Here is a 288358-nt window from a genome sequence, read left to right on the forward strand (position 1 = left end):
CAGATTTTCATGCCATGGCACCTTTAATTTTTGTTTATATGCCTATGCTTTAAGACATCACAAAAGTGTCACCAATCACATCAAAACAGCTGAACGAGTGGATCAGTAGTTCAAACCAAAGATATAAAGTATGCATTGTAAACCGAACTTAGCATCTATGCGTCTAAAACCGCCGGATGTAGCACTGGTGCGATTTAGTGGATGCAGGGACTAATTCGCATTTTCATATCTTTTGTCTGCGATTGGGTAGAGGCAGGGACTAATTTGCATTTTCATGGTTCTGCATATGCTAAATGAGTAAAGTGCCTACAGTTAAATTCCATTTAAGTGATTAAATTATTGACAGGGGTACTTTAAAGCAAAATTGACTTTTAAAATTGGAGCACCATGTCATGCAGTAAAAGTCATGTTTTTTCCAAACTTCAGTGTTTTTCACAGATCAGAGCCATTCACATACACAAACACATACCAGCACTCGAACCTGATATGTAAGAGAAGAACAGCCAAACATAAACACAGATCGCTGTGCTTGGCTGCTCCTGCCACTATATCTGTTTGGTGAAATCACCAGCTGGCTCACTGCTGGGCCACATGTTTGATTTCACAGGGAAAGACTTCAGGATGGTTCAGCGTTCCTACATACAAGATTAAGGTTACAGATAATGTATAAGATGAGTTCTGTCTAAGATAAGAGTAAAGCATGAAGGTATGTTTTTACATATAGAGTTCAGACGCAGCTTTGATTTTCGAAGTAAAAATTCTGCATACGAGTCACCAAAATATATTAATAACCTAAATATTAAGTAAAGATACAGTATCAATGAGTGTTCCTCACTCCATTGTGTTATCAGAACAAAAGTCATGAGTTTGAATCCCAGGGTGAGGGATCACAAATAAGCCATTTTCACACAGAGATTACAAAAATACACCAAAAATCCGTCCGGATTGTTTGATTTTTGGTTCATTCACACTGCCTATGATTTTCCTGAATCTGTGCGTACGGCATTGTTTCTGCCTCTTATTCGCACAGAATGCTTTCCGTGAATGTTACGGCAATGTTCCTCTTTAAGGGAACGATCCCAGAACATTTACGAGACGTGTTTGTGTTCAGACACAGGGTTCCCACAACTTAGTTAACTTCAAATTCAAGGACCTTTCGAGGACTTTCCAGGTCCAAAACCCTTAAATTCAAAGTCCTAAATCTGGGGAAACATTTCAAGTGAGAACAAGGTTATATCGTGTTACCTTTTAAGATATATTGTTACAGTTCCCTTTGGGGACACCTCCAGTGGTAAGTGCGTCTGAATGTGTATATCAAATTCAACCAATGGTGAGGCTTAATGACAAAGACAGGGTGACGCGGGAGCCAGGAAGCATATCGCTATCTGAAATATTACAAAAGATGGCGTTACAGGGATGCAGGAAGTATGACAAGGGAGACGCAGCACCTCGTTCCCTTCTCAGGGAACAACAGTTACATACCTAGCTAGAGACGTTTTCATGTGTCAAACACAACTTTGCAAAAAAGCATTTTGGTATGAATCAACATTCGCATACAGAAGATATAAGCATTTAAAGCAAACAGTTTAGCACGTGTGCTTAAAAGTCTAGAATGTTTATGATATTATCCTACACTACTCAGGGAATAATATGTTTTTTCCAGAAAACTGCTTGCATAAAATAGATTCAATGACCTGTATCTATGTATGTATATTTTCTAAACTTCTCAGGGCCTTGAATTTCTTTCCCCAGATTCACAAACTTTCAAGGATTTCAAGGACCGGTAGCAAGTCTGCAGACAGAATCCTCCCTAACAATTTAATGGAAATTTTCTGGGATGAAAGTGCTGTGTGAAGCCCAATACAAATAAAACGTATAGCTTGAACTGACTGCAAGTGGCTTCGAATAAAAGCATCTGCCTCTTATAATTGTATATAATTTGGAATATAAAATGGTGTTAAAATATGAAAAGGAAAGCGTATACATTGGAAAACGCATCTGAGTGAACTATTTCTAGTAACCTTGCTTTAAAGGCGCTCTAAGCGAATTGACGCGTTTTAGACCATAAAACATTTTTTGTTACATACAGCAAACATCTCCATCTGCTTGCTGCCTGTCCGCTGATCAAACTGTAAAAAACGCGATCTCTGTAGATAGCTCAGGCTCGACAAACGGCAATATCAACATAGTGGCCAGACCTAGCACAACCAAACATAAAGTGTTCCAGCCAATAAACGACAAGAAGGATTTGGGGGTGGGGGTTGGGCGCGTTCATGAAAGCACAGACGGGAGAGGAAGGGGGAGGCGTTAGCTACACTCCGTTTGTTTGAAAACAGTTCAAACATCAACAGGAAATGACGTTGCACATTATTCGCTTAGAGAGCCTTTAATTATGCAAACTTTAATTATTAAAATGAGAAAGTTTCAAATTTATCAATACCAGTTTTGCACAGAATGGTAACGCAAACAAAACATACAGTACATTAATTTGCGTTAACATTAGAGATTTGCAAGTGAAACATTTAAAGCAATGACATCCATCAGCTGCTCCAAAAGAATTCCTTTGTGAAACTGCACGTATCAACTGCCATGACACATCTTCATATTTTCACTGCATTTCAACAGAATATAAGACAGGTGGGCCTTAGGTAAGCGAAAAGGAATCTAAACTCTTTCCAACTAGCGATACATTGTGTAACATAGGGTGTATTCAATGATCTCATGCAGGAGCGCAGGTCTTAACGTGTCAATAAACAAACTACAGTACATCACATGCCCATCATTGATATGTCAGGTACGTGCAGATTGCAGAACAAGATCATTTCAACCTGGAATTATAAGAAGCTCTTATCTAAACAAACTAGCTGTAGTTTGTACCTGAATTACAAGTGACCTCCTGCAAAATGACTTGCTGCATTCTCAATTCTTTTGTGCTTGATGAAAATGATCTGTTTTGCTGATGTTTCCATTTTATGTTATTTTTGTTTAGCTTCATACATCAGTTTCACTAGTGACCTTATCCTAAACCTTGTTTTTCCTCATTAAAGGTGGATTTGTCTTACATGAGCCTCTAGGACATCCTGTTCCAACAACACACACTCTTTCTGCTGGCTTGCAATAATCTGGATAGACGTACAATGTACAGGGACTAAAAATAAAGGTTATGTATAAGCTGTTAAACTGGAAATGCTATTCTCGTAGCATGACAGATGCAATGGCCCCCCAAATATCTGGGCATTTAGGTCACACTTAAATTAGGACACAAATGTGTACATATCTGTACTTAAATAGGACGTTTTTTAGGGTACTGCCTCGTTGACAACTTGGGACCATTTCTGATCACTAAGCAAAAACTACATGCTTTGTTTCTTTTTTTTTCAATTTTTTTAAAAACTCATTCAAATAAATGCCACTCTGGTTTCATATTTTGTCCTCTATGCAATGATAATAAAACGTAAGTTCTTTAAACACGTTTCAGTATGTCTCAAGCGTCCAAATCTATATTTCCAGGCCACTGTATGTTTTTTTATTTCTAATTTAAAGGAAACTAAGTTGCGCAAAGTGGTGCTCAGGGAATAGAGTCTTATCTGTGAGTCACAGGAAGATTCGAAAATCAGACACAGCCTCCATTGTGTTGGCAATCACTAAAGCTGAAATCCCAGACTTCTTTTCTCATATCCTGTTTTTACAGAAACAGTAAAGCGCTGCATTCTGTCCAGATCAGAGGGCAGGCAAAGTGACAAAAAGAGAGCGCCTGAATCTTTAATGCACTGAAAATGTGCTGAGAGACAACTATTCAATTCGCTTTTCAGATGACCACATTTAGGTCACAAATGCCACATATTTATATATTTAGAAGATCATAATCTGATAGACAGCATTAGTCACAATCGGTACAGTAGCTCCTTTTTCTGATTTTTTAGACTAAATGAAATTAAAACACTATCTATTTCCTTCCACTTTTTAACACCGTACACATTACACCATAATTGAGGGATAAGTTAATTTCAGTATTTACACTGCAAGCAATTCATACAATAAAACTTTTTAAAAGCAATAAAAAACAATATTCATTTTACTGTAATTTACCGTAGAATTTAGAAAAACGTAGTGCTGGGAAAAGATTACTACCGATTAATCGCAAACATAATCAAAGTGATTTTTTGCATATTTGTGTTTAACACACACACACACACACACACACACACACACACACACACACACACGAAATGTTTTATTTATATATATTTTTTACATTTATATATCATATAGAATATATAAAAACAGAAATAAATATATAAACATGTAAATGTTTCTTATATACATACATGAATGTATTTATATATATATTAGTGATGTGCGGGTCGTCTCGTAACCCGCGGCCGGGTTGGGGTGGGTAAAGTAATTGTAACTTTAATGTGGGGCGGGATGGGGCGGGTCATTAAAAACAAAATTAAAAAACAGATATGTTGCGTCTAATTCCCTGTAGCATATACAGTTGTGTTCAAAATTATTCAACCCCCAATGCTGTTAAGGGTTTTAGGGAATTTAGTGTACATTTGTAATTGTATTCAGAATGAAATCCTACAATGACTTCTTAAAGAACCATATGCAACTAAAATGACATCAATTGGTTTTGTAATATAGTAGTAAATGTTTCTTTTGTGAATTCTTCATTGACACAATTATTCAACCCCTTAAAGAACTACCACTCTGAAGAACAGAGGTTCATTGAAGTGTTTTCAATCAGGTATTGAAAACACCTATGGATGTCAGGGAACAGCAATAAAGCCTAATAAGCACCAATTAGGCAGCTTTAAAATGACTGTGATACTCAACTCCTTCTAAACATTTACTGGTGTGGTTACAAACATGGTGAAGTCAAAAGAATGCTCCAGGAAGACAAGAGAAGAGGTGATTAATCTTCACAGGAAGGGCAATGGCTATAAGAAGATTGCAAAGATGTTAAACATACCAAGAGACACCATAGGAAGCATCATTCGCAAATTCAAGGCAAAGGGCACTTTTGAAACGCTTCCTGGTCGTGGCAGAAAAAAGATGCTAACTGCGACTGCTGTGCGCTATCTGAAGCGTAGAGTGGAAAAAAGTCCCCGTGTGACTGCTGAGGAACTGAGAAAAGATTTGTCAGATGTGGGTACTGAAGTTTTTGCTCAGACAATACGGCGCACCATGCGTACTGAAGGCCTCCATGCCAGAACTCCCAGGCGCACCCCCTTGCTGTCTCCAAAGAATAAGAAGAGTCGACTGCAGTATGCCAAAAGTCATGTGGACAAACCACAGAAGTTTTGGGATAGTGTTCTGTGGAAAATTAGAACTGTTTGGGCCCATGGATCAACGCTATGTTTGGAGGAGGAAAAACAAGGCCTATGAAGAAAAGAACACCTTGCCTACTGTGAAGCATGGTGGGGGGTCAATCATGCTTTGGGGCTGTTTTGCTTCTGCAGGTACTGGGAAACTTCAGCGTGTGCAAGGTACCATGAATTCTATTCAGTACCAGGAGATATTGGATGACAATGTGTTGCAGTCCTTCACAAACCTGAGGCTTGGGAGACGTTGGACCTTTCAACAGGACAATGATCCCATGCATAACTCCAAATCCACTAGAGCATGGTTGCAGAAAAAAGGCTGGAACATTTTGAAGTGGCCATCGCAGTCACCAGACTTAAATCCGATTGAGAACCTCTGGTGGGACTTAAAGAAAGCAGTTGCAGTGCGCAAGCCTAAGAATGTGAGTGAACTGGAGGCTTTTGCCCATGATGAATGGGCGAAGATACCCGTAGATCGCTGCAAGACACTTGTGTCAAGCTATGCTTCACGTTTAAAAGCTGTTTTAACTGTAAAAGGATGTTGTACTAAGTACTAAGATTGAATGTCACTTGGGGGTTGAATAAAACTGAAAATGATGTGAGCACAGAAAAGACATTTGTGGTTATTTCATTATAAATGTTATGTTATATTTGTCTGACCTACACATGCCTCTTTGATGTAATTGTAAGCAGGATGACTGAATGATCAAAATCAATGTCAAACCGGCCAAAACAATCAATTTCAGTTGGGGTTGAATAATTTTGAACACAACTGTATATTCAATATTTGGGAATATATATTTTTATATTTTATTACGTTCTTTGATAAAGTTAAATTACGTAGGCCTACGTGGCAACGTAACTTCCGCAACGTAACTTGCGCAACGTAACTTGATATCCCCAAACCTTTGGCGTCACGTCACAGAAGCGCCAAGCAGCTCCCGCTGCAAGACACAACAATAAAACAAACAGAGAAATAAAAGATGAAAGACAATCTGCGGGAGAAATTAAGGTAGGAATTTTGTAAATTATAGATAATACAAATGCTGCTTTGTAAATTTTGAAAATGTTTATTATTATCCTATCTCTATATTAATATGACCATGTTGGTTTCAATGGGTTATTCGCGTATGTTGATGCCACTTTACCGGGCGATGTAATCTAATGGCTGTTTCCAAGCACTTTTAGGCTGAAATAAAGGCTCTTTTTATTTACATTACAAATGCCTAGTATGTCTATTTTAATGGTCGCAGGCGCGGGACGATGCGGGTTGTAAAAATAGATACAGTGTTGCGGGGCGGGTTGGGCGGGCCAAATATCATATTTTTCATTAAAAATAATATTTATAATATATATATATATATAAATATATCTGTATATATATATATGTGTGTGTTTGAATAAATATATGTGTGTGTATATATATATATATATATATATATATATATATATATATATATATATATATATATATATATATATATATATATATATATATATATATATATATATATATATATATATATATATATATATATATATATATATAATTACACACAGCACATATTACGCAAAAAAAAATCACTTTTATTTTGTATGTGATCATTCGTGGTTATCTTTGCCCAGCAACACTATAAAAAAGAAAAGAAACCTCCTTTCAACTTATGTTAAGATTGCAACCAACACAACAGCTATTCCCAAGCAATGTGACCTTCGAGGATGTCATGTGACCTATGAGGATGAGAAATCTCTCTATGCAGACATCCTCTTCCTTTACAAGCCCCCTGACTTCCCTGGTCTGTTTTTTGGTAGTTATTTGACCCTTCTGGACCTTACATGCTTAGATAGCAACAGTGATATAAAGATGAATATATATTTAAAAGCTACATCAGCAAGTCGGACAACTTGTCTCTACCCATATTGATGACCTAGATTGTGAGTCTAAAAAGACTGGGACAATAGTCTGTTCCCAAAGGATGCACGTCCTAGTTTAGAAAAAAAAACTGTGGGACGCACTATTGGACAAAAGCAATGTAAATGCTTCATTGCCACACATGGTTTCGATAACAAATTTAAATGTGATATCCTGATGCACAACAATGTTTTGAATTATGACATGTTTGCTGTAAATCATATTGTGAACAAGCTGGTGATACAGAGCCCAACTTGAATTCCAAAGCACCAGATAACTGACAGACAGATATTTATTAAAAATAACACACCAGTGCCTGATAGATAGTGGAACGGCACCAAGATGTTTTCTTCACATTAAACCCATTTGACCTCACTTAGGAACTGGCGTATATTTGTCAATGAGCATGTACAAATGTAATAAAACCCACTTTGATGATAGATCTGCTGTGACGCTCGGGCTCAGATAACCTTGATTATATGTGTTACAGCTGAAGCGTCTCTCAAATGCATCTTAACTGCAGGGTGCGATGAGAACTCCTCCTATCATACAACTGGCAACCTCTTTATCATCTCCTTTTGACAGATTGATGCTTGTGAAGAGACATAAACGTCCATTCACTGTTTCCATTCCTCACACAGACACTTGAACCGAGAAAAATATATACAGTATACAGTCTGAAATTACCTCTGATTTAGCCGTCGCTCATCGTCACTTCCAAAGTCCTAAAAAAACAAAAATCAAAGACAAAGAGGTTAGTTGTCTACACCACAAAGAGCACTGAGACATATCTAAAATAAAATATGGTTGCACCATTGTAAACGTCCATCTACACAACATTTTAAGTTTTCCTACACGTTTAGCAAACAGACGTTTAGAATCTGGAATAAACAGCTCAGACACCAGAAAATCCTCGGGTCCCAAAACTTCCACAACCTCACTCGATTTAAGTGCGATACACAAGAGCCTGGCTTCCTGTATACTTTCTTCTTGATCTTAGTAAGATCTCTTGGCTTATACAATATGCTCCAAATTTGCACCCTTTACGCATTGTACAAGATTGGGGCGTCCTAGATAAAAAAAAAAGTTGCGAATCGATATCACCATTCACAGAAGTGTCAGATAACAAAAAATAAATGTTCTCTCCTAACAGTACGATGTAAAGACGCAGGACCTCTTTTGAAGATAAAGTTTCATCGTAACAAAAAGTGTTTATAAATAGTTCCTTGTTGTATGGGAATATGACAGTCTTGGTTACTAGGTTCCAGATAGTAATGTGTAACACTGAATAGAGGAAGGCGAATGCGCTGCGGTCAGATGTGAAGGATGCCTGAAGGGGAAGAAACCGTGTCTGAATTAAGAATTGGTCGTGCCAGGGTTTCTATCACGTAACTATATCTGTCTCTATGTGCAAAAGTGGGACTTATTAGACATTATATGCAGGGTTGCCCTTTCAGGAAAAAAGGTGTGGACACAATAAGGTTTTTAATAAGGAACAGAAGTTCTGAGGGTGTGAATCTTTTTGGGATGTATTACATTCTTAGTGCATGAACAAAATGTGACACAAAACATGGAGAAAATTAGTCGAAATCAATAATGGTGAAGTCAACATACAACTTTGCACCACCAGCTTTGTTTGGTAAGCAAAGTTTTAATGACCACCTATATTTTTAGTATTTATTAACTCACTATTTATTCCCCACCATTGACGAGTTAACTCATCAATTAAGAGAAAACGCTTCCCTACCAATGACGAGTATTTTCTGGCTTTCCCCAATACCGCTATTATCCACAGGGTGGATATAAAAGCCGGAAGTATCGCTATAGGGCAAACAGCTGTATGTCCGTGTAAGTTTTGAGGATCCCTCTAAATCTGATCTCTATGAAAAGTCCTTCACAAAAATGGAATTATCTCAGCTTTTTGCTCAAAATTTTATGTTTCTGAAGAAACCTAGAAAGAAGAAAATTTTCTGGAAGGCATTCAACTTTTGTGAAAATCGTGAAAAATGTTGGCGCTGGCTGGCAACCTTAAAAAAAATTTGCTGCCGAGAAAAGAGTTAAGATACAAACAGAAAATAGAGGAAATGTGTGCACAGAAGTGTAAATTTTTTTTATTTTAGAACAAAATGACTTCTTTAGGCAAAAGTCAGTATTAAGTGTGATCTCTATTGGCACTAAGCACATCTTGTACTTTTTAGGAGACTAAAGTCGTCATTAGATTAGAATTACTGTAGAAATGAGGATTTCATTTCATTAATAGAGCCTGCAGGTTCCTGCTATTATTCAAGTGTTAGAAGAGCTCACACTAAATACTTGAAACTTTAGTTTTAGTACTAAATAGAAATTTCCTGCATTTTCTGATTGTATTCTAATATGCTTTAAAATAATTAGATATGGTGGGCACTATACCATATACTATATAAATCTAATTGTGACATGGTGGCCTAGACTTTGCACAGTACTGTAGTTACTATTATAATTCAGTCTCTATCCCATTATGTCTATGTGCCGTCCTATTCAAACGTGCACAACTGGTGCCCCCTATTGGCTGTAATCTGTCAAATGTATTTCTATGACAACTATGATGTCAGAGGAACTATTATGAAGGTGGAGTGCTTTCATGGATGAAAGGCAATTTTAAACCCCAAAGGAAATGTTTGAAAATGGAGCCTTCTCTAACATATTTTCAGAAAGACCACCTGAGAATCACTAACAATGAACAGTAATGCTCTCCGAGTAAGTCTGGTTTAAAGGGCTCGCTCTTATTAAAATGGTTAAAACAGGAGGCCTTTCATTGCATGAGAGAAGCTTAGCTGTGCCAAGACACAATGGCTTAGATTTCAGTTTCTGTGGAGCATAAATGCAAGCCTGAGGGGCGCAGACCTTCAACTCTCACCTAAAGACCTCTGCCGTTCATTACGGGCTACTGGAGTAGAGGTCCAAAATTGACAGCTTACAGATGCAACAGTTACAGAAGTAATGTGGAAACAACTACTGTGTAATGGCGAATAGGAATTACATAGGGAAGGCAATGCTAAATATTTCTCTTGTTGGAGTTGCTCATTGTGTATAGGAGAGCTCATGCTTTTGATGGTTACTCTCTTAAAATGTCATGACATGGCCAAAGTAGCAAATTAATTAAAGCATGCAGTTTTACGCAATATGACAAGAAACTCAAATGCACAGTCCCTTGTATATGTAATCATTTTTTAGAAATGTAGGGGTGGGTTGATACCACTTTTTCCATTACGATTCAATTTGGTGAATTCTGAGTATTAGCCGATACCGATCCGATCCTAGTTTATCTGCTTTTAATTCACCGCTACTCCAGGTCATTAACTCCGCGAGCACCACCCCATTCATTTTTTGTCACCTTAAATACCTTCATATATGTGTTTTTCGCATTAAGCTGTCGAATACATTACAGCCAGGGTTTCCTGCAGAAAATTGCTGCGTCCGAAACCGCCTACTAGTACATACTATATAGTACGCGAAAAGCAGTAGGCGAGGCGAGTAGTATGTCCGAATACATAGTATTCGAAAAACAGTATGCGAAAAGTACCCGGATGACCTACTACTTCCGGTTAGATTTTGCAGTGTGCATACAATGGACGCTTCACTATCCCATGATGCCCCGGACGAGGAGTTATCCAACGAAGAAGAAGAGGCACGCGGCTGTTTTCGCGCTGAAATGACACGACGTGATGACGACGTATGTCACGTGATGTAACAACATGGCGGATGTAGTACGTCCGAATCTCATTCATACTACCAGGATTCATACTATACAGTACCTACTGTTTTAACGCCAAGTAAGTAGGTACTTCATCTAATTCAGTACCTACTATACAGTATGCGGTTTCGGATGCAGCCAATGTGTTAGTTAAGGTGGTTCGCGGCCGGGGGCGTGGCAATCAAAGGGGCGGGGCGTACCCGTCATGATGAAAATTAAAATATTTTTAATTAAAACACTCAAATAAAACTTAATTTTGAAGACACTATGACAGAAAATATATACATACTAGATTGTTAATGAATTAAATGTTTTTAACAGATACTTCTAACGAAAATAGCTGCGTGATGAAGTGAAACTAAAGAGTTATCCTCCAGACGGTGATGGACCATGTCTTTCTCTCATTTGGCCATGTGGCGCGCGTGCCTGCTCGCGTTGTGAAGCGCGTCCACGCTATTCTCTGAAATGCCCTTGACGGCCTTTTGTGCAGCGATTTTTTATTTTTTTTTGGACGACTTAGTTAAGGCGTTAGGGTCTCCCAGCTTAGGCGGGCCGCCCGAACTGCAAAGTGCTGCGGGAAACCGTGCATTCGGAAGACTTTGAAGATACATCACCATCTACCTAAGATCCTGAAGAGCTAAGGTTGACAATAACACACTTTTCATTTTGAAATTTTAGAAAGTTTTAAATCGGACTATTTGATCATTATGGCGGCATACAGTGCAAAAACGCAAGATTCAACTACTTAACACTCGCCACACTTAATATAAGCCATGAGCCAGCTTAAACATCAGACAGATACACAGTAGCATTGTTATAATCCTATTACATTCATTTTTATGCATTTGGCAGATAATTTATTCAAAAAGTTAATACTACCATGGTTTTATAAAAATATAATGGTTAAAATACAGTGAATCAATGGTACATTTGTGGTTACTATGGTTAAACTACAAATACAATGTGGTTACTGTAGTAAACCATGGTAAATTTCAAGGAATATTATAAAATTTCACTGCAAACAAGCTCACTGTAGTTGATCAACCCTTAGAAAAATTTACCATTATTTTATTATAGTAGAAGTACCCATGTAACCATGTTTTTGGCAGATTGATTACTATTTGTATATAGTTTTACTACAAATATCATGGTTAAACTGTAGTAAGACAATGGTAAATTTGTGGTTGCTATGGTTACGCTACAAATACACTACGGCTACTGTAGTAAAACCATGGTTGATTTTAAAGGATATTGTGACATTCCTCTTGTTTACACTGCAAAAAAACTATGTAGTTAATTAAACCTTACCCTTTATCATGATTTATTATAGTAAAAGTGTAGTACGAATGCATTGGCGGATTGATTATTATTTGTATTAGCATAAATACAAAAATCATGATTACGTAAGCTATGCTTTCTGTAATGGGGCAATGGTAAATTCTTGGTTACTATGGTTTCACTACAAATACTATAGTTACACTATGCTTACCGACTGTAGTACACCCATTGTTAATTCTGGTGATATTAATAACACCCCGCTCGTTTACACTGCAGTCGATTGTAGTTGATAGCGTCGCTGTGTTTACACCGTTTGCGTTTCTCCATAAATCCTAAAGGCATCCCGCTAGTTAGCCCTACATTAGCATCGGGCCTACACGAGTCACGTGTTTATATTTGTAACGTAATATTTGCCATTCATTTATTTGTCGTTGATTTCACCTTACCTCGCCCGCGTTGGTGGTGGCGGTACTGGAAGTGGACGCGGCGCTGGGAGTGGGCGAGCGCTGCAGGGTCACCAGAGCCATGAGTGAAAATCTCACACAGTACAACAGCCGGTCTATTCTGTCACGGGCTACAGTAAACCCGCTAGCGGATTTTCCTCCAGCAACACCAAACACACGGTAATTGTTGTTTCCAAGCGGCGACTCAGAGTGCTGACCGCTGTTAACAGGACATTGTGGTAGTGATTCCGCTTTGACATGAGCTGGATGATGAGATGATGGTGGTGTTTTGGTGTACTCACTCACTACCTCATGTATGAATCCAAACTGCTGCTGCCTTTGGATGACGACACAGTCAAACCTCCTGGTGGCGTGGTGGAGAAAAACAAATTTTTCTGGAAGCATATATTTTACATGTTAGCTTGGAGAGCAATATTTAGCATGTCGTGTCACCCATACTAGTGTATAGATTTTACAATAGTAAACTGTAGTTAAGTTCCTAGATAATTTTGAACTTTATCATATTAGTAAGTATTAAAGTATACTACAGTGTTAGTTTATCATTTCACTATATCCTACTGAAAAATCCAGCATGGGCTGGTGAGCTGGTTTTGGCTGGTCTCCCAGCTTGGTTTTAGCTGGTTTTGCTGGTGTAGCAAGCTGGTCTAGCTGTGTTTTGGTCACTTTTTAAACGGGTCTAGCTGGACTTAGCTGGTCAGGCTGGAAGACCAGCTGGCCCACCAGCATGACCAGCTTTGTCAGGCTGGGAGGACCAGCGTAAACCAGCTGGTGCCACCTTAAACCAGCTGGGTCCAGCTACCAGCTTATGCTGGTCTTAGCTGGATTTTTCACTAGGGATACTGAAGATCGTATAGATGAACAAAGTGTACTATTTGCCATTCAGTTTTAGTTAATAATATTATATTTTTTTTAGGTAGGCTCATAATTGTCATTTTTTTTTATGGTCAAATATAAACACTTTACATTTAGAAATAACTAATAAAATATTATTTTAAAATGTTTTTTTATGATTACACTTAAATGCCATCAAGGTGGATAAAATATTTAATCTTTCTCATTCTTTGGCGCAATTGATGGTTACACAATTGACATTTTCAGGTCCATTTAGTCAAAACTTTAATGAAATTGGTGCAAATGTAATATTGTTTATAGCATAACATTAACATAAATACACACATAACATAAATATGTGCATTGAAATAAACCTGGTGTGTGCTTTTAAAACAAGTTTTTTTTAAAGATTTTTTAATTTCTCATCTTTCCAAACCGTTTTTGTTACTGACCCATATTACCTTGTTGTTTATATAAAAACAAGTAGGCCTTATACGCCTCTAAATAATGTGATCTATCTTTGAAACCATTTACAATCAAATTATTATTTTAATCTCAATTGTGGTGCAGGTTTATATTGCTAATAATATTTATCTTGTGAAAAACTTGATACACTTGCTTAAAGGTGCAGTGTGTAATTTTTAGAAGGATCTCATTTGACAGAAATGCAAAAAATATACAAAACTATATTATCAGAGATGTATAAAGACCTTTCATAATGAACTGTTATGTGTTTATTACCTTAGAATGAGATGTTTTTTATCTATATACACCGAGGGTCCCCTTACATGGAAGTCGCCATTTTGGGCCGCCATGTTTCTACAGAAGCCCTTAACAGACAAACTTTTATTACTAAGTTGTCTCCGACGATGACCTGTTTGTCCGGTGGTGGCTACCGTAGCTTCTCTATGTGTTTCAAAAGCGAGCAGTGGACTGAGCTGTTGGTTGCAATTCACAACCTCACCACTAGATGCCACTAAAATTTACACACTGCACCTTTAATACTACTATAAATATATCAACTACACATGCAGTTACTTTTATATCATCACTAATGTACAGCTTATGAAAAGCAAATTTGCAGTACTATCGTGTATTCTATACATTTCTTTGTTGATTATGCCTCTACTGTCTTTACTAATATGCAATATGTTTACAATATGTTGTAAAATTGTAAAAAAAACACTTGAATTAAATAATCTCTAGAATGAATTAATACACTTTGTGTCATCCACAAGTTAACTTTGCTATTGATATTCACCAGTTCTAAATTTTCCTTATGCATAAATGAAATAATGCAAGGGTAAGTAAAAATAGGTAGCTATTCATTCACGTTAACATTGTCATGACCTGAAATGGACTTTACTCAACACACAAACTTTGTCTGATGGCAACGTGAGAATAGCGCCATCTCTTGAATAAATTACGTCATAGATGTTGCACAATGTGGAGAAAGTTAATTTGTAAGTGCTGAGGCTTAAATTGAACTTTCGTTGCATTGCTTCAGGCAGTGCACAAGAGAGTGAGCCAAGAAGACCTTAAAATACTTTTCTTTGGAACAAACAAAAGGATTAAACTTTGGTGAGTGAAGTTGTGTTTTTATAATCTATGGATTATTTCCAGCTTTTTATTGTATACAAGTTCTTACCTATAAGCTATATGAAAAGCTGGCACTTAAGAAGACCATTGTTAACCTTAAAAACCTTGTCAATTTTAAATATCAACTTTGCTTATCCATATACACAGGGCCGCATTAACACTTTAAGGGGCCCCTGGGCTTTACCTCTTGTGGGGCCCTTTATCCACCAGAATTGCAGCCTACATTAATACAATCTTTATACTCACTAAGTGCAAGTTGTCAGCCTTTTATTTTGCTGGAATAAATGCAATAACAAAATATTAAAACAATATCAGAATGTCCACCATATAGACAAATATCATTGCATAACATATGCACATAGTTCTAGCTAAGGGTGATATACATGACGATCATGACACAACATTTTCACACTGCACTTTCTGCAGACATGAAGGTGTGCATCATTGGAGCAGGGGTCATCGGTCTGTCCACTGCTCAGAGTATCTACCAACACTTCCATGACAGGGTCACCCCCCTCACCATTGAGGTGTATGCAGATGTCTTCACTCCACTCACCACCAGCGACGGGGCAGCTGGACTCTGGCAGCCGTATCTTTATGACAAGGGGAACGTGCAAGAAACTAAATGTCCAAATGTTCTTGAGTTTCTTCAGATATCCTGAAGTTAACATATAAAAGATGTCCAGATATAGATATCTCAAAATTATATTTTACATCTTATATTTTATTAGCTCTGCATTCTCTTTTCTCAGTAAATGGAACAAAGAGACATTTGATTATATTCTAAGTTGTCTCAGATCTCCCGAATCGGTTAAAATGGGAATCTTTCTCCAGTCTGGTTATGACCTCTGCACTGAAACTGTACCGGTAAGAACATCCTAAATTTACTGTCAACATTTGAAGTGGATCAAAAAAGTTAATCAATGTTGTAAAGAACAGGTTTTGCTCAAACTTTTATGAAAGACTTTGATCCACTTCAAATGTTGACTAGTATACGTAAAGTAGTGTCATCCAATGTATGTTTGACATGGCATGGAAAAATGCTACATCATCATGCTTAATATTTTGTAAATGATTTAAATGAATTAAATCATTTCTGTTTTTCCAAACAGCACCCATCATTTAAGGACATTGTGTTGGGCCATCGGGAGCTGACCCAACGTGAACTTGCGATGTTCCCCGGATACAGGTCCTTATCATCTGTTTTTTTTATATATGGATTAATTAAATTTAAAATAATAATACAAGTTTTTATTTATAATAAAATTCTCAATAATTTAATTTGATTGTACATTCGTATTATTTTCTTACCCCCTTTAACCCCTGTCACCCTTTTATTCCAATGTTGTATAGCGCAGCATTTATTTTTAGGTGATGTTTAAGGATTTTAGTTTCAAAGTGAAAATGAACACATTCAAATTTAAATGACCTCATTGACTTATGAACCGTTCATTTTCTGCCCATCCCTGTCAGCTATGGGTGGTTTAACACTACTCTCATGATTGAAGGAAAGACATACCTGCCCTGGCTTATGGACTGGTGAGAGATCACTGTTATCTAATCAGTAACTAAAAAGTGTAAAGAAATTGCATATAGGTAACTTTTTTTATGTCTAACAATGATTAACACGTGAAATGGCATAGACATTTAAATATATCTTTATATTCACTTTTGGTGCTTTCTGTAGGTTGAAACAAAGAAACGTCACGTTTCATCAGAGAAAAATTGATTCATTTAAAGAGGTTTGCACCATTTCATTTTCAAAAGCAATAAAAACAGTATTTAGTCTTAGTATCAGGCCACATAAAACTTTTTAAAGATTTTTTTAAAGTTTAAAGATTTTGTTTATTAAAGTATCATAATGTGTGGCAAATGTTTTCCAAGACATGGCACTTATTGTAATGTCTTGACATGCATAGCAATCCTAATTTTACTGAACTCCTCATCTATAGTTGGCAGACAGTGGTGCTGATGTCATCATCAATTGCTCCGGTGTCCGATCAGGAGAACTGCAGCCTGATCCTGATCTCCAGCCAGCCAGAGGTCAAATCATTAAGGTGAGGTTTAATGGATAAAAACTAATTAAGATTAAATTTATAGACAATCCTGTTTCATCTCAGGTGCTCTACATAACAGGTAGAAGCTCCCTGGTTAAAACACTGGATAAACACAAATCGTTTTTCATCTAGTGGTATTTCTCCGTACATCATACCTGGGTAAGCTTCCATGTGCTTAAAGTCAATGAATGTTTGTAAATATGGACATAATACATCGCTTGATAATATCTATGAAAAACTGAAAAATTATTGCAAACTTCACTTCGTATATGTGTGTCTGCAGGAGTCGTTTTGTCACTGTTGGTGGAGTTTTCCAAGTAGGAAACTGGAATAGGTTGAACTGTTCTGTCGATCATAAAGAAATTTGGGAAACAGCATGCAAGCTTGAACCTAGTTTACAAGTAGGAGCTAAATCGGTGTCATGATGATTTTCAGTAAAACTTTTAATGATTCCATGTTTAAGTGCTATAATTGGGTCCCCAGTGCCTCTATCAACCTAGAAAGTGTGAAAAAGATCAACCCAGTAGCTTAGTTTTGGTAAACCATTCTTTGCAAGCATGTGAAAAAATAAGTCATTGAAATCTGGCTCCCCATGTGATGTCAGAAGGGGATAATACCTGCACTATCCAACCACAGCACTGCCAATTAGTGCAGAGATCAGCTCATTTGCATTTTAAAGGACACACCCAAAATGGCACATTTTTGCTCACACCTACAAAGTGGCAATTTTAACATCCTATATAAATAATCTATATGGTATTTTGAGCTAAAACTTCACATATGTACTCTGGGGACACCAAAGATTTATTTTACATCTTTAAAAAGTCTTGTGAAATGTCCCCTTTAAGCTATCACAAGAAATTATCCAAAACGTCTTGTTTTGCAGATTTTCAGAGAATTGTTAAATAAGTGCACATTTGAGTTTATCAAATCGACTTTTCTTTCTCTCTAGCATGCACGGATAGTAGAAGACTGGACTGGTCTTAGGCCCGCACGTAGCAAAGTTAGACTGGAGAGAGAAACCATACAATCCAGACCAAACTCATTCGAGGTGAGCTCATAATGATCATTTCACTGAATATCCTTGATTGAATAGAGGTCTCTATAAATAGCAGAAAACCTATTATGCACTAAGTGGGTTTCATTTATCACAGGTCATCCATAACTACGGACACGGTGGCTTTGGCATGACCATTCATCGTGGATGTGCTGAAGAAGCTGCTCGGCTGTTCGGAGAGATCTTGGAACAAAAAGGCTTGCTTACACACCCTAGATCACGCCTTTGACAGATCTGGACGTCTGCAAAATCTCTTCAGACGTTAACAGTATTCTTCCTGACTGTCTGATAATCATTGCCATATAATTCCAAGTGATAACAGATTACACGAATGTATCCCTAAACTAGCGTTATGTTTACATTATTGCACTTAATTTGTATTATTCTGTGGACAGAAGATTTGTAAATGAAAGATGACAAATCATTACTGAATTGCCAACACTTTATTTTCCAATGTAAAATAAAGAGTCATAGGCTAGCATGGTTTATTTAATAGTTTGTGGCAATAAGATAATACTTGAATATCTCTACTAAAAAAAAAAACAATGCAAATTTTAATGGTTTCCTTGACAAATACTGTTATGAATATGAATCAATAGCTGTTTACCATTAAAAACATTAAAATATCTCTTTATGTAGTCTGTCTTGGGCTTTATTCCAGTTGGTTTTAATGGTGTGCTATTGGTTGCCATCCATCAGATAACATCCCAATAAAACCCAACAGGTTACCAGTAGAGAGACCCACAGAGAACATTATAGTTTTCATTAAAACCAATATAATTCCCATTTTAACCATTAAACCCATTATAATGTTTTGATAGTTTCTGTTGTTCTATTCAAGTTATTAAACCATTGGTTTGGCCAATAGATGCAGTTATTAATATTTTGTAAGTTACATTAAACCACACGGTATGGATTAGTTTAAACACATCAGAGAGATCCTAACAGGGGCTCTTACACGCATAATAGCGCCCCCTATTGAATATATCACACAGTTGGAGTTACGTAATGTGGGCAAAGTTCATTTGTAACTTTTTGCGACCGCTGCGGTAAACCAAACCTCCTGTCATCGATTTACTGAAGCGGTCCATTAGTGAAGACAATTCAAGAGTTTATTAGGCTTATGTTTAAAGGACAACATCGGTCTACAGCTTATTTTTGAGGCAGCAAAAAGTAAACATCGGTGAGTGAAGCTGTGCTTTATGAAGTTGAATAAATTAAAATGTATGCATTAAATATTGAGTCATACAAACGCGAATACGACGACAAGATTTACTAATGCCAGATACAGTTGTTATTTTATGCATTTAGAGGATTTCATTGACATGTGACTTAAGTATATATTGGTGAAAAAGTAAGTTAGTGTAGACATATGGAAGCTCTGTCACTGCTGAAAAACAATACAATTTCCTATAGTTTACAATACAAATACCATGTACTATAAGCTGTTTAACATTAAAACCATTACAAAATCCCTTTATGTCATGTGTTTAGACCTAATTTCAGAAGGATTTAATAGTGCTTTATTGTAAATAATATCCCACCAACTGAACCCAACACTACTGGACATCTGTAGTTTCAACTCTACTGACATTAATACATTTCCATTAATCCATTAGAATTAAAAAAAAAAATTTAGCAAGAGAATCATTGTTGAAAACTGTTCTTATTTTAATAATTTGCAACAATTTCATTTTTTTATAAGTTTTTTTAACAAGCTGCACATTGCTGATAGTGAATATGCTCCATTTACAAAATATGTATTGATAGATGCACTTTCTGCAGACATGAAGGTGTGCATCATTGGAGCGGGGGTCATCGGTCTGTCCACTGCTCAGAGCATCTACCAACACTTCCATGACAGGGTCACCCCCCTCACCATTGAGGTGTATGCAGATGTCTTCACTCCACTCACCACCAGCGACGGGGCAGCTGGACTCTGGCAGCCGTATCTTTATGACAAGGGGAACGTGCAAGAAACGTGAGGGTTTAATTTATGCAAATTGTTTATCTACAAAGAAATCTTTCTGCTTTGATGTGCATGTAGGTATTAAGTCCTTAAAATGTTATCAGTGTTTGAGCATCATAATAGCATATGTAAAAGTTTTACCTGTCACAATAATTTCTTTAGTGCTTGACTCGAACTCTACACCCTTCCCTTTTTTAGTACACGGATCTATGAATGTGCAAATTAGTCCAGCCTCAACTCTTTCGCGCCAACTCGGACCATAGATATATATATCTAAATAGATGCTACCCCAGCTAACACAAATGCATAACTGTTACATAACGTCGACGTAATATGATGACTAAACTTACGTTGTGGCGACCGGAAAAGTGAAATTCCTGGATTTGTCGCCTCAACGTAACTTTGCAACGTAATCTGCCTGTCGTGGGCACGTCGTGACAATGTAAAGGATTGAAAGTTTTGTGTTGCCATGTTTTGTGTTTGGGTCTCACTTCAGAGAAACGTCCGGTCCTGTCAGACGGCGTGCTGTTTTTTTTTCTCATGTAAAAAAACTGCTTGTATGGTGGTTAAATATCTATTATATTTTGACTTATTTATGGGAAACTTCGAGACTGAAAAGTTTTAACAAGCTAACCTAAATAGAAAAGGAAATTAATGTTTATATAATTGTAATGGTAATGCAACTACCTCCCTGGGACGTAACAGTTACATTGCCAGCTGGTAAGTCATGAAATTACCAAAAATGACCAACAAATTACGTAAATAGGACGTCGTGTATTAGCTAGGACATTCGGCAGTTTCAGCCACATAACTGCTAAGTTCTGTACGTTTGCAGCACAAATATTTAAGCGTGGATGTTAACAGGTTACAGCACTCGCCCTCATGTCATCCAAGTTGTTTATGTCTTTATCTGTTTAGTCGAGAAGAAATTATGTTTTTTGAAAAAAAACATTCCAGTAGTTTACAGTCTCGTCTTGCACTAGACATGTAATGCGCCAGGGTGACCTTACGTATTACGTAAGCACGTTGAAAGGTCACGTGTCGCATATGTGAAGCGCACATTTGTGGACCATTTTAAACAATAAGCTGACACAGAGACTTCTTATTATCAATCCACATACAACAACATCGGAACGATCCTCTTTCTCCACACTTGTAAACACCGGAGCGGTAGTTTCGCTTTCATAATGCCTGACCTTTCGAGGGATGCTCTGTGACGGGACATAGGTGAGGGACGGCTATATATTGACACCTCTGCCGCTGATTGGCTGGATTACATGAGAATGCTCCTCCCGAACTTAGTTAAATAAACTTCATTAAAAATCAAAGTGGCTGTGACATAATCCTATAGGCTATACGAAAAGATAAAAGGCTAATAAAAAGAGAGAATGAACCATGACGCTGCCTGTGAGTGTGTGATAAAAACAGATCAAATTGATATTGTCTTTATTTTTTTAGTAAATGGAACAAAGAGACGTTCGACTATCTGCTAAGCTTTCTCAGCTCTCCAGAATCAGTTAAAATGGGAATCTTTCTTGAATCTGGATACAACCTGTGTACTGAACGTGCACCGGTGAGAACGTTGTTATTTGTGACCCTGTCTGTGAAATACAGGCTACGGTCTGTATGCAAAAACTGCTCACTTGAAAAAAATGTTCAATCACTGTGCTCCTTTAAAACAGGACCCTTCATTTAAAGACACGGTGCTGGGTTTTCGTCAGCTGACTGAACGTGAGCTACAGATGTTTCCTGGATATAGGTACATTACGCCACAAAAAAGTTAATACTTAATAAATTGTAAAATAGATCATGTTGGTTTTAAAGTGTTTGTATGTAAATTGTGTCATCACTGCCTTTTTCCAACCACTTTCAGCCATGGCTGGTTCAATACGGCTCTTATTATTGAAGGAAAGACATACGTACCCTGGCTTATGGACTGGTGAAAGATTATCTTTTCACTTAAAGCAAAAATAAGAATGGGATTAAGATATACAGTATTCATGCATGTATTACAGTTTTGTGTAGGTACTATGTATCTCATATCTGCACAAGTGGCACGTGTCTGTGTTTTCCACAGGTTAAGACAAAGAAATGTCAAGTTTTATCATAGGAAGATTGGTTCATTTAAAGAGGTTTGGTGAATTATGAATTATATTAGAGCTTTTACAAATGATTTCGATGTATACTTTATAATTGCTTTTAAATCGTGACTAGTTGGCAGACAGTGGTGCTGATGTCATCATCAATTGCTCCGGTGTCCGATCAGGAGAGCTGCAGCCTGATCCTGAGCTCAAGCCAGGCAGAGGTCAAATCATTAAGGTGAGGTTTAATGGATAAAAGCTAAATGAGGATTAGGGATGCACAGAATGTTTGGCAACCGAAATTATTCGGCCGAACAAGTGAAAAGGCCGAATACATTTTACAGAACAATGAGGACTTTGATGACGCGATCAAATAGTAACCAGGGCAGAGCGAGAGACGTCCAAATGCAACAAACATATTGATGAAAACATTTTAAAGTGTCGAAGAAAGACGCGAAAACATACAGCACTACAAGTTTCATTTATCATTCAAAATCAAGACGTCCTGAACACCATGCAGCATATGAGAAAGACACGGCGGAGGCGATCGTGGGTATTTGCCTGCTGAAGGCACAAGCACGGAGAACATAGACTTTAGCTCTTCACGATACGACGAAGAGCGTCAGCAGTATGTAATAAAAACTTCTTAAAACCAGTAAAGTCCGACAATGACACACACGCTCATATTGAATTAAATGAGAAATAAAACTTTTATTAAATAAGATTTTTGTTAGACCGCTTTGTTGAGTGCTTTTTCCTCTGTCATCTGCTGTCAATCTTGCCGCCGTCTCTCTTTGATCGTGCATGCAGGTGCGCTTCCGCTGCTCAACCTACAGTGCTATAAGCATTGTTGCACGTTTTCTTAAGGCATAATAATGAATAGATTATTTGCATTTTGTATGGGAATAGAAGATCGGATTAATATCCGTTTGGCCGAGACTCATTTATGTGGTCGAATGTAAATGTAAAAACAGTTTTAACAAGTCTATCTAAAACTATCTGATCAGTGAAGTGACCAGGTGTAAAAGGCCCTATAATGACTGCTGGAATGTTAAATTTTTTATTGTTTTATATTTGAAATAAATATAGTAAAAAGGATTCTGAAAATGTAACTTGTGCAATGTTGAGAAAATTGGCAAAATTATTAGGAAAATGAAAAAAAATTGGTATTCGGCCAAGAATTTTCGTTTTGGTGCATCCCTAAACGAGGATTTAGTTAGTCCGAATATTTTGATCTCATGTTCCGTATATCTATGCTAACAGGTAGATGCTCCCTGGTTGAAGCACTGGATCATCACGCATGATTTCTCAGCAGGTGTTTATAATTCACCATACATTATACCTGGGTATGTCCATTATATTCACTTAATTTACATGTTTTTCAGAAGTAAACAAAGTTTCTGTGATTGTTCCCCCCCCCCTTTTTTTTTGACTGGTCTTGTGCTGGTTACAAAAAAACATTAACATTACACTACATTTATTGATTCGGCACATGCTTTTATACAAAGCAACTTTGTGTTTTTAAACAGTACGGTATGTGTGTTCCCTAAGGATCAAAGCGACGATATTGTTTGCAAACACAATTCTGTACTCAATTAGCTGCAGGAAGCGTATCAAAAGTACAAAAAATTTAGCATTTCTCTGCAAGAAAAAAATGCCATCTGATCTTCTGTATCTGCAGGAGTCGTTTAGTCACTGTTGGTGGAGTTTTCCAAATAGGAAATTGGAATCAGCAGAACAGTTCTGTCGATCATAAAGCGATTTGGGAAGCAGCCTGCAAATTTGAGCCCAGCCTACAGGTAGGAGCTAAATCTGTTGTTTTACTAACCCCAAGTCTCACAGACAAGGCTTTAAGGAATATTCCATTTTCTTAAAAGAAAAATCCAGATAATTTACTCACCACCATGTCATCCAAAATGTTGATGTCCCTCCTTGTTCAGTCCAGAAGAAATTATGTCTTTTGAGGAAAACATTGCAGGATTTTTCTCATTTTAATGGACCCTAATAGAGCCCAACATTTAATACCCAACACTTAACAGTTTTTTTAGCGAAGTTTTAAAGGACTATAAACGATCCCAAACGAGGCATAAGGGTCTTATCTAGCGAAACGATTGTCATTTTTGACAAGAAAAACAAAAAATATGCTCTTTTAAAACACAACTTCTTGTCTAGGTCCTTTCCTGCGTGACCTAACGTAAATGCGTAGTGATGTAGAGAGGTCACGTGTTACATATATGAAACGCACATTTGCGGACCATTGTAAACAATAAACTGACACAAAGACATGAATTAGTATCAGTTGACATACAACAACGTAGGAACGGTCCTCTTTCTCAACACTTGTAAACACTGGGGCGGAGTTTCGCGTTCATCCTCTGTGACCTCTTGACGTCATAACGTATTGAGTGAGGTCACGCTGGCGCATCACGACCGGATCTAGACGAGAAGTTGTAGTTTAAAAGTGCATATTTTAAATTTTTCTTGTCAAAAATAACAATCGTTTTGCTAGATAAGACCCTTATGCCTCGTTTGGGATTGTTTATAGTCCTTTGAAACTCCGTTGAAAAAAACTGTTGAGTGTTGAGTTGGGTATTGAATGTTGGGCTCTGTTAAGGTCCATTAAAATGAGAAAAATCCTGCAATGTTTTCCTCAAAGAACATAATTTCTTCTCTACTGAACAAAGACAGACATCAACATTTGGTGGCGAGTAAATTATCTGGATTTTTTTTAAGAAAATGGAATATTCCTTTAAGGCTAGTCCTAGATGTCTACTTACAGGCTGTAAGTCAGGCTTGCAGAATTATGATATTCACCATCGTGTCTACGTCAACTGGCCAAGGAAGTAAACTGTTGCCTACAATCTGTGTGTTTGTTGTAGTCCAAGAAAAGAGATTTAAGTTGGAGACGTTTACTCGCGTCATCATTTACTTTGGGATCTCTACATTTGCATACCATTAACATGTACTAATACACACTTACACACCAAATGATATGTAAAATCTTGAATCGTAGGTGCTCTTTAACTAAGGCATCATTTTGGCTTTAGCTGAGCCTTGTCTGTGAACCCATGCCAATATGTTTTAAACAAATCTTTATTATTTTAGTTAAGCAGTTTCCACATTTTGCTTTATCTACATCTTTATCTGCATTTTCTTTTCTTTCTCTTTAGCATGCACGTATAGTAGAAGACTGGACTGGTCTTAGGCCCTCACGTAGCAAAGTTAGACTGGAAAGAGAAACCATACAATCCAGACCAAACTCATTTGAGGTGAGCTCATTTTAGTCTGTTAATGAAATATTATTATTTACTAAAGATATTTGAATTTGGGCCCATCTCAAACAGATCGGTTCACTCACCACATGGTTTTAATTTCTCTCAGGTCATCCATAACTACGGTCATGGAGGTTTCGGAGTGACCATCCATCGCGGATGTGCTGAAGAAGCTGCTCGGCTCTTCGGAGAGATCTTGAAACAGAAAGGCTTGCTAGCACACTCGAAATCACGTCTTTGATAGATCATCTGAAGTTTTCTCCCTAACCGTATAGTCATTGCTATTCTGATCCAAACAGTCCATCAATTGAACGAATTGTGAAATTTGATGTTAATGTTCAATTTGTATTACATGAACAAGGACGCAGATATTTCTACGGACCAAGACAAGCGCTACATCATAATAGAGTTGAAATGTCTAATAAATACATTTTCACATTCTTGTTTTGACGCATAATTTATTGTTACTGTATCATACACGTGTACATCCAGTGCAGTGGCAGGAAATCTGTGCACATAGACAGAAAATGCAGCACTAAATCGCAAAGGCAGGCGAAAGACGCTCTGGCCACACAAAAACAACTGCATACTTCACAACCTGACCTGCCAATCCTTATCACACACAAATCCACTTGACTGTTGAATAGGCAAAAATACAAATAGTCGAATATAGCAGTGAGTGGTAAAGTAAAAAAAGATTCTTGATACATGTCTGGTGTTGCCATTGTGTAAGACACAAAAGTGTTCTTGAATTTTCAAAGCCCTGTTTTGATGGAAGCAACTTTATATAAATATAATAAACAAGTTTATTTATCATCTTACTTTTATTTGAAATAGTTAACTTAAAGTCAGTGTAAAGTCATTACAAATGTTCGAAATGTATTGATTGATGTAAACTACCGTTAAACAGTTTTTCCACATGTCTGTGTTCAGGATTATTTGGGCGGGGCTAAAACGGTGGCTCGATGACACACTGGAGCCACCTAGCATGGCCCCGCCCCTTACACGGTCACGAGCATCCATTCAGGTTGTAATTAGGCGTGTTCGACTTCATGCGGCGCCGCTAGAACCGACAGGCGGATGACGCCAAAGCACCGCAAGAGCGAGACGAAAATACACTTCGTATGATTTCTCGAATCGCTCTCGCAGTACCTCGACGACATCCGCCCGTCGGCTCTGCGCCGCCGCATGAAGTCAAACAAGCCTATTAAAGGATTAGTCCATGTTCCCAAAAAAAATCCAGAACATTTACTCACCACCATGTCATCCAAAAAGTCGATGTCCCTCCCCGCTCAGCCGAGAAGAAACTATGTTTTTTGAGGAAAACATTCCAGGATTTTTCTCATTTTAATGGACACCAACACATAACAGTTTTAATGCAGCTCAAAATTGCAGTTTCAAAGGACTCCAAACGATCCCAAACGAGGCACAAGGGTCCCATCCAGCGAAACGATTGTCATTTTTGACAAGAAAAATAAAAAATATGCACTTTTAAACCACAACTTCTCGTCTATCTCCGGTCCTGTGACGCGCCAGCGCGACCTCACGCAATTGCGTAATGACGTCGAAAGGTCAAGTGTAACATGTATGAAACGCACATTTGCGGACCATTTTAAACAATAAACTGACACAAAGACATTAATTAGTATCATTTGACATACAACAACGTCGGAACGGTCCTCTTTCTCCACGCTTATAAACACTGAGGCGTAGTTTCGCATACGTCATCTGTGACCTCTTGACGTTATGACGCATTACGTGAGGTCGTGCTGTCACATTTTTTTTTCTTGCCAAAAATGACAATCGTTTCGCTAGACAAGACCCCCATGCCTCGCCAGGGATCGTTTAAAGTCCTTGGAAACTACAATTTTAAACTGCATTAAAACTGTTAAGTGTTGGGGTCTATTAAAGTCCATTAAAATGAGAAAAATTATGTTTTTCTCAAAAAACACAACTTCTTCTCAACTGAACAAAGAAAGACACCAACATCCTGGATGAAGTTGTGGCGAGTAAACTATCTGAATCTTTTTTTTAAGAAAATGGACCAATCCTTTAAATTAAAAGACATAGAGACAGAGCGCAGCGCGTCACAACCTGAAAACCACGCCCACCGGAGGGGAAAGCAATCCAACAGTCTCCACCGACCCTGCACTGCAAAAGGCCGCCTCCTTGTCATTTCCGGCCTACAACAAAAAACTGAACAATGCCCAAAAGCTGCCCCGGGACAACACGTACAGCCAACAAGCCAAAGAACACAGAAATAAGTCCTTACAAGCTGTCGAGCCGTAAAACCCAGTCCTCAAGGAGAACAAAGCGGATCGCCGATTACGTTTCCCCCTATTGGACGCAGTTTTACTAATAGGACTACTATGAAAAGTTGCCTGTTTCCATTTCTGTGTCTAAACGCTCGTTTTTTGAAGTCGACAGCCCATAAAAAATTATTTATTTATTTTTTTGGCGTGTTAGATGTACACCTTGTCACACAGCAGCTTTTAGGTATTATTCTGTTTTTAAGTTTAATCTGTAAATAAGTTTTTATAAGCTGTCGACCCCAAAAAACGAGCGTTTAAAGACACAAAAATGGATACAGGCAACTTTTCATAGTACTTCTATTAGTAGAACTGCGTCCACTAGGGGGAAACGGTAGTCGGCGATCCACTTTATTCTCCTTAAAGACTGGGTTTTACGGCTCGACAGCTTATAAAAACTTATTTCTGGGTTCTTTGGCTTGTCAGCTGCACACACCGTCACACAGCAGCTTTTAGGCACCATTCAGCCTCCTGCTACAAGCCAGAAATGACAAGGAGGCGGCCTCTCGCAACACAAAGTCAATGGAGACGGCCGGACCGAATTCCCCCCCGGTGGGCGTGGCCCCCAAATCTGCATAACTGCGCTCTGTCTCTATGGCAGCTTTGGGCGTGGTTTCAGCGCAGACAGCAGACACGCCCCCAGCGTTTGAGAGCAGAGAATCCTGTCCGTTTTCCTTCTTTTATTTTATTTGACGCTTTTTAATTATTTACATTTGGCTGGGTGGTGTCACATTTTTCTGTGGTGTCACAAACTGAGAACGCATTAAATATCAGACTTTACAATGCAAATTCTATTATTATTTACTCCCTCTTTTTTTTAAACCTGTATGACCTTTCCTGTTTTATGATTTCTTTGATGGTTTTCGATATAATCTATACATTCAAGATTATAAATATTTTAGTAACCATTGATGAGCCTGATTATAAGGGAATGATGTAAGTAAATGCCAAAGAAACTATGGCCTGGTTTCACAGACAAGGCTTAGCTAATACAAGGGCTTAGTTAAATTAAAATGTTTAAGCATATTTTATAAACATGCCTTAGTAAAAGATGTTAATGGTGTGTATCTTGAGAAACAAATGGCACTGGTATATTTTAGGATCTGTCAGTTCAAGTCATTTTTTCAGTAACGACAGCTCAAATACTGTATGTGTTTTGGTCTAGCCTTAAGCCTTTTCTGTGAAACAGGGATATGAATGGCTAACTAGCCTATATGCCGTTATACTAATGTTTCTTCAACAAAAGCACTACAAAATTAACCATAAACTTGTGCATTGTGCGCTGGTTTTGGTAGCAGCATCCAGTCTTTGCTTTAATAAATTAATGAAAATTGCCATGCCATCCTCATGACAAAAATATAAATAACAATAAATTCTACACTTTCTACTCACTGCTATTGTAACCCACAAACAAACTTTCTTTCTTGTGCTATTGTTTGTTGAAGATTTCAGGTAGATTAAAATCTTTAAGTCTTTTCTCCTTTAAAATGCCCATTAGAAACCTTTTATCATATGTGACCCTGTCTGTGAAATCCATGTTAAACTATCATAATGTATTGATGGTCTTACTCAGTCAATATTAAATATATCAAGGTTATATTTCACAGCATGTCCTTTACATTATTTAGTTAGATATGATTTTATGTAGAAAACCGTAGATCACAAAAAGTAACTTTAGCTGGGTTTTCACAGACCGCGTCACGTATGAGAGTAAATTATTTTATGTTTAATATGGCATATTGCAGACCCATAGCCATCATTGTTTTAGATTCAAAGCCCATTTCTTGTTGTAGCTCCTAGGAGAGTTGCATGATGCAGTATTATGTGATGAAAATCCCCCTGCATTTCTCAGAGGATGAGGAGTCTTTGAAAGAAACCTCTCACCTGTAATAGAGCAAGCTGTCTATAATATTAAATGCAGACCAACTCCTAATTTATTAAAACATGTGTGTCTTTTAGGACACACAATGTTTTTACAAATAAGATTCTCTATATCCATTCAAGACCAAGTGCAAAACCCAACTGTGTCCCTTAGTCTTGTGATCCAGAGCTGGAATGGGGAATCCCACCGGGGCTGTGGTCTGATGCCCGTCCCATCATCTCCTGACCCCACTCCCTGTGGCTGGACTCCTGAAGGCCCCGGCCGGTGGTTTCTATAGGAAGGGCACAGGACGCAACAGCGGCCAACAAACAGCAGCAACAGTAGACCGACAAAGTCAAGTACACGGATGATTCAAGCATCACCTGGAAAAAAAAAGAGAGAAAATGATCAAAAAAATGATCCCAAGCTGTCACTGGTGCAGTACCCCTTAAAGAAAAACACTACCGTTTTTCAATATTTTACTATGTTTTTACCTCAACTTAGACAAATGAATACATACCTATCTTTTTTAAATGCGTGCACTTAATCTTTGTACAGCGCGTCGTGAATATGTTAGCATTTAGCCTAGCCCCATTCATTTCCTAGGATCCAAACAGGGATGAATTTAGAAGCCACCAAACACTTCCATGTTTTCCATATTTAAAGACATGATTACACGGGTAAGTATGGTGGCACAAAACAAAACCTGGCGATTAAAAATGCGATAAAAAGTGGATAAAAAAGTGAATAAAAATGAGAACTATATTGTATGGTGAAAAGAGCACTTAGCTTGCAGCACTTCGACCTCGGCGTGCAGTAACATCATCACTCCTGACTCCTCCCCTTCTCGCTTAAACTTCCATCAATTTTACTGCACCCGAGGTCAAAGTGCTGCAAACTAAGTGATCTTTCGCCATACAATATAGTTCTCATTTTTATTCGCTCAAAAAAAAAAAAAATTGTCACGTTTTATTTTGTGCCACCATACTTACTCGTGTAACTACTTATGTAACATGTCTTTAAAGGTGCAATTTGTAAGATATTTGCAGTAAAATGTCCAAAAACCACTAGGCCAGTGTTAAATATTTTGTCCAGCTGATCACTATCAATATCTGTAATGTTTTCAACTACTTGTAAATCGTGAGAAAATTTCCATTCAAAACATTGTTACGGGGCAGTGCAGTCTCCTGTCAATGACATTAATATCCATCTTCCCACGGACGATATGCACATCAAAAGGTATTGTACAGCAATATAAATGGTCATTTTAAGACACTTCACAATAAGATTTGTGCTGTCAATACATTATGTGAAAAATCATTGTAGTTTGTAAGTTGAAAACTTAATTCTGTGCTGTGTTTACCATCGAATTTGGACTAATACTGTAATATATATGACTAACAATTTCGTTTTGAACATCACATATAAACTTACATAATGAAATAAACAATGTCATCAAACGCAACATTTATAAGACTTGATTACCATCAACGTGATTTCTCGTTCTCGTCTGATTGATGGCCATCAGCGGTTGAGTACAAGACTACAAATCCCATAATTCCACGCTGCTTCAGAGCGTCAGTAAACAACATCATTGTTATTGTTTGATCTGGCGCCATCTAGCGGCGCATAAATACAAATTGTATCTTTAAATAGGAAAAACATGGAAGTGTTTCATGACGCCCTGTACAAAGATGTACAAAGTGCATATAAAGATAGTTATGTATTGATTTGTCTAAGTTGAGGTAAGAACATAGTAAAATATTGAAAAATGGTGGGGTTTTCCTTTAAAAAGTACCATTTAGGTACAGATATGTATACATTTGGTACCAATATGTACCTTTAGGGTACTAATATGCACTCTTTTTTACAATAAGTACCTCTAAGGTACTATAATGTCCTCTTTAGGTGCAAAGGTGTACTTTTTGAAAGGGTACCACCCCAGTGACCGCTAGGGACCATTTGTTTATGGAGAATTTCTCTGGGTTACATCATCACTTTAAAGCACTTTTAAACACTTTGAATTAAAGGGTCATAATTTTGCTACTTTTGTACCCAGAATAATGCACCGCAGCTTTACATATCAGAATATGGATGCCATGACATTTTATAGTTTGTTTTGCTGAATTTTGTCTGTATTCCTTATATATTTATTCATTATAGTGCAGCAGGGATGACTTATTTTTGTAAGCCAGCGGGACACTGGGTCCCTTGCTAAAAAGCCCATTCATTTTTTCCATAGACTTTGAGATTATCGCAGAAATGAGCTCCGTGTTTAACAAAAGTTTATGACACACTTTGTTAGAAGCTTGGTGGTGATGATGTTGAATTCGAGTGGCCGTGGTGTAGCTTCTTTTTTCTAGTAAATGCATTTACAGTAGACTTCAAAATTCATAAAAGTTGTGTCATAAACTTTTTATGGGATAAATGAATGGGCTTTTTAGCAAGGAAACCAGTGTCCCGCTAACTTCCGGGGTTGGTCTACAAAAATACGTCATCCCTGTGGCACCCCTTTGTACTCCTTGTCTGTATTTATTATTTATGTGCCTAAGAGATTCAACAAAAAAATACTGCATACTGGTCTTGCATATTGTGTATCTGGATGTGTGATTTGTTCGTTTGTATTTTCATTTGTCAGGGTTTTCCAATGTGTCCACACCTGTGCAACAAATGGAGTGATGAGAGCTCCAACCCGAGCCATTCCACTGCTGGTTCCTAAACCCAGTGCCCTCGTCGCTGTAGGATACACCTGAAGAAAACACAATCGTCTCATTTACCAATGTCTATCCTTATCACACTGTGGAAATGTACTATGAACCATTATTGAACCTCTGAGTGGAAAATAATTTTTTTTCTTGTATAAAAAATGTTTAATAAAATATAGCAGTCAAGCGACTCTTAAGTCACTACACTACTTACTAATCACTGTGCTTCACAGCGATGCCATTTATGGTTCCTCAGAGAACCGTTCAGTCAAAGGTTCTTAGAAGAACCATTTCTATAACACTACTTTATATTATAAAGAATCTTTTTTTGAAACAGAAAGGTTCTTTGGATGTTAAAGGTTTCTTAAGGAACCATTTAGCCAAAATGTATTATTTTTTTTTATTTTTATGGCATAGTGAAACACCTTTATTTTTGAGAGTGCAGGCAAAAAACAACCTCAATAACACTGACATGTACAGTAGACACTGTGTAATATTTAACTTTATTACCCTTCGGATGAACTCCAGTCAGAGTTTATAAAGAAACAAGCAGGATGACGGTGGCCTGTGTTATTGCAGGTGAGTTGCTGAAATGGATGCTACGTGATGGAAGTGAGCCAAGAGCTGGATTGTTCCCAAGGTCAAATTCCCTTTCCACCACAGATTTTACAAGACGACTGTCCTTACAGTTTATTTGCTTGAAAGGTCTATTTTGGTTTTGGCTTATATCTCTTTACCTTGCTCTAACAGTCTAACTTTCCTTGATTTCTCTTAAAAATTTTCCTTTTTCATTTTTGTTCATGTGGCCACTGTATCCCTTTGCTATCTCACAGGGCCTGCAGGTCTACTAACATACAAAGCTGTTTTATAATAATACAACTGTTCATTTCTTCTAGTTTCAATGTAGAAAAGTTCATTCTCACCTCAGGTGTGTACACGTATGCAGCCTGGAAACCTCCGGCAATAAAAGCCCTTGCAATGAATATGAGTACTGTCAAAGCAGTTCTGCAATATAAGCAAAATAAGGCTATAAAACATCATGCATCTTTAAGATATTAGAAAACAGTTTGTTTGGAAAACGCATTATAGTTTGACCTTTCAGGTTTTATATTTACGGTATTCACACATCACAGTGTCCTATCAAAACACATCCAAATTGAATATGCTTTCTGACCTTCCCACACATCCGTAGAGTGGCACAATGCAGAGGGAGAAGATGAAAAAACACAGTGCCATAGTCTTCCTCCTCCCTAAACGATCAATAGCCCAAAGGGTGACAAGCAGACCTGCAAAGCATCAATCGATACTTTAAATCCATCATAATTCACAAACGCTTGTTCATGACATACCTCTTATTTTCCCTGCCTTTAATGTACTTGCAAATAAATTGGTAGTCACAGTTCAAGTGTGTACCTGGAAACTCAGCGAGTGTTGTCCAGAGAAGATCTTTGTAATCGTCTGAATTCAGATATTTGCATTCCAAACTACAACCTGGATCCATTCTACTGCCGTTCGACTCTAGGGGGCGACACAAAACAAATATATTCATTTACTGTAGATAGAAAACCATAGCCATGCTAGAAACAGCATACAAGAGGGGAGACAGCTAGGGCCTAAATTTTGCAAGATGTTGGGTTTAGGGTTAGGTTTGGAATAGAATTAGGATAAAAACAGAGGTTCTTGCTAGATGGGATATGGCTACGGCCTGAATCCCATAAAATGTTGGGTTTACAGTTGGGTTTGGGGGTAAGATTAGGATAAAAAGCGCTCACCGGCAAGATTTGAGGAGATTTTGGCCATTGCTGTATCCCTTCTAGCCACAACCATACTATTTCTGCAACATTAGGCATCTATAGACGGTTTCATCAGACCCACGTGATACACGTCTGGATTCGAACTTTACTTCCGGTTTCATTTTTTTAATGGTCTGACTAGTTGCTAAACTGATCTCTTGAATAAATGCCTCGTCGAAAATAACAAATGTTTTAGTTTCCTAGGTAATCTATGTGTTGTTTTTTGTGCTTGTTATATAAATAAACTACGTTTAAAGAACTTTGTTGTTATTTATTCTTAGCAGAGTTTACCGGAAGTTACGTGCGGATTGCGACAGCCGCTTGTTACTGCTGAAACCGTCTATACAATATGAAGTTTACAAATACTTGATATGCATAGAATGCTGTGATGTTTGACTGCATTTGCTTAAAGGAAAACACCACAGTTTTCAATATTTTACTATGTTCCCACCTCAACCTAGACAAATGAATATCTAGCTATCTTTTTTCAATGCGTGCACCCAATCATTGTGCAGCGCATTGTGAATGTGTTAGCATTTAGCCTAGCCCCATTCATTCCTTAGGATCCAAACAGGGATGAATTTATAAGCCACCAAACACTTCCATGTTTCAAGATTGTTACATGAGTAGTTACACGAGTAATTATGGTGGCACAAAATAAAACGTGGTGATTTTCTAAGCAGATAAAAAATGAGAACTATATTATATGGCGTAAGAGCACTCAGTTTGCAGAACTTCGACCAGGGCGCAGTAATATTGACGGAAGTTTGAGCGAGAGGGGGAGTAGTCAGGAATGATGATGTTACTGCGTGCCAAGGTCAAAGTGCTGCAAACTAAGTGCTGTTCCTCCGTACAATATAGTTCTCATTTTCATCCGCACATTTACGACAGGCTGCACAAAGACCAAGTGCACGCATTGAAAAAAGACAAGCATGTATTAACCTGTATAAAGTTGAGGCAAGAACACAGCAAAACATTTAAAAACTGTGGCGCTTTCCTTCAAAGTTTAGTATATGATACTCTGCATTAGTGCAAACCAAAAGTTCATGATTTTATTATTTAACATTTATTCATTAATTTTATTTTTAAATGAAATAGTAGGTGACAATTTTTATTTTAAACATATAGAAGCTGTCACTCACGACCACATGCTCCTCCCTCCTGGAAAAGCTCGGTGGTTAGCAAAACCACACCATAATAAGAGAATGCATTAGAGAACCTACAATAAAAACATATGAGAGTGGCAACCAGATAATTGTGTCATATAACACTGGAAAACAAAGCATTAAGGAGCAAATATCAATTTTAAGAATGTAGACATTCGATCTGGCACATTCAAATGTGCACTGACACGGCAATATATTGGACCTTCTTACCATATGAACCAGAGCAGAACAGTGGTCCAGCGGAATTGTGGCGAAAAAAGATCCTGAATCTTCCCCCTGTCCTCCTATATACAGAAAACAAAATGATGACTGAGAAGAAATATTCAACTATATACTAATAGTTAAACATTTGATTTTGGAATCCATTCAGCTGATCTCTTCTGGCGCTACCACTTTTAGCATAGCTTAGCATAATTCATTGAATCTGATTAGACCATTAGCATAGCGCTAAAAAATAACCAAAGAGTTTCAAATATTTTTCCTATTTAAAACTTGACTCTTCTGTAGTTACATTGTGTACTAAGACCGACAGAAAATGAAAAATTTCGATTTTCTAGGCCGATATGGCTAGGAACTATACTCTCATTCCAGCGTAATAATCAAGGACTTTGCTGCCATAACATGGCTGCAGGAGGCGCAATGATATTACGCAGTGCCCGAAAATAGTCCCCTGCTATTAAAAGTAACCAAAGGGACTATTTTTGGCTGCTGTGTAATATTATTGTGCCTCCTGCAGCCATGTTACGGCAGCAAAGTCCTTGATTATTACACCAGAATGAGAGTATAGTTCCTAGGTATATCTGCCTAGAAAATTGCAACTTTAAATTTTCAGTCTTAGTACACAGTGTAACTATAGAAGAGTCAAGTTTAAAATAGGAAAAAAATTGAAACTCTTTGGTCACTTTTTGTGCAATGCTAATGATCTAATCAGATTCAATTAATTATGCTAAGCTATGATAAAAGTGCTAGCGCCAGACCCGGAGATCAGCTGAATGGATTCCAAAATGGTAAAAATCAAATGTTTAACTCTGAGGGAGCTGGAAAATGAGCATATTTTTTTTTTAAAAAGTGGAGTGTCTCTTTAAGCAATATACACAATGATATATTTGCAGTACTTTACCTGTCTGGCCACAATGAGTTTTCCCAGTGGCATTGGGACCTTGTTCTCTGCAGCGATACGTTTAAGTGTGTTCAAAGCCTTCTCCTGATTTCCTGTCAAGACGTCGTATCGAGCGCTCTCTGGCAGCCACTGTTGTACCAACATATTGTTAAACAGACTAAACATGCTGATTTGCTCTGTTGATAGCTAACCCTAGCAAAGCAGTGTTTGCAAATTCATACTTACAAAGCAAAGAATACCAAAAATGAAAAGTGGAATTGTGGAGAGAGCCAGCAGCCAGCGCCAGCCCAATGTTGGCATCACCAAAATGGCAAGCAGTACTTCAAATACTGTTCCCAGAGCCCAGAATACCTACAAGAGAGCATAAACATGCTACATTCATTATTATCTAAAAGAAAAACTGAAATGAATTAAACTATAATTAATTATTAAAATCTAGAATGATTGTTTGTTACCTCTATCAACAAAATGCAAGTGGCCCTGGACCGCATTGGGAGAAACTCAGCATACAATGTAACTCTAAGTAGAGACCAAAGGTTTCTGTAAGCTTCTTAATATTCAGTAATACAGTTACAAATCATCCCCAAAAGACTATTTATATATATTTTTTAAAGGTTTTTGGTTGTTTATAGTATCGTGATCATTGTCACACTTACTGATTGCGGAGCCCCTCCGATACCGAAGCCCACCAAAGCTCTGAGGAACAAAATCCATCCGTATATGGGGGCGAAAGCACTGAGGAGACCATAAAACAGGGTCCAGAATACGCTCATCTTCAAACCCTACCATACACACACAAATTGATTATTTTCTTGTAGTTCACACTGGTATTGTAAATAATTCATCTGTGGCTTTACGGTTGGCGAATTTATATGCAGCTTTGATCATACTTACTGTTTTTCTGCCGTATTTATCAGATATGTTACCCCATAATGAAGAACTGATCATCATTCCAATAAATACTGCCTGTATGAGAAAGATATAAAGAATAAAAGAATTATTATCATTATTGAACAGCTGAAACCACACAACTTTCATCCTATTATGTCACAAATAGTAAGAGGAGGAGTTATTATTGACTATCATGGTAGTATGAAGTACCGAGGTCAGCAGTGCCACCTCCAAGCTGGGCAGTGCCCACTCACAGTGTAGTTGAGGGGCAAGTATACTGAGAATCATCATCTCCATGGCATCTGCCATCTGCACACAGACATCACAGCATTGTGGAAACACACATAGCACAGAATTACTCAAAAACAACAGTGTATTGGACTGAACAGACTATACTATAAAAACATGTTTGGTTATTTTTGACCTAACGCTGGGTTGAAAATAAGGGCGTTCATACTTGTAGTTCGGTTCTTTTGGTCCAGACCAAAAAAATAAAACTATTAAGTCTTGGTTTGCTTAGCATTTATACTGGCATTTTATCAGCGAACAAGATAAAAAAAACTTAAACATTTAAAAAACTTAAACATTTTGTATGTTTTTCCAGTATATGCTCAATGGACCAAATGTTAAAGGGGGCATATGAAAATCTGACTTTTTCCATGTTTTAGTGCTATAATTGGGTCCCCAGTGCTTGTATCAACCTAGAAAATGTGAAAAAGATCAAACCAGTAACTTAGTTTTGTTAAACCATTCTCTGCAAGTATGGGAAAAATAGGTCATTTTAAATTTGGCTCCCCTTGTGATGTCAGAAGGGGATATACAGCACCTTAATCTGCACTATCCAACCACAGCACTGCCATTTAGTGCAGAGATCAGCTCATTTGCATTTTAACGGAAACACCCAAATCAGCACATTTTTGCTCACACCTACAAAGTGGCAATTTTAACATGATATAATAAATTATCTATATGGTATTTAGAGCTAAAACTTCACATACACACTCTGGGGACACCAAAGATTTATTTGACATCTTAAAAAAGTCTTGTGAAATGTCCTCTTTAATGAGGCTCTTTACCTCTCCGTTGCTCCACGTTTGCCCTCTGCTCATTTTGTTTTTGCATGCACTGCTCATTACACTGTAAAATCAAGGTCACGTGATATTACATCGTGTTTTTGGTTCGTTAAGCTGTCTCTGGTCTAAGTACTTTAACATATCAGTTGAACCGCACCAGAGTTCATTTGGAAGAGGACCGAGACGCACCTTTTAAGCGGTCTCGGTTCGCTTGCTTTGTGCGCATCAGAGCAATCACATTTCCTCAAATAAACCGCACCAACCCAGCAATCACACCAGAGATTGTTTTAATCGAACCGAACATGTCAAGTATGACGCCCTAACCCAGCATTTTTTTTGAATACACCAAAAACACATATGGAGCTTTACAGCTACAGCGTTATTTGTTTTTACCCATGAAAGTCCAGTCAGGATGGACAACTTCAACTGGAATTTCCCAAAGCCAATGGCTTCCACTGCATCCTCAATCATAAAAGTATCTGTGGATAAACAGCCAGATACAGTACAAATGGTACAATTTTAAAGAGAAAATTATTTTATTAATCATGCTAATAATAAAGATGTACTGTACTGTATTAATACATAGGGAAAAAGATCTGTCGCAGCTGGTGATAAAAAAACTTTCTGATTGAATGCAAAAGTTTTATGCACATAACAATTTTGATTCATATGAATGTGACCCTGGTCCAAAAAAATTATTTATTTTGAAATTGAGATTTATACATCATCTGAAAGCTGAATAAATAAGTCTTCTGTGGATGTATGGCTTTTTATGAAAGGTGATAAGTTTGGCTAAGATTAGGGGTGCACCAATATATCGTCCGATAATGCTTGCTATGCTTCTAAATGAATTACGGTGAAATGTCGCTACATCCAAAAGCCAGAGGGCGCTCTCGTGCAGAAACTCAATATGCGCTGCAAAAAAAGAACCATTTCACAGGCAGCTCCATGAAATGGCTTAAACATATTTTTATCACTGTTCTTCAAACATATACAGGTTTATATGATAATAAAGAATATTTATAATGATTATGTTTGACGAGTGATGCTTTTTCAAAAGCATATTAAAAAAGGACTCTGACTGGTTTTGTGGTCCAGGGTTGAAAATGTGCAATAAGAATTTAATCCATGTTATCCCATGATGGCTTCAGAATGTTCTCGAATTTTTTTATTTGTAAATAATAAAGGAAACCTGATATTTTCTTTAAATAAGACATAAATATTGTATTTAATCATACCATCGGTAGGATTAGCGAATTCTCGAGGAACTGGCGCAACATCAGCCAGGGAAACGGACTCCATATCCGACCTCCCTCCCTCCACGTGCAGAAACTCATCCCTACCACCGAACTCATCATCTGAACGAGTGCTTTCACCTGTACGCCGAAATTTCACCACTCTGCCAAAGAAACAAATTTACGTTTAGGAAATGAAGCAGGTACGTTAGTTCAAAACGACAAATTTCAATAGAACATCCTACAAAAAGTAACTTAGTAAACTGGACATCGGACATGAACTTCTGAAACACGTCAAAGCAGATTCTTTTAAATTCTCTGCAACTGAAGATGTCTAATACAAACTATGTTATTTTAACAAAAATGTCTGTGAAATGCAGGTTAAGGTCTTGTAGATGCACAATTGTCCATTTTACTGTCTTAGTTCTGGCGCGTATTGGATAGATTAGCAAAAAAACACAATGTCCGTAAATTAAAATATATAGTTGGATATTCCAATCCATTTACTGTGTCATTTTTACCTAGTTCTCAATACTCAAAAGTGTATACGACCGTCAAAAAGTTTGTTTGACCTCCTTCATGCACTACCACGTTGACAACATAATTGAAATACCATAAGCGCCCTCTAGTGGCGTGAAAGAAAACTACACAATCAAAAAATGGCTCAAAGGGGCGGAGTCCCGGACAGGGTTTATCCCTTTTACGGTCTATGGCCCCCTTCTTCAAATCTTACCCTGGAGGGCCAGAGCACTACAGAGTTTGGCTCCAGCCCTGATCAAACACACCTGAGCAAGCTAATCAAGGTCTTCATGATCACTAGGAAATCACAGGTGGGTGGGTTTGGTTGGGGTTGGGGCTGGGCTCTGTGGTGCTCTGGACCTCCAGGGTGGGATTTGAGGAACCCTGGTCTATGGTTTATCCTAGTACGAGCCAAAAATGCATGTTTGAGCTACTTTAATTTCAAAACACCCTGTACTGACATATTTTAACATATATCAGTGCCATTATTTTGTCTCAAGATGCACACCAGTATAGTTTTTGTAAGGTTCGTTTGTAAAACCTTCTTGTGTCCTAAAATAACTAAGGCTAAGGATTAATCTAAACTCTGTCCGAGAAACCGCCCCATAGTCTCACAATCTAATGAGATTTGATTTCAATCATTGGTTTCACTTAAATTTCAACTTTGATATGACCTTCCTTAGTCAATAATATTAAATATATCAATGTTATATTTTCACAAAATGTTCCTTATGTTGAATGGTTTTATGTATAAAACAAATCACAACAAAATAATTTGCTCTGTTTTTTAGGTTTAACAAAGCAAGTAAGTCTTTCCAAGTACTATCAGAGTATGTATACCCCTGATTGAAAATTACTGTACAATTCTTATAGTGCTTTTGATATCAGTACAACATACAGCCCTCATATCAACGACTACATCTGCAATTTTAAAAGAGGGCAACAAGAAAACATCACAAAAACAATGCAAGGACTAAAGCTGCAATGTGCATGACTGATTGATGCACATAAGAGACTGTTGCCAAGGTGATGAGAGCGTTTCCAATCCGTGCACCCCCTGTTCTGGCATTCTGGAAAGACAGTACCCATGTGAGGGAAAACATTGTCCTGCAAATTAAATACTATCTGCAAAGAGACAGGAGAGTTAGGTTTGAAACCGTGACTCACCACCAACAACCTCAAGAGAATTTTTGGGACAACTAAATGACGTGCATTTTTTAATGAATGAAAACCACCACTTAAAGACGACATAGCATTTCACGATGGGAGGAGTAAATAAGAGGAGCACATAGATATCCCATGGGATGAATTACTGTAATTACCGTGCTCATGGCATGACTATGGGCGATAAAGCCTTCATGTGCAGACATGCAGTGTAATTAAACATTGGGCTTTAGTAGACCTCCTTTAGTTCACAAAACACTTTCTCTAAGAGCAACCGTACAAGACAAACACAGATCTTCTGAAAGCACAAAAAGTAGTTAAACACAACAGGAATGAAGGGTGTTTGTGACACTGTATACTCTGTTTTCTCTCTATTGAGTATAAAAAGACCTACGCCAGATGCACACGCCACAGTATATCAACAGGACATGAGCACTGCCATTACGATTTCTGCACGCCATCAGATGGTAATTGGGCCGAATGCCAAGTTTCAGCTGTACATAAAATAAGCAGGGATTTTTATTATTTAAAACTCTGAGCTTTAGCACAGCAAAGGTGATCACAAACAAGCAGTGTGATGAGAAAACTGTGATGCCAAGGTTACAGGTTTGAATCCAATAATTGACCTCTGTATAAGCATCCTGAGTATTATATTTGCGCATTTGCCAGATGCTTTCTTCTAAAGTGACATTCAAGCTTACATATTAATATTTGTGTTTGCTGGGAATCGAACCCACAACCATTTGTATTGCTAATGCAATCCATTACTAAATGTAAAATATAATAAAATACGAAAACAGTCAAACTGTGATTTTTATATTTATTGAGACTTGCTCATGCATGCTACAAATGAACTGAATGTCCAATTCTCAACACCAAAATGTTTTGCTGTTCATGGAAAATTAAACATTCATATGTTAACCCTATGTTAACCATACAAAGCTTTAAAGCTATAGGGTTAATAGCAATGCCAAAGCTAAGGACAAAGTATAAACACTGTGAAATGTGGTAAAATAACCCTGGTTAAACAATCCCAACTAAGCCACGCATCTGAATTTAACATACTGTATGATGACCAGATGAGTTATGTGGTGTTATGTAACACTATATCAATGGAAAATATTGTAATCTATGAGCAGAACCATAAAACACACAGACAAATAAACACAGCTGTGTTATTCAATAGATGGCGTCATCTGCCATGCTTTACAATTAGCGAATGTTATTTGATTTCTATTTAGCATTACTCTACATTAGTGTAGTATTCACGGAAGCTGTTACTGTTTACCAAACACAACATCTAAAGCCTGCACGCGCATCTCTTTATTTTACCTCAAATAAAGCCCTCGGGCATTTTGAAAATAAATTGGCTAAATATCAATGTCATAATGTCTGAGGAACAGTTGAATCCATATACGGGTCTTTGGATCGATAGACAAAAGCAATAAATGAAAAGGCGTACGAGTGTTTGCGCGATGTAAAAAGGATGAATGCAGACTCACGGGAGCTGTCTTAACTGAAACAAATCATCGTCCATTATCGCTCTGTTGGTCGGGCTCCCCGTGTCTTTGTTTCATTGCCGTTACATTGCTGTCGCGTCTTGCAGATTTCAGCACTACAGTCGTGAGGACAGCGGAGAGTTTAGCTCAAATAGGGGCGGTGTTGTGCTGCCATGATTTCTGATGCTGTCTGGACGGTGGTGGCGTCGGTCGGTTGTGATGGATCACTGCAAGACTGAAACGCATATGAAATACTTAAACGCTGAGAGGAAATTGTGATAGGACGAGGTGATTTTTAAGATATAGAACCATGACATTTCTTTTTTTTCCTTTTCTGTATTTGACTTATTTTATTCCTACGTAGGCTAATGAAAATAACAAATAACTCAGATAGCTAACTTATACGATATGTGCTACGTAGGCTTATTGAAATAATTATTATTAGTACAGAGTTATTGTTGTTTTTTAAATACATTTTTAAGATGAATTTGTACAAAGTCATTAATTTAACCAAAGCGGCAAGCTGTTGAACTGTGAAAAAATTAAAGGGAACATTTCACAAAACTTTTTTAAGGTGTAAATTAAATCGTTGGTGTCCTCAGAGTACATGTGTGAAGTTTTAGCTACAAATATCATATACATTTATTATAGCATGTTAACTTTGCCACTTTGTTGGTGTGAGCCACTGATCTATATAAATGACTGGATTGCGCATGACGTCACACTTGTGAAGCCACCGCGCCGCCATGTTGGTATACCCAACCGTTCTATTAAACCAATGGACGTTATCAGATTTTAATGATAAAACATCACTTTACTCGTCTTCGTTTTTATATGTGAAGTTACCCTGTACATTATTACAACAAAAACGTCCAAAGCATGTAAATAGTTATTTACTGAAAGTTGTACATTTTGCGTTTTAATCAGTTATTTCTTTATTACAGTATCAGATCAGCAGACAGACCGCAGCATATTTAGTATTAAGGCGATAAACGTGCTCATTCTGAAATCTAAATACATAATCATGCTTTGTACCGTATGTGCATGCAATAATTTGCTAGTTTTGTAATTATGTTATCTAAACTTACAAGTTACCTGAACTTATTTAGAGAAATAACGCTGACCGTCACAGAATGTCAAACAAAACTTTATTTATACCCGTGTCATTAACAAATGCAACAGACACACTCACCTTAACGGTTATTTATAAATCCATTATCCTGCCCGATTAAAACATAAACATTGCAAATAACACCAGAATTAACAAATAATTAACGTACACATATCCTAAAAATTAACCTTGTGTAACTGATACGCTGTAAAGGGGGTAAATTTTGATCATGATTTTGAATGGAAGTCAATGACGCTCTCTGCCGGTTGGGTATACCAAGATGGCGGCTCAAACTCTGTGCTGGCTTCACCTCACGCAGTTACGTCAAGCGTTCTATGCGCAATCCAGTCATTTATATAGATCAGTGGTGTGAGCAGAAATGTGCTGTTTTTGGGTGTGTCCTTTTAAATGTAGACAGAGCCCATCGCGTCATAACCTGAAAACCACGCCCACCGGGGGGAAAACAATCCATCCGTCTCCATTGACTTTGTATTGCGAGAGGCTGCCTCCTTGTCATTTCTGGCTTATGACAAAAAAACAGAATAATGCCTAAAAGCTGCTGTGTGACAGGATGTACAGCTAACAAGCCAAAAAACCCAGAAATAAGTTTTAATAAGCTGTCGACCCCAAAAAACGAGCGTTTAAAGACACAAAAGTGGAAACAGGCAATTTTTTTTAGTAGAACTGTGCCCACTAGGGAGAAACGTAGTCGGCGATCCACTTTTTTCTCCTTAAAGAGTAACTTAACCCTAAACCAACTTTTTTTAGTTAAAGGAATAGTCTACTCATTTTCAATATTAAAATCTGTTATTACCTTAACTAAGAATTGTTGATACATCCCTCTATCATCTGTGTGCGTGCACGTAAGCGCTGGAGCGCGCTGCGACGCTTCGATAGCATTTAGCTTAGCCCCATTCATTCAATGGTACCATTTAGAGATAAAGTTAGAAGTGACCAAACACATCAACGTTTTTCCTATTTAAGACGAGTAGTTATACGAGCAAGTTTGGTGGTACAAAAAAAAACCTTGCGCTTTTCTGAGCGGATTTAGGGGAGGAGCTACGTTTTGTGGCGTGATGGCACTTATGGGAGTACTTCGACTCGGCGCAGTAACACCCTCCCTCTCCCATTATGAGAAGGGGAGCTGACTTTTCAGGCGAGTCGGGGTGCTCCCAGAAGTGCTATTGCGCCATAGAATGTGGTTCCTCTTTTGAGTCCGCTTGGAAGGGCTCTACGTTTTGTTTTGTGCCACCAGGCTTGCTCGTATAACTACTCGTCTTAAATAGGAAAAACGTTGATGTGTTTGGTCACTTCTAACTTTATCTCTAAATGGTACCATTGAATGAATGGGGCTAATGCCGAGTTCAGACTGCACGATTTTAGCCCTGATTTTGACTCGCCGACAGGTTTTGCGAAATCGCCGACAAATGGCCGAAATCACAGGCAAATCGATGCTCGTGCACGCGAGTGACAATCACACAGTGTGAATTATAAAAGACGCGTTCTGAGAGGATCGCCGGACGAGTCGCCGACACCCGTGAGATATTTGGCATGCTAAATATCTGGACCGGTCGGCGATTCAAAATCATTCCGTGTGAAATGTGTTTTGACTGACAATAACATCGGCGATGACCTACATCCAATGAGAGAGCAACATACAGGACAGCTGGAAGTTCGGGGAGGAGCCTCTCCAAACATTTCCTCATTCATAATTTTTATTTCTTCTTCTTTCTGCTGCAAATGAGCGCACATGCAATTTGTATGGTAAACTTCTTGCGGGTGACTATTTTTAATAATAATCCCAGTCTCACGTGAGAACTCCGGTCTTGCACGCGTGACCTCGCGCTGTTTCCTTCGCGTCACTTCTCGCGTGCATTTGGTTGTGAGACGTAGTTTGCGGACCGGGAAAAAGTTATCGGCGATTCTTCTTACGGTAAAGTCATGCAGTATGAAGACCCCTGTCGCCAATCGATCATGCAGTGTGAAACAGCAGCGACTGAACGCTTCCCCTGATAATCACGCAGTGTGAAACCACAGGTGACCCGACTAATTTGAAAATCATACAGTCTGAACTCGGCATAAGCTAAATGCTTTTGAAGCGTCGCAGCGCGCTCCAGCGCTTACGTGCACGCACACAGATGATAGAGGGATGTATCAACAATTCTTAGTTAAGGTAATAACATATTTTAATATTGAAAATGAGTAGACTATTCCTTTAATGATCTGTAAGAATGATGCTTTATTGGTGCTGTTCATTCATTTTAGTAAGTTTTTAGCCTTTAGCTTTTAGGCATTATTCTGTTTTAAAAAAAATTCTGTAGATACGTTTTTATAAGCTGTCGACCCCAAAAAACGAGCGTTTAAAGACACAAAAGTGGAAACAGGCAACTTTTCATAGTACTTCTATTAGTAGAACAGCGCCCACTAGAGGGAAATGTAGTCGGCGAGTTTTACGGCTCGACAGCTTATAAAAACTTATTTCTGGGTTTTTTGGCTTGTTAGCTGTACACCAGAAATGACAAGGAGGCGGCCTCTCGCAATAAAAAGTCAATGGAGACGGTTAGATCCCCCCCACCCGGTGGGCATGGTTTTCAAATTTGCATAACTGCGCTCTGTCTCTATGCAAACACTGATCGTCATGATGGTGGTTTGTTGAAATGAAACTCAATTGTGCTGTCAGTTATACCCCCCCCCCTGCACTTAATGTCAGTACCGTAGTTGGATAGTGCAGGGGCGGTATTATTAAAATAAAATCCCCTTTTGACATCACAAGGGGAGCCAAACTTCAATGACCTAATTTGTTGCAGAGAAGGGTTTACCAAAACGTAGTTACTATGTTGTTGCCCCCCCCCCACACATTTTCTAGGTTAAAGGCGGAGTCCATGATGTTTGAAAGCCAATGTTGATATTGGAAATCACCCAAACAAACACGCCCCTACCCCAATAGAATCTGGACCTTCTGTTGATAGACCCGCCTCACGCCATACGCAACCCAGCACTTGATTTGATTTGATTGGCTATAAGTCTGTTTTGGTAGTCGGCCCATCTCCTTTTCCAAAGCGTTTTTCAAACATCGTGGACTCCGCCTTTAATAGCACTTAAACATGGAAAAGTCAGATTTTCATGATATGTCCCCAATCTACAACAGATAAGACTCCATACAACCCTCTAATATCTAAAAGCGGTACATTTACAGCCTGGACATAGCTAGGCTATTTGTTTATCTGAAAACTTCAATATTTCTTTCATGGTATGTACACCAGTATATTAACAAATATATTAAGCTAAACAAATAAAAAAACAAGATAACATGTATTTTTTTTATTATTTTTTTTATATTTTAGAAGATTTTATTTAGTGAACTTTTGAGTGGGCTGGGGGGCTTGCTCCAAATATTGTTGTGAACAATAAAGGGACCTTGAAAAAAAGGTACAATGACTCATCATGTAACCAGAGCACTCTCCAGATATTGAAATCTAATTATGCTAATTAATTAGCTGTTTATTTATTAACTGTTGACTTAAGCCTCTAAATCCACTGTCAAGCCGAGTACACAAACACACATTGTAATACACAGACATCCACTCTATTGAATTATAAATGTTGTGGTTTCTTCAGTTAACAACTCACATAATGTCCTACAGCTTTTAAAAAAAAAAAGATTGCATGTGACCTAATGAAGGATTTCCAACAATTGGTTCTTTATAAGTTAAATTTCTAACTTAAAACTGTAAAAAGCAATTAGAGCTTATAACATTGCAAGGATGAAATTGTTCCCCTTTGATTTTGATGTGTCCCTTTCTTTTGAACACAGGGCTCTATTATATGTATATTTTTTATTTATTATATTTGTATTATATTTATTTGGTTGATATTGTTTGAATGCATTTTTCCTCTTTGTTTGTAGCATTGAAACAGCTTTATAAATAAAGTTTTCCCGACATTTGATGACTTCCTCATACGTCACAGACGGCTCGTCCTACTCCGAGCAAAGTCCGTTGGTCAACAATGCGCGAAGTTTTGTTCCGCACACACAGGCGCTTTAAAATATGCCTTGGTGTAAACAGGGAGCTACAGACAAGCTTGTCCGAGAGTTTTTACGCACTGGATCCACTGCAAGGTTCGTGTTTGTCTCGTATACTTTAACATGACATCTGAATATCGCATCTGTGTAACTCAGCTAGCGAGGTGTAGGAAAGGACATACGATGATGCGAGCTGTTGCACCGAGGGCCAGCAGACATTCAGTTTTATTTACAGATTAGTAGTGGGTCAGTCTGTTTGTAGTTATTTGATTGTCGTAAATCTGTGTTTTATCAAGATCTTATGTTGGCTAAAGACGTCTACTGTAGTGAACGTGTTCAGGTTGTGTTTATAACTTGATCGCCAACAACTGCACATTAAAACCAGTCTGATTTATAGTCAAAACGTGTTATGAAAAACAAGTGCTGAGTGTGATGATGGATTGTGGGTTGGGAGCCAGGCTTAACACAAACACAGCTGTCAAAGTCAGGGCAGTGATCTGCTGTCTTCCACAGGTGCCCATCTGCCATAAAACAGTGTTTTAGTGTTTGCTTGTAATAATTCTTCATATAGTGTGATAAACATGCTGTTTTGTCTGCATAAAAATGACAGCAAGGGTTGGATGCAGCAGGTCACATTGTATAACTCGTATCACCCTAACATATCTCTCTGTTTCAGGAACAAGATGATGAAAAACTGGGGTATGATTGGTGGAATAGCTGCTGCCATGGCAGCTGGAGTTTATGTCTTATGGGGACCAATTTCAGATAGGAAAAAGAAAAAGAAAGGTTGGTAATTGAATTTAGTTCACTTGCATCAGTGGTCCTGTAGCTCATCATTTGATAAAGCAATATTACTGCACAGCACCCATTATAATACATTTTTTTACATGTTAACTATATCTTGCTGACATGTATGACTATCAATGAATTAGCTTAACATGAATAGTGAGTTTGATTGCTTAAAAGTATACTTTCTTTGCAGGTATGGTTCCTGGTCTGCTTAATCTGGGGAACACATGTTTTATGAACTCACTTCTTCAGGGTCTGGCGGCATGTCCTTCCTTCATCAGATGGCTTGAAGACTTTACAAATGAAAGCAGCATTGATCCAGAGAAAACAGAAAGAGACACTCAGCTGTCCAGATCTCTGATGCAGTTACTTAATGGTTAATGGTTACCCCAAATATCAACCTTTAACACTCATTCACACCGTCACAGCATGTATGAACACTAACAGAATGATTTGTGCATTCTTTCTCTATTTCACAGCGCTGTCGAGTCATGATCCAGGAGAAGATGATGTTTTAGATGCAGGGTGCCTTTTAGAAGCACTCAGACTTTACAGATGGCACATCAGCTCCTTTGAAGAACAGGTAGAATATGTTCAGAGCCAAATGTCAATTTCCAGATTTTTCTGAATATTAGTATATTTTAACCTCTGGTTATGGATTGGGATTTGGAAAGCGTCTTTTGGATTTTCTCTTCAGGATGCTCATGAGCTCTTCCATGTACTAACATCGTCATTGGAAGAGGAGCGGGTACGCCAACCCAGAGTCACTCATCTGTTTGACATGCAAACACTGGAGGTAAACAAGAGTATTCACCACATCACATAACATCAATATGTGAGTCCATTCTTAGGGGTCGTTTACACTACAGTGTTTTTAACCATAAATGGTAAAGTATTTACGTGTTTTGGTTGTTCATGTGACAACACGCGAAGACTAGGCATGTGCGAGTGTAACCAAAACAACAGTGGTGGCTTACAGAACTGTGTTTGTCAACAAAGTGTACAAAATTTTGACTCTTTATAGTCCAGGTAACATCCCCATCTATTGTCATCTTCGCAGATCCATGTGAATGTGGATCTTTTTGACAGCGTTGTTGTGTGTACGTGAACTTTTTCAAAAACAAAACTACATGGTTGTCTGGTAAACATGCCTTAGATGCCTTGGAATTGTTTGATGGGATAAAAAACACAAAACAGAATGCGAATCGTGCAACTACCTCATAATGTGGTACATTAAATTAAAGGAACAGTTCACCCAGAAATGAATTTTTTTGTCATCATTTACTTATCCTCAGTTTGTTCCAGACTTGTTTGGAACCAAGTAGAACTGGGGCACCATTGACTTTCATAGTTTTACCTTTTCCTACTGTTGAAGTCAATGGTGCCCCAGATCTTTTCGGTCACAAATATTTTTGAAAATATCTAAAAGGTTTGTAACAACTTGAGGATGTGTAAATAATCAGAATTTTTGTTTTTGAGTGAACTATCCCTTTAACCCTTACTTACAGACCTTAATGCTTTCAGAAATCTGTGGAGTCTAAAGAAAAAAACATAAGCTGCAGAAGTGGAGGTAAATAAATCAGTTTTTCATATTCAGACATTGCATTCAGGTTTAATGCTGCGTTCAGACCAGCCGTGGTAGAGGCGTCAAGCGCGAGTGATTTCAATGTTAAAGCTCCCGTTCTGTCTGTGATTTTGAAGCTTTGATTGTGTTTATAGTGGGCAATATAACATGTGTTCATGTTTCACGTGTAAAAAAACGCGGTATTTTTCACACAATTTACTTATCTGTATAGCGCTGTTTTCACTGTCCTCAAAACAGGCTGATGTCTTCCTTGTTCTATGAAGTCCCGCCTTCAGTAATACGTATCGAGTTCTGATTGTGTAGTTTGTTTAGTGTGCTGTGACTCGATAGCAGCTTAGCTTGCCGTTAGCTTAGCTGGCGACTGACGTATTCCTGTGGGCGGAGGTTAGTCAAAAAACTGTTCTAGTGACGTCATTAAAGCAGGAAGTAGAGGGCTGTAGTCCAAACCGGCCGTTCGTTGTAGGCTTTTAAAGAGGAATTCTATTGAAGAAAATATATCGCCTGGCAGTGAACTTTGAGCTTTAGCATTTTACAGGTATTATTTATGCTATTATAGCAACATTACACACTAACTAGGGTTTAAAAAATTGTATCAGGAAGAACGTGACCTTTAAGTCAATGCTGGAGGTCTTTAGTGCACCGCTGCAAACGCACGAGTTAAAAAAATGTAACTTTGCCGGAAAAACGTGCCGCTTTAACCAATCAGGAGCTTGCTCTGGTAGTGACGTGATTACAAAAAGCGAAGTTGCAGAAGCCCCTCCCATGACGCGAATTTCCCCGTGAATGTCTCTCTGACTAGAATTTCATGCGCGAATGAAGCGAGTAAACTCAAAATGTTCAAGCGGCAAACTAGACGCGGAAGACACGATTTTGGCGCCTCAAACGTGGCTGGTGTGAACCCACGGTAAGGGTTATAGGCATTTTCCGCAACTGTTTTATTTGGTATGAACAGGTCTTTACAGTGAAATTTATCTCATTATTTTATTGATCTCCAGGCCCACTGCATCCAATTCCAAGTTTATGGAGGACTCGGCACCCTTTTCATGGGCGATTAACAAGTTATATGGCTTGTAAGCGCTGTGAGCAGCAGGTGATCTTTTTTTAGGCCTTTTATAAAGAAAAAACATTTATAGATGCAAATAAAAGTTTTGTTAAATTAAATCGTATGCTAAATGCTTGATAAATTTAAAGAATCCTTTATCCATCTCATCATTAATGTGTCATTTCTTCATTTCAGAGTCCTGTGCATTATGATTCTTTCGACAGCTTGTCTCTGTCCATCCCTTCAGTTCAGTGGGTAAACAAAATGACACTTTAATGCAAAATCCATCTGTAGGTCCGCTTCTTTAAATAGTTTAAATGTCATAGCTACAGTCTTAAGTGCAGAAATGTTGCTGCTTTTAGGGTCGACCTGTTACTTTGGACCAGTGTTTGCAGCATTTCATTTCCTCTGAAACTATTAAAGAGGTGGAGTGTGAAAATTGTACCAAGGTATGATGAATGATTGCCAGTACAGTGTTTAGTGTTAGTAAAATCTTTTTAACTGTTATACCTTATTATTATGCATTTGTTTAGCATTACAGATGGATCACTGTCTCTATCTCTTTGTAGAAACATGCTGGAGATGTTATGAATGGAGAGGTTTTTGAGAGTCAGAGGACAGCGTTTGTTAAGCAGTTGAAACTCGGAAAGGTAGACGTGAATGTACTTCTTTAATTCTGAACAACAGCTTTACCGAACTCGGATAGTTATTTAACAGCTATAAGTACAATATGTGGACACCCCATTGTATTGTGTAAATAAACCTGTTAAATTGAAGTCAATGTCCACAAACATTTGGCCTAATACCTTAGCACTTTATAATAAACTCCTGATTGTTTGTTTGTTTGTGTTTTTTTTTTCTTTTTAGTTGCCTCAGTGCCTCTGCATCCACCTGCAGAGACTAACCTGGTCTAAAGAGGGCACTCCCATAAAAAGACAAGAACATGTTCAGTTCACAGAGTATTTGTCTATGGATCGATACAAGCACTGTACTGCTGTTCAGAAGCTTCAGAGGTCTAACAGAACAAATAAGCCTGTATCTGCTAAATCTATTGGAGAGTCAAAAGACAAACCCACTGCCAATGGTGTTGGTAAGACATGTAAAACTAACTTTCTTCAATTGTGTAAATTTGTTTATTTAAGATGCAATGTTGGACTTTTAGAAGGATCTATTGACAGAAATGCAATATAATATACATAAACATACAGCTACCGTAGCTTCTCTTTGTGTTTCGAAATTGAGGTTGGTTGAAATTCGCAATCTCGCCACTAGATGCTGTTAAAATCCCACATTGGACCTTTAAAGGTCCCGTTCTTCCTGTGTTTTTGAAGCTTTGTGTTTACAGTGCACAATATAACATGTGTTCATGTTTCACTTGTAAAAAAGCGCAGTATTTTTCACACAATTTACTTATCTGTATGCCGCTGTTTTCACTGTCCTAAAAACTGTAGGCTTTAAAAGGGGACTTCTGTTAAAGAAAATATATCGCATTTAAGCATATCTGTACAACGGGTATTGAGTCACAAAAAAAACTTAAATACTCTACAGGTGGTGTGATAGAAACAGTGAAACATCCCGGTGCTGTTATACTAAATATTGCATATTAAATACTCTTGAAACGGCACTTTTCAGAATCCGAGCTGTTGTATAATGATGTGACGTTAATTATTTTGTGTCCGTGTGGTTCAATCTAGTGATGCACCGATGTATCGGCCGCCGATATTTATCGGCCGATTTTTGATGAATTTGAAACCATCGGCATATCGGCAATAGCACGAGAAAGGCCGATACCGATTGTTTATTAATTAACTGCATAAAGAAATCCATTATATGTAAAAAATGAGTTAATGTTATTAATAAAATAAATGCTGAATAGCAAAAACCACCTTTGAAGGTTGTTATGCTGTCTTATTATATTTTTATTTTTATAGCTTAATTTGTGCCTCTCTTATTATGTTGGTCAGTTGAATGTTAATTAGATCCAATCCATGTTTAGTAAAAATAATTTGATGCAGAAATAAGCTAGCTAAGTTGTCTGTTTAAATCGGTATCGGCCCAAAAAAATCCTATCGGTGCATCCCTAGTTCAATCAAATGTAAAAGGTTTAAAATTTCAAAATAAATTTGCAGATTACTTGCATACATTCTCTTTTTTGAGGACCAAGTCTAAAATTTGTGGTTTTATTTCATTTTGAAAGAATATTTGGGGGATAATTGCAAAAATGTCAATGTGGTGTAACCGGTTCGTGTCAGTTTGTGTAACTAGTATTTTTTTTAAATGAAAAATAAATATATTCATAAAAAATGTGGAATAAAATATAATCATCTAGTTTAGTGTAATATGTAAGTTTTTTTTTACATACATGTTTACATCATTTGTCAAAGATTATTTAGAAAAAGTCAGGACAAATATTACAAAAATGCATTAAAATTTGCATTAAGAAATAACTAATAAAATTATATTTTTAAATTATTATTATTATTTTTGATGGTTACACTTACATGCCATCAAGGTGGATAAAATATTTAATATTTCTTATTCTTTGGCGCAATTGGCGGTTATACCATTTGACATTTTCAGGTCCATTCAGTCTTAACTTTGATAAAAATGGTGCAAATGATATTTTTTTATTGCATAAAATAAACCTAAATACCATATGTGCATTCAAATAAACCTGATGCGTGCTTTCAGAAAAAGTAAAAAAAAAAATTTTAATTTCTGGTTTTGCCAAACCGTTTTTTTCACTGACCCATAATACTATTTTAAGTATCTGCATTAATTCGGATTTCATTGGCAGATCCAGAACACTGTAACAACAACAAGTCACTGTCCAATGGGACATTTCCTTCTGTCTTTCTTCACCCTTCGGGACTAAAATCACACCTCAACCTCACTTATGACTACAGGTATATACACACAGTACTCGTCGTCTATGATATTGTGATTTTTATTCAATATATTGTGCTAATATATTTTCTTTATTCTAACATAACACCGATCTCTTCCCACTAAAGCGCTTCTGAGTATCTCTTCCGGTTGACAGCTGTCCTGGTTCACCACGGTGACATGCACTCTGGACATTTTATCACTTACCGCCGCTGCCCCGCCGGTCCCCGTGGAGCTTCTCCATTCAGCTCCCAGTGGCTGTGGGTGTCGGATGATTCAGTGAGGAAAGCGAGCCTGCAGGAGGCGCTCTCCTCCAGCGCATATTTGCTTTTTTACGAACGAGTGAAAAGGCCTGGCCTGAAGGTGGAGGAGTAGCATGTCTTCTGGGCTTGAGTTGGCTCTTCCTGATTATTATACAGTAGTGTGCTCGCTCCACTCCATTCCAGGCCATGAGTGCAATTCATGCCGTGCATGCAGTTTGGTGTGCATTTCTGAGCATGTTGTTTCTGAAGTCACTCTGTGGAAAAAATAGGAGAGGAGAAGGGTATGGATTTCGTCGTTGCAACATCTTAATCTTGCTCAGTGTCTGTGGAGTTCGTTTTCTTAGAACACTGCTCTTGCTTTGTGTAGCAGGTGCATTACAACATCATTGTCTGAGCGTAGAAATATTGCCGGTCAGGTTTTTAAGCTAACACTGGTGTGTAATTAAATCACACATGGGTTTAATCCTGTATGTCAGCAAAAACTGTTAAGTAGCAAATTGTCGCAGGTTTGTCGCCTTGCACATTTATGCTTATTTTACATTTATTTTCTAATTAATATTTCTTTATCTGTCAATTGCCCATTGTTAAACATTGGTTTAAATGTTTCTCAGCAACCGACATGCCTTTGTAACGTGTGAAATCCACTAAACTACTTTGTTTACACATTTGTAACATAACACAAGTCATGGGATACTTCCTTCTCAGATGTTGTAGATCTGTATTCTTCATAAATCATTTTCAAGTAATATGCCAATTTAACTGTAAAAGCTTATAAACCTCACAGAAATATGGTACAACTGTTACTTTAAGCCTTTGGTCCAGATGTTGTTTACTTGATCTGATGATCCTCAGAAATTACCTATTCGTTTTTTTGCTGGCATACATTTTACTGTCACTCCGAGATACTATTGGTTGATTGTACATGATGCTTTTTGCACAACAGTATATTTTTATGATATTCGTGTGTATGATTGTATGAATGAACGTTTTTCATGTGTAAATTAAATTAAAGAAAATAAAATCTTCAATAACAATATTTCATCTCTCTGTCGTTGGTTTTCGAAACCACAGGATTGTAATCAACCTCTATTTACTTTTCCGTTTTTTCCATGCCATATTGAAAGGGATAGCTTACCGAAAAGAGAAAATTCTGACATCATTTCCTCACCTACAAGTTGTTTCAAACTTGCAAAAAATATGTTTTGAAGAAACATGCAGATCTGGGGCACCATTGACTTCCATAGAATATCACTAAGGACAATACTCATCCTGGACACTACCTGTTTCAATTGTTGCCTTTTGGTATGCGCTATAGGTCCATACAAACAAGCACCACCAGATTTAAAAAATAGTTTTTTTTCCCCCAAATGCAATAGTTTCTCTAAACAAAGGCAGTTAGATAAACCAGTCACTCACTATCATATTTTTTTGAACTGCGATCATTGTTTTAATATAATTTTATTACTGTGTTTTATTCTATTCTATTTATTATTAGTTTTTTTATGTACTGTAATGATTATTGATTATTTATTGTATTTATTGTATACACCATGTGTAGAGCGCTCCGAATTTCGTTGTACTGTAAAGCAGTGGTTTTCAATCTGCAGGGGGCTGGGGCCCCCAGGGGGGCCGCGAGATGGTGCCAGGGGGGCCCCAGTTTTATGACATTTTATGAAATACATTAATTTATCGTGAATTCTGTGTAATTAAATCTAAAAAATAAGGCTACTAACCAAAAGCACAACTTTTTGTATAATTTAATGTTTTTTTATTAAAATTTTGAGTTTTAGAATATTTTTTTTGTCACAAATTTTCTTTGGGGGGCCGCGAAGGAATGTACCTTACACAAGGGGGGCCGCACGCTGAAAAAGTTTGGGAACCACTGCTGTAAAGTACAACGACAATAAAGAAAATACCATGGAGTGAATGGTGCCCCAGATCTGTTTGTTAATTAACATTTTTCAAAATGTCTTTATTTATAGAAATTTATACAAGTTTGAAACAACTTAAAGGTGTGTAAATGACAAAAAAATTTCAGTAACTTTCCCTTGAACAAAACAGACAAATGTGATTTTAACTTTTCAGTCCATAATTTAAATTTTCAGGCTGTTCCCACAGAGCTGTCATGTGGCTTCAGAATACGTAGAATGTAGGCTTATGGACTAGGGCACCACACTTTATTTTAGGGTCCAATTCGCGTTATTATCAAGTTGCCTGCATATTACTAAAATATGGACTTTTTAGTATTTATAAAACACATATTGCTTCATTTCTACGTAACCTTATTATATTTAGTCTTTTAATCGTAACCAAAACGACACAATCTTATTTTGGCTGAACGATTTTTTTAGGAGGTTATAAGAGGTCACGTTTTATAAGAGGGAATGGGAAGTCTGCACCCTTTAAAAGAGACAGCACGCGGACATTAGGGCGTGGTTATAAAGAAGTAAACCAATTGAAATGCATGTTCCCGATCCGGTCTATGACGTAACGATTCACACAACGCACGCGGCGTGCGCCCCGCCCCGTTCACTGATTCGCAATTCGCCCTCTTTGGGTAAAACAATTCAAGCTCATGTTGTGTACAGACGTTGTACAAATAATTTGACAATGCCAGCACAAAGCGTGCCTATCCGAGATCCCGCATTTCCGGTGAGGGTACTACAGCAATACTTGATTTTGTTAAAGCAATATCCAATCATCACCAAATCGGTTACGAGGTCAGTTTATATTTTTGTTAAAGCTAGCCTAGCTTTGTTTCTCTCATTGCTTCACATTTTACTACAATGACGAATTTGCAACTGTTACAGTTTATTCAAACCACTAACAAAGTATTACAAATACTACAGACTTATATTAATTCTTTATAGTGTACATCGTTAAATTATGCGTGCAGTGAGAATAAAGTTAAATCAGTAAACGTATCCAGTGCTGTTTTTTGAAAGGACTTTGCACTGTACCTGTCTCTCACTGCTGGACAAAAACATGAAGACAAGTGTCCACATCACTGTGCAAGGCCACGAGGGTTCACTGATACAATGACTCTTATTGTTTCTGTTTTCTCAGTGGTATTCTCTCTGCTTCGGGAAATCTTTTGTCTCAAGCTTTGGAGTACAGTAGAAAGAGTAAAGAAAATAGCCCAAAGAAGAAAATCAATGTCCTGGGACCTGTACACTTTGGAATTTATGGGTAAAACTATGATTACACCAGAATAAGACAATGCATTTATATGTATTTACACATAATAATTATATGCACTATTAAAATAATTGCGGAAAGTTATTTCACTGCATTGCATTTGAACATTTACACAAAAATGAATAACCTTGTACAAATTGCATGAATTACTCATTACAGACTGCAGTTTAGTGTGTAGGGTTGATAAATTAGTGCTGTCAAAAGATTAATCACATACAAAATAAAAGTTTGTGTTTGAATAACATGTTTGTGTATACGTTTCTTAAATGCATACATGCAAGTGTGTGTATTTATATATACAAAATAATTACAAACAGTGCAAACACATATATTATGCAAAATAAAACTTTTATTTTGTATGTGATTAATCCCTAAAATAAATAACATCACTTTTATCATCTATTAGAAATAAACATCAAATTCACAGTCAGTAATGTATGCCTGAATCTGCTGTTTAAAATAAATGTTTGTTTTTTCCAGACTTATAATAACAGGTCCAGTCAGTCATTATTTTTACAATCTCCTGGAGGTGTTGTTGCCCACCACTGTCTCATACTGCCTGGCCAAGCGTCTTCTTCTAGAGCGTCTAATATTCGCCCCAGCTTTCCTCTTGCTCTTTTATGCGGTTATGAATGCCTTGGAGGTACCGTAACATTTCACTGTTCATCTTATTTGAGACAAAATGTTAAAATTTTCCAGAGCATTTTTTATTGGAATATTTTCAGCGCTTATGTAAAAACTGTGTACATGAGCTGTGCTTCACGCTTAACTTTGACCAGAATCCTGGTCAAACTGCTGGTATAGAGCACAGCTACTGGTCAATGAACTTCATCTGTTTACTAAAGCTTATTTTGTGCAAGATAAGGCATGCAAAACATGGGTTATAACTTGCTACTGTTTACACATGCACTGCTTTTTACAAAAATTTACATTCATTTAAAATATTTGAAAATTATGTACAATGTGAGAAAAATTGTCTTTAGCTGTCACTGGGGTGGTACCCTTTTGAAAAATAGACCTTTGCACCAAATATTACATATTAGCACCTAAGACGTGCAAAATAGTACCTCAAAGATACATATTGGTACCGAAATATATACACACACATACATATACACATATATACAGCTGTACCTTAATCTTAATGGTGCATATGGGACCTTTTTTAAATGGTACTGCCCCAGTGAAAGGACCATTTTTTTTCTGACTGTGTGGAAAGACCTAATACAGTTTTAATTGGAGGGCAAGACACTTGCAGACCTTCAAAACAAACTTAAAGCTAGTTACTGGTCTTCGATGAAAATGAACTGGAAGGTTTGGACCCCATTTCAGTTTATCAACATCAACTATGTACCTGTACAGGTAAGCCTAGTACACCAAATCCCATGAAAACGAATAAAGTTATTTCATATCAAGCATCTCACTTTCTTTTCTGACTCCACATAGTTTCGAGTGCTGTTTGCCAACCTGGTTGCCTTATTCTGGTACGCCTACCTAGCCTCTGTCAGGAAATGAAACCAAACCTTATCAACAGTGCCAAAACAAGCTAGTACTGGCTGATGTAAAACTAATCTACTGTAGTTTGTGCCAATAAAAAACTGCTGTGCATAAATAGATAAAACTTTTAAAAGTTTTATAAGTATTAAGTTTTACATGGCAGGAAATATTTGTAATGCGATGCAATATAACAATGACATAATTACTGATGATCTTACCCAAACAGTTGTTATTGTATTTTTTTTATTACTTTCATCATGAATCATGATGCCTACATGGAGTGTACCACTTCCTGTTACTTGTGAAAGAACTAAAAATGATTTGTTTTAATTCAGTTATTTTAAAGCACATTGACTGAAGTGCAATGCTACTGGGGCATGTTGTAAAAAAAGGTCAGCTTTTGATAAATAAAGTGAATGTTATTTTCTGAAAATAAATAATGCATACATGTCATGTTCATAGCTTCCTTTATTTACACCCAAGACATTTTAGTATGTCACTAGAGTAAAAAAATACATATTAAATAGCATTTCTTTGAGGTTTAACCACTGTCGCCGAGATTTGAAAAATATTCAACTTTGGGCAAAAAGTCAATGTCAATTTTATACGGCCGTCCAATCACAGCGTAGAAGGGGCGGGACATTACCACAGAAACCAACCTGCTCACAGCTGAAGTTTTTTTTACTCACAGCTGAAGTATCAGCTACCAGTCAGCTAAAAAAAAAATAGCTAGTATTCGGCGTCCTCCGGGCGTTTTAAAAAGTTTTGGTGTACACGCTCCCTCAGTATAGGAATCAATAAAGCCATCCTTCATGCTCCGCCTCAAATCCAAGTTTCAGTTTCCATTCTGCATAATCGAAAAATGGCAACAGTGCAAATATCTGATAAACAAACGGTGACCCGGTCAGTGAGCACCCATATTACGTCATTTTTTGTGTGTTTTTTCATAAAATCCACAACATATTAAAATATATGTTCAGACATGTCAAAGACTGAAAGTAAACTTTAATGCTCCAAATCTCATAATTTTATTGAGACGTCATAGATTTTATAGACAAACATATTATGCTTAATAATTGATAGCATTTAGTTACATAAAGCGCACATCTGTATATGTGCCTATATTTTGATTAATACGATAAATACATACTTCACAGTGTACGATATTTATTTGCGTATAAAGATGGATATGTGTCTGAAGATAATATGGGTAGCCTATGAAGACAATAAAACTAGCGTTGTAATCGTTTGAGCTTTCATAATTTTATTTACAATTAAACAAAAAACTCTAAATATCAGTAAAAAAATAAAATAAAGATACAATACATGTAGGCTACAATACGTGCAGGAATCATGAATACAGCACTTACATTAAGACAAAAAACATTAATATTAGAAATAATAACTATTATAATAAAATAATATATTCTTTTCAAAGCGATGAAATCATTGCCTTGTCAGAATGAACAGTTTTATTTACAATTAAACAAAAAACTCTAAATATCAGTAAAAAAATTTAATAAAGATACAATACGTGTACAATACGTGCAGGAATCAGGAATACGTAGCACTTACATTAAGACAAAAAAAATAATATTAGAAATAATAACTATTATAATAAAATAATATATTCTTTTCAAACCGATGAAATCATTGCCTCGTTTAGTTATTATTTCAGAATGAACAGTTCAGTTTCAGCAGGACTATAAGGTTTTATCCAGGTCAGACTTTGTCCATTATCCTCCTCGGAGACGAAGTGTCATGTGAATGGTGCTTCCAGCTGTGATTTTGTAATCCCGAAGCATCTTTCCCGACTCCAGTTGGATTCCGCCGTAAATGAGCCTCTGCTGGTCCACCGGGGTTCTCTCCTTATTGTAGATTTTATTCTGGAGCTGAGATACCGTCTCATCGACACCAACGTCGTAGGTACTTGTTTCGCCCTTCACGTTCTTGACAAACACCTGCATGGGTCCAGGGGTCCTGATCAGGAGCGCTATTGTGGACCCAGAGTGCAAACCATAACTACTGAGGCTTCTGGAATCATCGTCAAGGTTGATCCGTTGACCGTTATTTGCAGACAGCTTCTGTTGAGAAGGGTCCACACTGAAGTCACGCAAAATTAGCTGCTTCAGGTGACCAACTGTGGCATTCCAGTCAACAGTCAGATGTTTTGTGATTCCATCGAATCCCTTTATTATTATATCCATTGCTTTTCTGTCAAAAAAGTTACAAAGAGCAAGTTAGTTCAAATTTTTAATCACTGGAGCATCGTCTCTTTCATTTTTGTAGTGTGCATGTGTCATTCTATGAAATTCTCCTTACCTGAGCAGAAGTTGTTCGAATATTTCGCTGTATGGTTGTCTTGTTAGAGTCTGGTTAGTCGCACCAAATCCACATCAAATTCACACTAAATGGCTCAGAGAGCAGAGGAATTAATATAAGGCATCCTTTAGGCTCCGCCTCAAAACAAGGTTTCGTTTCCGACGAGTTGTTCAGCAAGTTTCTGTTTCCTTTCTGCATAATCGCTGATGTAACGCGTGAGAAATAAACAAGGACACAGCGCAAATATCTGATAAAAAAGCGGATACATATTATTTTGCTTGATTTCAACATTAACATTAAAATAAAATTGTAAAAATGAACCATCTACAACATAACCACATGAGAAAAGTGTAGCCTTTAGTATTTACTTGTACCTTTAGTGTTTACTGCTCTATACAAAATGCTATATTCTGTATTATCAATAGTGATTGCATGAATTGTAGTGTATAGGCTATATACTTTACTATTTACAATTTTCAAAAACACTATATGAGACGTTTTACAATACAGTTTAAAATATGCTTAAGTATAGTATAGTATTTTTCATAAGCCTACGTGTATTTTTTCTGTAATGATAAAAACACCTCATGATCTATCTAAGGAGTTGTTTTTATAGGCCTAAGTTTAATAAATTGTTGTAAGCATCAACTGGACAGAAGAAAATTGCAAGAAAGGGAATTTCCCAGGATCACGTGACGGGGGATGTCCATGCAGGTAAACTTGCACGTCACAGAACCACACGTGACTACATACCTGTCGAAGGATTCGTTTTCCATTTAGGTTTTTGTTTATTGTCAAGTGAAAATCACCTGGCATTGCCCCTATAGGCATGTCTGAACTTGTTGAAATGCTTAGTAATATGTGAACAGTAATTTATTCGAGTATGTTGTGATTCAAAACGTTAAATCATCACATGAACAAATGATTGAGAATTTCAATTAATAAATAAAAAATAATAAATTTAAACCAGGGGACACAAAAATGATGTAGTCTAGTGCGTAAAGTAATGGTACACAATAGGTTAATGCATATTCATAACATTAATATCTTATCCTAAAGTTAAAGAAATTTTGACAGCCTATCCTATACTATAGAATACACTCACCTAAAGGATTATTAGGAACACCATACTAATACTGTGTTTGACCCCCTTTCACCTTCAGAACTTCCTTAATTCTATGTGCCACTGATTCAACAAGGTGCTGAAAGCATTCTTTAGAAATGTTGGCTCATATTGATAGGATAGCATCTTGCAGTTGATGAGAATTGTGGGATGCACATCCAGCGCACAAAGCTCCCGTTCCACCACATCCCAAAGATGCTCTATTGGGTTGAGATCTGGTGACTGTGGGGGCCATTTTAGTACAGTGAACTCATTGTCATGTTCAAGAAACCAATTTGAAATGATTCAAGGTTTGTGACATGGTGCATTATCCTGCCGGAAGTAGCCATCAGCGGATGGGTACATGGTGGTCATAAAGGGATGGACATGGTCAGAAACAATGCTCAGGTAGTCTGTGGCATTTAAACGATGCCCAATTGGCACTAAGGGGCCTAAAGTGTGCCAAAAAAACATCCCCCACACCATTACACCACAAGCCACAGTGGTAACAAGGCATGATGGACTCATGTTCTCATTCTGTTTACACCAAATTCTGACTCTACCATCTGAATGTTTCAACAGAAATCGAGACTCATCAGACCAGGCAACGTTTTTCCAGTCTTCAACTGTCCAATTTTGGTGAACTTTTGCAAATTGTAGCCTCTTTTTCCTATTTGTAGTGGAGATGAGGGGTAACTGGTGGGGTCTTCTGCTATTGTTGCTCATCCGCCTCAAGGTTGTTCGTGTTGTGGCTTCACAAATGCTTTGCTGCATACCTCGGTTGTAACAAGTGGTTATTTCAGTCAAAGTTGCTCTTCTATCGGCTTGATTCTCCTCTGACCTCTAGCATTAACAAGGCATTTTCGCCCACAGAACTGCCGCATACTGGATGTTTTTCCCTTTTCACACCATTTTTTTGTAAACCCTAGAAATGGTTGTGCGTGAAAATCCCAGTAACTGAGCAGATTTTGAAATATTTAGAAAGCCTGTCTGGCACCAACAACCATGCCACGCTCAAAATTGTTTAAATCACCTTTCTTTCCCATTCTGACATTCAGTTTGGAGTTCAGGAGATTGTCTTGACCAGGACAACACCCGTAAAAGCATTGAAACAACTGCCATGTAATTGGTTGATTAGATAATTGCATTAATGAGAAATTGAACAGGTGTTCCTAATAATCCTTTAGGTGAGTGTACACAGAGCTTTCCAGTGATATAGGCATTGAAAAGCTCTAATGTAGGCCCAGAGCCCTTTAGAAAGAGAGTTCTGACAACATAAGTCCAAAAGGAAGCTCATATGAGCCATTGAAACACATTGCGATCTTAATAGTCAAGAAATGCATTAATTTAAAGCATTTATATAACACACAAATATGTGTAGGTAGTTTTTTATGTAGTTACATCAACAATGTTTTTTGACAAATAAAATCCACTAATATAGGAAGATTATATGCCCAGCTGCTGTATGTGCCTTGTTAACATGTTTCACGCTGCCTCCAACAATGTTAAAGCTTCAAAATGCATCACACTGTGTGTTTCTGCATGTTAACCAAGTCTTTGGTGTCCCCAAAGTACGTATTTGATGTTCTAGCTTTAAAATACCATATAGATAATTTATTATAGCATGTAAAAATTGCCACTTTGTAGGTGTGAGCAAAAATGTGCCTTTTTGGGGTGTGTCGTTTTAAATGCAAATGAGCTGATCTCTACACTAAATGGCAGCGCCATGATTGAATAGTGCAGATTAAGGGGCAGTATTATCCCCTTCTGACATCACTGGGGAGCCAAATTTCAATGACCTGTTGTTCACATGCTTTCAGAGAATGGTTTACCAAAACTAAGTTACTGTTTTCGTGACATGTCCCCTTTAAACTGCTTTAAATATTTTTTATACATTTTTTCATCACTTGGACAAAAACTTTCAATTTTTTAAAGGAAACCAAGATTAGTCTTATAACCCAAAGATACTCAGAGTTAAATTAATTTAAAATGTATAAATCACCTTTACAGGTCACACTCAAAACCTTTGACAGGTAAAGAATTTTATTTTTAAGAGTAGGCCTACAGAAAAAACACAGAAATGCACTAAGACACAATAAATATATTCATCTATAAATTTATTAAATAAAAAATGTATGCACATGAAATACAATACATAGGCCTAAATAATCATACATAAACAAATTTTAAACATTGTCTACTGTTAGCGATTAACTGCATTTAAAGTACAGCAGAACGAATAAAGTGCTTTAGTTTTAGTTAACAAATATAGCCTACTTCGACATCTTTCGTCCCAGTAACCACATATATAAACTGTCCGCTATTTTTCTCCATTAACCTGATCGGAGACGGAAAACAATGTGCATTGTGCTTTTATCTTTAATGCCGTAGTCTTTCAACTTCATGCCAGACTTCAGTTCTTTACCATCGCAAACTAGACTCCACTGGGTCAGAGGGATTCTCTCTTTGTTGGAGATCTTTTTCCGGAGCTGATCTACAGTCTCATCCACGTCCACATCATAAGTGCTTATCTTGCCACTATCGTTCTTGACAAACACCTGCTTGATGGGTACAGGGTTCGTGATGAGGAGCGCTATTGTGGATCCAGAGCTCAAACCATAACTACTGAGGCTTCTGGAATCATCATCAAGGTTGTGTCGTTGACCATTATTTGCAGACAGCTTCTGTTGAGAAGTTTGCACATTAAAGTGCTGTGAGATCTTCTGCTTCAGGTCACCAACTGTGGCACTGAGGTCCACAGTCAGACGTGTCGTGTTTCCGTTGATTTCTTTTACTGTTATTTCCATGGCTTTCCTGGCAAATGGAGATACAAAAAGGAAGCTATAGTTAACAATAACAACTATAGCAGCATCTACCTTTATGTAAAAGTCTAAACTGTTAGCTTAGACCTATCGTGTGAAATAATAATAAGCTATGGAACTTACCGAGTTATTTAAATCTTTCTCTGCTGGTTTTCTTTCTTGAGTCTGGTTAAGTCACACCAAAATCGAATACTGTGGCACGGAGTGCTTGACGGATTATTATAAGGCATCTTCATGCTCCGCCTCAGAATGATGTTTCGTTTCCAAGACTTGATCAGCAACTTTCATTTTCCATTCTGCATAATAGCTGATGTAATGCTGAGAAAATCTAGAGGATGCACAAAGCTTATACCTGATAAACAAACAATATATTTTTGTTTAACAATAGTAGCATTAGAATTTAAGTTTATATTTTTGTTTTTTTCTGTGCTTAACATTAATATCAAGTTATTAGATGTTTCGTTTTTTTTAAATTATGCTGTAAACCAGTGCTTCTCAAATAGTGGGGCGGGACCCCCAGGGGGGGCTCGAAGCGACACCAGGGGGGCGCGCGAGACCCCGGGAAAATACTTTTTCAGGAAGTGATTTTATTTGCACCGTCACTTAAAGACATTACAACCCAAACACGCTGATAAGCCGCTTGAGTTTTTTATTATTATTTATTGATTATATTTAATTTAATTTTTCAGTATCAAATGGTCAAAAAATATACTGTAAATAAGGATTGATTTATTTTATTTCAGGCAAATTGATGCATTTTTAGTCTTTTCTGGTACAGACTAAAAAAACAATGTTAATAAAGTTATTCTTTGTTGTAAGTTGATTGATATTTTTTTGTGTGTTTTCTTTAATGTTAATAAGGATACAATGTTTTGCAGATGTGTAATTTTACAGACAAATTATACTATTTACAGTCGCGGCGGAGAGTTGGGGGGGCGCGAAATGTTTACTTCTTCCTAGGGCAGAAAATAATTGAGAAGCACTGCTGTAAACAAATGTTTTTGAGTCTCTCAAGAAAGGGAATTTCCCGGCGTTCACGTGATGGGGATGCCCACACGTCACAGAAGAACCACACCTGTTTCGTTTTTCTTTCAGGTGATTTGTTTACAGTCAGTTGCACATCTGCTGTCTATTACATAACATATGCAGTGCACACTGGAATACCTGACTTTGTTGAAATTATGCTTTATTTAATTTGTAAACCGTGTTCGTTTTTCCTGCCGTGGCATGCACATTAAATCAAGATTAGCCATTTGATGTAAGGTAAGGGAATAAAAAGTGAAGCACAACAGAATTAGTTCACACACACATTTTATTTATGAGGCATTAGAACATACAATAAATAAAGTTGAAGAATAGAAAATACACAAAAAGGCACGCATACGTAAAAAAAAATTAAAGCACATTTTAAACCCAATATCGTTGTCACCAGATATAAGCTGGCTACATTAAAGTTGCAGTTTGCAGTGACGTAAAATGCTTTAGTTTTTATTGTTCCCTTCACCTTAGCAACCCTTTCACATAAACAGTTCATATATCTGAAAGATACACACTTTTACCAAATCTGTACCAAATCATGCCCAAAAGTTTTGGCAACCCTGAAAATTTTCAAAAAAATTAAGTATTTCTCACAGAAAAGTATTGCAATTACTTGCCCTCGTGAGTTTAAAGGAGCATCACATGCTTGAAACAAACTGAATTATCCACCATTTTGAAAGGGTGTCAATAATTTTGTCCAGAGCCCATTTATATGAATTATGAAAATGTGCTTGTTTCCCGTTTTTTTGTGTTGGTCCAATACACACAAAGGAAATTTGTATGGGTCAAAATGATTGATTTTTCTTTTATGACAAAAACATTATATACAACGTAAAGATCATGTTGCGTGAAGATATTTTGTAAATTTCCTACCATAAAAAATATATCAAAACTTTATTCATTTGGACAACTTCAAGGGCGATTTTCTCAAAATGTCAAAAAAATTTACCCTCATGGGTTTTGTGGTCCAGGGTGACATTTATTTTTTTCTAGTATTTTTATGAAGCATTTTTAATCTACTGTAATAGCCCTAATGCAGGTAAAGTTTTTAACAACTATTTTGAGTTTCCTGAAATAGGGAATTTCCCACGATCCCGTGATGACGATGCCCAGGTAAATCAAAGCATGTCACAGAACCACACCTCATCTGACTACACACCTGTCATAGGTTTCATTTTCCACTCAGGTGATTTGTTTACTGTCTATTATATGACACACATGTGTACACTAGCTACACCTCATCTTATTGAAATGATATGCTGATAGTAATACGTAAACAGTGTTTGTGATTATTTCCTTTCCTTATTGCAAATCACTGGTTCATTCAGATGTGTGGCTTTCCAGCATAACTGGAATACATTTCCAATGTATTGTTAAATTAGCAAACCAGATCTAAAGTTTATGGGTGATAAAGACAATAAATAGCCAATTGAATTAAATGATTTATTATATGCAGTTGTTTCTGTAATGTTCCTGTAGCTGAGCCCTGATTGATAGGGAACATACATACTGATAATAATACAATACAAAAAAAAGTTTCACAAAGTATCCATAAACAAATCTAAAACTAAATTTTTTAAATCCATATGAAAGTAGAATTAAATTTGAAACTATGGGGTCCACAGACGTGTTAACCCCCTAACCCTGTACTTTCACTGATTTCTTTTACTGTCATATTCAAAATGAGTTACAAAAAGTACAATGTCAATACATATTGCCGCATTGTTCATTTATTTAATTGTCTGATCATACTTCTAATGTCTAATATGGAGCTTACCGAGCTCTACTGTAAAAAAGCAGCATGAAGTTAAAAAAAGTAATTTTGCAAGTCAATTCATTCGAAATTTTGACCTGTGAATATTTGACAACACTTACTTTTTTTTTTATTAAAGTAGCATAAAATATATATGTTGATTTGACAAACATGCTGCATTTTTTAGTTTGGTAGTAAGTCGCACCAAGACTAAATGATCAGGGTGGAGGCACTCGTATGAGGCATCCATTATACCCCACCTCAAAACAAAGTTTTGTTTGCAAAGATTTGCTTAAAAGTAACGGATTACATAATATTACATAATATTTAATGTAATCTTTAACAAAAAATATCTGTCTACTTAGCCATGTTTTTGTGATCAGCATTAATAGTTAGACAGTTTATCCATAGAGGTTGTTTCATATAAATTATGTTTTTTTATGTTGCAATTAAAATATTAGATGTCCAGATCAAACCAAACGTCACAGATCCACACATCATGTAAGTACACACCTGTTAAAGGTTTCGTTTTCCGCTCAGGTGATTTGTTTACTCTCAGTCTGTTTTGTTTAAAACTTCTGTATATTACATAACATTAACTTTCCAGGCAAAACTTATTTATAGTAATATGTGAACAGTGTTTGTACTCTGTCAGATATATGGCATGTTAAACCATCACATAAATAGATGATTGAGATTAATTTGAAATGTATTGTTAGTCAGCATAAATAAAACACAGGATGTAATTTATGGGTGTTAAGTAAAATAAAAAAGGCTGGAAAATTTAATGCAGCTTAAAGTAGGGGTCTCCAGATTTGCTCTTGTCCAGCAGAGTTCAGCTTCAACCTGAGTCAAACAAACCTGAACCAAACAATTGCATTAAGTTTTAAGACAAGCTGAACTAAAATATATATATCTGTCTGTTAAATCCAGGCTAAACGTTCATTATCTATTGATGAGAGGAGCATCAAAGTAAGATTTAAATCTTTGACATTACCTTATTCAGTGATTATTAAGATACGTTTATATTTTCACACAATGTTCTTTACATTATAGGAATATTTTATGTAGATAACAGTAAAAGACTTTAAACATGCAAGAAGTACTGATGTCAGAGGATATAAAGTGACACTAAATTAGTTCACATGCATGTTTTATTTATGATGGATAATAACATACAAATACGCAACAAAAAAAGCAGCACAGAAAATGCAAGGAAAATAGATCAGTTTACTTCATGTATAAATATTTGATAAATAAAATCATTTTTAAATATTCTGCTGCCACCAGGTTTGAGAGATGTTGTGCTTCCAGATGTGATGTTGTATTCTTGCAGCATCTTGCCAGGCTCCAGTTGTCTACCATTGTACACAAGCTTCTGTTGATCTGGTGGGGTTCTATCTTTGTTAAAGATCTTCTTCTGGAGATCATCTACCTTCTCATCAGCATCAACATCATAAGTATGCGTTATGCCCTTCTCGTTGCGGACCAAAACCTGTATAGGTATAGGTTTCTTGATGAGGACCATTACGGTGGACCCTGAGCGCAGGTTGTAACTGCTGAGGGTTTTGGTATCATCATCAAGGTTATTTCGTTGATCACCATTATTAGCAGACAGCTTTAGTTTAGGAGGATTAACATTTAAGTTTTGTGAAATGAGCTGCTTCAGTCGACCAACTGTGGAATTGTTGTCCACTGTCAGATGTATTGTATCCCCATTCATCTGTACTATTTCCAGTTCCATCATGATCCTGACAATATAACAGATAACATTTAGGTTTAAGAAAGTATTTTCAATTTATTTTTATTGTATTTTCCTTGCTTACCGATTAGTTGATCTTCTGCTTAACAGTAGCCAAGTCTTCCAAATAAAAATCCCAAGCAAATAACCTCAAAAGAGGGAGGCATGCATACAGTATTGTTCAAAATAATAGCAGTACAATGTGACTAGCCAGGGTGATCAGGGTTTTTGGTGTATTTTTTTGTTGCTACGTGGCAGGCAAGTTGCCAGTGGGTTCAGTTGATTCTCGGAGAACGGATGAGACCCAGCGTTCGTGATGTGCACGCTCTTGGGGCTGTGCAGTTGGGCAATTGGTTGAAATAGTTGAAAGGGGTGTGTTCAAAAAAATAGCAGTGTGGCATTCAATCACTGAGGTCATCAATTTTGTGAAGAAACAGGTGTGAATCAGGTGGCCCCTATTTAAGGATGAAGCCAACACTTGTTGAACATGCATTTGAAAGCTGAGGAAAATGGGTCGTTCAAGACATTGTTCAGAAGAACAGCGTACTTTGATTAAAAAGTTGATTGGAGAGGGGAAAACCTATAAAGAGGTGCAAAAATGATAGGCTGTTCAGCTAAAATGATCTCCAATGCCTTAAAATGGAGAGCAAAACCAGAGAGACGTGGAAGAAAACGGAAGACAACCATCAAAATGGATAGAAGAATAACCAGAATGGCAAAGGCTCAGCCAATGATCACCTCCAGGATGATCAAAGACAGTCTGGAGTTACCTGTAAGTACTGTGACAGTTAGAAGACGTCTGTGTGAAGCTAATCTATTTTCAAGAATCCCCCGCAAAGTCCCTCTGTTAAAAAAAAGGCATGTGCAGAAGAGGTTACAATTTGTCAAAGAACACATCAACTGGCCTAAAGAGAAATGGAGGAACATTTTGTGGACTGATGAGAGTAAAATTGTTCTTTTTGGGTCCAAGGGCCACAGGCAGTTTGTGAGACGACCCCCAAACTCTGAATTCAAGCCACAGTACACAGTGAAGACAGTGAAGCATGGAGGTGCAAGCATCATGATATGGGCATGTTTCTCCTACTATGGTGTTGGGCCTATTTATCGCATACCAGGGATCATGGATCAGTTTGCATATGTTAAAATACTTGAAGAGGTCATGTTGCCCTATGCTGAAGAGGACATGCCCTTGAAATGGTTGTTTCAACAAGACAATGACCCAAAACACACTAGTAAACGGGCAAAGTCTTGGTTCCAAACCAACAAAATTAATGTTATGGAGTGGCCAGCCCAATCTCCAGACCTTAATCCAATTGAGAACTTGTGGGGTAATATCAAAAATGCTGTTTCTGAAGCAAAACCAAGAAATGTGAATGAATTGTGGAATGTTGTTAAAGAATCATGGAGTGGAATAACAGCTGAGAGGTGCCACAAGTTGGTTGACTCCATGCCACACAGATGTCAAGCAGTTTTTAAAAACTGTGGTCATACAACTAAATATTAGTTTAGTGATTTACAGGATTGCTAAATCCCAGAAAAAAAAATGTTTGTACAAAATAGTTTTGAGTTTGTACAGTCGAAGGTAGACACTGCTATTTTTTTGAACACACCCCTTTCAACTAATTGCCCAATTGCACAGCCTTAAGAGCGTGCATATCATGAATGCTGGGTCTTGTTTGTTTTCTGAGAATCTACTGAACCTACTGGTAACTTGTTTGCCACGTAGCAATAAAAAATATACTAAAAACCTTGATTATTCTGGTTAGTCACATTGTACTGCTATTATTTTGAACAAGACTGTATATACTAGTGCTTCAAAAGAAGTCTCGCTTCCTGGAATTACAGCACTGTAACTTTCAGTTTCCATTGCACTGATGTCAATCATTACAAACAATAAATATCTGGTAAACCAATTATTAGTATTAGAAAACATTCAGGCATATAGGTCAATAATAACAATAATAATAATATAGATTCATGTCATCTTTGTTCCAACCCACGTGACATAATCTGTAGTATCCTTTAGTATGTACCCAGGTAAATTATATAGCAACATTTCTAGATACTCTGGTTTTAACCTTTATTTTTAAGAGTGTAAAGTTGTTTTTATCATTTATGAGTTTGTCATTTGTAAACAATTGAAGAGTTTCGTTGCAAAACGAGATAACCACCATTTTTTAAATTGTTCAGAAACCTAGTTTTTTGGTTGTGCATTCCAATTAATTTCAATTCAACTACAGTTGGTTTGTTTTGATTTAAACCTTCATAACTTAAAAAATACAGCTAAGTAGCACCATAAAACAAAATAATAACATGATAACATAATAATAAACATGTTTTGACAAAAATTTAAAAAAATGGATTATCTCGTTTTGCTACGAAACTCTTCAATTATACTTGAGCTTTAAACAGGCACTGTAATAATCTTGAAGAAAAAATACTGACAATGGAGTGTATTTAGTGTGATTTTGTGATAAGGATGCTCAGGTAAAGCGAGGCACATCACAGATCCACTTCATCTGACTATACACACATGTTAAAGGTTTCGTTTTCCGCTCAGGTGATTTGTTTACTGTCAGTTTTGTTTACAACTTCCACTGTCTATTACATAACATTCACACTTCACCTTAAAGGTGCAGTGTGTAATTTTTAGAAGGATTTCTTGACAGGAAAGCATAATATTATAGAAAACTATATTATCAGTGGTGTATAAAGACCTTTTTATAATGAGCCGTTATGTTTTTATTATCTTAGAATGAGTCGTTTTTATATAGATACACTGAGGGTCCCCTTACGTGGAAGTCGCCATTTTGTGCCGCCATGTTTCTACAGAAGCCCTTTAAGTGCCCATATTATGAAAAAAACTCTCTTTTTCTGGGTTTTGGGGTGTTATTTTGTGTCTCTGATGCTTCCACACACATACAAACTTGGGAAAAAATCCATCCATGCTGTTTTGAGTGAGATACAGGTTTCTGAATGTCCTCTGCCATGAGTCTCAGATTGCACGAGTTCAAACTCAGCTCCGAAGTGACGTAACTAGCCGTTTCGTCACATTCAGTTTGAATTTTCCCGCCCACCACCCCACTTGCAGGTCTCCACCCACCAGATAGCTAGAGAACACAGAGCAGTCACTTTGCTGATACCCTCTGTGCTGTCATCATGTCTCACGGAAATAACAGCGCTATTTGGATATTATGGATTATACTCCCGCCTACTTTTAAAAACAAAGTTTTAACGCGTGTTTATTTAAACCTAAAATGTGATCTCATATACAGTGTGTTACGATGCAAATAGTCCTCAGATTGTAGGCGATAAGATGTCATGCGAAATCTGATGTAAACAACAGACTATATATCTATATTTCACGGATTATACGCATTTGTGGACAAAAATGGTCATTGGATGTATTTTATTGGACTTTCATGGATTATTCACGCATCTGAAACAGACTGGATTCGATTCGCGATCGTTATATCAACACAAAAGGTAAAAAGTTACGTTATATTTTGCATGTTGTCATCTTCTGTCACAAAATACTACATTTACAATGCTAGAGCATCTGTATCTCAAAACAGAGATCATACATTGATGCTAATCCCGTAAATTATACCTTTTAAATGTATATGTTAATATTATTGTTTGTAGACAGTAGGCTATATAGATATTTTTTACAGGCTAGATAGTTTGCAGCATGGTTTTGAAAGTTAAAAAAAATGGTTAACGGCTTTATTTTAAAATTCTACATGAACTAAGTAATAGTGTTTTGCCAAAGTAAAAGTATTTTGCCAAACTAACCGAGACCGGGCCTTACCGACCCGGCTTTTCTGACGAGGCTAACGTACCCCCTCTTATAAATTTATGGTCCGGACCTCCCGTTAGCTTCTAGCAATTAGCACGCTGTCTTAATTTCTGTAATTTGCAAAAATAATGCGTTTGAAAATGTTTTATAACGGGAATATGTTAGCATTGTCCAGGGAAAACGAGTTTATTGTTGAGACTGCTACATCACAATTGACTCTGGAATCATTGTGTGTCATGAGTTTCTTCTCCTGGAGTGTACTTATTAGTGATACTTTTCTGCTTGATTTGTCTGTTGGCAACATAAACCGTTAATAATAATAATATATAAAATAATAACACAGTATTGTCTGTACTGCTCACGATATCACTGAGCACGCGCACATAACGTTAGTAGTGGGGTGTGATCAAAGGAGCAGCAGCTCATAAATATGTAACGACTAGCTCAAAACGGCACAATCTGAAATGCACTGAAACAGAGGCTTCTAGAGATGGGTAACAATCTTTTCCTACAAGCTATTTCGAGCAAACAACTTTTGAAACATGCTTTATGGAACTCATAAACCTATTTAACTTGTGGAAAAGCAGTCATAATATGGGCACTTTAAGGGACAAACTTTTTTTACTTAGTTGTCTCCGACAATGACATGTTTTTCCGGTGGCAGCTACCGTAGCTTCTCTATGCTTTTCAAAAGCGAGGGGTGAGCAGTGGACTGAACCGTTGGTTGCAATTTGCAACCTCACCACTAGATGCCACTAACATTTACACACTGCACCTTTAATAGTAATATAAACAGTGCTTGTGTTAATGTGTTACTGGTTTATTCTGTTTTGTGGCATTCCAGCATGTTAAAACATCATATTAGATGGTGGAGATGAATTTCTATGACATGATCTTTCTCAATCAATATTAAAGATATCAAGGTTATATTTTTACAGAATGTCTTTACATTATATATTACGATTTTAACTTTAGACCTGTTAAAATCTCTAAAAAAGACTTTAAACATGCAAGAAGATAGCTTTTACGGAGCAAGGTTGGAGACCCCTGTTTAATGTGTTAACCAACACTTGGATGTTTATGCAATAATTATGAAAATTACACAGATAAACCAGTGATCGATGTGTGATATCAGTGAATATAAAATGACAACTGAATTAGTTCACATGTAAGTTTTATTTATGATGGATAATAGCATATAAATACACAGTTAAAGTAGAAGCACAGAAAATGCAAGCGGAAAATAGATCAGTTTACTTCATATATTAAATATCTGATAAATAACTTAACACATAACTTACACATAAAATCATTTTTAAATATTCTGCTGCACCAGGTTTGAGAGATGTGTATATATATATATTGTGTATATATATATATATTATAGCTGCATTAAAGTTACATCAGTGATTGATCACCTCCTCGGAGACGAAGAGTTTTGTAAATGGTGCTTCCAGATGTGATGTTGTATTCTTGCAGCATCTTGCCGGGCTCCAGTTGTTTACCATCGCAAATGAGCCTCTGTTGATTTGTCGGGGTCCCATCTTTGTTGGAGATCTTCTCCTGGAGATCATCTACTTTCTCATCAGCATCAACATCATAGGTATGTGTTTTGCCCTTCTCATTCTTGACAAACACCTGTATAGGTTTCTTGAGAAGGACCATCACTGTGGACCCTGAGCGCAGGTTGTAACTGCTGAGGGTTCTGGAATCATCATCAAGGTTGTGTCGTTGATCACCATTATTAGCAGACAGCTTTAGTTGAGGAGGGTTAACATTTAAGTTTTGCGAAATCAGCTGCTTCAGTTGACCAACTGTGGAATTGTTGTCCGCATTCAGACGCGTCATATTTCCATTCATCTGTACTATTCCCAGTTCCATGATAAACCTGACAAAATGAGATATAACAGAAAAAAATGCTATGAGAAAGTAATTTTTTAATTTGTTTTTTATGTATTTTCCAGACTTACCGATCTTCTGCTGAACAGTAGCCAAGTCTTGCAAATGAAAATCCAAAGCAAATAACCTCAGAGGAGGAAGGTATGAATATATATACTGGTGCTTCAAAAGAAGTATTGCTTTCTGGAATTACAGCACTGTAACTTTCAGTTTCCATTCCACTGATGTCAAACAATAAATATCTGGTAAACCAATTATTAGTATTAGAAAACATGCAGGCATAGGTCAATAATAATAATAATAATAATAATAATATAGATTTCATGTCATCTTTGTTCCAACCCACATGACATAATCTGTTGTATCATTTTAGTAAAGTATATACAATTTCTAGACTGTGGTGTTTTTAAACTTTTGTCCAATAAATATGAAACAACAATATTTACACTATATTTATTTATTAATTAACAATAATGCATTTGAATGTGGTTTTGAAAGTTTGTCATTTGGAAACAATTATACTTGAGTTTCACAGGGGCAATGTAATAAGCTTAGGAAAAAAATACTGATAAGGTGATAAGGATGCTCAGTTAAAGCAAGGCGTGTCACAGAACCACACGTCATCTAAGTACATCTAAGGTTTCATTTTCCATTCAGGTATTTTCTTTTTGGTCTATTAACATGACATGCACACACTAGGCGTTCCTGATTTTCTTGAAGCATGTGCTTTATTTATTGTCTGTATTTCTAGTAATAAGCAAACTGTTAATATATATATATTTTTTTGTGACTAACTTTGACAACTGTGATTGTGCCTAAGTCACTCACTCTTATTTATACAACTGCAATGAGCAAATAATGGGGAAAAAATATACTGTTAATTTCACATAAATAGTAGTTTTTGTAGTTTAAATGTTTAAAATTGTATAAAGTTTTTGATGCATAGTGGTTAAAGACTTGGAGTAATTAGTGACTAAGTAGGCTACTCATCTTAATATATATAAAATATTAACCGTAACAGCTATTTCAAAAACATGCTAAAGGTGACTCTTCATTGTCCGTGTTATCATTATAGAGAAAGCAGCAAGTTTAGCACTCCATTAGTTTCGTATTGATAGTGCCTTTATTCAACATTAGTTTATGTTAAGGTTTGTATTGGCACCAACTTTGGCCCCCTACCTTCCTGCCTAAAATTAATCAAAATGCATAGTGGGGGTGCATGTAGATCAAGCTGAGGTGAAGCTGTAACGTCGGTTTGACATCAACTAATGCTGGCCGATACATGCAATATATAAATGTTTACGTTTACAATATAAACAAATCTTTATGTAAACACCACACCTCATCTGACTACACACACCAGTCAAATGTTTAATTTTTCTTTCAGGTGATTTATTCACTGTCAATTGTACATCTGTTGTCTATTACATGGCATTCACATAGGCATGCCTGACCCCTTAAAAATGATTTGCTAATTTTTATAGTGATATATGAACAGTATATTTATTTCCTCTATTATTATCAACAGATAAGACATCACATGGGTAGATGATGGGGATGAATTAAAAAAAAAAAAGTGTAAGATAAAAAAACCCATGTAGAAGTTTATGGACGTCAAGTATGCAAATAAATAAAAAAAAATTCAATGTAATCATATTATCAACAACAAACCATGGCACATCATGGCCACTTACCCAACCCCACCGACATTACAATTTACACAAACAAAGATCCTCCATTGTTGTCCTCATGACCTCAACTGTATGCTTTTGCACTTGGCCATCTTTATACATCCTGGACTAGTGAAGGTCCTTTATCTCTGTTGATATTTGTAATTATTTTGGAATATTTTCTTTATTGTATTTGTTACTGTCCTTGTTAAGCACCAGCACACCAAGACAAATTCCTTGTAAACCTGCAGTACTTGGCAATATAAGGGTGATTCTTATCTTTATCACATTCGATTGAAAAACTAGGGGACACTCCAGACACAGTTTACAGTTTAAATATTTATTATAAAGTCAGAGCTGTTATGATGTTTCAGTCAAAAGTCTGAGTGTTTAAGCATAGCAGATCTCTCTTCTCTCTTTGGCAATGGAATATTTCCTGGAAGGAGAAATTTAAATCCAATTAATACAGAAATGTTTTCAATTAATTTGGAAAAAAGATAACGTGATATGGATTTCATGTCACATTTGTTCCACCCACATGAAACAATACTGTAGTTTACTTTGGTGTTTACTATAGTGAACTGTAGTAAATTCCTAGATACTATAGTATTTTTTAACCTACTGTTAAGTTTTATGCACTACAGTATTTCTTACAGGTTATCAATTTACAGTTAGGCCTAATACTAATGAATGTTAGTTTACATTTTAACAAAATGTAGTTACTACTATAAATGGGTGATTCTCACGAAACCATTGAAACACCACGGCACTAATGATTTTAGCTTTAAAATGTGTAATATAGTAACATTAAAAAGCATCAGAATTAACACAATACTGTGTTCTACCTTGCACAATGTGTGATTTCAACATAAGAATTTATAATTGTAAATTTTATCTCATTTTCTGCTGAAATTCTCATTACCGCAATGTGTCCGGCTGTGTTTGAACATGCGTTATGTATTTAATCAAATTAACACAAAAATATTAAGAAAAAAAATAAATGGATGTTTTGCTAGACTACTTTAGATGACAGAAAAAATATTTACTGAATATTCATGTATAATAATAATGAAGAAAAATTAGGAAAATGATGTGTCCATACCTGATGTTCTCATCCTCCGCAACACTTTTTGAGAACAGTTTAAGCACACATACAGAATTTTAATAAAGTTTGATTTTGAGTGACCAAGCACATGGACCAGTTACTTCAAGATGGCTACCAGGTAAGATCATTTTTTTACAGTTAATTTGAAATATTGTCTTGTCTTGTCGACATTTTGATTATCATTACCGCAACAGATGCTTATTAAATGTTAATTTAATTAATAGAAGCATAATACTTTGATTTTAAATGCATGTGCAGAATCTCCAAATTATGTTCTTTCAGGTTTGTCATGTCCTTTTGAAAATATGTCAGTGTTGATGTTTTCTGACTGTTGCGGTAATGAGATTTTTTAGGACTAATTTTTTAAAATATGTTACAAAAAGTGTTAAATAAGTAAAAGTTTTTAAATTAATGTTCTCATTTACTCCAGACTTTGTTTTTCAATGTCTGGTGGGAAAAAAGTAAATTTAAGCAATTTTTACATTTTCATGCTTGACATTTTTAAAACCAAGTTTTCGTGAGAATCACCCAAATATACTGCAGCACACTGTTTTTTTTACTACAGTGCACTATAGTAAACACTAAAGCATAGTAAAGTTTTTCATGTGGCATGTATTTGGTAACACTTTAGTATTCTCATATATTCTCACTTTTAACAGGTTACCTATTACAATAGCTTGCATATTAATAGCACATTGTCTGTTTATTAGTATTTTTAAAACTTATACTTTAATGCGTGACCATATTTTTCTTCTCTTCATAATCATACCCCATGCCTACAATTATTCATTACAACAACTAGCTTATTAAGTATTAATACCCAGTAAATTTGAAGTTTATTGAGGCAAAATCTGTAGTAAATAGTGAATGTGTTTTTTTCACAGTCCTTATGATAAATTTAGTTTCAAAACAGTTAATTAAAATGTAAATAATACAAACTAAGAAAATGACACATGAGGAGCTCAGAATGAAAAGCCGCTATGTAAAAAATGAAATAGGAATCCTCTCGGGACATGTAATCGTTCATCAAATATTTCCACTTGAAATCCCCTTAATTCCGGGGTCATTCAGAAATACTGTTTTGTTGGCAGAATCCATTTAGAGTTTGATAAAAACGCACTTAGCTTTGCATCTGAGCTCTTCATATAGCTTATACATACATTACATCATTTAAAAATATTGCTGGTATGCAGATAGGCCTGTTAGAGTTTAATGTAAATCTACTGTGATTTCCTGGAGGTGCTACAAAGTAATCCTCTACTGTATGTTTGGCCAACCTGAGCAGGTCCTCTGCACAATCACCCTCAGTTACAGTATCAGCTCGAAGGTACAGGACTCTGTACATAACAGGACCACAATAAGTTCAAGTAAAGTCTGACATGTTGATATAATGCAAATAATATAATGGCAAATATATAGCCTCTGTAAAAAGTCCTGTATTGGCTTATTTGACAATATGTTACATGAATCATCGCTCATCTGTCAAGGCTAACCTGACAAAGTTAAAGTTATTTTACTGTGGTCTTTAATAACACAAATGACATTAAAGACAATAGGTACACATGCGTTGATACTAAACTTTAAGGGAAGGTTTCCCAGACAGGGCTTAATCTAGTCCCAGACTAAAATGGGTGTTTGAGCTGCCTTACTTTAAAAACACATAGCACTGACATATCTTAACATGTATCAGTGCAATTGTTTTGTCTCAAGATGCACACCAATATTGCTTTTTTGTAAGGTGTGTTTGTAAAATCTACCTAAATGTCTTAATATAACTAAGGCCTAGTCCTGGATTAACCAAATGTAATAAAATAACACATTTATAAACACACACAACAGATTACGTCAGTGAAAATCTCTCACCTGTCCTCTAGAACAGAGTCCATCGGTTCGACACCATCTGTATTAACAACATGAAGCTGATCAGCAAATCTAATGGATTTCTCCAGACAGTCCACTCCTTCTTTACTGCCAAAGTCAACAAGAGCTAATCTCTCCAACTTGTCCACTAAATCCGGAGAGACTTTCGTTTGCTGCAAAATAATAGTCAAACAAGTCTAGTTACTTATACTTTATCTCAGATTTGAAAATGCGCTCACAATAAAACAGGGATAATATTAAAATGCAAATTTACCAAAAGTAGTAAATTAAGAGTTTGGTTCCAAAATGAGACGATGTTACTTCGCCCAAGATCGAAGTGCTGCAAACTAAGTGCTCTTCTGCCATACAATATAGTTCTCATTTTTATCCTCTTAAAAAATTCACATTTTGTTTTGTGCCACCATACTTACTCTTGTAACTACTCATGTAACTGTCTTTAAATAGGGAAAACATAAAAGTGTTTAGTGGCTTCTAAATTTGTTACTGTTTGGATCCTAAGGAATGAATGGGGCTAAGCTAAATGCTAACACATTTACAATGTGCTGTACAAAGATTAAGTGCATGCATTGAGAAAAGATAGGCATGTATTAATTATTAAGTTGAGGTAAGAACATAGCAAAATATTGAAAAACTGTGGTGTTTTCGTTTAAGCAATGTTTGTAACTAAACAGTTTTTGAGCACCATTGACTTCCATTGTATTTTTTCCTGCTACGGAAGTCAATGCTGTTCCTGCTTCCTGCTTGATTATACATATCTTTCTTTGTGTTCATCAGAACAAAGTATATGTCTGCAGGTTTGTAACAACTTGAGGGTGAGTAAATGCTGACAGAATTTTCAGGGGTGAAGAATTTTTTGGGTGAACTAGTCCTTTAATATCTGAGCAATGTTACTTTGCTGCCCCCTAGTGTACAGTGTTAAAACCTTGTACTGAGTTAAAAAAAACAACATATGCATAATTCATCTCTCTGTATTTACAGATAATAGTAATGGTGGTGTAAATGTGAGAAACATTACCGGTGGGAGTTGGCTTTCAGCTACGGGCTCCCATGTGGGCACCTGAGGAACCTAACAAAGCAGCAGTTTTATTTTAAAGATGGTAACATTACTAAACAATTATACAAATATTACCCTGATAATTAAACGTTATCATGAATTTAATAAATATCCCACCGTGACATTGTACTGTACCTTGGAAACCCGTGCAGAATTACTTGAATGCCGTTCGTGTGTCACGCGGCACCAGGACGTCCTGCTGGCCGATTTAGAAGCTCGAATTGCGGGCAGCTCGAGTACTTTACACCGCGGATGCAGCGGCCGGATCGCACGTGATGTACACGCTGCACGTTTACAGAACGTGCGAAACATTTTAAATCGCTTTGTTGAGATGCAATGAACGCACAAATACATAAATTACTTGATTATAATGTCATGTTTCTTCCTGAGATGACTTTTAACTACTGACATCCGACCTAACCGGAAGTTGAAAGATTGTAGGGCGCATGACATAACTTCAGAAAGGAAGTGGGTTAAAACGCGTGTAGAAGCCCGGATAGCTCAGTCGGTAGAGCATCAGACTTTTAATCTGAGGGTCCAGGGTTCAAGTCCCTGTTCGGGCGAGCGATCTTTTTCCCCATATACCGATTTTTATGGGCAAATTAATTGTGGTTTCAACAGTACAAATACAACTCTTTTCCAATATTTCATTCAAGTCCCAACAGAATGTTTTTAATAACTGCCAACAAAAGCAAGAATATTACATTTGTTGGAAAAATAACAATTCCATTTTATTATATTTTTCAACAAGTACATTAACCATTGAATATACTTTATATATATTTAGAATATAACACTTCTTGTAGTAATTTGACACAGTGTAACAAGAACGTTCACATTAAAAAGCAAAGACAAATGCATACATTCAGATTCAAATACATGTGTAACACATACAAACCATAATGTGTTTGAATAATTTTAGCACAAAATCTGCTAAATAATAAATAAATAAAAAACAACACAATGTATGACAATAATTAAGCACTGCTCACAAACACATTAATTAGTACTAAGATGAAATGTTAATGACAGAATTGTTATTTCTGTAGTTTTCAAATAAAATAACACATAATGTTTATTTTGTTTCACTTCAACTGTTCTTGCCTAAAAAAATTTTAAGCTTGGGAAAGCTGCTAAATAAATAAAACTTTACTTTTAATGGTTTAATCACAGGATCAATATTTAATTGTAACAAGACGTTGTAAGAGGATTAAAATGAATTATATGCATTTTGATGGTGATTGATTAAATGGGAGAGAACTACAGCAAAGTATAATGTGGCTGGAGAATGAAGAAACACAATTTAAATTTATTACAAAATCAATTTCATAATTGGAAAATAAATAAGAGCACTGGTGATTTTGATTTCTGTGTAAATATCGAAAGGTTTACTCTCAAATAAATGTAACGAATGACTGAAGTTAATAATATAGATTCTTTCTATATAATAAATATAGCATGTATTTTTCTGTACAGTTCACAAATAGCAGTAATACATCAAGCAGACAAGGCCTTGCGGTTGTGATTGTGAATTATCTAGGTCCGTACACACGCACACACGCTCTCATACAGACACTGAATCTGAAAATCAATATTAATGGCAGATTTTCATAAAGGTGTTTGAAAGCGTGACACTATTGCACTGCAATACAGAACTAACCTCAAACAATACAAACAATATGAAAAACCCATATAATAATAATAATAATAATAAATTCTTCACAATTACAAAGAGAAAACTACATACGGACACATTTGTGATCCAGTCTGTGAAAACCCAGCTAAAGTCATTTTTTGTGATGAATTGTTTTCACATAAAATTATCCTATGATACAGGGGTGATTCCCTAGACAGGGTTTAGATTAATCCAGGATTAGGCCTTCGTTATATTAAAAGAAAAGAAACAATACAAGTGTGCATTTTAAGACAACACAATGGCACTGATATATGTTAGCTCAAACATACACTTTCAAAGTCTGGGACTAGGACGAAAACCGCCCCATTAATAACATTCTGTGAAAATATACTATAACAGATATCTTTAATATTGACTAAGGTCATGTCAAAGATTAAAATCAATGACTGAAATCAAACTCATAATTCGATTATGAGACTTCAGCCTGGATTTTACAAACAGGTTCACATTCGCTGTTCTAAATAATACCCACAGGCATTTCTTTGTATTCTCCAATAGAATACTGTGCCATACAATAACCTGATTTGATTTAGTAACAACTCACAGTTAAAGACATTGGTTTTAAAATAAATAGATTACAGAAATTTATGCAAAAGGTCAAAACACTGAAAGCACAGTGACCCCTACTGCTAGAAGAAAGTAACTGGAAAAAAATGGCACATCAGATTACATCAATGAAGTGTGCAGGTTTACATGGGTGTTAAGGGACGGTCTCACTACATTAAGCATGCAAAATCTCTACCACATTTTAGACATCACGATAAATATGGGCTACAGGATATGATGTCACGCTTCAGATTTACATAAACTGTAAATAAATAGGCACAGAAAGACATGTTGGGGCAGTTTCTCGAACAGGGTTTAGATTAAGCCAGGACTATGCCTTAGTTACATTAGAAAATGCAAGTAGTTTTTACATACAGTGGGGCAAAAAAGCACCCAGTCAGCCACCAATTGCGCAAGTGCTCCCACTCAAAAAGATGAGAGAGGCCTGCAACCTTCCCCATAGGTCAGCCATGAGAGACAAAATGAGAAAAAAATCCAGAAAAACACATTGATTTTTTTAAGAATTTATTTGCAAATTATGGTGGAAAATAAGTAGTGTGATTTTCTGGATTTTTTCTCACTTTGTCCCTCACAGCTGAAGTGTAGATATGATGAAAATCTCTCATTTCTTTAATTTTGAGAACCCGCACAATTGGTGGCTGACCAAACACTTTTTTGCCCCACTGTACCTTACAAAAACATTACTGCTTGACACAAAGCAATGGCACTGATATATTTTAAGATGTTTGTTTTTTTTAAGTTAAGACAGCTCTCAAACATGCATTTAAGTCTTTAAAGGAATAGTCTACTCATTTTCAACATCAAAATATGTCACCACCTCAACCAAGAACCGTTGACACATCCCTCCATCATCTGCGCGCGCGCACGCAAGCGCCGGAGCGCGCTGCGACGCTTCGATAGCATTTAGCCTAGCCCCATTCATTCAACGGCACCACCCAGAGACAAAGCCAGAAGTGACCAAACACATCAACGTTCCCCCCACCCAAGACGAGTAGCTACACGAGCAAGCTTGGTGGCACAAAACAAAACGCAGCGCCCCTCCAAGCGGATTCAAAAGAGGAACTACATTCCACGGCGCAACAGCACTTTTGGGAGAACTTCGACTGGCCTGAAAAGTCCGCTCCCCTTCTCCTTCTCATAATGGGAGAGGGAGGGTGTTACTGCGCCGAGTCAAAGTACTCCCAAAAGTGCTACCACGCCACAAAATGTAGCTCCTCTTTTAAATCCGCTTAGAAAAGCGCTACGTTTTATTTTGTACCACCAAACTTGCTCGTATAACTACTCGTCTTAAATAGGAAAAACGTTGATGTGTTTGGTCACTTCTAACTTTATCTCTGACTGGTACCACTGAATGAATGGGGCCAAGCCAAATGCCATCGAAGCGCCACAGCGCGCCCCAGCGCCCACGTGCACGCACACAGACGACAGAGGGATGCATCAACAACTCCCAGTCAAGGCAACAACACACTTCAACATTGAAAATGAGTAGACTATTCCTTCAACTAGACTTAATTCCCGACCGGGAAACCGCCCCTTTAAATACAGTTAGTGTTAAAATATACAGTCTTCAAATTTCTCTTTCCTATTGTTGTAAACTTTGATACAGTTGTAAACTATTTTGTGTTGACATTTTCTAATAATCAGGCATCTTTATACAGTTTCGCAGGTCACCAAACCTAAACTTTGGTACATAGCGAAAGACAACGGTACGCATTATGCTTGCTGTCTAGCTCTTTCACATGTATGAATGGAAGTGAACAGACCACATAATTTACTGCGACCGCCCCCCTTAAAAGTAAAATAGCCCAGACCTGAACTTCTGAGGAAACTGTAAATCACAAGCCACTGGTAATTTTCAGTGTATTTTGAAAGATGTACTGTAAAATTCTTTGTTACAGAGTGAATCATCATCTCAAATTATTCATAAAAATTTACGTACCATGACTGATGTTCAGTAAAACCTGATAAGACCGAGAGGACTCATTTGATTGATTTCAGGTAGAGCAAAATGTTTAGCATTGGAAGTGCCATGATACCTACCATATAAACGTATGCTCATTAAGTGTTGGCCAAATCCTCCCCACTGTTTTTTTTTTGCATGGGCTTATGGGATATTAGTGAGAGTAGAGGTGAAAGGTTTGTAATTACTTGTTTTCTATAAGTGTCTGTACTTTGCACACCAGGTCTCGTGCTAGAGTCAGAATCTGCTTGATGTTGTGATGCTCTGCCATTTCTGAAAAAGACACAAAACACTTAAGCACTAATCCAATAAAGTGAATTCAAAATTGTATTAAATATTTCTGAAGCTTTTATAATGATGTGCATACAAAAGTATTAACATTAATAACCTTGAAAAATCTAAATAGTGATGCAAGCTGTGATACATGTGTATCTGGAAACATTTTACCATAAGGTTGTATTTGTTAACAATTAATGCATTAGCTAACATGAACTAACAATGAACAATACAGCATTTATTAATTTTAAGGTTGGCATTTACTAATAAACTAAGAAACTAACATGAATAACTCTATTGACATTACAGGGGACATATCATGAAAATCTGACTTTTCCATGTTTAAGTGCTATAATGGGGCCCCCAGTGCTTCTATCAACCTAAAAAATAAAAAATAAAAAACAACCCAGTAACTTAGTAAAAAATAGGTAATTGAAATTTGGTTCTCCTTGTGATGTCAGAAGGGGATAATACCGCCCCTTAATCTGTACTATCTAACCTCGGCCCTGACATTTAGTGCAGAGATCAGCTCATTTGCATTTTAAAACATACCCCCAAAGGGGCAATTTTAGCGTGCCATTATAAATTATCTATATGTTATTTTGAGCTAAAACTTCACATACGTAATGTGGGGACAGCAAATATTCATTTGACATCTTAAAAAAGTCTTGTGAAACGTCCCCTTTAATTAACATTAACAAGAATTAATACATGATGCTGAAAACCCATGTGGTTTACTATTTGTTCATGATAGGTAATGCATTTATACATTTTTACTAATATAACCTTATTATTAAGTGTTACAGTGTATATAATACATATATAATACATACATGTAATACAAACAATACAGTATTTCATTGAAAAACTTGATTATGTCTGTGAAGTCCATGTTGTTTTCTAGAATGATGTCTCTGTATATCTCCACCAATGCAAGAGCGATGAAGAGCACAAAATGGCCGGAAGAGACACATTTAGCAGCCCAGATGACCTCCCAAACCGCAAACACATCATCATACACCAACTCTGAGGATTTGAAACACAAACACAATCAAAGAAAGCTACAGTTTACTTTCACAAGCTTACTCTTTAAAATTACATGATAAAGAGACCCAAGGAACCATTAGGACATCATGCATATGAATTTAAAGAGACATTCCACTTTTTCAGAAAATATGCTCATTTTCCAGCTCCCCTAGAGTTAAACATTTGATTTTTACCGTTTTGGAATCCATTCAGCTGATCTCCGGGTTTGGCGGTAGCACTTTTAGCATAGCTTAGCACAATCCATTGAATCTGATTAGACTATTAGCATTGCGCTAAAAAATAACCAAAGAGTTTCGATATTTTTCCTATTTAAATCTTGACTCTTCTGTAGTTACATCGTGTATGAAGTCCGACAGAAAATTAAAAGTTGTGATTTTCTAGGCAGAAATGGCTAGGAACTATACTCTCAAACTGGCGTAATAATCAAGGACTTTGCTGCTGTAACATGTCTGCAGCAGGCGTAGTGATATTGCTCACTGCCTGAAAATAGTCCCCTTGGTTACTTTCAACATAGATATGTATATAAAGGCTAGATGGCTCAAGGCGGAGTCCCTAACGGCATCACCTGGCGGCCATCTAACGACAGGGCGCTCGCTCAGTCGTAGCATTGAGTTTAATGGTGCAGGTACTTTTAAATGACCATAACTTGCTCAATTTTCTACCGATTTTCAAACGGTTTGGGTTTTTACAAACGTTATTAACGTGGCTATAATTCTGGATGCTTTAACATGTTTCATGAATTTATTTTTTATTTTTAGTATAGGTATGCAGTGTCATAGGTACATCTTTGACATTTATAACAAACCAAACCGTTTGAAAATCGGTAAAAAATTAAGCAAGTTATGGTCATTTAAAAGTACCTGCATCATTAAAACTCAATGCTACGAGTGAGCGAGCGCCCTGTCGTAAGATGGCCGCCAAAATGCGGACGTTGCACTCAATTGGCCAGCAGCGCGGACGAGCCATCTAGCCTTTATATACATATCCATGACTTTCAATAGCAGGGGACTATTTTCGGGCACTGCGTGATATCACTACGCCTGCTGCAGCCATGTTCCAGTTTATATGTTTAACTGTAGGGAAGCTGAAAAATTAGCACATTTAAAAAAAGTGGAGTGTCCCTTTAAAGCATGACAATGTTATGGACAGAAGGGGGTGCTGTCATTTCTAAGTTACTGAGTGGCTTGGAATTGGACAGAATCACATATTTTAATAATTATACTAGTATTATAGTCTAATAACATTGAATCTTACTCAACCAAGGCATGAATCCATAGGTACAGTTTAATGCTTTTATCTTAATATACATTCAAAATTTGAATTGGTTAACTCTTTCTTCGCCATTGACTAGTTATCTCGTCAATAAAGAGAAAACATTTGCATGGAAAAAATGTGTTCCTGATGAGTTTTTATGGTAATCCGTAACACCAAGATTATCCACGAGATGCACTTCCCCAATTTATAAAAAAATCTGTGTATGTTTTGATAATCGTTCTGAATCTGATCTCTAACAAAATTCCTTCACAAAAATTAGTGATGCACCGAAATGAAAATTCTTGGTCGAAACCCGAAAAAAGGAAACCAAGGCCGAAAAACCGAAACCGAAACACCGAAATAAATGATTATGCCAATTATTAGTACAATTGCATTTATGGCTATCACTGTGTACTAACTTTACTAGGGGTGTGTGACGAATAAAAAAAACTCACAGTTCGGATCACATTACAGTTTTTGAGGCACAGATCAGATTATTTTTCGGATCAGCAAAAAGCAGGTGGGAAAAATCTAATAAACAATAAAGAAATTGCAAACATTTATAAAAGAAAACAAAGTTGTACATTAATAAGGTCTGAAATTAGCATTAGGTACAGAAATCAAATTAAATGAATCATAACACAATAAATTAAATATATTATTATTTTTTAGAGCTATTTGTATCTTTGTCATGGGTTGTTTGATTAACATTAATGACACAGACTTAAGTAGGTTAATCTGACTGTAATCTATACATACACTTAAAACATAAACAAATGTTTTTATTAGAAAAAGAATACTGTGGAGATCATTTTGTTTATATGTGCCCTGTCAATAACAGCGAGATTTTATGTTTGCTTGTTTTTTTTAAACGCGTTTCTCTCGTATGTGCACTACCGAGGGCACTTAAACACGTGCACATACAGAGACCGAGGGTGAATCCCAAACAGCGCAACAGTCGCTCCACATAAAAACGTTACATTGTTTTTCATTGCTTTATTCGCCAAATGTATGTTAATGGATTGCAGTATGAGACGCATTAGGGCGACTCTCTCTAAAGTTTACACATCAAGACATGCTTAATCTTTGCAGACGCGTGCAAACAGCTAGACCGTGAGTGAAACCTGCTTGAGCACGAAGGGGAGGGGTGGGAGACGACTGATTACTGTGAGTGACACCCAAGCGCTAGCGCACGGATGGGAGGGGCGCGGTTGACATTCATTTTCGGTTTACATTTTCGGCTGGATTTTTTATTTCGGCCTGAAACCGATAATGCCGATTTGGGCCGAAATTTTCAGCGACCGAAATTTCGGTGCACCCCTAACAAAAATGCTACTATTTCAGCTTTTTGCCTAAAATGTTTGTATTTTTGAAGAAAAATACCCATATTTAAGAGTTTATAAGCATAGAAAAAATATAGATACACTCTAAGAAATAAAGGTACAAAAGTCACTGGGACAGTACCCTTTCAAAAAGGTACACCTTTGTACCCAAAAGTGCATATTAGTACTTCAAAGGTACATATTGGCAGTTCAAAGATACATATTTGTACCTAAATGGTACATATTAGGGCCCTTTTTAAAGGGTACTGCCCCAGTGACAGCTTTGTACCTTTATTTTTGACAGTGTAGGATGAAACGTTTTTTCCCCATTTTATTTGTTTATTGTTTGTTTAAAAGCAGTCAAGTGTTCCATCTCACTTGAATTTTTCAAAGAACTCAAAGAATATTTGAAAAGCTTAGATGCAAAAGCCACTATACACTGTCAAAAATAAAGGTACGAAGCTGTCACTGGGGCAGTACCCCTTAAAAAAGGTCCTAATATGTACCATTTAGGTACAAATATGTACCTTTAAAGGTACATTTTGGCAGTTCAAAGTACTAATATGCACTCTTTGGGTACAAAGGTGTACCTTTTTGAAAGGGTACTGTCCCAGTGACAACTTTTGTACCTTTATTTCTGAGAGTGTACGGCCCCTTCAAAAATGAGATAATGATATTGACCAAATGCTCTCGGCATGTTCAGCAAATAGTTTAGCTTCAAATCCCAGCCTCAGGCCATTCAGAAATACTGGTTTGTTGTCAGAATCAATTAACTCTTTCCCAGCCAGCATTTCTCATGATGTTCACAAGTTTAATTCCTCCCATAAAAGGCTCTTCTTTAAATAATTAAACATACAATATATTAAATGAAAGAACAGACCCTCTGCTTTAAAAAAAAATACATTTCATTCTACCTTCATCAGTTCTATTTTTATCACAAATATGGGTAGGTTTCTTCAAAAACACCACATTTTTATAAAAGGACTTTTGATAGAGATCAGATGCGGAGCGATCCTCAAAACTTAGACAGACATACAGTACAGCTGTTTGCCCTAGGACCATACTTTTGGGTTTTATAAGTTGTGGAAGTGCTGGTTGATATAGCGGTATTGCAGATTGACAAGATAACTCGTCAATGGCAGGGAAAGAGTTAAGAGTCTGATAAAAAATGCTAATTTACAAAAAAAAACACGTCAAACACAGAGTTTTGCATCTGAGCTCTTCATTTGTTCTTCCTAGGTTCCTGTCAGAGCAACATTACCTCTTTTAAAATCGAGGAGGAACCAGCGATAGCAGAAGTAGAAGTGCGTGTAGTCTCCATTCTGATGCATTAACTCAAACATCTCTGCATCTAAAATCTGAATACACAGAGAGAGAAAAGTCACACACATATCCAGGTCGTGTTTTTAAAACACCCTGTACCTGTAGCTCAACTGGAAGTGCATTGCATTATGTCATGGTCTCGCTTTCCACAGGTAAAAAATATACAGGACCTTCAATGCACACTGGAAGCTTTTATTTTAAAGTGTCTGCCATATGTGCAAATGTAATCTAACCAAAAAAAGAAAGAGTAGAAAGTTTTGGAAGTAGAGTTTGACCTGGATGAGGGATCTCATGTTGGCAAAGTGGGTGTCCATGGCACCTCCATGGGGAAAGTTTTGATTCATCCTTTTCATGAGTTCAGTGAAACAACTAAAGGCCATTGCCTCTGGAAAACATTTCAATAAAAATTGTGAATAAAACAGGCAAAACATAATGGTAATTTGGTAGGTGTATGTTCCACAAAAACAAACTCACCATCATCTAGAATAACAAGCAAGGGAGCTAGAAGATCACACATGCCCTGGACGTATCCAATTTCAAGGTGCTGCCAAATATAACTGTAGAAAGATACAAAACAGTGCATGAAGTGGACAACCAAGAGACATTTGATCTACAAAACATGAAAAACGTGATTTGAGTTAAATGGTAAATAAAATAGCCTACATGGCTGTTTGTGCTGCTCAAGATACTGAGTTTATCAACACTTTTCCAACAAAGTCTTCAACATTTTGTCGCTTTTTAGTCAACGGGCACTTGTAGTGATAAACCTAGCTCATCGTCAGCTTAAACAAAACTGCTAAAAATTCTCGCTATCTTGATTGTGTGTATTTATCGCTCTGTGAAAAAATGTGTATGTCTAGTGTTTCTTTACAAGGTAACATCGCCATCTACACGCCTGGCAGATGTAACACAGCATATTTAGTCACCTTCGTGTGTTAGTGTAAACTAGAAGTCTTCTTAGATCCGAAAACCCGAGGTCTGACCCAAGACCAGAGCGGTTTCCGGTATAAAAGTTTTACATGTGGCTTGCACACGGGTTAGGTATAATATTAGCAGCCTTTGGTCTTGGGTCATTTAAAATTAATGTATTTTTGTCAAACGGACCCGTGAAGACCCAAACTATTGTACGTGTGTGCATCAAGTCCTTTTCCAAACCCCCCCTCCACAGTTTGCCAAAGGTGCTTGTAATAGGTTCATTTTCATTGAGACAAACCTGGCAATTAATTTTGAATGTCCAGTCGGGTTCAAAAAATAAATAAATTGGCACTGGGTTGGGTCAGACTCAGGTCTATTTTTCTCGGCTTTGTCTCAGTTCGGGTCTTTCTTTAAAAAAAATTATTTTAGCATGTCGGGTTCGGGTAAAAGTGATTTGGGTCATTTCAGGTCAGGTACATTTCTTTGGACCCGAGAAGACCTCTAGTGTAAACGTGGATCTTTTTGGCAGCATTGATGTGGGTACGTAAAATTTTTCTAAATTGCAAAGAAAAATTGTTTCCATTTTTACTACATCATTGTTGAGTAAACAGCCTAAATGAAAGAAATAATGGCATTTGATATCCACCCTCATTTTAAAGGGGACATATCATTAAAATCTGCATTTTTCCATGTTTAAAGGGATAGTTCGGCCAAAAACGATATTAAACCCATGATTTACTCACCCCCAAGCTGTCCGAGTTGCATATGTCCATCGTTTTTCAGACAAACACATTTTCGGATATTTTAGAAAATATTTTAGATCTTTCGTTTGATTAAATGTAATGTTACGGGGTCCAGCAATAGTCCACGACTTTCAAGTCCAAAAAAAGTGCGTCCATCCTTCACAAATTAAATCCAAACGGCTCCAGGATGATAAACAAAGGTCTTCTGTGGGTAATCCGTGCGGTGTTGTTGTAGAAATATCCATATTTAAAATGTTATTAACGTTATAAACTACCTTCCGGTAGCGCCGCCATCTTAGACTCAGGAGAGAGTATTAGCGTAGTGTACGCACTTTTCTTAGTGACGTATGACAAATTCGGAGGGCGGGGGACAGAGCAGCAGCAGAGAAACTCTGTACGCTGCGTAAGCTCTCATCCTGAATGCGCATCACTCTAAGATGGCGGCGCTACCGGAAGGTAGTTTATAACGTTAATAACATTTTAAATATGGATATTTCTACAACAACACCGCACGGATTACCCACAGAAGACCTTTGTTTATCATCCTGGAGCCGTTTGGATTTAATTTGTGAAGGATGGACGCACTTTTTTTGGACTTGAAGGTCGTGGACTATGGCTGGACCCCGTAACATTACATTTAATCAAACGAAAGATCTAAAATATTTTCTAAAATATCCGAAAATGTGTTTGTCTGAAAAACGATGGACATATGCAACTCGGACAGCTTGGGGGTGAGTAAATCATGGGTTTAATATCGTTTTTGGCCGAACTATCCCTTTAAGTGCTATAACTGGGACCCCAGTGCTTCTATTAACATAGAAAATGTGAAAAAGAACAACCTAGTAACTTAGTTTTGGTAAACCATTCTCTGCAAACATGCGAAAAAATAGATAATTGAAATTTGTCTCCCCCTGTGATGTCAGAAGGGGACCACCCCTTAATCTGCACTATTCAACCACGGCACTGCTATTTAGTGCAGAGATCAGCTCATTTGCATTTTAAAGGACACACCCAAAACCTGCACATTTTTTCTCACACCTATTAAGTGTCAATTTTAACATGCTATAATAAATTATCTGTGGGGTATTTTGAGCTAAAACTTGACATACGTACTCTGGGAACACCAAAGATTTGTTTAACATCTTTAAAAGTCTTGTGAAATGTCCCCTTTAACAGCACGGCAATGAAAGAAAACTTGTGTTACCTGCACATGATGTTGCGCAGTTTCTCCAAGTTAGCAGGTGTGAAGTAGCAGTAATTTCGGTCACAGCGCTGAACATCTTTATCTATTCGATGCAGGTTAAGAGTGTACATGTCCAAAAGCTCTTGCTGCAATTCATAAACAGATTTAGATTACAGGTATCCAATTTAACGTACCTGAACTATATTCATATCAAAATACAAATTGAAAATGTGCTTACAGAATATGTGGTCCCTACTGAGGAAACTGGAGATGTAACTTCCATCTTTTCTGTGTTCACTGCGAGCGAATCAAATTGTGGACAGAGATTCTCCATCACTAGTTCCTCAGACAGGATAGAGTCTGGATCTTCAAGGCCGGCCTTACCATGAACTTCCTCTAGCCTGAGCTCCAGTAATGGCACCGCAGTCTGCTCATTGGTCTTGCTCTTCCTGTCCCAAACCATGCAAACCTTGGCTGTAGGAATATCCTCCATTTCAATGGCAGTGGGTGACTCATCCGAATCGGCTGCGGCTTGAGCGTCGCTCATCTCGCTCGTGCTGAAAGCTTCATGCACCAGTGGGACGATGGTCTCTTCTACCCTTGGGGCATTTCTCTGCATGTCTTTGTTTGTGGTCATATTTTTAACAACCTTCTCATTTGTCTGTTCTGCAGTAAAGCTTGTTGGACATTCAGATTTTCTGGTGGACTTTAATGAATCAGCTTTTATACTACCTGAGGCTTCCTTGGTTTTCACAGTCTTCTGTGTTGTCTCAACTCCTACCTGATTCTTATCTATCTTTGGTTCTGTTTCATTTTCTGAAGTCAAAGTTCTCTCAATAGAGCCACCCACTTCCATTTTGGTCACGTTGTTGTGATCTTCAGCCTGACTGGGGATGGTCGGGCTCTGAAGCGGTGGCCGCAAGGCTTTGAGGTTCGGCTCATGTATCCCACTGTCCTCTGTGCTCAAGGAGTCTGATTGACCAGACGTAACTGAGAAGTTTCTGGAAGAGGGGTGACCAGAGTCTGGAGAACTGGTGATGTTCTGGGATTCATTTGAGAATTTAGGTACTTGTTTGACGCTATCGCTCTTGGGCTCCGTTTCGATCTGGTCGACCTCTTCGACAGACTCAAAGACCTGAAAGATCAAGCCAAAGGGAAGCAGACTACTCCAGGGGAAGGGGTTTTGGGAAGTGAAGAACTACCATGAAAGAGCGTGAGGTGACGGGCATTAGTGAAGGACGGACGTTTGTATCGGATGCGATATGAATTAAAACGAAGAGCAGTTTACCTGAGTGCTGCTGCTGGAGTCACTCTGCAGCCTGGAATCTCTTTGTCTGCCTGAACTGCAACTCTGTGAGGACTTAAACACATAAACAACACATCATATGTTAATTTGTACAGTCAACAGCAAACTCCTCAGTGTGCTATATAGTATATACACTGCCCATTAACAATTTAGGGTCACTTAACTGAAATGTTTTTTTTATACATGTAGGAAAATGCTTAAAGGCGTTATATGTAGATTCTCACCACTAGAGTTCACTAAAATGAAACATGGCCAACATATAGATTTAATTTATTACAAAACTAATGCTTTATTAATATATTTTATTTCACATGATTTAGACCAAAAATAATGAAAAAATGCAGCCAATAAGAGCCCAGAACAGATGGGTACTCATTCAATACTGTTTAACTCTTTCCCCACCAGCGTTTCTAAAAATAGTTGCCAGCCCCAGCATTTTTCATGATTTTCAAAAAAATGTAATGCCTTCCAGAAAATGTTCTTCTTTGAATATATAAACATACAGGATATCAAATGAAAGAACAGACCCTCTGCTATCAAACAAATAAAACTGAGATAATTCCATTTTTATGAAGGACTTTTGATAGAGATCAGATTCAGAGTGATCCTCAAAACATACACGGACATACAGATGCTGTCCTAGGGTGCCCTAGGGTAATACTTCCGCGTTTTATAAGTTGATAATAGCGGTATTACGGATTGCCGGAATACTCGTCATTGGCAGGGAAGGGTTTTCTCTTAATTGACGTGAGAACACATCAATGGCGGGAAAAGGGTTAAAAATCATGTAAGGGTGATACATTAAAGAGTAAATAAACTCTTAACCAACTTTTTATAGTTAATGATCTGTAAGAATGGGGCTGTGCTGTTCATTGATTTGAGTAACTTTTTTGTCATTTGGGTATAAAGTGTTTCAATGCTACAACATATGTTGTGAAAACGTCTAAGTGCTGACCTCTTCAAGTTGAACGGTGGCTACTGCAGTTACATTTTCCTATTGAATGTTGCGGTACCACGTGACTTAAGTGGTACGACCCTACGTAAGCAATTTGAAGCTCACCACGCCCTTGTTACGATCTCCCCACACCCTTGGTACGAGCTCAGTTCGTCCCCTCAATCTCCGTTGGGGTCTGCCCACTTTTCTTGCATTTTTCAAATATTGCCAATGGGTGGAGTCAGGCTCTGAACAGGGGTTAAAGGAATATTCAATTTTCTTAAAAGAAAAATCCAGGTAATTTACTCACCACCATGTCATCCAAAATGTTGATGTCTTTCTTTGTTCAGTCCAGTAGAAATTATGTTTTTCTCATTTTAATGGACTTTAATGGACACCAACAATTAATACTTAACTCAACACTTTTTTTTTCAACGGAGTTTCAAAGGACTATAAACGATCCCAAACGAGGCATAAGGGTCTTATCTAGCGAAACGATTGTCATTTTTGACAAGAAAAATAAAAAATATGGTCTTTTAAACCACAACTTTTCTTCTAGGTAGGTCCAGCGCGACCTAACGTAAATGCGTAGTGACGTAGGGAGGTCACGTGTTACATATATACAACGCACATTTGCAGACCATTGTAAACAATAAACTGACACAAAAACATTAATTAGTATCAGTTGACATACAACAACGTAGGAACGGTCCTCTTTCAACACACTTGTAAACACTGGGGCGGAGTTTCGCGTTTGTCCTCTGTAACCTCTTGACGTCATGACGTATTGCGTGGGGTCACGCTGGCGCATCACGACCAGATCTAGACGAGAAGTGTATATTTGTTATTTTTATTGTCAAAAATGACAATCGTTTCGCTAGATAAGACCCTTATGCCTCGTTTGGGATTGTTTATAGTCCTTTGAAACTCCGTTGAAAAAAAACTGTTAAGTGTTGAGTTAAGTATTAATTGTTGGTGTCTATTAAAGTCCATTAAAATGAGAAAAATCCTGTAATGTTTTCCTCAAAAAACATAATTTCTTCTCGACTGAACCAAAAAAGACATCAACATTTTGGATGACATGGTGGTGAGTAAATTATCTGGATTTTTCTTTTAAGAAAATTGAATATTCCTTTAAGTTACGCTTTAAAAAGTAAGTGAAGTGAAGTAAGTGAACCCAAACTTTTTACTGGTAGAATAAAGTATGAGGAGCTCCGATGAGGAGCCACTAAACACCACCTCAAAAATTAGATACTGATATTAACCGAATCCTCTCTATATGTATTATCTGTTCATAAAATACTTAACGCTTTAAATCCGCTTAATTCCAGCCTACAGTTTTTTTTTGCAGAATAATTTACAAGAAAACATGTCAGAGACACCTAGGGGCGGATTCCCAGACAGGGATTAGACTAGTCCTAGACTAAAAAAAATGTAAGAACTGTCCAAACTGAAAACAACTTGCACTGACATATCATTAAATACACTAATGCCCTTTGTTTTGCCTTAAAATGCACACAAGTAATGTTTTAAGTAAGGCATGTTTGTTAAAACTAGTTATATTTCCTAATTAAACCAAGGCCTAGTCCTGGCTTAAGCTAATCCCTTTTCGGGAAACCACCCCTTAGGGTTTTGCATCAAATCATTTACTTACCTCATTACTGATAGTGGAGTCTCTGTGCATTATTCTGTGTGTGGTGCTGTCCATACTTGCACCAGAGGAACACTTGGCTAAAGCCACGGCGTGCTGTTCTTTCTCTCTTTGCCTAACAATGGCCTCACACCCCAGCCATTCGCTCATTGTCTGCTCGTAACACGCTCGCATTTGCTCATCCACCTGTGAAGGTCAGCGTTTTGGCCGACAAAAAGATAAGGTTATCTTAAAATGGAAGCCATTTGATAAAAACAGCAAAAGAGCTTTGCTTTACAGACCATCTGAAATCCAATTAACCTTAAACTATTGATGTAAGTCAAGCCAACTGTGTTTGCCATATTCCTCTAATCCTTTGCAATCATTAAAAATCTTACAATGTGTTTTAAAGAAAATGAGTCGAACCTCTTTCCTCTCTGCCTCAGACATTCCAAATTGGTAATGACCCAGCAGGAAGGGCCAGACCTCCTTGCGTAAAGAGGGTTCAACTCCACCGAAATAAACAAGGCGTAGAATCTCCGTCTCCTCACAGGTCTGAAAATGACAAAGCAAGAGAAGGAAAACTGCAGAAATGTACCCAGAGGTTTCTGTCCATAATCTCTGAGAATATGATATCCGAATATACTCATATGTCATAAACACACTTTTGACCGTTTTATTGCATTTTTCAGCCAACATACATACTGTACATGTGTAAGTGTAAACAAGATTTGCCTGATCTGCATTGATCCATCTGGTGAAATCATAATTTGTTTTCACCTTTCAGAATAAAACAGTGTCCTATTTTAAGTCACCGCTCTGCCATGGAGTCTCCAAGCATTACTCATCCAAACATATTGTTTATGCAGTGCTACCGAGGGAGATCTGATTAGGGACAAATGAATATAAATGAGTGTCTGGCAAGACGCTCATTTAAATGTGCCTTGGCGGAACAGGCTTGTTTGTAAGTGTGCGTGTCTGTGTGTGTGTTTGCATGCTTACCCTGCAGTCTTGAAGGAACTTCAGCCAAACTTCAGTCGTAAGGCCTTCGTAAGCATCACTGGGCACATTTGGCTCCACAATCGTGTGATTGACAAGGCCAGACAGGTGAGTGCGTACCGTGGACAGGTGACGACAGTACGCCAGCCCTGACAGTGCAGTGGGAAAATTGAATTGAGTGTGGTTGACTGAGTACGACACATTTGGCTCATAAATAAATTCAATATTTGGGGTAACAATATAAATATGAAAAGCGGATACAAACATCCATAGAAAGCCCGAGAGATGATTTGGGACTTCATGTTGTCGCATAGCAACTTCAGAGGGGCTCTGTGGATGAGATAATGGTTTCCCATAAATTTAAATAATTTAAAGAAGGAATAAAGTCTAATTCTGCGTTTACACCAGCCGCGTTTGAGGTGTCAAAATCGCGTTTACCGTGTTTAGTTTGCCGCTTGAACATTTTGAATGCATTCGTGAAGTAGGCGTGCAGAAAAAGCAAGCATTTGAAGCGTGTCAGAGGCGAAATCCGCTTCTTGTGGGAGGGGCAAGTGCTATGCGGTTGTTTGTTTGCAGGTTGGCTGATGTTGATCGTGCATTTATCGCGAGAGTTACTGGTTTGTATTTGGTAACCTTACTATAGGTGGAAAATAGTTTAAAAAACGGCGGGAATGCCACGGGTCGATAAACGTCACGTGACTAAAAAGTGAAATTTGTGTTTACAACTTACCAGGTTGCCCAATGTCCTCACTGACACTCTTCCAAGTGAGGTCCTTTTTATTCCTGTCTCTATAGAAATAAGAACGAGTGTCGTATAGCTCAGAGTGACTGCTCACGGACAATATCAAGCGTTCCTCCGTGTTGAATGAGTGACTCTGGACCGGGCTGCTGCCACAGTTAAAAGTTCAAATTTTTTCAACTTGGGCGTCAGCCGTAAATTCGCGCCAAACGCAAAATGCACAAAAAGCACCATTCGCGCGTACCGCCGCAGACGATCAATTCGCGCCATTTGCGCGAACTAGACTCGCGAATGAGGCGTTTAGCGCGGCACGTTAGATGCGTTTTTGCCTCATTCACGAGTCTAGTTCGAGACCTCCAGACGCGCGTCAACGCGTCTTCACATTGACCTAACATTGAAATCACTCGCACTTGACGCCTCTACCACGGCTGGTGTAAACGCAGCATTAGAGAACCTATTTTTTTATCAATTCCAATTAAAAAAAGTATAATTTCAGTTTTAATGATGGGTTGGCTGCACAATGTTGCATTTTCTCAAAAATTGTACCTCTCATGGTTGCAGCCATTGGGTGGTCCTCCATCAGAAAAACTACTTTGCGAGCAGGAAGAACACGATGATTTCCTTGGTGTGGGATGCCACATGTTTGCTCCCTGATCTATCAATTCTGGTGCTACTGTCACACATACAAACATATTGACTTTGATTATTTTGGTTACCAAACGAAACATAAGTAGCCACAAGCAGAACCCATGATTAGACCCAACTAATCTAAATAGAAAACATTGTAGTACCATTCCTGTATGGATAATATATCCATTGGATATAATAAAAAAAATGATAAAATCATATCTTGTCATAAACCATTTGGTACTTCTGCTACATATTTGTGTCCATATAGCAAAGATGAATTTAAACGTGTTAAAGACACTTGAACACACTTAACTGGCCACCAATTATCCAAGTGTCAGGAAGGCAACTCGTAGACAAAGCAAAGAAACTCACACTTAAAGACCTAAGGCAATAAAACAGGCGCTAAAACAATCAAGAAGATGGTGCGATAGACAGATACACGAGTGCGAGAATGAGAGATGACAAGGAGAATTACAGTTGGGCTTTGGGGAGGATGCAGACTCTCCCGGGCAGCTACAGTAGCGCTTTGACATCACCAAGGTCTGGCATTTAGGAGGCGGCTGCCCCCTTGAGTTCAGGGAAAGAGAGTGAGTCATGAGGGCAGTACCCAGGGACAGCTGAGAGGACTGGGTAACAGTGACTGTAACGAATCAGTCAGAATAACCCGGTAAAACCACATATGAACAATATGTGGGATATTTATGTTGGTAAGTGTAAATGGTTAAACAAAAATAAACAGCAATACTTTAATGGACATGTTTTGGCCTTAATTCAAACAAAGCTACTGATACCACAATAAAAATCATTCATTAGCTTCTGAGTCTTACCAAATTCTGATTGGCTGTTTGGGAACACAATGCGGAAGACATAATCCGTTGCCTCGTCCTCTTCTTTGTCTGAGGCAGAATCTGAAGATCCCTGTGTACATCTCTTCTTTAGTTTAGGAAATACTTTGCCCTGGAACAAGACAAGCAGAACATCAATCTATTATACCGTGACTGCAACAGAAAGGGTTGTCACAGTCTAGAGCATAATTAGACACAATTAATTATTTACCATGTTTTTACCACACAAGTTTTGATACGATTCAATGCAATGCAAATTTATTTATATAGCACTTTTTTATAATGTAGCATTGTTCCAAAGTAGCTTTACATAAATGAAGAAACCACAGAAAACGGCAAAATCATATGGAAAATATATGGAATCATTGCAGATTTTATTGTGTTTTGGGGTGGCCCTTTCAGAAACTGAATGAACGGCAATAAAAACCTCATTGAATGAATTAAAGCAACACTGTGTAGTTTTTCAACCTTTAAATAATGTCTCTAAAATTATTTCAGTGATAGAACAACTCTTAACTGGACAAATTTTACTGTTGCTGCAACCTGAGCAGCCTCCTAGCTGCTACAAGCACACTCTGAAAGTCGAGGTGGAGGGTAGAGCACACAGCCCCGCCCCTCCCCCTGCCTCCAGAAGAGTGTCTGATACCAGGCACTGTTGCACTTTTCAACCACATGGGGGAGCCGTAAGTCAATTTTACATGGAAACTACATAGTGTTGCTTTAAATACACATATATCATAAACAGATCCAATATTATTAGAGATTTTTTTACAACAGTGTTGCAAAAAAAGTAAAAATGTAAGACATAACCTGGCTTTGTCTGCATAAAAGAAAGTCTTATCAAAAGAAAGCCATTTTTCATTATTTGAAGTAGGGCTGCACGATAACAGTTGTTTTGCTCAAACTTATGATCACGGTTAAAATCACGGTTAACTTCTCAGTCCCTCCAAAAAAACGTGATTATGCGATCGCATGATTAAACGCATAATCAGCCAAAGTCTGCATATTTATATCATTGTATTGCATATTTATTATTTTTTCAAATACGCCGCACTTTCGCAGCATAAATTGCAGATTTCCGTGCACAAAACATGCGGGGCTTGCATGATTTCATAATCCCCACATTTTCGTAGCAAAAATATCATATCTTTTATCAGTGAAAGTGTGTGTCACTGTGCATCATGAGACATTGCGCAGTACAAGCGCAGCATTGTACTTCTTGAGTCTATTCAGTAAGGAGCGTTTTGATTGGTGGATCAAGAGCTCAACGTAATTGGCTAAAGAGAACATCCTCAAAAAAATGATATTTATGAATCTTGACATGACAGGACGGTCTCAAAAATACCACACACAAATTCAAAGCAATCCACTTGCGTGTGACAATTTGTAAATGCAAATTCAGGGATACATAAATACATGTGACATCATTCATAAATGTGTGACAGAAATAAATTCAAGAATTTAAAATATACACATTTGTGAAAACAGTTTACATTTATTTAGGTTTTATTCATTTTGTGAGCATTTGGACACATATTTAGGATTTTACTTATGAATTTATGAATTGTTTTTTGAATTTACGAAACTGATTTTAAAAATGTAAATTGTGCTGTGTATTTATAAATTGTGTTTTGTAAATGTATTAATAATGAGATCCATTTGGCTCCATATTGAAAAGCTGCAATAGCTGCAAACAGTTTTTGCAAGTTCCCACAGTTTTGCAAGTTCCTGCAATTTTTGCAAGTTCCCGCAATTTCATCGCATAACATTACATAAAAATCCCGCATATTCCATCGCACTTTTTATAAAAACGTGCCGCAAGATCAAGGATTTTTGCCCGCAACAATCACAATATATAATCAAATTAGAATTTAACTTTTCAACATTTTTAGATTAAATTTTTTGCTATTTCCTCGTGTCTTTGCGAGCAAGGCGAATAAGGCATTGCATTTAACAATGTATACGTTATTGTTGTCGTGGATGGTCGGAGATTTTTGGTGGTTGCGATTTGTGTCTTCAGCTTTTCAAACTCTTGATATTGGGCATTTGGACAGAAAAGGAGCACAATTTGCACAAGTCTTGTAACTTAACTGATCAACATCACTTTCCTGGAATCCTAAATATCCAAACAATGTAGTATGACCTCTTCTTGAAAACTAACGCATTTCTGCACTTTCTTCTTGTTGCTCTGCCATTATGTTCATTCAAGATGAATGACTGTAAATCTCGTGATGCCAACGTACTTCTACCATAACAAAGACACGCTTGCAATTTAGACGCTGCCACGTCAGATGCTGTCCGTCATCCATTCTGTATACTCTGACTCCGCCCATAACAACAAACAAACAAAATGCTTGATTCTAGACAGTCTGTTTTGTGCTTGGTCTTTACACATTAATCACAACGATTTTCATTATTTCATTGTGGGGCGCACATATCGTTATGATAAAAATACAATTAACCGAGCAGCCCTAATTTGAAGTGTATTTGTCCGTTCATGCGTGCATGCAGAAAGCCATTTCTGACAGTATGCAAATATCTTACAGCTTCATGTTGCTTTTAATAACACTTCTAATATCTCATCTGTATTTTATTATTTATTCATGTTTCTTTGTTTCTCAAATATTTAAATAACTTTAAATAAACAAGCAGTCTTTGCTACTCAGTAAATGAGTGGATATATCAATGCTCTGCATCATGATTTAAACAATACAGCAAAATCTTGACCAGTTGAGAGATTATCATCCTTATATGTATATCTCCCAGCCTTCTTATATTCTCTTAAACTGCCACCTTAACAGCATTATATTTTTGCCACTGCAGAACAAATCACATTTCTTGAGCCTTACTTGGTAACCCAGCTTGTAAAACAATAACCACGGGTCTCCAGAATAAATTAGCAAGCAGAAAATTAACTTCTGTCTGTCTAAATGCCAGTTTACAGGAACCAGCTTACATTAAAAATGGCAGCTTGAGAGATTTTAATATGAGTAAGAGGTTCTGTTGAGAGTTTACCATCGAGAGACGCAGATGGCATATTAGGGGAGAGAGCAGAAGCCGTGGACTTTTGAGCTGGACCTTAACCTTTTCAGCCTCAATTACAATATCCACCTTAAATGTGTGCTATGCCTTCCGACAGCTCATTCATCTGCCCCCATGAAGCCAGACAAAGCAAACTGTGAGTTTAGCATCATCTACAGCAGTGGTTCTCAAACTGGGGTCCGGGGCCCCCAGGGGGGCCGCAAGATGGTGCCAGGGGGGCCCCAGTTTTATGACGTTTTTATAAAATAAACTACTTTGTATAATTTCATGTTTTGTTTAATTAAAATGTAAAGTTTTAGAACTGTTTTTGTCATAAATTTTTTTTGGGGGGCCGCGAAGGAATGCACTTTACACAAAGGGGGTCGCACGCTGAAAAGTTTGAGAACCACTGATCTACAGAACCCACAGACACAGGTGACACCAATCTCTAAAGTCTAATGTCATTTTTAAGTAAAAACCTGAATAAAGGCACCTGAACATAAAGAGGTAAATGAATCATGGACAAGCTACACTGTAAACCCAAACAGTACAATGTACTCATTTAAAATAAGTGAATTTTACTCAAACCATTGAAAAAAGTGTATTCATCTAAAAAGTGCTTTGTGTTCAAAGACTTTACCGCTTTGAGTTCCACAAACTCAAATACAATGAGTCAAAAAAATTGCAAACTCAAAAATTGTATTTATAACTTCCAAACGGAGTCAATACAACAGCCTCATTTGAACAAACACTGCAAAAATTACAAACTTTTGGTGGTTGTGATGAGGTTTATGGCATTCAATCTAACAGTTAAGCTAAGAAAGAGTCTGGCGCTGCAAATTTACTTTAAATTTAAAAATTTACGTTAAATTTTACGTTAAATCAACACGATTGGTTAAGGAGAATTTCCCGTTCCCAGCATGCTTTGCATGAACCTGCATTACGAGAGCATTTTTTGAAAATAAGTGATATTTTATGTGGTTTTCAGTAAAGAGAAAGACTCAATGGTGTTAAACATTAATTTATAGGGATGCTCCGATTGATCGGCCGTAGATCGGTATCGGCCGATCATCTCATTAAATGACTCGTTTGGTACTCGCTAAATTTGCACATCTTATGAACCGATCTATCCGTTTACTTTTTTCATCATATGGGCTCCTGAATGCGGGTGCAATTTGAGACCATTTTTAAGCAGTGCGAGCATTTTAACAACCTGTTGTTCATATGTGACCTGCAAATTTGCCTACAGAGATATGTGTATTTTCTATAAGGAAGCGCTCCGGTTCTAACATGCAAAGTGACGTGTCTTTACATCCCCATCAAACAGCGGTTACAACACACATCTATCGCTGACATTGCATCTTCATGCCGAAAGTTTAGTATTTGCATGCATTTTAAAGTTTTGACAGTTTCATTTTACCTTGTAGCTGCTCTTAAAGCTACAGTAACCTAATTCATTTGTCAATAATATTAAAGAGAAAATCACTCTCTTCTCACAACTGAAGAACTGTTTTACATTATAAGAATGCATCTATATTTAATTCATACACTGAAGACTCTACAGTGTTTAACTTTCATTACTTTTAACAGGCATAAGCCTTTTAATAGACGTATTTTGTAGAATGAATATTTGTTGGGCTTATTTATTTATTTAATTTAGTTGAACAATAATATACCTGATTAAATAATATAACAAAGGCAAAATCTGTGCTATTTCTTTTTTCCAGAAAAAGGTTAACAGTTACAGTTACAGTACAGTTACATCAAAAAGCTTACATATTAGCTTGAAGAATCAGTATCAGGCATTAGTATCGGCCGATCATGACGACACGAAATCGGTACTTGGTATCGGCTGCAAAAATTCTGAAAGGAGCATCCCTATTCATTTATGTTGATGATTTAGAAGAGTTTGCTTTTTTTTAGTTTTGTGGTTATCATTGTTTAGAAGTGTAGTGCCTGTGCTTAGGCTGTAAGCCAGATATGTGTTGCTTCATCATATAAACAATAACTGTGTGAACTCAATGCCAGCACTGAGCTCAGTTTCTTCACACTTACATACACATGAATCACACTGTCTGTTTCTGTGATTTGTAAACAAAAAATTAATGGTAAACACTAGGGGAGAACGGGGCGAAAGTAACAAAGCGATTTTCTCAGAGCCCTGACTACATTTGCGTTTCAAACTATGACAGCATCTTTAGCACGGAACCCTTGACAGAGCTGACACATATCGCATTATTTCGTCACTGTTTTGCACGTGTAGGTCCAGAAAGCTGATTTCAACCATCATAAGTAAATTATTAAAGCAGTCATTTATTTCTTATAACGAGCTGTGTTTCTCACTGTGTTTGTTACATTACTAACTGATCTACAGGTTATTCAGTGCTGTAAGACATCCTGAGTTTGCCTTCTCAGAGTTTTTCAAAATAAAAGTAAATCGGGTTTAAATGTGAGGAGTTCCTGTTAAGACAAATGTAACACTTGTTACTTTTGTCCCGCTCGCTAAAACTGTTGCATTAAGTTGAAAATGTATTTTATTCTAATTTAATTTTCACAGTGTTAATATTGTTCAAATGTGTTATTCTGAACAATTCAAGTCGTACTATCGGGTTGCATTTGAAACATTTGATGAGACTGAAACTTAAAGGTGCAGTGTGTAATTTTTAGAAGGATCTCTTGACAGAAATGCAAAATAATTTACAAAACTATATTATCAGGGGTGTATAAAGACCTTTCATAATGAACCGTAATGTGTTTATTACCTTAGAATGAGAAGTTTTTATCTACATACACCGAGGGTCTCCTTACATGGAAGTCGCCATTTTGTGCCACCATTTTTCTACAGAAGCCCTTAATGGACAAACTTTTTAACTAAGTTGTCTCCGACTATGACATGTTTGTCTGGTGGTGGCTACTGTAGCTTCTCTATGTGTTTTAAAAGTGAGGGGTGAGCAGTGGCTTTAGCATTTCGTAACCTCACCACTAGATGTCGCTAAAATTTTCACACTGCACCTTTAAAATGAAAATGTAATTTCATTATTTAATGATAAATGACAAACTATGTTTGCAGTTACATATAAACAAGGTCATAATCATGTATATTTACTAAAAACAAGTGTTACACAAAAAATCTATCATGTTTTGTTGTGTTACTTTGACCCACCTGTGTGTCACTTTGTCCCAGCTGACAGGGTCAAAAGTAACAATTCACCACTTATGTTAAAAGTGAAATTATACTAAAGTACTTTTACAATGGTTTAAAATTCCACGTGGTATTGCTAGACCACACTTGTGAGTTATAGACCACAGGAAAAATATCTCTCTTTCGAAAAAAAACATTATCTTTTAAAATTTCACTTTCGCCCCTGCTCAGTCTTCCCTACTTATAGGAAAACAGCAGTTGTAAGTATAGTGTAAATAATAAATACAATGAAATATAAACTTTTACATTTGGGTTAATTTATAAATATTATTTACTTAAAAAATTGTTAGTTTACTTAGGTAATCTGTTTTGAGTACTCTGAACTTGTCGGGATTTACAGTGCATCACTTACGCTCTAAGCGAATCTGTGTGACGTCACTTTTTGTTGATGTTTGAACTGTTTTCAAACGAACAGTGCGTAGCTAACTCCTCCGCCTCCCCCTCCCTTCCGTGCTTTCATGAACGTGCCCAACCCCCACCCTCAAATCCTTCTTATCATTTATTGGCTGGAACACTTTGTTATGGTTTCTGTTTGTAGGTTTGGCCACTTTGTTTTTATTGCAGTTTGTGGAGCCTGGGCTGTCTTCAGAGATTGCGTTTTTTACAGTTTGATCAGCGGACAGGCAGCAAGCAGATAGTGAGGAGATGTTTGCTGTATGTAACAAAAAATGTTCTATGGTCTAAAACACGTGAATTCACTTAGAGCACCTTTAAGGAGAGTTTGTGCCTTTAGAGAGAAAGAAAATAAACCCATGGAGGAGTTGAATGTTGTAATAAAAACAAAATAAGTCCCCAGTATTGATTAGACTCTTAGGAAAAAAAATAGAACAACAGACGGGAAATTTACTCCCCTATTTATTTGTTTGTTTCTTTCCTCCCTTTTAGACAAACAATCTACATTCATCCAATGAACCACACAAATTCAACTTAAACTTCAGACTGCTTTCCTTTACCATCAAACTGACAGGCCACAAACTAGGGGGTTTTTAAAGGTCTCCTGATAACCTGTAAGACCTGCTTTTTATAATTTGCCCAACCTCATTTGTGATGCTGGACCACAAAACAAGTCAAAAGGGTCCATTTGTTGAATAGATCAATACATTATACAGCATCTGAAAGTTACATAAATACACTCAATTGATGTATGGTTTGTTAGGATAGGACTAATTTGGCCGAGATACAACTATCTGAAAATCTGGAATCTAAGACTGCAAAAAATGTAAATATTGAGAAAATTGTATCCTTACATTTTTTTTAAACATATTTACCGTAGTAAATGTACAAAATATCTTCAAGAGAAAGTTTAGAAATAAAACATACCTTTAAAAATAGGTAGGTACAGTGGGGCAAAAAAGTATTTAGTCAGCCACCAATTGCTCAAGCCCTCACACCTAAAAAGATGAGAGAGGCCTGCAACCCCCCGTCAAAGGTACACGTCAACTATGAGAGACAAAATGAGAAAAAAATCCAAAAAAATCACACTGTCTGATCCTTTCAAGAACCCATTTGCAAACCATGGTGAAAAATAAGTATTTGGTCAATAACAAAAGTTTATGTCAATACTTTGTTATATACCCTTTGTTGGCAATGACAGAGATCAAACGTTTTCTGTAAGTCTCCACAAGGTTTTTACACACTGTTGCTGGTAGTTTGGTCCATTCCTCCATGCAGATCTCCTCTAGAGCAGTGATGTTTTAGGGCTGTCGCTGGGCAACTCAGATTTTCAACTCCCTCCAAAGATTTTCTATGGGGTTGAGATCTGGAGACTGGCTAGGCCACTCCAGGACCTTGAAATTATTCTTACGAAACCACTCCTTCTTTGCCCGGGCGGTATGTTTGGGATCACTGCCATACTGAAAGACCCAGCCACGTTTCATCTTCAATGCCCTTGCTGACGAAAGGAGGTTTTGAGTCAAAATCTCACGATACATGGCCCCATTCATTCTTTCCTTAACTCGGATCAGTCGTCCTGGTCCCTTTGCAGAAAAACAGTCCCAAAGCATGAGGTTTCCACCCCCATGCTTCACAGTAGGTATGGTGTTCTTTGGATGAAACTCAGCATCTTTCTCCTCCAAACACAAGAAGTTGAGTTTCTACAAAAATGTAATGTTTTGGTTTCATCTGACCATATGACATGCTCCCACTCTTCTTCTGGATCATCCATATGCTCTCTAGCAAACTTCAGACGGGTCCGGAGATGTACTGGCTTAAGCAGGTGGACACATCTGGCACTGCAGGAATTGAGTCCCTGGCTGCATAGTGTGTTACTGATGGTAGCCTTTGTTACTTTGGTCCCAGCTCTCTGCAGGTTATTCACTAGGTCCCCCCATGTGGTTTTGGGATTTTTGCTCACCATTCTGGTGATAATTTTACCCTACGGGATGAGATCTTGCGCGGAGCCCCAGATCGAGGGAGATTATCAGTGTTCTTGTATGTCTTACATTTTCTAATAATTGCTCTCACAATTGATTTCTTCACACCAAGCTGCTTACCTATTGCAGATTCAGTCTTCCCAGCCTGGTGCAGGTCTACAATTTTGTTTCTGGTGTCCTTTGACAGCTCTTTGGTCTTGGCCATAGTTGAGTTTGCATTCTGACTGTTTTAGGTTGTGGACAGGTGTCTTTTATACTGCTAACAAGTTCAAACAGGTGCCATTAATACAGGTAACAAGTGGAGGACAGAGGATCCTCTTAAAGAAAAAGTTACAGGTCTGTGAGAGAAAGAAATCTTGCTTTTTTGTTGTTGACCAAATACTTGTTTGCCGCCATGAATTGCAAATAGATTCTTAAAAAATCAGACAATGTGATTTTCTGGATTTTTTTCCTCATTTTGTCTCTCATAGTTGAAGTGTAGCTATGATGAAAATTACAGGCCCCTCTCATCTTTTTAAGTGGGAGAACTTGCACAATTGTGGTTGACTAAATACTTTTTTGCCCCACTGTATGTAAAAGCAAGCTGATTCTAAAATCTGTATATAAAATGTTGTATAAATGTGTACTGTATACTCTATTGCTAACCTTTCCTCTCTGGGACCACAGCGGAGGGTCCAACTGGCCATGAGGGAGCAGACCATTTTCCAGACAGGAGAGGAACTGAAGGAGGTGGCCCCCACGAGGAAAACGAAATGGAGGTCTCTGGATTCCATCTTGACTAACCAGAACCGCTGTCCCACCACAGTCCACTTTAGAGGAAGACATATGAATCAAAAATTTTAGATATGCTAATATATACTATTCAACATTTCGAAAAAAATCGAAAGATCGAAAAAATTCATCAAAGTTGTCCTAATACAAAAACAGGTCTTGGGGTTTTAACTTTTATGAAATGTTTTGATCCACTTCAAATGTTGACTAGTTTATTCTCTATGAAATGATATAAAATACATGACACAGTGTGTACTGAAAGATGTAATGTAATAATTAATCATTCATATTAACAACACATTATAATCTGACTACAGGCCCGCTTTAAATTCTCATCTCGCTGCAAAAGTAATTAAGTTACTGATTAATTCGGTGTATTATTCGTCTTGGGTCTGTGATCTCGTAATTGGATAAATAGGAAAAAGTACTGAGAATATTGGACGAGTAAACCAAAGTGGTTTTACTTTGCCAAAAGATACTTGATACTGATTCATTTTTTACATTCTGCAACTATGTCGAGTCTCTGAATACCCTTAAATCTCTAGATATTACAGAATATCTTAGTATTAGATTAAGGTGGTGTTATATGGGTAGCATTGCTTACTGAAACTGAATTGTCGGAATTATGGACTAATGAAAAATACCAAGCATAGTCTTGGATGTGCTTTTTTACTTATTCCTCAAACTGGTATAATACAGGGTCTTGGATGTAACTTACCCTGCTGGTGACAGTGCAGGTACACAATTTCCTCCAAATGAATAGTCATGGCATAGTCCCAGAACACACTGCAGGTAACAAGTTTAAAGATCTTAGTAAAGTCACCACGGTAAGCATTTACTTCATTGGCCTTTACATGAGGCAACATTGCTTGTTTTTATGAATTAACATTTTCCTTTAGAGATAAAAATTAATCTTCATATTCTCTAGTCTGGAGATTGGAGTCGCTAGTGTGCTTTGTGTGGAAGCACATGGCCTTTGTTTGTTTTCATCAGGCCATGTGATCTTGTGTTTGGACCGCTCTTGTTTCCCTCGTTAATTATCTTGTCATTAGTTTACGCCCAGCACCTGTCTACCCTTGTTACCTCTTTTAGTTATCTCCCTATTTAATGCCCTTCTGTTTGCTGTCCTGTGCCGATTCATTTTTAAAAGTCTACCAGTGTTTAGTAAAGCCTTGTCATAGTCTAGTGATCCTATTGTGTAGGTATTGTCAAGTTTATTGTTTTGTTTTGTTCTGTGTTCTCAGTTATTGTTATATTGCCCTCTCGTGGGTTTTGTTTTTCTGTTTTGTTATTAAATTTTGTGTCCATTAAAGGAATAGTCCATTTTCTTAAAAAAAATCCTGATAATTTACTCACCACCATGTCATCCAAAATTGATGTCTTTCTTTGTTCAGTTGAGAAGAAATTATGTTTTTTGAGGAAAACATTCCAGGACGTGTCTCATTTTAATGGACTTTAATGGACCCCAACACTCAACAGTTTCAATGCAGTTTAAAATTCCAGTTTCAACGCAGCTTCAAAGGACTCTAAACGATCCCAAACGAGGCACAAGGGTCTTATCTAGCGAAAAGATTGTCATTTTTGCAAGAAAAATCTAAAATATGCACTTTTAAACTTCTTGTCTTCCTCCGGTCCTGTGACGTGCCAGCACAACCTCACGTAATTGCGTAATGACGTCGAAAGGTCACGTGTTACATATATGAAACACACAATTGCGGACCATTTTAAACAATAAACTGACACAAAGTCTTTAATTTTTATCATTCGACATACAACAACGTCGGAACGGTCCTCTTTCTCCACACTTGTAAACACTGGGGCGTAGTTTCGATATGTGGCACGTAACAGAACCGGAGGAAGACGAGAAGTTGTGGTTTAAAAGTGCATATTCTTAAATTTTCTTGCCAAAAATGACAATTGTTTCGTTAGCTAAGACCTCGTTTGAGATCTTTTAGAGTCCTTTGAAACTGCAATTTTAAACTGCATTAAAACTATTAAGTGTTGGGGTCCATTAAAATGAGAAAAATCCTGGAATGTTTTCCTCAAAAAACTTAATTTCTTCTTGACTGAACAAAGAAAGACATCAACATTTTGTATGACATGGTGGTGAGTAAATTATCTTGATTTTTTTAAGAAAATTGACTAATCCTTTAAGCCTGCATCTTGGATCTGTCTCTCTCTGGAGAATTCATGTCATATATAGTACAATACAAAGCTGTAATAATACATTATATTAGAATAGACCCCATCCAGTCCACCTCTGAATTATTATTAATTATTATTATGTTTAAATCGGCACTAAACCTACAGCAAACCAACTTTCCAACCAATTCATAATAGATTATTCTGTCTCTGTAATGAAAAAAAAGTGCTTTGAATCCAACCTTCTCTCATAGTCGAGATCTCCCACGGAGCCGTTCATTAGCTGATTTGGCGTCCATTTCAAAGTCATGCTGTCAGCCGTCTGGTGCAGAGAGAGGTATCCTGGGATTGCCTTCATATCGTCCCTCTAACAGCGCCAACAGAAGCCCACATTAACAAACAATAACCAATCTTAATTAAAAAGGCGAATTCAACTAACAAGAATTAAATTTGTGTACTTTTTAGCCTTCCTTCAAAATCAGGGCTCTAACATTTTTTAGAACAAGGACCTTAGCACACACCCCTCCTTTTCGAAACCCATAGTGAAGCTATGGTAGCCACCACAGGACAAATACGCCATCGTCTGAGACAACATAGTAACAAAATTAACTTTAAAGAACAGTTTGTCCGTTTAGAGCTACTGTAGAAACAAAGCGGCACGAAATGGCCACTTCCAACGAAGGGAAATAAATTGTAGATTAAAATGGCTAATTAAAACAATACAGTTAACTTTGTTAGGTCTTTATACATCACTAAAAATACAGTTATGTATATTATATTGCATTTCTATCTAGAGATGCTTCTAAAAATCCCATATTGTATTTTTAGGTGTTTTAAGCCTGGCCTATAACAGTATGTGGAATGTAGGGGTGTGCGGGGCAAAAACTAATGCGGAGTAAGTTGTAACACGGACTGTTTACATTGTTGCACAAGGTTGAGCGTTTTGGAGTTCTACGATCTCCCGCAAATTATTGAAAATGTATAATGTTTTTCCAAAGAGTTATGGATGAAAGAGTGTTTTGGTAGCATGTAAGTACATTTTTTCATCATATGTTTTTTTCGGTTTCTAAGTTGTCTAAGATACCAGATCCAATGCTTTGTCATATTAATCAGTGTCTTGTTGACTAAAACATAGCGTCGTTTTGATATATCTGCTGCTGCTCTTAGCAACTTTTTTGGTGGGCTTGAAAATATCTTGACCCAGCGGGGTTAATTGTAACGCTGTGTTACAACAAACCCCTCAGCAATTACGATTTGAAAACCGCTAACGTTAACGTAATTCTTGCCGTTGTTTTAAATAGGCTACACACGAATGATTGCTGGCTGGCAGCAAAATAAATGTGCCTGTCTTATAAAAAATTGTGTGTCAAATGTATTTTTGTTCATATCTTTAAAATTGATTGAATGAGATTGAATACAATCATAATGAAATGAATGGCTAAAATCAGACTTTGATGCTCATTATCTCAGAATTAGATTTTTGAAATTGTAGTATTCACATACATTTTTTTTGTCATAATTGTGCTGCTTTTCTCACATATTTAGACATTTGTATCCATTCATAATTGAACTATTGTTAGAAAAGGGCTGGATGAATGAATACAGTGTGGATACCTGTCTATTATAGACAGATGTATAAACAATATCCACTTCAAGTATACAGACAAAACAGTATTGAAATATTTGCCTGCAAACTTAATTTTAAACAAGTGTTACAACTAACCCTTTGCCTGTTACACTAACCCCACCTATGGGGTAAGTTGTAACGTTTGCACTTCTGTCACGTTTGGTGTAATTGCCTAAGAATGGTAAGTACTAGAAACAAACTTCAATTGGTCATTTGTAGCAGAGATGTCCACTGGGATCGACCGATATGGATTTTTTAGTGCCGATGCCGATTTTTCTTTCATTAGCCTTAGCAGATGGCCGATACAGGCTGCCGATTTTCTTGAGCCGATATTTGGAGCCGATAGTGCTTTTGCTCACTCAATTTACATCATAAAAATGACACAATGATGATGCCAAATGTTACAAGTCTTAATTTAAAAAGTAACATTTATTGAACTTAAAAAAAACTATATTTAACAAATAGTAAAAACAGGTGAGGGTGCTATAGAACCATGAACTGCGCTCTCCACATTGACGAGGAACTCGTCAGCAAAGGATATTGATTTCTTGCACTTTACTACTACAAATATATATATAGAGATGAGAAATAAAACCCCGCTTTGTCCAGCTATGATCAGCTGTTAGGCCGAGCTTTCAATGTTGTCTAGAAAGGTTGGTTGTTTTTAGTCACATGACCTGCAATCACTTGCGGCTTCCAACACTCGAACACAGCGAACACAGTAGCCACATATCGGCCAATGCCGATACACATAAAACTCGCAAAAAGCGGTCCCATATATCGGCCGTCCGATATATCAGCCGTCCGATATATCGGTCTATCACTAGAGATGTGTGTGTTGCTTGTGTAAAAATATAATTGACAGACCCCTTGTTGAAGACCCTATTTCAAGTCAACCCGATATGACAAAGTATAATACACATTTTTATTTACCGGCTGCACCAGCACGTTGTTTTTCCCGAACAGGAGGGTCGCTCTGTTATTCTGATGAAGAGATTCCACATAATCCCGAGCAGATGGGGACGGAGAGGGTCTTTCATCCATACTACTACTGGAGTGTCTCTTCTGAATCTAAACGCACACACATACAGACAAACTATTCAGAACTCACTTCAGTGACTAATGTCAATATATATGCACCATAACAGATTAATGTACATATTCATCACGGTTATGGTCATACACTGGCCATATGTGCAACAGGTTTAATCTATCTGTCTAAAAGGTGAAAAAATGCATCACCCAGGGGCTGAGTCATTAGACGTTTACTGTGTTTAGATCATCTCCACTTTAATATATCAAAAGGGGCACTCAGGACCAGAAACCCCGCAGTTACAGCTCAGTAGCAAATATCCGTCATGAAATTGCACCAGAAAACAAGCCCTAAGCTTGGTCAGATCTATCTGTTTACGTGACAAAACGAGCAGCATGTTCCCTGCTGTTGTGTGGGTGTTGGAGATGGCCAGAGATAGTGATCAGTCAGGAATCTGACGGCTGCGTTTGCTAATGGAGCTGGGTAATGATGTGAAGCGTGTGAGTGGAGGTTCAGTTTCTCCTCAGATACAGCAGCTGCCCTTTAATACACTGACCACAGGATGACTCTCATGGGCCATAACCCTCTTCAGATGCTTGGGTTTGAAACATCAATGGGCAATCATTCACATGCTTCACACACTTTTTTTATATTATGCATTTTGTCTGCATTATCTATGCAATCAAATCTGGCTTATATATGAGTTTTGATATTTAAATGAGCTTTGATTTAGCAGTGTCATCTACTTTAAATTGACATTAATATGTAAACTATACAAGTCATGTTAAAGGATAAAAAAGAAGGAAGCATAATATTGAGAAACGAGCCTTATTGGTTATGTCACTGCATGTTGTGAATTAAATCTGACAGGAAATTGACTCTCCTCTAAATTGAATCTGCTCTTGACCCCTGACATTTTCTTCAGGCACAGCTTAAAAACATCAAATGCATTCTAAATAGCTTGAACTTCCCATTCAAAATTGCACTTCCATGTCAATGAAATACAAGAGATTTCAATTTTCATCATTTTGTCAAATGGAAAAATATGTTATGAGATTTATCCATGACATAATAAATATCCCTTTGGCTTCACACACCACAGAGCCACAATGTTCACTTTAAACTTGGATGGGAGGAAGTATTTTAACACATTTGACACACATTAATTTCAGTGTTGTCATTGACGTTCAGCTTAATTTAATTTTATGTTCACCAGTCACTTACACAGAGGGCAGGTCTTTTAATAGGAGAGTCTTGTCGGCAGTGGCCGCTGTGAATACGATGCCTTTGAACCAACTCGTCAGCTGAAGGGTCTGTCCAGAAATGATCAGCCGTCTTCATTTTAGTATACTCCAATGCACAAGGACCCACTGATGAAAAAACAAGGTGCACAATGACATTGAAATAAATGTCAAATATGACATTGTGGTCTTAAAGGGATATTTAAGCCCAGAATTATAACACAGTATGTCTGTCCATAAATAACAGAGTAATGGCGGTTTGGAGATTAAGTGGAAATTAAGTAAATGATGTCAGAATTTTATTTTCATTTCTGGGTGAAATATCTATTTAAAGAATTAGAATAATGATAAAAAAGCAACCCTACCTAACAAAGAGGCGAGGATAGGTCCATCCACAGGGTCCATTAGGATAGCTTCTTTTTCATAAAACTTACTGAAACAACATGTAGCTTGAGTAACATAAAGGGACACCACTTTTTTTAAAATATACTTATTTTCCAGCTCCCCTAGAGGCACTACCACTTTTAGCATAGCTTAGCACAATCCATTGAATCTGATTAGACCATTAGCATCGCGCCTAAAAAATAACCAAGGAGTTTCAATGGTTTTCCTATTTAAAACTTGACTCTTCTGTAGTTACATTGTGTACTAAGACTAAGTGGAGTGTCCCTTTAATATAGGTTGGAGAGTTTGATTGTGCTTAATGTAAACTCTTATCTTTACTCTTCACAGTGTCTCCATCCCACCTCTCTCACCTGCTGTTTTCCACCAAGTAGAGCACAATCTTGTCAAGCACCTTCAAGATGAGTGCAGTGTGAATCCACACATGTCTGATAGACTGAGGAGTAAGGTTTGGGGACTTGGACATCTTACGGGTACTCTCACTGTATGACAGAGACTGGCTTCGCCTTAAAGTAAAGAGCAAAGGTTAAAACTAAGTTTTACAATCATGATTTTATTGCAATTCTTATGTACTGTAGATAGGATTAATTCAAACAAACTATCTAACCACTTACCCACCCTTAGGGCGCACTCACATTATCCAAACCAAACCAAACCATGCCCCAGCGCGATTGTCACCCCTCCCTACTCCCCCGGGTGCACGCACTCACACTGTACTTTTTATCGATCCGAGTCCGGGCGCGCTTTCGTCATTAAGATGCGATTGTTTTGAAAAAAGCAGGAAGTAAAGCTCTCTCTTAACACTGGAACCCACCATAATGATACGTCTGTGTTTTTATTCGGAGTCGTTTGGTGCGCGATTACAGACAGCCCTCTCACATGTCATCATATTGCTTAGTTGATCTGTCACGTGCGCAGCTCGTACATTCACATAACCCCACTGCGCGCATCAAAAGGTTTGTATGGAGGCAGATGAGGTGAGTGGTCGAGCAACTGACGTCTTCACCTTTTGAATCGCGCTCAGGCGCTCACACCACAGCCTTCCGCACCTGAGCCCAAGTGACGGCCCCCCTCTGCAACCCGGCCGTGCCGCGATTAACCAATCCGTGCCCGGGCGCGGAACAGAGCGATCACACTTGTCAAACAAACCAGGCTTTGGGGGTCAAACGCGCCCGAGCGCGGTTTGGTTTGGATAGTGTGAGTGCGCCCTTATATTGTTTCAAACCTTCATGCTTTTCTTCATGCTTTTTTAGTACATACGTGGGGTTTTGAACAACACTGGGGTGAGTAAATGCTTAAAATTTTCATTTTTAGCTGAACTAATCTTTTAAAGCTCACGTAACACACGCTGTTTCTGCATTTCTGATGTTAATCTGGAGTACCTATAGAGTAGTATGACATCCTTTATATCTCCGAAGAGTCTTTAGTTTAATCAGATTTATAAAAGAAAGATTAGCTTTACCGAATCTTTCCGATAACGTATGAAAAAGTGAAGAAGGAGGAGTTACTACCGCGAGCGGAGCGAGTACGAGTAATGCAATACTATGCAACACTTATAACTTATGATTCACTACATGTTCGTGTCATTTATATAATATGCACGCGCATATTTACAACATAAGACAGAAGTCTTCTTACCGCATGCAACTCGTGACCCGGCTGGGAAAATCCAGCGCATCAAACACACACGCAAAACTCTGCTGCTACCCCGGATAATAAACTATATCCATTGTTTTCATAAGGCTGGATTTCTTCTCCTTACATCCAAAAACACACTTCATCTTTCGTGCCATTGTTGAGTTTTAAAATTAAACAAAGCTGTTGCGTGATGTGAATGTTTGTAAGTTCTAGCGTCTCCCGCTGATTAACGGGTGGGCGGGGTTTTCCGGGGGAAGTGCCCATATAAAGAAGTGATACGTATAGAAAACCCCTAAAACGTCAGTTGGATCTGTAATCGAAAAAAACTTTCCGAAACTTGTACGAACCCTGGCGAAGTGCATTCAGTACAGAAATACTCTGTAACATGTCCAACTGCTTTTTTGACACTTTGCCTACGTTTAGCATGAGGAAACAACTCTATAACTGTGTTAATAAGTCAGAATGCATGAAATACCATTGAACCCCCCTTTAAACGCTTCTGAAATTCTGTCCACTAGGTGGTACCACTGAGCATATAATTATTGTCTTTCAACATGAATGAATGCAGAAATTCACAGATCTGCTACATCACATTTAAAGGTAAACACCACCATTTTTCAATATTTTACTATGTTCTTACCTCAACTTAGACAAATTAATACATAGCTATCTTTTTTCAATGCGTGCACTTTTAATCTTTGTACAACGCGCGTTGTGAATGTATTAGCATTTAGCCTAGCCCCATTCATTCCTATGGCTCCAAACAGGGATGAATTTAGAAACCACCAAACACTTCCATGTTTTACATATTTAAAGACTGTTACATGAGTAGTTACACGAGTAAGTATGGTGGCACAAAATACAAATTTTGTATGGAGCCATAAGAATGAATGGTGCTAGGCTAAATGCTAACACAATCACAACGCGCTGTACAAAGATTAAAAGTGCACGCATTGAAAAAAAAGATAGGTATGTATTAATTCATCTAAGTTGAGGTAAGAACATATTAAAATATTGAAAAACGGTGTTGTTTTCCTTTAAAGGAACAGTATGTAAGAAATTTTTATCAATTTATCATAAAATGGCCCTGATATGTCACTAGACATTAAGAAATCATTTTCATTTCAAATACTTCTATCACTAACAACAGTGGTCTGGTCAGGATATTGTCATTTAAAAAGTGGAGTTGCAGCCCTCAACTGATGTTTATGTTGTCATTTTGTGTATTGGCCACCAGTTGTGTGATTGCAGTACCAGTTTTAGCCACAAGTTTTGTTATTGCAATACCAGTTTTGGCCACAATCCTACATACTGTTCCTTTAAGGTTGTGTATACGATATAATTGAATATTACTTGAACGGTCTAAAAGTTGTTTTAGCCTCACCTGTTTTCAAAGATCAACTCCAGCTCTTGGGCTTTCCTGCAAAGCTCCTCAGCTGGAGGGAAACTCTTGGCCACTTTAGTGAAGAGCGCTGCTATCTTGTTGCTTCGTAGGAACCCAGCGGCCCTCCGCTTCAAACCGTGAAGGACGCACGCTTCAACAGCAGCTGAACATATTTACACAAAAAAATGGACAATGACACATAAACTGTGAAAATTGATCAAAGCCTTGTAAACAGCATAAAACGCTTTGGAGTATCTGAACAATGTGGATTAAAGACACAATTGCTAAAAAGTAACTACTGAACATAATCTTTTTTATGTACTATTATAGAAATACATACATACATATTAGAGGACGACCGATATGGCTTTTTCTCTGGCCGATGCCGATATTTAGAAATCAGGGCAGCCGATGGCCGATATGTTTGGCCGATTTTCTATATGTACATAATAATCAAAATGTTCTCATCATTAGCAGATATTTTAAATGTAAAAATTTCACTATTTAGGTAAAAGTCAAACGCTTAGGTGCCCGCAGATGCGCCTGCCTATTAATCGGCCTAATTTTGCAGCAAAATCGGCCAAAAATCGGCCAATTAATCGGCTGGCCAATAAATCAGTCGACCTCTAATACATATTCAAGTACATTTTTTGTAAAAACGTTTTTACAAATTATATAAAATAAAATATATATACAGCCATGTTTAGACAATGACCCCAAAATGAGGTTTAGGATATAAGCAGCTCATCGTGCATTTCAAACTTAATACACTGCTACTTAGCTAATAAATATATACAATACTCATTTTTTACTGTATATAATCGTGACCACAAAATGTTGCGACTGAACAAGTGTTTCATGAAGTATTCATGACAGATATTTCCAAGGCAATACAAAAGTGTAAGGGGACAATGTGCTGCAATAGTACACAAATACTGTTTGTAAACGGAGAGACTTTATACGTGGCAGTGCCTGCAAAACTGATATTGAGTCTCTCCCAGGACTAATCTTGTGAATCTGTTTGGAAGGGGTCAGGGGGGTGGGAGACTGCGTAGCCATGGAAACCCTCACTGATGGAGCACTTATTCTCATTGAGAGCTGGGCAGGCCTCTGAAACAAAATCAGCCTCTTGGTTCACTTGTACTTCTGTATTTTTTTAACTCTCCTCTTTTCTTTCAACAGTGTCATGTTTTGCTCTTTTATTGTTGCTTTTTATGAACCTCTCAACGGTTTTTCATCAGTGTCTGTATCTCTGTCCCCACTCACTGCCTCTCTGTCCCCACTCACTGCCTCTGCTCTGGTTATAACCTTATCTTCAATCTTCATTTTTCCAGCAGCGGACTGTCACTTCTATCTCTGTGCAAATCTATAATGTGGTAAACCGAAGCTTGTGGAGAGACTGAGGGTGGTCAGGTTGGTTCACCAATGCAGTGATTCCTATTCCAGTCTTGGAGTAATCCTCAACAGGGCAGTTTGGATGTATCCTCCAATAAACGACCAATTAAACTCATAAGCTTTTTGGTAAAGTACTTTAGAATTAAAAATGGGTGTGCGAATAGGAAAGGTGTTCAAAACGTGTAGTGTTGGGGGTCCTCAGGGAAGAGGGTTGAAAACTCGTTCATCAGTGAGGTTGACTGGTTTCCATAGATGCAACATTGCAAAATGGTTTTAGCATGGTTTAACACATAAGTCTTTAACTTCTTTTAACCCAAGGTCCCCTTAAAGGATAGAAAAGGAAGAGCAGGGACCCCCAGTACATGTAACAAATTAAGACTGGATTTACATTTATACTTATTTATATATATATATATATATATATATATATATATATATATATATATATATATATATATATATATATATATATATATATATATATATATATATATATATATACACATTTATACATTTATATATATATATATATACATACATATATTTTAATGACTATATATATAGTTACCGCCAAAATCAGTATTGAATCAGGTCAGTATTAAAAGTAAATTCTTCATTTTATGTAAAATCCGATATCCGCCATTTTATTCTGTCATATTTTCTTCCTTTTTTCAAACCGCATCAAAAGCCACTCCTCATTCTCTGCAGAATGCAATAAATCTGCTTAACCAATCACAGCGCACCATTCCACACATTGAAAACAATAAGCGACGACGTACCAAGGATGACAGGAGCAATGATGGTGTTCTTATTATGAAACAGTAAGTGTTTTGATTAATGCCATTAATGTTTTGATTTTTAATCAGTGTATACCCCTAGTCAACTAAATAAATATAACATGACAAAGATAAATTCACATTAAAATATTGATTCAATAGATTTAGAGCATTTTGAGAAGAAAAAACTTAATCAGTTTTTATAATAAATCTATAAAAAATTATAAAAAAGAATCAGTTTTTATAATGAATCTTTGAAAATCAAATTATGGATTTGAATTGTTTTATGTTATTATAACCTAAAGATGCTATGTGAAAGTTTGCAACAGAAAATAGTGGTTTTCATCTTGTCACTTTCTTGGTATAGAAAACACATTTTTACCCAAATTAGTCAAAATTGATTTCTTGCATTTTGGAACTAAACTCTTTATTTGGTGGACCCCCAGTAAAACCACCACGGACCCCCAAGGGTCCACTAACCCCCTGTTAAAGACTCATGCATTAACAATATACTTTTGTATATACAGTCTAGGTTATTTTAGAAATATTTTTTCATAAGGATGTGTTTTTCACCCTAATCAATTCTGAGCAATGTACTTTCATACAAACACAACAGGTCCCTTATTCTGATGCTTCTCTTTGACCACATTAATGGATTCATTCGGAAGAGAGAACACAGATAAAATTAGACAGAGCGGTGAATTGAATGCAGAGGATACACAGACCACAAAACAAGTTCAAAGGTTTCATCTCTTATCACACGCAGCAAAAACAAAACAGCTAATGAGGAAGGATGCCATTTTTAAAAATGGAAAATTCTGCTATTTAGCCTGCCCTCTTAATAATTTTAAAACGCATATGGTAGCTATCACAAAACAAACATTGTCGTTTTTAGACAATGTATGGACGAAACGCGCTCTGTATAACAGTTTGTCCATTTTGGGCTACTGTAGAAACAAGGCAGTGACTTCCATGTAAGGAGACTTGCGGTGTACAGTATTCTACGATAATAAAAACAATACAGTTCATTATGTAAGGTCTTTATACACCACTGATTACATCTGTGACGCCATCTTTAACACGGCCATGGCAACCTTTGACAAGTTGGAGAAGAAATATCCTGACTGGTTTGAAGCAGGAATAACCAAACTTGAGCCACCTATCACAGCCAAACGTACAGCTCTGCTAGATTTCAAGCGCTAGCCTTCAGAGAAAGCATTAGCTGCACTCCGGAAGGCCAGAAACGATGCTCAGCTGATTGCCAGGAAATGCGCTAACGATTATTGTCTGAACCGCTGTCAGAGCATTCAGCTCTCTGCAGACTGTGGGAACATCCGCTTCATGTATGAGGGCATGAAGAAAGCATTTCGCCCAAGTACCATCAAGATCGCTCACCTAAAGTCAGCTATGGCGACGTCAACATGGATCAAGGCTGGCAAGAAGAGTGTTCTCCTCGACCACCTCCATAAACTCTTACTTCAGTGTTGGGAGGAGGGAACAGTTCCTCTGGAAATGTGAGATGTAAACATTATTGCGCTCTATAAAAACAAAAGAGACCAGAGGCTGGTCTTCACCCGTGTGTTGCTGAACAGACTACAAGTGCTGGCTAAACGTGTCCATCCAGAGGAGCAGTGCGGCTTCAGATCACAGAGATCAACGATCTACATGATTTTTTAACTGAGACAGCTACAGAAGAAGTGCCAGAAGCAGAGACAGCCACTCTACATCGCCTTCATCGACCTGACCAAGGCCTTCATTGGGGAAAGGCCTCTTCACTCAACTGCACAGGATCGGATGTAGAGTTGTTGTCTCTGCTCCCGGCACTTCTTCTGTAGCTGTCTCAGTGAAAAGGTCATGTTGATCATAGATCTCTGTAATCTGAAGCCACACTGCACCTCTGGATAGACATGTTCACATCCTTCCATGATCAAATAAAAGGTACAGTCCAGTACGATGGCTCATCTTCAGAAACTTTCCCGAAACGAAGCGGTGTAAAGCAAGGCTGCGTCCTTGCCCCGACACTTTTCGGCATCTACTTCTCCCTGCTGCTGCGCCACACCTTTAGTCAGTCAGAAGATGGTGTCTCCATCCTCATAGCAGCCTTTTCAACCTTACACGTCTTCCTGATTATGGAGATGCTATTTGCTGACGATGACGCTCTGACTGCCCATACTGAGGAAGCACTACAGCGTCTGATCAGCAAAACAAACGTCATGGGCCAGGACGTCAGCAGCATTCCCCACATCTTAATCGGCGATTACACCCTTGAGGTAGTGGAGGACTTTACATGTCTTGGCTCCAGTAACCTCTCTCTGGACAATGAGCTGAATACCAAGATAGGCAAGGCATCAATAGCGATGGCCCACCTGACAAAGAGAGTGTGAAATGACAGTATGCTCACCATCAACTCTAAGATGAAAGTGTACCAGGCCATTGTCCTCAGCTCTCTTCTTTACAGCAGTGAGACGTAGACTATGTATACCTGGCAAGAACCCAGACTTAACTCTTTCCATCTGTGCTACCTGAGGAGGATCCTGGGCATCACCTGGCAGGACCGTGTCCCAAACACTAAAGTGCTGGCTCAAGCAAAAACATTCAGCATGCACGCACTCCTCTCACAAAGATGCACGCCTATGCTGACTCCTATGTATGGTGAGCTCGCCTCTGGCACTAGGCCAACAGGCAGACCAGCGCTCCGGTACAAAGACGTCTACAAGTGTGACCTGAAAGCCGGCAGCCTGAATCTTGCAGATTTGGAAGCGATCCTTCTTGGAAGAGATCCTTCTAAAAATGACACAATGCACCTTTATAGGTGTCTTTCCCTATGACAGGAGATTGCAGAACGAGCATGCTGCTCTTCACTATACAATAAAAGTTGAGCTGTCAAGCTCCAATTGGTGCAAAATACACAATAAAGGTATATGAAAATAGTATATATGATTTATATGCTATATACCCACACTGAAGACGCGCTGTAACAGGTAAGACGTCCTAGGATTGCAACTTAAATAGTTTTTATAAAATGTATGCATGAACAAGACTGCAACAGAAGAAAAAATGCTCAGTGATCAACAACTTACATTTTGTTCTTCCTATCTCACAAAGCTATAGCTTCAGAAAACTTATAAAGCACAATGACTATTTTCATAGTACTTCAATAGATCTTCTTTGTCCTTTGTAACCATTTACTGTCATTGTCAGTATTAAAAAGTTTAACCTTGACATTCTGTTCTAACAACGTGTTCTGTTTTCAACATCTCGATGGGGAAATGATGACAGATTTCTTCAGGTAGATAAACTCGTTGAAGTATTTTGAAGTCTTTATCTTTTTGTTCTGTAGTTCTGCTTTAGCATCTGCAGAATGATTTGTGACTAAAGCTTGCTCAAGATTCAAGAAGAAGTGACTGCGGTGCCTACATACAATTGCTTTAATTCTAAGTGATTCTCAATTCAATTCTTTTTACTGTGAGAGACAAGTAAGAAGATATGACGTGTCAGCATGCAAGGCAAATGAAAGCAATATTATCCCATTCTCAATAAACCGCAGAAAAGCGTGCATGAAAGAGCACGAGCAAGACAAAAAGAAGAGAGCAGGAGTAAAGTAAATTACATTTCAAAGCAATATCCACAGCAACAAACACAGCCCAAAGATTCAAGCTGTCACAGGAAACGACACAGGGAGCAGGCAGCCACCCCAGTGACCCTGATCTCCATCTCTCATTAAAAATGTAATCTCACCGCCTGCATTAATGGCTGCTAATCATACTGCCACAGTGGGAAACCGTGCAACCCTGGATGGATGCACGCATCTCCAATGACCAGCATTTTACACTGCATTTCACCTAGAACAGCGTAATGTAATGGGGTAAAAGCCCTGAAAGACAAACAACATGCCATCAAAGCCACAGGTAGATTAGAGACTTAATGAAGAGATGGCAGATCCAGACAACCATACAGGGCTGTTAACTGTACCAACCATGTCCGCGCTGTAGTGAAAAATGTCAGTGTTGACATTTCCATTGGCAGTGTGTAAACATCACTGTAATCAAGATAGTCAATTACTCCCATGTGGGCAGCCAGCAAAGTCTGGTTAGTCTTTATTCATTACTTTCTAGAGACACACTGGATATAGTGCCGATACCAAAACATTAGTATACATGCTTTCTAACCACTACTATGTACTGTAATTCATCATTTACATTTCATGATTAGGTGTTGTTTATCTCTTGAGCTTCTCAATTAAGGGATAGTTCACCCATAAATGAAAATTCTGTCTTTTATGTTGTTACAAACCTGTATAAATTTCTTTGTTCAGCTGAACACAAAGGAAGATATTTTAAGCAATGTTTGTAATCAAATTGTTTTTGAGCACCACTCCACAGTATTTTTTCCTACTATGGAAATTATTGGTGCTTCTGTTTCCTGCTTCATTACAAAATATTCCTTTGTATTCAGAAGAACAAAGAAATATATACATGTTTGTAACACCATGAGGGTAAATGATGAGAGAAATTTCATTTTGGCTGAACTATCACTTTAATGGAGTTCTCAGTTGCTTCAGGTATCAAGCTGTTCTCATAAAAAAACGGATATAAATGGGACACTTGTTGGCATACAGTTGTATAGATGGTTTCAGCAGTAAAAACATAAACAAACGGCTTTCGTGAAACAAGCGTTACCTTCGGTAATCTTCCACAAAGAATCAATAACAATAGAGTCATTTAAGAGTAGTTTATTTCTGATAAAAAGCCAAATAAATAACTAGATATTGCATAACCTTAGTAGCTAAAGCGTATTAAAAACTACTGTAACGTTACTGTGTAAAATGTGTATTATATAATGTATACAATCAGAGACGTCATGCCCATTGAAACTGAGGGGGCACGTGCCCCCTCGGTTTTTTGAGCCAAATGGATTTTGCATGCAACCTCAAAATCAAAGAAGCATCTAATCTGTTACTTTCTTTTAATCTGTTTAAAATGCACAATATTATCAATTCTGTGCTGCATCCTTGTCACTTTTCAGAGATTTTTGCATTTTGATAGTGTTTTGATCGTGTTACATTATGCTACTTTATTCTGGCGGCAGGCGCTGCATTCAGCGCAGCCGCAGACGTCAGCATCTGAGCGCACTCACAAGCTTTGCTGTTGCTGCTGCATTTGGCTATCTGAGGAATTAAAACGTGTAAGAAATGCTTCCAAACCCCAGTACGGTAATGTGCAGTTAACCTCCTCTGTGTAGAAAATGTATGGTTTAAAATGTGACCGTCTCAACGTTATATTAGAAGAGATTTCTAAATCTTCTTGGTACAACGTCAAAGTTCGCCAGAGTTCACGGGGGCGCGGAATCACACATGCTCACATAGGAGGTAAAATATATTTGGACGAGATACAAATACAAATCTGGAATCAGAGTGCAAAAAATCTAAATATTGAGAAAAGTTCAAATAAAGTCCTTAGAAACACATATTACTAATAACGTATATATTGATTGTTGGCATAAAATAATAATTTTGACCCATACAATGTATTGTTGGCTATTGCTAGAAATATTCCTGTGCTACTTATGGTTTTGTGGTCCAGGGTCACATAAAGTATGGAAGTAGGCAATTTTGCACACATCTTTGGTCTTGTATGACTGAAACTGCTGCCCAGAATTGCTTCAAATATGGCTGCCAAGTGTGTTGATTTATAATGAGTTTTAATCACATATGACAACATATGACTTATAATCACCTACACTGAAACCCATGGCTGCCACAGGCACACAAAATGTGAGTTAACAAAATCGTTCATCAAAACGTATTATTCACATGATTGCTGTTATTCAGAAACACCACAGTATGTAAAAAGCAAGTAGCTTAATTATCTTTTCTGTAAGCTGGAAATAGACTTTAAAAACAACAATTTGCTGGGATTCATGGAGGGAAAACACTCAAGTCTTCAAACGTGCCAAGCGCTTGACCCCTCACGGGGATGTGCTGATTACATTTCTGGGGAGGTTAAGTTTTCCATGACATATTAAAACTGTTTAGAATATGTTTCCAGCACACATAAATAATGACAGAAAAGATAAGATCGATTTCAGTAAACTGTGAATATGACCTGGCATTAGGTGCATTATTAATAACTACTCATGTATTGTGTTTATGTTTTAACCATTCATTAAACACCATGTCATGGTACACTGATATGTATTTGCGCAGCGTTAGCAAACACACTTCTGTATTTGGACATGTGGAATAGACAAAACACTATTATATGGATGGTAATCAGATTTTCAGCTTACAATGACTGCAATTGCTATAGCCGGATCGATTACACATCCACTTATTGGACTACATACACCTAAATTAGTGCTCAATTTTTTTACTAAAAAACCTTTATTAGCATATAGTCAGTCTTCAAATCTCTGACATTTTCACAAATGGGCATTAGCCAACCCTTTGCAATACACTGAAAGACAGCACATCTGATCCCTAAGATATGAGATTTGTATTGCATTTCCTAATTGTTTCTCGAATTAAACAAATATTAAATCGAATGAGAACTCCATTATGTCTCTTGTCAGTGAATGTTTCTCAGAGGCCAGCCTAAACTCTCTTGGTCCACGTTTGTGTGCCTCTTGTGAATTGATATAAACCTTAAGCTGTGAAATATGACTCTGGGTTGTACTCCCCAGAACACCAAAACACAGCCCTAATCTGACTTTCTGAGATAAAGTACAGTACTTTATTTTGGGTTTCAGAGAAAAACATTAACCATTTAATTTGCAGACATGAGACATGCTTGACTTACCACAAAATGATACAATATGGCTGCTGTCTTCATGCACAAACTTCCTTGTGACTGCTTCCTCCATGATCTGCTTAACCTGTGAAGGACATTGAGACAGAAGCTAATGAAGGCGTGCAGGAAAGGGGACTGAATACAAACAGCACGATAAACTACAGCAAATTGTCCACAGCATATTTTGGGCTTTGTAGAGGTGCATCTTTCAAATGGTGCAGGTCTTATGAATATATAAACAGTATACTCTTATTAAAACCATTAAACACTCAAAGTTGTGAGAGAATCTGAAACACAATATGCAAACAGCAGTAGATAACAAGGAGAGTGTGTGCATACGTGGTGAGTAGGATGAATGCAGACAGTGCAAGAGGGATGACTCACAACCCCAGACGATAAAAAGGAAACAAAGAAGAAATTAAAAGTTGGCATGCATGATTTTTCAAGAGCTTCCTAGTCGTGACTATGGACGGCAGTGCTACAGTAACTCTGTACTAAAACCATTCAGATGGAATGGCTGTCTTTATAATGTACACATACATCCATACGAAACAATACAAACTCTACAGGTCAGATTTTATGGATGCTTGCTCACAGGTGAAGGCAAACTGTGATGAATTAGTTATTTTCTGAACACTTATGAGTGCTTGCCTTTCAGCAAGTAAGGGTCTGGCTGAAAGGAAATTGATTGGCTGATTTCCTGGTTGTGTGTTTCCTTAATGGGTACATTGCATGTAAAAAGCAAGGGAGATAAATGTAGTGTTTCTCAACTGATTTTACTTTTGAAATAACCAACCACACACACACATGACGGGCTACATAAATGTTGTGACGAACTTCGCATCGTGCGCCCTCGAAAAAAGAAGTCACCGGCCGCCACTGCAGGGTACATTTAGTATAGTATTATTATTATTATCAGTATTAGTTATTATCTGGTCTCCCCGACCTAATCAAAATAAACCTGCAATCCATTTTTGAAGCTGCCCTGTTCTCTAAGCATGCAGCCCTAGCAACTTCTCTGTAGATGTATTCAGCTGGAGTCTGTATTCTTCTATTTAAATATAACCGTCTTAATTAAGCAGGACAACTCAAGCTCATCAGAACAAAACCAAATGTCTTTCTTTGACCCCGCTACCCTGGAGAAGAATCAGAGACCTTCGTGTCAATCCTTCCTAGCACTTGTTTTATAAAATACAGGAAGAACTATGATACACTCACAACTATAAAGTAAAAATTGAATTATGCATTTTTCATACAACCTTAATCTTAAAGAACTTTGCAAAAGGCTCTGAGAATTTTTTGAAATACTTTTTTTTTTCAAAAAGCCATTATCTCATTGTAAATAGGCCTGTCACGATAATGACTATATCGACTTATCGAACGATAGGTGAACGTGACGTCAGTTGTTTTTTGTAGAGGCGATATATTACCATAGTGTTTAAATTTGTGTTTGTTTGCAAAAAATGAATGTCATTAGCATTTTAGCTGATCGCGATTGCCTCCATCATTACTGCCTGCTGTTCAATTCAATTCAATTTTATTTATTTAGCGCTTTTCTCAATTGGTAATTGTTTCAAAGCAGCTTTACATTAATAGAAGCAGGGGAAAACACAGAAAAATTGACTTACAACATAAGTAGTAAAATACAGGGGCTATAAATAAATGTATATATGTAAACGGATAACGAGGTTTAACGGGTTCCGCTGGTGGTCGTTAGTCAGTAGATCAGTGGTGTGTTGACCTCCACGGCAGCCAGAACTCGGTCTGTTTGTCTCATTGTCAATACAGGGAGAGAGAAACAAAATCCTATTACCGTAGGCGCTGTTTACATGTAATGCAAGTGTCAAACAGTGTTATGGTTTAATATCTGCTCGGATCCAGACAGGCTAGCTATTGCGGCATAAGTATATTACCCACATGAGTTATGTGAATGCTTTGTCCCTACAAGCTAACTATCTGTCTCGGAAGAGTGGCACGTGCAGCTCAGGGTCCACATGTGCGCGCGTGCGCACACACACACACACACACACACACACACACACACACACACACACACGCACGCACACACACAGTGAGAGACTAAGAGAAAGCTACTCAAGCTGAAATTTCATGTTTTTTTTGGTGAATACATACAGTTTGAAATAATAAATCCGAATGAATTTGGTTTTAAAGCTTCAACCCGCATCTCTGGAGTGAGGAGAGGAAATTAATGTTAACAAGCCGGCATGTCTACTCTGTTCAAAAACAGAGAATGAAAAGAGCTATACAAATAAAAATTAATCTGAAAAATAACCATAACATCTGAGTTTAGATCTGAGGTGTAACTATTATAAACGTGACTCAACGATGTAATCAAAGTAACATTCGTCTGAAGCAATTAACCCGTGAAGCTGGGATTTACACTGAACCATGACTATTAGCTGTTTAAAACTGAAATGCATATTTTATCATATTTATTTATGTTTTAAATATTTAGAATATTTTTTTTTCTTACATTTCAATTTCATATAATTTTTTTATATTTTTATCCTAATATTCTTAAAAATCAAAGTTGTGTTTTTAGAAAAGATATACAGGCATTATTATGTTATTTTATTGTCATATCTAATCTGTGACATAAAATGGTCTTAAAAAAAACAATATTATCAACTAACGCCATTATTTCTGGGGCAATTAACCGACCTATGAAAAGTAGCTATCGTGACAGGCCTACTTGTAAAATCTAATACTCTATTGATTATGTTCTCAATCTCTTATTCATAACTTATAAATACACGCACACATTTGTTCTAATCAATCTAACCTCAAGAGTTTAAACACCACGTATGACTCACATAAATACAAAAAAAGCAAGACGGCAAACCTTTATCCTTCTCCATGCAATAGAATCACAGCTTTTCAAATCTCCAGGAAGGGAGTATAAAGATCAGCAACGCAAACAAAACTCTTTTGCTGAGTGCCAGAATGATTGTGCTTAATCAAACATAAAAAGATGATTCAGAGATACAGATCACAGTCAAAGGCTCTGATAAGCAATACCACAAAACAAGAGCCAGTTATCTTGATAAACAGACATGGGTACTCCTACCTCTAAATATTTAAACTTTAGGGTGTGTAATCCAGCCTGTGCTAGGGCTGGGCGATATTGACCAAAATTCATATCCCGGTAATTTTCAGATGAATGGCAATATGATACATTATTTTCTACACAGTGGAAAAATATTTACATTCAAGTCAAAAGTCTAATGTAAGATGTCACGATCACCTTTATTAAAACAGTGTATGATAAAAATAAAATTCAAATACAGGGTTTTCTGTCCTGTTTGAAAATATAAAGGTGTACAACATACAAGCTGGTTGGAAAGCTTACGTCTGAATTTCAGGCAGAGCATCTGTTGCAAAGGAGGGTCATATGAGACCATACCGATATAGACGGTATATTGTCTTATCCCATAAAGTCAATATACCCCCCCCACCCTAGCTATTGGGTTGTCAATAAAAGGTGACATACTTTTTAAGCCAACTATCTTGAAATCTGTCCGCTTGACCTGGGGTAGCAACAGCCTCCTCTGGCAAGCACCACTCCCAAAAACTCCAATCCCTGATGGGTTAAGCTACAGGACAGCACACCAGACAGCCTCTCTGTTGAACCCTTTCATAAGAGAGCTTTCATGAGGTTGTAAGTTTATGAAGGCTTTTCCTCTAGGGCTGACTCATGATCTCATTATCGGATGAGATTTCTTGCTTTCAGTACAACTGTCCATTTCTTCAACACTGATAATATCGAGAATATTCGTGTGCTGAAAGCCAGCTGAGCCAAATGACAATAAACAAAGCAATGATCTTGTCTAACAGCAATAACATTCAGACATCGATGAGAGAACATTACCACGACTGAATTAAGCATCGCTGATAGGATAAGAGCAAAGAGTGTGAATTAACTCTGTTGTATGAAAGAGAGAGAGAGAGAGAGAGAGAGAGAGAGAGAAAGAGAGAGTGAGAGAGAATGAGAGAGAGAGATAGTGAGAGAAAGAGTAGTGTAGGGGTCTATTTGGAGCTCGTCTGTGCCCGATGTCTCAGCGGCATGACAAAGGTTTCCATGGAGATGGCATGGAAAGTCTCACAGCTTGGGTTGCCAAGTTACTTTCCGAATGTGTTGTTGCTCCAACTCTGAACCAAACCCAATGATTAGTACAAACTGTGAACAGGAATGCCATTTAGCATGATTTATACCATGAGCACCAAAATCATTTTAAATGCAGCACATTACCATACTTTACCGCACTGAGAGAATGTTTGTGTGAAATGAAAGGCTAAGAGGTTGAGTGGCTTATTATTACACTACACAGTAAGACCAGGCACATTCACACAACACAAGCAATTATACTTCAGGGCCCCAATGGTGATAAACTACAGGTCAGTATTGTGTAGTATTAGTAACAGCTGCCATTTACCACTCTCAGTTTTTAAATTACAGCAAAATAACACCTAATGCAGCACATAGCCACAATGGGTAGTGCCAAGGCTATTTCTACATCTTAAAGGATGAGTCCATTCTCCCAAAAAAAATCCAGAGAATTTACGCACCATCATGTCATCCAAAATGTTGATATCTTTCTTTGTTCAGTTGAGAATAAATTATGTTTTTTGAGGAAAACATTCCAGGATTTTTCTCATTTTAATGAACTTTAATGGACACCAAAACTTAACAGTTTTAATGCAGTTTAAAATTGCAGCTTCAAAGGACTCTAAATGATCCCAAATGAGGTATAAGGGTCTTTCCTAGCGAAACGATTGTCATTTTTGGCAAGAAAAATAAAAAAATATGCACTTTTAAACCACAACTTCTCGTCTTCCTCTGGCTGTGTGACGCGCTAGCGTGACCTCACGTAATTGCGTAAAGACGTTGAAAGGTCACGTGTCACATATGTGAATCTCACATTTGCAAACCATTTTAAACAATAAACTGACACAACGACATTAATTAGTATCATTCGACATACAACAATGTCAGAATGGTCTTCTTTCTCCACACTTGTAAACAATGCGGTGTAGTTTCGCATACGTCATCCATGACCTCTTGACATGATGTCGTATTACGCGAGGTCGCGCTGGCTCATCACACAGCCAGAGGAAGACGAGAAGTTGTGGTTTGGAAGTGCATGTTTTTTGTTTTTCTTGCCAAAAATGACAATCGTTTCGCTAGATTAGACCCTTATGCCTCGTTTGAGATCATTTAGAGTCTTTTGAAACTGCAATTTGAACTGCATTAAAATTGTTAAGTGTTGGGGTCCATTAAAGTCCATTAAAATGAGAAAAATCCTGGAATGTTTTCCTCAAAAAACATAATTTCTTCTCGACTGAACAAAGAAAGACATCAACATTTTGGATGACATGGTGGTGCGTAAATGATCTGGATTTTTTTAAGAAAATAGACTAATCCTTTAAGCATGACTTAAATAACTGTTATGACAATGCTTTATAAAGTGCTACTTTAACCAGTCTGACCTAGAAAAGGTTCTGGCAAAACATTGAAAAACGTTCAGCCAGATGCATGTACCCAAAAATGTGCACTCAAAGTGGCATCTAACGAAATAAGTATTTGCTTAAAAGCTTGTCTAAGTTGACTTTATGATCCAAAATGTCAACAATGCTGGATGCTTCTGCTGCTGGACTGTTCATTACACCTCTTGTACAGACCGTATATAGATTTTATGCACTTGGCAGACACAATCCTCCAAAGTAACCTTACAAGATGTACATTTTATCAGTACGTGTGCTGCCTAGAAATTAAATCCATAAACATTGCACTGCTAACGCAATGTTCTACCAAATTAGTTACAGGAACACTGTGTCAAGCAATAAAAAGAAAAGACTGCAGGGTTTCCCGCAGAAAATTTGTTAGTTAAGGTGGTAGGGTTGCGCCCATGCGTACGCGTCATGGTGATTTTTTTTTAAAACACTCAAATAAAACTCCATTTTGAAGAAACTATGACAGAAAATGAACACATACTAGATATTAATGAATTAAATGTTTTATCAACTGCCTAGTTATCCTCCAGACAGTGACGGACCATGTCTTTCTCTCATTTCGGCCATGTGGTGCGCGTGCCCGCTTGCAGTGTGAAGTGCGTCCACGCTATTCTCCGAGATGCACTTGATGGTCTTTTGTGCAGCAAAAAAAATTTTTTGGACGACCTGGTTAAAGGAATAGTCTACTCGTTTTCAATATTAAAATATGTTATTACCTTAACTAAGTATTGTTGATACATCCCTCTATCATCTGTGTGCGTGCACGTAAGCGCTGGAGCGCGCTGTGACGCTTCGATAGCATTTAGCTTAGCCCCATTCATTCAATGGTACCATTTAGAGATAAAGTTAGAAGTGACCAAACACATCAACGTTTTTCCTATTTAAGACGAGTAGTTATACGAGCAAGTTTGGTGGTACAAAATAAAACGTAGCGCTTTTCTAAGCGGATTTAAAAGAGGAACTATATTTTATGCCGTAATAGCACTTTTGGGAGTACTTTTCGCCTGAAAAGTCTGCTCCCCTTCTCCCTCTCATAATGGGAGAGGGAGGGTGTTACTGCGCCGAGTCGAAGTACTCCCAAAAGTGCTATTACGCCATAAAATGTAGCTCCTCTTTTAAATCCGCTTAGAAAAGCGCTACGTTTTATTTTGTACCACCAAACTTGCTCGTATAACTACTCGTCTTAAATAGGAAAAACGTTGATGTGTTTGGTCACTTCTAACTTTATCTCTATATGGTACCATTGAATGAATGGGGCTAAGCTAAATGCTATCGAAGCGTCGCAGCGCGCTTCAGCGCTTACGTGCACGCACACAGATGATAGAGGGATGTATCAACAATTCTTAGTTAAGGTAATAACATATTTTAATATTGAAAATGAGTAGGCTATTCCTTTAAGGTGGTAGGGTTTCCCAGCTTAGGGAAATATAACTAAAACAGCTTGTTCTGTTTTAGTTATATTTCGGTTTCATTCATTTTACAGTATATATTCCATTTTTATTTGCAACAGCAAATTTTTTACTTGTTATGTGCTATCTAACTCTAGCAACTAAAGCTTTAGTTTCCCTTCAGAAACCTTTAAAGTCTTATTATAAAGAATACTGCCACAGGCTCCTTTACTAAGCACAATTTATGTCATGGCTGTTTCAAATTAATTAGCTAACAAATGCTCATCTTATAACAAATTTGGGATTTTGTAGGGAGCAGCACATAAATGCAAGGTTGTATTTGCATGGATAAAATATACAGTATAATTCACACCATCACAGATACTCTGTGGGTGGTGTTGATCTAAATCTGTCTACTGTCCATATGGCTACAGCAATAGGTTTCACGTATCTTAGGGCAACAGATTTTTTCATGACACACACTGTAATCATGATGAGAATGTGCAACTGAACTTTCACATTGATATGCTAACAATTAAAGAGCACCTATTGTCCGATTCACGATTTTACATTTCCTTCGGTGTGTAAGTGTGTATTAGTGCATGTTAACCATATGCAAAAGCCTAAAGTACAAAACACACGGATTGTAGGTAAGTTTACTTCCTGGGCCTGTTGACGTGGACAAGACCGACAATATCATAATTCCTCCCGCTTCGGACTCAAAGCCTGTAAGTTGACTCCTGTCAGCATTGCATTGTGAGCGATCTTTCAAACATGGCACCGACAATAGCCTCTTTCACACAGTAATTCTGGTAAATTACCATGAATTTACCAGAATTAATTTACCAGTAAATACAAAAATGTGCTGTTCACACACGCAGTGGCGTTCCGTTATTTTACCAGTAAGACATCATTCACACATCAGTATCAAAATACCGGTAAATTCGTTGAGAAAGCGGAAGTACCTGTAGCACGCGGCGAGCTCAATGTTGTATTTGTAAACAATCCACGTCGTTCATATCCACGGTCCGTATTTTGTTGTTTTCACGTCTGTGGTAAACAGTCGCGAAGTTGCTCATGACCAAACAACATTGAATGAGACGACGTCAAACCGAAAATGCGTTTTTAACAACAGCACTGTTTGCACTTTAGGCTTCACAGAGTGTGTGCTAAGGATGTCGACAATTCGGCGGTCAGCTGTTTTTAACAACTTTGGTGAAGAAATGTGGACGTAAACTGCAGGTGTGCTCAACTTTCAAGCAGCATGTGTGTGGAAATGTCAGTAAACAGTGCGGGGGTAAACGCGTCATCTGTATTAAAGCGCTATGATTGGCCCGAAGCTGTCAGCACGGTCTGACGTCGTCCGTTCTAAATGCCGGTAATCCTATAATTTTCGTTCACACACAGCTCTTACCGGTAAATTACTGGTAATCTTACAACCTGTCTTACTGGTAAATTGGGAGCACTGATTTACCGGAAAGGTTCTGTTCACACATGATCTGTTAACTGCAATTTACCAGTAAATTACCAGTAAAGACTGTATGTGTGAAAGGGACTAATATCATAATTCCTCCCCCTTCGGACTCAAAGCCTGTAAGTTGACTCCTGTCAGCATTGCATTGTGAGCGATCTTTTAAACATGGCAAGAAGCGTCACATTTCCGGCTGACATCAGAGGTATTCAGGCCAATCACAATGTACAGATTAGCTGGCCAATCAGGGACACAGAACTTTTCAGATCGATGAGTTTTGTACAAAAAAAAGAAGACAGGGATATCTGGAGCTACAACAATGTACAGTATGTGGAAAATAATGTGTATTTTGAACCAGAAACCATGCGAACACATTGTATTCTATCAATACACAATATACTGTTGTTTTTAGCAATGAAATAGGTGCCCTTTAAATGTTTAAAGCACATGCATAATGAAACTGGACTAGGGACTGCTGGTAAAACAAATAGCTACAGTACTAAGAGAGACTTCATTCAGACTGTTTCAATGCTAAAATAATTATTATGCAATCACATGGGTTTTTGTTCAAGGAATACTTAGGGCTCTATCTTACACCCGGCGCAATGCAGCGCAATGCGCGACGCAAGTGTCTTCCGCTAGTTTCCACCCTAATTTTCACGTTTAGTGCCGCGTTGTTTAAATAGCAAATGCATTTGCGCCCCCTTTGCGCCCATGGGCGTTCTGGTCTGAAAAACGAGGTGTGTTCAGGCGCATTGTTGGCGCGTTGCTATTTTGAGGCAACTAAAATAGACTACGCCATTGACCAACAAAAACCTGGTCTAAAGTCTAAAGTGTTTTATGTTATTTAAAGAGCGCATTAGTAATATGCGCCTATAAACGGGAGGACAACGCGGGGTTGCTTATCACAAAGTACTACATGAATGCGCAGCAGCACAAAAATGCTTTTAAATATGAAAGATTAAAGGATTGAATGTAAAAGATTATTATTGAGTCTCTTGGACATAAATGAGGACTAATTATGCAACCCTAAATTATGAGACGTTAAAAGGCACAAAGAGCTGCTTCACCTGTAGCCTGGTAAGTAAATAAATGCTTTGCTTTAAACAAATGCATCTGTTTTTAAATGTTTTTAAATGCTACCTCACGGATTTATTGTATATGATGACTCTGTACCTGTGGATATGGTAAGATGAGAAATTTTTTTAAGTAATGCTTAAAAAAACTCTTTGCTAAAAAAACGCTGTCCAAAGTGCTGAAACGTGAGAAGAGCCGTTTGTAAATTCTTTATCTCCTGTTAGTATTTTTAGAGTACAAAAATTATCTTACATACTTGTAAATTATTTTTTGATGATATTGGAAAGCTATACATTTAACGCAATTACAAGCCTGCTTTTTTACTTCCATGACTAAAAGAAAACGGGTTTTAAAGGTTTTAATAAAAAAATAACAATTTCAATACAAGTGAAAAACAACATAATTATTTAACATTAATCTTAAACTGCGGATCTTTTTCTTCTGCTTAGTTTTTCAGTTTACAAAGTTCGTCATCTAAATAGGGATTAGACATAGCGCCAGCGCAACTTGCTTTTAAAGGGGATGAGAGCTGAGACTCTCATTGGTTTACTGCACGTTACGCCCAAAACACTCCCATTACAATAGGACCAACCCTTTTCGACCATGCGCTCGACGCACAAACCATTTTTCCCGTCGTTAAATTAGCAAAAGTGGATTCGGACACGCCCATTTAGAGGTTGCGCTTTGCGCTTTAGACAATGCGCTTAGATCGTTAAAATAGGGCCCTTAGTATGTTATTTTTTGATATGCCCATGCAGGTTCACTGGGGAAAAAAATATTAAATCAACATATATTTTTATGTTTAACTTATAAAACTAAGTTAAACAATTTCAACTTGTTTTAATAAGTTATGTCAACTTATCACAAGTCAAAACTTGAAATACTAGGTTGAATTGAAAAGCTGTTTTAACTTTACACTGCATTTTTTTACAGTGCTGGACTGTATCTATTGAATAACTGATAATATTACGTTAACATACAGACATCTATTCAGCCTGCTGTTCTGTCTGCTTTTGTTTAGTTGAATAACTTGCCTTTCCAGATTAAATGTCTGTTCTTCGGCTTGGATTTTGTGAAATAATTTTCTAAATAAATGCGATGTATAGTCCACTGTGACTTTTATATGTTATTTCGTCTTAATGACGCATTTTTGAATGATGCGCCTTATATTTCGGTGCGTCTTATAGTTCGGAAAGTACAGTACCCTTTTTGGTTCCTCCCCTCTTCCTCCAATCCAACCACTATTGTGCCTTGTTTTTGAACACTTATTACAAGAACTCATTACTATTCATATAAGTTATAAATTGATTAATATTAAAACTAACAAAGTTGCTGAACATTTTTTTAATAATAGGAAAGACTGTTCTTTGGACCTGATAGCCGAGAGAACAGATTTCTGTCTGCAGATGTATGACTCATCAGTCAGACTAAAAAGGTGAAACATTTCATCTCCACATCAGTTCATGTGTTAATACTAGACAACTTAAACTGAACTCTGTGCCATTTCATTTGTGCAAAGTCCTCCATTAAAAAATTGAAATGAATGTGAAATTAATGACTGAAATCAAACTTTTATCCTCTTAACCTCATTATTATGAGACTTAAGCCTTGATTTCAAAGACATGGTCACAAATAAAGATGTCCCATTAAATTAAATGAAACAAATCTATAGTAAAACAACTGGTTAAAACATGTTCTCTACTGCTAGTGCCCATTGCTTGCTAGTATTTGGCATAAGGTGTAAGTGTTTCATCCACACACTGAAACAACATCTTGCAGAGATGTTTTTGTAACACATTACAGCCTGTTCTCTGATAGTTCTGTATACTGGCACTCAGAACATAGTGATTTATTGGGTGATTCATAATAACAGATGTTTTCATTAGATTTTAATATTTTATAATCGTGTTGGACCACTGCAAAACACATTGCTGTACCCAAAGCACTTTCTATGATTTAAACCTGATTTAAAAATAATTTGTCAAAATAGCTTGAGAGTCGAGTCATAATTCACATGCTATTTACTCACTGTAAATTAAGCTCCAAAACAAAAATGACTGGGTGTAGGATGCAAGTCTGTGTCATAAAGGTATTGCTGCTTACTGTTTCATTTATTTGCATTCATTTATTTATTCCACTATGGTGAATATTCAAATGAAGCCGCTTGCGCTGGAATGAGCTTTTCTCCCATGTTGGCATGGATTTACGATTAAACTGAAACTTCATCACAACTACCACTAGGGGGTGTACTCTGACAGTCGTGTCCGAATGTCGTGTACAGTGGAAAGGTGGCTTAAAGGGACAGTAAGTAGGATTTTAAGTGTTATATTAATCAAAATCAAGTTTGTGTCAAATGACCTCTTCAATAATCTGACTTTTCTTTGTAAGCTTAGAATTTCTTCTCTTTACTTACATTGCACCGGTAAGTCCAGGGAGGCTTCCATGTCATTCCGCCATACTGATGAACTATAATAGCATAGAGCAGGGGTTCTCAAAGTTTACATTCAAAGGTCCAAATCTGAATTCTCATCATTTTCATAGGTCCGGAAAAACTTTATGTAAATCATTTGTTTATAAAACAAATTAACACACATAGTTTGGGAAAAACATAAGTGTATTTTGCATTTCAAGTAAAAAAATTTTTTTTTAAATAAAAACAAGAAATATGCCAAAAGTAACCAGGTGCAAAATACAGAGCAACCTAATTAGAGAAATGGCACAGTTTGTTCTCCATCAGATGCATAAACCATGGCAAAAAAAAGTGTGGTTGGTAGGCAGAGACACTGACCAAAATTAGGTGTGCAGTGTGTGCACCTGTAAATTGGCTGATGATGCTTGCTATGCTTCTCAATGAATTACGGTGAAATGCCGCTACATCCAAAAGCCAGGGGGCGCTCTCGGGCAGAAACTTAATATGCGAAGAACCAGCGAAGAACCAGACACACGCAGCTCCAGGGAATGTCTTAAGGATATATTTATATTGCTGTTCTTCAAACCTTTTCAGGTATTTTCATGATAATAAAAAAAAATGTATAAAGATTATGTTTGACGAGTGTTGCTTTTTCAAATGCATGTTTTAAACAACTCAAACCAACAGTGATTTCAGATTGATAAGGACTTACTGATCAAAAGCCGTAGTACATGAAGTAGCTGTGCATAATATCTGGGTGTGATGGCTACAGCGTCACACAGGAATTTTTTTAATAACTCGTTTTATTTTCAGACCAGGAATACTCTTAAATCTAAATATAAAAAAACTAAACGAATTGTTTACAAGTTTAATATGCATTTTTAAAGTAGCAAATGGACACATTTATCAGTCACATAGAAATTAATGCACTTGTAATATGAAGTGGACGCGGGTCCGGATCAAGTTCCCGTCGGGTCCGGATCCGGACCGGAGTCCGGACTTTGAGAACCCCTGGCATAGAGGGACAAAAAGCACTAGCCCACCGCAACGCGTTTCAACAACGCGTTTTTATTCAATACACGTAAACCAGCTGAAACGGACAAGGAGATCAGTGAGTACATAACAGCTAACGTAGTTGCAACACCCATTTGGAAAAGTGAGGTGCTAGAGAGCACTATTCGTTGCAAAATACAATTTCATCACTAGATGCGTGAAAATCCTATTTATTGTCCCTTTAAGGCTAAAGCCCCGTTCAGACTTGATGTGTGTAGCCCGACTCTTTCAATGAGGTCATTAGGAGCTGCTCCTAATTCTGGATGTCATAAACGAACGAATACCATCCACTGCTTCACTCTCATTGGTAGGTGCTGCCCAAAGTCGCTCATGATTTGCATTAAGGCTAAACTTTTCTTAACTCTGTCACATCGCTGGACACGACCACACTATAAAAATGGTTGTAGTAGGCCTATTTTTTAAGTTTTTCATAATTTACGGAAAACATATTACTCTCTCAACTCTTGACAATTTATAAGGCCTTTATAAACATGCATGACGTGTAAAACAAGAAGGGCATCGCTTCATGGCCTTCCAAGCCCTTCCATGTTGCCGGAAGTTGCCAAGCTTCCAGTAAAATGATTGAGATCAATCTCCAACTGCTAGTCGATGGTGGCCTAAACAGAGCTTTAGGCCTTAGCACAGTACAGAGACCTTTAGTAGCTATTACCCTGTTGTCTACAAAAAAACAATCAAGTGCTTTTGGTCTTTACTGCTACATAAATTAAGTTCAAGAAACTGATTTAGAAAACAACATCCATAATGTAGTTTAATGGAGAAAGGGATGTAGAAAGAGATTATTTAGGGACACTAGATTACACTAGATGGGTTAAAAAAGAATGAATAGGAAATGTAAACAAATGGTGGGCTCCTAAATGTGGAGAGGCTTTTTACACATGACCCTGTGCTTGTGTCAATACAGGTGTGGGCAAGGGAGACAGAAAGATCACAGACACTGAACAGACACAGAATATGCAATGCTGCTGCTCTGTCTGTAATTGTATTTTTTCGGTTAAGAGCAGCTAAAGGGTAACCAGCCAGATGTCTGCTGTAAATGTCAACAAACTCGCCGTTTTCAGGTAGTTTTGCTGTAAAGATGTCGTGAACCATAAATACATGGAGCACCACAATGCAAGGGAGAGTTTTCTCAATATTTTTTCAATCTTTCTGATTTAATCTGTTTCAGCAATTATAATAATGTGTGTTAGCACTGTCATGTCCGGTTTCATGTGTCGACTGAAATAAACTGCAACATTAGACATCAAGCACAAAGCTGTGAGGTTTTTACATTAAATAAATGGTAAAATACCGATAAATACGTTGATAAACTGTCGGCACTATAACTGTGCGTTCACACCGCCACCGGCGATAGCGTCAAAGTGGCCGGAAGACATTCATTTTCAATGAGAGCCGACGGCGAGCAGCAGCGCGTCATGTACGGTGTGACGCGTTCGGCGGCAACAAATCAGATGGCGGAAACGTTTGGCGGCAACCCATCAGAAGGCGGAAACCTCCGCTTGAGAGGAGTTCAGGGAATGTATTCGAGCGTCAGACCATCCACTACACCTTTTCTATAGTGTCGTTGACTGGGCAGCCAGAGCTTTTATTGATGCTCTCGCCGGTGGTGGTGTGAACGCAAAGTAATACATCAATTCCAACATACAATGGGGAGATATAAATCAGTGTTTGCCTACACCAGTCCTCACCTACCCCCTCCCAGAATGCTTAAAATGTCTCCTTATAATTATAAAATTCCTGATTAAACTCATCAGCTTGTTAATGTGTTCAGTAGGGAGACATTACAGCTGTTTAAAAAAATAGCCTACTTCCAAACAATATGATGAGGCGAGTAGTATGATTTAATAGTATAGGACAGTTAATATTAATAGTATACGACAGACACTTTACTATCCTGTGAGCCACCAGGACAGGAGTCAACCAAAGAAGAAGAAGAAGAAGCAATAACGCAGCTCTATTCAAATGTTAATAAAGAAAACTGTTGTTCTTTGTGGTTACTTGTTTAACATGATCCAAGTTAAGGCGGTTGTTATGAAGACGTACAGTCGCAAGAAAAAGTATGTGAACCCCTATAGGAATCAACTGGTTTTCTACTGCTTTGCCATAAAATGTGATCTGATCCTCAATTAGGTCACAACAATAGACAAATCCAATGTGTATAAGCTGACAACACACAAATAATACTAGTTTCTTGTGTCTTTTTTGAAAACACCCATTCAACATTCAAACATCTAAATATTACATCCAAGTGAACCCTTGGATTTTATAGCTTGTTGGACCTCCTTTGGCAGCATTTACTTCTTAAAGCGCTTTCAGTAGTTCTGAATCAGACCTGCACATCGTTCAGATGGATTTTTTTTACTCATTGCCCTTTACAAAACCCGTTTAACTCAGACTTTGTAGGATGTCTGGTGTGAACCCCTCTCTTGAGATCATTTCACAGGTTAAGGTTTTTTCTAGTTTTTCTTAAGCCAGTCTGTGGTGGATTTACTTTGATGCTTAAGGTCATTGTCCTGTGCATCAACCAACTTCAACTGGCGGACAACCTCCCTGGCATAATCCTGTAGGATATTTTGTTAAACTTGGGAATTCATTTCCCCCTCGATGATGGCAAGTGATCCATGCCTGGAGGCAGCAAAGCATGCCCAAATCATGATGTTCCATCCACCATACTTCACTGTTAGGATGATGCTTCATGTTGGTAAGCTGTGCCCTTTTTGTGCCATAGTATTCTTCCCGAACAATTCAACTTTTGTTTCATCAGTCCATAAAATATTTTCCTAGTAGCACTGGGGTTTGCCAGGTGCTCTTTTGCAAACTTCAGGCTCACAGCAATGTTTTTTTGGAAGAGCAGCGGCTTCCCCTTCCAAGTTTCTGCCATAGTTGCGTGCCAGTTCCAATGATGTCTTCAAGCCTGTAGCTGTTACTTATGGCTTGTTCTTTACTTCATTGAGTATTCTGCGTTTTGCCTTAGGAGTCATCTTGGCTGTCCACCCACTTCTAAAAAGGATAGCTACAGTATTAAACTGTCTCCATTTATAGACAATTTGTAGACTGTGGACTGATGGATGTCTAAATATTTTGAGATTGTTTTGTATCCCTTTTCAGCCTTATGGAGTGTAACAACTCTTGATTGGATATCTTTAGAGAGGTATGGTTCATAAGAGCTGATGGATCTTAAAGACAGCAATCCTAAAACGTTTGTGTCTTTTATCAATCAAAGTTGCACTAAACCACACATTTAAAGGGGACATCCCACAAGACGTTTTTAAGATATTAAACAAATCTGTTCTCTCACTCTGTCTCATGCAGTACATTATTTCTCGTGTTTATTCAAATTAACTTCAGAGAAACATATTAGACAACATACTTGTATTGATGAAAGTGAACCGTCGCGTTGCTCTCTCTCTCTCTCTCTCTCGTTCGTTCGCTCACTCGCTTTCTCTCACTCTCTCTCTCTCTTGCACTAAGGTAATTAATCCTCATCTTCAACCTTTAGAAAGACGATTAAAACTTCAAGTTATAAGATTGTAGGCTACTGTTTGTGTTTAAGGGAATACAAACGCGTCGTGCTGTCAGTCATTCTTTCTCTCTGTCTCTCGCACTCATGAGACCGCGTCATGGTTGGATAGCGCAGATGAAGGGGTGGTATCATAATAATAAGATCCCCTTAATACGTCATGGGGGGGATCCGAATGATCTATACATTCACATGCTTGCAGAGAGAGCCTTACCAAAACAAAGTTACAGGGTTGCTATTTTTCATGTTTTCTGGGTTGATAGAGGCACTGGGGAGCCGATTATAGCACTTAAACATGGAAAAAGTCAGATTTTCATGGAATGTCCCCTTTAAACTAATTTTATTAATTGGACTCCAATTTCCCAGCTTCTGACACAAATTAGCTAGCCTGACGTTGTCATACTCAATTCTAGTCAGAATTTGAGTCTGATACCGCTCCATAGAGCTAAAATTATGAGGCGTGTCTCAACCGAAAAATGCCTCTGCACTCAATTGGATAGACATACGACCAATCAGAGCAACGGAGTGTGTGATGTTGAAATGGCGTCTTTAGCAGCCTGACCGAACTGCTAGTAGTTTCGCTACAATGATACTAACATCATTGTAATTATACTAGGTCTGAGTTAGCGAAGGTACATCAACACCTACTATGTTTACAACATTTCATTTATATCACAATATTAAGTATTTACTAAGTCATACAGTAAGACTTTCTCTTACCATTTGTACGTTAGGTGAACTTCATCCACGACGACAGCTATACGTTGGCTTGAAAAATATCGGAGCCTAGCATGTCCCTCCACTTATTCAGCAGTCACGATTCCAGGCTTCCGAAAAGAAGCTGGCAACGACCGCTAATTATATCCATCTCGTCGTGCACGCCGAGTTGCATCGCCGTGATACCCATTTCAGTTGCTTCTTTAACTTTGTCCTCCATAGCAAGGACGGCGAAAACATAAACAAATGCCTTGATCGCGTTTCTCTGTTCCTCTTTTTAAATCAATGCTCTGTCGATATCTTTTAGAACAGACTCAATGTCAGAATCCACACATCTGAATTCACCAGCGGCAGCCATTTCATTGTAAACAGATTGAACACACGCGCTCTTTGGTGACGTGGTTGATACGTTACTGTTGATCATCTGTCCATCATCGTATAAAGCCCGCCCTCACAATTTGATTCGTCGGGCGGTTTTGGTATTCGCATAGTAGCTCCTCAACGGTGAGTCCCCAGACCGATCTTCCCCCGTTTTTCAAATTGTGGTGGGCGGGGCTAAGATCGGCTGGCACCCAGGCTACAAATTAGCTTTCATTAAAGTAATTAGTCTATGGGATCACTTACATTTTCCTCCAGCACTGTGAATGTTTCTAATGGGTGTTTTTAAAGAAGACACAAGAAACTAGAATTATCTGTGTGTTGTCAGGTTATGCACATTATGTTAGTCTATTGTTGTGACCTAGATAAAGATCAAATCACATTTTATTCCTAGGGGTTCACATACTTTTTCTTCCCACTGTATGTCTTGTGACACATCAACATGGTTGATGTAGTAAGTCCGAATTTCATTCAAACTACCCATATTCCCCATATTTATACTATAATAACATACTGTTTTAACAGTCAATAGGTAGGTACTTCATCTGATTCAGTATGTACTGTCACAGTATGCAATTTCGGATGCATGGTAGGTGCACTTCAAAAAACTGGCAGGTGCATATTGCATAACATCAATTACAGCGAAAGCGATTTGAGAAATCATACGGATGGGTTTGCTTTCAAATTGTTCTCGTGGTACTTTGATGTCTTACACCTGTCAGTCTGCATGGCACCGCATGAAGTCGAACACAACTACTTCAAACATTTTAAGAGGCTGATGAGTAAAATCAGGTGTCATACACGAAAAAGACATCTAAAACATTCTGGGTGGGGGTACACGAGGAAAGGAGTTGGGAAACACTATAAATCATTCAATCAGAATCCATATAGGGCTACAGCGAACACTAAAGTGCTGCTGTGAAAGAAGTGACTAATGTATCTATATACTCACACACACCCATCAGTCAGTCCACTCACTGTAAAACCTCAACTATTGAGCAAAAGCTTAAACATTAGCTCACAGACATGCAAATACACATAGGATTACTGAAACCTATTAATCAGATGAAATGACTGAAAGTCAAGCCTGCATTCTCACTGCCTGAAGAGATTGGATTCCCATGAATCAATAGCATGAAAAAATCAAGTTTTGCAGTGAACCATAAGCTGTATTTTACATTTCCAAACAAAGAAAATCTATAGACAAACAGGTATTTTGAAAATTAGCATGTCACAATAACTTCATGAGGGAGGGAACATTTAGTTCACAGTGCTGTTAGCTTATAGACAGTGAGCCACAAATAGCAGAGAGACTAGCCATTTTTAATGATTGTAAAACTTTCTTTATGTCTAAACCACTACGCTCACAATAATATTAAAAAATACATAAATATGCATCGGAAAATATTGAGCTAAACTGCATTAAAATGTGACAGGTGCTTAATGAAATAACGGCAAAACAGCTGTAACGTTAGTATATTCCGAAGAAAATAGATAATAAATAATTCATGACAAAATGTAAACTATAATCGCCATTTTACTACTTTTACCTCATTCACTTAACCATCATTCAATTCAACAAACAACTAACGTTACACAGTAACCGCAATCGTTAATTTAGTTTCATATCTGTCAGGTAAAATGTTTGATATAAACGCGCCCCCTGCTAAATTTCCGCCACACATTTGGTGGACATCTGCTGGAACATGACTCATAAATTGAAATGGTGGTTTAAGCTTATGTTTACTTTGCCTTATGTTTCAGCCTTATGTTCTCTTTATTTGTTTTTACTAGTCTCACCCACCTCCTTCTTGACGTTTCGCAGTAGCCTCTGGCGAGTCTCTGCTTCTAAAAAAACGCAAACATTGTGGAAAATGAGTTATTAAATATTCGCAAGTCAAAGCGAAACGTTTAATACGGTGTTTGGAAAGATGAAAGCAGCATTTTGTCTCACCTGCTGTTGTAGTTGCCATGACTGCTGCTCTCCGCTCAGCACTAGAGTGAATGAAGACGCACTCGTGAGCTGCTGTTGTTCACGCGCTCTCTGGCTGGCAGCACGCGCAACTGCGAGATCACGTGACCTGACAGGCCGGCCGGATGATTTCTCCACAGAGGTGTACTATATGGAGGACCAAAGCTACAATATTTAAAAACAACACAAAAAATATTAATAAAATACATTAAAAATGTAATAATAGTTAAAATAATAAAGGAATAAATGACTAGCTTAAACAATGTTTTAATCAAAACAGCATTATATCTTTCTTACAGGCCTTTAATCCTAAAAACAGAACTATATGTACTGCAAAAAAGAAAAAAAATATCAAAGGCACTTCTGGTACAAAACGTTAAAAAGCCTTTATTCACATTTAGTGGCTAGACACACGAATACATTAAAATCAATAAAATACTGCACACGGATGCATTTCGGCCATCAGCCACTATAACATGTATTTACTATACAGTATATTGGATTATTATTATTATAAATCAAGTTAAAAATAACACAGAAAAACTCAATAAAGGTGATACAATTACAAATGTAAATTCAGAACAATTTTGTAGGCCTACTGTGCAAGTATGTTGATGGTGGCAGACACAGGCATATCAAAAATTTGTTAAAATGTTAAAAACCGGCTTACTCAGAGTTAGCTAATTTTGCCTTCCATTTCAAGTTCATGTTCATTTGACTTTATTGCTTAACCTAATCTAATAAGTTACAGTATTGCCAAATAGCAAATTTAAAATAGTATGTTAAACTAATTTCAACTGTCAGTTTAATTAAACTTTAAAAAATTAAGATTTTTTACAGTAAAGAACATGTTTTTATGCCTTTGGAAAAATATTGTTAACATGGCTGCACATATGGCTTTCATTGAATTATAATAATGTTATTGTTGTTATATTTGCATTAAATAAAAATGTCCCTTAATACACATATCACCGTAGGTGCCACATTTTAAAAATATATGGTAAATTTATGTAAACTGGGACAAGTCATTTTTATGTATTAATTGAATTCACACAATATATAAAAAATCCAAACTGTAATAAGACACAATGTTAAATGCACACTCATTTGTTAGACACTTTGGATTAAAGCATAGGCTACATTAGTGCATGTAAATGTAGCACAGTAGTTGCTTTTCCATTTGTAGACAATATACTGACATAACATTGACGTTTACTGACATTATTGACAATAACATCATTATATTGACATTTCTTCAACATAAGATGCAGCCGTAATAAAACAAATGAGTGTTTGCTATTTAAATCCATATTGAAGTGCTCCCTGTGTTCCTTCTTATGATATGATAATGTATTTTTTCTTTTGCTGCACAAGTGCACTGTGTTCCCACCTCAGAATGACATTTAATTGAGAAGCAGGTTTGAGAAAATTTCGGAAAAGGCTTACAAACCAGCTAGATTTGTTGCCAAGCAACACTGTATGGGCCCATTAACAGTGCTAATTAAGTAAAGTCTGGGGAAACTGTGTTCTTGATCTCCTTTATCTCTCTGGGGTAAGAGCACCTTATTGTTGAAACAAGACTTTCGTATAATTACATTTACCTGGGACAATTAAAACCGAAAAAGTGCTGTAAAAATCTGATGTGTTTCACTTTTTAAAACCGCATCAAGCTTATCCAAACCGTCATTAAATATTCATGCAGAATTGACATTGGGGTTTGTTGTAACTTGAATATTTGTGACACTGCCTGTGAAAACCCAGACAAAGTCATTGTTGTGATTTATTATTTTGCACATAAAATCATAATGAAAAGAACATTCTGTGAAAATACAAGCTTGATATCTTTAATATTGACAAGCCTGAATAAGGCCCGGCCAAAAATTGCAATTAAAGTCAGTTCAAAGAGGCTTTGAACTACCTGACTGCATGATGCAAAGGCCAAAAGATGATGGCTAGAAGAAGACATTGAAACAGAAATGTGCAAACAATATCTTATAATGTTTAATCTGGGGCTTGCCTTAGTAACAGTATTGCCCGCTGTAGGCAGCAAGCCTGCCATTGGTCACCATCCAAAAATGATCCATAATCAATTAATTCAAGGTTTTTATACTTGACAATACTTGTACTAATTGACTGAGCCTTTTGAAGGGGAAACCTAGCCACTTGTCCAGGATTTAAATTCTTGGAAAATATAAATGCATATGCCAGACTAATAGCTACTCATGAATTTGTGAGCAAATTAACATGGAAAACGTTACAATCATGCTGATGATAAACTGCACCATAAAAAATATTAGTACAGAGCCAGGGCCGGCATATCCCATAGAACCGTGTTTCCCAACCAGCAGGTTGGGGCCCACAGGGGGGCCCTTAAGATCACTTAAAATGATTAAAAATTGGACAAAACAAGCATTAAAATAAGCTAAAACAAGCAACAATCAAGATGTTTCTTATTTTTTGGCCATTTTAGTAGCAAATATCTGTCTAGTCATTCCAAGTTCTACTTAATTTTATGTGGAAACAATTAAGTAAACGGGTGGCTTTCAAATATTGTTGTGGGCAGCTAGGGGGCCTTGAAGTGAAAAAGGTTGGGAACACTACTATAGACGATACAGGTGGTCATATGGCCTAGTTGTGCTGGTATAGATTATGCTAATAGATTTTGACAGCAAAGAAATTGTTAGATAGAGAAAACTATGAAGAAAGCATTGAACATTTACCCAGTTTGTTTGTTAACGTTTTGGAATGAGAGGAATTATACAGAAATGCTTTATACTGTATAACACAATGTTGGCTTTGTACAGCTAAGTCTGATATTTAAAAAAAAATAGCTACATTTTCGCAAGGAAATAACATAAAGAGCCCTAATTAACACTTGAAAAATCTTGATGAATAAAGCAATGAGGAAATCTGCATGCCAATTAAGATCCAACAGCACCAGATGTTCCCACTAAAAGACAGATTGTGTAAATCAATCCTGCCATGTACAAATCCGTATCATTATAGAGGTTTCTGACTGTACTGAACATTCTGTCCTAAAATAAAGCATGCATTTCAATGTTATTGATAATGATTTATAGCTTTGGATTTTACCACAGTGTCATCTTGTGGTGAAAACAGGAAGAAGGATTTACAGTTATGCATTTTCAGAAAATGATGTATTATACTACAGTACAAGTAGTTGCTGTTTATTGTCAATGGTATCACAGATAGTTACATGGTTTAAAGCAGGGGTTCTCAACCTTTATCACTTCAAGACCCCCATATTGTCCACACAAACAATATTAGAAGAAGGCCCCCCAACTAGCAAATAAAATATACTCAGGCTTGACATAACTTAAAAGATGTGTATTCTTTACAAAAATAATCAAACACTATGAAATATCTAGATTTTTAATTGTGTTAGTTCATTTTAATGCTTGTTTTGTCTTATTTTAAATAATTTTAAGCTGTGGCCCCTATGGAAGTTTAGTGAGGCCCCTGCCTCCTTGTTGAGAAACACTGGTCTATAGAATACACAACATCTGACAAAATAAAACTATCATTTTTATGTGTTTGTTCTTTGGAAAAGGTTGCCTTTTAAGGAAAGTGTTGTGGAATGTCCTTGATTTACTTTATATATGAAATTAAAGCTATTTAGTAGTAAAAAAAATTACATTACAGTGATAATTAACTTGCAATACACATAAGTGTCCATTAGGTGGTGACTTGATAACACCAAATATAACGCCACGTTGTCACCCTAAGGATATATGAGGTCCTGTGAGGATAGATGAGATAGATAAATAAATAAAGATACAGTAATTATAAACAAATTGGGGGAAACCTTTTGAACAAACGTACACTAGCCTACAAGGCAAAAAATATAGAGTAAAAGACAAGAAAGACTATGACATTCTTTGAGGACACAAATAAACATTCCAAAGATACAGTAATAGATAAAAGATGATCAAATCAGACAGATATTTTCCAGCTGGAGGAGAATAAGAAGTAAAAAGGAGGATGGAATCTGGGGTAAGAAGATGAATTTGGGTAGGCATCATCAGGGTAGATTGACACAATGATCAGACAGAGTTTATTTAGACAGGTTAGGCCAGACCTAAAGGAGATATCTGTCATCCGAATGATCTGGCAAGACGGGAAACCGTTGATTCTAACAGACAGGAGGCCAAATACTGCTCACCGCCATGCAAATCCATTGTTCAGACCAGTGCACATGGCCTATGCACTGGAAGAACAAAATCAACAGGCAAAAAGTTTTCATCTGTTGATTTTTGCTAAGAACACAAAAGAGATTCCTTTGATATTATTTTTATTTAATATTCCTTTAAAAAGAAATGTCCTTCAAGATTTCCACTCATGTCTGGTGGAATGATCCTCTTATAGGAGTCCAGTCAGCCACATCTCTTCCAAAATTCAAAAAACAACTAAAAACCCATCTCTTTCAAAAAAGACTTGTTATTCATATTGGCATATCCACCCTTTCCATCCTAAAAAAAAATACTAACCTCTCTCTCTCTCTCTCTCACCTGAGTCGACTGGTTCATCTGAATCACCTGGTTCACTTGAATCGCCTGGTTCACCTGAGTCGCCTGGTTCACCTAAATCACCTGGTTCATCTGAGTTGCCAGGTTCACCTGAGTCGCCTGGTTCACCTGAGTCCCCTGGTTCACCTGAGTCGCCAGGTTCACCTGAGTCGCCAGGTTCACCTGAGTCGCCAGGTTCACCTGAGTCGCCTGGTTCACCTGAGTCGCCTGGTTCACCTGAGTCGCCTGGTTCACCTGAGTCGCCTGGTTCACCTGAGTTGCCTGGTTCACCTGAGTTGCCTGTTTCACTTGAATCGCATGGTTCAGCTGAGTTGCCTGGTTCACATGGTTCACCTAAGTCACCTGGTTCACCTGAGTCACCTGAGTCGCCTTGAGTCGCCAGGTTCACCTGAGTCGCCAGGTTCACCTGAGTCGCCTGGTTCACCTGAGTCACCTGGTTCACTTCAATCGCATGGTTCACCTGAGTTGCCTGGTTCACATGGTTCACCTGAGTCGCCTGGTTCACCTGAGTCGCCTGGTTCACCTAAGTTGCCTGATTCACCTGAGTCCCCTGGTTCACCTGAGTCGCCAGGTTCACCTGAGTTGCCAGGTTCACCTGAGTCACCTGGTTCACCTGAGTCGCCTGGTTCACCTGAGTCGCCTGGTTCACCTGAGTCGCCTGGTTCACTTGAATGGCATGGTTCACCTGGTTCACCTGAGTCGCCTGGTTCACCTGAGTCGCCTGGTTCACCTGAGTCCCCTGGTTCACCTGAGTCGCCTGGTTCACCTGAGTCCCTGGTTCACTTGAATCGCCTGGTTCACTTGAATCGCATGGTTCACCTGAGTTGCCTGGTTCACCTGAGTTGCCTGGTTCACCTGAGTTGCCTGGTTCACCTGAGTCGCCAGGTTCACTTGAATCGCCTGGTTCACCTGAGTCGCCTGGTTCACCTGGGTAACCTGGTTCACCTGAGTCACCTGGTTCACCTGTTTCTCCTGAGCCTAAGTTTCATAAATTTCCTGTTTCTGAGTTCCCTGAATTTCCTGTAGAGGCCGAGATGATTACTCCTGAGTTCCCTGTGTCTTGTAGGTCAGCTAACATGGTCACTCTCAACCTCCATAGACACTCTGCCCTTGCCAATATAGCCGTGCACAACTCACATACACTCTTTGCCCTGTCTAAAATGGCAGATTTTGAACTCTTTGTCCTACCTAAGATTGCCAACTATGAACTCTCTGCCTGTTTCAAGATGAGTATTTATGTGCCTCCTGAGGTATTCGCCTGGCCCAAGATGGTTGTTCCTGAACTCATTGTGTTCTTTGCGTTTATGTACCCGTCTCTTGCTAACCTGGTTATGCCAGCCTATCTCTCGTCTGTTTCTGTCTACAGGTCCGGAGCACCACCAGCGCCACCCTGGTTTTCAGTGTTTCCTGAGCCTGTACTCTGGATGGCTGAAGCTTCTCTAAGTATTTTTTGGGGGGGTTATACCCGGGCACATGGATGAGGCAGAAGACACAAAGGACGTTGCCGAGGTGTCTAATCCTCCACTAACTACCTCATGATTATGGTCCACTACTGCCTCATGATCCAGGTCCATCATGTCCACTGCGACCTTATGATCATGGTTCACTGCTGCCTCATAATCCAGGTCCACCATGTGTCTACTACTGCCTCATGATCCAGGTCCACGATGTCCATTGCTGCCTCATGATCGTGGTCCACTGCTGCCTCATGATCCAGGTCCACCATGTCCACTGCTGCCTCATGATCATGGTCCACCATGTCCACTGCTGCCTCATGATCATGGTCCACCATGTCCACTGCTGCCTCATGATCCAGGTCCACCATGTCCACTGCTGCCTTATGATCATGGTCCACATCTGCCTCATGATCCAGGTCCATCTAAGATTAAAATTGAAGGAACAACTTGTCACAACCCCCTGTGCTGATCAAAGACTATTGTCACAGCTGTTTATCCAATACAGTGGGGGTTAAAGATGGTCTTCTGATTGGTCAGTTTGAATGTATTATGTTGGGTTTGGTCAAGTACAGTGGGGGTTAAAGGTGATCTTCTGATTGGTCAATTTGAATGTATCAAGTTAGGCTTAGTCACATGGTCAAGAGATAGAGGATAAAGGTCAAGGGTTTTATGAGCTTTGGGCCTTGGCATTTTAGCTTTTGCCTTTGCATTGGCCTTTTCCCCTTTCCTTTCTTTCTTCACCTAAGTTCTGGGGTTCGGGCCATTAGGCCTAGATTTCAGTTCTCAAGTGTGAATCTCTTTCTTCTAAACTTTCTTTCTCTGTTCTCTATCTTATCAGGTAAAATCTCACATACATTGGAAACAGTCAATTGTTTGTATTATTTACCATTTCATGCATTTATAGTGTAACCATTTCAACTGTAACTTTAAGTCAGTACTGTAATTAAACCTTTTCATTTACAAATCTGTTGTTTAGTTTTGATTTAAGGTTAACACTTAAACGCTCCATATTGCAACACAATATATTCGTACTCTAGCAACTCTCTCAGACATATTGTGTCCGAAACCGGGGAACGATTGCAGTTTTGTTCTCCTTCCGAAACCTGAGATCCCTTACATCCACCATGTGTTCACTGCTGCCTCATGATTATGGTCCACTGCTGCCTCATGATCCAGGTCCACCATGTCCACTGCTGCCTCATGATCATGGTCCTCTGCTGCCCCATGACCCTGGTCCATTAGGACCTCATGACCCTGGTCCATCAGGACCCCATGACCCTGGTCCGTCATTGCCCCGTGACCCTGGGCCGTCATTGCCCCACCACCCAGGACCGTCTGTACTCCGGCCAAGTCCTGCCTTAGACATGATGCGGCGTTCTGTTACCCCGAATTTACACCAACTGCGGAGCGGCTGCAGATCGGCTCCGCTGCCTCTGCCTTAGACGTGGCGTTGTGTTAAAATAGAAGCTCTGCGTATTTGTTCCGGAGGGCTGCGGATGGCCAGAGCTGTGACGGATTCGGAACGCAGTCAGTGGAAATATACAGTCGGTATATAGTCGGTAGAAATCTGGGGTTACTCGTCCGGTGTGCCACCCCTTTTTACAGTGCACCACAAGGTTTACATTTTTATCAGTATATGTGTTCCCTGGGTTCAAACCCATGACCTTTTGTGCTGCTAATGCAATGATCTACCACTTAGCTATACAGGAACCAAAATTTACTATTGACAAAAATGCAATAAAATACATTCTAAAAAATGCTGTGTTATTTTCCTAAGTAGCCCTAACCAGACAAACTGCTCTACAGAGCACGTTTCATCACTATGTTGTCTCAGACAAGAATGGAATGTGCTTTTACAAATGTAGCTGTAAATGTGAATTACATTTTTAATGAATTAAAATCCTCCCTTTGAAACTTTAGTCTCTTTAACAAGCATGAATGGAAACATCACACCTCACTTGGCAGACCCAGGGTAATTATCTGATTCGGATGTGAGTAGACTTTCAATACTGCTCGTGGACTGCCTGTACTGTATAGTTTGTATCATCTCCAGAGGCTCACAGAGATTTGATAACATCATTGTATTGTCTGCACTGACAAATACATTTTCCAGAGAGGAGCTATTATGTATATCATAATTCTTTTCTTGCATATCTATAATATCCATCTCCTATCAATGACTCTATGTCAATAACTCTACAGTATGTCAATGACTCTATGTACATGCTACTAACAATGATACATCATAACGACAATTACTCAATTAATGATATCTCTTAGTTTGCTGATGTTTGATACGGAAACTATTTTTATTTTGGCTTACTGAGTCAATAGCTGCCTTGGCTTTTAGGCAGTTTGTATCTTTTATAATGAGGCAGTTTGTATAATTTGTATCATGGTAATGAGTAATGTAGTTACTTTTGACAAAAAAAACACAGTAATTGTAATAACTTTTATATACACTCTAAATAATGCTGGGTTATTTTCAAACCAGCGTTCGGTCTGGGTTGAAATTAACCAGAACATTTTTATATTTGTCCCAACAATGGGTTAAAAAAACAGCATTTTGGGTTAAACCAACCCAGATTGGGTTAAATTACAACCCTGCGGGATGCCAGGTTGAAAATAACCCAGTATATTTAGAGTAGTATATAACTGTTATTTATTAACAGTTTAAAGCAACACTATGTAGTTTCCATGTAAAAATGACTTACAGCTCCCCCATGTGGTTGAAAAGCGCAACAGTGCCTGGTATCAGACACTCTTCTGCAGGCAGGGGGAGGGGCGGGGCTGTGTTTCCTACCCTCCACCTCGACTTTCAGAGTGTGCTTGTAGCAGCTAGGAGGCTGCTCAGGTTGCAGCAACAGTACAATTTGTCCAGTTAAAAGTTGTTCTATCACTGAAATAATTTTAGAGACATTATTTAAAGGTAAAAAACCTACATAGTGTTGCTTTAAGTAACTTACTTACAAATGCTTTGCATATACAACCAACATTTTCAACAGCTTGTTTTGCGCTACATGTGTTTTCCAAAAGAGTGAACTAACATGACATCTCAGAGACTGACGGCTGGCAACCTGCAGGAGAATAAAAGAGAAATGGCACATCACACTTTTCTTTACCCTTATGAGTGTGTAACAGCACGTATATCTGCTTGACATTAATGCCATACTCTCAAATCAATGTGGGATTTGCCTGATAAACAAAAAAATCTGTTTTTTTATTTATTTAATGCATCTACAGTCATGACTTTTTACCCTGCCTTTATCATTTATTGTACAACTTTAAAAATGCTTATGTATATAGATTTTAAGTAAGTAAATGGTTCTATTGTTCTAACCATCCTGGACAAATTCGTCTTAAACATATTATTAGATTTTATCATTACATTACTACATTACATATAAAACTATTTAAAGAGCACCTATTGTCCGATTCACGTTTTTTTTACAAACCCCAAAGTAAGCGATGACACGAGTTATCGTCTCAAGCATAAAAATTTTTTCTTGGACTACAACAAACACACGGATTGTAGGCAACAGTTTACTTCCTGGGATTGGTGATGTAGAAAAGACCGACATTATCATAATTCCTCCCGCTTCCGACTCACAGCCTGTAAGTTAACACCTATTGGCATTGCATTGTGACCAAATCTTTCAAACATGGTAAGGAGCGTAACATTTCCAGTGACGTCAGAGGTTTTCAGGCCAATCACAAACAATGTACAGATTAGCTGGCCAATCAGGGACACAGCGCTTTTCAAATCTGTGCATTTCAGGAAGAGAGTGAAATCTGGAGCTACAAAAATGTACAGTATGAGGAAAATAATGTGTTTTTTAACCATAAACCATGCAAACATATTGTATTACTATTATGAAATAGATGCACTTTAAATAATGTTTTGTACAAATGGTTTAAATCAAATAGCACTATTATTTCTGTATATGAAGACACAAAATGTGTCAACTGTAAGAAACAAGGTTATTCTCTTTAGACACTGATCCAGAAATTAAAATCACAAACCAAACAGTTACCAGCAATAGCAATACCACACATGCATATCATTTAGCATGCATATGCTCTTCTATCACATTTTAAAGCGCAGCTTATTTCCTCCAGGTGCTCGGTCACGTTATGTCAGAGATGACTGTGAATAATCTTCCTTAGGGGAAGTGCGCAAAAGACAGAAAAAAGCTGTGCCCATTTGAATGTATTGATCCTTATGTGTGTATAAGTGTGCTAAGAATGGATTAGTCTCTCACACAGGGCTTAAAGTAGTAGTAAGATAAGACTCAAATAGTGATGATGTTGTTTTAATGAGAACTAATAGGACACTGAATGCCTTTGGACTTTGGCATGACTTAGCATCTGTTAATTACTAGAAAAAGACTATTATTGCTGCATCAATGTATACATTTTGTTTTGAGAGTGATAAACGCCTTGGTATTTGTTTTTTCAAATTTCTTTTGCAATTTATTAAATAATGAATGAAAATTACTTTATTTTGGTTTTAACATGTAGGCTCTGCAAGAAGACAGTATTATCAGTATCTCTAGACTTATGCATCCTGCATACGATCAATGGAAGGCAATGGACCGTTTATAATTACCTTAAGTGATTTGATATATGATATTGAAGTCAAATCAAAATGGATTCACTTACATACACATCCCCACACATTAAAAATATAAGAGAGTGAGAAACTTTCATTGATCCAGTTGGTTTTATGTTAAAAACCTACATTTATTTGGTCGATTTTGGAGCATTTTAAAGGTTCCAAAGAATGCATTGAAATAATATGTTAAATTGTTCTTTTATATTTAAGGTTTGTGACTTTATTAAGTGCAAACATTATCCAGAAACATTTTACATGTCCATTTACAACCCTTGGATTTCTTCTTTGAATTAAATGGTCTATTTTGCCCTATTTGGAAGGGTCATGAATAATAATATTGAGCTCTGCTCTGATAGCTCTGCTCTGAGGCTCATGCCAGTAGCTCACATTAGTAAACGGACCTTATATGTTTAAGCCTGTATCAGAAAAAACCAGAGCAGTCACAACTTTTAGCATTTTAACAACTTTGTAATTAATTTAATGTGTAATTTATTGTTGGGGAGTACAAGTTTACTATCTATAGTATATGATCACACTCGATAGACTTCTATTGTTTTTATAGAGCACTAGTTACAAATACTATAACTCTAACCCACACTCTAACCAATTAAAAAAGTATTTACTATATTTTTACAGCGTTTTTACAAATGAGGATGGAGGACATCCCCAAAGGGAGGTTTTGCTCACTTTTGGGTACAAATTTGTCTCCAAAATATAGGGGAACATGTACTCTTGTGCAACTAATTATGCCATTTTAGATATTTACTGTTAGGGTGGTCATTCGTGCCAGTTCCGCCGGACACGTCCCGAACAGGTTTTCGAGTTCGATCTCCGGAAGTCGTGTTGGTTGACCACATACGTCATCAAGGTTTAATATTTCGGGTTCAATTTCAGAAAAGCAACCATTACATTTCAGGGTAAGAATGAAACTACAATTTGTATGTCTTAAAAGAAATAAATCTTAATTTTCTAATGTATTTTAACTGAAATGTGAGAACCTCGATGACGTATGCGGTCTAGCAACGCGACTTCCGGAGAACGCACCCGAAAAATATGTTCAGGATGTGTCCGGCGGAACTGGCACGAATGGCCACTGTACTAAATTGGGAGCAAATTGCAAAAGAAACAAACGAGAGTAAAAAAGAAATTTGCCCGGTGGACCATTTGATAACAAAGTGTATATTGATGCTATTGGGGTGGGTTCCCACCAGAATCAGATTGCTGTAGGGTTTGAGTCAATAATTTTTTGGTGGTGAACCTTAAACAAATGTGTAGAACACTGTAAAAAAAATTCCATAGAAATTACAATGTTATTGCAGCTGGGTTGCCGGTAATCCACAGCAGACCCAAATCCATGTTATTCACTGGCAAGAGTTGGCTCAAAGCCAAATAAATTTGAAACATCAGCAAGTCTTTATCTTTACAGAACAAAACCATACAGTAACAGCCTCATGCAGAGCATTCTGGGAACCAGAAATCATCATCAACCTTTTTCTGTATTTTGCTTCAAATTTTGTTTCCCAGAATGCTTTGCTTGATGCTCTTATTTTAGTTTTACTCTGTAAAGACAAACACTTGTTAATGTTTAATATTCATTTAACTTTGAACAAAATGTTGCCAGTAAATAACATAAATTTAAATATACGGTAAGTTACCGGCAACCAGTTGCAAGTAACACTGTAATTTCTACTGAATTTTTTTACCGTCCAACAGGTCACACAGGAAGAAATTGAGAATGAAAACGAGGAGAAAAATGAGGATAATAGTTACGTAAGACAATCTACAGCAAGAGAGAGCTGCCTGGGTTGAAGAGGAACTGCGTGCTTACACATACACATATAGAAATGTAATTGACTATGTTTAGCTCACTAGTGATTCGCATAACATACCCACAGAGATTACACAAATGCTGATTTATGATATAGACGTGTTTGTACTGGCCACCCTGCAAGCTTTGATATTTTGATGTTCATTTTATTTTCTTAAGGAAGTTTTTTAAGGATGTTTTTTGACTTTTAATAGATAAAAGTAATGCAAGAATGCAGAGGCAGAGAAGAGAAGCAAGTAGAGAAGCTTTGTAACCGGAGGAGTTACAACATTCTTCCAGGAGACAGGGGTGGGTTGCTTACAGACATATGATTATACTGTTGCATTTATAAGGTTGTGTTAAAAACTTGAGTTTCCAAAGGGGGGAGAATTGAAGAGAATTTGGGAGAATTATATTCACTGAAATTACAGTATTACTGGTTGCTTATTGTAGATTTTACATTTATGTTATTTACTGGCAACAGTTTGTTCAAAGTTAAATGAACATGAAACATTTTCAGTCTTTATCTTCTACAGTAAGTTACTGGCAACCAGCTGCATAATTACAGCACATTAATTACAGTGTTGCATTTATATACTGTATTTGTTTTATTATCATATGGTTTCTTTACTGAGTGTTTTAACTGTAATGCATATCTTAAAGTTGAATATTAAAGGAACAGTATGTAGGATTGTGGCCAAAACTGGTATTGCAATCACAAAACTTGTGGCAAAAACTGGTACTGCAGTCACACAACTGGTGGCCAATACACAACATGACAACATAAAAATCAGTTGAGGGCTGCAACTTCACTTTTTAAATGACAATATCCTGGCCAGACCACTGTTGTGAGTGATATAAGTATTTGAAATGAAAATTATTTCTTAATGTCTAGTGACATATCAGGGCCATTTTATGATTAATTGATATACATTTCTTATATAGACCGTTTCAGCAGTAACAACATAAACAAGCGGCTGTCCCGGTCCGCACGTAACTTCCGGTAAACTCCGCTAAGAATAAATAATAACAAAGTTCTCTAAACGTAGGTTATTTATATAACAAGCAAAAAAAAAAACACATAGATTACCTAGGAAACCAAAACATTTGTTATTTTCGACGAGGCATTTGTTCAAGAGATCAATTTAGCAACTAACGTTAGTCTGACCATTAAAAAACGAAACCGGAAGTAAGGTTCGGATCCAGACGTGTATCACGTGCGTCCGATGAAACCGTCTATACTGTTTCTTTAATGTGTCTTTTGTCACCTGAATAGAACTGTTTTGCTGTTAAGTTTCAGTTCATCAAAAGGACACTGAGTGCATTGCCCTTTTGAACTAGTTGATTGCAAGTGCATAAGTTTCCAGTTGTGCTGTTGCATTGAAACAAAAATATCTTGCTTTGTAGCAAACAAAGCAAACCTAATTGCTGATTGGTGGAAACAAAAAGGTTGAAAACAAAAACCAGACAATTGGTCATCTCAAATGTGACGTCTAGGTATTAAAAGGTGTTAAAAAACAGGAAGCGTGTGCGTTGGAGTTTCAGTTCAGCTGTCATATCTCTTTGATGATCATCAGGCTGAGCCAGTATTGTGTTTATGCTGTCTAAATACAACTCTTTGATAAAACAAAATTATTTTACATATCTCTCTACTGTATCCATTATTCCATCTGGAAAATCCATGCCAAAGTAGGTACACACACACACACACACACACACACGCGCGCACAGACATGATGGGTTTGATTCCCACGGAGCATATATGGATACATATCTTGAATGCACTCCTATTCATTTTTTAAGAAATCATCTGCCAATTGCTTAAGTGTAATGATGGTAATGATCCTGATAACAATGATGATCACAATGGGATGATGATGTTTCCATTGGCATCAAGTTTCAAAACATTTCTAATAATTATCACAATGCAGCCGTAAAAAAGGTTACGACATACCACAACAACAAACAACAGCTTTTATGCCGTAGTGACAGAATCTAAGGATTAACCAGCTGTCAGTTTAGACTTCACTAGCGCTCCGCTTGCGGCCCTGTACGATCTGAGAGGACATTCAATGATGGGCAGCAGGGCATGTTGGGCCTGTCAGCCCGATGTTCTTTTAAGCGCACACATAAACTCACCCAGACAGCAGCATTCAACTCTACAGCATCAACATTATGAACATTACTTTATTGTGGGGGGGGGGGGGGGGTTTGTAGATCAAGCTACTCTTTCAACCTGATCTGAAACCAGCTTACCCTTATTACATTTGACTTACAGTATTACAACAATTTTACTAATTACACTTTAAAAATGGCTGGGTTATTTTTGACCCATAATGGGTAAATATTGGACAGAACAGGTTAAAATCACCCAATGTTGGGATGTTGTTATGCAACCATGGGGTAAAAATAACCCAGCAGTTGGGTTAAAAGAACCCAAAATTGGGTAAATTTCAACCCAGCATGTGCTCTGTCCAATATTTACCCATTATGGGTCAAAAATAACCCAGCCATTTTAAGAACGTATTACCTCTAACTGGCATAGCTTAACTGGCAGAGCATGGCGCCAGCAACACTAACACTTTGGGTTCGATTCCCAGATAATGCACAAACGGAGAAAATGTACGCTCTAAAATGCACAGTAAGTGTCTGCCAATTGTGTAAAAAAAATACAGGAGAAAGTGTTTTTAGTGTTTCTGGGCTCTCGAGTTATTATTGTTGCTTGACTAGACTCTACTCCTCCGGCCCTTCTCGAGAGCAGAGGTTGAGAAAGGGCCTTGTTAAAAGATAATGTCATTTTAAAATCTCGAAGCATCCATGAATGGATCAGCTGGTGTCTGGTAAGAAGTTTGGATCACGACTGGTTTGGAAAACGTCATGTGCCTGCTCAAACACTTCCTTACTAGAGTTCAAATTATCCATTAAACATGACATCATATTTTCGATTGCTCTGGACAAAGTGCTTGTATATGGACAATGAATAAATCAAGCCAGACTAAGCATCCAAAGGTACTGGTTTATTTTAGGTAACAATGATGTAGTTTGGACTGTAAAAGCTTATGCAAGCGCCAGTGCACCGGCCTAATGCAGTTAGTCACCTTTTAACACCTTTTTTATCCAAATCGGCTCCTATCCCGTAATCCATTACTACTGCAGCAAAGGTATTGTTTTCTTTTGAACACAACGCAAATAGAACTCAAAACGCCGGCGTTCTGTTTGGAAGCCTCATGTTTTATCCATTAGGCCACTAGGCTAACACCTACTTGGCTAGCAGCCCAGCGTAGAAACTCTTGCAAGTATGGGTTACATTCATGTCTCTAGTGTAAATAATAAGAGAGAATAAGACAGAGTAGGATGGCTAAGAGAGGGGCCTCGCGAATGGGGAGTGACAGATAATACTTTAAAGAGCGGAACTATAGGTGAAAATAAGAAAGTCATTGTCGGATTTTGTTACAGGATGGCGGACAAATGTATCTTTTGCAATGATCCATCTTTTCGGATACGGCCATGTAACCTTTCAGGTAGGAGAAAATATTTAATTATCAATGATGACAGGAAACGGTTTAGCAGGTGCGAATATTCTAGGATTGTAAAAAGAAATAATCTTATATTTGTTATTAAATGATCTTGTGAATGATTTGTAGTTCATTGCGAGTCTCCTTTCATATCTGGCTAAAGTATATTTACTTTAGGTTATAATGCATATTTACAGCAATTTACAGTAATTTATAATATTTTACAGTAATTTACAGTTTTGTCTATCTAATTTAAAAATTATCTTTCGCAATGGTGTGCCAATAAAAGTTTCTTTAATATTTTTTTCAGTATAGGCTGGAGAGCACACACACATTTCTTAGATGGTAAAATAAACCATTTCGACTGTGTTTGGTGGCTATAGTGGTGGATTTAGTAGAGAGGGGTGGTGTGACCACTTTTAACTCAAAAATCATTAGAAATGTACGCAGGCATGACTCCATTTAGTTGCACCTTATTGCAAAACATATCGTTCAAAAACGTAAGGTCACTATCTCACAAATATTTAATACAATTTCAGAAAAAAATTATTAAAAGTATCAACAAAATTCAGAATAAGTCAAAACTATGTTATATTTTAGCATCATAGAAGCAACCCTTTAAAACTGTACTTCATTATTTTATCAACCATCTTCTCGGGATGCTTTTAAACAGCTTTTGAACTTCATCAAATACAACAACTCAAAAACAAAAAGCTAAACATGTCACATTTCTTTGGAAAGCTGAAACTCTTGTGATTTGAATGATGCAAACCCTTTTAAGATTCAATCAACATAGCAGGTACAATTTGTGTCCTTTTTTTAAGCCTTTTTCAGCGATGCTGAGGGGTTGAATAAGCTCTGAGGTAGTTTTTCTTCATTAGTCAGTCATAAATTTCATAACTATTTTTGTCAAATAAATGTAAGATTTTTAATGAAATACATACTGTATGTATACACTGTAAAAAAATTCCGTAGAAATTACAATGTTATTGCAGCTGGGTTGCCGGTAATTTACCGTAGATTTAAATTTATGTTACTTACTGGCAAGAGTTTGTTCAAAGTTAAATAAATTTTAAATATGAATAAGTTTTTATCTTTACAGAATAAAACTATACAATAACAGCCTCATGCAAAGCATTCTGGGAAACAATCATAATCAACCTTTTTCTGTTTTTTTGCTTCAGATTTTGTTTCCCAAAATGTTTTGCTTGATGCTGTTTTTTTTAGTTTTACTCTGTAAAGACAAAGACTTGTAAATGATAAATGTTCATTTAACTTTGAACAAAATGTTTCCAGTAAATAACATAAATTTAAAACTACGGTAAGTTACCGGCAACTCAGCTGCAATTTCTACGGATTTTTTTACAGTGTATTCAAGCACAGAAATGTTTTTGTCCAAAAAATGAATTGCAAACATTTAGGCATGTGGGTTCAGATAAAAATATTTTGAAATATTCTCTGAATGAATGTTTACAAGAAACAATTCATGCAATGATCCTAAACATGTTAGCATGCATACATATGCAATCAAAACATACCCATCATAACCTAAATCTATTGTAATGGTCTTAAGTATTTCACATGGGTATAAACCAGGCCTCGTGGCTTCCATTTTGTGAGTCTAACTTTATTTACTGCACTCTCTGGCCATTGGACTACGCGATTACTGCAGTCTTTATATCTGGTTAGGAGTTTTTCGATTATCCAGTGCTAAAAGCAGTGGATTTGATTTCAAACTCTTTTTATTAGGTTTACCTAACGAGGACGGTTAGACCACAGAGCAGATACACTCTCCTGGATCTCCAGTAAATGACATTACATCTGCCTGCTCAGGAAGCCAGGGAAACTCAAAATGCTATTCGCACGGCTCTGCTGTCAAAATAACGTGGGCGCGAAGCTTCGTGATCTATTCCTCATCTAATACATTGACCTAATTTATGGTATAGGGGATGGGTCAAGAAAATAAACAACTTAAGCAAACAATAAACTTCCAAAACAAACAATCCTTCAGTGTCAACACCAGAAAGCCATTTTTTGAAATTAGTAGCCTATGCTTTTTTATTTTTCTAGCTATTGTTAACAAATTATATGACAATTAATCTGCTTTGTTTAGAACTAAATTAACTTTTATTCATATTATATACGAATTTTGTTCTTATGTAATTCAGATATACCTATTTAATGTTTCACCAAATGACAATGGCATACATTGGGAAAACCATTTATTAGGGGTAAAATACAAACAAAAAAATGCTGGGGTGTTGGGTAAAACAAGAACAAACTCATCCTTTGGGTTAAATTAACTTAAGTAATGTCCATATCTGACCCAACAATGAGTTAAAACAACCCAGCATTTTTAGACTGTAGGCTAAGTTTTAAAACAAAATGGCATGCCTTAAACATACCAGACATGTCATTTCCAAAAGAGTTTTATATTTTCATAAAAACATGCCTTAACCATACTTTCAGCCCTCAGCTTAACCATAATGTCATTATCACGATGAGAAATAGAGCAATATTGTTTGAGAACTGAAGCGCGCACTTGGCGTCCATTTGAATGATAGCACAAGGCACGCGAGATGTCAGAGGTGAGTAATGGTGTCGCGCGCATCTCCCGCGTGTAATCTCATTCGATCACATCTCTAGCGCTCAGGTGGGGGGACTGACTCTTGGTTAATCGTGAAGCTTTTACTCTTACCAGCAGTAAAGTCAACCACAGCAGAATGCAACCACGAGCTTAACTCGAAACATTTTACTAAAGTTACTACTTTTTTAAAAACTCGCAAAAGCCATTTCTTACACCTTTAACTACTTCTGCAGCCTGCCAAGTCACCAGTGCACCGAAGATGCCCCACCAAGAGCAAGTGCACGTACACGGAAACCTCTGCGCGCCGGGTCCACCGAACAATTCTGGCTACAACACCAACCCGGTACCGATCATTCAGACAGAATCGCGGGATAAATGGACCAAAAAAATGGATTTCCTTTTATCGGTCATTGGGTTCGCGGTGGACCTTGGAAATGTTTGGAGATTTCCATATATCTGTTATCAAAACGGTGGCGGTAAGAGTTTGTTTTCATACTTTTTCTTTGCATTCATACTTTCTGTTTCTTACAATAATTCATTTCTTTGATGATGTAGTATTTTTACAACTATACAGAAGTATTATGTGATGTTTGTTTGCTTAAATTTAAATAGAAAATGATGAACACGTTTTACGAGCTGTCCAAGGTGCTGAAATAAGCTACAGTAAATACCTTAAAATTTAAAAACTTTCACCAACTTTCTTTAAAGGACTGTTGTATTAAAATAAGGCAGATATTAGTTATATATTTCAAGATAATGAACAAATTGCAGAACCATAAATAAAACTGAAAACTGGAGAAAATTTAGATTTTTTTTATGTCGTCACACTAATTTATTGCTCAAGGTTTATTTATCGGTTTAAAGTTTGTTCTTTTATTAATTTTTCGCATTGCAAACTATTAAAATAATAATTGGTATTATTTATTAATGCTTATTTGAAGAAATCCTCGATACAGAAAACGTCAATCATGTAAAGTCTATGAAACTGCGTAGTCAGTAGTATTAAAAAAAAGCACATATTGTGATGTAAAACAAGTTTTGCTACTTCATTTGACAGGATTTCGAGCTATTCATAAGTGTATTATTAGTTCTTAATTATTTGGTTATTTATTGGCTTATTTTTAATTTTAATATACAAATGTAAGTTCATACACTGTAAAAAAATTAGATGTAATTATGCAGCTGGTTGCCAGTAACTTACTGTAGAACACTCTAAAAACAAACGGTGCTATATAGCACCAAAAGTGGTTCTTTGCTCGTGATCATGGAGGAGCCGTTTTTGGTGCCATGTGGCACCGGTGAAGCACCTGTGTAGAACCATATAGTGCTATGTAGAACCAAATGTGGTGCTATAGTGGTGCTATATGGCACCTGTATGGTTCTGCACGGGTGCTTCGCCGGTTCTTCACCGGTGCTATATGGGACTAAAAACGGTTCTTTTATGGTTGCGATTCAGATCAACAGTTTTGGTGCTATATAGCACCGTTTGTTTTTTTAGAGTGTATAAAGATTGAAAATGTTTCATGTTCATTTAACTTTGAACAAACTGTTGCCAGTAAATAACATAAATGTAAAATCTACAGTAAGTTACTGGCAGCTAGTTGCCAGTAATACCCAGTAATACTGTAATTTCTACACTGTAAAAGGATTCCGTAGAAATTACAGTATTACTGGCAGCTGGTTGCCAGTAACTTACTGTAGATTTAAATTTATGTTAATTACCTGCAACAGTTTGTTCAAATTAAATAAATATTAAAAATTAACAAGTCTTTATCTTTACAGAATAAAACTAAAATAACATCCTCAAGTAAAGCATTCTGGGAAACAAAATCTGAAGGAAAAAAACTGAAAATGGTTGATGAGGATTTTTGGTTTCCAGAATGCTTTGCATGAGGCTGTTATTTTATAGTTTTATTCTTTAAAGACAAAGACTTGTTAATGTTTAATGTTCATTTAACTTTGAACAAACTGTTGCCAGTAAATAACATACATTTAAATTTACAGTAAGTTACTGGCAACCAGCCAACCCTACCAGTAATACTGTAATTTCTACAGAATCTTTTTACAGTGTACAGAAATGTTTTACAGTGCATTTAATTACTCCCATCCTTCAGGGGCTTTTCTTATCCCTTATGTCCTGATGGCTGTATTCGGTGGAGTGCCACTTTTCTACATGGAGTTAGCTCTGGGACAGTTTCACAGAACAGGTGCCATATCCATATGGAAACACATTTGCCCTATTTTTAAAGGTAGGATAATAGTCAGCTGAATGTTTTCATGCAAAAAAGCTCTATAAAATCAATACAGTAACATTGTTATTAAATGTATAGAATAATATAATTAGTCTGATTTGGATATTCAACACTGACATCATTTCCTTTTCTCTATTAGGCATTGGTTTCGCCATCTGTATCATTGCTCTGTATGTGTCATTCTACTACAACACCATCATCGCCTGGGCTCTGTTCTACTTTTACTCCTCCTTCAGTAGCACTCTGCCCTGGACCCACTGCGATAATGAATGGAACACAGAAAACTGCACTGACTACTTTGGAAAAGACAATGTGACCTGGACAAACTACTCACGCTCACCTGCCGAGGAGTTTTACACGTAAGTGCATGTAAGTGGCTGCACTGCTGGGGCAAATATGGCAGAGAGAGAGAGGCAGATCAAAAGAAAGGAATAAATCTAAGGTGGAGGTTGTTGCAAATGTGATTGGAAATATGTCAATTGTGAGTGACTGGTTGCATTTAAAAAAATTCAGATCTGTAATATGCACTGTAAAAAAATCCGTAGAAATTACAATGTTATTGCAGCTGGGTTGCCGGTAAACTACCGCAGATCTAAATTTATGTTATTTATTGGCAAGAGTTTGTTCAAAGTTGAATACATTTTAAATATTAACAAGTTTTTATCTTTACAGAATAAAACTATACAATAACAGCCTCATGCAAAGCATTCTGGGAACCAGAAATCATCATCAAACTTATTCTGTTTTTTTCTTCAGATTTTGTTTCTCAGAATGCTTTGCTTGATGCTCCTTTTCTAGTTTTATTCTGTAAAGACAAAGACCCGCAAATGTTCAATGTTCACTCAACTTTGAACAAAATCCTGCCAGTAATAACATACACTGTAAAAAAATTCTGTAGAAATTACAGTATTACTGGGTATTACTGGCAACTAGCTGCCAGTAACTTACCGTAGATTTTACATTTATGTTATTTACTGGCAACATTTTGTTCAAAGTTAAATGAACATGAAACATTTTTAGACTTTATCTTCTACAGTAAGTTACTGGCAACCAGCAGCAAAATTACAGCAAAAGTGTAAATTTAAATCTACGGTAAGTTACCGGTAACCCAGCTGCAAATTTCTACAGATTTTTTTTACAGTGTGCCAAGTTTTAGTTGACAATGCTGTCTAATACATTTGATCCCACATATATTGACCTCACCTTTGAGGTTTGCAACTCCACACACATTCAGGTGTACAATGATCAGTGAAAGCACCATGTATTCACTGACTCCACAGGAGGAATGTCCTTGCGGTCCATGAATCATCCGGTCTTGGAAATGTGGGATACATTCGTTGGCAGCTCATGTTGTGCCTCTTCCTCATCTTCACCATCGTCTACTTCAGCTTGTGGAAAGGAGTCAAGTCGTCGGGAAAGGTTGCAGAGAACTTAAATAAAACATGATTTATTGTTTATTGATCTGAGATCAATTTACTTAACTCACTCGCTACTATCTGTCTCAGGTGGTATGGGTGACTGCCACTCTTCCGTATGTGGTACTGTTGATTTTGATGATCCGCGGTGCCACCTTGCCAGGAGCGTGGAAGGGAGTTGTGTTTTATCTCAATCCCAAATGGGAGAAACTAAAGGAGACCAGCGTGAGTGCTTTTCTTTTACTTCCTTTCTTCTTCTCTTCCCTTTGTTTCTTCATTGACAGATTCATTGCTAAATTAGATTGTGTTGTTTTCTTGACATCCTTATCTTGTTACCCGTTTAAATGTATTTATGTGCGGTTTTAATTCTGTAGAAGGTATGTTCATGGGAGAGCAGTAATAAAAAGCACTTGAGGCTTATGGACATGTACACAAGCTCACTTTGAGAAAATATTGATCTTATACCAAAAAGGGTGTATTTTTTTACACATTTTGACATCAACTTATTAGTGTCTCAATGAAGGAAATATTAAAACTGCATCTTTGTATTCTTTATAAGCTTTATAAGTGTGTTGTTAACTGTTTGCTCTGAGATGCAGCTACTGCAGAGAACCATTATGAGAAGCAAAAATAAAGCACTAGGGACTAATGAGATGCGTAATTGGTTTAAATTTTTTTCCATCATGAAAGGCCCTCGCACTCATTGACACACACACATAAACGCACGTTTTACATGTTGCACAAATCAGATCTGAGCAAGCACCGCCTCACCAACGTTCCCAGTATTCTGTGATGTCATTGTCTTTGGCGTTTCCCACCCCAAATTGCCCACCTTCCTGAAATATGATGCTTTCTTTCTCTCTGTTTATGGACTTGTTATTTTACAGTTACGTTTTATTTCTGTAGGTTTGGGTAGATGCAGCGGCACAGATCTTCTTCTCTCTTGGTCCTGGGTTTGGTGTGCTGCTTGCCCTTTCAAGCTACAATCCCTTCAACAATAACTGCTACAGGTAGAGTAAACCTTTCTATCAGGGGTGGCTCAATGGCCACATCTGATTTTGAAACACCATCCCCAACACCCAACTATCAAAGACGAGTTTCCATCACTCACATTTGTACGATTTTTGTTCGTAAAATCAGTTTCTTTATGTTTTGTACAGAGATGCCATCGTAACCAGTCTGGTAAACTGCCTGACAAGTTTTTTGTCGGGATTTGTTATATTTACTGTCCTGGGATATATGGCCGAACAGAGAAATGTAAATGTGGAGGATGTAGCCAGGGACAAAGGTAAGCCAATCAAGTGTTGTGTTTTATGTAGGCTACATTAAAGAAATCACATAAAGCATGAATTTTGTTTCATTCTTTCGCGGTATGCATCTTTTCTCTAGGGCCGAGTCTGCTTTTCATCACATATCCGGAGGCCATTGCAAACATGGTTGGCTCGACTTTCTTTGCCATCATCTTCTTTGCAATGATGATAACGTTAGGACTGGACAGCACCGTACGTACACACCTAAAACTGCTGTAATAACTACTTAGATATTGGCGAAAATGGATACTTTGCCTTAAAAGCAGAGCTAGATTCAAACCCCCCAGTCTCACGAAATTAGGAACACGTAATTTTTTTATTCTTTTTCGTGATAATGCCAAGATTTCCACGTTTTTTCGTGATCGTATCATGAATTTCTGTTTATGTGTCACTGTCACGTATTTGTTACTTAACTGTTTTGTCCTATTTTCTTACCATTTTCACTTCGGTTTACGGTTAGATTTACATAAAATGACATCCTTACCCAAATCCAACTCTAACCTTAACGCCAGACGACAATGGTTTAAAATTTAGAAATTATAAAAAAAATCTGAAAAATAATATAAACCAAGACTTAAAGTGACATCCTAATGCAAACACCAAATCTAACCCTAAACCGAAGCGAAAATGGTTTGAAAATACGTAAAAGCAGTTTAGTAACCAATACGTGGCAATGACACATAAACAGAAAAAAACCCTTGGAAATTCGTGACAGTATCACGAAAAAGAATCAAAATATTACGTGACTATTGGTACATAATTTTGTGAGACTTGGTAGTCAGAGTTAAAGGAATAGTCTACTCATTTTCAATATTAAACTATGTTATTACCTTAACTAAGAAGAGTTGATACATCCCTCTATCATCTGTGTGCGTGCACGTAAGCGCTGGAGCACTTCGATAGCATTTAGCTTAGATAGCATTTAGCTTAGCCCCATTCATTCAATGGTACCAATCAGAGATAAAGTTAGAGGTGACCAAACACATCAACGTTTTTCCTATTTAAGACGAGTAGTTATACGAGCAAGTTTGGTGGTACAAAATAAAACGTAGCGCTTTTCTAAGCGGATTTAAAGAGGAACTATATTTTATGGCGTAATAGCACTTTTGGGAGTACTTCGACTCGCCGCAGTAACACCCTCCCTCTCCCATTATGAGAGGGAGAAGGGGAGCGGACTTTTCAGGCGAGTCGAAGTACTCCCAAAAGTGCTATTACGCCATAAAATATAGTTCCTCTTTTAAATCCGCTTAGAAAAGAGCTACGTTTTGTTTTGTGCCACCGGACTTGCTCGTATAGCTACTCGTCTTGAATGGGGAGGGCGTTGATGTGTTTGGTCACTTCTGGCTTTGTCTCTGATTGGTACCATTGAATGAATGGGGCTAAGCTAAATGTTATCGAAGTGTCGCAGCGTGCCCCAGCGCTTACGTGCACGCACACAGATGATAGAGGGATGTATCAACAATTCTTGGTTGAGGTAATAACATATTTTAATATTGAAAATTAGTAGACTATTCCTTTAACAAAAACTAAACCAAGTGCTACACTGTAATAAGTGAAAAGTTGGATCAACTTGAAAAACTAATTTTAATTGGTAACCCTTAAAAAAGTGTGTTTTTTTTACTTAAAATTTTTACTTTAGTTGCACCCTTTTTTTTAAGGTTAAAGGGTTACCAAGTAAAGTAATTTTTGAGTTCATCCAACATTTCACTTTTTAAATTTAAAGAGTGTATCACTAAACAAGAAACATTTAGAAATGAAAATCTATAAAAAGTTTGAATTCAGCCTGTAAGCAGTTTGAGCTGAAGAAGAGAAGAATAATGAAATAGAGATTTATTTAATAAAAATATAAAACTCACAAAAGTTTCCTCTTCTCTGTCTTGTCTCATTGCATCTGGAATACTTCAGTTTGGTGGTCTAGAGGCCATAATCACAGCTATAATGGATGAGTATCCAGATGTTTTTTCCCAACGGCGAGAAGTGTTTGTTCTCGGACTGGTGGTTGTTTGCTTTCTGGGTTCTCTGGGCACCCTTACTACAGTAAGTTCAAGTGAACTTAACTGTCTCCATTTACATTTAGTGCATTTCACCAATTTATTACAGCACAATAGGTGTGGGTCATTGCAAACAAGACAAAAGTAGAAACATCAGTAAGTGTTTACTAAATCGATATAAAATTGCTGTAATTCCTTATTAGGGTATGCAAAGGTTTGTTTCTAACACTTAAAGACACTTAAAGTAAAGTTTGGCAGGCTTTAAAGGTCGCTAGATTGTTTTTAATTTAATTTACTTTTTGGCAGGGTGGTGCATATGTGGTAAAGTTACTCGAAGAATTCGGAGTCGGGTCTTCGATTATAGCTATTGTCTTTTTGGAGGCCACTGCAGTATCCTGGTTTTATGGTGAGAATAACAATGCAAATCCCTGCCAAACATTAACCAACTGTACATGTTTTCATATTAAAAAAGCCTTTTTCTATTTTGTGCAGGTGTTAACAGATTCAGCAATGATGTCAAATCAATGTTGGGCTTTACTCCAGGACTGTTCTGGAGATTGTGTTGGGTTGCTATCAGCCCAGCATTTCTGGCTGTAAGTCTGAACAAACATCTGACATCTGACAAACATTCAAGGTCCTATATGAAATGTTTCGTGTTAAGTGCAATTTATATTTCTGCGTTGAGTGTATGGTGTATCCTATGCATAGACTTATCCTTCGACGTACCCTGTTGTGCACCTCTCCAAAAATGTAACAAAGGGTCAATTCTACGCAGACCACAAGCACAGTGATAATTCCACTAGAACCCCTCCCTTAGGCCAAAAAAATCTGCGTCACATTTCTTCATACGCATTTTCACATGCAATGGTAAAAACAAAGATGGACCAAGTTGAGGAGCGATATTAAAGGATTAGTCAATTTTCCAGATAATTTTCTCACCACCATGCCATCCAAAATGTTAATGTCTTTCTTTGTTCAGTCGAGAAGAAATTATGTTTTTTGAGGAAAACATTCTGGGATTTTTCTCATTTTAATGGACTTTAATGGACCCCAACACTTATTTGTTTTAATGCAGTTTAAAATTGCAGTTTCAAAGGACTCTTAATGATCCCAAACGAGGCATAAGGGTCTTATCTAGCAATACGATTGTCATTTTTGGCAAGAAAAATAAAAAATATGCACTTTTAAACCACAACTTGTCTTCTTCCTTCGGCTGTGTGACTAGCCCGTGCGACCTCACGTAATTGTGTAAAGACGTTGAAAGGTCACGTGTTACATACATGAAACGCACATTTGTGGACCATTTTAAACAATAAACTGACACAAAGACATTAATTAGTATCGTTCGACATATAACAACATTGGAACGGTCCTCTTTCTCCACACTTGTAAACACTGGGGCGTAGTTTCGATACCTCGTCCGTAACCTCTTGACGTGATGATGTATTACGTGAGGTCGCGCTGGTGCATCACACGACCGGAGGAAGACGAGAAGTTGTGGTTAAAAAGTGCATATTTTTTATTTTTCTTGCAAAAATGACAATCGTTTCGCTAGATAAGGCCCTTATACCTCGTTTGGGATCATTTAGAGTCCTTTGAAACTACAAATTTAAACTGTATTAAAACTGTTAAGTTTTGGGGTCCATTTGAGTCCATTAAAATGAGAAAAATCCTGGAATGTTTTCCTCAAAAAACATAATTTCTTCTCGACTGAACAAAGACAGACATCAACATTTTGAATGACATGGTGGTGAGTAAATTATCTGGATTTTTTTTTTAAGAAATCGGACTAATCCTTTAATCCTAACAACTAAAGCTGCAACCAAGCTGCAAGTCTTCGGCACTTGCCTTGATACTGTAACATGCTCGTGGACATTGCCTTTTAGCGATCTGCATTAATGTAACTGCATGTAAACACGAATAATGATGCATAATGAAGTTAAAAAGAAAACTGTGACGTGTAGCCTGTGGCGTAGATCAGACGCAGAACTATAGATCACGCTTTAGAGTGAAATTGTGGTTGAATCATATTTTATTCCCTCAAAACTTTTTCCTCTCAACTTTTATTGCCTTAAAACTCATTCTCTCACCTGTACACACTGTCACTATCCCAATCTGAAAATCACTGACCCTATATAAACTCTTAGGGGCAGTTTCCTAGACGGGTTTAAAGGGGACATTTCACAAGACTTTTTTAAGATGTAAAATAAATCTTTGGTGTCTCAAGAGTACGTATGTGAAGTTTTAGCTCAAAATACCATATCATTTATTATAGCATGTTAAAAATGCCACTTTGTAGGGGTAAGCAAAAATGTGCCATTTTGGGTACCTAATTATAGCACTTAAACATGGAAAAAGACAGATTTTCATGATATGACCCATATCATCCAGGACTAGACCTTAGTTATATTAGGATAGTTAAGTAGTTTTTACAAACATACCTTACAAAAAAACATAATTTGTGTGCATCTTGTGACAAAACCGATATATGTTAAGATATGGCAGTGCAAGTTGTTTTTAAATGAAGCTCAACAACATCCATTTAGTCTCTAAGCCCTGTCTGGGAAACCGCCCGGTATAGTTTAATATTCCTGTAACAATTCTGTATCCATCATAGCTAATCACAAAAGGCCTGGCATAAACAGTTAACTTTCCACAACCATTTTCTTATTTATATTTTTGCTGTCTTTCTGTTTCATTCTTCTAAAAGACATGATAAACGGTTGCTTCTCTTATCTTTAGGGATGAGATTATTTGAATTGCTGGAGAGAAGACATTTGTCAGAGTTCATTCAACTCCACCGAGCTACAGTTTTCTCATCTTCATAGTGAGACGTAGGGTCTAGGATAAAAAATGACTTTTGGTATATGCAATAACCTGATCATAGCCACAATGTTTTGAAACATATCAACCCGTGTGAACTCTTTCATACGTGCAGGGGCATTGAGTACAATGTCCTGCCCTGAGTTAATATCCGAGTAAAGCTGGAGGGTAATTGAATTGAAAGTTACTTTAACTAAAAGCTAAACCTACTGTTGGTCTAAGTAAAATGTAAAGACACATTAGATACCCATCCTCTTAGATAGATACATTAAATTATAAAGATGAAATGAAAAATTCAAAGCAAGAAAACCATGTCAAAAAGGCACAATTGCACATACATTTTTAACAAGAACTATCCTGCGGCATATAAAGCCTCGGATAAGATTGAAAAACTGCTTTATTTATTCTTTCGCTCTCAGCCACTAAATCTCTTGTTTCTTTTTCTGTGTTTGCCTTTTTAGTACATTATTATCAGCTCACTGCTGTTCCCCCAGCCCCTCTCACTATTCGACTACGAGTACCCAGACTGGAGCATCACGGTAGGTTACATCATTGGATCTTCCTCCTTCATGTGGATCCCCATATACATGGTGTACAAGCTTGTGTGGACTCCAGGCTCTCTTAAACAGGTAAGATTGCTTATAACATATGTGTAAATAATTAAGATTCAATTAATAGGCACTTGTCTTTTTAAAAACTCTTGGATTCGATTTTAGCGGCTTGCTGTTTGTCTGCGACCAGAGAGAACTCTACCAGACATCCACGCAGACAGCATGGGTCTAAGTCCTGTTCCTCAGAGCCTATCCCAGCCTCCGACACCAATACTTAACGCAAATAACAAAGCAATTGCTGAATTATATGTGTTTTAAATTAAACTAAGACTTTATTATAAGGATAAAGGGCAACTTTGAATTCAAATTTATTTGTAAGAAATATAGCCTACAATTAGATCTGAATCATAAAAAATAAATTGTGTTAATAATTATATGTTAATTATGGTTCCTAATTTACCATGCTGTGCAATTTACAAATTGTTGATGTTCTTTTTTTTTATTTAAGGTTGTGTAAGAGTTCAGTGGTATTTTTTACATTTTAAGTCATACACTCTCCAAGTCACATTATTATTTATTATTACTTTATTTTTTATTTTTTGAGAGAGAGACAAGAGATATCTGCTAGATATTACCTCATTGTGAGAGATTCAGCCAATAAGAAGTTTATATTTCTTTCTCATTCATTTTTCAGAAATTTTAAACATTTTAGTGTGTTCTGCCTTAACTATGCCTAAGTATTGTAGCTAATTTATGTTAAAGGAATAGTCTACTCATTTTCAATATTAAAATATGTTATTACCTTAACTAAGAATTGTTGATACATCCCTCTATCATCTGTGTGCGTGCACGTAAGCGCTGGAGCGCGCTGTGACGCTTCGATAGCATTTAGCTTAGCCCCATTCATTCAATGCTGCCATTTAGAGATAAAGTTAGAAGTGACCAAACACATCAACGTTTTTCCTATTTAAGACGAGTAGTTATACGAGCAAGTTTGGTGGTACAAAATAAAACGTAGCACTTTTCTTAGCGGATTTAAAAGAGGATCTATATTTTATGGCGTAATAGAACTTTTGGGAGTACTTCGACTCGCCTGAAAAGTCCGCTCCCCTTCTCACTCTCATAATGGGAGAGGGAGGGTGTTACTGCGCCGAGTCGAAGTACTCCCATAGGTGCTATTACGCCATACAATATAGTTCATCTTTTAAATCCGCTTAGAAAAGCGCTACGTTTTATTTTGTACCACCAAACTTGCTCGTATAACTACTCGTCTTAAATAGGAAAAACGTTGATGTGTTTGGTCACTTCTAACTTTATCTCTAAATGGTACAATTGAATGAATGGGGCCAAGCCAAACGCCATCCAAGCGTCACAGTGCGCTCCAGCGCCCACGTGCACGCACACAGACGACAGAGGGATGCATCAACAGTTCCCAGCCAAGGCAACAACACACTTTAATATTGAAAATAAGTAGACTATTCCTTTAACACTTTGTATCATCTGTATTGATATTGTGCCTCACCAAGAAAAAGAAAAAAAGGGAGCATCTTCTGTTCCTGTTTGGGACTTACATGACTGTTTCTCAATGTCTGACAAAACTTGAGACCTATGTGTAATGAGATTAATTTCCTCCCACCATTTTTCCAAATAAAGAACAGTTGGAAAATTGATGTCTATATACAATGTCTGCAAAGTTTGTGTCACAGTTATGCCTATCTATCTATCTATCTATCTATCTATCTATCTATCTATCTATCTATCTATCTATCTATCTATCTATCTATCTATCTATCTATCTATCTATCTATCTATCTATCTATCTATATCTATCAGGGATGCACGATATATCGGCCGACATATCGTTATTGGCCGATAACTGCTTATTTTTAATATTATCGGTTATCGGTCTGATAGCTAAATTAGGCCGATAAATGAAAGCCGATAAATTATGGATTATTTTGGTTTGTTGAACCACTTCACTTGCTCATTGCTGGCCATGTGGAGTTTTGATTGGTGCTTTCTGTGACATAGCACGAAGATGACACATGTTGCGGGCTTAAGAAGAGTATGCTAGTCTAGCGCAAAGACAGGATGTCCGCGGTCTGGGAGTTTTTCATTGTGAAATTAATATGAATATTGATCGGCCTATATATATCGGTTATCGCCCCCCAAATATAAAGAGTTATCGGTTATCGGTATCGGCCAACATTTCCATATCTGTGCATCCCTACTATCTATCTATCTATCTATCTATCTATCTATCTATCTATCTATCTATCTATCTATCTATCTATCTATCTATCTATCTATCTATCTATTTATCTATCTATCTATCTATCTATCTATCTATCTATCTATCTATCTATCTATCTATCAGAGTACAATATTGATTTCATTTCCATGTCTTTTAGTCTGAACAGCCCTCGCACCGTTGCATCTTAATTAACATGTTGATTTGCATTGAGCTGCAGTGTTCAGCATTGTGATGAGATGTTTTATTAAAGACTAGATCTTCAATCGCCGCCAATCACAGCTCTGGGAAACGGCCCTCAGTCGTGCCAGTTTCAGGTATGGGGTGAGAGAAAAGAGAAAAGATAATGCTATTCCACATTCAACCTCTTCTAGCAGAGGACACAGAATGGATCAAAGGCTTCAGCGCAGAGAACTGGAGTAGAGGTGGACCTTAGATTCAACTACAGAGGATCCTAACAAAAGGGCTGCAGGCTCTGTGCTTCTATGTTAATTGCCTAAATGAAAGACCCAAGAGTTTACATTGCATGGAAAAGGCTTGAAAGTGAAGAACTGTATTCTGACCTACAACATGGTAGTTGATATACTGTGTCATGGGAATTAACAATACAGGTTGACATCTGAGGAAAGGTGTATATGCTGTGACTGGTTATCATGTCTATCTCTTTGATGTTTTTGGCAGACACCTTTACTTAAAGCAAGTTACAGTGAATTTTAAATGTACATTTTTCTATACATTCATAAAACTAGCCATCACATAAACCTTTCTGCATTTAAAGATTTGATGAAGACATTAATTGTTGTTGTTTTTTACGTGGACACCATCGTTGTAATCATTCTTTTTGGGACATTTGGTCCATGCAATGTACTAAACCGTCTTAATAATCATTATATATTTTATTTTAAATAATTACAACATCTTTCCCAAACAAAACTTTAAATTCTTCATGTGCAAGACCACAGGGCCTCCACTGGGAATTGAGCTTTAACTCGGCGGCGTTAAGACCTCACAGCAATGAGGATGATACAGCATCCCTAAAAACGCCGCTGCTGCGCGATGTCAACACGACTGTTATTTCTCGTCGCTACCTATATAGCGTTTATTTCATTTGGAAATGCACAACTTGCTGGGTTTAAAGCCAACAACAGACCATACGAAGTGCTCCTGAGGCAAAATTTGGGTAAGAGTTTTAATTTGGGTAAGAGTTTAATGTTAAACGCGAATTAACCTCGGCCTGCCCTGTAGCATCCAGTATGGATGAACCTGCCATTGTCAGATTTATTCATACAAAACTATCTGTACAAAAATTTTTTATTATAAATTTGTTAACATTTATAATGTTACGCAATCATAATCTGTTGTACAAGATTCGCACATTTGTATGTTTGAATGAGGTGTACAAGGTTAGCTTGTATTTGTTTACGTCACCAGGCTTATTTGTTTTATTTACCCCTGCAGTTCTTCTTTCAAGTGTTATCTCTACACTGTTGGTGATCATGATTGTCATGGCAGTTTGCGTCTACAAACCTCTCCGACGACGGTAACGCCTTGCTTTTGGATGAAAATGCGATGGACCGAACGGACATCACGAATGCTACTATGGCGACGGGATGACAGTTAATATTCATAACTCAAGCCCCGCCATTGGACCATAACAACGCAACGTTGGAACGAACTAATTAATATTCGGAAGACAACTCTTCACCATTGGACAACAACCTACGTCACAATCTACGTCAGTATGAGCAAATTAATAATGTTGAAGGCTCACCATCTGCGCATCAACACATTGTTCGATTAAATTAAGCTTTTATTCTCATATTTATCCCCACTTAAAACCATGGGAATTGCCTAAATCTAATAACTGCGACTAGACAAAACATTGTGGGAGTTTTGAAACGAAACACTATAACAGCCACAATCATACTTATAGTTTCAGTACGATGATTTTTATGAACACTATTTCCAAGCTGTTTATTTATTTATAGTCTGGTTGTACATGTATTTATTTTTATTAAGTACTATATTTTATTTTAATTTTGTGTATTTATTATAAGATCTTTTATTTATCTGGTTTGTATCTGTCAGATCTATTAAAAATGCAAAAAAAAAAAAAAATGAATCTGTGTGAATCAATATCCCTTTATGTAGTCTAACAGTTGCCATAGCCATACACAGCAGCCCACCTTCACCAGACTACCTTTCAAATCCAAAAAGGCTCCAAATTTCACAGACATCTCCGGAGAATTCTCAAATTCCAATTCGATTAGTCTCACATCCGATTTGCTTGATCTAAATGTTAGTATAGGCCTACTTAGTACTGAGTTCCCCATTCTTGTTTCTGTTTAAGTGTGCTTACTGAAAGTAGTTCCACATTGAACTGGTATAGTCCCAAGTGTTATGTCCTCAATCCCATCAGTCCCTTTTAAATGTCATCTTATTGTGGAGAAAGGAAATGACGGAGAGAGACATAATTCATCCTCCTGATATAGAAACAATACTTTACAGATACTTAGAAGACATGTGGATATTAACTTTAGATGTATTGACATCATTGTTTATTTTAGCAGGTGGCTAAAATGAGATTCTAGACTAGAATCAAAAACTGTAAACACTTGGTTAACTGAAGCTGCAGCACACGACACTTCAATTAATTAAGTCAGGCAAACTAAATCAATTAAAGTTGCAGTTTTTCCGTGAAGCAAATTAAATGCTTTCAAAGCCAGCTAGTGAACACTATAAATGTATTTTACGTGGCATAGCACGAGTTATTTGTCTGCTCAGAATAATTTACAGGTGCAAAGCTGCAAATGACAGAATTTTTTATTTTTGGGTAAAATATTTGTATACAGGTGTATACCTGGATGTTGACATCTATCAACAATAGATCGAATTCATCTTCTCCCAACCCACTTGTCCTCTGCAGGTTTGTGGGGGGCTGGACTCTATCCCAGCATCTTGGGCAAAAGACAGGATGGATACCCTACTGAAAAATCCTGCTGAAACCAGCATAAGCTGGTAGCTGGTTTAAGGTGGCAGTGGCTGGTTTAAGCTGGTCCTCCCAGCCTGGCAAAGCTGGTCAAGCTGGTGGGTCAGCTGCTCTTCCAGTCCAAGTCCAGCTAGACCAGCTTAAAAAGTGACCAAAACACTGCTTGACCAGCTTAAAAAGTGATCAAAACACCACTTGACCAGCTTGCTACACCAGCAATACCAGCTAAAACTAAGCTGGCAGACCAGCTAAAATCAGCTCACCAGCTTATGCTGGTCTTACTGTAGCTGGATTTTTCAGTAGGGTACACAGTGAATAAATGGTTTATTGCACAACAAAATTAAGATAAGATAATGTTATCACAGCAGAAAGCTCGCTATTTTCCAGCATAGAGTTATTTCCTTTGCTTTCTTTTTTCTCTGAAATCATGATTTTACACCACAGTGGGCTTAGATTGACAGCACACAGCCCTAAACCATTGCTGACATACAACTTTCATCTGCCAACAAATGGCACTTAAAGGTCTGTTAAGATGGAAGTGCGGCAACTGAAGGTAAATGAGGTGGAAACAAAAGTAGACATCCTTTAAGAAAATGTTACGGTACACAAGTTTTCTCTTTGTGTATGAATAAACATCTTGATTTTAGTCTCCTCCTTAACCCCTCTCTTATGCATTTCTGCAGTATAACAAATTCCCCAAAACTCATTTGTGTTAGTGTGAAGTTTATGTGCAGTAAGCCACTGCCACATAACCTTCATCATACCCAACATAGAATGGCTGTGTGTGATTTTACCATAATGCACTCTGTTTTATTACTGTAATTAAGTGGTTCTCAAACTTTTTTGCCATGCGGCCCTCCTTGTGTAGGGTGGACCCCTTCGTTGCCCCCCAAAGAAAAATTATGACACAAAACGTTCTAAAACTTAAAATTTTAAACAATGTTGTAGACTTATTTTTCTGAGGTTTAATTAGAATTAGTGATAAATGAATGTATTTTATAAAATGTCATAAAACTGGGCCCCCCAGTATGAGAACCACTGCTGTAATCTATTATGATGTGTGTGACGGAGCAGACGATTAACCCATACCTGTAGTTTTCCTTGCAGACATTGTGACGTACAAACCTATACTTTTGTTTGTGAAAAACACTGATATTAAATATCTAACATGTAACTCAACATAAACTCAAGAAAGGTAGAATCACTACACATTAACAGTGCCATCTACTGGCTCGTGTAACAAAACCATGTTTCTCTGTAATACAGTATCACTCTAAAAATAATGCTGGGTTATTTTCAAAAAGGGATTAAACGTGTTGTGTTGTTTCAGGCCAAAATGCTGGTTTGTTTTAACTCATTGTTGATTCAAATATAAACATTTTCTGGGTTAATTTAACCCAAATGGCTGGGTTTGTCTCATTTTGAAGCGTTGGGTTGGAAAAAAATCAAGTTTATACTCTAATCACCTTTTTAGTTCTCATATGCTGTATTATTGTGGATCTTTTTTTACTTTTTATATTGCAGGGTAACCTTAGTTAACTTCAAATTCAAGGACCTTTCAAGAACTTTCCAGGTCCGATACCCTCAAATTCAAGGACTAAATGTGGGGACACATTTCAAGCAAGAGCAAGGTTACATCGTGTTACCTTTTAAGATAGATTGTTACAGTTCCCTTTCGAGGGAACTCGCGCTATGTCACTGCGGTTACACTTTGGGGACCCCTTCAGGGGTAAGTGCGTCTGAATGTGTATATCAAATTCAACCAATGGTGAGGCTTAACAACAAAGGCAGGGTGACAGGAGTCAGGAAGTAACGCTATCTGAAATATTCCCAAAGACGGCATTACAGGGACGCAGGAAGTATGGCAAGGGAGACGCAGCGTCTCGTTCCCTTCTCAGGGAATAACAGTTATATAATCCGAGACGTTTTCATGTGTCAAACACAACTATGCAAAAAAGTATTTTGGAATGAATCAACATTCACATACAGAAGATATAAGCATTTAAAATTAATAGTTTAGCATGTGTGCTTAAAAAGTCAAGAATTTTTATGATATTATCGTACACTACACGGGGAAAAATATGGATTTTTTCCCAGAAAACTTCTTGCACAAAATAGATTCAAGCACTTTCAATGACCTGTATCTATGTATGTTTATTTTCAAAAACTTCCCAGGGCCTTGAATTTTTTTCCTAGATTCAGATTTTAAGGACCCATGGGAACCCTAATATTGCCACACTGTAAATCACATTTATTTTTTGTGTCTGATCACGTCAAAGTCCCGAAAAGTCAATAAAGTGCTTTTATTAAAATAAAAAATTTCTTCCTCAAACATACATCACAGTTTACAAATACCTTCAGGATTTCTTCATCATGTTCATATTTTAGCTTACATTTTGCAGCCACCATTAACCCTGATACAGTGAAATCATGAAACATTTTGGCAATTAGTTAAGAGATAAGAAGTTAAAGGAACACGCCCACATTTTGGGAACCTAGCCCATTCACCGCATCTCCCAGAGCCAGACAAGTCCACACATACCCTTCCCATCTCCGTGCGTGGTGCAACTCTGTCCGACGCAGCCCCCCGCCAGCCCAGCCTAGCACAAAGACCGGAAGTGAATGGCTCCAGCCAGCATGCTCCCAATAAGTGACAAAACAACGCGAACATTTTCCTATTTATGTGTTGTGATTTGCATAGTCACACCATGCACAAACAACAAGGTCATATGAGACAGAGCCATCCCCCAACAGCATACATACTGGGAACTATATTCTCAGAAGGCGAAGCACTACTACTTGGTTCCCAGTATGTATACTATTAAAAGATGGCTGTGTCCCACATGACCCTGCCACCTGTACACGGTGCGACCACACAAATCACAACACACAAATAGGAAAATGTTCGCATCATTCCGTCACCCACTGGGAGCAGTTTGCCAGCTGGAGCCACTCACCTCCAGTCCCCGTGCCAAGCCAAGCCAGCGGGGGGCGCGCCGGACAGAGCCACAGAACGCACAGAGATGAAAAAGGCATGCATGGACCCATCCAACTGTGGGGGACACAGTGAACAAGCCAAATTCCCAAAATGTGGGCGTGTTCCCCTAAGAAAACACCACAAGTTAAATGAAGTCTTAAATAATTAATGCCTTTGAATTATTTTCTCACGAATAATAAATTGTGTATAATCATAGCCAAAACCTTTGATTTACTGTAGTCTGTTATTTATGTGCAGCATACGAAACTTAAACGAACTTTGTCAAAAACAAAGAAAAAAATCTATTATTATAAATGCAGGATTGTGATCGTACTGGGTCTGAGTTTATAGGAAAAGTAAAACAATAACACACTGGGTCATACAAAAGTAGTGAAGAAGATACTGCAAGCTGTAAGTCAATACTCAAAACTCTTTTGCGCCTCACAGGATTTACAGGAAGTCGACAAAAGAGACAACATTCAAGACATCAAGAAGGAAAACAATTTCACAAAAAAAATAGCGCTGTCAAGTACATAAGGAAGAAATAGCGTGAAATTTTCTAACAATATGCTGCAGTACCGCTCCGACATTCATTAATTAATTGCAGAGCAGGTTTATCCACATCAGTCAGCAGCTATGCTGTCCAACCACAATCAGTTTCACAACACCTAAAAAAACATACACAGCTGGTTATCTTTCACACATTCCCCTAGTTCTTTAGTGTAGGATGAGGTTTTGTTGGTGCCGAAAAGTGACCCACTGCCACATTCGAGCTTTGCATTAAAAGATAGCTATGATAAAATGAGTTGTTTTATTGTATTAATATACAAATAAGCCAGACTAAAAGCTTGAGATGTATTTGCTTACATCTGACAGTCCATATCGGATATATTCCAGTCTGCATAAGTGCCTCTTACTCTGCGGAGGCACGGTGGTGTAAATTATTGCCTTTACAGTAGAGGTGCTTAAAGCTGACAAAAGCACACGTGTTGAAGATGGTACTGCGTCCTACTGTTTATATAAAACATTCGTCTCTTTCACTTTATAATGGTTTCAGATTTATAATGGTTTTAAAGAAACAGACAACTGATGACCAGTCGAACCCTGAGATATAGTATGAATACAAATCTAAAGCTAATATTAATGATGTTTCTGTCAAAAAACTGCATCTGGTCATTTCTGCAAGACACACAAACGTACATTCTCACATACGGGTTTATGTTTAGACCTTCAATTACATCACAATCACTCTACCACAACATCCTCAAGCAGCACTGCTTTACGCGCAATAGACTGCACGATGTTAAAACATTAGTGGAAAAAGCCCATTTGAGTTAGTAGAAGATAACAGTCCGTGACCACCACTTAAAATAATAAAATGCTGGAATAAGAAAGCAGGATGATATTCCATACAAAACAAAAGCATTTGTAGTTTGTAGTTGTACTGTCAGTGGCAAAAGAAAACTGCATGAATCTATAGAGGGGTATGATGAATAAAAAGGTTGAATAACTATGGCAATAACAGGAACTCCCTTTGTTTCTTCTTCGTCTTACTCTGTCACTTTTCTGTTAGTGAGAGTTGTATAATTCTTTCCAATTCTTCTTCTTCTTCCTTTCTTCTCCTCTCCTCTTCCTCCTGCGCTCGGGCGGAGATCTCCATGGCCAATCGCAGTTCAGAGTCGGGGCTGGAGGTGGAGCCAGAGCTTGAAGGTGTGGTGGTGTCGCTAAGATCTACTAATACTCCCTCAGACCCAGATCTGTGGTAATGTAACAGAATAAGGCAACTTAAAAATCATACATAGAAATGAAAAGAAAACATTTAAAAAAGTATACATTACTGTGTTTAGATGCAGAGAAGCTTATTCACACTTTTATGACCTCTAGAATAGACTATTGTAACTCGTTACTCGGGGGATGCCATGCAAATCAGGTAAACAAGCTTCAGCTAGTTCAAAATGCCGCTGCAAGAGTGCTTACTCGAACTAAGAAGTATGATCACATAAGACCAATTTTGGCATCTTTACACTGGCTACCAGTTAAATATCGCATATATTTTAAAATATTACAAAATCACCTACAGAGCCTTAAATGGCCTAGCACCCTCGTATCTTAAAGAATTACTATCAAAATACAATCCATTTGTCTAGAAAATAAATATACTTATCTCGCAATAGTTAGCCTGTACGGAACAAAGCAATCACATAACTCGTCTGGGTAATTTACTAATGCCGCAATAGCTAGCCTGTCTGGAACCGAGCAGATATTAAACCACAACATTGTGTGACACCTGCATGGCCCCTACACTAATAGGATTTTGTCTCTCTCTCCCTGTCTCGTCCTCGATCCCGAGGACAACGAGACTAACAGACCCAGTTCCGGCTGCCGTGAAGGTCAACACGTCACTGATTTACTGGCCGTCCTTCAAGCATGATGCCTGCCAAACGACCACCGGCTGAACCCGTCTAATCTCCATATCCATTTACATATATTTATATATATCTTCCAAGGGGTTTTTCCCTCCTAGGACTTTTCCCATTGTGTTTTTCTCCTAGGTTTTTTTTCCACCCCTGGAATTCAGCTGACTTTGGCTTAACCTAGCACCCCCTTCTATACGTTACATATTACTACGCTCGCTTGTTCAGTTGAATCTCAGCTGCTGTATTTTGCTACTTACGTTGTCTGCTTCTATTAATGTAAAGCTGCTTTGAAACATTTACCAATTGTGAAAAGCGCTATATAAATAAAATTGAATTAAAGGAATGGTTCACCCAAAAATGAAACATTTGTCATCATTTATTTACTCTTGTTGTTGCAAACCGGTATAATTTTTTTGTTCTGATGAACACAAAGTTAGAAATTTTGAGGAATGTTTGTAAACAAACCGATTAGAGGCCCCATTGACTACTATAAAAAAATACTATTGAAGTCATTGGGGCTTCTGATCGGTTTGGTTAAAAACGTTCCTTAAAATATCTTCCTTTGCATTCATCAGAAGTTTATTCAGGTTTGTAACAACATGAAAGTAAGTTAAATAAGCCCCCCCCCCACTTTTTTTTGGGTGAACTATCCCGTTAAAGCTGCAATCATAACTTTTGCCTTTCTATCGCCAAGTCTGTTATTTGCAGAGTAATTTTAGTGTTTCGTGAAGCACAGATGAATCTGATGTCTGTGAACACCGCATCCGAGCGGATCTGTAATGACATGATAGTCAGTAGTACATCCTAAAAGTCATATATCTGAAAATATGTCATCTCAACATATATGCCATATTTGTTCTGACTAAATGAAAACAAAAATGTTTCTACATAAATCTTGTTGCTGATGCAAAGTTTGAACTTTCGTTGTTTTAAAGGGATAAGTTCATCCAAAAATAAAAATCTTGCATAAGTTTCTTTGTTCTAATGATCATGAAGGAAGATATTTTGAGGCATGTTTGTAACCAAACCAATTATGAGCCTCATGAAACTCAAAATATCTTCTTTCGTGTTCATCAGAAAAACAAAATTTATAAGGTTTGTAACAACATGAGAGTGAGAAAAATAAAACAGAATCTTCATTTTTGGGTGAACTATCGCATTTACTCTTCCCTCGCCAGCGTTTTAAAAAAAAAATTGCCAGTCAGCACCAGCATTTTTTATGATTTTCACAAAAGTTGAATGCCTTTCAGAAAATGTTCTTCTTTAAATATATAAACATACCAAATGAAAGAACAGACAAAAAAAAGTTTTATCCTATCTTCATTTGTTCTCTTTCTATCACGTCTCAAATATGGGTAGGTTTCTTCAAAAATACAAAATTTTGAACAAAAAGCTGAGATGATTGCATTTTTGTAAAGGACTTTTGTTAGAGATCAGATTCAGAGCGATGGTCAAAACATACACAGAGTTTTTACTGTTTGGTCTTAGAGGATGCTTAAAGATTTTATAAGTTGGGTAAGAGCCCACCTGGTGGATAATAGTGGAAATACTGATTGCCGTAAAAACTCGTCATTGACAGGAAAGCGTTTTCTCTTAATTGACAAGACAACTCGTCAATGGTGGAGAAAGAGTTCACAACAGACAATTCCTCAGATGAAAGGACATTATAAATTGACATGTTTACATGAACGATATTTGCATAAAACTTTAAAGATTAAATGCCACCATCTAGATGACAAGATTATATTTTAAACAACTGTTAAACAAACTACAAACTCTTCACGATCTGCAGCAGCACACACAAGCAATATAGTAGCCGGGTCCTCTGCTTTCTATTTATAGACATCACGTTATCGCGCGATAAATTCAATAAGTTATATTTCCTACAAAATCTGTCCCCACCAAGCAAATTATAAATCATTATTATAAGCGTACCGTTGCAAATGACGTAAGGTTACAATTTTTAAAATATTTTTATATATTTACTCAACAACTGATTTTTGTTTATCTTTAAAGCAACACTATGTAGTTTCAATGTAAAAATGACTTACAGCTCCCCCATGTGGTTGAAAAATGCAACAATGCCTGGTATCAGACACTCTTCTGCAGGCAGGGGGAGGGGCGGGCTGTGTGCTCTACCCTCCACCGCCACTTTCAGAGTGTGCTTGTAGCAGCTAGGAGGCTGCTCAGGTTGCAGCAACAGTACAATTTGTCAAGTTAAAAGCTGTTCTATCACTGAAATAATTTTAGAGACATTATTTAAAGGTAAAAAAACTACATAGTGTTGCTTTAACCAAGAAAAGTTACGGATTGCAGCTTTAACAATAAAGCAATTTAAAAAGCTGATTTTTTTGCAAAATGTGCCAGAACTCATTTACACAAGAAGAGTACATGTTGCATTTGCAAACATAACACAAAGCCTATATGATCTATATGAACCTTAACCTAGCTATATAAATATAGCACATTGCCTCTTACTGTAAGCAATAAGATTTATTACTGCTATAACATTACAAGTCACATTAATTATGTAAAACAGCATGTGTAAGCCAAGCATTCGTGACTGCATAATTGCTTCTGTAAGTTTCTGACCTTACAGAAAGACATAGATACAGATGAAGTCATTCTGTTGTACAATTAATGGAGGCATAAAACTTACCCATCACTTAATCTGTTCACCATGGATTGTGTCACCTGTCCATCCGAATCGCTCCAAGACTCCTACAAAACGGCATATTAGTGATAAGCAACATCAATAAAAGTACCAAGTCTCTCACAGTCAGGGACTTTCTAACCTGTGTTTCGAGTCCATTGGACTCCAGCAGGCTCTGATGAATGGCGTACTGAAGGAGCTCTTCATCGTGACTGGTCGGGTTGTATTGACGAGGGTTCTGGTGCCGGTAGCCACCTCGATGATGATAGTGTGCAGGTGGCGTGAACACGGACGGGGAAACCTGGAACAAAGCCGGTGCTGTGGGAGCAGCACAAGGATGACTTTACGCATTTGTTTAAAATAAATATATTTGATGTCATGTTAGATATCTATGCTGGATTTGCTCACAGAGGTTCATTTGAGATCTGTTTTAAGTTTAATGAAGAAAACAAATCCTTTCCGAACCTGAAGCCAGGTCACCATTTTCGCACATCTCTGTAGGTGTGGGCGTGGAAGCTGATTGGTCGGCGTCCAGAGGTTCATCTGTACTGCACTTGTTAACATTTCCAAACGTGATGCGGGCATTCAACACGTGGAACAGAGGGATTTCTGAAGGAACACAAAAAACGCAATGAAAAAAATCTGAACTTACAGTGTTCCCACACCTTAGTTATCTTCAAATTCAAGGACCTTTCAAGGGCTTTTCAGGTCCAATACCCTCAAATTCAAGGACTAAATATGGGGACACATTTTAAGTGAGAGCAAGGTTACGTCGTGTTACCTTTTAAGATACATTGTTAAAGTTCCCTTTCGAGGGAACTCGCGCTGCGTCACTTCGGTGACACTTTGGGGACACCTCCAAGGGTGAGTGTGTCTGAATGTTTATATCAAATTCAACCAATGGTGAGGCTTAACAACAAAGACAGGGTGACGCGGGAGTCAGGAAGTATATCGCTATCTGAAATATTGCCAAAGACGCCTTTACAGGGACGCAGGAAGTATGGCAAGGGAGACACAGCGTCTCGTTCCCTTCTCAGGGAACAACAGTTACATACGTAACCAGACACGTTTTAATGTGACAAACACAACTATGCAAAAAAGCATTTTGGTATGAATCAACATTCGCATACAGAAGATATAAGCATTTAAAGCAAACAGTTTAGCACGTGTGCTTAAAAAGTCTAGAATTTTTATGATATTATCCTACACTACACAGGAAATAATTTTCCCAGAAACCTTCTTGCATTAAAATAGATTCAAGCACTTTCACCTGTATCTATGCATATATATTTTCAAAAACTTTCCAGGGCCTTACATTTTTTTAACCAAATTTACAAACTTTCAAGGACCTGTGGGAACCCTGAACTTATCGCATGCCATGAAGTGAATTTAAATTATATATTTATCCCTTTGACATTTTAAAACCGCAGGCAAGATAAGTTAATATTTAAGCTAGTGCAAGAACTTGTACATCAACTCTTTTGTTAGACAAGGTTAAATTTCAAAGCTGAAAATTGTGGTTGATCTGTTTCTTAAAAGCACATAGACATTCGCTCACCGATCTTGACTGGAAAGCCAGGAGGAAACCTGAGGTTAATAAAATCTCTGAGTCGGGCAAAGTGAGTGCTGGTGCGGGCCATCAGGTCAATAATGGGCGTAACCTGTTTCACCAGAGACAGGGGATGTTCTTCACTCATCCATAGAGTGCCTTTAAACCTGAAAAGGATTCAGCAAATCAACTTAACACTTTTTTTAAATGATATATGTTTTTGTCACTCATATGACGCTAGAGTTTTTATATTTGAGAGGAAAACCGCAAGTCCTCGTGAGATTTTAGCTTGGATTTCACAGAAAAAGTTACATATGTGTTGCATTTATGTAAGACACCCAATTGGACCACCTGAAATGGTGCCATTTTAAATTAGCCAAAATCATCAGGAAATAGTTTTAGCCTGCATTCAGAGCCTTACTTTTGTGTTCTGATGGTGAGCTCAATGGGTCGGCCGATATCTCTCCCTTGCAGGTCAAAGGTGGGGTTAAAATACTCTTCTGGAGTGATGGCGGTGGGGTTTGTGGCAGTGGCATATTCTAAAGTCATGTCCTGTAGTCATGTATAGAAACAACAGAATATAGAATCCTTTTTTACATCCATACATTAAAGGACCCATACTATGCAAATTTCCATTTTACAAGGTGTGTTGGCAGTGTGTGAACACAACCATTCTACAATGAAAAAAATCCACTCACTACTTTTTTAATCCCCATTAAACCAAAGCAGTGTTCATTAGACATGTGGTCTTGATTCTCTTGTTAATATGATGTCACACTAACAATGCCCCGCCCATAGTCACTGCTTGACTGGTTACATTTAACCAAAAACTTTTCTAAATTTAATTGTTAGCATGTTGTTGCACTAATGCTGCTAAAGATACTATTTGTCCCAGACTTTATTCACAGGAATCAGGTCTATTTTAATCAAAAGTAGTAGTTCATTTGCATGGGGGGGGGGTTACGGTATTTAATGCATTCTGAAATTTAATTTCATTCCTTCTGACTTATTAACACAGTTTAAGAGTTGTTTCCTCATGTTTAACATTGGGAAAGTATCAAAAAAGCAGTTGGACGTGTTACAGAGTATTTCTGTGCCGAATGCATTTCGCCAGGGTTCGTACAAGTTTCAGAAAAGTTTTTTTCGATTACAGGAACTGCTGACGTTTCAGAGGTACGCTATTCGTATCACTTCTTTTTATGGGCACTTCCCCCGGAAAACCACGCCCACACATCAATCAGCGGGAGAGCCAAGTCACAGGTCAAGTTACAGGCATCACTTCAAGAAAGAGCTTTGATTTATAACTCAAAAATGGCATGAAAGTGTGTTTTTGGATGTAAGAAAAAGAAAGCCAGCATTATGGAATGAATGGATATAGTTTATTATCCGGAGTAGCAGCGGCGTTTGGCGTGTGCATTTGTTTAACGCTGGATTTCATTGAAAAGTCTTAACTGGGTCATGAGTTGCATGCCGTAATTAAGACTTCTGTGTTATGTTGGAAATAGGCGCGTGAGTGCATATAAACGACACAAACATGTAGTGAATCGTAAGTTATCCAGTCAGTGTTGACTCGTGACTCGCTCCTCCCGCAGGGCGTAACTCCTCCTACCAGATTTTTTAGTACGTTATTGGAAAGAATCTGTAAAACTGATCTGTCTTTTATAAATCTGATAAAGACTCTTCAGAGATATGAAGGATGTTATATTACTCTATAGGTACTGCAGATTAACATCAGATATGCAGAAACAGCATGTGTTATGGACGCATTAAAGCTAGTATTTAAATTACATCTTGTAAAAAATATTGGCCCTTTAAATCTGTGGCGTGTGCTTGTCTTACCCATTGAGCACCGATTTGTTGCTCTACTGTGCCAAGTAAAGATTCCAGAACATTCCTTTCACCTGTAGAGATCAAAAGTATTGAAAGTTAATCATAACAGACTTGCCTGACTCACACTAATACCGTTTTGAAAACCCCAGCCGAAAGTGTAACTATCTAACAATGTCAAAGGACGAGTTAAAGGTATTTTTAGTGCAAATCTCAAACTGGGTTAATTACTTTTTATCCTGGCCTTCTCCTCATCTGTGAGGTGCTCCGTCCTGGTGCGAATCACAACGTTGACGTTGTTCACCGAAAAGACCTGCCAAATACAGAATCATCACCCACGTGACAAACACAGACTCATTTTGAAACTAGCTGCTCTAAAAAAAGAGGCTAACTGGGCTTATGACGATCGGCTTTTCACTTCCTGTAAATCACTTAGCAGAACATCAATGAGATCCTTAATACAACATTCAATTAAAAACCCTGTTTGATTCATAAGAATTATAAAGTTTTCTTACCTTTGCTTCAAATCCATTTACCGTCTCAGTTCTGTCTGACCTCCAACCCCAGATGCCCGACTTACACCTGAGAACATAAAGATGCATCTTTTATTAACATAAGAGACCAGCACTCCCTTGGTGATCATTCAACAGCTTCACCCTCATAAATGTGGAGTCTTAAGTACCATTTAACCTGATTTAAAGTGCTTTTACGGCTAAAATGCCTGGTTGCGGTAGTGTTGCTTTAGTAGGCATGCCCGTTTTTCCTAACATTGCTGGCATCAATATAAGCTGTCCCCTTTTTTAAGGGAAAGCTTTTATATATGAATTCCAACAGATCATAATGCATTACATGAAGAAGAAGATTAACAAATATAACATCATACAATAGAAGACGAACTTGACTTTTTGACTTTGACACACCCATATGGCATCACCAATGGCCAATATCGCTCATGTTACAAATCATTTGCGCACTGCGAACAGATCTTTACCTCTCAAATGCAATGTCCTTCGTGTCCAGGTACGTGTTGACGATGGACGTGGTCAACCTCTTTGCAACTTCCTGTTCGGCGGGCTGCATGGAGTCAAGCGTGACATCTTCCATCTCACGAGAAAGGTCGAAACGTTCTGTGTCTACCACCTCGTCCTCGTGATTAACTTCCATCAGCTCTGTGCAGCTGTCTGTCAAATGGCACATGCAAAAACAAACATGATATAGATCAACCACAAATAAACAAATTTACAATGACAACAAACTTCCTGTAGACTTCAGAAAACACATTTTGTTGAACCACAACACTAAATTTATACAGTATGTGTAGTAAAGGTTGTGGGTTCAATCCCAGGTACACTTTTAGATGCACTTTAAGTCACTTTGGATAGGCGTCTGCCAAATGCAAAAATGTGAATGAATCTAACCATCTCCTTTGAAGATATAGCTTCTTCTGCCTCTAATCCAGGTCATGTTTTCAAAGCCCAGAAGTGTGGTGTCCACCCTCAGACAGGATCCACTCTTCCAGATTCTGCACACATCACTGGGACACACGCGGGATACGAGGGGAACTACAACAAGAATAAATGAAACAGATTATTTTGTATCCCATAAGTCGAATGGAGTTATGTACGGAAAAGATGTGAGAAAAACAAGCACTTACTCCAGCTAGTAAACTCCCACTTCATCTCCATGTAAAAATCTGGGGACTGAGGACAAGACGGTTCATGTTACTAAAAGCCCTTCACATTACCTATGGCTAGTAAAAAGTTGGTCTATCAAAAGATTAATTGCGATTAATCGCATACAAAATAAAAGTTTCTTGCATTAATTTTATATATATATATATATATATATATATATATATATATATATATATATATATATATATATATATATATATATATATATATATATATATATATATATATATATGAAGAGTTTGGTTCCAAAACGCAATAAATCCATTTTGACAAATTTTGGTAAAAACGTGTTTTCTATACCAAGAAAGTGACAAGATGAAAACAACTATTTTCTGTTACAAACTTTCACATAGCATCTTCAGGTTATAAAAACATAAAAAATTCAAATCCATAAGTTGATTTTCAAAGATTTATTATAAAAACGGATTATTTTTTCCACAAAATGCAATAAATCCATGACAAGTTTTTATTCAAAATGCTATAAATCTATTGAATCAATAGCCTATATAAATGTGCATTCATCTTTGCCATGTTATATTCATTTAGTTGACTAGTTGTACACACTAATTAAAAATATAAACATTAATGTCATTAATCAAACACTTACTTTGTCATATTAAGATCGCTGTCATTGCGGTTACTTGACGTCTTCGCTTAACGTCTTTCACAGAGATCAGCTGTAAAATGTTTTTGGTCCTGCTCGATTTTCGTTGACTTTGAGTAAAATTAGGGAAAGTTTTTCATAAGATCCTCTGGGGTCAATGTGTTAGCATGAGAAGCTGATGCTGTCGGGAGAACAAGCACCCGTCTCCCGATTGCCTCTCAGGGAAAATATTAGATGTTGACGGCTTACGTTTCTTTCCCATCACAGAAAACCATCACAGGTTTAGGGATGCAATTAAAGTATTATTTTGTTTTGTTTGTTGATCACGAAGTACAAAGTAGATGAGGAAAACTAGGACTCCGTGGGCGCGCGTCCGCCATTGTTTGTTTACATTGCGTGGCTGGTGGGCTGTAATATCAGAAATGGATTTATTGCGTTCTGTAAAAAAGGAGCAGTGGCGTTTATAGCATTTTGGGGAAAAAGGGAGAAAAGATGACAGAATAACACGGCGGATATTGGATTTTGCGTAAAATAAAGAATTTACTTTTAACTACTGACCTGATATAATACTGATTTTGGCAGTAACTAATTTTTTTCAAAAATGGCGTTTATCGCGTTTTGGAACCAAACTCTTCATATATATATATATACATACAATATTACACAAAATAAATCATATAAATAAATAAATAAAACTTTTATTTTGTATGCGATTAATCGCAATTAATCTTATATATATTAAGATTATAAGATTATATATATATATATATATATATATATATATAAGATTAATTGCGATTAATTGCATACAAAATAAAAGTATACATACACACACACACACACACACACACACACACACACACACACACACACACACACACACACACACACATAAATATATATTTTGATATATTGTATATTATAAATAAAAATAAAAATCTACCTAAATAAAAAGTTTCTTAAATTCATACATGTATGTGTGTATTTATATATACATAATATATACACACAGTACACACACACACATATATATTATGCAAACACAAACTTTTATTTTGTATGTGATTAATCGCAATTACGCTTTTGACAGCCCTAGTAAAAAGCATTGCAGACAACATCAGAGAGTGGTGACTGACTCTATGATGTTAAGTAGCAAAAATGTAGAAAATGTTTGCAGGAAATAGTGAAAGCAAAAGTAAAATAAAGACTCAATGTAGTTTTTCTCTGAATGCCATGCATTTGATGTCTAGATATGTCTAGAGACTGAAGCATGTGATCGATTATAAGTATAATAATTAAATAAATTGTGTGTGTATTTATTTTGCTGAAAGCTAATCATTGGCTCAGCTCAAATGATGTTAAAGTTTAATAGGTTTGAACTTCAAAGTATTGCATCAAAACACCACATTTGGTCAACATGACTCAGTGGATTGAAAAATATTGATGTGAAAGGGCCTTAAGACTTCTAAAGCGCCTATATTATAAACTATGTCTAAAGAAAGTTATGAAAACAGTCGAATAATAGGGAGAACAGATGTACTAAAGCATCTTTTTAGCATATGAAAGACAAAAACATGGGGTCAAAAGAGAGGGAGGAATCAGAAAAGGACAGATTTATAAAAGAAACAAAATGATAAACGGACTCACGGATCTTGCACAGTAATTCCGGAACTCCGCCCAGTGCCGTGGAGGCTTTGAGATAATCCCGCCTCTGCAGAACCAACTGGACCATCTCTGGATCTCCGGTGCTGACCGCCTCCTGCAGCACTGCACAGATATGCATACATAGATGTGCTTTACTAAGAGCCATTACCTCTTTATTAAAAGATATGGGCTTGAGGAATGGAAAGGTAAAACAGATTAGTAGGAGCTGGGACTTTATCTGCATTGTCTGTCTGAAGCGAAAGCATTTAATGAACGTATAATACGTGCCGAGAGCATTCAGTTAAAGAGCCCCTATTTTGCTTTTTACGATTTTACATTTCTTTTTGTGTAAGTGTGTTGTACATGTTAACGATCTGCAAGCTACACATCCCAAAGTCTACGATAGCGCAAGTTATCGTCTCAAAATGAAACTTTTAGGACTACAATGATCACAAAGATTGTATGCAACAGTTTATTACGCAACTTGTTGTTTGCCATTTCTATGTTCACAAATGCAGACATGATTTTACTTTTTGGTCTTTTTTATCAATCTAGTACATTCTGCTTAAGCGGCTCGTATTGATAAAGTAGTAAAGAGGATATTATCTCCTGTTGGGAGCTGATCTACCAAATATGGTAAGGAGCGTCACATTTCCGTCACACGCTTGAGGTATTCGGCCAAACACAACGCACCCGATAGCTGACCAATTGGAGCACACACCGCTTTCTCAGAACGTTGAGCTTAGTTAAAATCAACACGTTTCAGAAAGGCAGGGCATAGATGCGCAACAATAATGTACGGTATGTGTAAAATAATGTGTTTTTTACCATAAACAACATGAACACCTTGCATTACGGCAAATACACAAAATAATGTTCTTTTTAGCAACGTAATAGGGGCTCTTTTATTAATATCATAATTTCATTTTTGACAGAGGTGGCATTTAGCGGCTTTTGCATCCGAGCTCCTCATATACTGTCAGGATAAAAGGCATCATCTAAACGGCCGGTAATGACCAGTAAGCGTTTGATATGGGTGTGTGAAGGGTAAAACAGGTTCCATTAAAAGTAGGAGCATGGACTTTTGTAGTATTATTTTTCTGATCTATGTGTCCTGGATGACACATAATCACCCCTGTTGTAGTGTACTATATAGTTTCAGGATGAAAGACATCATCTAAACGGCCGGTAATGATCAGAAAGGAGGAAACTATTAGAGTGCATGTGACATTGCATACTCGCGGCATACTTTAATACAGTACATAGTGCATTGGAGATCATTGCATGCTCTCTGGCTGAGAAAACCACTGATGACACAAGCTGAGAAAGTGATGGTAAATGGTGCTAATGGTGTTTTTGTGGGAGCCAATCCAATTTACATTATAGGCCGCAATGGTGAGACTGCATAACTGTATGAAACCTTTATATGCACCCACAAATTGACTAATGCTGATTCTCACCTGTCCAATGTTTGGCATTTTCTCTGGTTACATCTGCCCCGTGTCTTAGCAGCACTCTTACTGACTCCAGGTGTCCTAGTGAGACAGCCAGGTGCAGGGGGGTACGTCCTCTTGGATCCACCTCTTCGATGTTATTCTGAAAGCCGTGTAAATACAATTCTGAACTTATATTTTGTAGAGAAATCAGAGCAAAGATCAGGTGCAATGATGAAGAAGATGCACTGATGTCAGGGTGACCAAGTCCACCCATTATTCCAGCAAAAGGCAATCCAATGGGGGGTGTGGTTAAAAGTAGATGGCCAGTTGGGGAAGCATTTGCAATTTATTTTTCAGATGTAGGCCTATAAAAGTAACTGTTTTTGCTTGGACTGTACCAGATAATACACAAGTGACAACATACATTGTTACAGCTTCAGCGTACTGTGTAGCACCAAAAAACCTACCGTTACCACCTTTCTAATGCATTTATACATTAACTAACATATGGTTGACTAGCTGGCATAGCATTTACAAAAATGGGGAATCAGAAGATGATTAAATACGTGTGAAACATGTCATCCTGACATTCACTAGAGAGACAGACAGCAGAATTTCTTCAGCAGTAACAGACCTTGCATCAGCATGTACCCAAAGCTAATTCATGCATACCGTCTGTATCTCGTTTTCCAGCCTCCTGTAGTCATTTTCCCAGACCAGGGCGTGAAGTGGAAACCTGAGGCTGAAATCCTCGTCACTGGCAGCGGTGGCGGACAACATTGTGCCTCGATCAAACTCTCCGCGTCTCCCCTCCAAAACCAAGAGCCAGCCTACGAGCTAGCTACTGTCACGAGCCATGCAAACCCTTCATGCGTTTAAATGATTGTAGCTCGATGTACGGGAACTCTGACGATAAAATGTGTGGATTATTTTAGTCAAAAAGACGCCGAAATCGCGAGCAACTTCTTTTCTAAATAAAACTTTTGAAAAACAAGGAAGTGGCAGGTTGAGACTATTTGGGTGGGGGTGTATCCAGTCATTTTCAAAACACTCCTTCACATTTTTTCAATTTGATTACATTTTTAAATAATGTCCAATTTATAGAATTAACTACGAGTGTATAATTAGCTGTATAAAATGTGTTTATAACATATATAAATATTGGAGAAATTATTATTTCTGCTTTAATATGGGCAGTCCAAACGTCGGACTGGACCAACTATGTAGAAGGGGGTAGTTATGCTATAAAATCTCTGGAGAAATTCAAAAAGTGAAATTTGGAATAAATGCATTATAATTACATTAAAATCAACAAATAAAGAAAATATTTACATTTAAAATAAGGAAATATCTTAAAAATTCATCTTGTATTTCATGGTACCGTCTAAAAAAATTCGCTTGTGCGCACGACGCCACCTCAGGAGATCTTCAGCAAATCAGGAACGACAGAATCACTTCTGCGCATGCGCCGTATTCTATACAGGTCGATCGCGTCCTGCGTTGAATTTCACTTGCGGTGGTCTCACTCTGACTCATTTGACAGTTAGTTTATAAGTGTACTCAAATCGTGAATGGATTTATGATGTCGGAATTTAATTTTCACTGCAATCTCCTCACTGCCTGTGAATAAACATGCACGAAAATGGAAAAAATACAACGCGGGTTGCACTCTACTGTTTCCCCACTGCGTGTCAGGCAACGCTAAAAAGCTGATTTATTGTTACTTAAAACTGAAATGTAAGGTCAGGGAGGGCAGATGGCACTCTATTGCGTTCTGATGTGTTCCTGGCGGGTATTTATTTCCGTAGTGTAGTTTTAAATGCTTCATGGCTCGTCTGTCCTAATTTCATGATAGACAGACAGACATACATTATTTCTCATAACGTACAGCAGCCAGACGCATGCACGCGCTACTCTCTCTATGCACGTTTGCTTCGGGTATGAGATCCAAATGGATGCAGTCGTTATGGTAAAGCTGTTCATGTTTTGAATTTAGCCGTGGACGATCTGAGGTTTATGCTTAATGGTGATAAAGACTTTACCCGAGGCAAGGATGTCGAAACGGCTGCGAAATAGCGAACTTTGTGCGGATTGCAGCAATTCGGGTGAGTATATCAATTTTACGAGAGATTTTTAATAAATACTCTTACAACTTGAATTGGGCAACCAGATAAAATGAATAGCTTACTAAACTAAAACATAAATAGTTAAATGAATATCACATGCATATTTTAAAAACAATACAATAGATTCGGGTTTTAATATGAACACGCATCGTCATTAATAAATGTACTAACGTTAATAGGCTACTTTTGTTTTAGTGTGACGTACACTAGCGGTGTCTCAAAACCTAAGCTACCTATTAATACCGCATTTTTAGACAAAAATTGTTTCACATGCCTCCTGAAATACTGCATGATGCCCATGAAATGCTGTGGTTGCTTGGTTTTGAGACACATGTGTAGTTGACTCAACTCTATGGGTCTTTCTCCATTCACAACCTCAAATGATGATGCAAGCTTGTGATCAATTTCACTGTTTTCTTGGCCATTTACTTAACTTAACATCCTTGTCTAGGAATAAGTAGATACATGTGTATATCCTAGAAACATTTCTGACATTAAAAATTATGAAGTCTGATTCAGTCCTCCTGTTACTTGACTTTTGATTTCAAGTTCATCCTCAGTTTCAGGGTGAAAAATTTCTTAAGAATCCTCATAGACCTTTGCCAAATATCATGTTAATGGGAAAGACCTGTTTTGGTGCTACAACTATGAATCATTGCTAACATTTTGCCAGACAGTTGTTTTGTTATGTTCAGTGTTTCAGTTTTCTCCTCGTGTGTCTCATTGATTTCCCTTGATTAGTTACGCCTCAGCCACCAGCTGGCCTGGGCTGCCCCGGCCTGTCCATGTCGCGGAACAGTTGTTGTTAGGGTGTAAATATTTTTAGTCAATCTAGACTAGGGTTTTATTTAGCTGCTGCATGAGTTAATGGAGAAGAGAAGCACTGGGCTGAGAGAGAAAGAAAGAAAGAGAGAGAGAGACAGGTGCTTGATTTTGGCCTTTGGCCTCTTTGCAGCTGTCGTTTGATACTTCCTGTGTGTGAAAGGAAGTGACTTTTTCTTCTTTGCAACACTCAGCTCATCAGTGGATCAGTCTTAAATGTAGAGAGCTGATCTTCCTGTCAGTGCGATACATAGAGTCGTAATACAATACATCGCTCACGTTGACTGTAAAATCCAAATTAGTCAGTGACTTCATGACAGTCAAGGCTGTCTCCAAAATAGACCCCTATACCATCATTCCCTATTCCCTACTTTAGTTTGCTAATATTGTCCACTTAAATTAGGGAATGAAAGTAAGTGAGTGAATTCCGCCACTAAAGCCAGAAGTATGTTTAGGGCTGTCATGGTTATGAAATTTGGCTGACTGTTAATTGTCTAATAAATTATGACGATTAATTGTCTGTTTTATTGCTTTGACATTTAATCCTCGTACTCTTTTTTTTAATTTTTGTGTTCATGAAATAATTTTCACACATTGTTGTGATTATTTAAATTAAATCTTTTGCAAGGTTTATCTGGCAGTAAATATTAATACACATAACACATATTTAAAAGTACTCTGATACTGTCTCGTTTATACAGGCGCTGCAGCTCCCCCTTGTGTTTTTTAGAGAGATGTGCAATCATTGTGGTGATATGAAATCATCGCGATGAGGTCAAACAATTGGGATGAGACGATTATTTATTCATTGTGACTGCCCTAAGTATATTTCAGTTTTTACACGAGGGTCCACGTACAGGATAAGCACTGCAGGAGTTTTGTAACCACAGGCATTTTGTACACGTTAGAGATGCTCCGATCAGCATTTTTGGGGCCGATCACCGATTACGATCACCAAGATCATGATCTGCCGATCAGTGCCGATCACAGGATGGCAGTGGAATGGGAATCTTTTATCTATAATCTAGCAGAGTTTGCACCATTTGTAGAAATGAAACTAACTATAAATTAGGTATATTATTGTTTTAATAGAGAATCAAATAAATAAGCACAACAAAGATTTCTTCTTGCAAAGAGAAATGTAATATGCCTTTAAAAAGGTTTATGTCTGTTGAAAGTAATTAAAATAAAACACTGCACAGTCTTTACTGTATGAATTAAATATACACACATTCGTATGAAGTACAACAGTTCTTCACTGATGAGTAGAGAGTAATTTTATTGAGAGATAAATTAGGATACTGTAGCTTTAAGACGTGGGAGAGATCGTTCTGTTCACGTGCACTGATGACAGGCTGCTGTGTATGCGTGCGGCGGGTGTCCGCAAACAAGAGCAGCTGTGAGGAAAATGGAAGTTTAAACCTTCAAAACTTTAAAACGAATGCAAGGAATAAACTTTCGGCATGATGATGCAATTGTCCGCGATAGATATGTGTTGTATACGCTGTTTGATTAGGGATGTGAAGACGCATCGCGCTGAGGACCGGAGCACGTCCTCATAGAAAATAACAAAATGCAGAGAGAGAACAGGGGTGCAAACTTGTCACCTTTCGGCGAAATTCGCCGTTTTTTGATACGAAATAGGTCATTCTTGTGATTCGTCTAGATCCGATGAGTTTTTGAAAATGAGGGGTGAGGGGGGTCTGCGACATGGTAGCAGTAAATGAAATTATGAAAATCATGTCCAGCTATTGTGGTAACGATGTCAAATTACTAGCCAGTTTGGCGGGTTATGTTTTACAATTTATAGCCACCTCATTTGCTGCCGAAGTTTAAGCAGTCTGCAGATTGAGTGCACATACTTAACTCGTAGTATTTTCTCATTTGAGGTTACGCGCCCACGTCACGTTGCTGTGCGCGTGGTCATAAAGCTTAACATTTGTTCACGCACCGCAGTTTTAAGTTAAGTGATTTTAAGCCGTTGACAACAGTGCTATATGCGCTATATACCTGTTTCTGTTTAAGAGGAGTGTGCAAGCCGCGTATCCGCTTATATAAGAGCGCTTGTGTCTTGTCACCTTTTTCACCCCTGATGAGTTTGCACCCCTGGAGAAATCCAAATCTGCACGTCACACATGAGCAACGGGTTACAAAATGCTCGCACTGTGTAAAAGGTCTCTAATTGCAGCCGCATCAGGAACGCAATGATGACAAAAGTAAACAGAAAGATCGGCTCATGAGATCTGCAAATTTAGCGAGTGCCGATTGCGTCACTTAATGCCGTTATCGGCCGATTACGATCTGCGGCCGATCGATCGGAGCATCCCTAGTACACGTAGGTCGCATATGCCATAGAGGAGAATGTAGTATGTAGCCAAAGAAAAGGTATTGAGGTTTGTCACACTGCGCATGCGTCAAATGTCTGTGTTCACGTACGAGTCAAATAAACTATGGCTGTGTCCGAAACGGCATACTGTGACAGACAGTAGGTACTGAATTAGATTAAAGGGCACCTTTTTCATTGCTAAAACAATGTAATTGTGTGTGTTTTTGGTATAATACAATGCGTTCGCAAGGTTTATGGTTCAAAAACACATTATTTCCTGCCAATCTGTACGTTGTGATTGGCTTGAATACCTCTGACAACAGCCGGAAATGTGACGCTCCTTACCATGTTTAAAAGATTCGGTCACAATGCAATGCTAACAGTAGTTTACTTACAGAGTCCAAAGTGGGAGGAATTATGATAATGTCGGTCTTGTCTACATCACCAATCCCAGGTAGTAAACTGTTCCCTACAATCCATGTGTTTGTTGTCCAAGAAAATAGATTTACAATGGATGACAGTATCCTGCTGCTTTCTGTGTCAGAAATGTTCATTACACACAATAGATGAAAACTCCTCACTACTATTAGTATTAACTGAATAAATTTTGCAGCTGCACATTTAATTCATTCAGTGAGGACTGTGCAGTGTATTATTTGTATTTATTGCTATTGTTAAATCATGTTCACAGACAATTTCATAACTAATATATTTACATTTAATACAGATGCCTGAAAAGTAAAACAAGATGAAAGTCTTATGGTTAAGTGGAAAAATTAAAGATTTGGTTGCTTGTCATTTTTATAGTGACAGCCAAAATACATCGGCCTATATGTAGCCTAATACATAATTATCCAAAGATGATGAAATTGTGGACAAAAAAGGTAGCACAAATTCTGTTATATGGAAGTGGTTTGGCTATCTAAAAAAACAGACGAGGCACAGATTAAAATTTTATTTAATGAACCCTCATATTTTTGTGGCTTCAGTCATTGTTGGCATACTCTTTTAAAGCTGGAAGCATTAGCATCTTATATTAAAATCGTATATCGTTATCGGTCAACATGGATTTTTTTTCGAGATCACATTTTTGCCATATCGCCCAGCCCTAGTAGGTAGTATGATTATGGATAGTATGAATGAATTCGGACGCACTACATCCGCCATGTTGATGCATTACGTGACACATGTCGTCATATAAACAAGTTTATTGTTAACTAGAAATGACGTTAAACAAGCGCAATTTAAGCACGAGGGACAGCCATTTAATATGTATTTGCATTTGAATAGAGCCACGTTACCGCATTCAGTACCTGGGTGATTCTCACGAAAACTTGGTTGTAAAAATGTCAAGCGTAAAAATGTCAAGCATGAAAATGTAAAAATTGCTTAAATTTACTTTTTTTCCCACCAGACATTGAAAAACAAAGTCTGGAGTAAATGGGAACATTAATTTAAAAACTTTTACTTATCATTTAACACTTTTTGTAACATAATTTAAAAAATTAGTCCTAAAAAATCTCATTACCACAACAGTCAGAAAACATCAACACTGACAAATTTTAAAAAATGAAATGACGAACCTGAAAGAACATAATTTGGAGATTGTGCACATGCATTTAAAATCAAAGTATTATGCTTCTATTAATTAAATTAACATTTAATAAGCATCTGTTGCGGTAATGATAATCAAAATGTTGTGTAAGCATTCTGACAAGACAATATTTCAAATTAACTGTAAAAAAATGATCTTACCTGGTAGCCATCTTGAAGTAACTGGTCCATGTGCTTGGTCACTCAAAATCAAACTTTATTAAAATTCTGTATGTGTGCTTAAACTGTTCTCAAAAAGTGTTGCGGAGGATGAGAACATCAGGCATGGACACATCATTTTCCTAATTTTTCTTCATTATTATTATACATGAATATTCAGTAAATATTTTTTCTGTCATCTAAAGTAGTCTAGCAAAACATCCATTTATTTTTTTCTTAATATTTTTGTGTTAATTTGATTAAATTACAACATAACGCATGTTTAAACACAGGTGGACACATTGCGGTAATGAGAATTTCAGCAGAAAATGAGATACAATTTACAATTATAAATTCTTATGTTGAAATCATACATTGTGCAAGGTAGAACACAGTATTGTGTTAATTCTGATGCTTTTTAATGTTACTATATTACACATTTTAAAGCTAAAATCATTAGTGCCGTGGTGTTTCAATGGTTTCGTGAGAATCACCCACCTACTGTCACAATATGCAATTTCGGAGCACCCGTTGAGTGTACATCAGTTGTACACTCATTATTTCGGTGCATTATGATATTGAAAAAGTGAACTGGATAATGTCCATTATTAGTACAATGCTATATTTTCCTGCACACCTGAAAATAAAATATAAGTATCCAAATATGTAAAGAAATGTGTGTCAAAATTATACAATTTAAGCTATTAGTTAAGAAAAAACTACAACAGAGGAGCCTGTTATGGCTGTTGAGTGAAAATAAAATCAAAATTCTCAGTTCTTGGAATTTCAAAATCTCCCATGCACAGGCTTGCATCATTGTTTTTGAAGGAAGTGAATGTGCAAGTTGGCCAGAGTCTGCCCTTGGGACAAATTGGGGGAAGGGTTGCAATAAATGCAATGCCGAAAATACAACCACTGACTGCTCAGACGTATTAGTCATAGACCCAGTGTTGATGTCTCTGGTTTGACATCATGATTTAGTAAAGGCGTGAGCATTTGTGACATATTCTTTTCTTAGTGCTTGAATGTCTGTGATGGATGATGGCCACTAGTGACGAATATTGATTTGTGACTCAGACCTGTAGTGGAAGAGCTCTGATTGGTTGATATTTGAATCTGAGATTTCTGAGGTTCTTGGTTTCCAATCAAACGCTATGGTATTTTGGCACACATATACCTGTCACTTAGTAACATGGCTTTAATAATACAGTATGGAGCCCAGTGTTTGTTTTTATATGTAATTCATATTTATCCTGAATTAGCATTTACCAAATTATTGATTTTGCATTTACCAAATTATCATGTTCATGGCCATTTTTGTTATTGTGTTGGTTTCCCACTTATCCAGTTAACCACTGCAAAAGATCACCCTCCCAAATAATCTACTCTAGTAAAGTAGAGAAGCCGCTCAGTAGTGTTTCCCAGTCATCTGTTTTTACCCTGGAAGTAAAACTCAGCTCACTTGTTGTGGTTTTTGCATGCGTACGAAAGAGGAAGTTGGCGCATTTACAGTCATGCATAAAACGATGACATTCAACTCTCACTACATTGGCCTTATAAGGAAGAACTGAGACACATTTGTTGTTGTCTTTACATTGCGCACATATCAGTTGATTAAAATAGCATGAGTACCTATTAACAACTACTGGGTTGAATACTAAAATATGCTATATGAAAATAAAAATCTAAGCCAATTTGAATTTTATTGTACGCTGAACTGAAACATATTTCAGTTTTGTACGTTCAGCGTTGTTAAAAGTGTGTTTTCCAGCCATACAGCTGCATTAGAGTTATTGTACATTTATGCATTTGGCAGAAGATTTTTATGGCAGTTGTCTTTAGAGTTCTTCATCAGTGTGTGTGTGTTTCCTGGAAATCGAACCCAAAACCTTTGCACAGCTTACGCAATGCACTACTAATGGCGCTTTTCCATTGCATAGTACCCCACGGTTTAACTCACCTCACTTTGGCTTGGTTAGCTTTTCCATTGAGTTTAGTAACACTTCAGAGTGGGAGGGATTATAGGCGTGTCGTTATATTTGCGCTGCCTACTGCTGTGACATCATACAAGTGAGAGCGTTGTTGGAATGCTATACATTCCCATACGTTCATTTATTTCTCATTTCAGCCACAAATTAAAATTGACCACCACAAATAGATGTTTGTACATCACGTTTATCACTACCGCTGTCTCACATGACAGTTTCTGTACAAACACCTGTGGCGTCAGTCAATGTGATCCGATGAGCCACATTTAAGTTGCATTTAAGCATATGCACGCCGCGATTGTGCCACCACAAACTGCAAGTCTGGAAAAAAACAGGTATGGTGTTCCTGATTTTCAACCTGTGGATGTTTTTCATTGCTAAAAGGGAGTTTGGGAACTTACAGCAAAGCACAGATGACAACAGGTTTACTCGAGACAGCGCAAGCTAGCACAAAGGTAAAGCTAATCTTTTACATTATAGTGATGACACTGGTAGTGATGATTCTCTCAGACCAACGTTTTGGTATCAGCTCGGCTCGCTTGGAATCCCAATCAAGGTGATACTAAAAAAATGTATTGGGTACTACGTACTGCACCCAGTGGAAAAGCCCCCAAAATAAGGCTGACCCGACCCAAACCGTTGGGTACTATGCAATGGAAAAGCGCCATAATTGAGCTACACACACTGACCAATCATCATCAAGCTGTTGGTTTCTTGTCATCCACAGATCCTCGCTGGGCATCTGTGAACAGAGGAGTTCTGATATGTGACAATTGCTGCGGCGTTCACCGCAGTCTGGGTCGCCACAACTCGCAAGTGCGGCATTTGTCACACACACCTTGGCCGCCCACCCAACTGCAGGTGAGCCCACCCTCACAATTAAATACTCATTCATTGGGTTTGTTTTATAGACTGGCCTGCATGGATGTTTGAAGACTACTTGAATGCATCTACCGATACCAATGAATGCATCTACTGATACCAATAGTTTTGCTTATTACTCCTTGTTTCAAATTATGGTGTGAAATCTTAGGAATGCAGAGCGTACAAACTGTACTTCGGTTGTCATTGTGACCCATTCAAAAAAGCTTTAATTAAATTAAGAGTGTGGGTCCGCATTACTGGTGTGTTTTATGTTGTAGAATAAAACGTGAAAATATCTTGGGCATCTTATGTTATCCCATAATCTTATTAAGGGAGATTAACCAAACCCCCATTTTAAAAACCCATTGACTTCTGGACATCATCCTTGTGGCATTCTATAGGTAATGTGCTTCTACAGGTTCTTTTCTTTACACCTGTTTAGGCACCTGACTGATGGCTTTCATTCAATAATGTCACTTTTGGTGTAATGTGTCCAAGTAGTAAATGTTTTTTGTCACCAGGCAGCTAAGTTCCCCTTGCACATTCCTATTTTAAGATTAGTGTTTTTCAGAATCAGTAAATCGAGTCCTTTGAACATTTTTTTAAAGAGGTTTGTTTGCAAGACTCATTGCAAGGGCCATTACACCAGTAATTTAGTCAAAGACATTTATAGAGCACGCTGTCATGCTGAATTTTTGTTTCATGATGTGTTTGTATGGCCCACGTTTCTTTCTCACCTACAGATGGTGCAGATATTATACAACAATGGTGCTAATGCAATTTGGGAGCACACACTGCTGGAACCCTCATCCGTAACGAGCGGAAAACGCAAACCCAATCCTCAGGATAAACTCCAGTGAGTTGCTTTTAAAAACAAATTAAACATTGTAATGACAAATTAATTTTGGCGAAAAAAACGGAGATACTGCCATCTCTTCCAACTTGACAATGATTGACTGGATGTAATAGTTGTATTTGTTTCTTCCTCTGAAAAGTCCCAACAAGGCAGAGTTCATCAAAGCAAAGTATCAAATGCTGGCTTTCGTTCATCGTCTACCTTGTCGAGATGATGACAGTTCTGCAGCCACAGACCTGAGCAAGGTATTGAAAGTGATTCCTGTAAAAAAAAACAAAAGGGAGGGGCGTTCACACTTTAACTCTTTCCTGCCATTTAAAGGTGCAGTGTGTAATTTTTAGAAGGATCTCTTGACAGAAATGCAAAATAATATACAAAACTATATTATCAGTGGTGTATAAAGACCTTTTTATAATGACCCGTTATGTTTTTATTACCTTAGAATGAGATGTTTTTATCTACATGCACGAGGGTCTCCTTACTTGGAAGTCGCCATTTTGTGCCGCCATGTTTCTACAGAAGCCCTTATCGGACAAACTTTTTTTGCTAAGTTGTCTCCGTCAATGACGTTTTTTCCGGTGGCGGCTACTGTAGCTTCTCTATGCGTTTCAAAAGCGGGTGGTGAGCAGTGGACTGAGCCGTTGGTTGCAATTCGCAACCTCACCACTAGATGCCACTAAAATTTACACACTGCACCTTTAAAAAAAATAAAGTTTCTATCCAGCACCAGCTTTTTTGATTTTCACAAAAGTGTAGTGCCTTCCAGATTTTTTTAAATATATAATCATACAACATATCAAATGAAAGAACAGACCCTTTGCTTTCAAACTAAATAAAATGTTTCATCATATCTTCATTTGTTCTCTTTTATCACCTCTCAAATATGAATAGGCTTTTTTAAAAATACCAAATGTTGAGATAATTGCATTTTTGTAAAGGACTTTGTTAGAAATCAGATTCGAATCGATGATCAAAATATACACAGAGTTTTACTGGTTTCGGATCAGTGGAGGTATCAGTGTTTAAAAGTTGGATGAGAGCGCCACCTAGTGGATAATGGCAGAAATATGGATTTCCGTAAAAACTCGTTATTGGCAGGGAAGCATTTTTTCTTAATTGACGAGATAACTCGTCAATGGTGGGAAAAGAGTAAAAAATAACTAACTATTTTAGCATTCACATTTAATGAATAATAATTAACGTTAATTCTACAACATTCAGGAATCTGCAGAGATAATTTTTTTGCAGTATGTTTGTCTTTCATCAGCTGAAATCGAAACGCTCTGAAATGGATCCCAACAATATCATTACTCGTATCTATATTGTTATTTTTGCTGTGTAGACGCCGCTATTCTCCTTCATTTTTTAATAATTTTTATAGTCATCATTATCGTACATACTATTGTGAAGGACCCTTAACACTTTGTATTCTGCATTCCCCTAGGTCTCTATTTTTTTAATAATTTGTGCATCCTTTATGGTAAATTTTTTCATGGGTGACATATATTAATGAATTGCACAATTGACTCCCTGATAAGCCCCACCCTAAAAACAGTACAGACTTTTCTTATATTGCCAGCTGTTCTTATCCAAGGTCTAAAATCTATGGTAATGTTTATTTATCCAAAAAGGTGTTGGATGAGAGTGAGACTACAATCTCAACAGCTGTTTATGAGCCCTGTTTACTCATTGCATGCATGCTTTTATACATTTACGAAGCACACTACATTCTCCAGGCTCACGACATCCCTGAATATTTTACTGATTCATAAAATATGAACCGCTGTCTGATCATCTGGGATTTCCATAGTTTTAAAGCACAGTGTGAGTGAATATTTGTTTTTTGTTTTGTTTTGTTTAAGCACGCTTTGACCCGGAAGCGGTGCTGTCAGACTTAACAAGCAAATTGGGTACCTCGATACATGCAGTATTTTTTATTTTTCTAATCTTGAAGCAGCAGTATAAAACTTTTGAATAAAAATAGAGTTTATAAAAACAATGTTTAAGTTGAGCTGTCAGGTACGATTTCACTGGAAATGACAATTTGACCCAAATTGACTTCAATCCACGGCAAGATGAGTCTGTAAGTAACTTGCACTTTTATGTTTTAAGCTGAGATTGGGATATACCGGCAAAAGTTGTGCATTGCGGATTTAAACTATATCTATCATCAGCATTCATTACAAAATGAACACGTAGGCCGGACATAGCAACAGTAACTAGGGGGTGGGGCTTATCCGAGGGTCATTTTAATCCATGTTGACATCGGCATATACAGAGCTTTCTTTATTGATGTACATTTTCTTTGTTTCAAAAGCAACTTCACTCAAGCGTTCGAACCGGCAATCTTGAGACTTCTTTGCGGTTATTGTCGCTCGGAGCTCAAGCCAACTTCTTCCACCAGGTAAAAACTTTTGTTCTCTCATTTTATCAAATTGTTTAGTTGCTCAATGCTTGATTTTTTTCCTTTATTTATCTGTACAGGAAAAAGGAAACGCACCCCTGCACGTAGCAGCAAAGGCGGGGCAGGTATGTCAGGCTGAGTTACTGTGTGTTTATGGGGCAGACCCTGGAGCTCCGGACTCCAATGGCAAAACGCCAATAAACTATGCAAGGTAATCAATATGTTACTATATATAAATATATATATAAATTTTATGCTATATATAATTTTCTGTAATATCTATTATGAGCAAATATCTTGATTAGACACTGCTCACATAGTTGTGTTGTTTGCAATTAGGCAGGCCGGCTATCAGGACCTAGCAGACCGGCTGGTGGAGATACAGTATGAGCTTACAGACAGGCTGGCATTCTACCTCTGCGGGCGAAAGCCTGGTGAGTCTACATGCTGGTGAAGATCTGATGTTTTGATATCTATGTTGAAGCAAGATTAGCACCCTTCTTACATAGACAGATTGGGTATTCAAAGTGCCAGATGGTTCAATAAAATGTCTTAATGTTATTATCAGTTGTAAATGTGCACAGTGCTAGTGTCTCAATACTGTGAATACACTTTCTGTGTTTTAGATCACAAGAACGGACAACATTTTATTATACCACAGATGGCAGACAGGTAATACTAATTCTTTATCTGTTACGTTCTGTTAAGATAATAGTGATGTCAGAGGTGTTTACTGCAGAGACGCATTCTGGGATGTGCTCAGTCATGTTTAGGAACTTGCTGACATGCATCTACTGATCACACCTCAGATTGTTCCTCTACACGGTCAAAATGCCAAATCTTTATGATTGATGTTATGTTTTGTTTTGTTCATTGCATGTTGTTCTGTTTCTTGCTGTCGCTGATGGAAAAGAAATGTGTAAGTATTTGCCACTGAGAATGACAATTGAAAATCAGTTTGTGTATTATGGTTGACTATATATATTTGACTCTTTTATAGCAGTGCGGAGCTATCAGAATTTGCAAAAGCTGCAAAAAGAAAACTGCAGTCTGTAAGTCCTTTTTGTGTGCTTGTTTATTCTTAAAGGGGTCAAATAATGCGATTTGTTGTTTGTTTCATTGGAGTGTTAAAAGCTGTTCATGCATATACAGTAGAAAAACTCAAAAATATATTATTTCTAAAAGTGAAGACTCATTCACCCCAAAACCATCTCTGGATCATTTTTGCACTTAAAGGGATAGTTCGGCCAAAAATGATATTAAACCCATGATTTACTCGCCCCCAAGCTGTCTGTGATGCATATGTCCATCATTTTTCAGACAAACACATTTTCATTTATTTTAGAAAATGTTTTCGATCTTTCAGTTAATCAAATGTAAAGTTACGGGGTCCACGTCCTTCAAGTCCATAAAATGTGCATCCATCCTTCACAAAAGAAATCTATTGGATTTTCTCGTTGTCTAGTGACATATCAGGGCCATTTTATGATTAATTGAATTAAAAATTTTTAACATACTGTTCCTTTAACTAAAAATGTGTTTGTCTGAAAAATGATGGAAATATGCATCTCGGACAGCTTAGGGGTAAGTAAATCATGGGTTTAATATCATTTTTGGCTGAACTATCCCTTTAATAAACCACATACCTTCTTCTATGTAGATATCAGGGAACAACGTTATATATTATTTCAATGCATTCTTTGACACTTTTAAGCAATTACATTACAGTATATATGTAGTTTCTGTAGCTCACTTTGTAAAGCATTGTGTTAGCAATGCAAAGGTCATGGATTCAATCCCAGTAAACACGCATATACTAAATAAAAATAAAGCTTGAATGCACACTTCCACTGGATAAAAAAATCTGCCAAGTGCGTAAAAAGAGACAGATAAGGCTTCTCGGGTCAGATGTGGTTAACTAAAAGAAACCTTAATCTGACAGCATCTATTATAGATGACATATGCTCTTCTTCTAGGGAGATTTTGAGAATAAAATTCTCAGAAAGCTCAACTAGTAGAATATGGCATCAACATCATTGGGTTGGATCCCATTAATTAATCAATTATATAGGAACTTGAATGCAATTTGGTATAAAGTAAACTCATTCAGCTCTGTTAACATCATTTCAGCTCAGCGATCATTTGTTTGAAGAACTGGCAATGGATGTGTACGACGAGGTGGACAGAAGAGAGACAGATGCAGGTAAGATCACTGTGATATTTAGCTTTAATAAACAACAGGAGAAATATATAAATTCGACATGATTGTAGTCCGGTTTTCTAGTGTAAAGCATTACTCTTTTTAAGCATCTTCTCTCGTGTGTCTCTTGCAGTCTGGCTGGCCACACAGAACCACAGCGCCTTGGTAACAGAGACAACAGTTGTGCCTTTCCTTCCTGTAAACCCCGAGTATTCATCAACACGCAACCAGGCGAGTGCTGAACAGACAGCAAATATACAGTCACCAAACTCACATTAGCAGGAAATCAGACCTCTCACTTCAGACAAGTGACAGTTTCACCATGCAGAAATGTGCTAGACGAACATGCCAACCAGGCATGAGATTGATCAGGAAAAGGAAGTGGCATCAAAAGTGCTACATGTTAAAGATGAATGATCATTTAAAGAATTGTTCACTAACAAATATTGATTCTGCAATTATTTGCAGGTTCCCAAAGTAATATGCTGTTAGTTTTACTGTGACATTTTAAGTAATTTTTTTATCATATAAGATTCATGGCTGTTGTTTCAATTGAAGTTTACATCCCAACCATTAGATAGCATTCTTCTCTCTGAACTTAAACAGTGACAGGAAGTCCTTGCATAGGGGTGCACCACACATTTTTGCTAAGGTTTGCATATGGTGGTGTGTTCTCAATGACAGCTTGTGTCAAATTATATCCCATTATATTCCTAAAATAGGAAATATCCCAATATGTGGCCACGACTCTTAGTAACGCAACATAGTGTATCGTAACTAGGGGTGTCACGATTTGAAAGCACAAAAAATTGCTATCTTATAATATCTGACCTTGAACCCGGAGATGCCCTGCCATGTTAGTCTTGCTACCTGTGAAAAAATATGGTACACGCACATACCTGATAAACAAAACTTTCTGTCAGATGAACATTCCTGTCAGTACTTTGCACCTTAAAAACGCGCTTTTATTACCGTCAGACGAGATTGTGAGACTATACCCCAATCAGTCCCTCCAGAAAAACGCGATTATGCAATCGCATGATTCAACACATAATCAGCAAAGGTCTGCATATTTATGCGGAGGTGTAATTTTTTCAAATATGCCGCACTTTCGCGGCATAAATTGTAGATTTCTGTGCGCAAAATATTGCATGATTTCATGATCCCTGCATTTTTGTAGCAAAAATCACATATATCTTAGAAAGTTGAAAAATGTTGCATTTACTTCACACAAGCGCAGCCATGTCCCCTGTTGCCATGGGAATGTTATGAAGTGACGTGATTATGTATCGTGAACATCATTGAAAATCTGCAAGAGCTGCAAACAGTTTTTGCAAGTTACCGCAGTTTTTGCAAGTTGCCGCAAGTTTCTACAGTTTCATTGCATTAAAATCCCGCCTATTCCATCGCATTTATTTTTTAAGAAAACGTGCCGCAAGATCAAGGATTTTTGCCCACAACAATCAAAGAGCAGCTCGCGTGGTGTCTCCTGCCATGCTATCTTTTAACTGGCTGTAGCTAGCTAAGTTAGAGAAGGTTGACTCGCAGCACTCAACTTGTGTTTTTTTCCCACTTGGCAAGCTGACCGGACGTGATATGGGAGCGTGGCAGCATCGACGATTCCATTTTTTTTTCCCATTCGAGATTCAAGGTTGTGACTTAATTTCTATCAATTTCGGTTTAAAACCGGAATCGTGAAACCCTTAATCGTAACCATGCTTCGTGATGTGTATCGTATTGCGAGATTCATGCAGATGGATGCACTTTTTTTGAGCTTCGAAATGTTGAACCCCGGTCAGTGCCATTGAATAAATAATCAGTAAATTTTCCTTTAAACTTCAGTGTATTCCTCACACAAAGCTATTGTATGAATTGGGATATTGCACAATGTTATGTTGTGTATTTCTAATTTAGTTCTGTACAGATAAAAACTGCATATGGGCTTGGAATGACACAAGAATTAGTTAATAATGACTGCATTAATTACATTTTTGGCTGAATAAACCTTTAATTTCCTTTCCAGGGGCGACAAAAGCTTGCAAGATTTAATGCCCATGAGTTCGCCACCCTTGTGATTGATATTTTAAGTGATGCAAAGCGACGCCAGCAGGGAGGTTCAGTGTTAAGTCCTAAAGGTACATTTTTGGATTCATCAACTATTTGTCCCCAATTATTATGATGGCTCCTCTGTTAATGTTTCATGATTGTTTTGTTTTTCTTCATAGACCTTGACAATGTTTTCTTCAAAAGTCAAAGTAGTCGTCACGGAAGCGAAAGCCAAGAAATCGACCAGCCGGACTACGACAGCGTGGCGTCTGATGAGGACACGGATGTTGAATTGCGAATGGGCAAGGCAGACCGAGCTAAGGTTTTTTGAAGAATTGATTTCTTGTGCAGTTCTTCTAAACACAATTAGACTAACGTTTCAACCGTGTTTCCCAACTTCTGCTTTCCTCTTTAGAGTTTAGACTCTGACGTGTCCGACGGACCGATTTCCGTGCAGGAGTTTCTGGAAGTGAAGAATGCGCTCTCGGCCTCTGAAGCCAAAATACAGGAACTGATGAAGGCGAACAGTAACCTGAGCGAAGAGCTGAAACTGATGCATATAAAGGTACCAGAGATTCAGCATTGAGCGCTGAACGTCCTGGTCTGAGGGGTTCCCTTTTTGATCTCCTTAACCCGAGCAAAGCAAGACTTTTTAAACCCAGCGCCTAAAGATCTTCCATGCATGTGTGTGAGAAAATGGGGGTGACATCACCTAAATGGCTCCTAATGTCACCAATCCTGACTTTTAACATTCTTTGGAATATTGATGTCTGAATAATACTGTAATAATTGTGATGTAGTGTTTAAATAACCAGCATGAACTCAATCGCCATACCACTAGAGATGCTCCAAATAACTATTTGACATCAAAATAATATTGACTGTTCAATAATTCATTGGCATGCTAACCTTCCTAACTGTAAAGGTCTCGCGAATCCATGCAATGTCTTTTTATTAACAGAAGCTGTATTTATGCACATTCATATAAAAGTTTAGCACAGATACTCCTGTAGATAAAAATGCATTGAGTAACGCTTTCAATTGTAATTTAATTGTAACATTTATAAATGAATTCATCTTATAGTTAGGAAATTTGGCACTGAGGTGTCACAAACTATATGTTACAGACAAAAGCATACAAAACAAAAAAATACAGAAAAAAATCTATAAACTGCTGAAGGAGTATATAGCTTGTACTGGAAATGAAAGCTAAACAAACATAGTATTTTTTTTTAATGTTTGCTCATTTCTAGAATAAAAGCAGGTTTTTTATGTTTGCCCATTTCTATAGGCACCGTTTAGGGAAGTTACAGTTTCAACATGTTTCCTGTTACATTTCTCAACCAATTATAAGAAAGGATATTTTAAAGCGAAACTTTTAAGGTTATAAATGGTTTCCCTACTTTAATGACTAAAACCAGTGTTAGTCCTTTTAACAGCTACAATTTAGACGTGTTCAAGTTTTGACTTGAGATGTTTCGAAATATACCTGCATATTCAGACAATGATGAATGTTCATCTGTTATAAAATTCGATCATTGTGAATATTTTGTGATAAAGCTGTGTGGCTTTGCATTGGTTGAACATCTGGCTGGATATAAATAGCGATGACCAAAATTATGTAATAATGGGTGAATTCAGTGAGCTTTTCTGTTACGCTTTTATTCTGCTTATATTTATTTTCCGACCCTGCAGAATTTTTGATGCATGGCCTCTCTCTAAGCTATGTAGTGAGTCTTTGTCCCTGTAGTTTCTTAAGCATGTCTAACTTGTGCCGTCTTATTTGTATCCGCCTGTGCCTGCATGCTAACTTTGAGTCTGGCTGTCAAGAAGTTTAGATTTATTACCTCCAGGCAATGATTTCCTAACATTTTAGCTGAAACTATGTGACCTAAATTATACATCAATTTAAATGACGTACTCCTTGAGACTAGTAGTGTTAACATATTAAAATTATTGTAGTTTAATTTACATTTATTCATTTAGTAGGTGTTTTATTCGAATTTACTTACAAATAAGAGAGCATTTAACGTTTTGTCATTGCGCTAACATTAAGTGTAGTCTTCAAAGCTGCGTTAAAAATTTGAATTGAAGTAAGGAAAGATGAACGACGTAAACGTTTTTTAAATTTATGTAAACAAACAAAGCTAGACTATGGAAAAGTTGTGTTGGTCAGGTGAATGGAAAAAGTGTTTTCACTTAGTTATTGAAATCGTAGATGTATACTTTCGTTGGTTTACGATAAAATAGCGTCATTTGCGATAAAATACCTTCCTTAAGTAATTTAAAATAATTTTATTTAAAATAATTAAAAACTTGTACTTTTATTATAATAATAATAATAATCATAATTATTATTATTATTGTTATTACAACTTTTTTGTTTAATTAGCATAGAATTGCATCACAATCCAACAAACGTTCAATTTCATCAAACCTCCATTGAAATCCGGCTTTTATTCTAATTAGTATTTATAAATACTATCAGTCATTGTAGATTTCATATTAAAGCCATTTTACCAACTAAAAAACAATAAAAAGTCAAATATATAATATTTAAAGCTCCTGTATAGCTCAGTGGTAGAGCATTGTACTAGCAAGGCTAAAGGTCATGGGGTTCGAACCCAGGGAACGCACACACTGATAAAAATGTATATCTTGTAATGCACTTTAAGTTGCTTTGAATAGAGGTCCGGACATCACATGACCCATTCTGCTTACGCCACCATACCTGCAGCAGGGAGTGAATATGAAATTAATGGCGAGTTTCGTGTCAACAGAGTTTACTGAGCACTTTTCTTCAAAATGTATCTATATGTACATCCAAAACTTAAAGGCAGGGTGCATGATTTTTGAAAAACACTTTGGAAAGGGAGTCGGGCCGAGCATAGATATGTATAAAGGCTAGATGTCTCACCCTCGCTGCTGGCCAACTGAGTGGAACGTCCGCATTTTGGCGGCCATCTTACCACAGGGCGCTCGCTCACTCGTAGCATTAAGTTTTAATGATGCAGGTACTTTTAAATGACCATAACTTGCTTAAAGGAATATTCAATTTTCTTAAAAGAAAAATCCAGATAATTTACTCACCACAATGTCATCCAAAATGTTGATGTCTTTCTTTGTTCAGTCGAGAAGAAATTATGTTTTTTGAGGAAAACATTGCAGGATTTTTCTCATTTTAATGGACTTTAATAGACACCAACAATTAATACTTAACTCAACACTTAACAGTTTTTTTCAACGGTTTCAAAGGACTATAAACAATCCCAAACGAGGCATTAGGGTCTTATCTAGCAAAACGATTGTCATTTTTGACAATAAAAATAACAAATATGACTGAACGGGGAAAGACATCAGCATTTTGGATGACATGGTGGTGAGTGGATTGTCTGGATTTTTCTTTTGAGAAAATGGAGTATTCCTTTAATTTTTTACCGATTTTCAAACGGTTTGGTGTGTTATAAACGTCAAAGATGTACCTATGACACTGCATACTTATACTAAAAAAAAAAAAAAATTCATGAAACATGTTAAAGCATCCAGAATTGTAGCCACGTTAATAACATTTGTAAAAAACCAAACCGTTTGAAAATCGGTGGAAGGTTGAGCGGGTTGTGGTCGTTTAGAAGTACCTGCACCATTGAACGGAATGGTGTGAGTGAGCGAGCTGTCTGGGGTAGGATGGCCGCCAGGTGATGCCGTTAGAGATTCCGCAGTAAGACATCCAGCCTTTACACATATCTATGGGGCCGAGTACCAAAACACACTTGTAGCCAATCAGCAGTAAGGGGCGTGTCTACTAACCAACATCATTGCCTGGATTGCATATGTGGGGGGCGGGTCTATCAAAAGAAGGTCCAGATTCTATTGGGTTGGGGTGTGGTTTTTTTAAGGTGATTTGAAATGTCAGTATTGGCCTTTAGAGATCATGCACCCCACCTTTAATAGATAAAACATATCAGATCCCTATAATGCCTTTTAACATGTATTAGCACAGTTATTTTCCACATTTTAAACCCTTTCATGTCATTTCAGGGTTACTATTAAACATTAAATCCTTATACAACATGTCAAAATAGTAAGGTTTGTAAGGTATAAATAGTCTGGTTTAAAATTGTTGTTCAAACACTATCGACACCAATGCTACAACGCTCAAGCGCTTTACAATGTAAATGTAAAGAGTAAACATTCAACAGGCCTAGGTTGGCATTTGAACTCAACAATTTTACTTGTCCATTACATTTATGCATTTGGTAGACGCTTTGATCCAAAGCCGATTGCAAGCACATCTAATCTATAAATTTTTATCGGTGTGTGTGTCTCCTGGATCAAACCCATGACCTTTGCGTTGCTAGCACAATTGAGCTGCTACAGGAACACTTTTGCATTCATCTATGATTGACCGTTTCTCTGTAAGCTAAGCTTTGCTACAGTTTCTGCTTTTCTCTCCATTTCTCTTGCTTACTCGTTTCTCCAGCTGCAGTCTGTGCAAAGTGAGAACAGCTCGCTCAGGCGCCAGGTCTCAGCTCAACAGCCCTATCAGACCCCCGCGGGCCCTGACCATCCAAATCCTTCCAACCCCTCTACCTGTTCCTCCTCTTCCTCCTCCTCTGCCCTGAAACGGCACCTGTCTGCACGGGTGAGCCGCCCCATGTCTATGTATGAAACCGGCTCTGGTCTGAAGCCCTTTCTTTCCAAGGGAGAGACCATTTACCCTGAGGAGAACTTCCCTTCCCTGCAACCCTTTCCAACCCATGTAAGTACAGACCTACCTCTTGCCCTGTCTCCTTCCTTTCCTTTATCTGCTCTCTTTATCTTTTCGGTGTGATGGTTTGCTGTCAATCATCAAAGTTTACTCGGTACATTGAATTGTGGAAACCATTTTGGATTATCTTAAAGGTGCCATAGAATGGAATATTATTTACCTAGGCATAAATGTATAATAAAAGTTCTGTTCATGAGTACTTATGAAAACCTTGTGCATGCAAAAGACTATCTCAATAAAGTTGTGACTGCTGAGCTACCACTTTATGCTAGTTAATGCTAGATGCTAACGTTTAGGTTGAAGTTCTACTATTGGCAATACGGTTACGTTTTGCAGGTCCAAACCATAGACTGTAAAAAAGATGGACGACGCCTGTTCGCTCTCTTCCATTGGTGAAAAGTGAAGCCGCCAGTGTCCCGATATGGCGCTGACATCTTGGGTCTTGAGTCTGAGAATAACGATTTCGGGACCAGTCATGCGCAGTAGTGAGCAGGAAGGGAAGGCGCGAAGTCAAAACCCCGCCCTCGCTCTCGTAGAATGCGCATATCACACGATTTCACAGCTGTCAATCATGACGTGACACCACCGTTTTTATATCATTAAATAACTAACTAAACACAAACCTATTTTAAAAACAAACATTTGAATTTACATCAGCGTGATACAAACTACAGTAAATGACAGAAACCAACTTCGGAAAAAAGATAATTGAAGTGTAATTAATTTTTTTAGTTGGTCTCAAGTCCCATTGAATAACATGGGGAGGCGGGCTTTATGACCTATACTGGGACCGGTCACTGGGGGGCGATCGAGATGTTTTGGCTTCACTTTTCAGGGCTTGTGCGGCACGCTTGGTCCATACTGAATAAAAACACAAACTTACTACTTAGAAACGTCCATTAACAATCTTCAAACAATGTATTATCCAGAGCTACTGGAAGGAGCTGCTCTGTGAAACAGCCAATCAGAGCAGAGCTCAACATTATTATTCATGACCCTTTCAAATAAGGTAATAATAGATGATTTTATTCCAAAGGCAAATCTATTCCCGGGTTGTATATGGACATGTAAATCCATCTCGGGATAATTTTTGCACTTAATAAAGCCACATACTTGTAGATAACAAAAAACTATTTACCATATTATTTTAATGCATTCTTTGGCACCTTTAAAGAGACTCTGTGTATTAATTTACATGTAATCCTGGTTTTAATGCTATGTGTCTTTATGGCCAACTTAATGCAAAAGTCACACACTTCTATTTAAATTGCATTTGTATGCCTTAAATTTTAGGCAACAGTTCTATTATGAATTTAATTTCGATGTTTGTATATTTGTTTCTGTTTGTGACCCTGTCTGTGAAATCCAGGCTAAAGTCTCATAATCTAATTATAATATTGGGAGCATCAAAGTTTAATTTCAATCTTTGACATGACCTTACTCGATCAATAAAGATATCAAGGTTATATTTTCTGTATGTAGGACGATTTTATAGAAAACGGTAAATCAAAAAATGACTTAGGCTGGGCTTTCACAGGAAGGGTCGTATTTTGTTGGCTGAAATGGGTGAAAGTTGAATTGGTGCTGAAAAATAGGAAGGTTTTTTAGATGTAAGTATTTGGCTGGTCACATGTGAGTGTATAACAGCATTATACATTTGTGACCCTGGACCAAAAAAAACAGTCATAAGTAGCACAGGTATATTGTAGCTATAGCAAAAATACATTGTATGGGTCGAAATTATAGATTTTTCTTTAATGCCAAAAATCATTAATATTAAATAAAGATCATGTGCCATAAAGATATGTTGTAAATTTAATTTTTCATTAGTAATATGTGTTGCCAAGGACATCATTTGGACGATTTCCTGAATATTTCGATTTTTTTGCACCTTCAGATTCCACATTTTCAAATCTGCCAAATATTGTCCTACAAACCATACATCAATGGAAAGCATATTTTTTCAACTTTCAGACAATGTATACATTTCCATTTAAAAAAATTAACCCATATGATAGTTTTGTGGTCCAGGGTCACATTTATTCAGGAGTACAACCATTACATAGTGGACAATGTTACTCGGTACACCTCAAGTATAGCGAATGCTTTGGTTACTGTTGATACTTTTTAAACCAATATTATCTTTGTATATGTTTGAGTGAGTTTTAGTATCCTATTGATGTAAAAAACCCATTTTATTTTAAATGATATTTTATATGATATAAGCTTCTGTTTCTTTAAAAAAAAAAAAAATTTAAGTGTTCATTGTGGTAATAAAATGTTTAAATACCATTTGCTTTTCATCACATTACTGCTTATAAATTTGACTGAAATGTAAAAACAAATGTTTGATAACTGCTATACAAACATCATTTTTCAGTCCTTATTATTAAACACTTGTGCCTGAATGTCTGATTTTATAAAACTGTTACTAGTAACTGATCCTGACCTATAACTATATGAAGAGTTTGGTTCCAAAACGCAATAAACAGCATTAAAAAAAAAAACGAGTTACCGCCAAAATCAGTATTGTGTCAGGTCCGTATTAAAAAGTAAATTCTTAATTTTACGCAAAATCCAATATCCGCCGTGTTATTCTGTCATCTTATCTCCCTTTTTTTCCAAACCCTGACAAACGGCAGTCCACCTCCTCTGCAGGCTGCAATAAATCTGCTTAACCAATCACAGCGCACCATTCCACGCATTGTAAACAATAAGGGCAGTGCTTTGAATACACACAGAATCATAGTTTTCCTCATCTACTTTGTACTTTGTGATCAACAAACAAATAAAAACAAAATAATATTTTTGATGGCATTGATAAACCTGTGGTGGTTTTCTGTAGCGGGGAAGAAACGTAAGCCATCAAAATCGAATAATTCTCGTGAGAGGCACTAGGTCGAAGGAAAAATGCCGGCTGTTGCTTGTTCTCACACAGCATCAAGCTTCTGTCATGCTGACACATTGACCCCAGAGGATCTTATGAAAAACTTTCCATTATTTTACTCAAAGTCAACGAAAATCAAGCAGGACCAAAACATTTTACAGCTGATCGCTGTCAAAAAAGTTCAGCGATGACGTCCCAAGGATGACATCAGCAATGACAGTGTTCTTAATATGACAAAGTAAGTGTTTTGATTAATGCCATTAAAGGAATAGTCATTTTCAATATTAAAATATGTTATTACCTTCACTAAGAATTGTTGATGCATCCCTCTATCATCTGTGTGCGCTGCGATGCTTCGATGGCGTTTGGCTTGGCCCCATTCATTCAATGGTGCCATTTGGAGATGGAGTTGGAAGTGACCAAGCACATCAGCGTTTTTCCTATTTGGGACGAGTGGTTGTGCGGGCAAGTTTGGTGGTACAGAGTAGAACGTGGCGCTTTTCTAAGCGGATTTAAAAGAGGAACTATATTTTATGGCGTAATAGCACTTTTGGGAGTACTTCGACTCGCCTGAAAAGTCCGCTCCCCTTCTCACTCTCATAATGGGAGAGGGAGGGTGTTACTGCGCCGAGTCGAAGTACTCCCAAAAGTGCTATTACCCCATAAAATATAGTTCCTCTTTTAAATCCGCTTAGAAAAGCGCTACGTTTTATTTTATACCACCAAACTTGCTCGTATAACTACTCGTCTTAAATAGGAAAAACGTTGATGTGTTTGGTCACTTCTAACTTTATCTCTAAATGGTACCATTGAATGAATGGGGCTAAGCTAAATGCTATCAAAGTGTCGCAGCGCGCTCCAGCGCTTACGTGCACGCACACAGATGATAGAGGGATGTATCAACAATTCTTAGTTAAGGTAATAACATATTTTAATATTGAAAATGAGTAGACTATTCCTTTAATGTTTTTTTTATCCGTGTATACCACTAGTCAACTAAATGAATATATCATGGCAAGATGAATGCACATTTATATATTGATTCAATAGATTTATAGCATTTTGAAAAAAAACTTGTATTTATTGCATTTTGCGGAAAAATAATCAGTTTTTATAATAAATCTTTGAAAATCAAATTATGGATTTGAATTTGTAATGTTATTATAACCTAAAGATGCTATGTGAACGTTTGTAACAGAAAATAGTGGTTTTCTTGGTATAGAAAACACATATTTACCCAAATGAGTCAAAATGGATTTATTGCATTTTGGAACCAAACTCCCCTCAAATATGTAATTATATCACATTATAATCAAATAGCATTTCTTCCGTTTCTCTCAATATTTTCCTTCATAACTTTTATTTAATAAGTCTGATTTGCACCTTTTTTAGATTGAAAAAGGCATGTCTGATGCCACTTCCTCATCCCTCCCATTACTCCCTTCCTCGACCTCCTTGTCCTATTTGCCAAAAGAGAGCATAGAAAGGGTTAAGTACATCCTCACATGCTCCGTGCCCCGCGGGACCGCCCGAAAGCACCCAGAGGCCTCCTCCTCTTCTCCCTCCCTCTCGAATTCATCCTGCACCTCCTCTGCTCCCATCAGTCCCTACCTATCCTCTTGTTGTGCTCCGCAAATTACCGAGCATGATCAAGCCCTCCACCAACCCTCCAAGGGCTGCTGTTTCCTAATGATACGTATTTCTGCCTTCATCACCACCATCTTGGCATGTGTGGTCACATCCAAGCCGCGCTGCACTTGACTTGACTGCTGCTGCTATGACACATACGTTTGAAAAGCTTTGCATATGAAAAACATTCAAGCTTTATGAGTCATTTTAATAATGCCTGTGTGTGGCTTTAATGAATTAACAGGTTTGGCTTTACTCCTGTGTTCTTACAAATATTTTCAGGACCATTTCAAGCACATAAGATCATACCAGATCTACATCTCAAATGCATTTTTGCTAGATGCAGATTTGGGATTAGGATTTTTGAAATTATAAATGTTTACATTGATTTCTGCAAGGCAAGTAGTAGAAATAGTGATTGCAGTTTATGTTGTGGTAGTCCAAGCGTTATGACCAACTTTTCCCTCGCAAGACATTACTATAATATTCTGTTACAGTAATTTTATAAAGTCCCAGTCAAAGTGCTTTTGGAATCTGACCCCATTACCTCATATCCCTGAGCAGAGTCAAATATCTTTACTGTTTCCATGCACTGATCGATGCCACTGTGCCGACATACAGCCGTAACATTGACTTCTACTCCTGTACACACAACAGCTCCAAAACAAAGTTGCCATTTGCATACTTATTGTTTTTTTGTGAGTAATATGCTTCACCGTGTTTTTTCATTGAGTGCGTTTACATGCACAGTCTTACGCCGATTATGCTTAATAAACTGATAACACGTGGGGTCATGTAAACGTGTAAATCGGTTTTCTTTAATCGGGGAAAGCCCATAAACGGCGTAAGCAAGAACAAATCGGCACAGGTAGTTTATTGCTCATTATGCCGATTTCGCGTGGCATGTAAACACTTTAACAGGCTTTTCTCACGGTTTTGTCCATGTGCGCATGTCTCCGCTTATGAAAGATAAACGTCACAAGCGGAAGTAAGCGCAAAGTAATGCATAAAAGTCTCCGCTCGACTAAAGCAATTGGCAGAGAAACTGTTAAAATAGCAGCTCATGTTACATTTGCAGGTTCTGCAGACACGAGAAGAGATACAACAGTACAGCTTAAGACAGATATACCGTTGACTTTTTGAACGACTCTTGTGTACTATAGGTGGTGACGTCACTGCCTGCGAGAAAACTGATAATTCTTCAATTCACTTGTAAACGCAGTTGTCTGCATAGCCGGCTTATTGATTTGCATGTAAACGCATGAAAGCAGTTTTCTGTAATAAGCAGATTTTTGATAGTTATCCGCTTATTCTGTGGATGTAAACGTACTCATTGTCTTTGTCATAAATTGTTTTTATCGTTTGTGCAGTTTAGTGCCGATCTATCTGATGGACTAATATAGAAGTTCTGTTTACCAGTGTGTGACGCAGGTTGACCAGTAAAAACGCATGCTTGTGACCAGCTACACTGTTTGAATTTAAAGGGAAACTCTACTTTTTTTGAAAATATAATCATTTTCCAGCTTCCCTAGGGTTAAACATTTGATTTTTAGGAGGTGCAGTGCCTGAAAATACTCCCCTGCTATCGAAAGTTACTAAGGGGACTATTTTTGGCTGCTGTGTATTATCATTGCGCCTCCTGCCTGCAGCCATGTTACGGCAGCAAAGTCTTTGATTATTATGCTAGAATGAGAGTATAGTTCCTAGACATATCTGCTTAGAAAATCACAACTTTTAATTTTCTGTCTGTCTTAGTACACAATGTAACTAGAAGAGTCAAGTTTTAAATAAGAAAAATATCAAAACTCTTTGGTCATAAACTTAATAAACTACGGCCGTACACATGTTCATGAGAGTTGAGTTAAGGCGGAAGCTGACGTCTGACCCAATATTACAAGACCCCATCACTTCACTTTAGAAGACATTTAATAACTGTATGGATTAGTTTTTTGATTGATAGATGCACTTTTTTGGAGCTCTAAAAACGGGGCACTATCCAATGCCATTATTATAAGCCGAAAAGAGCCTGGATATTATTTAAAGAACACCTATTATTTGATTCAGGCTTTTACATTTCCGTTGGTGTATGAGTGTGTATTACATGTTAACTATGCAAAGGTTACAAATCCAAAAAAGGTTCAACGCGAGCAAATTTTACCAGCCAGGCTAATTGTAACCACTTTTAACCTCTTTGCTTCCTTTGCAGTCAAACTTCATGATGCTATCAAAGCTTACTGCATAAAATACTCTCTTGCTTATCTAAACTTTCAACAATGTAGTTTTCTTTTGCTTTTACCCTGCATTACTACTATTTTACTTGGGCACAACTAATACAACAAATTATTTTGTTACAGTAATTGTAGAATTAAAGCTGCAATCTGTGCATTGTTAGAAAAAATTGGTCACAAAAGATGTACCTCAGCTGTCACTGAGGTAGTACACTGTAAAAAATGATGTCAAATCAACATATATTTTTGTTACTTTAACGTAATTTGACCTATTGTCCGATTTAGATTTTACATTTCCTTTGGTGTGTAGTAGTGTTGTAGTTCTCGAGACCGGTCTCAAGACCACTTTTTAAAGGTCTTGGTCTCGTCTTGGAATCAAGCGCATTTTTACTCAGTCTCGTCTCGATCTCAGATAAAGAGGACTCGGATTTTATTTCAAGACCGGTCAAGACCACAACTGATGGCACAACAAAAATGTATTTTTATCATTAATTTTATGCAGTTTATTCAGGTTTGGCATATGATGTTGGCATTGTTTAAGTATTGTTTAAGTTTCTCCCAATGACAATTTTTCTAATTTTATTACTAAAAACACCTGCATTGTGTTAAGTGGATGTCATCAGTTCTTTTGGTTCTTTTTGATTTGACATTTGGCTAGCCCAATAACAACTTTTAGGGCATTTTATGAAGCATGCAGCGTCAGTGTGCGTCTGTCAAAATAAGAGACGACTGCGAATTGACATGCGGTAAGCAGAACTGCTTTTAAAACACTGTTGTTAGATATCCTCTTAATAAAACACAGTCAAAAACACAAGTGATAGACCAATGACTGTTTGCAACATGACAGTGATTACACGTCAATAAAATACAGTGTGGGCAGAATTATTACATTAAACTTTTGATCACAGTTTTTATCAAACATATTTTACTAATTCCAAACTAAATAAATTTTAATAACTACCATTAATTTTGTTAATAAAGCATTTATAAGTAATACATTATTGTTAATGATGGCTGACTGGAGAAAAAAGCACCTTATATTCAAGTGTGCAGAATTATTAGGCACATTTTCTTTTACATTTAAAATGGGCCAAAAATGTTTAACATTCATTATTTGATGTCCATAAGAAAGATGCCATGCATGGAAATTGCAAAATTGAGATATGACCATTATACAAGAAATCCTGATTCAGGCAGCAAGGGCATAAAATAGGATGAAAGGAAAATATATATACAAAATTAATGTTGTTTATTAAAATTACATTGGTTTGGAATTGGTAAAAGGTGTTCAGAAAAAAAGTGATCAAAATTTTCTGCACACACTGTAATGGGGCTTGTGGCTTGTCATTGTAACATTTATCTTGTCTCAGTGTTATCATAAGGTGCACAACATTGTGCACTCACTGGCTTATACTATTATTTTTAAAACCTGCAAAGCCTTTTACAGCGCTTACATTTTTGTAATGTCACGTGTCAGCTCTTATACTTTTTTACTTAATCATTATATGGAGTTTTAGTCAAGGTTGCGATACTATGTAGTGGGCCGGTCTGGGCCAAAATGCCAGGGCCAATTTTTTGTCCCAGTCCAGCCCTGGATTAGGTGTCTCTTGGGCAGGTCAGTCTGGGAAAAAAAAACATCTAACGCTAACTTTTTTGGAAAATGCAGTACATTGCCACCGCGCCTTTTAGCGCCATTAATGAATTACATTAAAACAAAGAAAGAAAGCAACGGGCTGCGTTGCGCGATGAACGAGTGTTATTGGCTTGTCAGACAAAAATAGTGCGAGATGTATGATACGTCTGTATGATACTCGCTCTCTGTTTCTTGTGTGTGTCAGATCATCGCTCTCTGTTTCCATCTGACAGAAGAAACAGAAGGGGAGGGGTGGAGCTTGTTAAGAGATGATTGGGCCAGCCCAGTGTCAGTATGGAAAATGAACCAATGGGCCCCTGTCCATGCTTTATGAGGCCGGTCATTGGCCAATTAAAAATATATATATATCATATTATATTCACCGGCCCCCAAGGACGTCGGCCCACCGGGCATTTGCCCGGTATGCCAGATTACCAGTCCAGCCCTGACTTTAAGTTAAACAATTTCAACTTGTTTTTATAAGCTATGTCAACTTGCCAGTCAAAACTGAATTGACATGCAAAACCAAGCTGTTTTAACTTCATGCTGCATTTTCTTTACAGTGTACCCTTTTAAAAGGTCCTAATGGGTACAATTTACAGAAATGTACCAATATGTTACAGTGGGGGAAATTGAACGCGTCAACATTTTTTTCAGTACATATATTTCCAATGGGGTTGTTCACGTGAAATTTTCACCAGACATCAGTATTAACTCAAGAAATCAACTAATTTAGAGAAATTCACAACATTAAATAAATGTGCAGTGGAGTTGAATGACACAGGAATAGATGTGTTGAGCACGTTAAGAAAAATCTAGTCACCAAGGCAAGGAACCAGCTGGAATCCATGAGTGTTTAGATGTTTCCTGTCTGTGCAAATTATTGTCAGCTGGGTTGGTAAATTGATGAGCTGTAAAAAGGCTTTTTGTTACCAAGGTTAGCAAGGAGCACTCCAAAAACCTTCGCAACCTTATTGTTGCGAAACATATTGATGGAATCTGATACAGATGTATTTCAAAACTTCTGAATCTTCCTGTAAGCACCATTGGAGCCATTATCCGCAAGTGGAAGCAACATCACTCTATCATCAACCGGCCACGCACAGGAGCACCTCGCAAGATTTCTGACCAGGGAGTCAGAAGAATAGTCGAAGAGTAGCCCACCAATAGGAAAGAGCTCCAGAAAGACTTGGAGGCAGCAGGTACCGTCGTCACAGACAAAACTATAGGCAATGCAGTCCACTGTCATGGAAGAAAAGACAATGCCGAAGCTCGTTTAAAGTTTGCTGCAACTCGTTTGGACAAGCCTATGAAATATTGGGAGAATGTAGTCTGGTCAGACGAAAGCAAATTTTAACTTTTTGGCTGTCATGCCACACCCCATGTTTGGAGAAGAAACACTACCAACACTGACGTTTGGAGGTGGAAGCCTCATGATGTGGGGCTGTTTTTCATCGCATGGTGCTGGCAGACTTCATGTAAGTGAAGGAACGATGAATGGCAGAATCTGCTGCCATCCACCAGGATGATGAAGATGAGACGTTGGACCTTCTAGCAGGACAATGATCCAAAGCATACAGCAAAGGAAACTCTCAATTGGTTTCAAGGTGTTAGAATGGCCAAGTCAATCACCTGACTTAAATCCAATTGAACTTTGTTTAAATTTTGTAATTTTTTTGTAGCTCATCAATTTGCTAGCCCAGCTGATAATATTTTAGAGAGTTTGGTTCCAAAACGCAATAAATCAATTTTGACTAATTTGGGTAAAAACGTGTTTTCTATACCAAGAACGTGACAAGATGAAAACCACTATTTTCTGTTACAAACTTTCACATAGCATCTTTAGGTTATAATAACATAAAAAATTCAAATCCATAATGTGATTTTCAAAGATTTATTATAAAAACTGATTATTTTTTTAGGCAAAATGCAATAAATCCATGACAAGTTTTTTTTCAAAATGCTATAAATCTATTGAATCAATATATAAATGTGCATTCATCTTTGCATGTTATATTCATTTAGTTGACTAGTGGTATACACGGATTTAAAAAATCAAACACTTACTTTGTCATATTATGAACACTGTCATTGCTGCGGTTAAACTTGAGACGTCATCGCTGAACTTTTTTGACAGCGATCAGCTGTAAAATATTTTGGTCCTGCTTAATTTTTGTTGGCTTGGCGTTAAATAATGGAAAGTTTTTCTTAAGATCCCTTGGGTTCAATGTGTTAGCATGACAGAAGCTTCATGCTGTCGGGAGAACAAGCAACACCCGGCATTTTTCCGTCTCCCGAGTGCCTCTTACGTAAATTATTCGAATTTGATGGCTTACTTTTCTTCCCCGCCACAGAAAACCACCACAGATTTATCAATGCCATCAAAATGACTATTTTGTTTTTCTTAGTTTTTTTATCACGAAGTGCAAAGTAGATGAGGAAAACTAGGATTCAGTGTGTATTCAAAGCGCCGCCCTAGTTTACAATGCGTGGAATGGTGCACTGTGATTGGTTAAGCTGATTTTTTGCATTCTGCAGAGAAGGAGGTCCAGAGTTTGTCGCGGTTTGAAAAAAAAGGAAAAAAGATGACAGAATAACACAGCGGAAATCAGGTTTGGCATAAAATTTAGAATTACCTTCTTACTACTGACCTGATACAATACTGATGGTGGTACCAAAATTTTTTTTAAATGGCTTCGTTCGCACATATAGGAAATATAATTACTTTCTAAGTACTTATGGATTTCGGCTGGTTCCTTGCCTTGGTGACTGGCTTTTTTAGCGTGTTCGGTCTTTTTCCTGTGTCATTCAACTTTGTTGCACATAACTTTATTTATGGACTTTAGTGTTTTTAATTCTTTGTGTTTGTGGATTTGTTGAGTTAATACTGATGATAATTTCATGTGTATAACCTCAAGATATATGTGCTGAAAAAATATTGACACCCTTTAATACTTATTTCCCCCACTGTATGTATCTTTGAGGTACAGTACAAATAAACTGTCTTTGGTACCAATGTGTACCTCCTGAGGTATTAATATGTACACTTTGGGTGCCAAGGTATAATTGAAAGGGTATAGCCCCAGTGACAGCTGGGGTACATATTTTGACTACTTTTCTGACAGTACAACTTTTTTTTAAATAAACAAAAGTTCAATACTGTCTCCTTATCTTACCCAGATTCACAAAGGTAAACTTATAATAATGATGAATAATTTGAGCTGTCAGGTATGATTTTGAAAGAAATGTCAGTATGTCATCCTCAATAAAAATAATAACTTCAATTTTAGGTTTCAGACAGAGATGCCAGTTACAGATTGCAGCTTTAAAGTATTACATTTGCTGAGTTTAATTTTAACCACCTGACAAGTTAATATTTCTAATTTTCTCATTCCAATCTTGTGATGTCACGTTTTGTTGCCACATTTTTTTCTTTATAGGCCTCCAAGTTTGACAAGCAAAGCAGCATGTCTGACGGTGACTATGACAACACAGTGAACGAATCCGACATTGATGATTCAGGGTACGGGACACTTTCCATTTTACAACCTAAAATAACTCTTGTGTCAAATCCTGCTTCCTTCAAACCAACCTTTATAACTGCATTATAACCAGTTTTCACAGGAAAGTAAGTATTGCATCTGGGGCTGTCCTCCGCTTTCAGCCAAGTATAAATAGAAAACATGCTAATGGTGTCATAATGGCATCATAAAACCGCAATTCATGTATTACTCATCCACTTCCAGACACATTTCTTCCATTTATTAATTATGTCCTCCCTCTACAGATTTGTCCGTCGGTGTCGTCTACGCAGCAGCGGTTGGATGGCAGAGAGTGGCTCCATACCGGAGCTGGACGATCATGAATGCGAATCCGACCCCAGTCTGCCCAGCACAGAAGACGTCATCCGGAAAACTGAGCAGATCACGAAGAACATCCAGGAACTGCTGAGGGCTGCACAGGAGAATAAATACGAGAGGTGTGGAAAAAAGTCTATATCAGTATCTCGCCATGGTTTTTGTCAGTGGAAATTTCTATGCTTTTTCATGCAGTCACAATCTGCATAAAAGGATAAAATGAAAATTCTGTCATCATTTATTCACCCTCATTTTGTTATAAACCGGTATGTTGAACACAAAGGATGATACCTACACAGTTGATGGTACCTATTGACTTCCGTAGTAGGAATACCAAATACTATTGAAGTCAATTGGTACCATCAACTGTGTGGTTACCATCATTTATCAAAATATCTTCAACAGAATAAAGAGCATTGTCAATACTTTTAGTTTGTTATTTGTTATTCCCCAACACTTTTTGTTAATCACTGCTATGCATTTGCTATCCATTTTTTCCATCCATTAAACAAGTTCCTCTATTTGTACCTTTCTCCATTCTCATCCCTCTCTCTCTTCTTATGTGCTCAAATGAATGTTCACCATTCGGGCTGTGTCTCTTCGGGGGGCGCGCTTTCTGTTCGGTCCCCGTTCTGTCTCTTTCCTCCCACCAGTTCCCCGTGTGAGCAGAGGGAGAGTGTCCGCAGACTTAGACACAGTCTGGGTTGTTTCGGCACCCTGGTGCCTTGGGCAGACAAGCCCCCGTCTCCCATGCAGTCCCTCGGCCTAAGAACTCCCCACCCAGCCGTCCCCAACAGCCCTGCCTCCTGGTACTCTGGCCTCTGTCCCTGCCTCACAGGCACAGTGTCTACATCTACCTCTTTCTTTACTTACACACTAATCTGCTCGTGTGCCTCATGGGGCACAGGCGTGGACTCGGAGCACTAACATAACATGCATGTATGTGTGCAAAAACATCGAATGCTACAGCTAAGTACTGTAGCATATTTATGACATGTCCACATGATTTCAACATTTAGTTTCATGATGCATGAACTTGGGAATGATTCATCCCGTGCCCGTTACTTAATCTTTAATGAAGTGAAATCATTTGCTTTTCTGTTGAATTTACTTATCTGCTGATGTATATGAGGTCATGTTACCCTGCCCCAAAAACCACATAGAATAATGCCCAGATAAAAGTATATCCTACACTCGCAGAAATAAAGGTACAAAAGCTGTCACTGGGGCGGTACCCTTTCAAAAAGTACACCTTTGTACCTTAAAGGGATAGTTCACCCAAAAATGAAAATAATGTTATTAATGACACCCAGATGTCGTTCCAAACTCGGAAGACCTCCGTTCATCTTCGTAACACAGTTTAAGATGTTTTATATTTAGTCCGAGAGCTTGTTGACCCTTCAATGAAAATGTATGTACGGTCCATGTCCAGAAAGGTAATAAAAACATCATCAAAGTAGTCCATGTGACATCATTGGGTCAGTTAGAATGTGTTGAAGCACCGAAAATACATTTTGGTCCAAAAATAACAAAAATTATTACTTTATTCAGCATCGTATTCTCTTCCGGTTCTGTTGTGAAGCGCATGCGCGAGACCAAAGTCACGTGACTGCAGGGACGCGGCTGATGTCTTATCCTCAGACATGTTTGCGAAGATTTTTTTTAAACTTACAGCGTGCCTCTCCCTAACACTGCAAACGAAGCTTGGGCGCACAAAAAAAAGCTTGGGCGCACCAGATAACACGTAAGCTGCGTCACTGCAGTCACGTGACTTCAGTAAGTCTTCAGACATTCTCTAAATAAATTACTCTTATTTTTCTAGTGATTTAATTACAGTTACTTCTGATGTAATTGAACTAAATACTGTTTATGGACTGTAAAACAATTATATATAATACAATAGTGGATTTAACATCGAAATTAAAATCTAAGGTTGAAATGCATGTTTTTTATGTGTCCTTCTCACTTTAAATACTATGATGAGTTAATAAGAATAATGGTAACACACTAGTGTAGTTTCCAATTCTTACTATTAACTAGTTAGTTATTGGCATTCATATTACTGAGATACTTGCTGTTTATTAATACTTAAAAATCACATATTAAAAGGCACATATCATGAAAATCTGACTCTTTTCATGTTTAAATGCTATAATTGGGTCTCCAGTGCTTCTATCAACCTATAAAATGTGAAAAAGTTCAACCCAGTAACTTAGTTTTGGTAAACCATTCTCTGCAAGCATGTGAAAAAATTGCTAATTGAAATTTGGTTCCCTTTGTGATGTCAGAAGGGGGTAATAACGCCTCTTAATCAAACCATAGCACTGCCATTTAGTGCAGAGATCAGCTCATTTGCATTTTAAAGGACAGACCCAAAAAGGGTACATTTTTGCTCACACCTACAAAGTGGCAATTTTAACATGTTATAATAAATTATATGTTATTTTGAGCTAAAACTTCACATACGCACTCTGGGGACACCTAAGATTTATTTTAAATCTTAAAAATGTATTTTTAATCTTAAAAAAGTCTTGTGAAATGTCCCCTTCAATGCCGGATCCTTAATCCTACCCAATTGCTACCATACTTAAACTTAACAACTACTTTACTAAATATTAATAAGCAGTAATTAGGAGTATACTGAGGCAAAAGTAGTTAATAGTTAGATAATAGTGAGAATTGGAACTTACAAAGTGAGATAAATAATTTATATGATTTAGTCGAGACGTTTCAAGCCTATTTTGTATCATTTAACTTAATAGGATTTAGAAAGTAATTCGTAATAAGTAATAAAATACTTTTTGGAGAGAGTAATTTGTACAGTAATCTAATTACATGATTGAAGATGTAATGAGTAAGTAGCAATGAATTACTTTTTTGAGTACCTTAACCAACACTGATTGGCATTAACAAAGATTAATAAATCTTGAAAAATTTTATTGCTCATTAATAGCTAAATACATTTACTAATGTTAACAAATTCAACCTTATTGTAAAGTGTTACCCCAAAATGTACTTATTAAATAAATTTAAAATTTTTCTTAATGTAATAAATTAATGACAAACTCATGCATCCACAGGTTACAGTAAAAATTACTCTACACTGTAAAAAAATTCCGTAGAAATTGCAGCTGGGTTGCCGGTAATTTACCGTAGATTTACATTTATGTTATTTACTGGCAAGAGTTTGTTCAAAGTTAAATGAACATTAAACATTTAAAAGTCTTTGTCTTTACAGACTAAAACTAAAAAAACTGCATCAAGCAAAACATTCTGGGAAACAAAATCTGAAGCAAAAAACAGAAAAAGGTAGATGATGATTTCTGATTCCCAGAATGCTTTTCATGAGGCTGTTATTGTAAAGTTTTATTCTGTAAAGATAAAGACTTGTTAATATTTAAAATTTATTTAACTTTGAACAAACTCTTGCCAGTAAATAACATAAATGTAAATCTACAGTAAATTACCGGCAACCCAGCTGCAATAACATTGAAATTTCTACGGAATTTTTTTGCTGTGTAGGATACAGTAACAGGATGCAGTTACAGTAGAATACAGTTTTAGGACGTACTCTCACTATGCATACTGTGTACCGTACCCGAGTACACTTTTCCCCCCAAAGTGTGGTTAAATTGGCTAGTGTGATCGCTCTGTTCCGTATCAGGGTGTGGTACCCTTAAGGGCGCACTTACAATGTACGTAAACGAACCATACCGAGTATGATTGTCCCTCCTCCTCACTCCCCTACAATATACACTAGTCAACATTTGATGTGAATCAAAACCTTTCATAAAAGTTGTCCTAAAACCAATACCTGTTTTTGTTAAAGGGCAACTTTGGTGACCTTTTTTTAATCCACTTCAAATGTTGACTAGTGCTGCAGCCCCACTTCCAAATATACAAGATAACTAACATATTAAACAAATGTGCATGGTACAGTTTTTCTGGTGGATTATTACTGCACAGATTATATTTTTTAGATAACCTGTAACAGAGCACAGTAGAAAATCACAATATGTATTTAAGATTAAAAACATTAGCACAAAATGATGGATATATGGTTGTTTGCTGTGCAGCTTTAAAGCTATACTTACCGATTCCTCTGCGGTTGGCTTGATTTCTTTTTCCTAACTTTGACTAGTTACACTTTAAGATGTATTTTAATATCTTCCCCTCTGTTTGTATACCCTAGCTTTGTACCCTGCGCAGAAAGAATACATGTGGCTGTAAATGAGATGGCTGCCCTGTTTCCCAAGGTTTGTACTTTTTTCCCACACTTTATAACACTTTATTTCACTGCATTTAAAAACAAATCTTTTTTCACTCTTATTTAATAAAGTCATCATGAACTGCTGTAGAAGATGTTGTTATAAATAATACTATATGTGTATTTCAGTTATATCACACGTATGTATGTATGTTTGTCCACAGAGGCCACGGTTTGAGACCGTAAGGAGTTCTTTGCGTTTATTAACGTCCAGCGCGCACCGATTGCAGAGCGAGTGCAAGAAGGCGTCTCTTCTGGAAAGCAGCCCGACAGTAGATAAGCAATTGGTCACCCAGCAGGTCATCCAGTGCGCCTATGACATTGCCAAGGCCGCAAAGCAACTCGTTACCATAACCACCAAAGAAAACAACTGACCCAACTTCCACCCATAATGCAAACGCCATATATCATTTACTTAATATTATTATTTTTTGTTAAGATGTATTTGCATGTTGTGGTTTTTAATTTAAGGTGTAACTGTAAGATAAAGAAATGTTCTTTAGGGTTGTATAAAGAATGTGTCTATGTTGGATCTGTGAAAGTAAAGGATATGTATTGTAGATTTCAAAAAGTCTTGGAGTGAAAAAGCTTTGCAAGAGAGAATGAAACATAAATGGGGCAGCCAATCACATAGTGAATATTCGATAAATGCCTCACTCTTTGCACTATACTCTTAAAACATGTAACGATTTTGCCTTTTCAATCAGATATTTCATATTTTGTTCATGTATGTGATGTCGATTTATTTTTAAATGAAGGCTTTTATTTACACCACTGTCATATCTATCTGTACTTGAACATTCAGGTAGTGTGGTTACAGATATAATAATCAATTGTGATGCTGAGTTATAGGTTATGTACAGTAACCATAATTTTATTATATACTATATAGTTATATATTATAATGCTTTAGAGGTTAACTTTTTCAGTACATTCACTGACTGCAGACACAATCTCCAGCAGATTGATATGGTTATATTTATTATTTTGTACCAAGCTACCAAAATGTCTACCACATTAAAGTCAGTGTTTAGAATATTTCATTTCTTGTCCATTAAACAGGTTGATGTATTGGTTTAACCTGTTTAGGTTAGTCGAACCAAATGGTTGTGATGTGGACCTTTAGCTCAGTGTTGAAGTAGTGTTTGAGTATTTGTAGTTGTTCAGATAAACTGGTCTTCCACCGATTAGAATTATGGCTGTCTGTGGTTAAAAAAACAAATGTTTTTTTATTTTTAAATAAACTTTATTTATAATTTACACCCTCAGTTGTTGCTTCTGAGCTCTTTGTGTTCATATTAGAAACAGAGCTACTGTAAAAATAAAGTATTTTAATAAATTTCGAGTTAATTTTAATAAAAAAATAGTTGATTCTTTTTTAGATGTTTAATCAACTAATATTTTTAAGTTGAATTAACTCACAATTTTAAGGCAGCACAAACACTTTTTAAAATTGAAACGACAAATCTTTCTTACAGTGCATATGAATATGGGCAAATGTCTACTTTGTCATGAAGTAAAATTTGTACCCAGTATTAATTTTTTATTTTTTTTATTTTTCATAGTTAAGTGCAAATTTCAGAATTATCACTTTTTTCCCCTCATAAATCTGCGCATGAAAATTAAAATAAAATATATATTAAAGGGCACCTATTGTCCGTTTCACAATTTTTCATTTCCTTTGGTGTATGTGTATTATTGCATGTTAACAATACGCAAAAGATACAAATCCCAAAGTAAACGATGACATGTGTTATCGTCTCCAGTGTAAATCTCTTTTCTTGGAGTACAATAAACACGGATTGGATTGTACGCAACAGTTTACTTACTGAGATTGATAACGTAGACAAGACCGACATTGTCATAATTCCTTTCGCTTTGGACAGTTAACTCCTGTTATATTTGCATTTTGACAGAATCTTTGAAACATGGTGCGTCACGTTTCTGGCTGACATCAGAGGCATTCAGGCCAATCACAATGTACAGATTAGCTGGCCAATTAGGGAAACAGCGCTTTTTAAATCAATGAGTTTTGTAAAAATCAATGCGTTTTAGGAAGAGAGGGAAATCTGGAGATACAAAAATGTATGGTATGTGGAAAATAATGTGTTTTTTGAACCATAAACCATGCGAACACATTGTATTATACCAAATACGCAAAATAACATTGTTTTTAGCAAAGAAATACACTCATCTAAAGGATTATTAGGAACAACATACTAATACTGTGTTTGACCCCCTTTCACCTTCAGAACTGCCTTAATTCTACGTGGCATTGATTCAACAAGGTGCTGAAAGCATTCTTTAGAAATGTTGGCACATATTGATAGGATAGCATCTTGCAGTTGATGGAGATTTGTGGGATGCACATCCAGGGCACAAAGCTCTCGTTCCACCACATCCCAAAGATGCTCTATTGGGTTGAGATTTGGTGACTGTAGGGGCCATTTTAGTGAAGTGAACTCATTGTCATGTTTAAGAAACCATTTTAAAATGATTCCAACTTTGTGACATGGTGCATTATCCTGCTAAAAGTAGCCATCAGAGGATGGGTACATGGTGGACATAAAGGGATGGACATGGTCAGAAACAATGCTCAGGTAGGCCGTGGCATTTAAACGATCCCCAATTGGCACTAAGGGGCCTAAAGTGTGCCAAGAAAACATCCCCCACACCATTGCATTAATGAGAAATTGAACAGGTGTTCCTAATAATCCTTTAGGTGAGTGTAGGTGCACCTTAAACGTCATCTGAAGAGCTGTCCCTTTACCATTGGTTGGATATTATTGCTTCTGGTTTGTGCATTTTAATTCACAGAATTCTTACATAGTTTGTTGTCTCCCAAAAACTTGTGTCATTTTTGGTCACATCCATAATGCATGCATGTTTCACTCATCTAAAATAGAAAACACGAGTATAGGCTGATATTTTTCTGATGTCTGGACTCATCCGTGGTTTAGGAAAATGAAGCTCTCTGTATATGTATATTTCAAAATTTGACTGCAAACGTCACATCCATAATGCTGTAATTGCTCATATACTAACATAACAGACTATTCTACCTAAAAAAATCCTTTAATTCTAAATAAATCTTTATACTGGACTCATGTGTTACCTACAGCAGTCAAACTACTACTATGAATAATGCATCCTTTTGTGCCCCCCCCAAAGAAAATGTATGACAAAACATTAAAAAAAGTTAAAATGTGAATTAAACAAAACATATTAAATTATACAATGTAGTGCTGTTGGTTAGTAGCCTTATTTTCTGAGGTTTAATTACATAAAATTAATGATAAATTCATGTATTTTATAAAATGTCATTAAACTGGGGCCCCCCTTGGACCATCTCAGGGCCCCCTGTTTGAGAACCACTGACTTACAGTATATTTGGCACTATATAGGGTGTGAAATGAGCTTTATGTTTGTATATTATTAATTGTACACACTGCTATCCTTGTAATATCTAATAATGTGTATTTCTTCATAAGAAGACAGTATACGCAGTATATTTCCTTTATTAATACACATTGTAATTAATCTATAAAAAACACATAAAACAAACCTAAAATATATAAAAATCTCAGCATTGGTGCATTAAAATGTAAAAATGAGAACTTACCCACATTAATCATAAACAATTAATTAATCATTAACAATTCATGGGCTATATAAATAGCATGTATGAATGGGTCAAGCTACCCCTAAACCAATTCTTATGTCCAGAAGATACTCTGAGCTCATAATAAATTAAAAAAACATGGCACAAAGTTATTACTTTCTGTGTAAAGCGCTCTCATGTCCATGCTGACCGGGGTCTGGTGTGAATCTGTCAGAATGAAAACAAAAATTAGTTGAAAAATCTTATAATGTGCACTTTATGAGCACTTTAAGCTTGAACTCACTCTCTCCTTGTAACCCTGTCGAATGATTCTCTCAGTTTCAAGATGAAGCTCCTCCTCCTGCATCCTAAGCTCCTCCTTCTCCCGCTCCGCTTCTTGCTCCTGTCTCTGTTGCTCTTCCCACCGTTCCTTGTGCTTCTGCTCCACCTATTGGACGAATACATGCCTTCAAGGCCTGAGCTCATCTATAACGGCATACGCAAACTACTAGTACACACCTGTGCGTTGATCTCTTGCATGCGTGCCGTGCGCGCTCCCTCCTGCTCCTCCCTCTCCTGGCGAAGGGTAAGTCTCTCTTGCTCCAGCTGTTGGAGGAGCTCCTCTCTCCTCCGAAGAGACTCCTCCCTTGCCAGCCGGTTCTCATGCATTTGTTCCTCCAGCTGTTGCTGACGTCCAGCCAGGACCTAAAATGTGAATGATGTTGCATGCATTACAACCGTGAAATTTAATTTTATATCCCATTTAAAAGTGAAGAGTATAATTTCTAGCATTACAGAATGTAATGTTTCTGTAGCTCAGTTGGTAGAGCAAATACAAAAGTCCAAGTTTTGATTCCTTATGATATGAGATTTGAAGAGATTTTGGTCTGAGCAAGTGCAAGTGACTTATTGGCCAACTTCATACACGCTGTGTTTTGTCTCACCTCCCGCATGAGTCTCTCTCTGGCCCTTTTCTCTTTCTCCCACTCTGCCTCTCTCTTTTCCCAAACACGCTGGGCCTCCTCTCTGATGGGCGGCACATAAACATGCTCTCAGCTTACAAGTAAAAACACATGATCATGATCTTATCTGTTCTTGTGTGCTTACCGATACAAAATATCAAATTCTGCCTCCCTCTGCTTCTCCAAATGGAGCTGCTGCTCTATGACTCGCTTCATCCATGCGGTGTCAGCAACGGCTCTCTCTCTCCTGGCTTTCTGTAGCGTCTCCTCCTCCATCTCCCCTTCCAGCAGCGCTGCAAGGATCTTACGGTCTGCCTCCTGGTGGATGGACGTGACATTGCAGTCAAATACAAAAGCAAGCTGAGAGTAATAAGTTTCAGTATTTGCAGAAACCTACCAGTTCCTCCTGCACCTGCTGTGCTCTTCTTTTCAGCTGTGTGCGGTACTGCCGTGTCAAAAAATGCCTGTGGACGTTTAAAACAGTGATGTTAGTCTAACTGCAGAAAAGGAAATAAGGAAATAGGAGGAAATAATTCACAATAACAAATCATTTTACCCAAACTCAGTTTTCCTCCTCGTCTCCTCCATCCTCCTCCGTTCATCCTCAAGCCTCTCAAGCTCCCAGCGTTGAGACATCAAAGCCTCCTGTTCCTGTTTAAGACGTTCAGCCTGGAACCAGCATGATATGCCATTAAATTATTAAAAATACCACCCATGTGCATTCGTTTTTCATAATTAAACAGTGCATCATTAATTATTTCTAACATAAAGTGATTCAAAATGAACTGCAATTATGTGTTAATGTGATATTATAGCATCATATTTTTTGTTTAAATAGGGCAGAAGAGCATTCCATGGTTGTACAAAAAACACTCATAAAAAACTCATAACAGCAATTGACTGTAACGCAGTCACTATTTTGGGATCTGTTCTCCTAAAAGAGACGTACATTAAATACTCACTTCCTGTTCCTGTAGTTTGAGCTCTTCCATCTGTTTACGGAGGTCTTCAGCCCGCTTCATCTCCTCTTGCTTTCTCCTCTCCTCCTCATTCCTCATTCTTTCCAAAGCCTCACGTCTGATTTTCTCATACTCGTTCTCCTCACGACGTTTCTCCTCCTGAGCTTTCTCCTCAGCCTAGGTAACAGAATAAAGTTACACTGTATTTGAAACAAACTGTACATACTGTATGTAGAAGTTACAGTGCATTCAATCTATACATTGTTTATCAACATCTAAGTTCCCTGGGGATCGAACGTTACGACCTTTGCGTTTCTAATGCAATGCTCTACCAACTTACTTATAGGAAATGTAATTGTTCTACTTTAGCTAAATGTGTTTGTTGGACAATACCAATAATAAATACATTATTAAAGTAGGGTTTCAATTAATTAATTAATAATTTCATAAAGAATTTATCCTTAAAGGGACAGTTCACCCCAAAATCAAAATCCTGTCATCATGTACTCACCCCTATTCTGCCTGAACCAGTATGAGTTTTTTTACTCTGCCGAACACAAATTATGATATTTTGATAAATGATGGTAACTAAGCACACAGTTTACGGTACCCATTGACTTTTATAGTAGCCATTGAGTTTTATAGACTTTTAACTGTGCACTTACCATTGTTTATCAAAATATCTTCCTTTGTGTTTAACGGAATAAAGAAATTCATACAGGTTTACAACAACATGAGAGTGAATAAATGATGACAGGATTTCCATTTTTTAAGATCTTAATGCTTAATAGTATAAAAAGCTTTGATAAGTATAATATGTAAGGGATTTGTATAGGCAGCAGGTTGCTGCCTGTACATTATCCAGCTTATTACATACCTCATAAGTAAGGTATGGAACATTAAATATTGATTTGAAATATTTTATTTACTCATTTTTAATGAATGCAGACTTTCCGTGAGGAAACCCCATTTATTTTTTATAGACAAGATGTTAAAATGTCACGAAGACACTATTTGGTTTAATCATTTGTAAATATGATGTCATATATGTTATTAAAGGATATATTTATTTTTGTGTGATATTAAACTGTACAAAATTAATTGCAGCCGTGTGTTATTAGTTTCAGTCCGTAAAATGCTTGATTCTGATTGGCCAGTCACAACATTCCAAGGGTCGTTCTTTTCAGATAACTACCACTCAAACTAATAACACACAGTAACCCGGATGCTGCAAATAATTTTGACATGCAGATACAGTTTAATATTACACAAAAAATACATTTTAATCTATTTTAATAACATATATGACTTTACATTTACTTATATAATTAAACCAATAAGTGTGTTTGTGACATTTGAACGTCTTGTCTTATCTTTAAAACAAAAGTAAACAAGTTTTCCTTGCGGAAGGTCTGTATGCATTAAAAATGAGCCATTAAAATATTTCAAATGAACATTTAATGTTCCTTACCTTAATTATGAGGTAAATAGCTGTGTAATAAGTGGAATAATGTACAGTCAGCAGGTTGTTATCGCGAAATAAGCCCCTTCAGTGGATCATATTTCTGCTATAACAACCTGCGGCCTATACATTATCCCTTCCTTACATAACATAGCCTACCTTGAAATGTTGTGACTGGCCAATCAGAATCAAGCATTTTAGAGTTGTGTAATAAGAAGCATTAATATAAGAATTAACTGGGCAACACTCATGCATGAGACAGCATGGCAGCACTGGAATCTAAAACATCATGTGGACTCACCTGTTTTTTCTCCTGCTGTTGGACTCTCCACTGACTCACAACATGATCTTTGTGCAAACCTGACTCAGCCTGTGGGTAAAACATGACACCTTGAGATGTCTGATTAAACAATACTTCAGAACTGGCTGTGCATGTTTGGAACCAAATCCAGAGCTCAGAGTTACAGATCAGTCATGAAAGAAACACGAGCCCTATTAAAAGGTACCCTGACTATAAACACAAGTATGGGTTGTAATAGGTATGTAATAGATTAACAATGGTATAGAATATATGAAATTAAAAACTCGAAGGCTGCCATTATGTTTACATTACAAAACATGACGTCAAAAGGTTGCAATCAATACCCATTCCATTACCGCTACAGTGCAGTAAACATGGTAAAATGTGTGAAACGAAAGATTCCCTTTCAATATAAACCAGAGAGTAAATGCTAAACAATACAGAAAGCATACAGATAAATTATGACGTAATATTTATATTTCGTGACAACCATTACACGTCATCAATGCACTATGCGTGAAATATAATGGCAAACTTCTAAATTAACATATCAACTGATCCATGGCTGACCTTCCGTAGTTCAGAGTTATTCTGCTTCCAGTGTTCCCTCAGCAGCTCCTGTGCCAACTAGAGAAGAAAATAAATAAACATCAGACCCATGATCAGAATGATCTGACGTTACGTATAACGTCTGGCATTTTATGATAAGTAGCAATCATACGTTTTTCCTCCTTTCTTCCCTTGCGGACCGAAGGGCGTCTGTTTTTTCCACAAGCTGTCTGGTCACTGTGGTTCTGTCTGGAAGAACATTTTTGAGCTCGGCCTCCAGCTGGTCTCTCTCCTCATGAAGCATGGTCCTCAGACGCTCCCTGCGCTCCTGCAGGTTCCGCTGCTTCTCCTCCTTAATCCGCTCCCTCTGAAAAGCTGACATACTGAAAGGAGATGCCAATGAATTATCAAAATTGCTGAACAGGTTTATGAGTATATTTATTGCATACTAACTATTTTTAGTCTTTGCTTAGTTATACATTAAAAGTTTATACACCTAATGCTTTGATACTTTTTGTTGTGAAACTGACTAACCCTCTTAAATAATAAAGGGTTTGGGGGACTAGGGTTATGGACAATCTTTCCATCATTTCCAAAACGATGGACAGATACATTTTCTAAACTGAGTCTTTATCAGTACCTGCGCTGGAAGGACTGCCTTGAACTCCAGTGTGCTTGTTTACTGCTCCGGACCTCCTGATCTCTAAAGTACTGAGAGTGATGCTCCCACTGCTGCCTCCAGCGCGCCTCCTGCTCCCTCTGCCGAACCAGCTGCCTCTCCAGAGCGCGCACTCGACCTGGCCAGCGCGCCGAAAGCGTCGGTAAAGCCATCGATCTTCAATTATAAAATCAATATTCGATCATTTTTTAATACAAGTGCTTATGGCATGCTTTATTAAAGTAAACTGTATTATAATACCTCCCACTGCAAGAAAGTACAGGCTCGGCTAGCTTAGTTTAAACACCCACGTTGAAAAGTTTGATTGTACTGCACTGACGCGTGTATCTTTTTAAATGTAAATACGAAATATGAAAGTAAAAACTGTAATTTCTGTGAGAAAGCAGTTAATAATAGCAGGCTCGACAACAAAACAGTAACGGTAATGAATAAAGCGAAGCGTTCTCTTGGTTACGGTTACACTTCCTGGTTACCTACGGCGTGCAGTGAGGTACAAACATAGCCGAAGCCGCTAAAGCGAATCGCCTTTCTCAATGTCAACAGCGTGTGAATTACATACATATTACTATTGTATTAAAATAAATTATTTTAAAAGTTTCTTCACACAAAATATGTAATGATGAAATAAATTAAATATAAAATAAAATAAGTAAATAAAACATGAAAAACATATACATGCAGGAATGCTCACTTTCACGTGACCTTAAAGAGAAGAAAGTTTGAGTGATTTAATTTATCAAATAAAAATGCATACCACATTATCAACATTGCACATGTCCTCGATGTGTAATATAAAACATTTTGTATCATTAACAATATCCCCTCATTGAAAAATAAACACAAATAGTTCTGATAGAGTACCTAATGCAGTCATGATGAACCAGTAATATTTATTTTACACTATTTTGCTCCTGGTTAAGACCTGCAGTGGAGGTGACAGCACTGTCTACCAATTTAAAAGAGTAAATAATGATTATAAATGAGTCAGCTGAGGTGTGAGGTAGATACTGAAGAATCTTGTGTAGTATTAATAAAGTGGCAATGGCGTGTCTTTGTGGTTCATTGTAGGTTAAGCCTACTGGTGGATGAATTAAACATTACGTGTGAATGTTTAATGGTGACCAGATAATCGTGTCTAATTGTCGTCAGAAAGCCTCCCTGCTAAAACATGTCAGTAACAGGGTAAAGGACATTTTAATTATTTACGAGACGATCCCTGAACTTTCAGCACAGATTCATTCGAACCTGAGCCACATTAGTTAGAGAGAGAGAGAGAGTTTGTTTCTCAATCTTTTACTTTACTAGTGGTCAACAATTCACTTAAATGTTTATCAATTATAAAGGTATTTCATAACGCAATAATCATATTTGTGTGTTCAACTTCTAATGGATTTAAGGGGAATTGTAATGGTTTATATGAAAACTAATGATCTCTATGGGTCTCGGCGGATAGGAACGAAAAGATCACCATTAAATCCTAATGAAATAAGTCTTAAAACACACTACATAAAGATATTATGTAATGGTTTTGATAAAACAGCTTATGTTTAACAATGAAATGTGTTATAGAAACTATTAGTATTATTTTTTTCAGCACGGTTAGTCATCATAACAATCAAAAATGAACTTTAACAGTATTAGCCCCGCCCTCAGTGATACGATTCGCTTTTTCGCACCCACCTGTTGAGTGTCTACATATATTTGCATTAAGGGGCGGGGCAGGAGGCCGTCCAGCGGTTCAGTGCCGCTAGTAGAACTGACACTAGCGCTCGTACGTACGGCGGTAGTTCCGGGTTGTCTCTCAACTTCTACCTTGTTGTCCTCGTCCTATGTTGTAAACAAAAAAGTAATTTTGGCCCACTTTAGGCAATCATGGCTCTTCTAATGGAGCACCAGTTCCGGCAACTTCCAGCCGACAAACAAGTGGAAACCCGGCCGTTTCTTGAGGCGGTGTCTCATCTTCCTCCGTTCTTCGGTAGGTTCTTCCGTCATGTCCTATAGTTTGAGAGCTCAGATTTGTTCATGATATATGTACTTGTGATTCGAGGTTGGTTTTTAGATCTTCTCAATGATAACTGTTTTAAGTTTTAGTAAAGTTAAATCAGATAAGGTTTATTTTAGTTACGCTTTCAGTTTTGATGTATCGCGATCCTGCAAATCGACCAGTAACTGTTGAAAAACCTGTTGATAACGATTAAAAGAGTTTAGTTAGATGTGATAAAAAGCTACGCAAAAATAACTATTTTAAAATGCTTAATGTTTGTATTTGTAAGATTATGTTTCTTCACTGGTAAATTAAAATGTTTCATTGTCAAAATGAATAATAAATTGTGGAAACAAAGTAACAAAGATAGGCTTCTGATCCTGTATTTACATTCAAGACTTTAATTCCAATGCATACACTATCCATGCTATTAATATTATTAGCATTACAAACACTTTCAAAAAGATTTTCAGGGGCTTTCCAACTTTTTGATCAACCGTGAGATTTTCCACTCCTGATCAAGCTCTTCACATTGACAAGTCTGACAAAGCCTAGCTGTCAACTAGTAGCTATTGTCATCTATGAGAACTAATCTTTTTTTTAAGATCAAATTCCTATTCACAAAGCTGGCCACAAACCTAATGCATGCATAATTTAATCCGCTGCCCTCGATTTTAGAAGTTGAGGAAATTGATTAGCACGGTGTTGAGTTGCCTTAGTCCATTCACCGGCGAAACAGAACATCCGAACATCTTTGTTTGAAACCTCATTTGGTATTAATATGAGAAAAGTCATTGGAAATGAATTTGCCACTTGAAACTGAAAGCATGAGGTTTCCAGATTAGCTCTCAATGTTCTCAGTCTCTTGAGGGATATTTTCTTGCCATAGTTTAAAAAGCAGAACTTAATTATGAAACCATACAACAATGTTCCTTAAAAAACTCAGCTCAGTAAAACCTGTCTATAAATAAAAGATGCAGACACTTAAACTTAATAGAGTAACCTTGAATAATAATGGCAGGCTGTGATTGGAGAAATATCCACTGTATGATAGTGTGACATCATCGTGATGCAAAGAAAACGGCTTGTGGAAGATGTCGCTGACTCCCACGGAAAGACAGTAAAGCCTCCCATTCCTTGTTTAGAGTTCACGCTTATCACAAAAAGCTCTGTGTGGCATACAAACACCAGAAAGACCAGAAGGGATGACTGTCATTGTTATACAGAGGCAATTTGTGTGTGTGTGTGTGTGTGTGTGTGTGTGTACCTGGTAATTATCACGTTGTGGGGACCAATTGTCCCCATAAAGATAGGAATACCAGTGTTTTTGTGACCTTGTGGGGACATTTTGATGTCCCCATGAGGAAACAAGCTTATAAATCAAACAGAATGATGTTTCTTGAACATGTGAAGTAGCAGAAAGTTTTCTGTGATGGTTGGGGTTAGGGAATGGGGTAGGTAAGGGGAATAGAATATACAGTTTGTATGGTATAAAATGCATTACGTCTATGGAATGTCCCCACAAAACATGGAAACCAGAATGTGTGTGTGTGTGTGTGTGTGTGTGTAATTGTAATGCATTTACAGTATTCTCTGTGAAAAAGCTTAAGGGCAAGCAATATTTGCGGAGCACACATACTAATAAACTGTATTACCTTAACTATACTGTAAATAACTTTGTAGATTAAGTTTTATTTGTCAAGCATACAGATGCCAGTGACAGTTTGTGCATTGAAACCCCCGGTGTAAAGCTTACAGCTATAGGAGTACCATATAAAAGATGTGTTTAATAAAAGATACAGTTAAAGGCCATATAAAAAGATGGTCCTTTTGATAACATTACAGTGGTTGTCGCAAGGTAGGTGACTATACAATATCAATATGCAGAAGGAAACCAATCTCATTTAATGAACACACGTCACTATTAAAGGCCCTTTTGATGCATTTTAGACAAACATTTTGCATTTTATATCATACGATATTTACACAATTTTGTTCTCAGTGAATTTGCTATATTTTTAAGTTGCCTTTAAGGGTATGTTTGCATTTATGAAAAATGTCACATACACACAACAACGCTGTAAAGATGTGCGTTTACACGGAACCGCATAAACAACTAAATTCGCTGTATTACGTGTTACAGGACAGTAGATGGCGATGTTGTAACGAAGCACTACACGACTACGCCATTGACTGTAAAAAAGATGGACGCCGCCTCTTTGCTCTCTTCCATTGGTGAAAGGTGAAGCCGCCAGTGTCCCGATACGGCGCTGACATCTTGAGTCTGCGCAGTAGCAATTTCGGGACCTGTCCTGCGCAGTAGTGAGCAGGAAGTAAAGCCGCGAAATCAAGACCCCACCCTCGCAGAATGCGCATATCACACGATATCACAGCTGTCAATCATGACGTGACACCACCGTTTTTATATAATTAAATAACTAACTAAACACAAACTTATTTTAAAAACAAACATTTGAATTTACACAAATAAAAACTACAGTAAATAACAGAAACCAGCTTCTGAAAAAAGATAATTGAAGTGTAATTGAATTGTTTAGTTGGTCACAAGTCCCATTGAATAACATGGGGAGGCGGGGTTTATGACCTATACTGGGACCAGTCACTGGGGGGTGATCGAGACGTTTTGACTTCAATTTTCAGGGCTTGTGCGGCACGCTTGGACTACGCACATACATGTACGCATTCGTCTACAGAGTGATAAATACAAACACTCAAGACAGCGAAAGCTTCAAGTAGTTTAATATAGAAGGACGGTAGGTTTATTACTATAAGTGAACCAAAATTTTGTAAACGTTGTTGTAGAACCTAGGAAACGCTTTCCTGCCAAAGATGACTTTTTACGGCAATCCATATTTCCGCTGTTATGCACCAGGTGGCGCTCTTATCCACCTTATAAAACACTAAAGCATCTACGGATCCAAAAACAGTAAAAACTCTGTGTATGTTTTGATCACCGTTCTAAATCTGATCTCTAACAAAACTCCTTTACAAAAATGCAATTATTTCAGCTTTTTGAAAGATATTATGCCGTAATTTCGGGCAGTGCGTAATATCACTACACCTGCTGCAGCCATGTTACAGCAGCAAAGTCCTTGATTATTACGCCAAATTTGAGTAGTTCCTAGCCATATCGGCCTAGAAAATTGCAACTTTTTATTTTCAGGTGGTCTTAGTACACGATTTAACTACAGAAGAGTCAATTTTTAAATAGGAAAAATATCGAAACTCTTTGGTTATTTTTTAGCGCAATGCTAATGGTCCAATCAGATTCAATGGATTGTGCTAAGCTATGCTAAAAGTGGTACCACCAGACCCGGAGATCGGCTGAATGGGTTTCAAAATGGTTAAAATCAAGTGTTTAACTCTAGGGGAGCTAGAAAATGAGCATATTTTCAAAAAAAGTGTAGTGTCCCTTTAAAGCAGAGGGTCTAGGGATGCATATCAATTAATCGCGATTAATCTATAGCAGAATAAAAGTTTTTGTTTACATCATATATGTGTGTGAACTGTGTATAATAATTATGTATATATAAATATGCACACATGCATGTATAATTTTAAGAAAAAAATATATTTATATATTAAGTATTTATATTTATATATAATATAAATTATACATAAATATACAAATGTATATACACATGTAAACATTGCTTAAATATATACATGCATGTGTGTGCATTTAACTATACAAAGTTATTATACACAGTACACACACATATATGATGTAAACAAAAACTTTTATTCTGCTATAGATTAATCGCGATTAATTGATATGCATCCCTAAGAGGGTCTGTTCTTTTTGATATTATTATAAACTTTTGTGAAAATTATAAAAATGCTGGTGCTGACTGGCAACTTAAAAAAAAACGCTGGCGGGAAAAGAGTTAAACTAAATATCTTAAGACTGGTACAAACACATTCCTGTAGGCTTCCATTGTTGTTTTGGTTATACTTGCGCATGCCTATAGACATATTTAACACATGCGCATGACATCACTTTTATCACAGATTTGCGCTTGTCTAATTTCGACGATAATGCGATATTATCCAAAACTTGAACGTCTTCAAAAGTTTCCATTTTCAGGACCCCAAAACACCATTGTCATGTTAAAAAACAGACCAAACTGTGTCCATTTACAGTTGAAATCATTGTCATGTAAACGGCTCTTAAGACCCCGCCTAAAAATTTGAGTCTGTAACTTACACAAAGAAGTGTAAATTTGAGGGTGCATGTTATGTTTGTAGTCTGTGAAGGCAATGTGCATTCAGTTAGATTTCAGGAACCATTGCAAAATGAATAATAATTAAATAGTTTTGTAAAACAAGACAATATAGGTCAGAGAATATACAGCAGAAGAACTGGTGTCATGAATGGAAACATCAGAGGTTCAATGTTCCCATTTTTAAAAATGTTTATTTCATTATCAGACCTGCAATACATTTGGTCTCAGTGTGATAATGGAAGGCACTGAAACTTTAATGAACCGCATGGGTGCTTTCAGAAATCTGTCATGCTCTCTAAGCATAGTTAATTATTCAAGGTTTTTTTTAAGGCGGTAATGTCAGAGTTCACTCCGAGGTTCTTTGGGAAGAGAAATGGAAATATGTTTAACATCTATCTGCAAAATTCCTTCCCTAGTTTGTTGTATGTAAATATTACTTCACACCTCAAATGAAAGAGTGTTGCATTCTGGGTAATGCATAACATAATCTTCTTTTTATGCTATACAGTGGGTTAAATGTCAGTTCTTTCTTTGTAGATTTCAAATACATGCAAATTGTCAGGGATTATCTTGTTTGCGTGCACATCTTACTTACCTTTTCCCCTGATCTCTTTATAGACTGCCTTGGTTCTGCAATTTTTTCTCCCATCAAGGCTGATATTGCGGGTAACATAACTGTAAGTTTAATGGCATGTAAGCTTAATAAACTTTGCATAACATAACTTTTACAACCAGAGCTCCGCCCACCTCTCTGCTCTTTCTCACAGAAACTCAAGGCAGTGTATGACAGTAATCCCAGCAGGTTTAAAACCCTGCAACAGATTCTGGAAGCAGAAAAGGAAATACATGGAGCTGAGTGGCCAAAAGCAGGAGCAACGCTTGCCCTCATGTGGTTGAAAAGGCAAGTTTGGACCTGATACTTTGGTTGCTTTCGCTTTAGTAAAAATGACTTATTGTAAGATTTATGAAAATACATAATATGACATAATTAAATAAGATTTGTTGGTTCAAAAGTAAGTTACCTAGTTGCCTTAAACTTGAGGGTTTTTTTTCAACTTAAAAGTATTAGTTGACTCAAAATTAGTTGTCAACTAATATTTTTAAAATGTAAATGTGTTTTTTTTCTGGTAGGGGGCTACGCTTTATTCAGGTTCTTCTGCAGAGCCTGGTGGACGGAGAAAAGGATGAAAACAATCCTAACCTCATCCGAGTCAATGTCACCAAAGCTTATGAGATAGCCTTGAAGAAATATCATGGCTGGTTCGTCCAGAAGCTCTTTCAAGTAAGCTTCTTGATAACAAAATGAACCAAGAACAATTTGAAAATGGCTTAATCTGAATTTAAATCAAGCTTTGTTTGTCTCCAGTAGCATTTCTGAAATGTGTTATATCTGTTAAAAGTGGCGGCCGGTGACTTATTTTTCGAGGGCACACGATGCGAAGCTCTTCACAACATGCATGTAGCTCGTCATTTCAAAATATGTGTTCCGCGTCATGTAAACTTATGTGCATAAGTTTGCCAGATACTCATGTGTAATCATAGTTTACTGTTAAGTTAGTGTCTTGTGAGTATTTCGTGAACGAGAGCTTCTCTTTTATCATAAACCCTTAGATGCGTGTGTGTGCAGCTGGCACGTATTTTGACAAGACACATGATGCACATGATTCAGATGACGCGACAAACACATATTTTGAAGTGACGAGCCCACAGCTCCCCCTTGTGTTTTTAAGAGAGATTTGCAATCATTGTGGTGATCTGAAATCATCGCGATGAGACGATTATTTAATCATTGTGACAGCCCTACGAACTACGAACACATATTTTGAATTCGTGCCCCTCTGAAGAGAAGTCACCGGGCGCCACTGTCTTTTATTATTGGGGGCCAAGTTCGGTATTTTGCACTTGGAGCTCTGTTTTCAGATTGTTTGTGATGAAGTGGAGCAGTTTTGACGGAAGTTTGGACATGTGATGCTGCCCCGAGAATTTTCGGGTGTTTGTTGTATCACCCCCCACCTCTACAATGGCTGTATAGGTGCATTGGAACAATCCTTCCTAAAATGCAATAAACTTTCATTTACAAAGACGCTAAACCCACCGAGTGGCCAGGGGTGCTCACCGACATGCTCAAACAAAAATCGCTGCAAAAGATGCTTTCCAACAGGTGTTTTAGCATTCGTTGTAAACTTGTGGACCTATTTTTCCAAACGCCTCACACCCGTACATTCTTCCGTTGAGAGCTTGAATAATAGACACTCCAGCCCAGGTGGTGGCGATAATCCACCTTTGCCAATTGCAAGAATACAAACAACGTTCCCGGCGTGGAGTAATACCGTACCTCACAGCACATCTAATACAAGTCAATGGAGTTGGAAAAAAACTACGATAAAACCTGTTGGAAGCATCTTTTGCAGCGATTTTTGTGTGAGCATATCAGTGAACACCCCTGACCACTCGGCGAGTGTCACGTCTTTGTAAATGAAAGTTTAATGCATTTTAGGAGGGATTGTTCCGGTGCGCCTGTGCATCCATTGTAAAGGTGGTGGGTGATACAACAAACACCCGAAAATTCTCAGGCCAGCATCATATGTCCAAATTTCTGTCAAAACCTTTCTATTTCATCATAAACAATCTGAAAACAGGGCTTTAAGTGTAAAATACCGAACTTGTCCTTTAATTAATGCACCCTGAACTAACATGTGTAACTGTGTTGACATGAACTAGCATTAACAAGAATGAATACATCCTGGAAAACTATATTGTTCCTTTTTTGTTCATGTTAGTTAATGCATAATGTTTACTAATACAACCTTATTGTATAGCATTACTGAAAAACCTATTGAAGTTGTACTGTCTTCCATTTTTTAGGCAGCACTGTATGCAGCTCCATACAGATCAGATTTCCTCAAAGCTCTGTCTAAAGGGAAGGAGGTTAAGGATGAAGAATGCTTGGATAAAGCACGGCAGTTCTTAGTAAACTTCACCGCTACTATTGACGCCATCTATGAAATGTACACCAAGATGAACGCAGAGCTGGACTACACCGTGTGATTCGAGTTCAAACTTCAAACCTTATGTCTCTTATGTCCCAAAGGATCACCGTTGCCTCCCATTAGACATCTCAATGCGCCGTTCTTTCTCCTGGATTTCTGCAATCAGTGGTTTTGCTTTCTCATGGGGGACAATTAAGGTCTGAGCTGGTGAAGACTCTCACGATTATATGAAGGGGAAATTTGTTTTGCCTGTTTGTTGATGGTGTGAATGTGTTTGCTTCCATTAGAGAAGTAGTGTTCTTTAAAGTGAAAGTTTTAGTAATTTTCACTATACAGCAAAATCTTAAATGTGCACTGATGGAGTATATATATGTATATATCAGTGGTGTACATTTAAACCTTATGATTTTACTGTGTAATAAAATGTCTTTACTTGCAGTACACATGCACTTTATGTGTGTAAAGTGGTTGTGTATTTGTTCCTTTTATTAAACTACAATAGACTAAAAATTTGGATTTTAATTGTATTATTTAAAAAAAAGAGTTGGCAGATTTAATAACCAAATATCTGATATTGTTTACTTTGGATGTGTTTTATGAAAGAAACTATTGTGACCTATTGTTAAACATGAATGTAGAGAAACTACTTCTTCAGACATGACAATAAAGCCACTCTATTGAGTGGTTATATATTTTCCATAAAACATATATAACATTTTTGTCTATATCAATTGATGACACAGTGACTGAAAATCTTTACAATATGTAATGCTATGAAGTATTGTTGGATTGTAATATTTCACTTGTCATTCCAAAGGGTAAATTCATTACAACTGCTGTTAAGAAATATTATTTATTCAAATTATGTTTTATTCCAGTTGTCTTATGACATTTCAGACTTGAAATTTTTGTTTGACTTCACAACTTTTGTTGACCTTGGTCAGCAGAGAAACATGGAACAACAGTAATTCCTTAATGATGTAATATATTTTATTTCTGTTTTGCACTATAGCAGCAACATTTTAACCAATAGCCTTTTTCCTGCTGTTGTTGTTGTGAATTGTTTTGACTCTGCGAAAGCTATTTAAGTAAAAAAATAATCATGAATGGCTCACTGGCATAAGAACTTCTTAAACTGAATATCCAAAGACCCACTGTGACCGTATGATGCTTTCTGGTGCTGTTTTGCTTTCTCACATCTTAATGTGTAATATTGATCATCATTATGTGTAGTCTTTTTAAAGTCTAATAAAATTCTTGCAAAATATTTTTTACTGCCTGTTTTACTCGCAAAAACTGCATTCCCCTTTGTTTATCTTTGGTCTCGGCACGATTATAGGCCTAATTTTTTTTTTCTTTTATATAACTCAATATGCAATAGCTTTCGCATCAAATACATCCATATTTACAATTTCAAATGCATAAAATAAATATAAAGGAGAGCCACAAATGTGAAAATCCATTCATGCATGAAAGTGTAACTCGTCATCACCCTAACACCAGAGGTCGCTGTTTGCATTCAGATGCTCTGCGTGGTAATCAAACAGTGGGATACGGTGGGTTGCGTGTCACGTGGCTGTTGCTGTGAATGCCACACAAACTAGTTTAGTTAAATAAGACAAAATACTCCTCTTTAAGGTGTTTTAGTATGCAATTCAACCTATATCTCATTCATACATTGACAAGAACAATAAGAAGTACGCTACTTATGTGTGTATTTCCCCTCCATTCCATTTAAAAATATTTTGAAGGGTCCTGAGATTGTTTAGGTGGCTCCTCGAATGATAAAGTTTGGGAAGCACAGCTCTACATGCTCTGTCATGTAAATTAATCAACCAACCAACCAACCAACCAACCGGTCAGACCTGTTCTAAAAGACCTTCACAATATGTCTGGCTATCTGTGTCAATATGACTGCATTTGCATTGATATAAGTAACGCAAATTAATCTACAAACGTGTCATTGCAAATGTCACTTTGGTATAATACAAAATAATCACTTGCTTTACAAAATTGACAATTATAAGTTAAAATTTTATTTTGTTATTAAGTAAAAATAAGTATGGCAGCTAAGTTATAATGCAAGTTACTAAGTGAATATGCTATTAGAAACTTTACACGTTTACGTTTCTGGCTTCTACATTTAGAAGATGGGGTTTACATATTAGAGATCCACGCCCTCATTTCCACAGGTTTCCACAAAGTGGGCTCAGAGAAATTAAAACCACACCTTTTCCAGTACGGCGCTGCGCAGAATAATCAGCATATGACATCACAGTACCGCGCGGGCACAGCTTTCAAATCGCTCTCGCTGTACTGTGATGTAATGCTCAAATCTGTTTGCGCAGCGCCGCATGAGGTCGAAAAACGCCTTTCTCCCAAACCGCCTGAAACACAGAGCTTGAAAGATGAGGTGCTTTCTGAAACGACACAAAAGTGCGATACGGATTCCCGTCTGATGAATGAAAGCGCGGATTTGCCCTTTCATTCGGATTTAAAACTTTCATTTGTGCGGGTAAGGTGCTTTTTATCAATAACTTTTGTAAATGTAACGTTAACAGTGCATGTTCATTTCAAATGGTGAAACGAGTAAAATCGGCTTAAGACATTATAGGACCATTTAAACGGCTAAAAAGTTACTATTTTGACTTAGTGATACATTCTCAAAAGACAAATTTGTTAAGACTTACTTATGCACCGAATAGTGTTATTTAAACCCTACAGACCTTCAAACAGCTTCCTCTTCCCATTTTACCTGTATCTCAAAATCAGTATTTCATGTATTATGTAGTTTGTATCTACACTAAGTGTTTTGACATCTGAACCTGTTTGCCATGCACTAATCGGTTAGTCTTGCTCTCATTTCTCAAAGTTGGGAACTTTACAGTCAATGAATGAAATCAGAGCAGTGATTGTATTGTCAGCAGGAAAACTCCTTGGATCACTTACTTTTTTCCCACAACCTCATACAATTGCACATACACCAACTGTTTAACTCCTTGGAGACTTTGAGATTTGAAGGGACTAGTAGGGAAGAAATCTATCATTCCCTACTAGAATCTTTCTATGCACAGTAGATAACATTGTCCTTTCCATCTGTTTTATTTCCAGTTAGCACTATTGTTTACATGCCCAGATGGGCCACCAGTGCTCCCTCCGGTTCCCAAAAGCGTTGAGCTTCTATGTTGATAGAGCTTATCAAATACCTTCAACAGTCTGCTTTCACTCTCTGTGATAATAGTTTGTATTGCAGTCGAGCCTCAATCCAGGTCCACTTCTGTAGCCAGTATTTGGATAGTACTTGCCAGGTCAGTGGCAGTAACACGGACAGTGGGGGTTTGTGTTAGATTTTCCAACGCCCGCTTAAGCAAACACAGGGGGCTGACGAAAACGTCCATACTAAACAGAGCATAGCTTAGGAAAATATGGATAAAGCCCCTATAGTGTACATGGAGAGGTGTTGTTAACCTATAAATAAGCGCATTTGTGATGTAACATAACTCAGAAATCTCTTTAAAAAAGGTCCTAATATGTACCGTTTTGATATACAGAAATATACCTTTTGAGGTACCAATATGCACCTTTAAGTACTTTTTGAAAAGGTACCACCCCATTGACAACATTTGTACCTATTTTCGGAGAGTGAATGATACTGAAGGAGATCTTCAGGCGTGTCCAAACTCGACCACGCTTGTTGGTCCTTTGGAGTGGAGCTTAATCTTTTGGCCCGAAAGCTGACGTTTTCCCAAACGGCAGTATTATATGTTGTGGGTCTGTGTTTAAAGTAATGGTTTACAAAAAATTTAATATAAAACGTAAAAATAATTTTTTTCACTCTGACATTATTTAAACATTTAGCTGTTTTGCATAATTTTTGCACTCTTTATTTGCATATAACCAAAATGTACAGGTTTGAATATATTTTGATCGTTAATGTTTTGAACGTACATCAACAAGTGGGTGGCTGGTTCCAAAAATCACAAAAAAAAGACTTTACAAATTACATTTTCACTTAAAATTTTGTGTTAAAGATCACCAATTATCCGATTCACATTTTTACATTTCCTTTGGCGTGTTAGTGTGTATTAGTACATGTTAACGAAATGCAAAAGGTACACACCCCAAAGTAAACGATGACGCGAGTTATCGTCTCCAACGCAAATTTCTTAACTTGGACTACAACAAACACACGGATTTTAGGCAACAGTTTACTTCCTGAGATTGGTGATGTAGACAAGACCGACATTATCATAATTCCTCCCGCTTTGGACTCACAGCCTGTAAGTTAACTCCTGTTTTTTTCAAACTTGGTAAGGAGCGTCACATTTCCGGCTGACGTCAGAGGTATTCAGGCCAAACACAACGTACAGATTGGCTGGCCAATCAGGGACACAGCGATGAGGTTTGTACAAAATCTGTGCGTTTCAGGAAAATAGCAAAATCTTCAGCTACAAAAATGTACGGTATGCAGGGCTCGCAAAATGGCTATTGTGCCTTGCAGTTGAGTTACCAAAATGCATCTCCGCCCTGCCCGTAGGGCTACCAAAATGCATCTCCGCCCTGGTCGTCGAGCTATGTTGACTTATAGGGAGGAAAAAATATTTAAATGATTATTCATTCTCTCACATATTTTGATATTTTGATGGGTAATTATGTTGTATGAAATTCAGAAAGCGGGTATATATAGGTTGGCCTCTATTCACACTCTAGGACGCACCAACAAATATAACTGTGACGAGATCTGTCGTGTCGACAGCTCAGACCAAGAGAGTTAACGCGCGCTCTTGTTTACTTTCGCAAAAGCGCGAAGCACGAACTGTACAGGAAGCAAGCAATACTGATTTGTCTCTCGCAGCAAGCTTTAAAGAGGTATAGATTGCATGGGAAGTGAAAAGAATTACGGAAAAGGCTACAGTAGGCCTGTGTGACTCCATGCAGAACAACATCATGAAAAACAACGAAATTGAGGAACACTATATGAGTGGCATTTTCTTATCTGTGATGACTTCAGTTAATATTTCAGATTAAGAATCTGAAGTTTATAGATATTACAATTCAGTCAGAAGCAAATATTTGTATTAATGATTGTATTTTGATAATTTTATGTGTTATTTGTTTTTTGATAAATGTTTTGTCTCAATATTCTACATTAAAAGTAATCTATTTTTTATTCGGGCTACTTGCATTCATTTCGGGATACCAAAGTGGAAGAGTGCCGGGGAAATGAGGGAATCAGTTTATTATTTACCAGGGAGTTAAACATTTTGCGAGCCCTGGTATGTGGAAACTAATGTTTTTTTTTAATTCTAAACCATACAAACACATTGTATTGTACCAAATACACAAAATAACGTTGTTTTTTAGCAATGGCATACGTTCCCTTTAAACAGAATAAAGTGGCTTTGGACTGCATTAAATATTCTTTGATGTCGTCATCGTTTTATTGCCTCAGGAGTTTAGACTTTCGAAACTATAATAGTTGAATGCACAGAGGAATTTCCCCTTGAACTAGGAAGAGAATGGGACAGAGGGATTGTGAGTAATGTCTTTTCTGGGAAATGAGGGAATCAGTTTATTTTTGCGATCAAATCCCACAGTGTATTGTGACATGTGTGTGTGTGTGTGTGTGTGTGTGTGTTTAAGTGGATAGGATTGGGATATTTGGAATGAATTTTGTTGGTATGCATCTCAACACTAATGCACATACTTAAAGGTATAGTTCACCCAAAAAATGAAAATGTCTGTCATAATGTACTCATTCTCATGTTGCTTAAACCTATATGAGTTTCTATTGAACACAAAAGAAGATATTTTGATAAATTATGGTAAGCACAGAGTTAACAGTACCCACTGACTTCCATAGCAGGAAAAAATATATGGTCATGTTTTTTAATGTTTAAAGAGTGAAAAGGGATTCAAAAGATTCAATCGTAATCCAAAACAGATCCAGGGTAGGGTGGGAATCAAGGAACCAAGAAAGAAAAACAATGGTAACAAAGTCGACAAACTGTCAAAACTGCATGTGGGCTGAGATTTTACGATATGTGTATATTTTGATTTGTTTAGTGACAGCGTTGTTTAAACTTTAACATCATCCTATTACTATTTTGCTTACAGCTCTGTTTGGGCCTCAGCAGACCCCTTGACACTACTCTGCACCCCTGAGAAGATATTTATTATTTATCAAGACAATGAGTGAAGTAAGTAATGTATATTCTGTATTAATATGACATGTCAGCACTGTGGCTGTATACTTAGTACTCCAAGCGGGAGTACAACGATAAGCGCGAGTAGATTAAATACAAAGTCAATGTAAAGACGTGATCAGACGTGTCCTTATGCGGGGCGATGCAAATGACGCGATATGGGCGGGCGGCACGTTTGCCGCTAAAACACGCGCTATTCGCCTCAAACATGTCTTCGTCAAAGCTGAAAATATTCAATTTGAGCTGAAAATTTGCATGACACAAAGTTAAATCCCGCGAGTAATCTAGAGCGAGTAATGCGATGCCGTGCGTTTGGTGTGTACGTAGCATTACTGTGGGTTTACACCAGACGCAAATTTAACTATTTGTGCGAGTAGATTACATACAAAGTCAATGCAAAGATGTGATCAGACGCGTCCTCGCGTGGGCCGATGCGAATGACGTGATATGGGTGGCGCGTTTGCCGCAAAAAAACACGCGCTATTCGCCTTATGCCGGGTTCAGGCTGCATGATTTTCAAACTAGTCGGGTCACCTGTGGTTTCACACTGCATGATTATCTGGGGTAGCGTTCAGTCGCTGCTGTTTCAGACTGCATAATGGATTGGCGACAGGGGTTTTCATACTGCATGACTTTAAGGTAAGAAGAATCGCCGATAACTTTGTCCCGGTCCACAAACTACGTCTCACAACCAAACGCACGCGAGAAGTGATGCGAAGGAAACAACGCGAGGTCATCGTGCAAGACCGGAGTTCTCACTGGAGACTGGTATTATTATTAAAAATGGTGGCTCGCAAGAAGCATACCATATATACTGCATGTGCGCTCATTTGCAGCAGAAAGAAGAAGAAATAAAGATTATGAAGGAGGAAATGTTTTGAGAGACTCCTCCCCGAACTTCCAGATGTCCTGTATGTTGCTCTCTCATTGGCTGTAGGTTATCGCTGATGATATTGTCACTCAAAACACATTTCACACGGCATGATTTTGAATCGCCGACTGTTCCAGATATTTAGCATGCCAAATATCTCACGGGTGTCGGCGACTCATCGGTGATTCTCTCAGAATGCGTCTTTGATAATTCACACTGTGTGATTGTCACTCACGTGCATGAGCATCGATTTGCCTGTGATTTCGGGCATTTGTCTGCGATTTCTCAAAATTTCTGTCGCCGAGTCAAAATCAGGGCTAAAATCATGCAGTCTGAACTCGGCATTAGACGCGTCTTCGCAAAATATTCAACTTCAGTGAAAAATTTGCATGACACCAAGTTAAATCTTGCGAGTAATCTAGAGCTAGTAACGCGATGCCCCGCGTTTGGTGTGTGCGTAACATTATGGGGCATACACACCAAATGCAAGATCAACGATTTGCGCGAGTAGATTACATACAAAGTCAATGCAAAGACGCGATCAGACGCATATCACACGAGCAAGTAACACGATGCCCCACGTTCGGTGTGTACGTAGCATTAGCCAACAGCACTTTGTGTGACCCAAGTTCGAATTTAGGCATGGGGTCTTTTCCTGATCCTACTGCCCTCTCCTCCCCTATCGCTTCCTGTCTTTCTCTAGTGTTCTCATTAGAAACATGTGTGACCCTTGACCCTAGTTTTTTTTTTATTGAGATTTATACATCATCTGAAAGCTGAATACATATGGTTTGTTTGGACAATATTTGGCCGATATACAACTGAGGGTGCAAAATATCTACATTTTGAGAAAATCGCCTTTAAAGTTGTCCAAATGAAGTACTTAGTTAGCAATTGCATTCGTTCATATAAATAAAGTTTTGATATATTTATGGTATATACAATATATTGTCATCTATTGCTACAAAATACTACTTTTTTTGTGTCAAGAGACACATTTAAATGCACAGTTTAATGTTGGTTACTGATGACTGTTGCTAAAAGTGTCTTTCTATTCAAGCTACATGTGGCCACATGTAAACTTTACAGATGATGCAACAAAATTGCTTCCAGACCAGAGAACAATTGTTTGCAAGAAGGATTAATTGGTTTTGAATTACATGGTCTTCAGTAATATCAGATGTTTGGTACAAGTTTACTAGTGTGACGTCAATTCTTATGCAACAAACATGAGGCAAAGTGAAAGAGAAATATCACTGGACTCAATGCCACACTAGTTTGAACTGTGGTCTAGCTTAGTTTGTAAGTACTATAAGATAAATTATTATTTCGTTGCATTGCAGGACTGAAAGTATTGAAGGAGTATTTCATATATTTCATAGTCCAGTGCATCCTGGATGCGTTTATTTTGGCCTCCTTTGACACTTATTCAGTATTTAATGAGACAAGACAGAAAGCAAGAATGAGAACTGGATCTATATGAGCACCATATTTTGATATGTCAGATCACTTGCTCCAAACACTATGCTATGGTTCTCACCAGTCTCTGTATTCAATCCCCATAATCTAGCCAGCTGAATTGCATCTGTCATCAAATGTTTCTCATCCTCTCTTGACTTTCCAGCAGGGTTTTTCTGCCACAGCTCTACTTAAGCGCTATCGTTTGGCCACAACGGAATCAAACTCAGTCTCCTCCTCGCCATCTGGGACTGCTGCCCAGGACTCATCAGAGGGTAAGGACCCTTCAGCAGATGAAGATTCAAATTTTCCCATGTCGTCTCTGGCGGAACTAGTGGAGAATGAGGATGAACCACAGCCAGCCCAAGATTCGCCTCAGGGTCCAGCTCGACCGGGGCAAAATCTTGACCCGAAGCAGAACATGCGAATAAGGTTCCCGGGGCCTTTTAAAAAGGCGGTTCCTAATCCTATGGACCTCCTGGAGTCTGAGTATCCAGTAGCACCTGGACCAAAGAAGGCACCTATGGACTCTCTGTTTGACTATGGCAGCTGTAGAGAGACCAACAATCAGAAGAAACGCAGGAAGAAGCTTCCACGGGGGTGAGAGACTCTTTTGTTTTAGACATGCATATGTAACAAATTTATGCGACCTTGTATGTGAAATCCAGGCGAAAGTATTTTACAGTAATCTAATTATGAGATTAGGAGCACCAAAGTTTTCCAATTAATTTCAATTTTTGACATGATATTACTCACTCTATATCAAAGATATCAATGTTATATATTCACAGAATGTTCTTTACTTTATGTAGGATGATTTTATATTAGCAAATCACAAAAATTACTGTCACAGGCAGGATCATATACAGTATATTTGATAAGCATGATTATTGTAGCTTTTGTCTAAGTAGCAGAATCAACCATTTACATTGACACATAACATTAAAGTCCAATTTATAGTCATGTGTAAGGTCTACGCCGTAGGTTATCTGTTACCTCTGCGTAGCCTGACATGTACGTCGCCAAATTTTTAACAGTGCGTCAGTTCTATGCGGACCGCAAGGGTTGTGATTGGTCCACTGGAACCCCTCCCATAAGATAAAAAAACTGCATCATAGGTATTTCCGATTGCGATGGTGAGAACAAAGATGGGCCAAGTTGAGGAGTGATTTAGCTGAAACTGCAACAAAAGTTGCTGTTTATTTACTTCTTTTAAAATTCGTTAACTGAGCAAGCTGCTGGTTCGTTGGCGGTAGAGCTACTGTGGTTATACGCGAGGATACTGCCTAGCGGTCTGCGCGTGTGCTTGCACATCGATGCGGACGACGACGCAAAAGTATATATTGCCACTTTTCCATTGCATAGTACCCCACGGTTTGGTTTGGGTGTGGTCAGATTACTTTTGGGGGCTTTTCCACTGAGTGCGGTACGTAGTACCCAATACTTCTTTTAGTACCACCTCTGTTGGGGTTCCAAGCGAGCCGAGCTGATACCAAAACGTGATGCGAAAACACTGTAGATCACTGATTGGACTGAGAGAATCACCAGCGTCATCGCTATAATGTAAAATATTAGCTTTACCTTCATGCTAGCTTGTGCTGTCTTGCGTAAACCTGTTGTCATCAGTGCTTAGCAGTTCCCAAACTCCCTTTAAGCAAAGATAAACATCCACAGGTTGAGAATCAGGAACACCATACCAGTTTTTTCCAGACTTGCTGTTTGTGGCGGCACATTCGCGATGCGCATGTCTGCATATGCTTAAATGCAACTTAAGTGAGGGTCAGTGGAGAACGTCGACTTACGCCACGTGTGTTTGTACAGAAACTGTCATGTGAGACAGAGGTAGTGATAAACGCGATTCGCAAACATCTATTTGTGGTGGTCAATTTTATTTTTGTGGCGGACTGAGAAATAAATGAATGTATGGGGATGTATAGCATTCCAGCGACGCTCTCACTTGTATGATGTCACAGCAGTAGACAGCGCAAATATAACGACACACCTATAATCCCTCCCACTCTGAAGTGTTACTAAACTCGATGGAAAAGCTAACCAAGCCAAAGTGAGGTGAGCTGACCCGACCTGACCCAAACCAAACCGTGGGGTACTATGCAATGGAAAAGCGGCATATAAAAAACTGACACGTCACGTAGGCTACGCTGTCCTGGCTACGCTGTCCTGGCTACACCGTAGGACGTATGCACACCTATATTGAGCTCTTTAAAGTAATAGGTGCATAATGCCCCTACAAGAACAGTGCCATGCATTCTGTTTACATCTATCTCTATGAATGGTAAAACACAGATAGACACATTGTTTACTGAGTGATACAGTGCAGACTGAGGTTCGAGTCAATGAGTTCAGCTCAGTACAGTACAGTAGCTGTGGTAAAACTAGGGTAAGATGACTTTATAGGGCCATTTAGCCATTAAACTTCTTAATAGATTGTGTCGCTCTTGTATATGTTGTGTTTTGTGCGTCAGACGGTTTACTAATGATTTAATACTTATTTGATTGTGCACAGTAGGTCTACTGAATGTCTGATGTTGTTTCCATTAATGCTTTTGGAGTAATGTTTATGTTGGAGTCAGTTATAGAGCTTACATTTCCCTCAGTATAGAGACTTCTCTTGTATACCATGGCATGACGAAGTCAGTTAGGGTGGGTCTTTAAAATTGACCATCAGTTTTTACTCACTTTTTTGATGGACTATGACACTAAATAATAGCACATCATTAATAGTACTTTTTAACAAATATGTTTTGTAAAAAACAAGATAAAGTATCTTTTATTAGGTGGATCATTCACTCATAGGGGCTGCTATATTGCACACAAAAGCAATATCCTGCCAATTGACATGGTTAATAAACACAAACTGACCTCAAACTCCAGTTTGTTACTTTGTATCCGCTTGTTAAGTCATGACTCATGACGTAAGGAATACCATTTCCAGCTCCAAGCCACCAGATTTAAACTCGGAAACACAGATTTAAGCACACATTTAAGAGAAAATTTGATAAACTCACGTGTAAACTGCGGTCTCAGGCTCCCAGAATCAAAGACAGCAATATATTAATTTATAAAAAATCCACCTCCATAAATCCATGTCTGGTCAGCTCGGATTTTGTTATGGAGATAAAATTAAGATCAGGTGTTTTTGGTAGTTTTTTATTATGATACGAGTGTATTATAGCCATGATTGTTTGATATTTCTCTATGACATCTGTGAGCGGTTGGACCCGGAAGCGGCGCATGACGTCAGACTTAAAGGGACACTCCACTTTTTTTTTAAATATGCTCATTTTCCAGCTCACCTAGAGTTAAACATTTGATTTTTAGTGTTTTAGAATCCATTCAGCTGATCTCCGGGTCTGGCGGTACCACTTTAAGCATAGCTTAGCATAGTTCATTGAATCTGATTAGACCATTAGCATTGCGCTAAAAAGTAACCAAAGAGTTTCAATATTTTTCCTATTTAAAACTTGACTCTTCTGTAGATATATCATGTACATAGACCGACCGAAAATAAAATTTGCGATTTTCTAGGCAGTTATGGCTAGGAATTACACTATCATTCTGGCGTAATATGTCTGACATGTTTTCTTGTAAATTAGCTTTTTTAGGCTCTTATGTTGGTTCAGTAATTTCACTTTAATGGCAATGAAAATGTTTTTCACAAATGTCACTTTAGTCATTTGATTGGTATTTAACAAATTTGAACAAGCTTGAAAAGTCTTCTGCTGCAAAACTCGAAAAGTACATGCAAACTTTTTTGGAAAAAAACTCAACTTCTAAAAAAAATCCACTTCTTTGGACAAGACATAGTAAACAGTAGAAAAATCACTAATGATAACTTGAAACATTGCAAATGATGAAAGAGTGTAAAAAATAAGAAACTGAACCACACATTAGGGGGCGCTGTGGTCCACATCACTGTCGCATTTGGGTTGTATTCATGTCCATGTACTCACAAAGGACACAAGTTTGAATGTGATCCACTTTCGTTTTGAACATTGTCGTTTATCCAATTCTTCTTCCGTGCACTTTGAGGACTTTGCTGAAAAATCAACATGGCGTTTATCAGATTCTGCCAACAAAAAGGTTTTTCTGAATTGCCCAAGACCAGGATTAAGCAGATTTGAAGCGAAGGTGTTTGAGGAACACATAATACATGCCGAGAGCATTCGGTTAACATAATTATCTAATTTTTGATGGAGGTGGTCTTTAGCAGCTTTTACATCTGAGCTCCCTACCCAGTCTCCTGAGGATGCGTATAAATAGCACGAAGTGTAAAACTCGTGCAATACATACGCCAAATTCCACTTTGGCGCGCACACGACACGCAAGTCCCTCCCATTCACTTAAACGGTGCATCTTCTTTTGTCGTTTTATTTATTGGTTTCTCAATCTTTTCTGTTTTTAAACCATTTTCGTTTGGGTTTAGGGTTAGATTTTAGATTTGCTTAATGAGGTTATTTAATATACAGGTTTCTCCATGTTTTTGTCCATATTTAAGCCATGATCGCTTGGAGTTGGGGTTAGAGTTGGGGTTTGGGTTAGGATGTCATTTTTATATAACAAAAAGTTGTTCTAACCCTAAACCCTAGCGAAAATGGTAAAAAAATAGCAAAAAAATTGAGAAACCAATAAATAAAACGACAAAGAAGGATGCACCGTTTGGGTGAATGGGAAGGACTTGCGTATCATATGCACGCCAAAGTGGAGTTTTGCCTATGTGTTGCACGAGTTTTACACTTCGTGCTGTTGTTTGTACGCATCTTCAGGAGACTGGGCTCGAGCTCCTCATATGTCATATTCGTTTTTCAGGAACACATTTAGCTTTATGAACACATGATAAAAGTGTTATATTCCCTCCACAGGAAGGCAGAAATGGAGATGTCATGTGACGATGGATCCCCAGAACCTCAAGTCCTTAAAGTCTTCAACCGCTGGCTGCTGTTTGAAGCCGTATCACGAGCGGACCCGAAAGCTCTGGATGGTCTCCTACCATATCTACAGTTGCAAGAAAAGAGGCTAACAGATGAAGAGTTCAAAGGTGCATTATAGGAATGGTTTAGTTTGTGAGCTTGGTTACAGCAAATTTGCAATGAAGCAAATGTGAGCTGGTGTAAAGTGTGTTTGTTTAAGGCATGGTTTTTAGTCTTGGGTGTACTGCCCAAAATTCAAATAAAATTGTTTGTAAATTATTATATGAAGTTTATTTAACTAAGTTCAGGAGGAGCATGGTCATGTGATCCAACCAATCAGCGCAAAGAGGTGCCTATAAATAGCAGTCCCTCACCTCTGTCCTGTGACAGATTTTTTGCAGCATCCCTCCTCCACCCCATCACCTCACTCTCATCTAGTCTCATTCATCCCAGTGAAAGAGGGGGGAGTACCCTGGGTTTGGGCTAAAATTCCGAGCTCGGAGCCCTCTCCTCGGTCAGCATGCCAAATATGCTTTATCTCATTCCCTATGCAAGTTAATATAACTCGTGAAATTCATCAAAAATTGTAAATCCTGTCATCATTATTGACAAACCCTAAGGTCATTCTGAACCTGATAGACTTCATTTCTTTAGAGGAACACAAGATAACACATTTTTAAAGAAATTATTTACTTTTTTCCTTCAGTGAAAATACATGTTGAATGTAGATGTCAGTCAGAACTTTCTACATAACATAAAAAACACACATGTACTTTACCTGTAGGACCTTAGTTTTACAGTAATAAGTTGCAGTGTGTTGCAGTTTTATTGATTAAAAGTAAACCACAATCAGTTATTGAGCAAATGGCGACTTGCATGTACCCGCAGTGTACTGTATGTAGATAAAAACGGCTCATTCTAAGGTAAAAAAACAATACAGTTCATTTTGAAAGGTCTTTATATAGCACCGATAATATAGTTATGTATATTATATTGAATTTCTGTTGAGAGATCCTTCTAAAAGTTACATGTTTGATTCATTATAATGCCTTCATCTTTTTGTTAAAAATCCTGCTTTAAACTGAACTGGGTCATGTCCCTGATATCCTGTGTTATGACATTATTTCCTTGTGGTTCAGTTTTTCATGTAAGTAAGGAAATTCTATTATATTTGCTCATGACCCGCCAAGACACTTCCTGTCTCAAAGACTTAAGCAAACTTTTAACAGAGAGCAGTAAGAAATCACAGCAAACCGTCAAAAAATTCAAGAGAGGATCAGACAGACAACTCAAGCTTCTCAGGCCAAATGTAACCACAGGAAAAGGTGTCACTTGACCCCTTACCTGAGTCAAGACGATTAATAAGTGATACATTGTTGAATGATTCACTCCATCTTAAATCATGTGACATTTTAACATGCACATGACACCATACTAGTTACTATAGTTTAACCATGGTTTTACAAATAGTTGTTTTTCTTAATATTGTGGAATCCTGGCATGAACAAACCACTTACATGCTCTTCATAAGACCTTAAAGTGATACTCCATCCCAATGTCAAAATTAGCCCATGTTCTACTCATCCTCAAGCAATCCGAGATACACATGTCCATCATCTTTCACATTTGTACACTGTAAACAATTTGCTGTAATTTTGCAGCTGGTTGCCAGTAACTTACTGTAGAAGATAAAGGGCCAATCCCATTTCTCTGTCTTACCCCTTCCCCTACCACTTCGTCTTACCCCTAGCCCTTGTCCCTCAAAACCAAGTGTTGAGCGCTAGGGGTGAAAACATACCCCTATGAAATGAGACACCGCTTGGTTACGGTTACGTCATCATACATCGTCGTTTGCTGGCTGCAACATCACCAGACGCGACAAATGTTGATCACAAACTTCCAAGATGCCGAGTGCAAGTGTAAGCGAAAGTGAATCAGCCGCCGAGTTTCTTCTGGCGTCCCTGTGTGATACAGGACGGTATACGTAAAGCACGTACCGATGTCTCCAAAGCAAGTAGTGTTATGCACTGATATTAAACGAAATTCGCTGCTAACGTTAATGGAATTTAGTTAAAACTGTAGACAAGCATGCAGTCCATTCATGGCTAGTTAGAAAAAATGTTGTGCAAATCAGCAACGTAACGTTAGCGTAGCAAACTAGCGAAATTTTAAAACAAAAATAAATTTTAAAACTTAAAATAAGAACATAATTCAAATATATATGAACAGGACTGTGTAGAGCACAAAACAAGACGTTAGTCATTTTTAAATTAATTATTAAGCCGAAAATACTTACATTTATGGGACTCTCTGGACGCTCTGGACGCCATTTTTGCCGCTTGCGCAGTGTATTCTGGGTACCTCTTGGTTTCAAGTAAGCTCGCGGAAATTCTTGGTTTTAAGGGGTATCTACCACTTGCCCTTAGCCCTACCCCTTGATCAAAACGAGAATTGGGATAGCCCTTACTCTCACGTGAACGTGCAAAACTAAGGGGTAGGGGTAAGGGGAAGGGGTAAGACAGAGAAATGGGATTGGCCCAAAGTCTAAAAATGTTTCATGTTCATTTAACTTTGAACAATATGTTGCCAGTAAATAACATAAATGTAAAATCTGCAGTAAGTTGCCGGCAGCTAGTTGCCAGTAATACCCAGAAATACTGTAATTATACAGACATTTTTTACAGTGTAGTTATTTTATTAAATGTCCTTTCTCTTTCAAGCTTTATAATGGTACAAAACAGTGAGCAGGGAACAATTTCTGACTTTAAACCCCGAAAAAGTGCAGACCAAAGCTTGACTGCCAGATTTTTTCAGCTGAGCGCTTTGGTTGCTGTGATCCTTTGCTTTGTTTATTAGTCTTTGAATGAGGCACCGATTGGTTGTTTTGATGTTTATCCCGCCCCTCCTCCACTGTGATTGGACGGCCGAATGAGAACTGACATTGACAAGCTGAGCTTTTCACCCGAAGTTGAATATTTTTCAACTCTCTGCATTCAAGCGCTAAGCGCAGAAAAACTGCAGAATGCTTTGGTGTGCACGCTACCTTATAAACAAATAACTAACTTCTGATAACGGCACCGTCTCGGATTCACGCAAGATTTTTTGCGTAGTAAGCGCTTGTTGCCGTGGGTACATTGCACAGTGACTCTGATGTGAATCTAAGATGGCTAATTATTCTAGTTTATAAAGCTTAAAATATGGATATTTTTTTGTACAATATGGTATGCCACATTTTTGGGCTTCAAAGCAGGGGCCACCGGTGACTTCTTTTTTCAAGGCTGCACGATGCGAAGTTCGTCACAACATGTAGCGTCACGTGTCTTGTCAAAATAAGTGCCTGCTGCAGATGTGTCTAAAGGGTTTATGATAAAAGAGATGCTCGTATTTGCCAGCTACTCACATAATCTCATGCATAATCAGAGTTTACTGTTAAGGGAGTGTCTTGCGTGTATCTTGTGAACGTGAGCGTCTCTTTTATTATAAACGGTTTTGATGCGTGTTAAACACGTGATGCACATGGTTCACATGACACAACAAACACATATTTTGAAAACTGTAATTGAATTTTGCTTTATAGACTTATAGAAGTATATTTTGTATAAGACATTAAGCTTAACGAAATGTGGTTACTTATGAAAAAAAGTGTTATGTAGGACATGTAGGACATATGTTGCACATTCTGTGTATGTACCAGTTGTGTCTTAGAATTACTCAAAATAGAAGTGTACAACTGTTAGTGCTAGACAAAACCAGAGACTGTCCATTCTGCAAAGGTCTAAAGTGTGATCGGTGCAAATGAAGTGTGAATTGTGCAAGCATAGGTGTGTGAAAACGGCTTGTACAGTTTATTCTTAGCCGCTGTATTCTACTTTTTATATTATCTATCGATTATTCTGTGTTTTCCCCTACATCTATTCATGTACAGCTGCTTTGAAACAATTAACAATTGTGAAGAGCACTATATAAATAAAATTGAATTGAATTGAAAAAGCAGATATAAATAAGCAGCTGGGGAAAGAAGAGTTAAGGGGGCGTGCACACCAAGGCTTTTACGCCCGCGGCTGGCGCATGTTTTCAGTTGTTTTCAATGGAAGCTCGTTTTTCAAAAAAGCTAGCAGCTAGCGGTTTTCTTCCGCACTGAAAACCGTCGCTCGGCGGTTTTTCCACGCTCAGCGCTGAGTGCCGAGAGTTGAAAAATATTCAACTTTGGGTGAAAAGCTCTGCTCGTCAATGTCAGTTCTCACACGGCCGTCCATGTGTAGTTGTATGGAGAATTCCACGATAAAACACATATTTTGAAAAACATATTTTAAGGGTACATTAAGGGGTAATTTTGATATTTGGCTAGAGTGTTGCTTTAAAAGAAAACACCACCTTTTTTCAATATTTCTTATGTTCTTACCTCACAAATTAATACATACCTATCTTTTTTCGGTGCGTGCACTTGGTCTTTGTGCGGCGTGTTGTGGGTGTGTTGGCATTTGGCCTAGCCCCGTTCGTTCCTTGGGATCCGGGCGGGGGTGGATTTAGAAGCCACCAAACACTTCCATGTTTTCCCCATTCAAAGACTGCCACATGAGTAGTCACACGAGTAAGTATGGTGGCACAAAACAAAACGTGTCGATTTTTTTTTAAGCAGATAAAAATGAGAACTGTATTGTATGGCGGAAGAGCAATTAGTTTGCAGCGTAGTAACATCATCACTCCTGACTACTCCCCCTCTCGCTCAAACTTCTGTTAATATTACTGCAAACTAAGTGGTTTTCCACAATACAATATAGTTCTCATTTTTTATCCGCTTAAAAAAATCGCCAAGTTTTATTTTGTCCTAAGAAATGAATGGGGCTAGGCTAAATGCTAACACATTCACGACGCGCTGTACAAAGATTAAGCGCATGCATTGAAAAAGATCGGTATGTATTGATTTGTCTAAGAGGTTAGAACATAGTAAAATTTTGAAAAAATTGGTGGTGGTTTAAAAAAAACTAGTTGTAAACAGGTTTTCTCTGCTTTATATTTCGTTTAGAGCCTTCTACAGGGAAGACATGTCTACCAAAAGCTCTACTGAATCTGCAGAACGGACAAAACGACACCATCCCCATACTGTTGGACATCGCAGAACAGACAGGAAACCTGAGAGAGTTTATCAACACACCATTTAGAGACGTATATTACCGAGGTGGGTCATCCAACCACTAAACACAGACCAGATTCTACAGATGTACAAAATATCATTTTTTTCCCATAATCCTTATGGATTGGCATTAACTCCAGGGCATGGCCAAAGCACATTTGGTGAAACGTCACATGGAGTTTGATTCAAAATATGTGCTTTGACTGTGTTTTCTCAGAGCTGCCTTTGAGTTGCCCGCAGTCTCCTCCACCCTGCGCTGTACAAAGAGTCCTTACAAACTTGTAAGAGTCCTTGCTGATCCTCAATGGCATGTCTATTTAGGACTGGACGCAAGCCATTTTAATTTGACAGAAGGGCCACACCCAGTGCAATATTACGTACATTTCCTTTACACGCACAAAAATAAATAGCCAAAATAAGCGTTAGTGCATGTGCAGTGACATTGATGTGTGACGTTCATGCGGATGACACATTTCCTGTCCACCTAATTTTTATTCGTTAAATGTTTGAAAGACATTTTACCATTTTTATATTTTGTTTCACATTCATATTTGGAATCTGCAGCTCTCGAAATGCATAATAATCCTGCTTCTTTGGACTTTGTGTAGTCTATCTTTCTTGTGAAGTTCCTCAGGATGCAATCAGTTACACATCGGTTCCATTAGTTTGGCTGTGTTGCTTGCAGGCATTGAGATAGGACAGCTTATACAGTGGGGCAAAAAAGCATCCAGTCAACCACCAACTGCGCAAGCTCTCCCACCCAAAAAGACGAGAGAGGCCTGCAACCTTCATCACAGGTACACCTCAACCACGAGAGACAAAATGAGGAAAAAAATCCAGAAAATCACATTGTCTGATTTTTTAAGAATTTATTTGCAATTTATGGTGGAAAATAAGTATTTGGTCAATAACAAAAAAGCAAGATTTCTTTCTCTCACAGACCTGTAACTTCTTCTTTAAGAGGATCCTCTGTCCTCCACTTGTTACCTGTATTAATGGCACCTGTTTGAACTTGTTAGCAGTATAAAAGACACCTGTCCACAACCTAAAACAGTCAGAATGCAAACTCAACTATGGCCAAGACCAAAGAGCTGTCAAAGGACACCAGAAACAAAATTGTAGATCTGCACCAGGCTGGGAAGACTGAATCTGCAATAGGTAAGCAGCTTGGTGTGAAGAAATCAACTGTGAGAGCAATTATTAGAAAATGAAAGACATACAAGAACACTGATAATGTCCCTCGATCTGGGGCTCCACGCAAGATCTCATCCCGTAGGGTAAAAATTATCACCAGAATGGTGAGCAAAAATCCCAGAACCACATGGGGGAACCTAGTGAATGACCTGCAGAGAGCTGGGACCAAAGTAACAAAGGCTACCATCAGTAACACACTATGCAGCCATCAATTCCTGCAGTGCCAGATGTGTCCACCTGCTTAAGCCAGTACATGTCCGGACCCGTCTGAAGTTTGCTAGAGAGCATTTGGATGATCCAGAAGAAGAGTGGGAGAATGTCATATGGTCAGATGAAACCAAAACATAACTTTTAGGTAGAAACTCAACTTCTTGTGTTTGGAGGAGAAAGATGCTGAGTTGCATCCAAAGAACACCATACCTACTGTGAAGCATGGGGGTGGAAACCTCATGCTTTGGGTCTGTTTTTCTGCAAAGGGACAAGGACGACTGATCCGAGTTAAGGAAAGAATGAATGGGGCCATGTATCGTGAGATTTTGACTCAAAACCTCCTTTCGTCAGCAAGGGCATTGAAGATGAAACGTGGCTGGATCTTTCAGTATGGCAGTGATCCCAAACATACCGCCCGGGCAAAGAAGGAGTGGTTTCGTAAGAATAATTTCAAGGTCCTGGAGTGGCCTAGCCAGTCTCCAGATCTCAACCCCATAGAAAATCTTTGGAGGGAGTTGAAAATCTGAGTTGCCCAGCGACAGCCCTAAAACATCACTGCTCTGCATGGAGGAATGGGCCAAACTACCAGCAACAATATGTAAAAACCTTGTGGAGACTTACAGAAAACGTTTGATCTCTGTCATTGCCAACAAAGGGTATATAACAAAGTATTGACATAAACTTTTGTTGTTGACCAAATGCTTATTTTTCACCATAATTTGCAAATAAATTCTTAAAAAATCAGACAGTGTGATTTTCTGGATTTTTTTTTCTCATTTTGTCTCTAATAGTTGACGTGTACCTTTGACAAAAATGACAGGCCTCTCTCATCTTTTTAAGTGTGAGAACTTGAACAATTGGTAGCTGACTAAATACTTTTTTGCCCCACTGTATTTTGGCTAATTCTGTCTGTCAACAGATCCTTCTGCAGACGTAAACCAAAACATACACAAATACATTAAACAACTAAAATTAAGTCAAGATCGTCCCCATTGTTGTCAGTGCAGTAAAACCACCACCTTAAGTCAGGCTTTCTTTATCACTTTAATAAATTTGATTACAAATAAATACATCAGATGTTAACAGTATTTGGTAAACATTAGTCAGTTTGGTAAACATTAGTCAGTTAGTTTGCATAGAAATAAAAAATCTGTTTATTTCTGAAGACTGGTTCACACAGAACATCACAAACCAATAAGACACATCTGTGCTTGATATATGACGTGATCAAGAACCAAACTTAGTTCTGGATTTAGGATTTTTATTGTCACTCATGCCCAGTAAGAAAAGTACTATGTGTATTAGGGAGGTCATTATTTTTCAACTTTTAAAAGTTCATGCTCTCACACCAAAAATTGGGCAACATTTTTTCAATATGAATTAATATTTAGAGGTTGCTCAAGACCTTTGAAGTTTAACACATTCGCGTATTATGTGATACTTTGTGCTAGCATGCTAATTATTTAATAATATATACTTATGGCAGCAACGGACTTATTTGACCATGCTCTATGCAATTAAAAACTCCTGTTTTAGTTGTGATATGTCTTTCAAAGCAAGGAAGCTTCAATGTGAATGAAGCACAATAGACAATATACACTGAGACAATGGCTGAAGCAACACAAAGCAAGTCCGCTATATGGTTACTCGTATAAGAAGAGACTGAAACAACTGGAACTAAGTTAAGCAAGTTTTATGTGTGTTGTGCGTTTTTAAATGGTACAGTTTTTGCCAAAATATGTGATTTTGGAAATATTCAAAGGCTTTGAGCAACCTCTAGATATTGTAGGAGCAATTCAAATATTATTGATATCCTAACACATTTTGGGGGTGAGAGTTGAACATTTCAAAAAATTTTTGACTCCTTATAAGGACCACCCTAATGTGTATCCACTGCGATCAGCATTGTTGATGTTATCTGCATACAAATGGTTGATAATACACACATGAAGGTACTACACATACGATTTTTGTGCACACATGGGCGGTACTTTGTTTAAACGAATAACAGATACACATCACTTCTGTTTATGAGTGTACACACAAAGTAAAATGATGTGATATTACGAAACCAAAGCTGAATAAAGGTTTGTATCATGACCTCCTTTTTAATAAACATTTCCTTATCCATCTGTAATAAATATGAGAACAAAAAACTTTCAAGGTATACCGTTTTAAACTTGTATACGGTTCAGGCTGTGTGATGGCATGAGCTGTATATCCTTATTTTTATATTGCTTTATTTCCTGTGTAAGTTAAATTTACGGTATCTCATATTCTGCTGCTTCCTACTGCACAATATGATAAGATGCATCATAGATAGCATTTTTCCTGTACTGTGAGAGAGCAGTTTGTTCAGAGTGATCATTGCGGTCGATTCATTATATGTTGTTGGGCAATGACGTCTTCATAATACAAAATGTGGTACATCCATAGGTCAGACGGCACTGCATATTGCCATAGAGCGCCGTTGCAAACAGTATGTACAGCTTCTGGTGGAGAAGGAGGCCGATGTTCATGCCCAAGCCAGGGGCCGATTCTTCCAACCCAAAGAAGAGGGTGGATACTTCTACTTTGGTGAGTTTCTAAATAATAATTTTGGTTAAAATGTGCAATGTGGGACAGAAATGCAATATAATTTACATAACTATTATTAGTGGTGTAAAGACCCTACAAAGTACACTGTATTGTTTTTATTACCCAAGTACGAGCCGTTTTTATCTACAAACACTGTGGGTCCAATTATAATTTTGTGCCGTCATGTTTCTACAGTAGCATTAAACGGACTGTTCTATGGATTGCGTTAATATGTTGTCTCAGACGATGACGTGTTTGTACTGTGGTCAAACCATAGTTTCTCTATGCGTTTCGAAAAGAAGGGGTGTGTTGTGGACTGAGCTGTTGGGTGCAATTTACAATCTCACCGCTAGATGCTGCTAAAACTGCCACACTGGACCTTCAAATAAAGAAGGGCTGTCAAAAGATTAATCGTGATTAATCACATACAAAATAAAAGTTTGTGTTTGCATAATATACCGTATGTGTGTGTGTATTGTGTGTATATGAAGAGTTTGGTTCCAAAACGCAATAAATCCATTTTGACAAATTTCGGTAAAAACGTGTTTTCTATACCAAGAAAGTGACAAGATGAAAACCACTATTTTCTGTTACAAACTTTCACATAGCATCTTTAGGTTATAAAAACATAAAAAATTCAAATCCATAACTTGATTTTCAAAGATTTATTATAAAAATGAATACATTTTTCCACAAAATGCAATAAATCCATGAAAGTTTTTTTTCAAAATGCTATAAATCTATTGAATCAAATGTGCATTCATCTTTGCCATTTTATATTCATTTAGTTGAACAGTTGTACACACTCATTAAAAAAATAAACATTAATGGCATTAATAAAAACACTTACTTTGTCATATTAAGAACACTGTCATTGATGCGGTTATACTTGACGTAGTCGCTTAGCATTTTTCACAGCGATCAGCTGTAAAATGTTTTGGTCCTGCTCGATTTTCGTTGACTGAGTAAAATAATGGAAAGTTTTTCATAAGATCTCCTGGGGTCAATGTGTTAGCATGAGAAGCTTGATGCTGTCGGGAGAACAAGCGACCGTCTCCCGAGTGCCTATCGCGAAAATTTTTAGATGTTGATGGCTTACGTTTCTTCGTCGTCACAGAAAACCACCACAGGTTTATCAATGCAGTTAATATATTGTTTTGTTTTGTTTGTTGATCACGAAGTACAAAGTAGATGAGGAAAACTAGGACTCCGTGTACTCAGCGCGCCGCCATGTTTGTTTACATTGCGTGAATGGTGCGCTGTAATTTCTGGAGCGGATTTATTGTGTTCTGTAAAAAAGGAGGAGTGGCGTTTATCGCATTTTGGGAAAAAAGGGAAAAAAGATGACAGAATAACACGGCGGATATTGGATTTTGCGTGAAATTAAGAATTTACTTTTAACTACTGACCTGATATAATACTGGTTTTGGAACCAAACTCTTCATATATTATGTATATATAAATACACAGCTACATGTATGAAATTAAGAAAACTGTTATTAAGGTATATTTTTATTTATATTAATAAATAAATAAATATAAATATGCCAAAGACTGTTTTAACAGAAATATTGTTCCCTTAAATATCTCTTAAATATAATAGTAAATGGTAAAGGCTGATAACACTGTTTTATTCACTTCATTTCTTTTTATTTCATTTTGCTGGATGATTTTGTGTTTTAGTGGCAGTAACCACTTTCGGTCTACTTTAATAACACATATTTTATACTCTAGTTTGAGACATCTGGTCCAATGATATAAGACTAACTTTATTTCAACACTCATCCCAAAGCTATGTGTGGGAAGCTCCTTCTCCTGCTTTATCAGCTGTTTGTTTCATTGCTATCTCTGTTGTTGAAGAAATTCAGGATATTGAAGTTACCTCATGAGACATTCAGGATGGCTTTACCTAAGTAAAACCAATATAGGCAAGCATGCCATTTTGGAAAACCCATTTATTCCCATGGCAACATCAGGTGATTTTCTGTTCTGTTTCTTAAACGCCTCTCTTTTGGTTTGGTTGGAAAGCGTGGTGAGCGTTAAACAGTTTGTGCATTCATGAAATGTTTAGATGTGAGCAAAACTGTTTGTGGAGCTTTGAAGAAAATCAACATAAGACATTATGTCATAAATAAAACAAGTGCGCATGTACCAAGCGTGTAAGAGAGTGAAAGGAGCCTCTGTGTTTGCAACGGAAAATACACTAATAAGGAATGTACTTGGAGAGTCTATTGAATGTCTGGGTGTCTTGTTCATGATGCCTGATCATGTTCTGCCCCCTGTTGTCGAGATTGTGTTAATACAACTCTGTCAGCCTATATAAATGGTATTCTGTAATGAATACACAGTAGTGGAATAAAGTGATGTCCAAATTTGAACCACCGACATCTTCACTTGTTTTTCAAATATTTTTATTAAAGATGCATTAAAATGTGAAAAGTTTATAAAGACAGGCAAGGGCAATAACTTATAAAATATTACAAAAGAGGATCAACAAATATTAATTGACAGATAAAATTATAGTCAATTTATGCTTTAAAGCCTGTGAGCTTTTTGTTTTTCTATGCCTTATTTTTTAAAAACCCAGATTCCGTAATACAGTACCCTCTGGTTTGCCATTTTGCCAAATTATTTTGTAATAAATAACTTAAAAGTGTTTTGTCTATTTTGTACCATACACATCATGTTTTGATGGTTTAGTCTAACCTGAGGGGGCATTAAAACAAAAACTGTACAAATGTCCCTTTGACTTTATATCCTACCTCTTATGAAAATTAACAAATTAACATGTTTACTATTAGGACTGTGCAATATATTGAAAGCGCTGGTAATATGTAAGGTGCATACCGTTATACTGCAACGGTTGGCAATAAATGAGCAATTTAATTTTAATTTTCCAGAAATATGAAACATTATATAAAAAATTCTAATAAATTTTTTAAAAAGAAATACTGTTTTGCATATCGACCATTACATTATTTAGTGTGCTATCGCAATGTCTTCAATCTCTAATTACTATAGTTAATCCATGGTTACCACAAAATAACCATGTTTTTGCCACAAAACCATGGATAAGAACATGGTTTTGCCAAAATTAATCAATACACAAAAAACATGGTTGCTACAAAAAACATGATTAAGAGGGTCATTCAGAATTTAAAGTTATCGTACTTAAAGTTTACCCAGATATAATGCACTCCCGGGCCTCATCTGGTCCAACAATGGCCCTGTCCCAAATGGCACACTCCGGACTTGTGGTCCTCCTCAGAGTCCACACTTTGATGACATCATAGAGTGCAGACTTTAAGGACCCTTGATGCGAGTCCACGTACGTTCACCGGAGTCTTAAAGGGATTTTATTGTTTTATACTGTTGTCTGATGTCTACTTATGATATTCGCTTGGCTTTTACATTCAAAAACATCAAAATCAATAAGTAATAGGCTATTTTGTAACATGGATTAGTGGCTGTCTGGAGAAATGGTTCGTTTGAAGGGGTGGGCCACACTGAAGACCTGGAGTAAACGCCCACTGCTATGATTGGACAGCTTCATTCCCCGTCATTACATGTTAGGGCAAATGTTTTAAAAACATTCATGTGTAAAAATAGCAGCCGAACACAAATATGTTTGAGCCACAAAATATTCTGTGTGCTAAAGATGATACACATAAATGACAATACGTATAGTAAAGTAGAAACAAAAATTTAAACTCGATGTGACTAAATTACCGTATACAACACAGTAAGCGTGCATCAGAATCTAAACTGCGGCTGATAAATCCTTATCAATAACTTTTGCATATTTCTATTGTGCTTGTGAGGTTGCTCATTACAGGTAATGTTACATACCACAGTTATATGATAAAAAAGCTTTGTTGGGTGTTTGACCTTTCAAATGCAACTCGCCTAAAATACCGTATACAACACAGTAAGCGGGCATCAGAATCGAAACTGCGGCTGATAAATCCTTCTTTATTAATAACTTTGTATATTTCTACCGTTAAATTACAGTCATGTTGTTAAGTGTTGTCACTTTATTAATCGTTTAATGTTTTTGGTACATTAAAACAGTCAAACATACGTGTTTAGACACGGATGTTACAACAGACATATCAAGCGATCTCTTCTAACAAAGCAATAGTGAAACGCAGTAACTTAAATAAACTTACTGTGTTTACTGCTGTGTCATTTTCGTCAGATCCAATATAAGTGGTGTTTTTAATCACAGTCTCTCTGCAAATCCAGCATTGACTTCTTTACAAATGAATCAGCGGTACACAAAGTAAACAAACGCGAGCTGGAACTTCTTCAAAAGCAAACTTTATCCACGCATTCCTAATGTTGAGCCTCCGTTATCCAGCGTCTGTGTTCTTCCCATAGACCGTTCTTCCACAATCGAATATGCGTTTCCATGGTTACTTCAGATCACCGCGTCAAAATAAAAGTCTCTCAGAAAAAATGTATTTAAAAGTCACTTTGGTTACATTTGGCAATCTTTAAAGACATGTTTACTTATTGTTGAGACACGTGTGTCACGCGAAGGTGTGGGAGGGGCTACAAAAGTGGTCCTTGTATTTGGCTATGGGGAGGTGCTTCAATTCTACTTTGACGTCATATTTTTTCGAATTCCACACTGGCTTGTAATACTGGCTTGGTGCCAAAAACTGTTATATTTCAGTAGCATGGACGTTTTCAGTTCTGAAACTTGCAGGATGTTCATTTAAGTATGATGACCTCTTATATAACAAAGTATCAAGTTAAAATTGAGTATTTGATTCACCGCTCCTTTAATTCGGGACAGACTCGAGCATACGCTGGAAATAGGAAGAGAAGTTGCCCGTCAGTGTGAACTCCTCCCTTCCGTCGTCCGATTGGTCTGATTGCTCTTTCGCAAGGACTTCTAGGTTGGTAAAGTGCGCGAAGCCTGCTGCAGTGCGGGCTTCGCCGGAGACTGCATCAAGGGTGCAAAGGGGGCGCTGATGAGCAGACCTCAAAGCGTAAAAATGACAGATGGGACACCATACGGACTCGTAGACTAAGCGAGCACGCACGATTTAAGGCCACGAGACCGAAAGTCCACATGAAGTGTGCCATTTAGAACAGGGCCTATGTCACATACGGCTCAGTTCCGGTGACCATATGGGCCGTAGCTGGCCCACACATATAAAGTTTTAGTGTAAGTTATGGCTTGTTGGGTGTGCGCCAGATACAGCCCATGTGCAACAAGCCGGTTTAACACGAGTTGTGGCTTGTTGTGTGTGGGCCTGGAGTGGCCCATGTACGACAAACTCGTTTTATGATGAGTTCTGGCTTGTTGTGTGTGGGCCAGCCCTGGCCTTTGTGTGACAAATCGTTTTTAGATGAGTTGTGGCTTGTTGTGTGTGGGCCAGATATTGCTTGTATGCATCAAACCGGCCCAGATGTGTGTTATCATAAGTGGGCCACATTTGCTACATTATATCTGGGACATTTTAGGCTCACACACCCATTAGCTAGTGCTTACTGTGCCGTGTCTTTACCAAAACTTGCCCAAATATGTCTTATCATAAGTGGGCCACATTTGCTAGATTATATCTGGGCCACTTTAGGCTCACACACTATTAGCTAATACATCCTTCCAAAAGTTCAAAAACAATCAGTATTCTCTCTAAACAGAGAATTTGAGAATTCCTGAACCTCATTTACATCTCACCAATTTTAAATCACAAAACACGACGTCCGCTTTGGAGCTGATTGAAAGGTGCAAAGCTATTTTAATATAATCTGAGGATGACAGAACCAGATTATCTTTTCTGGTGTCCTGCCAGAAGTCTCCATCTCTCTTTTATTCACCTGTAAATGATTTTTATTTGTACATGGCTGTCAGTGTTTAATCCCCTCTGATCTGAGCGCGAAGGGAGTCATTCGCCGCGGAGATTCGCGGTGACATGATCTCAAACCCAAGCTCTGTGACATCTAATGTGATTTAGCAGTCACGCTAACCGCTCTCTGAGCGCGTGCAAATCAATGAGAGCGAAGCGTTTCTATAAGAAGTGACATGAAAATTATCTGTCACCCCTGGCAACAGCTCACTCGCAAGTTGCTGTTTGGTTTTGCTGTTTGTGAAGGGTTCTCGTGAGACGGGTGCTAATTGACTACTGGATACCAATGGTGACATTTAGATCAAAGCCTGTTTGTTGAGCCTGGCGAAAGAGTGATTGATTTTAGGGGGTAATTGTATTGTGGTATTTAGTTGGGGAAACTGGGGAATATTATGGATTAAAGGAACATCTGGAGGTTGGTGTCTAATAGCTGGGCAGAGATCCTAGATGAGAAGAAAATATCCCATCTAAAAGCATAACTGATCATCGGTATTCATCCAAAGTGTATTTACAGTGCATTACAAGTTGGTATGAATTTCTTTGTTCTAATAAACACCAAGAAAGATATTTTGAGGAATGTTTGTAACCAAACCTATCATGAGCCCTATTCACTTTCACAGTAGGGAAAAATAATACTATGGAAGTGAATGGTGGTTTGCTTACAAACGTTCCACAAAATTTCTTCCTTTGTGTTTATTAGAACAAAGAAATTTATACAGATTTGTAACAACATGAGAGTGAGGAAATGATGAGAGAGTTTTCATTTTTGGATGAACTACCCCTTTAATTTGAGGGACTGAACTGATCAGCCGGCTTTAAGTTTTGTTGGTAAACAGCATGGCTATGTTGATCTACCAGCTATAGGCCATCACTAAACCATGCACTGAAAAAAATTATTCATTCAATTTACTCAAAAAAAAAAAATATTTAAGGTAAGTGGTTGCAATCAATTCATTTAAGCTACATTTAAAAGAAAGTTTGTTTGTTTTTCCGATCTTTTTTTGTTTGTTTGTTTAAATGTAGCTTAAAGCAACACTATGTAGTTTTTTTACCTTTAAATAATGTCTCTAAAATTATTTCAGTGATAGAACAACTTTTAACTGGACAAATTGTTTTGTTGCTGCAACCTGAGCAGCCTCCTAGCTGCTACAAGCACACTCTGAAAGTGGCGGTGGAGGGTAGAGCACACAGCCCCGCCCCTCCCCCTGCCTGCAGAAGAGTGTCTGATACCAGGCACTGTTGCGCTTTTCAACCACATGGGGGAGCTGTAAGTCATTTTTACATTGAAACTACATAGTGTTGCTTTAAATAAATTAATTGCAACCACTTACCTTAAAAAATGTAGTAAATTGAATAAATCTTGTTTTTCAGTGTGGTTACCTGTTCAGCTAAATTTAGATATCTGCATTAATATAAAGCGAACTACAACAGCGATGAAAAAATAAAGCGATGAAGAGGCAATAATATGGTTACAAAGTTTCTTCAAAAAGGGATATTTTAAAGTTTATTTTAAATAGGGTGAGCTTTCAACAAAATATGTCTTTAGCTGTCCTGTATATGAACTGGTAAATCATGGCACTAGCAATGCCAAGGTCATGGGATTGTTTTTAGAAAGAAAAGGCCTGGCAGCACCCTTTCAAAAATCACATCATTGCACCTAAAGAGTTTATATTCATACCTCAGAAGTGCATATTACCAAGGAGTGCATATTAGTACCTCAAAAGCACAAATTGGTACCAAAGGTTTACATATGGTACATATGAGCTTTTTACGGGATACCACTAGAAATGAAATGGTATGAAAATTTTACATCACAGTTATAGTGACCAAAATCACCATGGTTATCAATATTATCATGATTTTGCGAACAATGTCTAGACATTTAAAAAAAGACTGATGCAAACCAAATTTAAATTTATGATAACCTTAAGCAAAAGTACCACGGTTTCATGGTATTGCAGTATTGCCATTGCAACACTAAAATGTGTTATCTGCATATACAAACAACAACTTTTGAACTGGACACAATACATTTTATTTTTAAACAAAATACAACATGTATTCCAGGCAAAAATAAAGCCTTAAATTATAAAATTCTTTAAAAAATATAAAATTAAATTTATTAATATTAATAATATTAAATGTGAACTTCAAATCAATTACATGACTTAATTATTTAACTTAATTTTGTGTAAACACAGCATATACCTTGAAAATGGTATCACATAAAATTTTAGTGGTTTTGAAACCTTGACTCTTTAAAACCTTGGTATACCTTGAAACTGGTAACCAGCCCATGCCTATATGTAAGTGCACCTTTGTTCGCATAAATATCAAATAAGTAACATTAAAGTCGCAATAAAATTGAAATGAAAAACTGTAATTTTTTTTTAAATATTTTTTACAAATTACTTATGAGCTTCATTTTTTAAAAAAATTAATGTGCCATCATAATCTTTAATCAAAAACCAAAATCTCCTCCCTTCCTCGAAAGATCCCTCTTTACTTCCACTCATATGGTATGCAGTGGCGGCTGCCGACTTTTTTTTTTTGAGGGCGCACGATGCGAAGTTCGTCACAACATGCATGTAGTCCGCCATGTGTGTGGTTCGTAATTTCATAATATGTGTTCTGCGCTTTGAGAGATCGTGTGTGCATCACGTGTCTTGCCAAAATAAGTGCCTGCTGCAGACGCGTCTAAAGGGTTTATGATAAAAGAGACACTCGCGTTTGCCAGATTCTCGCATAATCTCATGCGTAATCAGAGTTTAATGTTAAGGGAGTGTCTTGCGTGTATTTTGTAAACGTAAGCGTCTCTTTTATCATAAATGATTTTGACGCGTGTGCAACAGGCACTTATTTTGACAAAACACGTGATGCACACAGGATCTCTTGACACACAGGACACATATTTTGGAAAAGTGAACCACACACATGATACTCCGAACACGTATTTTGAATTAGTGCCCCTCGGATGAGGAGTCACGAGCTGCCACTGATGGTATGGCAGGTGGGCGGAGTCAAGAAAAAGATCTTAGCGATTAGCAAATAGCAACATGACTGAACTTCAAACGATCCAATCAGTTCTCGATGGTTGAATTCAAGTCTAGCCCTACCTTTTTCATTTCAAAAGCCTTATCACTCGGACCATTTAAATAATTGTTTCTCACAGTGCCGGAAATACACTTACTAATCAAACTGTTTATTTTGAGAACTAGATATCTCCCAAATCTCTATAATGTACTAGCACCGAGAAGCTAATGTTGTCTTTTTCCTCATTGGTCAGGTGAGCTTCCCCTTTCGCTCGCAGCTTGTACCAACCAGCCGGACATGGTGCATTACCTGACCGAGAATACACACAAAACGGCAGATCTGCGAAGGCAGGACTCCAGGGGAAACACAGTGCTGCATGCCCTGGTTCATATCGCAGATAACACCCGAGACAACACTCGCTTTGTCACCAAGATGTACGACTTGCTGCTCATTAAATGTTGCAAGCAGTACCCAGACTGCAACCTGGAGAATATACTTAACAATGATGGCATGTCCCCCCTCATGATGGCTGCCAAGCTGGGCAAACTTGGGGTTTTCCAACACATCATTCGGAGAGAGATTAAAGATGAGGAGGCCCGACATTTCTCTCGAAAATTTAAGGACTGGGCGTACGGACCCGTGTACTCCAATCTCTATGATCTTTCCTCCCTGGATACCTGTGGAGAGGAAGTATCTGTTCTGGAGATACTTGTCTACAACAGCAAGATTGAGGTGAACATGCTGATAGATGATAGAAACTGTTTTCTGTGGACCTCTGTAATTTTGTGTTGTGTAAGGCAGTGAATTCAAACCTAATGTCAATAACTTTTTAACTCTTTTGCCGCCAGTGTTTTCTTAAAAAGTTCCCAGCCAGTGCCAGCATTTTTCATTATTTTCCCAAAAGTTTAATGCCTTCCAGAAAATGTTCTTCTTTAAATACAACCCCAAATCAGAAAAAAGTTGGGACACTGTAGAAATTGTGCGTAAAAAATAAATGGAATAATTTACAAATCTCATAAACTTATATTTTATTCACAATAGAATATAGATAACAAATCAAATGTTGAAAGTGACACATTTTGAAATGTCATGCCAAATATTGGCTCGTTTTGGATTTCATGAGAGCTACACATTCCAAAAAAAGTTGGGACAGGTAGCAATAAGAGGCCAGAAAAGTTAAATGTACATATAAGGAACACCTTGAGGATCCAATGTTTAGGAATAGGAATGTTGTCCTATTCTTGTCTAATACAGACTTCTAGTTGCTCAACTGTCTTAGGTCTTCTTTGTCGCATCTTCCTCTTTATGATGCACCAAATGTTTTCTATGGGTGAAAGATCTGGACTGCAGGCTGGCCATTTCAGTACCTGGATCCTTCTTCCAAGCAGCCATGAT

General features: G+C 37.5%; 17 protein-coding genes and 1 non-coding gene across 26 annotated transcripts in view; 9 read left to right on the forward strand and 9 right to left on the reverse strand.

The window, feature by feature from the left end:
• Positions 1–12734: 12734 nt before the first annotated feature.
• On the forward strand, positions 12735–18896 carry LOC129439852 (D-amino-acid oxidase). 2 transcript variants are annotated; one of them, XM_055198710.2, is made up of 11 exons: positions 12735–12873; positions 15571–15766; positions 15897–16011; positions 16257–16333; positions 16618–16683; positions 16832–16886; positions 17097–17201; positions 17281–17360; positions 17485–17602; positions 18154–18252; positions 18356–18896. In XM_055198710.2, the coding sequence occupies exons 2-11, from the start codon at positions 15573–15575 to the stop codon at positions 18485–18487; spliced, it is 1041 nt and encodes a 346-aa protein (XP_055054685.2). In that variant the 5' UTR covers positions 12735–12873; positions 15571–15572; the 3' UTR covers positions 18488–18896. The 2 variants fall into 2 exon arrangements, with proteins under 2 accessions (XP_055054685.2, XP_073716604.1); XM_073860503.1 differs by lacking the exon at positions 12735–12873 and adding an exon at positions 15047–15126.
• On the forward strand, positions 12825–26020 carry LOC129439851 (D-amino-acid oxidase). Of its 3 annotated transcripts, XM_073860502.1 has the most exons (12): positions 12825–12873; positions 15053–15126; positions 20044–20239; positions 21686–21800; positions 21910–21986; positions 22101–22166; positions 22305–22359; positions 22442–22546; positions 23572–23654; positions 23990–24107; positions 25479–25577; positions 25690–26020. In XM_073860502.1, the coding sequence occupies exons 3-12, from the start codon at positions 20046–20048 to the stop codon at positions 25819–25821; spliced, it is 1044 nt and encodes a 347-aa protein (XP_073716603.1). In that variant the 5' UTR covers positions 12825–12873; positions 15053–15126; positions 20044–20045; the 3' UTR covers positions 25822–26020. The 3 variants fall into 3 exon arrangements, with proteins under 3 accessions (XP_073716603.1, XP_055054683.2, XP_055054682.2); XM_055198708.2 differs by lacking the exons at positions 12825–12873; positions 15053–15126 and adding an exon at positions 19266–19441 and having other exon boundaries at positions 20029–20239; XM_055198707.2 differs by lacking the exons at positions 12825–12873; positions 15053–15126 and adding an exon at positions 19268–19441.
• Positions 26019–43058, reverse strand: svopa (SV2 related protein a). Its single transcript, XM_073860500.1, has 16 exons — positions 42919–43058; positions 39737–39897; positions 38892–38977; positions 37636–37734; positions 37429–37500; positions 37189–37316; positions 36990–37050; positions 36760–36885; positions 36535–36663; positions 35625–35698; positions 35391–35467; positions 33869–33973; positions 33630–33741; positions 33379–33460; positions 32410–32499; positions 26019–30133 (listed from the first exon to the last, which is right to left on the reverse strand). Exons 1-16 carry the CDS (start codon positions 42951–42953, stop codon positions 29921–29923), a joined length of 1650 nt encoding a protein of 549 aa, XP_073716601.1. The 5' UTR covers positions 42954–43058; the 3' UTR covers positions 26019–29920.
• usp30 (ubiquitin specific peptidase 30) lies at positions 39797–55651 on the forward strand. Of its 3 annotated transcripts, none has more exons than XM_055198705.2 (13): positions 39797–39936; positions 48727–48836; positions 49033–49215; positions 49319–49422; positions 49537–49635; positions 50364–50409; positions 51420–51514; positions 51662–51721; positions 51829–51915; positions 52036–52116; positions 52334–52556; positions 54264–54372; positions 54481–55651. In XM_055198705.2, the coding sequence occupies exons 2-13, from the start codon at positions 48734–48736 to the stop codon at positions 54725–54727; spliced, it is 1437 nt and encodes a 478-aa protein (XP_055054680.1). In that variant the 5' UTR covers positions 39797–39936; positions 48727–48733; the 3' UTR covers positions 54728–55651. The 3 variants fall into 3 exon arrangements, with proteins under 3 accessions (XP_055054680.1, XP_055054681.1, XP_055054678.1); XM_055198706.2 differs by lacking the exon at positions 39797–39936 and adding an exon at positions 43065–43203; XM_055198703.2 differs by lacking the exon at positions 39797–39936 and adding an exon at positions 47989–48146.
• A 1486-nt stretch (positions 55652–57137) lies between these two features.
• Positions 57138–59763, forward strand: pxmp2 (peroxisomal membrane protein 2). Its single transcript, XM_055198698.2, has 5 exons — positions 57138–57335; positions 57682–57804; positions 58294–58456; positions 59056–59175; positions 59260–59763. Exons 1-5 carry the CDS (start codon positions 57226–57228, stop codon positions 59326–59328), a joined length of 585 nt encoding a protein of 194 aa, XP_055054673.1. The 5' UTR covers positions 57138–57225; the 3' UTR covers positions 59329–59763.
• A 791-nt stretch (positions 59764–60554) lies between these two features.
• LOC129439843 (uncharacterized) lies at positions 60555–61791 on the reverse strand. The gene is made up of 2 exons (XM_055198697.2): positions 61633–61791; positions 60555–61524 (listed from the first exon to the last, which is right to left on the reverse strand). The coding sequence occupies exon 2, from the start codon at positions 61515–61517 to the stop codon at positions 61047–61049; it is 471 nt and encodes a 156-aa protein (XP_055054672.1). The 5' UTR covers positions 61518–61524; positions 61633–61791; the 3' UTR covers positions 60555–61046.
• A 3056-nt stretch (positions 61792–64847) lies between these two features.
• LOC129439336 (uncharacterized) lies at positions 64848–65584 on the reverse strand. The gene has a single exon (XM_073860481.1). The coding sequence runs from the start codon at positions 65539–65541 to the stop codon at positions 65068–65070; it is 474 nt and encodes a 157-aa protein (XP_073716582.1). The 5' UTR covers positions 65542–65584; the 3' UTR covers positions 64848–65067.
• Positions 65585–69572: 3988 nt separating this feature from the next.
• On the reverse strand, positions 69573–70217 carry LOC129439841 (uncharacterized). The gene is made up of 2 exons (XM_055198696.2): positions 70174–70217; positions 69573–70098 (listed from the first exon to the last, which is right to left on the reverse strand). Exon 2 carries the CDS (start codon positions 70092–70094, stop codon positions 69573–69575), a length of 522 nt encoding a protein of 173 aa, XP_055054671.2. The 5' UTR covers positions 70095–70098; positions 70174–70217.
• A 4827-nt stretch (positions 70218–75044) lies between these two features.
• LOC129439840 (uncharacterized) lies at positions 75045–75811 on the reverse strand. The gene has a single exon (XM_055198695.2). The coding sequence runs from the start codon at positions 75766–75768 to the stop codon at positions 75286–75288; it is 483 nt and encodes a 160-aa protein (XP_055054670.2). The 5' UTR covers positions 75769–75811; the 3' UTR covers positions 75045–75285.
• A 1967-nt stretch (positions 75812–77778) lies between these two features.
• gatc (glutamyl-tRNA amidotransferase subunit C) lies at positions 77779–81931 on the reverse strand. Its single transcript, XM_073861084.1, has 5 exons — positions 81632–81931; positions 81458–81508; positions 80425–80594; positions 79790–79898; positions 77779–77887 (listed from the first exon to the last, which is right to left on the reverse strand). The coding sequence occupies exons 1-5, from the start codon at positions 81848–81850 to the stop codon at positions 77831–77833; spliced, it is 606 nt and encodes a 201-aa protein (XP_073717185.1). The 5' UTR covers positions 81851–81931; the 3' UTR covers positions 77779–77830.
• Positions 81932–81986: 55 nt separating this feature from the next.
• trnak-uuu (transfer RNA lysine (anticodon UUU)) lies at positions 81987–82059 on the forward strand. The gene has a single exon. It is a non-coding gene; the product is annotated as a tRNA-Lys (tRNA).
• A 585-nt stretch (positions 82060–82644) lies between these two features.
• On the reverse strand, positions 82645–148323 carry sgsm1a (small G protein signaling modulator 1a). Its single transcript, XM_073861083.1, has 25 exons — positions 148176–148323; positions 148026–148069; positions 128667–128742; positions 119699–119861; positions 117030–117182; positions 116640–116707; positions 116258–116403; positions 114934–115071; positions 112616–112740; positions 110950–111017; positions 110106–110269; positions 100848–100977; positions 99937–100063; positions 98917–98981; positions 98655–98800; positions 98079–98207; positions 97677–97859; positions 95071–95142; positions 94021–94917; positions 93804–93928; positions 91416–91498; positions 91217–91326; positions 90880–90976; positions 86850–87021; positions 82645–85988 (listed from the first exon to the last, which is right to left on the reverse strand). Exons 1-25 carry the CDS (start codon positions 148192–148194, stop codon positions 85904–85906), a joined length of 3585 nt encoding a protein of 1194 aa, XP_073717184.1. The 5' UTR covers positions 148195–148323; the 3' UTR covers positions 82645–85903.
• Positions 148324–166736: 18413 nt separating this feature from the next.
• slc6a4b (solute carrier family 6 member 4b) lies at positions 166737–177817 on the forward strand. The gene is made up of 13 exons (XM_055198687.2): positions 166737–167197; positions 168836–168970; positions 169113–169332; positions 170254–170392; positions 170479–170613; positions 171295–171398; positions 171549–171676; positions 171778–171890; positions 173604–173735; positions 173996–174095; positions 174182–174282; positions 176974–177141; positions 177229–177817. Exons 1-13 carry the CDS (start codon positions 166981–166983, stop codon positions 177379–177381), a joined length of 1845 nt encoding a protein of 614 aa, XP_055054662.1. The 5' UTR covers positions 166737–166980; the 3' UTR covers positions 177382–177817.
• A 7854-nt stretch (positions 177818–185671) lies between these two features.
• Positions 185672–200243, reverse strand: ankrd13a (ankyrin repeat domain 13A). Its single transcript, XM_073860833.1, has 15 exons — positions 199777–200243; positions 199129–199264; positions 197664–197791; positions 195381–195423; positions 195145–195288; positions 194718–194907; positions 194242–194308; positions 193958–194039; positions 193739–193800; positions 192321–192451; positions 191909–192066; positions 190816–190959; positions 190493–190668; positions 190357–190418; positions 185672–187037 (listed from the first exon to the last, which is right to left on the reverse strand). The coding sequence occupies exons 1-15, from the start codon at positions 199882–199884 to the stop codon at positions 186839–186841; spliced, it is 1830 nt and encodes a 609-aa protein (XP_073716934.1). The 5' UTR covers positions 199885–200243; the 3' UTR covers positions 185672–186838.
• A 301-nt stretch (positions 200244–200544) lies between these two features.
• On the forward strand, positions 200545–239031 carry git2a (G protein-coupled receptor kinase interacting ArfGAP 2a). Of its 2 annotated transcripts, XM_073860834.1 has the most exons (20): positions 200545–201209; positions 208846–208979; positions 209726–209838; positions 209978–210083; positions 212156–212242; positions 212323–212453; positions 212582–212676; positions 212869–212914; positions 213243–213294; positions 214373–214445; positions 214576–214673; positions 216466–216577; positions 216668–216810; positions 216904–217053; positions 220969–221247; positions 233074–233156; positions 233421–233612; positions 234144–234299; positions 237683–237746; positions 237922–239031. In XM_073860834.1, the coding sequence occupies exons 1-20, from the start codon at positions 201128–201130 to the stop codon at positions 238129–238131; spliced, it is 2406 nt and encodes an 801-aa protein (XP_073716935.1). In that variant the 5' UTR covers positions 200545–201127; the 3' UTR covers positions 238132–239031. The 2 variants fall into 2 exon arrangements, with proteins under 2 accessions (XP_073716935.1, XP_055054661.1); XM_055198686.2 differs by lacking the exon at positions 234144–234299 and having other exon boundaries at positions 200548–201209.
• A 2228-nt stretch (positions 239032–241259) lies between these two features.
• Positions 241260–246764, reverse strand: tchp (trichoplein, keratin filament binding). 2 transcript variants are annotated; one of them, XM_055198679.2, is made up of 13 exons: positions 246561–246764; positions 246232–246426; positions 245764–245974; positions 245613–245669; positions 245043–245111; positions 243283–243456; positions 242877–242989; positions 242718–242784; positions 242466–242638; positions 242303–242384; positions 241878–242063; positions 241663–241806; positions 241260–241586 (listed from the first exon to the last, which is right to left on the reverse strand). In XM_055198679.2, the coding sequence occupies exons 2-13, from the start codon at positions 246420–246422 to the stop codon at positions 241554–241556; spliced, it is 1500 nt and encodes a 499-aa protein (XP_055054654.2). In that variant the 5' UTR covers positions 246423–246426; positions 246561–246764; the 3' UTR covers positions 241260–241553. The 2 variants fall into 2 exon arrangements, with proteins under 2 accessions (XP_055054654.2, XP_055054653.2); XM_055198678.2 differs by having other exon boundaries at positions 246511–246764.
• Positions 246765–247976: 1212 nt separating this feature from the next.
• gltpa (glycolipid transfer protein a) lies at positions 247977–256324 on the forward strand. Its single transcript, XM_055198681.2, has 5 exons — positions 247977–248245; positions 253120–253178; positions 253269–253402; positions 253633–253783; positions 255367–256324. The coding sequence occupies exons 1-5, from the start codon at positions 248143–248145 to the stop codon at positions 255547–255549; spliced, it is 630 nt and encodes a 209-aa protein (XP_055054656.1). The 5' UTR covers positions 247977–248142; the 3' UTR covers positions 255550–256324.
• Positions 256325–257847: 1523 nt separating this feature from the next.
• The window catches only part of trpv4 (transient receptor potential cation channel, subfamily V, member 4), a 44949-nt gene continuing 14438 nt past the window's right edge, over positions 257848–288358 (forward strand). Inside the window, exons 1-7 of one of the 2 annotated variants that reach the window (XM_073860476.1) lie at positions 257848–258006; positions 261609–261691; positions 264193–264626; positions 268907–269082; positions 273981–274133; positions 277929–278069; positions 287217–287695. In XM_073860476.1, the coding sequence (XP_073716577.1) occupies positions 261683–261691; positions 264193–264626; positions 268907–269082; positions 273981–274133; positions 277929–278069; positions 287217–287695 (1392 nt within the window). In that variant the 5' untranslated portion in view covers positions 257848–258006; positions 261609–261682. The remainder of the gene's footprint in view (positions 258007–261608; positions 261692–264192; positions 264627–268906; positions 269083–273980; positions 274134–277928; positions 278070–287216; positions 287696–288358) is intronic. The other variant, XM_073860477.1, reaches the window with a different exon arrangement.

This window comes from Misgurnus anguillicaudatus, chromosome 22 (genome assembly GCF_027580225.2).
Source record: "Misgurnus anguillicaudatus chromosome 22, ASM2758022v2, whole genome shotgun sequence".
Taxonomy (NCBI): Eukaryota; Metazoa; Chordata; class Actinopteri; order Cypriniformes; family Cobitidae; genus Misgurnus; species Misgurnus anguillicaudatus.

Coding starts and splice junctions, on each gene's coding strand:
- slc6a4b (XM_055198687.2), top strand. CDS start 166,981: ATGCCCCACCAAGAGCAAGTGCACGTACACGGAAACCTCTGCGCGCCG. Junction 170,393..170,478: donor GAGTCAAGTCGTCGGGAAAG/GTTGCAGAGAAC, acceptor TATCTGTCTCAG/GTGGTATGGGTGACTGCCAC. Junction 171,399..171,548: donor TTCAACAATAACTGCTACAG/GTAGAGTAAACC, acceptor TGTTTTGTACAG/AGATGCCATCGTAACCAGTC.
- git2a (XM_073860834.1), top strand. CDS start 201,128: ATGGTGATAAAGACTTTACCCGAGGCAAGGATGTCGAAACGGCTGCGA. Junction 214,446..214,575: donor CAGAAGAGAGACAGATGCAG/GTAAGATCACTG, acceptor TGTCTCTTGCAG/TCTGGCTGGCCACACAGAAC. Junction 216,811..216,903: donor GCAAGGCAGACCGAGCTAAG/GTTTTTTGAAGA, acceptor TTTCCTCTTTAG/AGTTTAGACTCTGACGTGTC.
- gltpa (XM_055198681.2), top strand. CDS start 248,143: ATGGCTCTTCTAATGGAGCACCAGTTCCGGCAACTTCCAGCCGACAAA. Junction 248,246..253,119: donor TCATCTTCCTCCGTTCTTCG/GTAGGTTCTTCC, acceptor ATCTCTTTATAG/ACTGCCTTGGTTCTGCAATT. Junction 253,784..255,366: donor TCGTCCAGAAGCTCTTTCAA/GTAAGCTTCTTG, acceptor TCCATTTTTTAG/GCAGCACTGTATGCAGCTCC.
- tchp (XM_055198679.2), bottom strand. CDS start 246,422: ATGGCTTTACCGACGCTTTCGGCGCGCTGGCCAGGTCGAGTGCGCGCT. Junction 245,112..245,612: donor ATAACTCTGAACTACGGAAG/GTCAGCCATGGA, acceptor TTTTACCCACAG/GCTGAGTCAGGTTTGCACAA. Junction 242,064..242,302: donor GAGAGAGACTCATGCGGGAG/GTGAGACAAAAC, acceptor TTCACATTTTAG/GTCCTGGCTGGACGTCAGCA.
- LOC129439843 (XM_055198697.2), bottom strand. CDS start 61,517: ATGGATATAATAATAAAGGGATTCGATGGAATCACAAAACATCTGACT.
- LOC129439336 (XM_073860481.1), bottom strand. CDS start 65,541: ATGGAAATAACAGTAAAAGAAATCAACGGAAACACGACACGTCTGACT.
- sgsm1a (XM_073861083.1), bottom strand. Junction 93,929..94,020: donor CAGTAGGGACCACATATTCT/GTAAGCACATTT, acceptor TATGAATTGCAG/CAAGAGCTTTTGGACATGTA. Junction 87,022..90,879: donor CCTCCTCGATTTTAAAAGAG/GTAATGTTGCTC, acceptor TCAAATCCTCAG/AGTTGGTGTATGATGATGTG.
- LOC129439851 (XM_073860502.1), top strand. CDS start 20,046: ATGAAGGTGTGCATCATTGGAGCGGGGGTCATCGGTCTGTCCACTGCT. Junction 21,801..21,909: donor TGTGTACTGAACGTGCACCG/GTGAGAACGTTG, acceptor CCTTTAAAACAG/GACCCTTCATTTAAAGACAC. Junction 22,167..22,304: donor GTACCCTGGCTTATGGACTG/GTGAAAGATTAT, acceptor TGTTTTCCACAG/GTTAAGACAAAGAAATGTCA.
- usp30 (XM_055198703.2), top strand. CDS start 48,076: ATGCCTTGGTGTAAACAGGGAGCTACAGACAAGCTTGTCCGAGAGTTT. Junction 49,423..49,536: donor TCAGCTCCTTTGAAGAACAG/GTAGAATATGTT, acceptor TTTTCTCTTCAG/GATGCTCATGAGCTCTTCCA. Junction 52,117..52,333: donor AGCAGTTGAAACTCGGAAAG/GTAGACGTGAAT, acceptor TTTTCTTTTTAG/TTGCCTCAGTGCCTCTGCAT.
- gatc (XM_073861084.1), bottom strand. CDS start 81,850: ATGTATTTGTGCGTTCATTGCATCTCAACAAAGCGATTTAAAATGTTT. Junction 80,595..81,457: donor CTGAAAGCCAACTCCCACCG/GTAATGTTTCTC, acceptor ATTATTTTGCAG/CAAACGAAAGTCTCTCCGGA. Junction 79,899..80,424: donor GACTCTGTTCTAGAGGACAG/GTGAGAGATTTT, acceptor TGTTATGTACAG/AGTCCTGTACCTTCGAGCTG.
- ankrd13a (XM_073860833.1), bottom strand. CDS start 199,884: ATGTTGTCCGCCACCGCTGCCAGTGACGAGGATTTCAGCCTCAGGTTT. Junction 193,801..193,957: donor GGAGAAGGCCAGGATAAAAA/GTAATTAACCCA, acceptor TGATCTCTACAG/GTGAAAGGAATGTTCTGGAA. Junction 190,419..190,492: donor CCAATGGACTCGAAACACAG/GTTAGAAAGTCC, acceptor GCCGTTTTGTAG/GAGTCTTGGAGCGATTCGGA.
- LOC129439852 (XM_055198710.2), top strand. CDS start 15,573: ATGAAGGTGTGCATCATTGGAGCAGGGGTCATCGGTCTGTCCACTGCT. Junction 16,012..16,256: donor TCTGCACTGAAACTGTACCG/GTAAGAACATCC, acceptor TTTTCCAAACAG/CACCCATCATTTAAGGACAT. Junction 18,253..18,355: donor CCAGACCAAACTCATTCGAG/GTGAGCTCATAA, acceptor CATTTATCACAG/GTCATCCATAACTACGGACA.
- LOC129439840 (XM_055198695.2), bottom strand. CDS start 75,768: ATGGAACTGGGAATAGTACAGATGAATGGAAATATGACGCGTCTGAAT.
- LOC129439841 (XM_055198696.2), bottom strand. CDS start 70,094: ATGATGGAACTGGAAATAGTACAGATGAATGGGGATACAATACATCTG.
- pxmp2 (XM_055198698.2), top strand. CDS start 57,226: ATGCCAGCACAAAGCGTGCCTATCCGAGATCCCGCATTTCCGGTGAGG. Junction 57,336..57,681: donor ATCACCAAATCGGTTACGAG/GTCAGTTTATAT, acceptor CTGTTTTCTCAG/TGGTATTCTCTCTGCTTCGG. Junction 57,805..58,293: donor GTACACTTTGGAATTTATGG/GTAAAACTATGA, acceptor TGTTTTTTCCAG/ACTTATAATAACAGGTCCAG.
- svopa (XM_073860500.1), bottom strand. CDS start 42,953: ATGGACGATGATTTGTTTCAGTTAAGACAGCTCCC. Junction 35,468..35,624: donor GTTCTGCTCTGGTTCATATG/GTAAGAAGGTCC, acceptor TTTTTATTGTAG/GTTCTCTAATGCATTCTCTT. Junction 33,742..33,868: donor AACACTCGCTGAGTTTCCAG/GTACACACTTGA, acceptor GATGCTTTGCAG/GTCTGCTTGTCACCCTTTGG.